The 245,628-nt window shown below is 40.0% G+C and overlaps 20 protein-coding genes and 1 pseudogene across 34 annotated transcripts; 9 read left to right on the top strand and 12 right to left on the bottom strand.

Annotated features, from left to right (window-relative positions):
- Positions 1–23,339: 23,339 nt before the first annotated feature.
- Positions 23,340–28,228, top strand: siae (sialic acid acetylesterase). Its single transcript, XM_022761227.1, has 10 exons — positions 23,340–23,518; positions 23,649–23,810; positions 24,147–24,301; positions 24,655–24,793; positions 25,053–25,221; positions 25,376–25,461; positions 25,558–25,691; positions 25,936–26,090; positions 26,432–26,618; positions 26,886–28,228. The coding sequence occupies exons 1-10, from the start codon at positions 23,407–23,409 to the stop codon at positions 27,150–27,152; spliced, it is 1,566 nt and encodes a 521-aa protein (XP_022616948.1). The 5' UTR covers positions 23,340–23,406; the 3' UTR covers positions 27,153–28,228.
- Positions 28,229–28,321: 93 nt separating this feature from the next.
- On the bottom strand, positions 28,322–35,027 carry tbrg1 (transforming growth factor beta regulator 1). Of its 3 annotated transcripts, XM_022761223.1 has the most exons (16): positions 34,706–35,027; positions 34,330–34,467; positions 33,912–33,969; positions 33,717–33,799; positions 33,593–33,629; positions 33,182–33,244; positions 32,392–32,628; positions 32,113–32,183; positions 31,632–31,873; positions 31,367–31,503; positions 31,082–31,228; positions 30,739–30,836; positions 30,445–30,555; positions 29,800–29,846; positions 29,565–29,710; positions 28,322–29,099 (listed from the first exon to the last, which is right to left on the bottom strand). In XM_022761223.1, the coding sequence occupies exons 2-16, from the start codon at positions 34,446–34,448 to the stop codon at positions 29,055–29,057; spliced, it is 1,641 nt and encodes a 546-aa protein (XP_022616944.1). In that variant the 5' UTR covers positions 34,449–34,467; positions 34,706–35,027; the 3' UTR covers positions 28,322–29,054. The 3 variants fall into 3 exon arrangements, with proteins under 3 accessions (XP_022616944.1, XP_022616946.1, XP_022616947.1); XM_022761225.1 differs by lacking the exon at positions 29,800–29,846; XM_022761226.1 differs by lacking the exon at positions 33,182–33,244.
- A 1,816-nt stretch (positions 35,028–36,843) lies between these two features.
- On the bottom strand, positions 36,844–40,621 carry LOC111233417 (collagenase 3-like). Its single transcript, XM_022761218.1, has 11 exons — positions 40,514–40,621; positions 40,249–40,365; positions 39,815–39,942; positions 39,501–39,649; positions 39,117–39,242; positions 38,859–39,020; positions 38,346–38,532; positions 38,128–38,258; positions 37,861–38,026; positions 37,581–37,684; positions 36,844–37,275 (listed from the first exon to the last, which is right to left on the bottom strand). Exons 1-11 carry the CDS (start codon positions 40,619–40,621, stop codon positions 37,172–37,174), a joined length of 1,482 nt encoding a protein of 493 aa, XP_022616939.1. The 3' UTR covers positions 36,844–37,171.
- Positions 40,622–42,411: 1,790 nt separating this feature from the next.
- On the bottom strand, positions 42,412–46,901 carry LOC111233414 (annotated as a pseudogene).
- Positions 46,902–47,489: 588 nt separating this feature from the next.
- Positions 47,490–53,228, bottom strand: LOC111233413 (matrix metalloproteinase-20-like). Its single transcript, XM_022761215.1, has 10 exons — positions 53,202–53,228; positions 51,641–51,879; positions 50,904–51,052; positions 50,445–50,570; positions 50,192–50,350; positions 49,888–50,059; positions 49,476–49,609; positions 49,105–49,261; positions 48,458–48,561; positions 47,490–47,590 (listed from the first exon to the last, which is right to left on the bottom strand). Exons 1-10 carry the CDS (start codon positions 53,226–53,228, stop codon positions 47,490–47,492), a joined length of 1,368 nt encoding a protein of 455 aa, XP_022616936.1.
- Positions 53,229–59,647: 6,419 nt separating this feature from the next.
- On the top strand, positions 59,648–63,346 carry mmp13 (matrix metallopeptidase 13). The gene is made up of 11 exons (XM_022761204.1): positions 59,648–59,742; positions 59,860–59,970; positions 60,355–60,482; positions 60,574–60,722; positions 60,862–60,987; positions 61,084–61,239; positions 61,415–61,535; positions 61,733–61,866; positions 61,963–62,122; positions 62,286–62,389; positions 62,484–63,346. Exons 1-11 carry the CDS (start codon positions 59,653–59,655, stop codon positions 62,582–62,584), a joined length of 1,380 nt encoding a protein of 459 aa, XP_022616925.1. The 5' UTR covers positions 59,648–59,652; the 3' UTR covers positions 62,585–63,346.
- Positions 63,347–69,384: 6,038 nt separating this feature from the next.
- Positions 69,385–79,018, bottom strand: tsku (tsukushi, small leucine rich proteoglycan). Of its 4 annotated transcripts, none has more exons than XM_022761253.1 (3): positions 78,753–79,018; positions 72,915–73,225; positions 69,385–71,924 (listed from the first exon to the last, which is right to left on the bottom strand). In XM_022761253.1, exons 2-3 carry the CDS (start codon positions 73,218–73,220, stop codon positions 71,184–71,186), a joined length of 1,047 nt encoding a protein of 348 aa, XP_022616974.1. In that variant the 5' UTR covers positions 73,221–73,225; positions 78,753–79,018; the 3' UTR covers positions 69,385–71,183. The 4 variants fall into 4 exon arrangements, with proteins under 4 accessions (XP_022616974.1, XP_022616978.1, XP_022616977.1 ...); XM_022761257.1 differs by lacking the exon at positions 78,753–79,018 and adding an exon at positions 78,006–78,186; XM_022761256.1 differs by lacking the exon at positions 78,753–79,018 and adding an exon at positions 78,041–78,186.
- Positions 79,019–82,899: 3,881 nt separating this feature from the next.
- Positions 82,900–94,200, top strand: LOC111233425 (retinal guanylyl cyclase 2-like). The gene is made up of 19 exons (XM_022761229.1): positions 82,900–83,417; positions 83,505–84,320; positions 85,002–85,303; positions 85,916–86,270; positions 86,417–86,501; positions 87,040–87,136; positions 87,296–87,421; positions 88,116–88,196; positions 88,365–88,541; positions 88,641–88,797; positions 88,980–89,129; positions 89,395–89,543; positions 89,668–89,831; positions 89,946–90,138; positions 90,438–90,612; positions 91,251–91,349; positions 91,457–91,551; positions 91,633–91,718; positions 92,369–94,200. Exons 2-19 carry the CDS (start codon positions 83,579–83,581, stop codon positions 92,448–92,450), a joined length of 3,315 nt encoding a protein of 1,104 aa, XP_022616950.1. The 5' UTR covers positions 82,900–83,417; positions 83,505–83,578; the 3' UTR covers positions 92,451–94,200.
- Positions 94,201–94,893: 693 nt separating this feature from the next.
- LOC111233403 (serpin H1-like) lies at positions 94,894–99,060 on the bottom strand. Of its 2 annotated transcripts, XM_022761206.1 has the most exons (8): positions 98,948–99,060; positions 98,248–98,279; positions 97,291–97,440; positions 96,957–97,149; positions 96,542–96,812; positions 96,327–96,425; positions 95,978–96,210; positions 94,894–95,854 (listed from the first exon to the last, which is right to left on the bottom strand). In XM_022761206.1, exons 3-8 carry the CDS (start codon positions 97,407–97,409, stop codon positions 95,552–95,554), a joined length of 1,218 nt encoding a protein of 405 aa, XP_022616927.1. In that variant the 5' UTR covers positions 97,410–97,440; positions 98,248–98,279; positions 98,948–99,060; the 3' UTR covers positions 94,894–95,551. The 2 variants fall into 2 exon arrangements, with proteins under 2 accessions (XP_022616927.1, XP_022616926.1); XM_022761205.1 differs by lacking the exon at positions 98,248–98,279 and having other exon boundaries at positions 98,948–98,980.
- A 7,099-nt stretch (positions 99,061–106,159) lies between these two features.
- Positions 106,160–150,158, top strand: LOC111233432 (glycerophosphodiester phosphodiesterase domain-containing protein 5-like). Of its 3 annotated transcripts, XR_002665604.1 has the most exons (18): positions 106,160–106,536; positions 122,901–123,080; positions 133,959–134,062; positions 135,859–135,952; positions 136,164–136,223; positions 136,687–136,785; positions 137,635–137,728; positions 138,867–139,012; positions 140,241–140,323; positions 142,023–142,173; positions 143,513–143,734; positions 143,995–144,152; positions 144,261–144,408; positions 145,349–145,431; positions 146,179–146,193; positions 147,848–147,960; positions 148,285–148,592; positions 148,769–148,824. XR_002665604.1 is itself a non-coding variant. In XM_022761242.1 (17 exons), the coding sequence occupies exons 2-17, from the start codon at positions 122,964–122,966 to the stop codon at positions 148,852–148,854; spliced, it is 1,773 nt and encodes a 590-aa protein (XP_022616963.1). In that variant the 5' UTR covers positions 106,160–106,536; positions 122,901–122,963; the 3' UTR covers positions 148,855–150,158. The 3 variants fall into 3 exon arrangements, 2 of the variants coding, with proteins under 2 accessions (XP_022616963.1, XP_022616964.1); XM_022761242.1 differs by lacking the exon at positions 148,285–148,592 and having other exon boundaries at positions 148,769–150,158; XM_022761243.1 differs by lacking the exons at positions 146,179–146,193; positions 148,285–148,592 and having other exon boundaries at positions 148,769–150,158.
- Positions 150,159–154,117: 3,959 nt separating this feature from the next.
- Positions 154,118–156,619, bottom strand: hspa13 (heat shock protein family A (Hsp70) member 13). Its single transcript, XM_022761244.1, has 5 exons — positions 156,457–156,619; positions 156,003–156,343; positions 155,527–155,740; positions 155,231–155,398; positions 154,118–154,932 (listed from the first exon to the last, which is right to left on the bottom strand). The coding sequence occupies exons 1-5, from the start codon at positions 156,479–156,481 to the stop codon at positions 154,352–154,354; spliced, it is 1,329 nt and encodes a 442-aa protein (XP_022616965.1). The 5' UTR covers positions 156,482–156,619; the 3' UTR covers positions 154,118–154,351.
- A 475-nt stretch (positions 156,620–157,094) lies between these two features.
- On the bottom strand, positions 157,095–163,191 carry LOC111233431 (SAM domain-containing protein SAMSN-1-like). Its single transcript, XM_022761240.1, has 8 exons — positions 163,135–163,191; positions 161,800–161,880; positions 160,997–161,125; positions 160,216–160,333; positions 159,967–160,118; positions 159,599–159,811; positions 159,078–159,225; positions 157,095–157,905 (listed from the first exon to the last, which is right to left on the bottom strand). The coding sequence occupies exons 1-8, from the start codon at positions 163,189–163,191 to the stop codon at positions 157,751–157,753; spliced, it is 1,053 nt and encodes a 350-aa protein (XP_022616961.1). The 3' UTR covers positions 157,095–157,750.
- Positions 163,192–175,461: 12,270 nt separating this feature from the next.
- ly6d (lymphocyte antigen 6 family member D) lies at positions 175,462–176,775 on the bottom strand. Its single transcript, XM_022761236.1, has 3 exons — positions 176,679–176,775; positions 176,250–176,354; positions 175,462–176,119 (listed from the first exon to the last, which is right to left on the bottom strand). The coding sequence occupies exons 1-3, from the start codon at positions 176,728–176,730 to the stop codon at positions 176,040–176,042; spliced, it is 237 nt and encodes a 78-aa protein (XP_022616957.1). The 5' UTR covers positions 176,731–176,775; the 3' UTR covers positions 175,462–176,039.
- A 1,801-nt stretch (positions 176,776–178,576) lies between these two features.
- LOC111233434 (P2X purinoceptor 5-like) lies at positions 178,577–186,348 on the bottom strand. 5 transcript variants are annotated; one of them, XM_022761245.1, is made up of 13 exons: positions 186,173–186,348; positions 185,147–185,297; positions 184,757–184,829; positions 183,349–183,389; positions 182,745–182,820; positions 182,398–182,494; positions 182,130–182,210; positions 181,850–181,991; positions 181,472–181,608; positions 181,236–181,329; positions 181,033–181,098; positions 180,858–180,940; positions 178,577–180,450 (listed from the first exon to the last, which is right to left on the bottom strand). In XM_022761245.1, the coding sequence occupies exons 1-13, from the start codon at positions 186,307–186,309 to the stop codon at positions 180,372–180,374; spliced, it is 1,257 nt and encodes a 418-aa protein (XP_022616966.1). In that variant the 5' UTR covers positions 186,310–186,348; the 3' UTR covers positions 178,577–180,371. The 5 variants fall into 5 exon arrangements, with proteins under 5 accessions (XP_022616966.1, XP_022616968.1, XP_022616967.1 ...); XM_022761247.1 differs by lacking the exon at positions 183,349–183,389 and adding an exon at positions 183,870–183,875 and having other exon boundaries at positions 184,758–184,829; XM_022761246.1 differs by having other exon boundaries at positions 183,349–183,384; positions 184,758–184,829.
- Positions 186,349–188,962: 2,614 nt separating this feature from the next.
- On the top strand, positions 188,963–192,460 carry LOC111233430. 2 transcript variants are annotated; one of them, XM_022761239.1, is made up of 11 exons: positions 188,963–189,038; positions 190,131–190,475; positions 190,662–190,745; positions 190,874–190,933; positions 191,171–191,227; positions 191,343–191,369; positions 191,472–191,660; positions 191,762–191,809; positions 191,887–191,946; positions 192,025–192,051; positions 192,151–192,460. In XM_022761239.1, the coding sequence occupies exons 1-11, from the start codon at positions 188,978–188,980 to the stop codon at positions 192,207–192,209; spliced, it is 1,017 nt and encodes a 338-aa protein (XP_022616960.1). In that variant the 5' UTR covers positions 188,963–188,977; the 3' UTR covers positions 192,210–192,460. The 2 variants fall into 2 exon arrangements, with proteins under 2 accessions (XP_022616960.1, XP_022616959.1); XM_022761238.1 differs by having other exon boundaries at positions 192,022–192,051.
- A 3,561-nt stretch (positions 192,461–196,021) lies between these two features.
- Positions 196,022–200,845, top strand: dhx40 (DEAH-box helicase 40). Its single transcript, XM_022761237.1, has 17 exons — positions 196,022–196,373; positions 196,540–196,685; positions 196,778–196,897; positions 197,057–197,293; positions 197,425–197,491; positions 197,578–197,709; positions 197,803–197,902; positions 198,023–198,109; positions 198,253–198,435; positions 198,535–198,615; positions 198,730–198,887; positions 199,223–199,337; positions 199,485–199,593; positions 199,835–199,929; positions 200,036–200,105; positions 200,231–200,459; positions 200,648–200,845. Exons 1-17 carry the CDS (start codon positions 196,202–196,204, stop codon positions 200,767–200,769), a joined length of 2,223 nt encoding a protein of 740 aa, XP_022616958.1. The 5' UTR covers positions 196,022–196,201; the 3' UTR covers positions 200,770–200,845.
- Positions 200,846–201,402: 557 nt separating this feature from the next.
- On the top strand, positions 201,403–209,514 carry LOC111233400 (RAC-beta serine/threonine-protein kinase). Its single transcript, XM_022761201.1, has 14 exons — positions 201,403–201,669; positions 203,428–203,602; positions 203,832–203,963; positions 204,091–204,202; positions 205,015–205,168; positions 205,974–206,105; positions 206,230–206,295; positions 206,403–206,471; positions 206,992–207,114; positions 207,379–207,507; positions 207,893–208,107; positions 208,862–208,949; positions 209,040–209,142; positions 209,271–209,514. Exons 2-14 carry the CDS (start codon positions 203,557–203,559, stop codon positions 209,348–209,350), a joined length of 1,449 nt encoding a protein of 482 aa, XP_022616922.1. The 5' UTR covers positions 201,403–201,669; positions 203,428–203,556; the 3' UTR covers positions 209,351–209,514.
- Positions 209,515–213,916: 4,402 nt separating this feature from the next.
- On the top strand, positions 213,917–217,454 carry LOC111233412 (G2/mitotic-specific cyclin-B2-like). Its single transcript, XM_022761214.1, has 9 exons — positions 213,917–213,970; positions 214,412–214,537; positions 214,820–214,905; positions 215,228–215,402; positions 215,599–215,697; positions 216,365–216,520; positions 216,700–216,858; positions 216,947–217,125; positions 217,286–217,454. The coding sequence occupies exons 1-9, from the start codon at positions 213,917–213,919 to the stop codon at positions 217,452–217,454; spliced, it is 1,203 nt and encodes a 400-aa protein (XP_022616935.1).
- Positions 217,455–218,491: 1,037 nt separating this feature from the next.
- Positions 218,492–225,281, top strand: LOC111233398 (CLOCK-interacting pacemaker-like). 2 transcript variants are annotated; one of them, XM_022761199.1, is made up of 6 exons: positions 218,492–218,521; positions 218,675–218,764; positions 219,028–219,144; positions 220,956–221,138; positions 222,425–222,624; positions 222,965–225,281. In XM_022761199.1, exons 4-6 carry the CDS (start codon positions 220,964–220,966, stop codon positions 223,991–223,993), a joined length of 1,404 nt encoding a protein of 467 aa, XP_022616920.1. In that variant the 5' UTR covers positions 218,492–218,521; positions 218,675–218,764; positions 219,028–219,144; positions 220,956–220,963; the 3' UTR covers positions 223,994–225,281. The 2 variants fall into 2 exon arrangements, with proteins under 2 accessions (XP_022616920.1, XP_022616921.1); XM_022761200.1 differs by having other exon boundaries at positions 218,508–218,764.
- A 759-nt stretch (positions 225,282–226,040) lies between these two features.
- LOC111233411 (sodium- and chloride-dependent GABA transporter 2-like) lies at positions 226,041–232,892 on the bottom strand. Its single transcript, XM_022761212.1, has 14 exons — positions 232,754–232,892; positions 232,539–232,673; positions 231,203–231,343; positions 230,485–230,572; positions 230,234–230,366; positions 230,019–230,153; positions 229,845–229,948; positions 229,600–229,724; positions 228,168–228,280; positions 227,943–228,080; positions 227,591–227,693; positions 227,018–227,118; positions 226,692–226,862; positions 226,041–226,148 (listed from the first exon to the last, which is right to left on the bottom strand). Exons 1-14 carry the CDS (start codon positions 232,869–232,871, stop codon positions 226,041–226,043), a joined length of 1,713 nt encoding a protein of 570 aa, XP_022616933.1. The 5' UTR covers positions 232,872–232,892.
- A 1,606-nt stretch (positions 232,893–234,498) lies between these two features.
- LOC111233410 (von Willebrand factor A domain-containing protein 7-like) lies at positions 234,499–241,653 on the bottom strand. The gene is made up of 16 exons (XM_022761211.1): positions 241,408–241,653; positions 241,030–241,263; positions 240,744–240,840; positions 239,710–239,844; positions 239,399–239,594; positions 239,056–239,225; positions 238,508–238,620; positions 238,263–238,379; positions 237,624–237,842; positions 237,079–237,211; positions 236,745–236,897; positions 236,537–236,629; positions 236,123–236,421; positions 235,672–235,808; positions 235,289–235,448; positions 234,499–235,172 (listed from the first exon to the last, which is right to left on the bottom strand). Exons 1-16 carry the CDS (start codon positions 241,651–241,653, stop codon positions 234,615–234,617), a joined length of 3,060 nt encoding a protein of 1,019 aa, XP_022616932.1. The 3' UTR covers positions 234,499–234,614.
- Positions 241,654–245,628: the final 3,975 nt, after the last annotated feature.

Genomic DNA, 245,628 nt, shown 5'->3' with positions numbered 1-245,628 from the left:
TCGGGGCATCGGGGCATCGGGGCATCGGGGCCCCCGTGGACCGCTGGTGGTGCGGGGTACATGGATCACAGCAGGGCCGGGCATCTCACTGTGTTCAATGAGGACTACACTGACTGATTTCAGTTACCGTTGATTATAAATTGCACACATTTAATTCATCCATTTATTACATTCTTTTGTACACATCTCCAGTGGTGTTAATTGTTGAAATTAATGTAGTTTTAATGTGAAATAAAGTTTTTTAATTTGGTTATTATGGAGCGTATCTGGTATGAATTTTAACAGTAGCAGCAGCAGTTCCTGAATTTCTATGTTGGCTTTAATCAACAACGATAGAAATGTTTAAATGTGGCCGTCCTTCAGTGACAATACAGGATCTAGAGATACTAGAATATGGTAAATATGAAAAAAACATACTCAGTACAATTTAGTCACAGAAGGTTTATTTATTAAACACCTTTTCAATGACAACAAGTTATGAATAAAACTAATGTACATGAGCTGTACAACACTGACAACCGCTTCACAATCTGAACTGTCAATGTTCAGTTCACACTAAAGAGTGTGTAAGGTGAACACATCCGTCTCTGAGGTCACAGCATCACATCTATGAAGAGTCTGTTTTTTCTCCAGGTTGCAGTTCTGGTGGGTCAGTTCCATCTGTTTCTTACTGAACATGGTCTTGATGTTAAACTGCTCAATACTTTCACCTGTGAAGGTGGTGACTGTGCTAGAGATGAACTGATTCTGCTCTTCAAATGTTATTACTATCATCTATCAACAACAGTAGAAAATAAGTAAAAGGCGAGAAACTGAATCTGTGAACACTGAGGACAGAGAATAATAAACACAACTAGAAAACTCCTGGAGAACTTTTGAATGTTCCTGCTGCGTGTGCATCACTCCTCTCGTTTCCATCTGCGCAAAGGACGTTACATTCAGTTTCATTCATGTCGTAGAGACTCATCCTGACACTGACCTCAGTCACTGCAGGTGTCCCTCAAAAAGCCTTCTGAAGCTGATATAAAATAAAAGAAAGCACAAATTACAAATGAATCCTTACATACAGTAACAGCATTGTGCCCAATGGAAACTATTTACAACATTTTTACCAGGGAAAGTCAGTGTCCAGTCTTTGCACGGCTCCATCATGAATGCAATTTAAGAATATTAAAAAGAAAACAAAAAAGAACTGTGCAGTAAATTAACAATGATTCACTTACCATCTTTGTCATCTTTGAAGAGATATATATATATATATATACACACACACACACACAGTCTTTCGGCCGTAGTCACTGTCCACGACCTCCTCAGCAGCAAACAGCAGACAGACATGGTCCGAGAGCAGCTGCTGAACATAGTGGAAGATTAAGAAGCTAAAGAGACAGATTTCCCTCAGGAGCTGGTGGAGACCAAACACAGAGCTAAAAGAGAGGGAACACTGGACTGACATCATCATGAGACATCAGGTGACACAAACACCACTCCAACTGCAACAAATCAAATATAATATTTATAAATGAAGATAGAAAACGTTGTCCTGTCTTCTCTTCATCTCTTCCCTCCACAGTCTTTCCACCAACAGTCTCACAGTGTGACACACCTGCAATGTGAGTGAGGTCAGTGTCAATCCTTCTGGGTTGGTCACACTTGCAGCAGATGTATGACGTTGGCAGCCGGAGGGGTTTTCCTACAGGCAGCGGCCCCCACTCTGCCACAGCAGCTTCAGGTAACCTTCCTCTTCCTGTAGGCTCTAGTCCTGGGTACAGGTAGTCCAGGCAGAGGAGGTGGATGAACAGAAGAGAGGAGTGGTGCTGGAGCGAGGGGGGGTCCAACAGCACTGGATGAGGGGCCATGCTGTTCATCGTTTGAAGGAAGAGGAGGAGTAGGCAGACCCCTGCTGGAGGGCCCAGGCTGTTCCTCCAGGATGTTGAAGTTAAAGGGTCTGTCCTTGTCCCACCTGGACCAAGGACTGACCCTTTGCTGAAGGGAGAGTCTGGCCAGCACCTGGACACACAGACAAACACAGACTGTTTTTGGATTTTCAGTTTTCATTAAAAAGATAAATCACAGAACAGATTACAACACACCAACACAGCTTTATGACTCAATCCAATTCAAAGAGTTGGATGTTAATCTGAGGCATCAACCTTGGGCCGGCCAGCACTGCCTCTCTGATGGCCACATAATCCTTGAGAATGAATGACCACCGAGTCCTCACGGTCCCTCTGGACCACGTGGCCACTGGGTGAAGACGGCAGAGCTGGCTCCACCAGGTGGCTAACACTGGCCCAGTTTGCAGGGCCCGAGTTCAGTCCAAGAAGACAGTTGAAAGACAATCAGAGAGCAGTGTGTGTTAATATAGATCTGATAATCAGCTGCACACCTGGTAGGTCCTGAATGCAGCTGAGGTGGTGCCTCTGTGTCTCTATATGTCCTGGATGCAGAGAGAATCCAGCAAAGAGACGTCCAGGGTGACGTGGAGATCCTGGATGAGGAGGGCCATCTCCTCTGCCACGTGTCCTCCTCCAACAGTGCAGCCTCCATTCCTCCCAGGAGATCCTCTGGATCACCTTGGCAACAGTCAGGCCGAGCATTCTGTGCTTCCCCTCCAGCACGGACCACTACACCTCAATGAGACGGCAGGCACCTCTGAGGATCCACCTCGAAGATGAAGCGTCATCAATCTGGCCACCATCCTGGAAAGCCAACACACCAACATTGGCAACCCAGGCAACTGTTTCAGAAGCAGCACCAGCGAGCTTCTTTGTCACCTGGAGGGAGAGAGAGAGACAGAAAGGTTTCAAATGTTAATATTTGTGTGTGAATTTAGTACACACACAGCAGTGGTGTAAAAGCAGCTGTAAGAACATGTACTGAATTACACCGCATCCTAGAGAAACTCCCTGGTGGGAAGCACCTGTTGGGAAAGAATACTAGAGATGGCTGTTGGACAGATCAATCAGCTAGACATACAGTGGATTTAGAAAGTACTCACTTTTTTTACATTGTATTATTTTGAATAATCTTATAAATTGTTAAATTCATTCATCAATGAACAATGCCAGCAAGATAGCTGCTAATGCTAGCAAGCTGCCCCCCCCCACTTGTTATTTTGCAATCTTGTAAAGAAATCATCAAATTCATTCATCAATGACCAATGCCATTATCATTATTATAATTTATTGCAGCTATTATATATCATTGTTAGCTTTATACTTGTTATCAATGTCGTCATTATTTTTACAATTATTCTGTGTGGTTGTCATTAATAAAGATAAAAAATAGCCCCCCCACTTGTTTAGCAATCTTATGATTGTTATTAAGTTTTAGTAATTGTTAAATACATACATCAATGAAAAATGCCAACAAGCTAGCTGCTAATGCTAGCAAGGTAACCCCCCCCCAACCCCCCGTGTTCTGTTTGTCCCTGTTTAACCAATAGATTTTTTTTTTAAAAATGCTAATGCTAGCTGCTAATGCTAGCAAGCGAGCCCCCATCCCGTGTTGTTTGTCCCTGTTTGACCAATAAAAAATTTAAAAAAAAAATGCTAATGCTAGATGCTAATGCTAGTAAGCTAGCCCCCCCATCCCCCCTATATTGTTTCCCAGTTTGACCAATAAAGATTTAAAAAAAAAATGCTAATGCTAGCTGCTAATGCTAGCAAGTGAGCCCCCCATCCTGTGTTGTTTGTCCCTTTTTGACCAACAAAAATTAAAAAAAAAAAAAATGCTAATGCTAGATGTTAATGCTAGTAAGCTAGCCCCCCCATCCCCCCTATATTGTTTCCCAGTTTGACCAATAAAGATTTAAAAAAAAAAATGCTAATGCTAGCTGCTAATGCTAGCAAGTGAGCCCCCCATCCCCCCTATATTGTTTGTCCCTGTTTGACCAATAAAAATAAAAAAAAAAAAAAAAAAAATGCTAATGCTAGATGCTAATGCTAGTAAGCTGGCCCCCCCATCCCCCCTATATTGTTTGTTCCTGTTTGCCCAATAAAAATAAAAAAATAAAAAATGCTAATGCTAGCTGCTAATGCTAGCAAGTGAGCCCCCCATCCCGTGTTGTTTGTCCGTTTGACCAATAAAAGTTAAAAAAAAAAAAAAAAAAAAAAAAAAAAAAATGCTAATGCTAGATGCTAATGCTAGTAAGGTGGCCCCCCCATCCCCCCTATATTGTTTGTTCCTGTTTGCCCAATAAAAATAAAAAAATAAAAAATGCTAATGCTAGCTGCTAAGGCTAGCAAGTGAGCCCCCATCCCATTTGTCCCTGTTTGACCAATAAAGATTTTTAAAAAATGCTAATGCTAGCTGCTAATGCTAGCAAGTGAGCCCCCATCCCATTTGTCCCTGTTTGACCAATAAAAATGAAAAAAAAAAAAAAAGCTAATGCTAGATGCTAATCCTAGTAAGCTAGCCCCCCCCTCCCCCCTATAGTTTGTCCCTTTTTGACCCATAAAAATTAAAAAAAAAAAAAAAGCTAATGCTAGATGCTAATCCTAGTAAGCTAGCCCCCACCCCCCCTGTGTTGTTTGTCCTGTTTCACCAATAAAGACGGACAAGAAAAATAAAGATGGACAACTTAGCCCCCAACTTACAATAGTAATAATCACAATAAGTTCCTTAACAACAAATCAGACACAGCAAGTTTCCAAACAAGTATTTTAATTGTAATATTCAAGCCAAATATATTAATCACATCCACGTTGTTTTCTGATGCAGTCGTGATGATGACCACTTAAATGTAATAACAAAACATTTTAACATTTTGTAATTTAAATATCATTGTGCGCATGACTTACCATTTCTTGCTGGTTTCAGCGACAGCAAGGTGTGGTTCCAGCCCGAGGTGGATTCTGCTGTCCTCTCACTCTCTCTCTCTCTCTCACACACACACACACACACACACACACACACACGGAAAAATAAGGACATGTTTAGCAGCTCCTCTTGACTGAAATGTTTTTGAAGCATTATAAGAACTTCAGAACATAAAAGATCTATCAATCATCCATTTAAACCTTATTTAGCATATACTGTAATAAAACAAGACTTCATGAATATATCTGAACAAATGATACTTGTAACCTCAGTGTCAAACACTTGCAGATTTATGAAGGCAAGGGGATACTGCATGACACATGGGTGGGCCTTGGCAGGCTATAGCATGAGAAAGGGATGATATCACAAAGGCAGACTCAGGAAGTAAGGTTTATTGCCAGGTAGGTTTTCACTTACAAGATATTAGGCTTGGTGTAGTATGCGATTAACAGTCCATGGGGGCGGGGGGTTGGGGAGGGCGGGATATCCGCCCGACAAAAAAAAAATTCTTTCAAACCCAAAAGTAAAATACTGCAACATTCAAGTATTAAAAAAAAACAAAAAAAACAATACTAGACAACTATGTACAAAAAGTGTTTAGAATGACAAAACTCCTGCTGGGCAAGATGCTGCAAAAAAAAACGTATTGATTAGGATGTGCTGCAAAAGATCACAGTATACAACAATATCTGTTCATGTGCAGGGATTAAATACCTCACAGGTGTTGATGTAATGTGCGTGAATGATGATAGGCCAGATGCAGAAGAAAAGGCCGGTGCTGGTCCATCATCTGGTTCCGTGATTAGACTGGACTTCTGGTCCTGATACAGACAAACATGTGATAGGACAATTAGTTTAGATCATACAAGTTCTTTATATTCAAACATGTTAGTTCTGTTGTGTGTGTATATAAAAATTGTGAGGATAGATATGAACATGCAAAAATAAACACAGTATGAAGATTATGAAATGATTAGGAAATGAAGGGTAAACAACTAGGTGCGATAAGAATTCAATGTACACACACACACACACACAATAACCAACAAATTGAGTAATACAAATATGGATATACTGTAAAATACATAACCAATATAGGCAGTGGTATATTCATTATTAAGAATCAGCGGTATGAACATGTATACACTGTGGGTCTGATTTAATCAGTGGTATAGACAAGTCTTACTTTTCAAAGTGAATGATGGCATGTTACTCACCTAGACCCTCCACACTGTCTGGATTCTCTGCCGTTGGTGAGACGGGTGGAGGCGGTATTGCATCTGTACTGGCTCAGGTCCTGATAAAGACAGAGGGATGCTGAAATCTCCTGAGAAATGTAAAGACATAGTGAGCTTTCAATCATGGCTGATCTCCTAACAGTAATGTAAAGTGGTTACAACATGGTGAACCGACCGACGTGTATTCACTCGGTCTACTGGGTCCATACAATCTCAAGTTACAGTCATCGGTTACAAAATGAGCGTAAAGTTACTAACGTCACTAGCTTTACAACAGCCGAGAGCAACAGACACAATCCTAGCAACCGCTAAAACGTCTGTCGACAACGTCAATATCACCACCTGAAATGTGTGTGGGTCATTGCACTGATTGACGCTACTCACCAGGCTAACAGGAAAGTTGCGAGCTCGGCATCAAACCGCATCTCTTTACGCTCAGGCGCTGTCTCCGGCGGCGGAAAGCCACATCGAGATTTACTCGTTTACTCGCGCTGCCGGAAGTTGTTCTTCTTCGTGGGACTGAGAGCAGACTTGACGCGCCACTGACTCACACAGCGTCTAGCGTCACAAAGTGGTATTACAACACAGGACAGGTCGGGGCTGGCTGGTGCGCATGCTCATTTCAGTAGATAACTCTGAAATACAACAGATGGAGGTTTTAATCATGACATCACTGTGGCTGCTTCACACTGTTGATAGTGTTAATTCATGTTCTTTGCCCACATTGCAAATTAACTTGCAGTTTTGACACTTAGATTAAAACAAAGACATTGAGCTTAACTTGACTGATATTGACACATTTGATGCATACAAAACATTTTTATTTGCTTTGACAGTATATAAATCTATGCTTGGATTATAAAAGACAATCATGCTTTCCCTTATACTTTACATTCAGTTTGTGAAGTACAAATGTTTGCATTTGCCCATTTTGCATTCAGGCCAGTAGATGTTGCACTGTTGACATGAAGCGTCAAGATATAAACCCTTTGTGGAACCACTTTGCTGAGAAAGTAAAACCTCCGACGCTGTGGGACTCACATCCAGTACCACGCAGTTGATTTCTGCAAGCAAAGAACATACAACAGCCTGGGAAATTTTGATCACTGAGTATTTCACTTACTGACTGTGGACGGCTCACAGAGCCAGGTGTCAGTTCACTTCAGCCATGTTGGTTTCTTCGTATATCGAAGTCATGCTGCTGTCTTACCAGTCGCCGTATTTCGGCAGTCTTTGTTCTGACCCAGCTAGGGGAAAAGGGAAGCAACATAAAACCAGGTGTTATTGCTCAATCAAATTTACTGATTTAATTTATTGCGTAACCAGGAGGGTAAATAAGTAAACCAAAATACAAACAAGGCAAGAGGACAACTGAAGTAGGGGAACAGGAGCCAACAAAGAACCTAACAATGCGATTCCAACAAACCCAAAAACACAAGAAGCAGCACCCCTGTCCCTAATGTGTTCAACAGTCTTTTTCTAAGGGTGTGATGCACAAGCAGAATTTTAAACGTAGCCCAGTCCCCAACAATCACTACCAGCATCTCAAACCGAATCACAAATTGCACACAAATGTTCAAAAAGGCGGTACAGAGGCGAGCTGCCTATCATGTCAGCCGCCACTAATGATGTGCGGGCCGGGCTCTTAAACTCTCTTCCTCTGATGTTCAAACGGCAGCAGCTGTGGTAAGGGCTGAAAGGGTCATTGCTGCACCAATAGCAGAAGCCGTGGAGTCGGAGGCTCCTCCTCTCTGCTCCGACAGGGATAAGTAATCCATCAGTTAGTGTTAAAATGCACGAGCTTTGTGCAGCAACAGGTTGTAATAACAAGAACAACTGTAGAGAGAGTCTTTGCTATGCACGACCGCCTACACGGCCTGACCGCAGCAGGCTCCTGGATACGCGGCACGAAATCGCTGCTAACACAGTTAGCATTCATAATTCGAGGTAAACTTTATATTTTAGTGTTAAAATAATCTTAGTAGCTAATTGCATACATGTCCACATTTGGTTATAACGTGTTTTAAAATGAGTTCTGCAAAGCGAAGGTGACGTCACCGAACTCAGTGTTAACAGTGACAGCGGGTTGTCGATGTCGGTAAGTCACGGTCACTAAACGATCCCGTTATTACAGTGAACTGTCGTGTCTGGACGTGCTGTTAAAGAGCAGAGCAGCGGACGTGTGTGTTTGTTCATACTAAGTTTGGATCAGTGTTAGTCGGATAGTTTTCAGCTCTAGTTCATTTCATTATTGATGACAGGAGTCAAAACATCTGTTGGAATGATTCTGTCTCTGTGTCAGAATAAAGAACATCAGAGAGCTGAGAACCATCATGACGTGCACCTGCACAATGACACCAAACTGAGTATTAGTTTCTATTCTATTGTTATTTAATGTAAAACGGTTCAGCAGACTGTTTATTACAACTAAGCTGAGGGAATAATGTATTTTCAGATATCTGTGATCATCTAATCAGAGTGCTGTTCCTTTGGTCTTTTTCTCTGTACTCTACAATATGATATTGATATGATTTCTCTCTATTATAATGTTTTTTTTTCCATCCAGCCAAGGTCTGGATCTTTGGGGACACCTACAACCTCTTGCAGCAATGATGGAGGCCCTGCACCACCTCCACCTGCAGAGTCCACACATGAAGATCTTCTCTTCCCAAACATACACACAGTGTCTTATATGATAATATAGTATTTTTTAATGTAACTCTTGTGGTCATAACATTGTTCAGTCTGATCAGCTATGCTCTTCCTTGTTCCTTATACCCTCACTGTCGTATTACACTCACTGCCCCGTGTCGGACATACAATCACATGACTTTTAGACTCCACTGTCGCTGTAACAAATTGTCAGTACTTTAAAACATTAGAGTTCATATTTCATAGTCCTCAGCCATTATAGTTAATATCAGTGTGCTGTTCCAACAGCATCACTTATTTAGAGGGAGATTGTTACTGGAGCAAATAAATATTAACTGTCTCACATATTAGGACTCATGATGAATAATGATTATACTTGTTACTCTGTTGCACTGTTGATTCAACTACATCTTTTTATTAAACAAACTTACATATGACAGCGAAATTCAGCTTTAACTTCATCCACAACTATTTTTTCGATTTTAAATAGTTGATTGTAAATTAGTTCAATAGTTCAAATTAATGTAGTTTATAATGTCCAATGAAGTTATTAATGAAGCTCTTGCTTTAACTTTGTTGATGGTTTTTATAAAACACATCTGGTATGAATTTTCACAATAGTAACACGTACAGCATTGTGTGACTTTTTCTATGTTAGCTTTAATCAACAACATAAATACTAGAAATATTTAAATGTTGTCTGACAACAATGAACGATCAAAAAACATGCTGATGTTAATTGGTAAATACTTTCACCTGTGGAGGTGGTGACAGTGCTAGAGTTGATCCATTACTTAATCAAAGTTTAATATTTATAAATTCTGATCTTAAAAGTGTTGCTACCATCACATGTCAACAATAGCAGCAGAATGAAGTTGCAGGTAAGAAACTGAACCTGTGAATCCTGAAGACAGAATAATAAACAAACTCATCAGCAGTTAGTCTGTCATTTCATCAGAGGAAGCTGAACTGGGAGTGGTTTTCTACCATCATCATCACAGCACATTTGAGAACTAAGGATGTCCATGCAGTCTCCCTTCTCCACAACCAGATGAATGGAAACAAATGGGCTGCTCTGTACAAAAAGAAAAGAATAAAATTATACATTTATGAGGCATTTTTAAAGATTTATGTGTTCAATAGAAAGAAATACCACAAACAGACGTGGGAAGTGATTGCTGATTTCCATTGGATTTGTAGACAATAACAAAATATAGGATATGTCCAGTCTCATTCATTAAATGAAGGTGTACTAAAAAATGAAAGTGGATGAATGTTCACCATCAGAAAGTTTTATCATACATAGAAGAAAGAATATAGAAGCTCTACACATAGTAGCAAGGTTGATTTTATAATGTGATAACCTTTGAGATATTGTTTCCCACCCATTCAGTCTTTGGTCGAGTTTCGTAACGAGCATGACAAGCAATAATCTAGTGTTCACTTTTTTCTGAAAGGAGATTTAGAAACGTTTTCTTCATAATGTTTTGTTAAGTATAGAGAATCAGGAACACTATTTAGCCATAGGCACATTTGTAGGATGTATTATCTGATGTATGTGAATCGTTAAAGCCGTTAATTTCTTGTGTGGTGTCTGGTGAACTATGGCATCACCATGCTTTTATAAATGCAAAGGATGCAGAGTAAGCTATAACAAATACAGAGCTGGTCCAATTTTTATTTGTTTAGAGATTGTACAATAAATTCCTCAGGTATCACAGTCTGGCTCCTGTGTCAGATAGGACTCATTAGAGCTCAAGCAGCTTATTCCCCTTCATTTGATTTACGATGGCCTATCTCTGTTTGTGGAATTTGCCTACATGATAGTGCTGTCAGATATAACTAAGACAAAGTGTTGGTGCTGTGTCGAGCATATCTACAGGGATTCTCTTAGTGTGATTATGGCTAAATCATGTTTCCTTATATACCCAGCCGCTGCTTTTACCCTCCTGCATCTCCTCTCTCGGGGTATGTAACAGAATCTGGATTGGATGAGGAACTAATGAGAGATATGAGAAAAGCTAAAACACATGAATCATTTATTCAGGTCTAGTGTGACCTTAAATCCTCTGTGATCTCTAACTTTTTTGTTATTGTTTGCTATTATGAGGCATTCCTCAGTGTGATATAATCTCCCTATAACCATATCCCAAGCACAGAATTTATCTTCAGTCAGGAAGCAATATCAACATAAACTAACCACAATAAGGTCAATAATGTGAACAGAGCTCAACAGGTCTTTAAAATGAAGTTTTTACTGACTAGTTACTTTCTTTTCTTGTCTTTGTTTTTTCATCTTATGTCTGCAATTCAGATTCAACTCAATTGTATCAAATGGAAAAAGGAGCCAATCCTGAAGACGACTCAAGCACTGACAGGAGTGATGGAGACTGTGTGTTTTTCAGCACCAAGCTTTATTAACGGCAAGAGTGACACTTTCATTAGAGTAACAGGAGGTTGTCTTAAATGGAGTGTCACATCGGTATTTTGGATCCTGATATATCTGTTTGTGTGTGCGTTTGTGTGTGTGATGTGTGGATAAACTGGTATTAGTTGATGCTGCTGAAAACAACCAAACTTTCTACTTTCACACAAGTTTGACAATTGTCTGTTTCTGTAGATGAATACATGTTTCTGTGATTTGTTTTCTGCATGGGTTCTGTGTTCTACGTTGAATACATTTGAGTAACCTGACCATATGACTTCAAATATATGAGATGATATGTTGCAGTAATTTGAACTTTCTTCTATGGAAGTTTGGGAGATCACCTTTAGAATCACAAGCCCACAATATAGTTTTGATTCATTCATTACATTCAAAAGCTTAGATTTTCTTTCAGTTCCCTTTATCATTTTGAGGCTGCATCCTTTTCAGATTGCAGGTGCATCAATTTAAGTATGGTGCTGTTCACTTCCTCATTAGCTGCCTTTTTGTTTCTGTGGAGTTCAGAGGATAAAATCATATGACTGAAAGCCCAGGTTTCATTCCCATTTTTGGACTATGGAAGGAGACAGGTGTAACAGCAAACAGAAGACAGGTGTATATGCATGCCAAAAAATACAGTAATATACAGTTCTAAGATGTTAAACCTCTGCCATTTTGCTCTCTAAAGTCACATGAGGCATTTAAATGTTAAACACCAGTAATCCCGATCTCTCACTGGGTGCACAGCAGGGTTTCAGAATGCCATAGTCAATTAAGCCCAAGCCAGAGACCATTTCTTTCCTCTGTATGGCCTTATAGTAAGGTTATAGTGCATTTCAACATTTTTTCCTCCATCTAGCTAAATGGAGGACAAAAATGTTGACGTGAGGTTAAATTATAGTGAGTGAGGCATCACAAGGCTTACCTGCCATTTCTAATGCTGGCCTTACATCAAACGACTTTTTAAGTGATTGCACTGTCACTGACAAACTTCCAATGTCAGAATAAAATCATGAAAGTTTTGCTAGAGTCATGGCGTGCGCCCTTCATCTCGATTGTTTTGTGTCAGGTGATCGTCCGAGCTGTCTTAGGTCAGCCTTTCTTCCTATAAATGTCCACCAGGTCATTGATGGGAAATAATCTCATAGGAATCTAGTCATAGTCATGCCCTAGCCTTTACAAAATCTTATGGTGTGAGACTAAAAACTCTGTGACTTATGACACATTGTCTTTCGATGTGAGAGGATGTCAGTCTTTTCAACTCATGTATAATAGGCACTAGTCAAAATGAGCAATAATGCTGTGAAGGCCTATAATGATCTGAATTGTACTTAAATAACCCTTTCTCCTCTCCTCTGCTCACACAATCAGCATGGGATTGAAAAATGTTTTTCTATGTGGTTTAGACTTGTGGTATTTAAGCTGCTCTATAAGAGGTTTAAATACACACAATCAACTAATTGATACAAGCTGAACATTCCAACAGCCAAATAGGTAATTAGCCCACATGTAAAAAGCCATAGTGGCCATCCATCCATAGATCTGGAGTTTCATTTACAAATGTGAGTCTCCTCTCCTCACTGACAATTTCAGCTAAAATAAAAATGAAATACTGAAGCTTGTCGGGAACTGATTAAAATCAAAAAAACCACTACAGTGTGTGAACGGTAAGATGCCTTTTCACAGGAGATGCGCAGTTCAAAGTCAGTCTCTTAGATAAAGCTATTAGCATCCCTGCTTCCTCTCTCTTGCTCTGCATCGTACTCTCATCTCATCTCACCAGAAATAGGTATGCAGTAAGAAATTTGTGCATGCAGGGAGTGAATCTTTCACTTTGAAAATTAAAGGAGACAGGCTTTTACTACACTGCCTTAAAAATGTGCATCTCTCCATGGTGCATAGTATTAAATTTGAATCACTTTAGAAAGCGTTTATTCCTAGATTTATTTTTGCACTTTGTCATACTGATAACATGCAAGGTTAACGGAGTTTGACCAGATTTTAAGGAGTGCATTTTGTTCATAAAAGAACTACATGTTCACAGACTTTATTAATCTTGTGAGGTGTGAGATGGGTAAGACAAGTCAGAGTGTGTTTTTTTCTGTTTGCCAAACTGTTAACACCTCATGCACTTGATTGAATACGAAGAAATTTGCCCCTGTAGCCTCTTGAGCATTCAACCGAGAGTAAACTGCAAAAGGGGGCAGGAGTATAATATGACCCTGACTCTCAACAGAGGGAGTTTAGGTCCAAGGTAAAATTGGAAATACTCAGCTAATTTCATCCAGTGCATGACCTCTGCCACTTTGGGACTTCAATGCCTTTAATTCATCAAGAGTTTGAGTTGAAGGCAATTATTCCTGCTGAGCTCACTTCTTTGCGGGCGTACGGCAGCGTGTTGGGAATTGTAGCATAATTTTGTTTTATTTTATTTTTTAACTGACTGTCCTGCTCATCTGACAGGTCAGTAAGCACAGATAGATACATGGTTACTGCTGATAAGCTGCTACAGTTTATCTATACGTCACCTCTGTGGAGAATGAATGAGATGAAAATTTGTGTAACAGATATTGTAATTGTCATTCAGTTATGAGCTGGCTGTGATTGTGTGATGCATGCAGGTGTGCTGATACTGATTCTGTCATCCTTAATATTCATGGAACACAGAGACAGTAACTGTGCGAGCTGCAGCTATGATTTTGTAATACATATTGAGTCAGTTATAAGGCAAACTCATAAACTAGGGTATGTAAAACTTTTTAGGTAATGACTCCAATATTTGATATCGTGTCGAGTTGTCATGAAGAATGAACAGTGAGTGTGTTTTCATGCAAACGTGAATAAGAATACAGGTTTAGATTCTGGTAATGTTTATATATCCATTAAAAAACAGGGTTGTTATGTAACAATGCAACTTTTATGTAGATACTCTGTGTATATGACTGTGTCATCCATATAGACATTCTCCTCCTCCTTTTATATCACATTAAATTTGGAAAAAGGAACATTTTGATCCCAGTGACTTTCATTAGTCATAATGCTGCCTTATTAAATGCTATTTATGTATTCATGGTCAGCAGAAAGAAAAGTTGAAAGGAAACCATTATTACACAGTTAGGCATGGGAGCCTACCTGGGCCATTAAAAGTAGAATATAGTATTTACATGCACTAACTTAAACAAAGTACTTGAGTGTCAAACAATATTTGCATGTCATTTGCATATAAAATGAAAAAATATTCTCTCTGTGTTGGTGTCTGTGGTTGTTATAATCCAGATGCCTGACTATGTCCTCTTTGAGCAGCTTAAGATAAAAACTAAAAGGCAAACACATCAGCTCCCTCAGTGTGGAACACTTCCTCCACCTAAATTCATCATCACATCCTGTCAACACACACACACGGCCATGCCTATTTTCCTGTCATAAGAGTGCCACCTGCTGATCTGAATCATGTCCAGCATCCCTTTGACATCTCTACAATAACGGACTCCGTGTGTCAGAATGAAAACACAGCCAGTCTTTCATGGGTAAACAGCAGCTTCAGCTGGTTTTACAACTATTTCTCATGCTAATGCTTCAGGTCTGCTTGCTGTTTATTTTAAAGCTCATTAATTATCAAGGAAAGGGAATCTGTGATATTAAAAGCGAGAGGTAGTGAATGCACCAAGTGTTTAATTGCCAGTGTCTTTATTGCAGCCTGTTAATGATGAAGAAGCTGATGAGATGTTCCATTTTTATAGGGAAAATAGATACGGGAGACATGAAGATAGGGCTAATAGGAATAAATTCAGCAAAACACACTTGAAAGAGAAAGATACCAGGAGAAAATTATTTTCTCACACACATACACACTTCTAAACATTTGGTTTTCAGTGAGAAATAAATACATTTTTTTGCCATAGGTAGAAACACCGTTATTATGTGCCTGCAATGCAAAAGTGTTATTCATCTTCCATACTGAAATTTCGGTACATAACTAGATCTGCAGATTTGAGAACACTCAGACAATATATATATATATATCAATGCATGCAGCTCGATGCGGAATGATGTTCTACGACTTTTCTAAGCAATTGGCAATAAATGGGGAAAAAATAGAGAATGAATGGGGAGACGTTTTCAAAACAACCAACTTTGGGGTTCTACTGCTGCTTCATACTTCAACGTAGAAAAATGGCTGAAGCGTTTAATGTTACCCTTGACCTCTCCCATCGCCTACAATACAAATTCAGGAGCTGATTTCCAGAAAAAAGTAGAAATTACTCTTTTTCTATAACTTCCTCCAGTGTCCACATTTGTGGCTGTATAAACACCAAAGCCAGATGTGCAGTGCAGAACACAATTTTTCATATGCACAAACTTGAATTTCTCGTGCAGATTTATTTTACAGGTTTACAAATGTTGATTTACAATTACAAACATTGGAATTATTTGTGAACATCACTTTACAAGCGCAAAATCATTTTGCGTCCCCGTTTATTGTAAGTATATTGTGTATTATCATTTCATGCAAACATAAAATTCATGTTTGATCCAAAACCTTTTTCCTCAAGCCAGTGCCAAGTACTTCCAAGTGACTGAGGTCAGTGTTAGGATGAGTCTCTACAACATGAATGAAACTGAAAGTTACATCCTTTGTACAGATTGAAACGTGCACTCTCAAAATTTCTCCAGGAACTTTCTAGTTATTATTGTACCACATCACAGACAAGCAAAAGTAATACTTTGGGGATACTAATTAATAATTACACATAAAATGATACATTTTCTTAATGTTTGTACCCACATACACTTTTATGTGCATTTTTATGATGTGTCTCTTTAAATTTACCACTCAATGGACGTCCTTATATTTTCCACCAGTGTGGAACAGCAGGTATTAAAGATAAAATAATGATTTACAGGAAATGCCAATGTGCAGCTAATTGCATGCGGTATGGTTGAATAATTGCAGTTGTGTGTGCTGTCAGTCCCTGTGCATGCTATTGTCTGGTTCTGCTGGAATTATAAAAGAGCTATAGTCTTTGTTTTCATAGGGAGAGGAGGTGCTGGTTGCTTGGCAACACAGCATGCCAGGAAAGTTAACAAACAAAGTGAAATATTAATAATAAAATAATAAATATAAGAAACTTTTTCATCATTCCTTCAATCAACTTTCACTGGTATTTGAAAAATAAGTATGCTATATTGACTTGTGCTATTGGTCTCAAAGCAAAGATCACAACAGCTGATGAGCCAGATCCCATTTATTAAAGTGACACTCAGCCAGGATTGTTCCTCGCAGGCTTGTATCAATATGGGCTTTGTGTTATGATCTAATGGCTTGCCACTGAAATAGAGAAGGTCATTAATAATGTTATAGCATTTGCATTTTTTCCTTGCTGTCATTTTCATATTGTCCCTCTGGGTTATTCTCTCTGTTTATGATACAACAAGGCATCCACCTCTGTCTATATGTATTCCTGTTTAATTGATTAGAAATCATAATAGGGTGAAGAGCTCTCTAACCACTGCTGTCTATTATATACTGTGTATGCCTTCACTGAGGGATTTACAGTAGCTGATCTATGAGTGTTTGTCACCATCTATGTCCAGCTGGTTCTCATGAAGCTGTATTGAATGCAAGACAGCAGCTAAGGTAACTGACTCATTTTATGTTAAATACCACGCACCAGCCATACTTGTGCATTTACACTCTGATCAGTAATAAGTCTTATTCTCACCAACAACAACAACAACATTATTATGCTATACGTTTTAGCCCATCATGAAGCCAGGAACCAATTTAGATCTTTGTAGGAGGCTGAGAGTTGGAGTGGTGAGGCTGGATTTGACTGTGGTAGTTTGTATTGTCACTAATTACCTTCTGTGACATTTGTAAGAGCCTATGTGGTTATCTAAGGACCAATATAGTGCAGGGTTGGAACACAGGAGATCCTAAAAATGAACCACACTGAGGAGTTCTGTTAACTTCAATTGTTTAAATGTTTAAATGAATAGTTTGACATTTCAGGAAATACACATAGCCTATTCATTTGAAGTTTTAAGGCCTGGTCACACCGGAAAGTGGCACAGCAAACTTAATCTTTGCATTGTAGCAAAGTAGTTGGTCCTGGAAACTGATGTGACACATAGTGTCTCATTGGTGAACTGCTGTGGTTGGCCAGCTAATGGCAAACATTCTAGCTAGCCAGGTAAGCATCAGTATGTTACAAAGCTCTGATCCTATCTCTGTTGTTTCTCTATTGTGCTGTTTCACACAGTGCATTCAAGAGAAATTTGTACCATCATTCTCTTCTGGGGAGCAGTTTCACAGGAGGTCAAATAAAAGTGGATGATGCTACATCTAATAAGCTGCAATGGCTTCCTCTGTTTCAGACTATCCGAGTTTCTATCACCCTCACTGGTAAATAGCATACTATCGAGACGTCAAGATGGCTTGCTCTTGGTCACCAGTGCAAGTGGAAGAATTGAATGAGGTGATTCTGATGTGAAATTTCACAGTTTTAAATGTTGGTGTAAGCAACCTTTGATGACTGGCATATAACCCCTTGTAAAATATAACATGATGTTTTTCAAACTTTCTCTTCTATAGATAAAACTAGCTAGCCATTTCTTCCCGTCCAGTCTCGGTGCTATGCTAAGCTAACCAGCTGATGGCTCTATCTTAATATTTAGTGGTCTTGAAAGCGAATAAGGGTATTTCTCAAAATGCCCAAACAAAATGCAATAATTATATTGTCTTCATTTCAACTGTATTGTGAGTGAATTTAAAGAAGCCTGAACATCCATCCATCTCAATTTTAATATCTGTTTTTCAGCAGGTTGTTTTGGCATAAAAGGGGCAAGGGAGTCTCATGTGTAAAGTGATTTAGGTGGCACTGAGTGTGAAAAGTGTAAAAGCACGGTGCAGTGCTACAGGAGATGATGCTCAGGCTCCTCTCATGCACCTAATAGCTGCTGAGTGACTTAAAGGCAGGCGCTAATTCGGGGGATTTATCACATGATGGATGGGAGCTGATGTGGTAAGAGACCTATGAAGGCCCTAGACAGCAGTGATAAATCTTGGTTCATGCATGAAACCACAAACATATTTGCATCTCTCATTTCACCACATGAAATTAGCAGTAAAATGTGATGGAACAGACCAGAGCCCATTCCACGGATCACTAGAGGACGGATAGCCATTTTCATCCCAATTTCTGCAATCTAATTGGAGCACTGGCTTGGACTCTGAAGTGTAGTGGTAATATTGAAGCATTACTCATACGGAAAGGCACTGATCAGATCGCTTTGATACTGTCTAGGTCTGCGTGTACAGAAACATGAGAAGTAAATAGCAGATCTGGAGGTGCTGATGATGACAAATAATTCCAATATTTTTATTCATTACAGAGAGGAACTCAGAGTCTTATGTATCTCTATTGATCTATAGTGTGTGTGTGTGTGTGTGTGTGTGTGTGTGTGTGTGTGTGTGCCATTAGTTCATTGGTTGCTTGGGAAAAGTATGCAGGCTGCTGTAATGGACAAAGCGCTTGGCAATATATTGTTCTGCCTTTCAGGTAGAAGCCATACGTATATGGAGAAAATGCTGTTTTTTGTGTTTCTAATGCCATTTGTCTTCTTGATGTGTGATATTACTTAGCAACTATATTGAGGGGCAGGTGTTTTTCCATCTCAATAATATATCATCTTCAAGCCTGTATTTATCATAACTGAAATTGATTTTCCTTTTTCCTTTCTGTGTAAGAGGCAACAAAGCTCTTCAATGTCTGTAGTCCTATGTTTTCCTTGTCCTTAAACCTGTCTAACTTACAGACTTCATGGCTGTGATGCACTTGATTAATAAATACATTGGTCGGTAGAGCTTAAACTGATGTAGCCAAATTGTCTTTTCTAAAATGATTTTCAATCAATGTCTATGTGTTATACAGTAATTGTATATGCTCAGTTCTGTAAGTTATGTTTGTAATGTTCACATTTTACAGTATAAAATATACAAGAGATTTCCTCCCTTTTCCAGCATTAACTGTCACTCAAAGCAACAGAAAAGCCTTTGTTCCACTGTCCGCCATAACATGTAATTACATGCTTGTATAGCACCTGGACAGGTTGAATAAATATCTAAAGGTACAGTAATTTCTAAGAGAGTTATGTTTGGGAAGAAGAATCCTGAGAAAAATAAAACAAGACACAGAATGGGTCATTTGTTGTAGTAACTTCTGAGATCAAAACAGTCGACATGGTTTTATTGTACTTTTCAATTATATGCTCTTTTAGAAACATGGCTTGTCTTTTATTAATTATTTGAAATTAACACACATAATTGGAAAGAAAAGCGACTTTGGCACTCTCAAATATTTAGAACACAAAGAAATGCTGAAAGATTTTAGTTGTGATACTTTTGTGCATTTATTGCTTCAGAATGAATAAAATATAGGTATTTTTTTTCTATTGTAAATGAACAGTTCCCACCTTGTTAACAGAAAATATCCTCATTACCTCAGAGCTCAAGCTCCCATCAATCTGATCTGTTCAGCACTTTGAACACTTACAAACTACAGTTTTTTTGGTTGAAAAAACACATTTTCTACCTCCAGTTTAGAGTCTGAAACCAAATGAAATTAGACAAGGGTCTATTTCCAATGCATATTTATCATTACAGCAGCCAAGGTGTGAGTGGATACTAATGTAATTGTAATGTATTAAAATGATTTCATTTCATACAGTATTTTACATCATAGAGCTACAGTCTAGGGGTATCTTTCTGACATATCTCTCCCAGACACTCAGTTCAGTGAGATAATTACTATTCTGTTTCCCTTTCATCATGTATCAACTGCCTCTGTGTCAGAGGTTGTTTCACAGACGCTATAACAAGGCTGCTAGGTTTTGAAGGCTCTGTCAATTAGCACCTGAGATGATGGGGGATGGGTAAGACCAGGAAAGTGAAATTAAAACAGAAACGTGTGAAAAGTGAACAAATAAGAACTCTGCATTCACTATACACTATAAGTCTAAGGTATAGCCATTGTGACATTGTACGTAGGATTAAGGGGCAGCACGCAGTGGCTGCTGGATGTAAACCTTAAGCCATGGGTTCAAATTAAGATAAATGTGCAATTTCATATTTCAAATATTATTGTTAGCCTTTGAAAATGTGTGTAAATGACACAGTGGGTGCACATGAAAGGTTGCAGGGTCAAATTGTCACTTTTTCACGATATTGCTAAGCGAAATTTTTCTCGTGTAACCTTCTGAGCGTACTCATGTATGTATGTTCACATTTCTAATACTCACTTTACAGTTTGCTCATTACTGTATGCTCCAGCCAACAGCGTCTCCAGTTTCCCGCCTATACCCATCAGTTATCTCTATGTAAGTGTAAGTCTTGTGTTAAATAACATGCCAACAGAACGCAGCGTGTTCATTTGTCTTTACTACCGCCACAAGTGTAAAATGCTTACGTAAATAAACACCTGGCTGGTAAACTGTTGTATAATTAATGTTACACCTGCTTTCATTTTTCACGCTGTTGCTTTAGACTTTAGATGTTAATGACTTTGGCCTTCATACGGATGAGAATCTGAGGCAGATCTGAAAAACGATGCAATTATTGTAACTAGTTTTAAAGTTGTAGAGACTTGCTGTAGTTGTTTATTAACTGAAGCTTTAAGGATAGAGGTTGTTATTGTGTGGTTTACAGACTGTCAAGCTGTTCAAGGAAAATCTTTGATTAAAATTGACTTGACTATTTTGTTTATTTCAATGTTGGCTCCACAAGTTCGATTTATTAGGAAAGTTAATCCAATATGAGTTTTATTGATTAAAAATCATTTCATGTTAATATCTGTAGTTGTCCATGTTTGGAGACGATGACTCACTCAGACAAAATTAAAATATAGACAAAGGAAAAGTGAAAAGCTCACACTGGTTTTTACACTAGAGGTTGTTACAATATGAGTAGCTCTTGCCACAGGAACCAGCCTGGTGCAGGACAGACCTGAAACAACAAACTGCATTATAAGCATTGTTAGCATCATTATACTTTTGATTTGTGGGTGATTAAGAGACATTGTAAGGGTTTTCATTTCACTCATGGATTTGAAAGTTTTTTTGGATTTAAGTCCTCACCCTGATTACGTCTTATGTAGCTGCTTCCTGGACCACTAGAGGGGAGCGCAGGCACACCTATAATTTTTGTGCGATTTTTATTATGTTTAATTACCCGACTGCTACGATTATTTGTATCGGCGCAATATGAATCATTTAAAGATTTGTTTTATAACATTTATTCCCTTTGTGTAGTTTTTATGAATATTTATTAGTTTCCAGTGAATCAAAATCCACCAACAATTCTGTGTTTTGTTTTTGTTTTTTTTATCATGAATGAATGAGACATGAATTCACAAGAAAAGAAAACAAATTAACAACAGTGACTGCTTTGCCAAACCCTGCAGGCACAGTGTCTGTAGACTCTTTTCAATATACTGTGTTCCAGTACCTGAAGTGGTAATCACTGAACAGCAGTGCACCAAGACCAGCAGTATCTGCAGTGTGCAGTACCATCACTGAGCTGAGTAGGAAATGATAAGAACAAATAATAAGAACCATCAAATAGTAGAATAAAACACCTGCAGGACACATAACATAGACGAAGTGTAACACTACAAAACATTTTTATCCAGCAAAATGAAAAATCCTCTCTTAAATTGCTATAAAACATTAGGCCTATTTCCATTGCTTGCAGCTGCATTATCATTTTTTTTGTTTGTTTTATTAATAAATGACTCAGGTGTCGCCCAGGTTAATAAACCCACTGAGCATTACAATACAACTCTGCAGCTAGAAGGAAGATTCAGTCTCTTTTATTTTGTTACTGAAAAGTTCGGTATCAGCTGACTCATCAAATGTGTGGTTCCAGAAGCAAAATTCTGCCACTATTTAGCAAAAAAATATAAACATCTGCCAAACCTAGCATGTAAACAACTATTGTTATAAGGGCAACAAGCTGAAGAATGAAATGATTTTAGTAGCTGGTTAGCTGGCAGGGTTCTGACATTCCATACTGATGAAGATGCATTGTAAATAGACAATATTACATACCCATCCAACCTATAAAGAGATAACTAGTGTCATTTCTTTACCATTGAATTTATTGTAATCATTCAGTCCATTTGCTGTTTACAGCATAATTGGTATTTTATACATGTAGGCTATACTCAGTTGGCAGTTATCATTTGTCCTGTACAGTCACTGGAACAGCCAACTCATCTCTTAAAGGTGGTAATAGTAAGGAATATGTCATAATGCACAATAAATACTAAATAAGTAAAAGAAAGGTTACAAGATTCATTTATTTATCATTTGAAACAGGGTTGTATAATAAGATGAGACTCCACCATTAATTTTTTTTTATTTTTATTACATCTTATTTATTCACAGTATATAATTTTGTTTTGCTAAGTGGAATATATGAAACGGCAACTAGCACTTCTCCATATACAATGTTATAAATATCCAGTCAGAGATTACTTAAAATTAACATAGATAATAACATGTTCATGTTGAGACATTTGACTCAGTGTTATATATTTAGTTTTTAGTTTATTCAGAAAGAATAAATAAAACTCATCATGCAAACATAAACTATACAAAAGAGGTCCCTGTAAATGTGCATTTAATGACATTTTTGACATTTTACAATTTTTGTTTGTCCCTGTTTTTTCACCAATAAAGAAAAAAGAAAAATGCTAACGCTTTTTAACAAATCTCTTTGACACAATCACATTTTTTTCACATGTAGAAACTTGAATTTCTCACACAGATTTTTTTACAGGTTTACAAGGGTTGGTTTACAACTACAACTATTGGAATTATTTGTGAACATCACTTTACAAGTTCAAAATCATTATGACCCTAATTTGAGCCCATATACTTATGGGGTGTAGTCTTATGCATGACTTTTCATTTCTTGCTGGTTGTGGTTCGGCCTGAGGTGGATTCTGGCTTCCCCATGAAAACATATAATGGCAAATGTGTATTCCATTAAAATATTGATTAAATGTCAGAAGTGACAAATGAAAATGTTTCTTAAATATTCATTTCATTTTGCATGCTTTTATTTTGAAGGTTGGCGGTCAGCTGCGCCCAGATGACGTACCAGGAACAAATGACGTTCCTCCCTCAGAAATCACGGTGATGTTAGTCACTTTCTGAGTTTTCTGACCGTTACACGCCTGTTAGTGAGCATGTCAGCGAACGGCCATGAATTGGTCTGACAGAACCTTTCAGCTTTTTGCTAACGTCGGTTGTCTTCTTGTCATGGCAATAACACTGTGTGTTGTTTTCATACTTTTACCATCTGTTGACACCTCTGGTGAGTAACACTGTGCCAAAATGTGTGTACGGTTGTGGAACTGAAGTTAATAATTATTTTTTGTTTATTTCTAATGACATTTGTAAAAGCATTCCAGTAAAGGGAATAATACAATTGTCCTTGTGTGTAGGTGTGAACCTGGGCTTTGCCTCCTATTATGGAGACCACATGGTGCTGCAGAAGTCTCCAGAGAGAGCTGTGCTGTGGGGTTACGGCCCTGAGGGCGCACAGGTCACTGTCTCCTTGTCAGGACCGATAAAACAGAAAACCTCACCAGTCAATGTGACAAAAGGTAAGTTCAGCCAGTTGCTGTCAGACGGGAAGTTTATCCTGACATCTGCAGCGTGCTGATGGAAACAGAGGCCACACTAAGTGATCCTGACAGGAGCAGATATGGCAGAGACCCCACTTTTGTTTTAGAACTTATTTGGTTTTGCCTTTTCTATTAAGGAAACGCATCTGCTGTTAATTCTAACACTGCATATAACACATCAGGACTGATGTGCAGCCACCTTTTTTTCTAGAGCATATCTCACGTGTCCCAATAAATGAAATGCGTTTTAAATCTGTCTCCACGTATTTTCTTTTATTATAAGTTTTTTTTAAATAGTATTTATTTCATATAAAGGTGTCTGGCGAGTCACCCTTGACCCTGTCAACGCTGGTGGTCCCTACAGTGTGAAAGCAGCCACTCCGAGCAGCATGGCCACTCTGACGGATGTGTGGTTTGGAGATGTTTGGTTGTGTGGAGGACAGAGCAACATGTACTTCAAAACATCCCAGGTAGGCTGAGCTAGATGAACACCTGACTGTCTTTCTGATGAGCTAAATCAAGCTAACACAGTAAATGTGCTATAGAAGTCTGTCTTTAGGGTTGACTCTTGAATCAAAACCCTTTTGATTATATTATCCACAAAACATAGAAGGTTAGTCTGAATTAAATTTACTTTATTCCTGGTTTAGTGCAACACAATTGGTTTCGAAGGACATTATCAGCGCCAGAAAGATGACTAACCAGATCTCTGACATGGAGAAAAACCTAAGAAGTTCTAAATAACGTTCTATTTGATATGTATGTATGTATGTATTTATTCATATTTTATTGTTTAATGAACTCTCAGTGATTTCCCCAATAGATTTTCAATGCATCAGAGGAGCTGGCCCTCGCAGCGAAGTATCCTCATGTGAGGACTTTCATGGCAGCTTTGAACCTGAGTGAAACTGAGCAGACTGATCTGATTCAAGTGGAACTTCCCTGGACTGTGCCCACAGCAAGTGAGTCAATGATTTATTTATTTATTTATTTATCCCCCTAATTATTCAAAGACTTGATTGCAGCTAAAGGTTTTGGTCAGGGGTATTAAACTGCAACTGAGGTGTGTAATAACAACTGCACGGTGTTCCTAAACCGGAGCTACTGTTTAGTTACGGTCACAACATGTATCAACCACGATGCTACTTGTTTATGTGTGTGCTACCACCAACTTGCAGTTTATTGATTGGTTGATTAATAGGCAGGTGTACGTATTTCCAGGGAGTCTGGCTGACTTTTCTGCAGTGTGCTGGCTCTTTGGACGTTACATGTACGAGTTTCTGAAGTACCCCATTGGACTGGTGGAGTCTTGTTGGGGAGGCACACCTGTTGAAGCCTGGTCATCGACAAGAGCGCTGCAGCAGTGTGGACTACAGCGAACTAGAGAGAGGTAAAGATATGAAGACAACACTATTCAGCTAACCTGCAGCCTGGTAATTCTGCTCACAGGCAAGTGTATGAACTTTTCTGGTGTGTAATAAGCAAGAAGCGCTAACTTGCATTAACCGCACTGCTGCTACTGTCTGCATCTTACAATCCCCCAGTCCTAAAGACAAGAATTCTGTCTTGTGGAATGCGATGATCCACCCAATGCTCAACATGACCATCAAAGGAGCCATCTGGTACCAAGGTACGTTAGGATTACCCGCACAGGTATCACAGGTACAGGTATGCTCTCTAAAGCCAAATGCACCACATGTATCTATAAGGTTTTTCACACTTTCAGGTGAGGAGAATGCAGACTATCATCAGGACAAGTACAATTGTTCCTTCCCTGCTATGATTGATGACTGGAGGATGGCATTTCACCAGGGCTCAGAGGGGCAGACGGCTATTGATTTCCCCTTTGGGTTTGTCCAGGTAAGTTATTCTATGTATTTCACTAATAATACAGATAATAAGACAAAAAAAGAAACATTATTTATAGTGCAAGTCTTAATGTGCACTTTTTTTTAAAGGCACTGTATAAAATTAAAAAATTTCTCACTTTGGTGCCCCCCAAAAAAGACAAGATGCTGTGGATAAAGTAAAGCAGCCTTTGTAAATATCATTTGGATCATTGTAGATCTGATCCATGTTTTTTTTTTCTTGCCTTTACGTGCAGCTGTCCACCTACAAAAAAGACTCCACAGATGACGGCTTTCCGAACATCCGCTGGCACCAGACGGCAGACGTTGGCTTTGTCCCGAACCCACGGATGCAGCGAACTTTCATGGCTGTGGCTCTGGATTTACCAGATATAACATCACCCTATGGCACGTAAGGATCTGGCACGAGGAAAGAGCTCAGATGACACCTGTTCAAACCTTTCCGCTCTGTCTTCCAGTTAGTCTTTGGATAGATTTTAAGATCCTTATAAACATCTATTAAGTGTTTCATGGACTTGCCCCTGATATGCTGCCAAGACACGGAAAGTCCCTGGCATATCTAACATCAACAGACTTTCTTGATGTACCATAAACCAACAGGGAAACTGCTTCTCTGCTGTTTTTCTTTATTAAAAGTATACAAATGTGACGATGTCACCTGCTTTTGTATTTAACTTTCAAGCTGCCCATCTGTTTTTACAGACTGGTTTCTTTTCTGTTTTTGTGTATCAGGATCCATCCCAGAGACAAGCAGGATGTAGCTTACAGACTGACACTGGGAGCAAGGGCAGTGGCTTATAATGAAAAGGACGTGTCCTTCCTCGGACCTTTCCCCAGTCAAATCCTGTCCTCGCGAATGTATGTCAACATTACCTACAACCAGTCTGTCTCTGTCACATACTCTAAAGACATCTTTGAGGTAAGGCTGGAAATGGTGGAGTCAGTGTGAATTAAGATTTCTGTCCCATAGGCACCCACAGTAAAACAAAGTTAACACGTTTGCCTAAATAGTATGTGTAATCACACATCATTTAGGTCATACTGCTTTAGCTGCTCATTAACCGATCACTATTAAACAGCATGTGTTGTACCTGATGTTTGTCTGACCATTTCCAAGACAAACTAATTTCTTGCTCTGTAAATAATTGGACCCTCTTGTGTCCACCTTTTGTTTTTTTTAATAAAGATCTGCTGCTCCGGGATTCAAGCTCCATGTGGGCCTAAGTCCTTCTGGGTTCCAGCTCCCATCGCACAATGGGGTCCAACCACTGTCCAGTTATCTGCCAGCTTGTGTCCACCCAGCGATGAAGTAGCTGCTGTTCGATATGCATGGAGGGATTGGCCCTGTGACTTTAAAGCCTGTCCAATCTACAGCGCCAGTGGGATTTTACCTGCCCCTCCTTTTATTTTCAACCGCTACCCAGATAAAGGAAACATTTGGAAAAGCTACTGAAGCAGAAACTGCAAGAGGACAATGTGATTTTAAAAAAAAAAACTAACACACATTTGGTCGTTCAGGTCAAATGAGCTGATTGGACAGATACCGTGCGGTAGGAGACTCACCATCGTGTTAGATTTATTCAAAAGATTGGTCTGGACACTGGACTATACAGGAATGTATAATTTGGTTTCAGTTTATCCTTTACAGTGCATTCGGAAAGGTTTCAGACACTTTTTAAAATGGATTCAATTCAATTTTAAAAAATAAAAGACTGAAATATCCCATTTACATAAATATTCAGACCCTTTGTCATGACACTTGCAATTGAGCTCTGCTGCATCCTACTTTTATCAATGGTCCTTGAGATGCTTCTACAACTTGACTGGAGTCCACCTGTGCCTAATTGGACATAATTAGGAAAGGCACACACCTGTCTATAGAAGGTCTCACGGTTGATGGTGTATGTCAGAGTGAAAACCAAGCCATGAGGTCGAGAGAATTGTCCGTAGACCTGTGAGACAGGATTGTGTCAAGACACAGATCTGGGAAGGATACAAGAAAATTTCTGCAGCATTGCACTGCAGCCTCCATCATTCTCAAATGGAAGAGATTTGGAACCACCAACAATATTCCTAAATCTAACTATTTGAGCATCACCTCATTACTACCAACCCTACAGTAAAACACGGCAGTGGCAGCATCATGCTGTGGGGATGTTTTTCTTCGACAAGGACTGGGAGAGTAGTCAGGATAGAGGGAAAGATGGATGCAGAAAAGTATAGAGCAATCCTGAGTGAAAACCTTTTCCAGAGTGCTCTGGCTCGCAGGCTGGACCTGAACCCAATAGAGCATCTCTGGAGAGACCTGAAAATGGCTGTGCACCGACGCTCCTCATCCAACCTGGTTGAGCTTGAAGGATTCTGCCAAGAAGAATGGGAGAAACTTTGAAAAGAAAGGTGTGCCAAGCTTGTAGGACCCTTCCCAAGAAGACTTGAGGCTGACATTGCTGCCAAAGGTGCTTTAAGAATTAAGTGAGGGGTCTGAATATTTATGTAAATGGGATATTTTAATCTTTTATTTTTTTTTTTATTAATTCTGAAAACTTTCCGTATGCACTGTATAAAATCTATGCTGTTAGAACCACTGCCAATAAATTGCTGGATTGTATGAATGTAGAAAAGTGTGACGGATGTATTTTTATTTTAACAAAACTCTGATTCAAATAAGTCCTTTTGACATTTGGCACAAATAAATGACAAATCAGCAAATAAGTTTTTGTGGATGTGTTTACATTCAAAGCCAGAGCTTTTGCATTGGTAAAACAGAAAAACTGAATGAAATGCAATGAAATTATTGATTCATCCAAACATGATATAGAATTTTTTTCAATAGTGAAACTTTAAATAGGGTACCAACAGTGAAATACCAATGCAATAGTGTGCCATCCAACAAAATGTGTACATGGAGCGCATACTAACCTTATTATGTTTTTCCTGTGTAATCCCCAACTAGTGGAAAAACAAGCTTATACAATTTACATCTTAAATATACTGTCAACTAGGACTCGCTTATACATACAGTAAAGAATGTAATTTTCAATACAGTGGTGTTGGGTTAGCATGTTAAGCACAGATCTAATTCATCTACCACATTCAGCATATCATCAACCATGCTAGCACTCATCCGCAGTAATGCTGTCTGGGGCTAGTTAGGAAGAAGACATATAATAAATAGCATAAATTTGAGTTGTTATGCCACCATTTCATGAATAATTTAACCAGGAAAAATTTGATGCCTTGTAAATAAGAAAGAAAGAAAGAAAGAAGGATTAGGATTAGGTGAGGCTTTGATTTCACCAGTGCTGTCAGAATCAGGGGCTGAAGTATGACGTAGAGGGCTTCATGTTGGGGGAGGTCAGGTGATGCTGATGAGAGGAGCTAGGAGACTGCGGTGTCTGTCCTGAGGAAAGCCAGGTGGGAAAACAGAAGAACAGACACTGTCAATGTGATGAAGTGTGATGACTGCCAGCATTAGAAAATGCAAGAAATGACAAAAAATAGAAAATACTGTGATATAATTGCACAGACTTTTACTTTGAAAGGCTCATACTAACATCCTGTGACTCCTATGGGGGAGTACACTTATTTTTATATTATTTCCCACACAGGCCTGGTGAAGCAGTTGTTGGGGTTAGTTGTGTTATTGCCACAGGGGAGAGCAACGTTGAGCTGAGTGGCTCCACTACTTTACTCAGACATTTTGACAGCAGTTATTGAAGAACAAGACACAGTTTCTCATTTGCTTGCCTTTAACCTTCTCACTGTACAGTAATCCCAGCTGTTTAACCTAGATGCTACCCTGTCCCTGTATGTTTGAATGACACACCAGCTTTAATATACACTTGTAAACTTGTATTGAAGCAACCTGTGATGTGCTCCGTCTTGATGTTCTCATCAAAGCCCTGGTGTCTCTGGTAGGCCTCAAAGTTGACAGAGGCATCGTCCTCCGATAGGCTGTGAGGAACCTGGCCGTCACCGGGGCGACACACCTCAAAACGAATCCATCTGTAGCTAAATGAACAAGGTGAAATTATTAATACAAGATGATATGGTTCTAATAAAACATAGATTCACTCTGCACAATTTCTCTGCATAGTTACTTTGTCCTGGCTTGGCAGTGTTTTCCAGTTTCTTGTTTTCCTTGCTCCTGTTTTAAATGATCCAATAGTTTGGTTTCAGAAACATCTTTATCTTAATCATGAAACAGGGAACAACAGGTTCGAAAATATGTTTCAGTCTGTAAATAATTACTATGACTGATCTATGAAATTCATTTATGGGCCCTTACGGTCTGGGAGACACTTCCCTACATTTCATGGGTTTCCCAAAGTTGCACGACCAATGCAGATGTTGAAAATGCAGAAGTCTGTCTGTGTATATTACCATTACAAATACATAACAAATTATGGCTGAGACAGCAAGTGATGCAGTCTTGGGTCCCAGTGAGCTGAGGAAGTTGGTCTTGCATGTTTTAGAAAACTTAACCTGTATTGACAGGAACAGTTGTTTGTTGTTTTAGTAACGAACACGTACACTGGACACAGAAGCAGAATGGTCCAGACTTTACTACACACACGTCTTCTGCTTTTCCCCTTAAACAAAAAAAACGAAAGTCTAAAATGTTGTAAAAACATGAAAAACAAATATCATTCTTATTCTAAAATGATAATCTGCAAGTTAGAAAAGAGTGTGGATGTTGTGTAATGTAATTGATAATCAACATTCAGTAATAAGAGTGAACTTACTTGGTACATTTACGTGCTCCTGGACAACTCTGGATGAGATTCTGGATGGTGGGGTGAGAGAAGCCAAAGAAGTCTGCTCCTGAAGGCACGATGGGCGCCACTGACTTGGAACTAGGAGACAGACATGTTGAATGAGCACACAATTAAATTAAAAGTGACATATCATTTTCTGGTGGACATTTGCTAGACTAACACCACAACCCGAGAACACAAAACCTGTACATGTCTGCTGTGTAATTTATGCAGATGAACAAATTCAATTTAATCCAAGCCTTTGTGGTGAAGGTCTTGTACCTGACAGATGCGATGGCCTTCAGTAGGTTGGAGTGGCACGTCAGGGCAGAGGAGGCCACGATGGCGTTTTGAGGATCTTCTTCAGGCACAATCTCAAACTGGGGGGACAATGTTGAAAATGTTGGGAAAAAAAACCTGCAGCAACCATGTTGTGTGATTGTTAGTAAAATATGTCCATTTCAAACTGGACAAAAATGCAACTTGATCACCAATGTAGTGGGTGTTTGATCTGAGCCATTTACTATTTTCATAAATACTTGTATCAACATGCATTTGCAAGGTTCAGAAGAATGATGATGGATATTTGGCAAAACTGACGACAATCACAACTGTGTGTGTTTACCTGTGGACCTGTTCCTCCATCCTTGATTTGGCAGGTGTAGAGGCACTGCTGGTCAGGGTTTTTCATGCTGGCAAAGACTCGTGTGCTGCAGAAGCCCACTGGGTAGATGGCACACTCGTCATGGAACAACATTCTGTCTGTGATTATCTGGAGAGCAGTAGATTTTTTTTTTTTTTTTAACCATCAGTCTACACTCTGGATGGCCTGTTTAAGTTGTCATAGCAAGAGGACTTCAGTTCAGAGGTTTACAATAACTGCACCATGGCAATAAAAAAAAGCACTGACCTCTCCCAGACTGTAGATCGTTAAACCTCCCAGTACGATGGGAAAGACGGGACGACCAGATGAGTCCAGAGGGATGGGCTGCACCAGCTTCCGAGACCCGTCTGCTAGCTTTCTCTTCTTAGACATCTTCTTTGGCACTGAACACACGAGGCAATAAAATGATTGGCCAACTGTCTCGAAAGGTGAATGCAAACCATTCAAATTCCCTCTATTATCATATATCTATCTATATATCATATTATCAATACGTGACCATAGCACTCACTCTCCTCCTTTCCATTCTCCCTTCCTCGCTCTTTCCTTTCCTTCTTTGGTTTCTTAAGAGGTCCTTCTTCCCCTGTCGACACCACTGACGCCATGTTATGCCCCCCAGACAGGCCTGAAGCCCCTGCAGGGCCTGAGGTTAATGCCACAGGCGGCACAGGTGGATGAGAGCTGGAGGTGGGTGTAGGTAGTATCTCCCCCTCTGACAAAGACTGGTACTGCAACAACGACTTCAGTAAAAACCTGGAATTAAAATAAATGTGCAAAAAAAATAAAACAAAAAAAACAATCATCTTCACTGTCATAAAACTTCACCACCTGGCACATCCATCATACAGTATAGAAGAATAACAAAAGAGGACAAAGCGGGATGACTGGGGTGGGTCCTTGCTGAACAAACCAGATGGCCAATAGCACTTCTTTTTTTTTTTTTTAAAGAACATTATGGGAATCATAAACATAGCTGGGGCATGTCCACTCACCTTCGCTCCTCCTTTGCTCTCAGAAACTTCTCTTCTAAGTGAGCGACCTCATCACAGAGAGCTGCATTCTCCTGTGGGTACAGCAGTATTCCAACACTGATCAGTAACGAGCTGCGTATCTGAACTGTTCCTAAGAGTAACTGAAATTGTATGAAGCTTCAACTGTTTTCTCAGTAATGACTTAAAAATTTGTCACAAATATCATTCCATATATGCAAGATGTGAAAGAAAACCTACAGTAACTAGTTACAGCTTTATATTAATCAATCATTCACTCACAAATATCATTGCACGGGCTGCTTTGCGCAGCCTGAGGTACTTGAGTCGGTACTTCTCATTCTGATTTTTTCGTGAACCTCTCTTCATCTTGGCCTTATGCTCTGAGGAACCGGTGGGGGATGGGAAGGCGGCTGCCGAGGCCCCTGAGCCAGAACCGCTGATGGTGTTCTGCTGCGGAGAGCTGAGGAAAGACTGGGCAGTGAAGGCCTGCAGGGCCTGCTGCCGCTCCTCATCAGTCTGGAGGCAGAGGAGGGGAGAGAAAGACAGAGATCTATTCATGTGTGCCGGTAGGTACCTGAGGCCTGAGCTTGTGTTGCCTTCAGGAGGGTGGATGGGAATACTGACTAAAATATAGATGAAAAATTAATACTGATGTAGCTTCCACATAAATTGCTGTATGACAAACAATGAACGTTACTGAAAACAAAATGTGCATGAGCTGGTTAAAACTAAAGAAATTAAAATAATGAAATTATTTCTATTCTGTTTAGGAAATAAACAGAAACTATCACGTGACATTACATCTTCACTGCAAAAACACTGTGTTCCCAATTTTAATGATACTGAAATGAAAATTTCAATATCAATAAATTCTTTCTATGTGGTACAATTATACCAGGCAGTGATGTGTATCCAACTATGGTTCTGGGCCTAGGTCTTGTGTGAACAGTAATGCCTCAGTATTTATCCATTACAAATAACCTGGCATAAAAGGTCAAATTCTTTTTCAGTATACCATAACATATTCAGGGTTTGTGTGAAATTGCCATTAGTATCCCAGTTAACTCACCAGCAGTGCAAAGACTCCGTTTCTGTTCTCAATCCTCTTGAATCTCCTGCTGCCTTTTTGTGTCTGAAACATATGTGAGACTGAGGCCAAATGCACGGGGCTGGAAAAGCCAAATCTGACTCCCAATTTAGATTAATTCCATCATTATTAGATAACACCTGGTTCAACGCTTGTGCATGTGAGCACAGGGAATCCTTTGTTGTGATTACAGCAGTGCTCCTCTTTAAAATAGTGAAATAAGGTCAAAGAAGCAGGATGGAAAAACATGGAGAAAGAAAAAAATAGTAAAAGAAATACAGACGATGCTTGGACTGTATTAACTGAACAAACACAGATGCTGAATGGAGGTGCAAGTTATTATACTCAACAGCAGAGGTTGCTGTCAGGCTGAGTCTTAAACACCCTCCTTACCTCACGGTACATGACAGCCTCCAGACTCGATTTTGCACTGCCAAGGGGAGAGCAACATGATAAGCATTTGACACATGAGCACATGGGTAAAAAGATGTATAGCAATTTGAGAGGATTGCTGTACTTGGATTGAACAAGTCCCCTGTCGATGATTCTCTGTTTAATCTCCTTTATGTGCATGGGACGTCCTGCCTCCTCCAAGACAATCTATACAAGAGAAAGTTTAAGACAAAACACACTTACTAACTTACAGCAGTTGATCATAGTAAATATTAATATAATAACACCACAATGAAATATAAGCATAAATGACAGACACCTGTGCAGCATCGAGCCATGTGAGGTTTGGCTTCTCCGCAATTTCACTGGGTGGTTCACTGCAAATAGAAGAAGTTCAGTATCATCAAGTGAAACATTATTTGATTTACTGGCACTTTTAAAATCATTAGCAATAAAATATCAACATTTTAGATCACATACTCATCTATATCTTAGTAAAAAGAATAGAGCTGTACCAGGAAACTAAGGAAGGTATTGTTTGTATGTTTTGAATTCAACAACTTGTGCAATTGCTTGATATCAAATGATGTGAGCACAGACACATCCAGGCAAAGCCCTTCTCTGCTGCTAGTTAGGAGACAGGTGGTATTTAAAACTGATTTATTTTTTTTTTTTAGATTTGATTCCCACCACCTAAAGATTTTCAAATGTTTTAAAATGAAATTATTTTGAACAACCTCTCCAGTGTTTCTGCAGTCCCAGACAGACTTGCAATGCTGTCCAGAGCAGGAAACAGAGAGTAGTTCCCTTGTCCATCAGCCTCCATCTCAGATTCAAACGTGTTGAGTGACTCCATAGGAGACAAGGACAAGCCTCTGCCCAGAGGAGAGAAGAAACGTCAATGAGAAATTTACAACCCAGCTCATCTTTCTGTCTGCAGACACATCATACACTCAGTTAGAACAATATTGGCAACAAGAAGACTGTAACTCAAACCAGAAACCTGCATATTCTTATACAGTGAAGCTAAGACTTGCTAAGTGCACACAGCTGCTGATAACATAAAACACAAGAGCAAATGTTATGTAGAAGCAAACACACACACACACACACCTCAATTAAACTGCAGCAAACCAACAAGCCCACTTCTTTCAGTTCGTGCTCCGGACTGTTTGTTTCCGTGTGTCAACCGGAACTTTCAGTCGCCTTCATCGCATTGTTTACATACAGAGAAGCTAAAAGCTAACGTTAACCAGCTAGCAGCAGAATCCGTCGGAACTATCGTGATACTGTGGAGCTGTGCACAAAACAAATAATGTCAGTAATATGGTTCAAAACGAAACCATCTACGGTAAAAAAAAATAAAAAAATAAAAAAATAATAAAGAAAAATGTCGATTACGACGAGATCGACAAAAAAACTAAAGGCAGTGGTTTCCATCGGACATTTTTTACCGAGGGTACTTTTACCGGATATCCGGTTAAATTTGTTTTTGAAGCGAGATCACAATTAGAAAAGTTTTGGGGTTTTTTTTTCTTTTCTTTTTTTGTCTTTCCTCAGACGATATAATTTGTGCCCAGATTTAATTTAGACATTCAAATTTTTCTCAACTGCAACTCTTTTCTGCATCATTTCTAAACACCCTTTCACTGTGGTGTATTTTGTCTTCTAATACCTCACATCTGAGCACTTTAACTGCTTCTGTTAATTCCCTCTCTAAAGGATGATTTGTGTTTCTCTGTCAAGTTGTTGGTGTGAATGATACATACCTGTGGAGTTTTGATAACCACTGTATGTAGCCATAGATCTCTATGCACAATGCACCTGTGCTTATGTTCGACCAGCTGCAGGTGTACTGATAGCATGATGATCTGAAAAGCTTTCTTTTAGGTCAAAATAACAAATCATGTTTCCTTTACTTTGATTTTCTGTTTTTGCTTTTTCTGGCACCACCAGTGTTTCTAAATCACAACTTTCTTCATATTCTTTGTCATTGACCTACAAAATGACCTACACTATGTGGGGCAGACCTAAATGTTTGTGTGGTTGTTTTATTGTGCAGAGAACAACACACAGATTAAAGGGACATCTTGCAGAGCATAAATATGCCACACCTACATTGAGGATGGACTGTCCTGCAGTAAAATACAAAGTCCTTTAGATGCACGAGTGAGGACAAACTCGGCCCATTTTCTGTGTACTGAGAAATTAACATCTCTAAACTAAATTACACTAGAATTATTGTCTATTTCTGTCATGGTGGTAGGCAGTAAAAGGGTTAGATTTCCCATAAATGTGATTTAAATGGTTATTTCCCAACAGTCTTTTTGTAAGACCATCAAAGGTCATTACTAATTAAATTGTTGGTTCACCCAAATAACAAAAGAAGTATTTTCTCACGTATCCCTTGTTGTATGCAGCCATGCAGATAGTGTTAGTTTTATCTGCTGGAGTTTTGAGATAATGTTTTTTTTCCCTTCCTCCTATCAAATACAGTGGAGGTGATTGGAATTTACTTTGTAGTGTTTTAACAGCAACATTGTGGACAGTTTTCAGCTTTCCACTGTCCAAATAATACATCTTGACGGCATGTTCTGATGATATCTGGAATATGGGAGCACATTGTTTTTGGAAAGAGATTTTGCTCTTGTGTAATGCTGTAAAGACATCACAAATAAAATTCAATTCACTGCATTGGAGTGGCTGCAGAAATCTCAGCGATAGATATGTCACAACCTGGGAAATTGAATCTAAAACTATCTGCACAACTGAGTACCACTACAGATAAGGGAGAAAATATCTTGTTTTGGTGAACCAACCCTTTAAAGCTCCCCCATTCTCATTGATTGTATCTTCTGCACTCTGTTAGCTCCTTGGCCTTAGTTTGTTGTGTGCTTCAACCTGGATTCTACTGTGTGTGTGCACAGCAAACTATAAAATCCTTATTTTATCCATGTTCATGAAACAGTAGTGACTCAGCTCTCTTTCTATATTGGATCTCCTCTCATGTGGCTAAACAAACCCTGTGGTCCTAATTCTAAAATTGCTGCATACAGGGAAAAGACAGGATTATTTCACAACATAACAGTTGAGACATGATCAAGAGCAACTAATGGCTTAAATTGTTTGTCTACTTTTTTCTACTTCATAACCAAAGTACAGTGTATTCAAATAAGAAAATCATGCACGTTGAGCCCTATCATGGCTAGAAGGGACAATGAAATTGCAGAGGAGTTTTTGCATAACTCCATCTTGACCTTTATTTGTAATCCCGGGATGTCTTAACCCTTATTTTACACCCAAAATTGTGCAAACATGTCTTAGCAAATACAATGACCATCAGTATGTTCCTTTGCAAGTTCCATACATAATCAGAAGCATTTTCAAACAGGTCAAAGATTATTTACAGAATTGATTAAATGATAAACATTTACTGACCTTTGCCTCTGCTGTACGTCAGCAGCCAAGCAGTAGTTAGACTAGAAAACAACATCTGTCTCTATGAACTGTTCCCCACATCATAAGAAAGTGATATGCATGCAAACTGCAGTTACATTTAGGGAGTTCGACAGTTGTGTCTCAGTAACAGTTGAGCCAGCCGTAGTTGAGCAGTACACGCATCACCCTCTTGTATGGCATGTAGTACTCACTCTGTCTGGGTCCATCTGAGAAATAAATATATCCTGTGGGAGGGAAGAGTCATTTTATATGCAAGTATGCAGCTGAACTTTCAGACAAATAAACAGATTTTTTGGACATTTTGTGCAATAAAATACATAATATTCACATTATAGTACAAACAACTTATGTCCATCCAGCAGATATGGAGTAATATTAGCATTCATTTGTTTGAAAGTTACTCCTTCAATAAAAAAATAATGACTAGTATAGCTTACAATATAATGCCAGATTTTTGTTTCTGTCATTCTAACCAAAGGTGATTCTTGACCAGTAAGAAGTGAGTTAAATGTGAATAAATATTTCTCACCATAATTCTCAAAGGCTGCATCTACTTTGGAGCCAATGCCAGGGAAATCCCAAGTGATATATCTTGGGTATCCATAGTCCATTTGGTTTCTGCTCTCATCATAGCTTCAAGAGAGAAAAGTGAGACACTCTTACTCTTACTCTTTTTGTGTTCAGCCATACTCAATAAATGTTTCAGTGATCAGTTAACATCTCTGTTATTTTCATTTTTATCCACTAAAAACCAATATGCACATGTCATGTGAATAACAAAATGAAATCTGATCATGACCAACGCTTACCTCCAATACTGGTTATTTACAAAAATGAGTGTTTTTCCCGTCGTTGGCACATAAACAGCTGCATCAACCTTACTGACTGAGGAGGGGAGGCCGAGGTGGGTGATAGACTTTGGATACCCTGACATTATTGTCTTTGCATGAGCCTTTATGCCCCAGTATTGACTACCTGTAGAGAAACAGTTGCAGGTTATTCTTGTACAGCTTCACAGCACTCATCGCATTCACTACAGTCCACAATCAAACCGAACAAAACCGTTTGAAAATTACCTTCAAAGAGATACACCACATCCCTGTGTGGGACTTCAAAGGCAGCATCGACATAATTGATCCTAGACCATTTTGTGTTCACTCTAGTCAAAGAGATTCCTTGGGAGGTTGAACTCTTTCTCCAGTAGTATCTGGTAAGGCATTTAAATTGAAATGTAAAAAGATCTAGGACTCATGTTCTAGATGAATACACTGATTATCATACTTTCAGAATATACCCGTTTTTAAAGAAGAACAGATCTCCCCGGATTGAGGTAGCAGCGTCAAACACCAGCCCACGGTTGCACTGCTCATTTCGGGGGTTTGGTTTTTCCGTTGGGTCCTCTGGCTCTGGTTCAGGCTCTGGTTCAGGCTCTGGACGTGGTTTTGGTTTTGGTACTGGTGTGGGCACTGATGAACGGCTTCCTGGGAGATGGAGTGGCAAAATTAAGAGTGACTAAACTATAATCTTCAGTCATCATAAAGCAAACGACCAACGACATAAATAAACTAAAAGATGCACTTTTAGGACCTTAAGCTCATGTTTAAAATCAGTCTGACTATAAAGTATACAAACCACATTAAATATAAAATGTCTCCAATTCCTCTGCTGTTCATTGTATGGAAATGTAAATTGCAAATTGCAAACTGCAACACATGGAATTTGTTTAGTGGTTGAATAGAGGTTTCTGTCATGTGGTGCAAATAAAGACATATTTGAAGTTCAACAATTCAGCTTGTTTTTTTCCTACCATAAAGGGCTTGAACCCCTCGCCTGTCATCGTCTGGTAGCCTGTACCCGTTTGTGTTGACGTACTGATATGTGGGGTACATCAACGCACGTCTGTCCCTGGAGTGATCCAGGCCCAGAGCGTGGCCGAACTCATGGGCCGCCACCAACAGCAGATTCACACCTGAACACAATAACAACGTGAACGGATTTTATACTTCTTCCTCAGTGGACAGGGGAGCTTCAGCTTCACTAAAATAACATGGTGGAGTATATTTACCTCTTTGGGTAAGAGTCCAGGTTTCATCATCGTCAAAGTGTGTGTCCCCTCCCTGACCTTGTCCAGGAGAGTTAGCATGAGCCAAGACTCCACCCGCTCCGTCAAAAGGGTAAAAGTCTCCATGATCTGCAATAACACAAAGGAGATAATGTAATCTACAATTTTAGAGTTCAAGTCTGTACTTGCATCCAGAGACAAGGATTCCCATAAACCAAGACATCAGCTGGCATCAGTGATGAAACCATAATCAGGATAAATAACGTGTCTAAGGTCAGATTTCTGTAAAACAAGGTGATAAATTTGGACTTTTTTATTGTTTTATTTATTTATTCCTGACAGAGGTTGCAACCGTGTTTAAAAACTTCTTATTTCATCCAGACTTACATCCGCCCTTGAAGAGGATCATGATGTCCGCAGAGCCGGTGTAGACCTGTTTGAAGACCAGTGGGATGACATCACTGTAGAGCTGGAAAGCCTTAGCAATGGTTGCATCAACCTGACTCTGGGTCAGATCTGGAGTGTACTGAGTGATCCTGTTCAAATCATATATGGTTATCATCATCATCATCATCATCATCATCATTGTTGTTGTTGTTGTTGTCATCATTATCATGGCAGAGTCATGTTTAAATTCTCAACCACCTGAAATACAATTATGTAACTCCTGACAATATTATAACCTCCTCTGGTTCACTTACCTGTATGTAATTAGCCTTTTCCCCCATTTGGGTTTTCCAGGGAAGTGTCCATATCGGCTGATGTCTGACACACCACACCTCGGGGCTTTCATCACCTCCACAGTCTCTTTATTCAAGATGCCAGTCACCTAGTGGTCAGACGATGACATGAGGTAATAACAACATAGAGATGCTTAAAGTGAAGTTTGAAACATGTTGTCATTTTTGCTGTCTGCTTAATGATTCCTGGTATGAATCCCTTGTCAGTACTGAAGTTATTAGGAGTCATATTATATTTGGTTATAAGAAAGCAACATTTTAGAGATCTGTCTCATGTGTTTTATCTTTTTAAACCATGAAATTGAGGTGAGCTTTTCTTTCTTCATACATGTTCACTCAGGTGATATGAGCACTGTTGAAAATAGAATATTTGATTCATTGACTGATGTAAATACCTCCAGGCCAAAGAAAGCCTGCATGGCCTGCAGGTCCTGGTTGAAGGAGTCATTGGTGATGCTTCGCATTGAGGAGTTTGTCATCCCAACATCACCATAGAACTGAGAAAGATATCCCTGACACACAGAGGGGAAACAGGGTTTAAGCAAGAGACGATAAGGATTGTGCTTATTACGTGAATACACAATCTGAGCCTTAAGTCTATTAGACTCACCCATGTCTTCTGATAGCTCCTCACTGCTAATATATATATGCAGAACATACCTGAGCCAGGTCTTTGTCCTCTGGTGAAACCGTTGGAGCAACAGTAGGTGCAGCTTGACAAAGTGCCAAACAACCCAGCAACACTATCCAAAAATCAATGAGAGACATCTTGTTGAAATGTTTTCTTCTCAACCATCCACTCTCCTCTTATAAAGGCAGCCGTGACAGCTTGGTGTGTGTGTCGTGCTGATAAAAGCTGAATAAGAGCTTTCCAGTAAATGTTAAAACAAGCCAATGCCAGAAGGGGCAGGAGAGTAAAGAGGGGCCCCTATGATAACATAGTGGGAGGAGAAGATACGATCAGTTTAACTTCACCTTTGAAACATCTGTGAAGCAGTTAGATTGTGTTTTGGTCTGTTGTCCTCTTGCTTTTTCTTGCAGTGAGATGTTTTTGGTTTCATGCAAACATTTACAATTTTCTTTGTTGTGTGATATTTTTTTATCATTTGTCACATTTGAGTAGTATATTATATTTGAGTGAATATACTGTAGATGCATGTGCTTTATCAGCCTAAACCATACAAAACTAAGCTGCAATAGTAAGGAGCACACAATGTAATGAGACTGATTTGCTTAATTTGACCCATTTTAAATTATGGTCTTTGGTAGAAAACATGAACATACACCTACAATCTGCCCCTCATCCCAATTGTCAAATTTAAAGATGAACAAAATTATCTGTCAAAAAAACATTGACTTACCTTACTTATTTGTTTTTAATTTCTTCTTTGTTTACAGTGTTCTCTTTTTGATAACCTTCTGATGTAGGCTGACCACAGTCCAGTTTGGTGGGTAAACATGAGTGTGCTGTTTGCAGATACCCAACGTTACATGACTTTATCTCTAAGCACTGATTGAGGCTAAACTGAGCCTTAAAATGAGTAATCAGGACTTCTGTAACTTTGTGATGTCACAACAAAACAATCGCCACCCTAGCCATGTCCCAGCCCAACTAAACCCACTATCCAACCTTGCAGGATTTGGTTTCTCTGAGTGTTTACCTTAAAACTGCTGTATTTTTATTCCATCACTCAGAAAACAGTCAGCCAATCACCGACCTGTTGTTGGTAGAGCTCCAGAGAGAAGCCTGTGAAAGGAGATGTAAAACTACACTGAGCGTCATGGTTTGCCATGGTAGACACTTTTTGTTAGTTTGTTTGGATTTTGTCACTTCCTGTTTTATTTTGTAGTTGTTTTCCTTGTGTGTCTTAATGTTTTTATTTCCTGTCTTGGTCCTGTTTTTCTGGGTGGTGATTGTCTGCCCCAACCTAATGTGTTTCAACTGTGTTCAATTACCCTCGCCCCCCTTGCGTCTATACAGTCTTTGTGCTCCCCTTTGTCTGTGTCGGTTTGTCTGTTCATGTCTGGTTATTCCCCCAGCTGTTCATGTCTGGTTTGTCCTCGGTCTGTTCATGTTGCCTGTTCTAGCGGCTGTGGTATCCCCTGTGTCTCCAGTTATTGTTCCTTGTGTGCTCTTGTGCTTCGATTTCCTGTTCTGTTGGTTCACTCGTTTTGTAAGTTCTTCAGTTGATAAACATTTTTGCAATTGATTCCTATGTGTTGGCTGCATTTAATTCCAGCCTTACCCGCACCATGACACTGAGATGGTTTTTGGTTCTTAAAACCACAATTATATCTTCTTATGGATATCGACACTCAAAATAAAATACAGGAAAAGTATAAAATATGGGATCTTTAATGCACTTGATGATACACTTGATTTTCACATTAAAAGTCTTCTGTACCATACATACAGGTACACACATGCCTCAAAAGTCTTAACTCAAATACATAATGTTAATAATTTTTATATTATTATTATATATGACCTTTTATTTCTCTCTCGACTATACACAAGATGTATTCCCATTAACAATTCAACTCACTCCACCACTGTATCAGCTGTATCTACATCCCAGCCAAGAATTTGCTGGAATTATATTCAACACTCGCTTTTGTCTGAAGTCAAACTGGTAGGATTTTAACCCACTGAGGAGGAAGATGCTACCTGTCAACAGAAAATCACACAAAAATCACAAGAGTTAAAAAAGACTCTCTTTCTTGTCATATGTTAATTGTGTGTGCATGTCAAGTGTGTTATCCCCTCGTGTTGAATTGAGATGTGAACAGCAAAGTTCAGCTGTAAATAGAACATTTCTACTTCAGTAACACATTGTTCTAAAACTGGTGAAAAGTGGTGTTTTCAGTATAAAAGTGTGTCCAGTGCGGTAAGCCCCACCCGTCCACCACCTAAACCCGGTAAAAACAAGAAATTACAACTTCTATTTCAGCTGTATTCTATTTGTATCCTGTTGCTCAGGTCCGCATTATACAGAGTTCATGACCATAACTGTGTTTCACTGTTTTCTTTACCATGCAACTTAAAGGCGGCGTTGACCCTCTTCGGGATTCCAGGCCAGTCTGTCTGGATGAGTCTGGGGAAGCCCGGGTCCATCCGTCTCATGCGTTCATCATACCTGAGGTTGGATCATTCATATTCGCTTGTTTTGTTCATCCAGTTCATACTAGAATTTTTTTCCCCGTTTGGGTATGGACATTGTTACCTGCTAGAGTGCAAACTTCTTTTGATGTCTGTTATTTCATGCATGCTCATTTACCCAATGTGATGAGATGTTGATAATGTATCCAGTAATTTTGAGTTAATATTAGTTGATTAATTAATTATTTTGACACTATGTTCATATTCGATTGCTTTTTTTTGTAGCTCACATTATAATAAACTGATAATCTTTTGGTTCTGGACTGTTAGTCAAAACAAGACGTTTGAAGACGTCACTGGGGCTTTAAGAAATTGTGAGGGACATTTTCACTATTTTCTGACATTTCATAGACCAAAACTTTCATAGAATAATCAAGAGAATGATTGATCGATTCATAGATTATGAAAATAATCATTAGCAGCAGCCCTAGATTAATTTGCTTAGTCTGGCATTGAAACTGAATGAGCATGAAAAAACCTCATTAGATGGCTGTTTGATATTGGAATATTTTCTCTCACTTCATCTGTAACTTCTCCTGTTTTTTTATTTGTTTGTATGTGATTTTTTTTTTTATGTGAAGCAAGTTGGCCTTTGAAAAAGTTACCTGTAATAAAACTCTCCTGTGAAGAAGACTGTTTTCCCATATTCACTGACATGCACGGCAGCGTCGACCTGCCTGATTCTGGAGGAGAAGCCGTACTCGTAGATGGAGCCGGCACAACTTCTCATCTCATAAGCTGTTGAACCACCCAGTACTTATGACCTGGAAAAACACAGCCGTGTCACTGCATTTTGGGACACTATGAAAAACAGCAACATACCACAGGCACTGCCAAACTCAATGAGCCTCTTGCATGAAGTGCAACACTTAAGTTGCACAAGGCTGTAATTTGGGCTCAACGTTGTGCTCTCCTACTGGAAATCGAGCCTTGTCATGCTGACAAGGCCTAAGTGATGCTTTGCAGACTGCCCATTACTCTACCAGTGAATATGTACGCCACGCCTTTGGCAGGGATGTCATAAGCGGCATCAACATGAGAACTGATGCTCGGTAAATATGTGCTGCTGCGGCCCTCTCTCAGGCGACTCCAACAGGATGTCCCTGTCATTCTCATCCACATGTACCTGGATTGAAACAAGTAGATTCAATCTTCAATCTGCATCTCAACTGTACTCAAGTGAGTTTGCGATCATAATTGAACCATAACTTACCTGTTTTTAAAGAAAACAATCTCCTTTCCAATCATAGCTGCTGCATCAAAAGAAGAGTTTGAGTCACACCTTTTAAGAGCAGGTTGGGTTTCCAGTTTTGTTGTGGGCTTCCCTGAGAACACATTACATATTATTGAGTAACATTATTTCTAACTCGGTTTTTGAGCAAATAATAACTTTACATTTTAAATTTGCTCCTCACCGTACAGTGTTTGGATCCCAAGCACATCATCTCTGGATAGAGACTACTGTGTACTGCTGTGATGCCTGTAATTGGGGTACATGATAGCAGAGGGGTCCTTGGAGTGAGTCAAACCCAGTGAGTGGCCGAGCTCATGAGCTGCAACAGCAAACAAGCTGTAACCTGAAATACAGCAACAGTGTCCAATTAGTCACTTTAGGAGGTAAATTAGCACAGGATTACACTGAAAACTGTTGCCACACTGCTGTCTTTGGGTTTGAGAGCTTCACTTCTAGCCACACCCTCATCCGTGATGTCACACCAGGTGCTTTCTAGCAGCTGTCCCATCTGTTACACCTGGTGTGACATTACGGGTTGGGGTTGTGGCCAGAGGTGTCAACCCAGAGTCATGAAACAGCTTTTTGACCACTGTGGTGCAGCATTGATTTACATATTCAACAAACATACTGCACTAAGATTGCACAGTTTTGACAATCTGCAACAAATTTTTATATTTCATCAATTTCATCTGGTAGATGCTTTTATCCAAAGCGACTTGCAGTAAGTGCATTCAAAGCAGGTGAGAGCAAGAGCTAGATATCTTGAAATTAAGAGTGTATCCTTTATGTATATTTTAAACCAATAAATAAACCAATAACTCAAGATTTTTATTCAGACAAATGAGACAAGTAAGTGAGTGTTAGGTAAGGTGGATTTTTAGCCTGTTAGATTTGTGGCTTGTTTCAGCTCTTGTATTTTATTTTCTGTGTAAATTATGTCATGTCTCACAAAATTACAAACATGCTTTGACTGACAAACCTTGCCCCCCTGCCGTCCATGTTTCATCTTCATCAAAGTACACGTCTCCTCCCATCCCCTCTCCAGGCTGAAAGGCGTGAGCCAGCACACCCCGGGGTCCATCAAACGGAGAGAAATCTCCATGAGCTACAACAGAAGGAGTGAATGAACCAGGGTTTCCTGGAAAATCTGATTTACACTGTTGCAAAAATATCCCATCTTCTCCATCTTTTTTGGCATGATTAACCATAATTAGTGTTGAGTGTATTTTAAGCAGCATTGTAACTCCTCAGAAGTGATTTGCAGATTTACTTCTGCGGGCGAAGGAGAAGACTATATCAGCTTTGCCATGGCTGACTTTGATGAACCTCAGTGGTGCTGCAGCACTCCACATCTTCAGGGCTGAACAAAAGGACCTTGCCACGTGCCCTCTCTTCATGTCTGGAGTGTATTTAGCAATCCTGTGTGCCGGTAAAAGATGGACCAACAACATGCGAGAAAATGACCATTTTACAATATTACAGTAATCAGCAAAAACCAGAATGATTAAGGTATGTATTAGAAAACTATGCATGTTTCTGAGTCGACACAAAACATCTCACATGTATGTGATGGTGTGGTTCTTCCATTTAGTTTTCCACATCTGGAACACCACACCTCGGCTCCCTCATCACATCCAGGGAATGAGGGTCCAGGTCTCTGTCAGACCAAAGAAGTTTTGCATTTCTCTGATCTTCTCCTCCATGGCTGACGTGGACCGAATCCGTCTCACTGACACTCTGTCTCTGCTTCTGGGGTTCAGGTTATAGAACCTCCTGAGGTAGCCCTGTTGTGAGAGGAGGGTTAAGTCTATGTTCATATGAGATGCCAAAAAGTATTTATACTATAAATGGTGTTTTATATGTTTTCTGCGCCACACTACGCAGTGTATGACTGATGAGAGGTTACAGCAGATGCATTTTCTGATAGACATCGGACTGTTCACTATTTCTACAAATCATTTTCTGATAAATAAAAAAAAAATGTTTCTCATAAATGCATATGAGGTAGATCACCTATTGACCTCAATTGTTAAATGCATGTTGCAAAGAAATGAGTTTAAAGAGCAGACGTGGTCAGTTTTTGATCGGTTCAAATTGTTCACTGGACAAAGATTGAAGCTGCGCAAATTCTGAATTAGGTGAATTCAGAATTATTACATTGGGTCAACACAGACAGCAGGCATCATGATATATGCATATTTTGTTTTTGGTAGGAAGTGAAAACATGCAAGTTGAATTCACTGATACGTATAAATGTAGACAGTTTATCTCTCAAAATGAGGTGATAATCACTACACTTTAGTATTTGTAGTTTAAATGAATTTCTGATATTAATAGATAAGACTTCATACTGGAACCAAATCAAATCCACATAAATCGTCCATCTGCATAAATCATCATAAATATAGACATAGTAACAAACTAATATCTTCACTAGGTTCCTCAAAACAAAAGTCAGAGTCATGAGATATCTAAATCTAAATTATATGGTTCTTATATAAACTACAAGACAGTCATCTACCCACAAAACAAACCTCAGCCAGCTCCACATCCTCAGGCCTCAGCTGCTGACTCTGGTCGATGGGTAGAGTCCATGAGATTCCCGCAAACATCAGAGAGCCCAAAACTGTTATCAACAACCAGAGCAACTCCATGTTTTAAATGCACATTTTCAGCAGGCTTCACATTTTTTATATGGGAGTATTCTCAGGGTTGTTGGGCAATCACACAGCCCAAAAGTGCGTAATCCTGGTTGTTACAGCTGGGTCTACCTGCCTCAATTTTCTGGAGGTTTTTGTGGTTAAAACCTCTCAATGAAATGTCTACATACTACGTCTGGGATTTCTGTCTGTAATGATGACATGTGTACCGTGTGTTTTGTAGTTTACAAACCAGATATAGATACAGTAGCTTGTACCCAACTTGTAGCCATTCGTGAGGCAAACCTTATTTACAGCCTGCCATCATATGTGTAAATCAATCTCCACCACAGTGATATGCAGATTTGATAAAAAAGACATAAGCTGATGTGTAAATGCTGGGTGCATTTTACTGTGGTATACAAACCAAAAAACACACACATCAGGTTCAAATTGTATTTCTTTATTTCGACAACATGTGACCGCTGATAAATAAAACTTCACTCAAAACTGAAAAACACAGTGTTTCTTTCGTCTTCCTGTTTAATTTAATCAAGGTTTTCAGGTAATTTCCTTGTTGCATGTTCACGGATTTAAAGTATTTCAACATCCAAGCCAGGAATTTGCTTTCTCAACTCCGACAACAAGTTTCTGGGAGTAGTCGTATTTGTAGACTTGTGGTCCGACAAAGAAATAGATGAAACCTAAGATGAAGAAAAATCAGACCTTCAGGAAGCAAACAGAGTGATTCACATACTGTATTTCACATTTTTCATGTTGTGCTGCCCAGAATGTTTTTGCAGTCCGTTTTTGTTGACGGTCATAATGATGATGCTGATGACGATGATGGGCATCTTTCTGAACTCAAATATCCACTCTTGCTTGCAGTTGAAATTACAGTATGTCATATGAAGGACTTTAATTGGTAAATTATACAGTTGAAATGATAGAGGGGGAACTGGCTGCTCTGTAAACCTTAACTACACTGAGCTCACATTGCATGTACATTAGCATTCCTGTGCTACCAATAACAATGCAACTTGCAAAAGCCCTTCAAGCTACAGACAGAGATATGCTACCTGCTAAACATAAATAAGACTACTGCACAACATCACCCAGTATGTTTACAACTGTGGCCCTGAGAGCTCAATGCACTGCACTGCAACGTAAGAGAACACAAGCAAATACAGAAAACATTATCAACACGTGCACTGCAAATACACACAACATAACCAAATACACATGTTTTTTTTAACACTTGTCACGTTTTAGTATCCTCTGGAAACAAACATATTGTCGCCTGAGCTACTTGCAGCTTGTTTGTGTGTGTGGTTGTGTTGTGAGTATTTTCAGCACATGTTTTGTCAAAGTTTTCTTCAGCTGCAGCGCGTTGAGCTCTCAGGGCCACCATACTTTACTCTTGTTATGTATATGAGGAAATTTGTTGTGGAGCATGTTTAAGCTTTTGCATTTTCTTCCATCTCACAAGTTATGCTGTAAATACATAGTGTGTAGCCTCCATCATCTGCAAATATACAACACAATGGGTAACAGTGATAACATTTGCTCACCCTCTTTATGAACAGCTGCATTTATTGTCGTGTTGACTCCTGGAAAGTCCTCGCTGATGTACTTTGGGAAACCAAAATCCATAACTCTTCGGTTTTCATTGTAACTGAAAATAAACAAGTCATGACTCATGATCATCTGTTTGTGCTACAAAGCTAAGACAAAACATTTGTGTACGGTTGCAACTTTATGATCCCGTCATCAAACCGAGCCCTTTGCTCTCTGTGTGAGGTCCAGCTGACAGAGGAAATGTTATTGTCAGATCTGGGTCAGCTGGGTCCATATCTACCAGCGCTTTGAGATTTGGCTCTTTTATAGAATTACACTTTCATTTAATATAACACAATTAAAAAAAAAAAAACTCTTCCTTTCCGGCTAAAATTAGGAGAGTGTAATTTGACTTAATTCAATCTGTAGTGCTCACACACTCACACATACATTTATCATGTCCTTTGCTAATTCATGATGTTGAAACTCCAATTCAATGTGCTCATGAATGGAAAAAAATCCAGTGAAAAATGTTATATCCTCATACTTTGAAATGATCAAAGGTAAAATGCCGTGATGTGTAAACATGCATACAAAGAAAAGCCGGGAATATTTTTGAAGTGATTGCTACTGGATTCGTGCTGTTGACTTGTTGCCTTACCTCCAGTAAATATCATGCATAAAGAAGAGTGTGCGTCCTGTTTTCACTATGTGCACAGCTGCATCAACGTCCTGCACCCAGACTGGAAATCCAAAGTGGCTGAGTGCTCTGGGCTTTCCCTTCACAAGAGAACCTTTCACTGTCCAGAACATGGCTTCTGTCAAAGGATAAAGATAGTTTTATGTCACAGGGTCTTTTCTAATTCGGTGACTATCAATATGAATCTACTATGAATTGTGGGTGTAGAATACTGGGACAATTAACAGTTTGACTGTGTATAAAAAAATGGGATTAGATGTGGCTATGGGCATGGAGTGAGATCAATGAAACCAGTGTTGCAGTTAAGTATTTAAAGTATTAAATATAGTTACCATGGATAAGGTAAGCAGTGGATCTTCGAGGTACCCAGAAGGCGGCATCGATGCGTGTTTCAATCTTGGGCATGAAGTTGGAGATTGGACCTTCTTTGATGTCATATTGCTCATTATGTTTAATCCAGAGATATCTTGTGGGAAATAATTGTCAGTTAGATCAAAAATATATTTTGATTATTGTATGTTGCAAATGGCATTAAAATTAAGATTTCTAAATGGACTCTGGTGTCAGACACAGCTAAAAAAAATAGGGGCCCAAAGTGAGAAATATACTTTTTATAACCTTATAAAGTTGTTAATAACTCCACATTCTACTCTATTAAAATGAGGATAACACATGCCTGGAGCTGTAGATGATAACACTTTTAAACGTCCTTCGAGCTCTTCAAATTAAAACTCATCAACATACCTTTCCCTGAAGAAGAAGGTGGCATCCCCGAGAGTGGACACTGCGTCAAAAGTCAGGTCTGGAGCACATCTGTTCTGCATGAGTCGAGGGAACAGTGATCCTGACATCCAGGGGTTGTTCTGAGAGCTCCAGTTGTACCTCGGCAAGTGATTCGGACGACCTCTGGCTGGGCCTAACATACATCAGCACACACTTATGTATCAGGTTCCACTTAGGAGGAAGCACAAAGGAGTAAAGATATGACTCTAATAGCTGTATCGGTTAGTATAGTATATCCATAGAGAGATGAATCAAAACTCTTTACTGTAAAGTGCGTTGATATTTGCTACATCTTCTCTTGATAATAGGTTGGCTGGACGGGAGGATCTGTAGGTCGGATACATCAGTGAGTCTGGGTTTCTGGAGTGCTTCAGGCCCAAAGCATGGCCAAATTCATGCGCAGCTACTACAAACAGATTGAAACCTACAATAACACAAAGAAAAAAATGTACTCAAATAAATATCTATACAGCTCCTTCAGTATGAATGCGGAGTGCCAGTGTGACTCAGTCCGGCACCTGTCTCTCCTGCTGTCCAGTGCTCATCGTCGTCAAAGTGAGTGTCACCTCCAGCGCCCAACCCTGGCCCGAAAGCATGAGCCAAGGTGCCTCCTGGTCCGTCGAATGGATACAAGTCACCGTGTTCTTCATTGCATAATCCAGGCCAAACATGAAATAGAAACCACAGAGAAAACCGTTTTCTCTCATGCCACTAGAAAATTACAGGGCTCCGTTCACCTCAACTCAAGGAGCCTGTCGTGTTCAGCAGCCAGTGCATGATGATGCTGCCATGGTTAGTTGCTGAAGTTCTCCACGTGCATATCCACTGCACTGTTATATTTACATAACACAGAGATCTCTGGATATCTTTCTTAACGTGAGCATGAGTCAAACTGCTCATTGCACTTTCGAGCATCTTCTGCCACGGTCCTTCATTAGACTAAAGACTGACCTTCATAAAACAAAAGACAAACCCACCATAGGTCACAAACTCCACCATGATGTCAGCGTTGCGGGTGTGTGACCTTACAAACGTCAGACTGCTGGCTCTGGCCCAGACGCTGAAAGCTGACTCAACCAGAGAGTCCACAGTGCTGCGAGGCAAATCCCTGGTGTACCTGCCAATGCTGCAAAGTATGTGTCATTTTGATGTTGATTAATATCAAGGTCAGAACACAGTATCCTCTTTGTAAATATAAATATAATGAAATGAGTGTATGGTTATACAGTCGTTTGTAAATCAACTCTTATATGACAATGGCTACGTTTCTTATTTTCTCTTTAATTATATATTTGTTCTGCATGTACATCCAGCAGACATGGCTAAATCAGAAATAGATACGGATGTTTGAGAGATTGTTACATAAATTCACGCACGTATGTAGAAACTGGCACTTTAAAAATCCCATAATAACTTTAGAGGCAGGAGTTCCAAACCCAAAATCTGTTAACCATAATGATTTGTGACAGTTGCTATTCCCCTTTTCTGCAAACAGTTTTATTGCCGGCTGGCTCAAATTGTTTCCCATGTATTTGGCAGGGTTAAGGGACAGCCAGTCTGTTTTTTTTTTTTTTTTACAAGTTCAGTCTGGGTCAGATATGTCTGTATCTTTCATACAAGCATATATCTTTCGGTGCTAATTCTATTGAATGTTAGTAGTAAAAAGAGTAATAACATCTTGATCATTAAACATCGTTAAAGGCCACATACACACCTGTAGGTGATGACATTCTTGTTCCACCGTGTCCCCTGGATGTGGCTGTACTCCTCCACATCTGGAACGCCACATCGAGGGCTCCCCATCACCTCCAGGGTGTCTGAGTCCAGCACACCTGTTGCATTAAGCCCAAAGAAAATCTGCATGTCTTTCACTTTGGAGGTGAAGGCGGGCCCACTCCGCTTCATGCGCCCAAAAGGCTCTTTTTCCAGGTTGTAGTACTGCTGAAGGTATTCCTGTCAGTAGATTCAAGGTCCATGTCAGATCTCATTTTGCACTAAAGAGCCAGGTAAATGAATTGGCCCTGCACAGCTCAGTTAATGGGAAGGTAGAAAGTTGTATTGTCCCTATGGATGAACTCCTTATTTTCAGCATGCATTATAGAAGATTATACGCATAACATCCATCAAACTGCTCATTATGTTCATTCATAACTTCTACATAAACCTACTAATCTACTGTCCTAGAGTGATCAGATTCACAGCATCAGCTGTAAATTGCACCCTCTACCATTACACCAAAAAATCCAATCACAACAATAATATGAATGAAGAAGTAGCAAGCAATTCCCATGCCGATTGTTTTCTCCAACAGTTCCTTCCAAAGAAAAACAAGAACAGATTTATGATAGAGATTTAAGATGAGGAAAGAGAAAATAAGGATGCTGAAAGAATCTGCAAAAGCATGCAATATAACAACTTTGAGGACTCAGAGGGCAGTGCACTCACTTACCTCCGCCCCCCACCCACACAAAAACAAAAGAAATAAAAACAATATCTCGACATCCCACCACACGAGAATGACCCCTTGCAATGCAGTTAAAGTGTTTCTACCACATTAGAAACATTTTAAAACAGGCAAGTCTTTGGCATTGTACAAGAGATTAAATCACGTGCAGTGAAATCTCAAACATTTGTAATGCAGCTCATGCAATTATGCACTTACTGTGGCCAGCTTCAAGTCAACCTGTGGTTCTGTGGAAGGAGAGCTCGTTCCCTCCGGAATAAATGTGGGCGCCGTAAAACATGGACGGGGCAATAGCAAGACCAAGACACAGACAGATAGCAGCATGACATGCATTTCACAGACTTAACACTACATGAATTGTAGTGGCCTAGTTTAAACACATGGAGATGGGAGTTCTGGTTAATGAGAAAGCCTTTTAAATGGTTATTGTGACTCATGCCACTTGCAAATCCAAGGAAAGCCTCAGACAGTACTATGGAATTAGGGAGGGGTTTGCAGACAGCCAAGGACAGCAAAAAAAAAAGAAAGAAAGAAAGAAAGCAGACAGAAGTGACATTTGAACAGTTCTTGTCACATGACATGCTTGCTCCAATGATGATTTAAATGACTGAGCTATATGGTTTCAATTTCTTATTTAAATTCAGTGCAAATCTCGAACTGAAATCAGTTGTTGGTTAATGTGATGTGAATAAGACATGTACTCTCTGAGTGCAAAGTGATGGCTCACAGATGATCCCAAACAAGTGTTGAAACTACTACTTGAAGCAAAATACGATGTATAAAAAGATTAATTCTGCAAAGATGTGCTCACTGCTGTCTCTATGAGTGTGATCGGCATGAATGTGGTGATATTTCCATGATTAAAAACCAAGCAGCTCTGATATTGAGGAAGTGATTTCTTCAGTCTCTGGAGGAACCTCAACTTCACTCCCTCCTGACTGATGCAACACAATGAGCTGGGTGGCACTTCTCAGTCCCACGCATTCTGAAGGCTCTCCCGAAATAACACCATCAAAGCCCATTCTTGTCCAGTTTTAGCAAACACATGCAGGACCTTTCAATGAGAGAGTTCACTGAAGGGGAGCCCGAAATTGCAGGGGTGGATTTAAGGCCTTCGAAAAAGAAGATGGCCGCCAGCCAGGATGCCTAGACTGGCAAGGGTGGTGCTGCGGTAAATTTGAGCTACAATTACGGTTGATTGGTCATTGTGGCACTTTATGGGAGCAACAGAATTCCTCTGCGGGGCAACATGAGCTGACTTTCCCAGTGCACGTTGCACTCTTGAAGAATTTGTGTCGCTCTGGTTTTATGGTGTGACTACAGACGTGGTAATGAAGTCATTTTAGGCAGTGGTGATGACTGAGAGTGAAGTTTGGCGCTCCGAGGTTACAAGCTTGAGGAGACCACTATATGGCAGGACATCCACACACACACACTTTCACACTGAAAAGGCACCGGAGATGTTACATATCAGAACAAGTAGATGAGATATCCGTATATATATCTGCAATATCTGTCCCGAAAAGCATCTTTTTCATAATGATGAGTATTGAAAAGCTTTGTCTGTGTTTTTCTAATTAATGCTGTACTTTAAGATACTGTACATCTTCAAAGTACAAAAAGGACTGAGTCAAAACGCAACACAACTTGCAATGCTTCACATATGAGTTTATCAATGATGCAAAACCAACGAGTACTGATTGTTTAACAATTGTAACCAGTAATAAATCTACTTCACTTCATAGTTCATTGTTGTTCACCTAGGGTGTAGGTTTGCATGTGGGTGGCAGGGACATTTGCCTACCAATGTTTTGGTGAGGACAGTGTGCAGAGTACAACTGTGTGTAGTTTTTATTTAAATGTAAATACCGGTCTTGGGTTAATAAACCATTCGGTCAGGTTCCTCGCAGAATCACACCAAGATCAGATAATGCTGCTATTATTTTGAAATGTACTTCATGTATGTTTTGCTTTAAAATTGCATATCCACAATTTAAAACAGACACTTAAACAATAAATCAAACAAAACTGAAACACATGATGGTGAATTTAGAGCCACTATGTGTAGAATTTGAAAATATCGGACTTTGGCTTCCCCTAGTGGCAGAATCATAAAGTCACTGTGGCAGACTGCAATGCAAAGTTTCACCTCCCTACTCTCCCCCTACGCACCAGACCTGAGATAAATGGAACAAAGCAACATTTTGATTTTTCAAGGAGTGTCTCCTTTTTCTACAAGCAAAAGCTAATTAAATAATTTAAGTGATGTTAAAACTGTGGTAAATTCTAGACTAGCTTTTGAAAAGCCAATTTATAATTCTACAGTTTATATTTTGGATGTAGGAATACTTTTCACAGCAGTAACCTAACTACATATTCAGTTATGACAATATGATAATGTTTGGTTCCTCAGAGCTTTCACAATAAGCCAGCAATGGCAAGTAAGACTTGACTCATTCTGTGGCAAAGCCATCTCACATGATGTTGAAGCAAAAAGCTAAATGGGGGTACCATCAACACAAAATGGTCTAATAGCAACAGATAAGACGATAGCAAAAAATTCTGTTGTGATCATTTCTTCTCTCTTTGTCTCTTTTCTTTTGAGGAAAACTAATAAAATGTCATTTTTGCAGCCTCTTCTGATGATGGACCAGAACCATCTGTGAGCTCCCACTCCAAAGAGTCTCTGCTGCCCTCCTGTGGCATTTCTCCGGTACGTCATTTCTAAATTCTGCTCAGTGGGTCTGATCTTACCTCGCAGCACTCACTGTGGTTTGAATCTTAGCAGTTGCTCAGCATTTTAATTGAAACCCTTTTTTGATATTTCATTTTTAATTAAAATACAGATTCAATTGTGTACTGTACCTTTTCTGATCTTGCTGGCACCCACGTAATCCAACCCCTCCCTTTACTGTGGGCATTAGCTGATTCATATTATGGCTCACTGGCCATGTTCATTGTCATTGCATCACATTACAATCACTTGGCAGATTTTGTCCAGAGAGACTGATGAGCAGCAGAGAAGCTGGTGGCAGGTGAAGCAAGGCTGGTAGATGTTGCACAGCATGCAGGTATAGCAGGATGAGGTTTATTCCCAAAGCACAGGAGATACAAGGTATAAAGTCAAAAAAGGCAATATAAGAAAAAGCAAAAATCTTGAATTAAACACACAATGAGGCCTTAATGTTTCTGCCACACTGATAGACTGAACGATCTGGTATGGATTGACTGGAGCAGCAGGGTTTAGTCACTGCATGCTAATGAAATGACGAGGAGCAGGTGAGCTGGCTGATACAGACAGGAGGAGGATTAGAGTGGATCACCATGCCCAGAGACACAAAAACATTAGAGAAACATTCAAGGAAAACACAAATATAACTTAACTCAACTCAAAAATATCAGACCACAAAAAAGCTGAATGTGAACAAGTTGGTTACAATACCTGCCCAAGTGTAAATCTGTTCAATGTGAGTTAGAATATTCTTAAATCTTACTTTCTGAATCATCTGCGTGTAAAAGAAATGTAAAGTAATTGGATTGGACTGGCTCTAAAAATCACCAAATTGTAAAAAAAAAAAAAAAAACTTGTAAAACTTGTACTGCCCCTGCCCCACCCACTGTGTTTGTTTAACTGTGGTCTGCGGGGAGATCCAGACACATGTTGCTGAGTTTTGCTGATGTGCGACAAAACCAAAGGCACTGTGTTGTATTTACCAATTGTTTTAACTGTTTAATGAATGGATCTTCTTTAGCGAAAGATGTGTTTAAGCATAAAGTAGCTGTTGGCTTTTCATATGGGTGTGACATCTGGTCTCCTGCTGCTCATACAGCACAATTAGCTTTCCACAAAACAATGAAACAGCCTGACCATGTCTGATTTTTCTCCCGACATTCCTCCCTGTCATCATCTAAACTGAAACACCTACAAAAAGTACCCCAAATTTTTTTTCTAATCCAGTGCTCATTCTAAAGTTGGGACGTATGAAGAATGAACTTGGCCTGAGAACCTAGACAACAAAGAAACATCCAGCTACTTCATATGGAAAATAATTAGATGGATGTTTTTGCACAGAGGAAGAAGAGGAAGGGTCACCTGGTTTAAGGCTCAGTCTGACTGTGTGTTCATATTTATAGTTGGTTTGTTGTATGTATAACTTTTTGCAGGGCTCCATGATCAATAAATACCAGGTCCTGTGTAAGATTAGGCTGATCTCAGTGTTGGCGACTGTCAATCATAATTTGACGTAGTTTGAGACATGGCACAGCTGCACCTTCACCAGCAGTTCATAAATAATCAAATACATTCAGCTATGAATTGCAAAAAGAACAACAGTGTAAACCAACTGAAAGAAACTAGTTCGTCCTGCATCAGCTTTTCACTGACACAGCGGGGAAGTGGTCACAGGTCATGTCTGTACAAACCCATAACACATCCCATGCCAAAGGTTTATGACCAACAGTGACAATTTAAAGAGTATATGAGTACTATCCCTGCCAAGTCACAAAAGCAGTGGGCTGGTCCATCACACCAGTTCCAAGCAGTGGAATTAACAATAACAAAATCTAACGGGCTTTGGGTTGGACATCACCAAAGTGCTGAGCTTTGTTGCCTTGCTTCTCGAGAAGCAAGGCAACAAACCACCAAGAAGCGTAGTCATGCCACTAAAGGCATCAGCCACTTCCCAGTTGTGTCAGAGAAAGGTCGATGTAGGATGATAAGGGACCAGAGAGAGGTTTATATTAACTCTATATTGAGATTTATTTTTTCCCCTTATCTCTCATAATTCTCTGTTGTCAACTTTCCATGACAGAGCTGCTCCTTAATGGCAAACCAAGGTTTTAGTATGTAATGTGTTCACACTGAAAGAGTGACTAAATAAGCTCTACTCCAGCCAGCTGTAGGCCTACAGCTGAGGCTGATGGATGCTGAGCTAGGCCTGGTGATGTAAAGCTGAGCATCACAAGTTGAATCTGATATCTCCTAAACACTTGCCACAGAGATGACTCTCTCGTTTTACAGGTTCGAGTCTTCACTACAATATAGATACAACGTGATTTTTAAGAACTGTAACTCTTTGCCCACAAGAAGTGGGTCACAGCACATATCAGTAGTGTCTATGTTTGCCAATATTTGTGTGTGTGTGTGTGTGTGTGTGTGTGTGTGTGTGTGTGTGTGTGCGTGTTTGTGTGTGTGTGTGTTTGTTGGTGAGCATTTTAAAATAACAGCAAAAATCCCCATAACTGTCAACTTCCCCGAGGCATGAGTCAGGATCACCCTGTTAACCACCGTCTACACAATGATGTTACTCCAAAAATATTTGTCTCCACAGGATACTGCAGTGTTTAGACACAAGTGTCTGTTACACAATACACATGATATCACTAATGGGCTGCAGATGAACACGACATCTGTGATGTTTGATTAGTACCCGTGTAATTCTGAACATCATTTACTATCTACAATAATTAACATCAAAAGGAAAGTGAGGGATCAATTTGACTTTTTAAATTGATCAGAGGGTAGTAAATGTTCCACACACACATATATATATATATATATATATATATATATATATGTATATATCCGCCACTACAACTATTGCTCCTTTATTATGAAATGTCACCGATGATTAGTGATCATGCCATGTATGAGATTTGGTCTTCTCTGGCAGCGCGGCAGCATAGTACCTACTGTAAATGCAAAACGTGACATACAGTGTCATACTTAGAAAAAAAAACATCAGCATTGCAGACACTTTCCAAAAGTATCTTGATAATGACTGGAATTGTGACACTGTTAAATCATTCTGTCAAATGTTTGCCATCACCTAATTGTCATCAGTGCAGCAATTTAAGTAGAACTGGATTCTTTGAATCTATAAAAGAGTGTTTCTGTATCTAAATATGTGAGCGATGCCTTTATCTGGATAACTTCTAGAGGTCATTGACCAGCCTCTTTTCACTATGTGGAATTCCACTGATGTTACAGGAGCTAATAATTATATACCATTGTTGTCTCACACAGACACTGATGGAGTAGAAGCAGTAATAGACGACATGTCTTTACCTGCCTTGTCTGCAGGGACCAACAGATACCTACACAGCTATGTGTAAAAACATCTTAACTGCTCGTGGCACCAGATGAGAAGTCAGAGAATTAGCACAAACATCATTAGGATTCATCCTCTGAGCAACATGAAAATCTGCACCTCATTTCAGGTCCAATAAATGAGATATTCCAGCCCGGATCAAAGTGGTGGACCGACCAACGGACAGACTTCACCTATAGGAGAAAAATCAACAATTTAAATGTTACTTTTATGATCAAACAGCTCTCTTACTATGTATCTTGTGATCTATGCGCTTCTATATATATAAACTCTGTGCTGTAATTAATCGTAATTCAGTTTGTCAGACAACAGTTCCCTATAACACCGGTACATCTGAATCACATATCACTGGAAATGGAAACATAGGAAAACACTTACAGTAAGTCAGGAGGAGCTGGTTTTAATTATTACCAAACAAAATGCATGCAGGGCATTTGTTTGCATGGAAACAATTCACTGTCTGTCTTTATGAGAGTGCTCACATTATGTTGAATACAGTCATATAATACAGTCATATGTAAATCTCATTACAAAAAAACATTTAACCTACATGTTTTCATCACCCCTTTCTTTATTTTGACGTGTGTTTGTTAGTCACGTATCCTAAAACGTCTTCACCTAAAATAAAAAGATACAGAATGACAATCATGAGACCAGCAGCAGTATAAAAGTATTCCAAAAATTCCCTACTTTTTAATAGTGGGGCATTTATTTATTTTTTTTTTTAAAGTGAAGAAGATGGACAGATAATAACTAATTATGTGACTTTGGGATGTATTCATCCCAAAGTATTTTCTGCCAAAAAAGGGAAGTCTCTGCCCACAGGAATGGCTTCACAGACTTTTTGCCTAATAAACATTTTCAGTAAATCTATTGGCAAACTCCTTGAGTCAAGGCAAATTGTGAAATGCTTTATCAAAGCATTTTTAAGTGGGTTCAAAGGGGTACACTCAAACCACAGTCACTGTAGTTTTACACATACCAGCACATTCTCCACAGGCAAAGGAGGAAGTGGCTAGGTGCTTTTACATGAATCACTGGGACCCTTTGAAAAAAAAAAAAAAAAAAAAAAAGGGGACCCAAAACACTATAAATACCCTTCAGAAGTTCTTGAAGCCAATGACTGGTTTGGACAACACAAAGACAACAACAATGATAGCCTTGCTGCTGCTGGCGCTGGTCGCTCACTCCTCTGCTGTCCCTCTGCCGTCTGGGGACAAAGACAACCAGAATTTAGCAGAGGTAAGATCTTCAGAATGGCCACTGTCTTAAAATGTGATGTTAAAAAATGCGATGTGGTCTTAATTTTTCATGCCCCTATGTGATTTAGTTGACAACATTTTATTCTCTTTCAAATAGAAATACCTCCGTCGCTTCTATGGTCTTCCAGCTGGTCTCCAAGGTAGACAGGGGGCATCAAGCCCCTTTGAGACCAAGATCAAGGAGATGCAGAGATTCTTCAAACTCAAGGTGAGATACAGAAAATATGTAATTATTACTTAGTTCTAGGTTTCAGGGCTGATCTTTTGTCAGTAGCTCACCACAGTCATGGTTTTGTTGGTTTTGTGGTTCACCCTTTGTGCAAGTGGGGAAATCTGCTTACCCTAAAACTGTATGTTTCTTTTGTGATTTTTGGAAAGCCTTTCCGTGGGAAAAATATACCTTAAAGTGCAAAAGGTTTACTACAATATATTAAAATTAACAAAACAATCAACCCATGATTTTCAAAGAAAACCACAGGCTAAGAATATGATGAGGACTAAATCCGCTAATAAAAACTCTTGACAATGTTGGCACTGTTTGTTACTAACCGTGGTAACACATATTTTCTTTCCACTTCCTCCGCCTCTGAAGGTGACTGGGAATCTGGATGACAACACTTTGGACCTGATGAAGCAGGCCAGATGTGGTGTCCCTGATATTGGGGAGTACAACCACTTCCCTCGACACCTGAAATGGCAAAATAACAATGTCACATTCAGGTACGCGTTAAAATGATAACTGTGGATATAGAAGGAGCTGAACTTTTCATATTCCCTTGCTTACCTTGACCTCTTTTCCCTCATGTTTCAGGATTTTGAATTATACACCAGATCTGAAGAAGTCTGATGTAGACAGAGCCATTCGCAATGCGCTGAACGTTTGGGCTGATGTCACCCCTCTGACCTTCAAGAAGCTGCATGTGGGCAACGCTGACATTATGATCAGCTTTGGATCAAAAGGTACGATAAACCTACAATTCTAAACCTTTATTCTGTTTGACATAAAAACATAATTGCTTGCTCTGAGGAGAAAGCATAATGGTGCAAATTCTTTCAAATTCTTTCAATATAGCAATTTTTTTGTCCTTGTATTCTGCAGAGCATGGCGACTACAACCCTTTTGACGGACCTGATGGTCTGCTGGCTCATGCCTACCCACCAGGGCAAGGCATCGGAGGAGACACCCACTTTGATGAGGACGAGCACTGGACCAAAGATTCATCCTGTGAGAATTATGCACAAATGCTTAATATAAGTCACTATATTGCAGTGTGATGATTACCACTGAACAATATTTTGATTGAAATTATTCTCTCTACAGCTTACAACCTGTTTGTAGTAGCAGCCCATGAGTTGGGCCACGCCCTCGGTATGTCCCACTCCTCAAACGCAGGTGCCCTGATGTACCCCGTCTACACATACACCACAGGCTACCCACTGTCTGAAGATGACATTGAAGGCATCCAAGCTCTCTATGGTGGGAAGACACATGATTTTGCGTTTTGATTAAGGATTAACTAGAAACTCAAGAACCGAAAGTCACGAGTCAAATCACAGCTATTAATACAATGCTTTTTAAAACATTTTCCTTATGTTTTTTTCATGAAAATATTATTGTGAACAGTGTATTAATGCTAGATGTTCTATCACAGGTCCGAACCCCAACCCAAGGAAAGTGAAGCCAAAGCCTGACGCACCAAACAAATGTGACCCAAGCTTGAGTTTTGATGCTGTCACAGAGCTCAGAGGGGAGACCATCATCTTCAAAGACAGGTAAGACCCGTGACGGTTCATACAAAAATGATACATAAACTAGGCCGGAAACCTATAATCACTTTCCACCATGGATTCTGGGACTTATCTCCTTTCTTCTGAGTCTCACCCTAAAAAAAAAGCTCTGTAAATGCACTATGAGATTGTAGATCTGTTTATTGTGCCATATTTTGTTAACACGCTGCACCTTGTTGCAGATTCTACTGGCGTATCCATCCTCAGATGGTGGAGCCTGAGCAGACACTGATCAAGTCCACATGGCCCTCCATCCCCAACAAGGTGGACGCCGCTTACGAGAACCCAGAGAAGGATATCGTCATCATATTCAGTGGTGGGTTATTAATGTTGCTGTCGTCCCATTGGATGTTCTATATGTGTTGTTATTTTATTCTATTTTGACTTTGGTCTCTGATCTGTGTTTCCTCAGGGATCCGAATGTGGGCTTTGAATGGGTATAACATTGTGGACGGTTACCCTAAGTACATACACAAACTTGGCCTTCCCAAGACTGTAAGGAAAGTAGATGCAGCTGTTTACATCAGAGACACAGGCAAAACTCTACTCTTCACCGAAGAGGATTATTGGAGGTACGCGGAAATGCATGCTACACATCTCAGTTATTTTAAAGTTTTAAAGTCTTTAATTCTGCACTACAGAGTATTCTTGGTGAACAAAGATCACCTGAGTGATTCTTGCCAGATGTAATGTTGTGTTTCATCAATATGTCTTGCTGTTATTTGTCGCCCACAGCTACGATGAAGCGACAGGAACCATGGACAGTGGTTACCCACGAACCATTGAGGAAGACTTTCCTGGAATGGATGATGAGGTTGACGCTGCTGCTTATCACTATGGTAACACGAAGCCTTTGATACCATATTTTCATGAATATTCAAAAGGAGGATTTTTTTTTTTCACAGCACTTACCCCCACTCTGCTCTCTTTCAGGATACTTGTATTTCTTCCATGAGCAATTGCAGTATGAATACAGTTACACCTCGAGGAAGGTCATGCGCATCCTGAGGACCAACTCAATCCTCAACTGCTGATGAGGTGGTCGCCGACTGGCAGCAAATGGCTTAGAAATATGTGTAATTATAGCTGGCTATATGACGAATGACAACAAAGTAAATATACACAAACATACAGAGGTGTAAAAATGAGACAATGGAAAATGCAGCCCGATGAATGAGCGGGGAAGTGGACACATGGATCAACATCAGAAAAATGTTTATTTTCACTAGTGCTGGACACATGTAGGTCATGAAATATGTTTGACACAGAATGCTGGAAAATTCTTCGTTTCTATAACTCCTTAGATTATTGCTATTTATTTTACAACTCTATATTTGCACAAGTTTCACTATGGACAGAAAGATCCTCAGCAAGTTAAGTTTCTTGTCAGTGACAGATGGCTTGGCTGGTCTGTGAGCTCATTATTTGACTTGTTATCACACTAATATATTAGTATTTCAACAAAGAGCTTAGCAGTTTAATATAAACTGAATTTGTCATTAGATTTTGTTTTGTAGATTAATGAAAGTAGAGTTGAGCCTAAAGCTCTACTAATGATGTCAGTGTTAAAGAGCTGTGTTGTTGTCACTAACTTTTGGTTGTTCCAAAGATAGCATTTAATTTATTTTCCTCAACACTGCAGAGCATATGCAATATTTTTATATATTGATTATGCCAAACATTACGCTGAACACTTTACAAGTGTGCACAAAACATCCACTTACTTAAACCTGATTTTTGTTTAAACATACTCCTTTTCATCTGATGTCATTTTAACACTGAAACATTTCTGTGAATTTCTGTGTCAGTATTTTCAAAAGTGTTGACAAATGATTTATTCAATAAAAATATGTGAAACTAAAGCAATGTGTGTGATTGATTTGGACAATGAAGCTGCCTGTGTACCTTACATATTTTGAACCAATATTGTATATTTTAAGTCAAACCTCTTGTTTGTTTGTCTGGGACGTCTGTAGTAGAATGTGTAGAATAGTAATATAATGTACTATATATTATGTAGTAAATATAGTGTAGTAAAGTACACACACAGGAAACTTTAAAACTCTGCGACTTGTAGTTACCTACCTTTTTCACTAGAGTGCACTCCTATCAACTGTTTGAGCACATAAAGGTCCTGACTGCTGAATTCATAGAAATCCTCACAGTAATTATGGAACAGGTTAAGTGACGTAATAGTACATACAGAACACATCATGAAAATATTCCACTGATCAGGTTTCAGTCTCTAAACCATTGAGTGTGCGGCTCCGTTCCTGAATTTGGGAAGAAAAAAAAATCAGTGTATGCTTCATTAGCACAACAAATGTTGGGGAAAATCTTTGGCTCTGGCCACATTAAATCTCAACATACCAGACATCAAACAGACTAAGCACTAATCATATTAATAAAGGGCCATTACACAGAATATCTTCGTCCACCAGCATCCTGTAACAGCTTAAGGCCAATTTATCTGAAAAGAAAGTATAAGGATATGTGGGATGTTTCATGAAAATTAAGAATTTGTGTACTGTGAGCAGCCTGGTTTTGAAAGGTCAGTAAAGTATCTCTAGCTGAAGTTTAGGAAACAGTGAAGCTTGAGCCAAGCAGCATAATCCACAGGCCCAATCATGTGGATGTAATTACAGTGCAGTGAAGCAGTCACCTCATTAGCTTATTTCCGAGGTACTGCGTGGTATGGGCTGTGTCACAAATTCTGTGTGTTCATCACTGATGTTGACTTTGAAAGTCTAAGCTCCAGTTTAGAGAAACACAGATGATTTATCTGGGAGTAAGATGCCTTCTACATTAGTCCTTTTTTCAATTAAAGTAAGATTATCAGGTCATTTGCATGTCTCAGAAATAATACAACACATTTTCTCTGCTTTCTATCCTTTGAATGTGTGAGTGTGAATTGTAATTTTGCAGAGAGCAACTGAAAAAGAGAAGGGAGACCTGATGAAGAAGTTTAAACAACAGGCTAACAGGCTCAGTTGAAACTCCAGTAACTTTACGGAGATGTTTGTGATGTTTAGAGATGCATGTTTGTTGCATGAGAGAAAGTTGAAGCTTTTTCTAATGAATGTTTAGTGCCAGGATAACTTCGTTTTTACTATGGACAGAAAGATCCTGAGCAAGGTAAGCTTCTGGTCAGTGACCGTTGGCTTGTTCGGTCTGTGAGCTCATTAGTTTAGCAATTTAACATAAACTGTATTTGTCTGTAGACCTTTGTAAATTAAGTGAATTGTTATCAATAAAAGAAGCGTGGAGAGTAAAGCTGTATTAATGATGTCAGTGTTAAAGAGCTGTAGCTCTTAGACTGCAGTCATATTTCAAGCTTTTCTAATAAATGTTTATTTTAGTGTCAGGATAACTTTGTCTTCTGTACGGGAAAGGTGAACAAGACAGTCTCTGGTCTGTAAACAGTTACTACTGGCATGCTCTTTCTCCTCAGTGGTTTTTGCAGAAATAGAGCAACTTTCAGTATTGACTTGACTTTTGACTTTTGTAGAGCACTGCAACTGAGAAACATAAAAAATTAAATTACTTTTAGCCTATGTGGATTTAGAGGTCATATTTTTTGGGGGGATTTTTGTTTTTTTAATCTTATTCCACTCATAGTCATGCACCTTTCCCTGTTCCTGTGACGGGCAGGAGTGCTTACCATAACCAACTCTTTCAACTCATTCAAAATGTAGCAAGGAGGATTTGAGCTCTTGCCAAATGCAAAGATCGTGAACCCTGAATTTTAATGTCTTTCCACCAGTTACAAGGTCGTGAGCTGATGCTGAGTTTGCTGACGTTTGAATTACAGTCAAGTCAGTGTTTCAGCTACATTACAGAGCATTCCCTGCTCTGTGAGCAGAAGAGTTTGATCCTTCAGCCAAGACTCAAGATACGGTGGGTGTGCATTGACTAATGAGTGCTCCTAGACTGGAGTGAGCTCCCCGAAGCTATAAAAAAATAACCATAATGTTTTTATCCAGCTCTTATTTTTCCTAATTTTTCTATTATGATTTTGTGTTTAATCACTTTATTTGCCCCCGTTTAAGCACAATGGCAGGTTGACGTTTATAAAAATGTGGAGCGAGTATAGACAGTTGAAACAGGTCAGTGAAAAATGGCACTGGAAAAAAGGTGGTATCCTTAGAGGAAAACCTTCACATGGTCCAGCCCAGCAGCTCCTGATGGAAACCAGATGGAGGAGAACGACAGAGAGGGCAGCAGAATCAGGATATATCCCCTTTTCCTCTGGGAAACTCCCTCCTCGGATCACCAATATGAGACGTGGTGAAGCAACACTGTTTCTACACTGATTATACTGAGTGTGAGCAGGCAGCAAGGTTTACGAAACACCAATTGAAAGCTGTCTTCCCTTCACCTATTTTGAGGAAAAGTTTAAATTGCTAATTTAAGTGGTGGATGGTGTTAGACTGCAGGTCAGATAGGAGTCTTGTTCACCTTGTTTTAAAGGTGCTGATGAATGTGCTTTTTGCTGTGTGCTCATGATAGTGGCAAATACCATCCTCCTGTATCTGTTCAGCTTATCTTCCACCTTAATCGCACTGATGCCTTCAGTGTGCTGGCTGCCTTGTCTCATCTGCCAGTTGCCATTCTTCCTCTCTTCCTCTTCCCAGAGCAGAATAGAAAAAACAAACTGAAGTTGTGGTGTTTATGCTTCACTGAAAAGGCACAGTCTCTGCTGGAATGTGGAGAAAATCAGGATCTGTTCAGTGTTGGCCTGTAAGTTTAGGTAAATCAGACCAGATATGACCCAGAGCACAGTCATAAAAGTGACTCAGTAGCTGATTTTATCTCTGTGGAGTGACAGCGACCCTTGCAGCAGCATTTTGAGATTAGATCATGTTTACGACATGTCACAACTTCAGCTATTTGATCCCAGAATTGCGGCTTTACCATTTAAAAACCACCTCATCTCATGAACTCAGTTGCACAAGCTTTAAACAAATATTGGCACTTTGTAAAGACAGGTAAGCAAGGCTTTCATTGAGAGCCTGATGGTTTGTTTATACTTTAAAAATATAATATCTATAATATAGATATTATATTTTTCCCCAAACTGTTATATGATAATGTCCCTATATGGATTTATTTTTATTGTGTTTTCACCTGACAACAGTGCTATTGACGTATTAATGCCCTGAATGCCCTCTGGCTTGTCGTGCCACCGTGACAATAGACACCAAGGCACTGTGTCAGCGTGCTGCCGCTCAGCACAGAGGTTTTTGTTTTTCAGACAAACAAAAGATCAGCTCAACTTGTCACAGTCCACAAAGATTTGCTTGTTTTTCCTGAGGGCCACTAAAAATCTGTTGAAGTTTGTACCACTGTATGGCATTGTTGTGCTTTCTGTAAACATATTAACAGAAACTTGCTTCTAAAAGCACAAATTATGGGTTTCACCGGGGACAAAAAGTAAAACCTTGCAGTGTTTGGAGCAATATGGGCTCATTGTTGAAGCAAAGTGTATTAGCTGCTTGGATAGCCTGATCCTCCAGAGGATCTATGCGGGAAGGTCAAATTACATTAGTTTGATAGTTGTTCAAGCAAGAACAGAGCACTTAATAAAGACACCCTGGTTCTGCTTGCCTGAATTAATTATACACAGTTCAAAGCTTCCGTCTGCTTTGAAGTAATTACGTCTCAGAGCCAGACCACTGCAGAGAAGCAAGTGATTACCTTTTGATTACTTCACCCACATGTCCCACACCACCGTAATGCAAACAGCACGCCTAAATTAAGTTGTTCTCAAAACTAAAGATTATGGGTGATGTTTAAAATCATCTCTCCGCTGCCGGTCTGTTTTGAAAAGCAACATAAGAACAAGAAAAACAGGAAGATAAAGTCAGTTTTTCTTCGGTAAACGCTGAGTCAAGTAATAAATCTTGTTGAATCTTGTTCAAACTTGGATTAATGTGAACTGCTGTTAGTTTAGAAGCAATAACACCACAAATATTTGCACATAACTCACACCTACAAATACTTATTTGTTTCTGATTTTTTGTTGTTTTTTTTTTCAGACATCAGCAACGTGACTGAAAACACGGCTCACTCACTCAAAGTTTCTGTTGACCCAGTTTCAACTTCATCTACAGAGAGCAACCTGAAAAAAGGTCTCTTGTTCTCATGATTACTGCCTCCGCTTCCAGTGACTGACGGATATTTAAAGGCACTATATTTGTGTGATGACTTTACTTCAAACCACAAAAACAAGCTTTTACATTGTCTGTTTTTTCTTCACTTTGAGGGGAAATGAACTTTCTTTTTTTTTTGTAGTGTCAAAAGTTAACCATACTCTAATTAAATGTCACTGCGCTGCATCGTGGGTTCATCAGGGTTTGTTTTTCTGCATCAAACTGAGATGTCAGCATTTCTTTCAACTGCTCTATCGATTTCCAGTGCTTTGAGAAACTTTTTCACCTTCGCTTGCTGTTAAAAATCAAAACAAGTGCCCTTGAACTTGTGGGTTTTCTCTGGTTAGAGTCTACAGAACCTCATTTTTCTCTAAGCCAGCTAGTCTATGATGTTTCATACAGATTGCATTGCAACACATTTGTGCTGTTTTTCAACACATCTGTGCTCGTCCCAGACTAGACAGAGGGACATTGTTAGGAGCAAACTGAAATGTAAATAGACATGTGACCTGATCTTCTTTCAGTGTAGCTTTCTGATGAAGTCCTTGTTCTGATTAACGCTGAAATTTCTGTCACATCTCATGTCCGTTAACATTTTATTTCACTTCAAACAATCTGAACTCAAGCTGGACTTTATGCTCATACATGAAGAGCTACAACAGTGGGACCAAAGTGAAAAAAAAAATGTTCTCACTTTTGATGTTTAACCTGATTTGTTGTGCTGTTGCATTCCCTGAATGTCTTTGCGATTTCACAGTGTTGTAGTGAGCGTTTATCCCAGTGCTACTGAACGCAGGCGGGACAGTTTCTGATGGATGTTTGGTTCCTTAGGTCTCAACATGCCAACTCTTCAGGAGATGGACCAAAAAGCACCAACATCTGGAAGTGTTTTCTGCAACGGGGTCAAATCCAATGGGGCTCTCAAGCAGCCTCCCACCAGCTCGAAGAGAATAGAGTCACATTCACACATGCACAGGCTTAAATAGACCCAAACACAGGATAACTGGGGGAATTTGAGCTTGTTGAAAGAACTACCAGTGATCCTCTATATTGTCAAGCTCAGTTTTCAGGGTGTGACATGTACAGTCCAACTCTGATGCAATCTGTGAAAACCCCTCGCTTTAGTCAGCCTTTTCTTTGGTTTTGGCTGTTTCTGGGTGTCTTGGAGTTTAAGAGAAAGGAGGGTATAATGTGAATGTTTTCTCTGTCTCACGGGACAAACGCTCATTGCCAGACACACACAGGAGATCAGTAAGCTACCGTGACTGAAACCCAGCTCATTCCCCCTCTTTCTCCTTTCTCTTCTCGTCTCACTCCCAGTCACCTCCTTGGCAGGTTACCAACCCAGTGTAGCATGGTAACCTGCCAAACCCTGACGTGTCTGCCCACTTTAGTGTTTATTAAGAGCCATTCAAGACCACAAGTGTGTGTATGAGTCTGTGTATCCAGGCACTTTCAAGTAAAGAAAGAAAAAAAAGCTTTATATACAGCATGTTACGAAGTTGTAAAAAGTAAAGAAACTGTTGTGAGGAAACCGCAGACATCTAAGCTTTCCTCTTGTCCTGTAGAGTCACACCCTGCTATGAGTCAGTCCTGTTCATAGAAATCACGACTGCTTTGAAAAATAGTATTTTCAGCAAAAAGTTAAACACAGTGTCGACTCTGACACAATCTTTCCTTGTGTTTGGTTTTGTTTTTAATGTGTGTTTATGCTCCTTCACTGACACACCAAACCATTGTTGCCATTCTTACATCACACAGAACATGAGTAACAGCAGTCATTCAAAGCACATGCGAGAATAGTCAGTTTATTACATATATGATTCATATATATATATATGTATATATATATATATATATATACATATATATATACACACACACGTTATATAAGTTATATACAATATAGTTAATATATATAAACTTCTACACCAAGACTGGGCTCATCTGGCTTTTGAAAAAAGGTTCATTTCTTTTCAAATCTCAAAACTAAGACACCAAAGCCTTTACAAATAGCTGACATTCACAACCTTAATGTGCAGTCTTGAGGCTGATCGTCTTCTTAGAAATACCACAGAAATGCTAAAGTAAGGTTACAGGTGACAGCACAGTGCAGCTGGGAGTTTAAACATCAACAGATAGCGGCATCACTTCATTACTAAATATGTGAAAGTTGTCTCAGATTTGTTCTGAACCAACTGTTTTGTTGAACTGGAGACAGAAGGTCAAAATAAACTCTGCATCAACATGGACACAGCTTGTTTGATCAAGTTGTGTGCTGTCACTGAAACAGTGAGCACCATATCCAAGGACGCATGCACCTAATTTACAAAGGCTGTACACCAAACTTAGTGTCATAATGAAGAGAAATTGTCCAAATACATTGGACATGTTTTCAGATTCAGGCTAATATTTGTAGAAGCAAATTCAAGTAATACAATGTTTATTTTGTGGTTGTTACACAAAAAGATATTTACCCAACTAGCTTTATCACAGTGTGTTTAAGTCTTTACTTTTTCCAGACCACACTTGATAAATAATTAGCTTTTTCGCCGAGAGTTAGATAAGAAGTTTGATACCATCCTCATGCCTGTATGGTAAATATGAAGCTATAAACAACCAGTTAGCTTAGCTTAGCATAAATACTGGAAAAAGGGAGAAACAGCTAGCCTACTTCTGTCTTAAGGTAACAAATCCATCTTATTAATAGACATTTCTTTTATCTGTACATGAACTATAAAAACATGTTGTGGTTCATTAGTGAGCTTTAGAGGTTCTTCAGACAAAGTCTGGCTAGGTGTTTCCCTCTGCCCCCAGTCTTTGTTCAAAGCTAAGCTAATCAGTTGCTAGTTGTAGTTTCACACTGAATAAACAGATATAAGAGTGGTATCAATCTGCTCAACTCACTTTCAACTAGAAAGCGAATATGTGCATTTCCCAAACTGTGGAACTATTCTTTTAATCATTTCCATAAAGCATCACATTCAAAGTCAAATGAAAATTCTTAGTGGTCAGCAGAAGGTTTTGTACTACAGTGGATGACACTTCGGCCACATGTAAGTGCATTATTTAAAAAAAAAAATGCAACTGGAATAAGTGCAAATAACTGTTAATATGGTCCCACTTTAAATTATGTACACTAAGTACAAACATTACTTTTTTTACTAAGTTTTGAATTTATGAAAGACTCTCTACCAGATTAGACTATACTGTATGTTAGGATGTAAAAGCAATTGTTCTGTGCTATGTTAAATGCCGTACATTTTGCCATTGAGTCTCTAAACAGTACAGCATTTGTGATATTTGTGTCAAAAGTTCATGAAGGCTGCGTTAAACCTTCAAGACATATTCCAATGTTTCACCTTGAAACAGAGGTAACTGAGTGAGAGTTACACAAAAAAGTGTTTTGCATATCAAAGCAGATAAGGCACACCTCTGGCATCTGGATTGTAAGGAGTGGTCCATGTCCACAGGCACAGTCTCACAATGCGATGCCCTCCATGTTACAGTTCAGAACCTCGTTGTGTTGGACATGACCCAGCTGCCGGTGGAACTGTCCCTGTTTCTGGGTCCTCCAGCAGTGGATGCTTCGTCCCAGTGTAATACTCTTAATACTGGGCAGGTGGGTCAGTATGTTATTTGGCAAGGATGCCACACCCGAGCCTGACAAATTCAGCTCTTGCAGGGAGTCTAGTCCACTAAAAACAGCAGGGCTCAGAGTCTTCAGCTTTTGGTTGCTGGAGAGATCCAGAACCTGGAGGCTCTGGAGGCCCTTGAAGCTGTAAGGCTCGATGTCCTGAAGCTCATGGAGACTGCTGATGGATAAATGAACCAGATCTTTCAGCTGAGCAAAGGCTCCCACCTTGATCTGCGTGATGGGGTTACCATCCAGATTGAGGTACCTCAGCGGAAGTCCTGCCAGCCCGGGTACACTCAGCAGGCGGTTTGCTGACAGATTTAAGCTTTGAATGTGTAATGCTCTTCCATGCAAAGTCGTGGAAACTGACATGAGCTTGTTATGAGACAGATCCACGCTGACAGGTTCACCGTTGACTTTAGTAGTGAACACATCCATGTCGAACTCCTGGAAGCTGTTGTGGCTGAGGTCAACTTCAGCCAGAGGGAGGCCAGAGAAACAGCTCGGGGAGAGGCTCACCAGGTTGTTGTGGCTCAGATCCAGTGTCTCCAGGTAACGCAGCTTGGACAAAGCATTAGAGCTTATCTGAAAATGAGGAGGCGGGGAAGTGATTGACAAAGAGAAAAATAAAGAAAACACGTAATGCAGTTGAAAGAAATTCTCACTTTTCTGTTCTTTTAAAACTTCAAAATATTTTGAATGACTCACCCTGCCCTCTGAGGTGTTCACACAAATTTATCCATCAAACATGATTTGGAGTGACCAGCTAACCCTTCATATCATTAAAAAAACACACTTGGCCATTAGTGTGTAGTAGCTAGCATAATAATATCATAGGCCTGAGGTTTGAGTGTGCTAATGGATTATTTTGTCATGATAAAACCACTGAAATGTTTCTCTGTAAAATGCTAAATGTAACAACACAACTTGCAATAACTGATTGATCGAAAAGAAGCTAAGAACACAAAACTGGCACATTATCAACTTGTTAGCCTCCTATTCGCGTATCCAGCATATACAGAGAAACATTAGCTCTTATGTTGTAGCCATGTTTGTGTCTAGTTGATAAATGTAAGTCCAATATTCACTCTCATTTTAACCCTGTCCTTGTCTCCACCACTTGCTGAGGTAAATATCTGGCTATTTAGCTTGTTTAGCTGCTAAATGCTGCACTGGCTAGCTGCTAGTTTTGTCTGTATGCCATTTGGTGCGCAGCAGGTTTAAATAAGTGTATTTTTATAGTTTTTTGTGCTGAAAACCGCTGCCTGCTGCAAGTAAAAACGTTGAAAATGACAGTGGTGAGAGTAAACCAAAACACTCAACTGTCAGTAACACTTATTAACATTGGTTACACAATTTCATAACTTAAAAAGTTAGTTAACATTCGCTAACATTAGCCACAAATTGTGTCCAAGCATGTAACAATGAAGCAGCAATACCCCAAAGTTTATTAAATTGAGAGTGGGTGCTTTATTTTCATTATATACTCAACTTTTAATTTGCACGAGACAGAATATTCTATTAGTTGTATTACTTCGTTTTAAGGTTTATACATGACTTCCATGAACCACCGACCTTCGTAATATGGTTGCTGCTGAGGTCCAAGCTAACGAGGGTGGTATAGCCTGGACCAGCTAACATGGTGTCACTGAGCGGTCCCATGGCAATGGAGGACAAGTCCAGGTGGGCAGTGTCCAGTGGGATGGGAATGGGCATGTTGGTGCTGGGTCCCAACCCGCGACAGTCCACCCTGGTCAAGCTAAAGCTGTCAAACAGGCCAAAGCTTTCCACCTCACAGCGGCAACCAGGGTGGCAGTTCTTAACAGTGCTGGCCTGGACACCCGCCAGCAGCAACAGGCCAAAACACAGGAGGAGTAACATTATGCCTGGGGAGAGAACAAATGTTTTATTAGCATTGAAATCTTTTTAACCACGGCACACCCGTTAATGGTTTGGATAGTTTTCTCTAATGGAATCCAATAGGATGTTCTAATCAGCTTTCAGTAAACAATCAACATCAAAGAAACAGCCTCAATCATCAGGCCCTGGGGCTGGTTTCACAAAGATACACTTTGACTGTGGCTTAAATATATCAGATAGTCAGACTTCAGATAGACATCTAAAGTCTTCCGTTGCACAAAGCAGTTTAATTCTTGACTATAGTAAATCCGACTGTGGTAAATGAATTCTGGATAAATTCCGATTTTTTGCTAAATAAAAAAAAATGGCCGACCAAATCACCGCATTCAACCGCTGACCTCCGTTTACCCCAGCAGAAAATGTTTGTCTACTGGAAGAATTCAACAGTTAAAAGGACGTTTTACTTGGGAAATTCAGCGAACAGTGTAACAATAGGAAGAAAATCTGATTTGGAAAAAAATTGCAGCGACAATGAACATTGTGAAGATATACGGTGGCCAGTTGCTTCTGTTTTGGGGGGACAAACGGTGGACGAGAGAGGGGAGTATGTGGTGTCAACAGCGGTGCGACTGGGGCTTCCACACCGGCCAGCGTTGGCGCTGACAGCAGCCTCCCGAGAGGGACAGACAGAGGCCAATGACAGCCAAGATAACACAGGTAATATTAGTCCAACAATGTCTCTAGTGATTGTTTTAATGACAGCAGCCAAAAGAAAAAGGTTTTACTTTGTGACGGTTGTTTTGGTATGCTAGCCGGTAGCTAGCTGCTAACGATGTAACGATACAGGCTATATGCAAGCTACCGGCAAATTACATGTCAACAAACGCTACAATTTGGCCTCCAGAGTGCTACTGGCCAGCACAGGTGTCACTGATTGGTACCATGGTAACATTACTCTTGGACCTGAATTAGCCTGGGGGTAAAGTGTCTAATTTCTTTGGCTTAAAATTAGTCAGTCTTTATTTTTTGTGAAATAGTCTTACTTGCATTAGACTGATCTATGAGCCAAATTAAGACTGGTCTAACACTACAGACCAGTCTGAAATATCTTTGTGAAACTGGCCCCAGACAACATCAGAACACCTTGTTTGTGATTTTAGAAGTTAGAGGAGCGAGGAGCAGAGAGGTCATTGTTCAAATGTCGTATTCAAGGTATTTGTTAATCTTCTGGAAAAGACTTTAAAGACTTTTCATGCAACTGGAGTAGCCTCAAATTCCTTCTTTCTTGGTTTCCCAGTGGGTGTGACCCGATTTCTTTGATGAAAGAGTTCATTTGCAATTTCTTAGTTTACTCACTACAGTGACTATGCATTGATGTAAAAATGAAAATCAAGGCCCTTAAAATATCTCTACTTTAAAAAAGGAAAAATGAAACGTGTCCACTCTCTGAGCATCTCCTGTGAGCCTCAGAAATAACTTCTCATTCTGAAAATTATACTTCCACATGGTCTGATACTATGATACCACTGCATCTGAAATGGCAGTAGAAATTATAGCTCCAAAATGAAACAATATAAATGCGACATAAGTACACAGTCTGCATATTCAAAAAAATTATGAATGATTTAATAAAATACATACACACTAATGTTTAATTTTTAAGTGAATAAAAATAAATTCTTTATCTAAAACCAGAGAAGAACCTCTCATACCTTTTTTTCAACTGTTGTTAGGTCCCTCTATGTGTCTCTGTCATGTGTAAATGAAAGCTGAATAGAGCTCACCCTGTTCAACACTGTTCAACTTCAGCAATGTGTACACACACACAAACACTCAAATAAGTATGAATACTGGCCAGAGGTTAAGAGTTGTGCAATAGGTAAAAATGAACAGTCATGGTAAAGTCACCCTGTCATGACACAGAAAAGCACGCAATCAAGATAAAACCTTTCACAGCATTACAGCTGCATGAGAAATTAAATTACAACCTCACAATGCATTTAAAATTTACATCAGTGTCTAATCTGTCACTGAGGCCACCTTTTGTCCAGAATTTATGGAAAATGCTCAATCAAAAAAACAAGTATTTTTCATGAGCAAGTTCGGCTTTTCCTATATGCATATTAGTTAATTCTTGCAAAAAGCAGTACGATAACAATGCTCTCTGATCTTTTGATTGGTGTTAAATTCTGACTCTGTCTTTTATGGTCTGCAGTTAAGTCACACACAGTGATTCGGGTTAAGGCTGTTAACAGGTATATCTAACATGGGTTAAGGTTGTTTATCCTAGCTTATGTAAGATGATGAGGTTGCATAGCTGCATAATACTTTTGGATCAACATATGCAGGCTGATTACCATGGCTCAAAGTCTACTTAGACAGAGCTGCTCACCTCTGTGCAGTGTTTCTTTAGTTTTAACCCTTGAACTTCTTACTGTAATACTGATGGTGTGGAGTAAATGTAATCAACTGAATGATTTCAGTTGTGTTTCACTCACCCTGTCTAGTGAATTAGTGTTATCAAGGTTTCTGGTGTCCTGTGTCCATTATTGTTTTGTTCTGCTATATAAAGGGTATGACTTTAATATTAAAAAATAGTACTAAATTTTTTTCAACTAAACCCTAGGCCACTTTACATAAAGAAAACAAGCAAAAGATGAGTTAGTATTTTACACCAGTGTTTTCATGAAGGCCAGAATCCCTCCAGCTGCAGGTTTTGACCAAACAGGAATGGGCGAGTTTTATGAGCGTCAAATTAAGCTGAGTTCACAAATCTTTCACTCACTGAACAAAATTTAACAAGATTTTTTTCTGGTTGAGCTCTTCAAAAGCTCAATAGTCCACCCATGGAATGAGCAACATAAAGGGCAGAGGGGAAACTTGATGAATGTACTGATGTCATGCATAGTGTTGTGTGGATTAACTCAGCACCTTCAGGTTTTAAAGCAACCGCTAAACTCTTATATTGTGTATATATATTACATCATTGGCTGTCACAAAAAATGATAGTAAGCCCTCTCTGCAATTGCAAGTTGTGTTTCACCTCATGAAAACTGCCTCCTACAAACTACGTGGTCTTCAGCAGCTCATCACCTCTGTGTGGTTTTGCAGCCACGTTCATCTGTCCCTTCTTCCCCTCCTGCATCCTTGGCTCCATCTGTTGCTTCAGCGAGGACTGTGAACTTTCTGCACCAGGTGTTCCTCTGAACCTCTCGCCAATAAATCTCAGCTAACGGCAAACTGCTGCTGCTGCCTTCAAATCAGCCACATTCTAACTACTGCAATTATCCAATGGCAACGGCAGTTAAGAGCTGTGAACCCCCCAGAGTGGACAATTGGCAAAAGCCTGTGAAATCACACCCCGACACCTTCTCACTTTCGGAGGTCTTTTCACACCTATTTATCCTGGGAGAGCAGAACAACAACCTCCCCTGCCCTCTGAGGATCATCAGTCGTTAGTTGTTTATTTATGTATTTATTTACCAACCTACACCTAAGGCATACAGCAGCGATTATTTTTATGGCACGATTTTCACAAAATTATGACTTATCACCTCTGAACTACACTCAGACTTCTGCAAAACTTAAACAATGTGATAATCCAATTACCATCGAGTGTTATCAGTGTAAACGCAATCACTTAGCATGTCAAAACCCAATATAAAAGCACCACTTTTATTGCCTACAAGCAATACACTTATCTCAAGAGATTTTGTCGAGCTGGATTTGTTGACAGTGAAAAGTAAGAAACACATAAAGTAAAAGACAAAAGTGAATATCCCTAACATAATATCCTCTTAGCTCTCTCATTTAACACATCTATATGTATCTATAACCCCATCTAGCCCTCAATTCGTTTAGTATCCTCTAGCGCACTGATGTGTTCCTAATGTCATTGAGGCCGCTCTTTCCCAATTTAATCTTCAAGTTGAAGGCTGAAAACTGTGTAATTAGAAGATGGATGCCACGCTAATCCTTTTAAGCTAAATTAATGCATGACACTGAGGAGGAGGCAGTGAGTTTATATTAAATAGATGGTACTTAAGTGTTTTAAAACAATTAGGCAGCAATGGGACGCCTACAGTTATGGTGAATAAAAACATTCACAAGAACAGAGATTGATCAAATCCATCAAAGCACATTTTAGCAAGGCTGGAAGAGACAGTGTTTCAGAAAGAAGTGATGAAAGATTTATAAGAGGTGAAGCCACACAGTATGGCTTGAATATAATTACCATTTCTGTCAATGTGAAAGTCTAGTGTAATAGGTTAACTTCACTGTAGGCTGTATGGATAATATCAAATAATGTCAATATACTGGTGAATATGTTCTTTATTTGACAGAAAAATGCTGAAGCTGATATTAAAATTAGTATAACTTACCAGAGGTGATACATATGTTTGTATTGAAAACCAGTGATGATGAACTAAGTACATTTACTCTAGTACTACTCCACTACATTTGAGAGGGAATTATACTTTTTACTCCACAACATGTATGTGACAGCTTCAGTTAACATTTTACTTTTAAAACATCTATGATCAGTTTCTAAAGTATGATGCATTGTTATAGATGAAACCAGTATACTTATCAGTAGCTTTACCTTCAACATGCTACAACATGAAAATGCTGCTTACACAGTAATCTACCTGTAACAATACTCAAATAATATAAAATATAATTATATAACACAAAAAAGGGTTATTCTGCTGCACATACTTTTACCATTGAAAATTTAAGTAGGCTATCTATAGCTGACAATACCTCTGTACTACTTAAATAATATTTTGAGTGCAGGACTTTTACTTAACAGTAACAGTAGTTTTACATTGGTGCATTACCAGTTATACTGAAGAAAAAGATCTACTTCTTCCAGCGGATATCCCAAACAAAGCTCTTCTTTCTGGCTTTAAATGTCAATTTCCCGGCCTCTTTTCCCCTCTGTGTCATAAAAAATGACTGAAAACTGTGACAAATTTGTCGCTGCCCCCTCTGCATTACAACAGAGTGAACAACCATGCCATGCCCTGGGAAGTAAACATAAGGGGCGGGTGTACAGACTCCGCATGGGCACCTCTGCAGATCAAATTTCCTGCAGCCGTACGTGGCAAACCACTGAGAGCAGAGACCTCCAGTGTGGCCTTTTCGGATAAAACACTCAAAACGGTTATCACATGTGTAAGTCAAAGTACCGTTAATAACCCCATCAATTTCAACCCCGCCCCTTTCAGCTGTCAATCATTGCTCCACATGTCACCTCTGCGCGCATCATTCACAGAAGTTTTCTCACAGTTTTTTTCTCTGTGTCTGAATAATTTGCGGTAACGACACAAAAGAGCCTGGTCAGTTCAGTCGGGACACCAGGGGCGGTTTCTTAAACACAGAGGCAAACGTGAAATCTGATCTGACCACAGAGTTCCTCTGTCCGAAACTACACCGCTGACAGACGAGGTTTTCACAGACAGCTTCTGACAGACAGAAATGAGAAATAAAAGAATAAAAACTCTCCTACTTTGATGACTTTCTCGTCAGCCGGTGTTCCGAGTAACTTACTTTGGTGCCTTTCATCCAGACTGTGCGCTTTTCGGACGTTTTTCACTTCACCGCTCCCATTTTTCCAGACCCCCGCAGCGCCGCTGTGTCCCGGTGGTTATCCTGCCGGCTGGTCTACATGAGCTCCGCAGATCCCTCTGTGTGTCTGTTCCAACGCAATAAACTGCCAGGAGCTGGAAACACTAGGGCATACTCGTCTGTTCCCATCCTATAAAGTCCTGCCTGGTAGACTCGGCTCGTTTTACCACTGTCAAACTCGCCGGTGTACAAAATGAGAGAACTTCCCATCGATGATTTCCAAAACAAAACGCTTCAAATGCGACGTCAGGGTCTGTTACGAGTTTCACTCCAAGTCTAAGCAGATATTTGCGCTAAATATATCCCGTTGTTATATATTTTGTAGTTCTGTTCATGTTACCAGTTTTTTCATTGTGTTGCCTAGGCTACTGTTGTGTAGCCATGGTGTTTTTAATGTCATACAGGACAGAGTGAAATGAATCACTTCAGCCTATTGACTTAGCTAAACCACAACGATGAGTTAAACGTTCATAAAAAATAAAATAAAAAATCCCCGTTTTTTTCTTTCATTCTTTCTTTGCTCATTCTTTTTTTTGTTTATTGTTTGTTTGTGTAATTTTACATTTAACACACACATCATAGACTTTATGGCACACACATAACTGAAAATAATAGAACTTAAACCGTCACCGTCTGATAAGCAATATTTTTCTAACTAGAGAATCTCAACTTTCTTCCTTGACCAACATTGTGCTTTTATTTTTAAAGGCTCACACGTGTGACTTCCGGGCTCTGTCTGCTCTCTCAGGTGGATTTGACTCTACTCATCGGCGCGCAGTGGAGTCGCAGCAAACTCAAACCCACTCGAAAACAAAAGCTGAAACACAGTGTTGCGCAACAAGGCGTCGGTTTGTTTCATTTGGCCATAAGTTTGCATTTTGATGTAACTGATAAAATAAATTATGTGAACGGAAACAGACGTTTCCTGTTACTGCCTACTCAGCAGAGCTGCACTGAGTCTTTAAAATCTTGCAGACAGAGCCTGTATAGGTTTATATGAAGTAATTTAAAAATATTTTACTTAGTAATATGCCATTACAGTGTGTATGCAGGAAATATTAGTTTAAAAATCGTTTCCTTACACTAATCTAGACAAGAGACCCTGACAACAACTTTAACAGGATAACTCCTGCACATACTGCTGCACAGCAGACCAAAATAGATCTGTGTAGACATTAGGTTGCATCATGTTAGATCAGACATTGTAACAATTTCTCTAAAAGGAGGGTCAGACACACACGTGATGAATTATGGTGAACATCTGTCGCTGCTCACACAATGCTGAGGGGCCTCCACTCTTCATCTGCGACCTTGGCCATTGTTTTCCTCATGAGAGCATGACAGCATGACAGCATCACAGCACACACCCATACAGTACAACACACATATGCACTCTCAAGAGTCCACACAAATTAAGGCCACAGTTTTGTTTTGTTTTTAAAAAAGAGCAAAGATTATTGTGTTCATGTAGCTACTTGTAGGCTACACACAGTCAGACACACACACATACACACAACCCACTTGCATGTTGCAGTGTCTGGGAATCTTCAAGGCTGTAAAGATAAGATAGGGGCTCAGACAGGCAGAATGCAGAGTATAATATCGGTATGTAAAAGGAACAACAACAAAAAAACTGTGAATGAAAACCCAACATATGTTAATGAAAATATCTTAACTAAAGCAAACACAACCATGGTGGTACTTTAATTATCTACACATCAATTACATTCAATTCCTGTTATAACATTCTTCCTTGTTAAGGGACAAGGAAGAATGTTACAAAAATATCCCTATTTAATCTAGGTTGAAAGTAGATTTGTGCAACTTTTTATCATCCAAAAAGATAATGAGTCCATGACAAATCAAGTCTACTCTCTTTATCAAGGTGCAAAATAGAGAAGGCTAAGCGTCACTGCACACTCTGTGTCCACTAGATGGCACCAGAACTAAAGCCATTCTCTAATAAATTTACTGTGTGCGGCTGCATTGTGAAGGATCATGAAGGAGCTCAAATAAACCAGCTCACTTGACATGACAGCTTCCACTGAAAGTAGAGGAAAATAAAAGAAAAAATGTTGGAAGACACAAGTGGACAGTGTGGCTGCTATATTACAGTGGAATCAGCACAGTCTGGCTTAGTTTTGACCACGAGGCCTGAGATTTGTATTGATCCTGCACAAATCTTGTTGAGTATGTACTGTATGTAGTCCAAAAGTGACAGTGAGAGGCCATACGATCTGAGCCATAAGTATTTTAACTTACACTCTTGCTCATGATATGTGATATAGGCTAGGTCTACTCTCACTTAAAACCATACCCCTAATTGAATATAGTCAATTGTATCTTATTTTTTAAGTTTTTGAGATCCATACTTCATAAGGTTAAACCACCTCAGTCATTATTTTAGCATCAACAACATTTGGGCATTGCTTTGTGCTATTAAGCGGGCTTTCTCAATGCACACTTCACCATAACATCAGTATAAAAATTGAAAGGAACTTAATCCTTAACTTACTTAAGGAAAATATTCTGTGCTTGGTGTCTCCATTTACCTTTCACTGGTGCATTTTTTTCCATCCATCTCCTCACTGATCCTATTTTATCTGCCCAAAGACATATTTAATCATTTATCTCCTTTTCTGCCGATACAGAATTTCTAATTTACCTCCTAGCTCCTATGCAGTATAATGTGAGAGATGTGTCTTTGAAGTATTTTTATATCTTTCTTTTTTTCTTTTTTTTTTTGGCTTGTAAAGAATATCTATGTTTCCTTCCACAGTATCCCATACAGAGTGCAGAGCTCGTCTCAGGAGCTGCATCCAATGTGTTGTGTTCACTACTCACTGGGTGGACATTACGCTGAGTCGCCATTTCTGTCCTCTATTCCTGGATGCAGGACAGCGGTGTCAAGGTGTTACGTTTAAGAGGCTCATCAGCTTATGTGGGATATGGGTCAACAAAGGTGGAATCACTTTCCAACTCCTTGTGCATTTAATGCAATCTAATATTCCTGTAACTATGGATTCTATTGTATTGTGTAAAGTTTTTATAATGTTCCTTTATTGCCTCATTGTCTTTAGTAGTCAGTGGTCTGGATTGAGTTTGGAGGAAAAAGGTTTTTGGCATGATATTTAATATCCTCCAAACACACAGACGCACGTACGCACACATGCACACACACACACACACACACACACACACACACACACACACACACACACACACACACACACAGCTGCAGCCTGATGTTGGTTGAACTAGTCACTCCATAGCTTCTGAACAGATGAACTCTTGAGCATAAGCTCACACCTAACCCTTATGTGGCCATTACAATTTATGATAAGTTATGATCCTTTGATGATCTGCAAGATTATACGAGAGTCTCCATTAACTAAATTAAAACAAGTTTGTGTGGCTAACAATCGCCTTCTTTTTATTCTAACCTTCCACTGCATGGTCTCACATGGTTTTTTCAAGTCATCCATCCTGCTATATTTTGTCTTCCACACTGTCATCCAAGGGCTTGATGTTGTGGCAACCAGCTGTTCTTGGAGTCATTTGCCAGCCAGGCTGTTTCACCAGTGGAGTCTTCTGAGAAAGAGCTGAAAAGACTGACGCAGGTGAAACGCAGCAGAACTCAGGGGACCCACAGGGAGAGCCCTTCGTTATCTTTAATGACTGCCACTCCACTAGGGTTCAAATTCATTTGATCTGTGGGACCTGGTGTACTGCAGGTGTATTAGACCAATTAAAGCACGGTTCAGGTGTCTCTGTGCAATATGGCTGAAGTGTCTCCATGGCTAGAAAAACGTGTGCATACAAAATATTTATCTCTAGTGATATAGAGGTCTAGGCTATAATGTTGTAATTTTTAGAGAAGTAAGTTAATTGACTGGGAAAGGCCTTATTGCTTCTCCAGCATGAATGATAACAAGGCTTTTAGAACAGACTAAGGCCTGTTGTCAATCCTCTTATATTGTACCTCACTGGAAATGGATTAGAGAGTAACACCTACGTTTTGCCCCAGGTCACTTTGGAGGGACTTCATTGAATGGGCCTGTAGCTGACACTGGCCTCCTATATTTATAATACATCAAATACTTTCCCATTTTTATTGATCAGAAACATATTTTGAGGGAGGACGGCTCATTTTTCGACCGAGTTTTTTGCCACTTCGATTTGGATTTTTTTTTTTTTTAAATACATATGACAGACAGAAAACCTGAGGGCCGGGGGTGTTTTTTCCCTCGTTCAGATATGCTCCCTGTGAACAGAGGTGTTTGTGGAAACGCGCAGGAGCCTTCAGAGGCGCTGACTGCGGGGCGTAAGTAGCTCTCCAGGGTGCTGAAGTTGTCTCCAAACGCGACAGACGCGAGCCCTGCCTGTCACTCTCAGCCCCGTAATCCAAACACAATGACTTTGCTGTGTCTTCGCATGAGCGACGCCGTGAATCCTCGGGGTGAATAGGTAAGGTTTTTGGGATGGTTAGGTGAGGGTTTATGTGGAGACGGAGAAGCAGACCCGAGAGGACACCTGTGAGATTGTCTCACCGGACATTGAAGCTGTCCTGATGGCATCAAAGACATGGTAAGTTACTTCAATTTGGCCATATGGCTCATAATTTTATTCTGAAACTATTTATTCCCAGAACATTTATTTCCATCTGTCTTGCAGGTGTCACTGGTCTAATTGATAATAAATAAAGTGAACGCAAAGATTCACTTCACCTTGGACATCCTGGAAGGAAAATGCAACATATTCCTCCAAATTTCAGAGGGACGCTATGGGAGTCCAATCATCCATATATCCCCATCATTAAAAGTCGACCAACTCTAACCACACTGCCCTTCTATAACTTTCTATTATGGGTCCTCCTCGGAGTGTTGACGTTCCCTTGTTGTGTCCGATGTTTGATTTTCAAAGTGGGGGTCTTGGGGCCTTGGAACTGCGACCCTGTGTACTACAGAGCGCTGCCTGCTGCGGCCGCCAGGCTCGCTGTCAGCAGGATAAACGGAGACCTGAACCTGGATCTGGGCCTGAAAATGGACTTTATCATCCTCCAGGAGCCCTGTGAAACATCCAAAGCTCTCACCGCCTTTATTTATTATGAGAAGATGGCGGATGCGTTTTTGGGCCCCACCAACCCCGGATACTGTATTGCAGCTTCTTTGCTGGCCAAGAACTGGGATAAGGCCGTCTTCTCCTACGGCTGTGTTAACTATGAGCTCGTCCGCACCACAGGATACCCAACTTTCGCCAGAACAGTACCGTTCCCCACTGAGGTGTTGTTCACCGTATTGAAACACTTTAGGTGGGCCAGTCTTGTGGTGGTCTCATCCAATGAGGATATTTGGGTGGATACTGCTGGGAGATTGGCCACTGCTCTAAGGAATAAGGGGCTTCCCGTTCGCCTGGTTACACCTATTGGTATTAATGAGACAGAGGTGGAGAACACACTGAGGAAGATCCAAGCTGCAGGAGAGATCAGAGGTGAGGACCTGGGTTCATGTATGTGTTAAAGTGAGCGATAATCATGAAGTAGAATAAAGTCGCATTGAATCTAGTTCTGAAATAGGGGATTTATAGAAATAAATGACCTGTAATATAAGAACATGGGGAGCAGATATTACATCACAGGTGAACGAGTGCAAAATGTCAAACAATCAGCTCTCCTGATTTGCTCCACAAGAATATTCTCTTATCCCAGCGGTACACACCCTCTTCAGTAAGCTCAGCCATCTGACGAGGAAGCCATCTTGACTCTGTAAATTTAACCTTGTGGTTAAGGTGAGCTGGGACAGCAACTTAATTTATCAGTGTCTTAATCCTACAGGCCGCCCTCTCATTTTGTAAATCATTTGAACAAGTGGTTTAGTTGGAGCCATCAGCCAGTTTGCATCCAATTGAACTGAGTTTATAAATAAGATAAATAAGTCTTTCTGATCATATGATAAACATTTTGAGTAGGTATTGCAGTCACTCCACTAGAGGGGGGCACTGGAGTACTTTTTACTAGAGTGTATTTGTTCATACTAGTCACTTGCTCACACATTCAATCATTATAATACTGAAGTCAGAGGTCATATATCATATCATCATATATCACTTTACATGAGCCACTTTGTAAAAATCAAATACTTTATTGTGTGTTTTTTTCCTTGTCTGTTTCAGCCATAATCATGTGCATGCACTCAATCCTGATTGGAGGTGAGCAGCAGGCTACTTTCCTTCTCAAAGCACGGGAAATGGGTCTGACCTCGGGGAAGTATGTGTTTGTTCCCTACGACACTCTCTACTACAGCATGCCCTACACCAACGTCTCCTACGTTCCCTTGCAAAACAACAGCAGGCTAAGGGAGGCCTATGATGCTGTGCTCACTATCACTGTGGCCTCTGAGCCTTTGTCTTTCAACGAGGCGTTCACTGCCGCCAAGAGGAGTGAGGAACTGACGCTGGCCGTGCAGGCAGAGCAGGTAGGAACTTTTAGGATGATACACTAGGGAGTTAAAGGATAGGGTCCCACTTTTTAAAGTCTGTCTTAACACTATTCACATGCCCATTTTTACACTGAAAAACTTAATAGTCGCTGAAGTGATCCATTCCTAGTATCAATGGAAGGGATAGGGAGCAAAAATCCACATCCTCAATACATGCAAAATGTGTTCAAGAGTCATTGTGAATTAGAGAAATCAAATAGGTCACTTCCAAAGTCAGTCTTTATTAGTATGAAAGTCCATCTTTTTGTTATTCCTCTGCTGTAGTTCTATAAGAAAGCACAGTCCAGGGATTTATTATTTTGTGCATTTTATAATGAATATCAGTGTTACATGCCCTTTAATTAGCAAAAAGTGAGTGGGTTTCCTGTTGCCTTTCTTCCCCCCATATACCCCATGGAGTCTTTCCAAGGATATCTCTCATTTGAACTCATGTTTATCATACGATAAACATCCCATACGTAGTATTTTTGCCTGCATTTTCAATTGCTAACTCTCTTTGTCAGAAACATTCATTTTTAGTGATATAATATAGTAACACATCATGTCTTCTCTTGTGCCCCAACCAACAACCCTTGATCATCCTTGCAGGTTAACCCCCTGTTTGGGACCATCTATAACAGTATCTACCTCCTGGCTAAGTCCATCCACAATGCCAGGAGAGCAGGCATGCAGCTGTCAGGTTCGAACCTGGCCTACTTCACAAAGAACACAACCTTTAGCGGTTTCAACCAAAAGGTCAAGGTGGACACTGCTAGGGAAATCAAGACAAACTATGTCATCCTGGACACTGACAACAGTGGGAGCCAGCTGTACCAGACTTATATCGTGGATCTGACGTCCGGAGAGCTTAGTTTTGCAGGGAGGTCCATTAATTTTCCAGGAGGAACCCCTCCACCGTCTGATTCCAAATGCTGGTTTGAAAAGAATGCCATCTGCTCAGGAGGTACGATATTTCAGTTTGGCATGTGTATACAGTCTGTTGTGTTTACTCAAGTCTTCACAGTTTTATGGCATGTATTTCATACATTTTGTCATTTATTCCTCAACCATAATTACCCACACAATCGAGTTACCTGTTGTCGTCCTCAGGTGTGGAGGTCGTCTATATCGTAGTGGTCTTGGCTGTCATCTTGACTCTGGCTGTAGGAGGGCTCGGTATAAGTCTTTATATCAGGTACAGCCTGTAAATACAAACTGGTTCATGTTATGTAGAATTATACAGATGAGGCCTTGTGTTTCTCTTCCATTCTTTCTGCCTCCATCTTTCCTACCATTTCTCTCATACTCATTGCTGTGATTTGCACAATGATAGATTTTCTGTGTAAAGGCTCGAGAATAATAAAGGACGATTGAAGGGACAGCCCCCTAAAGCCTTAGCAACTTAAATACAGTCAGCCACATTTTTGAGTTTTGGGAGTTTGACTCTGGCTAACATTTCAGACAAACCAAGTGAGGATTTCAATTAGTTATTTAAAAACCACACTATTGATCATCTTGACCTATGGCAATAAGTCAAAGAAACCTAAAATGTCCTTGAAATTACTGCATGCTGTGACTTTACAGATATCAAAAATCCTGATTCTTCTTATGTATCTTCCAACCTCACGAATACACACTAACACTGGACTAAAAGTAATTCTCCTACAAGGATTTCTTTGCTCCAAAGACGATCTCCAAGACAGTTTTTTATCTTTTCTAAATCTCATTGACAGGCGGCGACTTCAACAGATCCAGCTGATCAAAGGTCCCAATCGGATCTTGCTTACCTTGGAGGATCTCACTTTTATCAACCCCCAGCTTAGCAAAAAGGTAATCAGCCTCACTGTATCCTAGTCTCCAATATGAAATTAAACTTTAACTACTCTATTGACCACAATTTTATCTGCATTCCTTGGACATGACACACTGAATGTTTCAGGATACAACTGATTTCTATTAAATCTTCCCCTGGTGTTTGATGTCCCACAGAAAATCACTTTGGAGGATCTGAGCGAGTCTAAGAGCGCTCTGGAGGAGAAATCTGCAGACCGCTCACACTCTGTAAACAGCATGCAGACAGCTACTCATGAGACCACAAATGTAGCCGTGTATGAGGTAGGTTACACTGCAATATTGAGTCATTGCACTTGTTACTTCAACCTGTACTGCAAAACAATATTAAAAAATGTAATTAAAAATAAATTGATAAGTATCTGTTGAGGGACTGAAGGGTGTCCTTGTGAAGCACAATGTCATGTAAGGTTAAACCTTTTGGTTAAAGGGGGAGTAGAGTCAGTTGTTCTGGTTAAAGTTCAGATAAGGTGTTGTTCACGTTTTTGTTCTTTCTAATTAAATCACTTTCACTTGTTTTGTATAAACATGTATCCTGTAAGATTTGTAATCTGGAATTACTGCAATACCTCCACACAATACCTACAAACATCTCCAAGATTCTCAGTCATCCAGGTCATGCTTATCCAAGAAAAGTAAAATTGAGGGCAACTGGACTTGGTTGTAGATAGTTAAAGACTTCTCACCTCTTATCCAAGAGGCTTCTTCAGTTCTGATTTACTGGTGAAGTTTCTTCAGAACTGTAGAAGCCTCTTGGATGAGAGGTGAAATGTCTTCACGTATCTACAACCAAGTCCAGTTGCTCTCGATTCAACTTTACTTGCATTGTTCATTATCACAACAATGGTATATTGCCACATTTTGAAGGAAAAAAGAAAACACACAGTCTTTAAGGAAGTAAACCCTTCCATTTTTTATCTGCAACATTTCTTCTGTAACAACATGGCTCCTCTTCCAGGGCGACTGGGTTTGGCTGAAGAAATTTGAGGAGGGCCACTTCAAGGAGGTGAAGCAGAGCACCACAAAGATTTTCACAAAGGTAGAGAAACATGTCTTGACTTGTGGGGGGATAACAACGGACACAAAGTAGAATCTTCACTCAAATTAAGTGGTTTGGAAAAGCTACACATTTCTATTGTGTGTATCTTAACATACCTTATTTTCTTCTGTCCTTGCATTACCTGTTTATCCACCTATGTGCTCTCAGATGAAGGACCTGAGAAACGAAAATGTCAATCCATTCCTGGGCTTCTTTTCGGATTTCTCCATGTTTGCGGTGGTGACGGAGCACTGCTCGCGGGGCAGTCTGCAGGACCTGCTGAGGAACGAGGACGTTAAATTAGACTGGATGTTCAAGTCCTCACTTTTGCTTGATCTCATCAAGGTAAACATAAATATGACAACCCTGTTTGTCATTTTGCCATGATTTTCAAAAGTGAATTTTATTGATATATTATGTGAGTTGGATGTGTTTTGCTTCCAGGGTATGAAATACCTTCACCACAGAGAATTTCCTCACGGCAGACTAAAATCTCGTAACTGTGTGGTAGACGGACGTTTTGTCCTCAAGATTACTGACTATGGCTTCAATGAGCTGCTGGAGTCTCAGAAAGCTCCCATAGAAGAACCTCCACCTGAAGGTAAAAGCCTAACCCAAACCTGGTGGAAATCACAACACAGTTCCATTTCTTTGGAAGACAATATAAATATAAATTGTCTGGGATTTATTTTTTTCACTGGTAGTGTCCAGTGATGTATACACACAACGTCGCCAAATCTGTCTTCATTGGCTGATATCGAATTCTTTCTTTTGTCCTCTCAGATCTATTTTGGACAGCTCCAGAGTTCCTGAGAGACCTTGCAAGCTCACGTAAAGGGACCTATAAAGGAGATGTGTATAGCTTTTCTATTATCCTCCAAGAGGTGGTGGTCAGAGGGCCGCCATACTGCATGCTGGGTCTACCACCTGAAGGTACTGTATGCATCCATTACAAAGGAGGAGATGCTGATTAAGAGAAGCAGACAAATTAGAGAGGAGTTTTTCAGATGTTTTGAGACAAGTGAGATGTAGATTTCAGGAACATCTCACCAACACAACAGCCACGACCAATTTGTTTGTTTGTTTTTATATTGCTACCAGGCAGCAGAGCTCACAGCCAGCAGTGTGACAAAATACTGCTACATATTCTTGTTTGACACTGGATTAATGTGTCCCATCTCCACCATCTCCTCACCAGAGATCATCCGTAAAGTAAAGAAGCCTCCTCCAATGTGTCGCCCCACCGTGGCCCCGGACCAGGCTCCACTGGAGTGTATCCAGCTGATGAAGCAGTGCTGGAGTGAACTGCCTGACCGCAGACCAACCTTTGACGAAATCTTTGACAGGGTAACTTTTTGGAGACACCGTTGTGTGATATTATTCCAAACTATACGGTTGTTATTTCACTCATGTAAACCAGTTTTAAAAATATTACACTGTTTAACATGAATCTGTATTTTGTTACAACTAGTTCAAGCTCATCAACAAGGGTAAAAAGACCAACATCATTGACTCCATGCTGAGGATGCTGGAGCAGTACAGCTCCAACCTGGAGGACCTCATCAGAGAGAGAACAGAAGAGCTGGAGGTGGAAAAGCAGAGAACAGAAAAACTGCTGTCTGAGATGCTCCCACCGTGAGTTAACCACACACCATGATCCAATCCACACTGTGAAGTTAGGAAATAGATATACTGTTTGTTGCATGATTATCTGAATCTCATCTCACTTTTCTGCCTCTCTGTCTTCAGTTCTGTGGCTGAGGCTCTGAAGACTGGTGCCACAGTGGAGCCAGAGTACTTTGACGAGGTGACAATCTACTTCAGTGACATTGTAGGTTTCACCACCATCTCTTCACTGAGTGATCCCATCGAGGTGGTCGACCTTCTCAATGACCTCTACACTCTGTTTGACGCTGTGCTCAATAGCCACGATGTCTACAAGGTCAGAAAGCATGCGTGATATTCATAATACACTCATTTCCAATCAATGTGTTTGAAAATGAGTGATTTGTTTATGGAGTTTGCGGAAGGCTTATGAATGCATCCCTCCAGCATCTTAGCAATATTCACAGAAATGTTGTTTCAACCTGACACTGTGGAGTGATCAACAGGAGGTGTACTTAGTAAACAGGTATAGCACAAGACCTTAAAGAGACCTGAAAGCTACTGTTTGAGCCATGTAACCAGTAACCAGTGACACACTCTTGTCCATAACTAAATAAATATGTTGGCATTGCCCAGGTGGAGACCATTGGTGATGCTTACATGGTAGCATCAGGTCTGCCAAAGAGAAACGGCAACAAGCATGCTGCTGAGATCGCCAACATGTCTCTGAACATCCTCAGCTCAGTGGGAACTTTCCATATGCGGCACATGCCAGATGTTCCCGTCAGGATACGAATAGGAATCCACTCAGGTGAGTCCTGTTCAAAGCCAGAGTCCTCATCACATCATTTTACACTTATTAACATTCTGCTCCAGTTGAGCAGGTGGTCCAGTACCTCTGTACAGCCATTTGTAGAATACATAAAATTGAACACCATAGTGACCGGTCATTGTAGGACTGATTTTGACATGTAAAATGAACGATTTGTCTTCAGTCTACGTCAGAGGTGACAAATATCCATATATTCCCCTACTGTAAAAATAAGGCTTCAGTGTTGAGTGTTGTTAAGTAATGAATGAGTTGAGTAACTAATACAGGCCAAATACACCAACACAATAGCTTTAATGGTCTTGAATCTTACTCTGTTATGTCCCAGTCTCAGTTTCGACTCAGTTTCACTAATTAGAGTCTCACTATTAAATCCAGCTCTAGACTGGACAAGCTCCAGGTCTTATTTCATCTACCTCTCTTATGTGCAGCTGGAACACACATGCAGAAAAATACATGTAATACATATAGTGAAGGCTATACATGTGATACTTCAGTGCGTAAGATGCAGCAACCATATATCAAATGAGAAACAACAAAAACAATCAGAGTGTGATACAGCTACTCTTTTTCTTAATCATATTATTCTGCATATCTGGCTGTTTTTTTTGTGTTTGCAGGGCCCTGTGTTGCTGGGGTGGTAGGTCTGACTATGCCTCGGTACTGCCTTTTTGGAGACACTGTCAACACTGCCTCTCGTATGGAATCCACTGGGCTGCGTGAGTATCACACTGAACACATCACCCACTGTGTTTTGTTGTGTTGCTTCATGTTTTGTTTTTTGTTTCTTGGTCCAATCTCTTTCTCTCTTCTCTTCTGCCATCAGCTTATAGAATCCATGTGAATATGAGCACTGTGAAGATCCTCCATTCTCTTAATGAAGGTTATAAAATAGAAGTCAGAGGCAAGACAGAGTTGAAGGTAACATTTAACCTCAGTGTTGGCAAATATTTTGACACTCTCAGATTTTCTTATCCATGCCTTTTTTGTTTTTTCTGCTAGGGTAAAGGTATTGAAGAGACATACTGGCTTGTGGGGAAAACAAACTTTACAAAGCCTTTGCCAAAACCACCAGAGATCAAACCAGGGTAAGAGATTCAACTCACTGTTATTATTCTCATTATCAACTCCCATCTGATCGAAAATTGCATAACTGCCATTAACCTGCGATTGATACACGACTCATGCAAACTGCAACTATCCGCATGTTACTTCAGGGAAAACAATCACGGGCTGAACCCGGAGGATATAGCCGCGTACAGGAGAAAGAAAGCCGAGAAAAAGGCTTGACCTTCTTAGTTCAAACACAGGAGGTAGAGACCTGCATGCCAGCTGGTGTTGTGTTGTGTTGTGTTGTGGAAATGTCATTGTGGCTGATTCGATGTGACCAAAGGCAACCCTTTGAGCCTGCGCAGACACAATTCCCTCTCATTGAGTTCTGAACCTTAGTGGTGGCTTTGTGATTTACGATTCTCATTAATCTCTTGATCTTATCATCTTCTACATGTTCTTAATCGGATTGGTGAAAGCGCTCTTTGTTGACTTCATTTATTTTTATTGTGGCTGGCACATTTTCATAATTAACTTCTAGCATTCGTTTTACTGTTTGTGCTTTTTGTGTGCTTTGTGGTACTCTTTCATAGTATTTCTGTTTCTTTACATCCTAGAGCCCTGCTTAAGAATGAATGGCTCTGTAAAATACAATATTGGTCTTAACTCCCTCCTCTGTCTTTACTAGGGATAACTGGCAGGAGATGGTGACAGAGGAGATCAAGACACTATTTCGTAAGGCCAACAGGCAGGTGGACAACAAGATCTAAATGAGAGGAAGAGGAGCAAAGATGTGAAAGAAGCAAAACCAGACACATCCGGAGAAAGAAAGAGACAAAGAGCTGGGAGGGGCAGGCAGAGCAGAGAAGGCACCACGCAGCCTCTCACTGTGGCTTAATGCAGACTTGTTTAATAGGATTGTCCATCGACTGGCTAATCTGCCTGCAGCCAACGCAGCAGAACGCGACGGTGCTAATGTAATGAGAGTTGTCGTATTACCTGCCTACGTATCTGCTGCCGAAAAGCACAAGGAAAGTGCACCCGCTCCTTAATGAAGGATGCACTCATTCACTCCTCTCTACGCACACTGGCCACTGAGTGGTCACCTATTTCAGGGCAACCAGAGGTTCACCCGTCAGAAGATTGAACGCCCCAAAACGCCTATTTCAAAATGAAATGTTTGTTTTTTTTCTGCTTATAATGTCTGTTTTTAGTTTGTCATGAAAGCTCATAATAGAGTTGTGGAGCCAAGGCTGTTACTTAGCTATGGCTAAATATTATATTATGTTATTAGCCCTCCAAAGCTGGAGGCAAAGGCTGCTATTGTATATAACTATCAAAAGAGAAGAAGAGAAATTTGCCACTTTTATTTCTACTCTACTAGAGCAGAATGAGAAGGAACAGTCAGTCCAGTCCATACATGCCCATTGTTTAATTATTTATTTTTTAAAGATGTCACCCTCTTATTGTTTGACACTAATGAAAAGGAAAGATTATTTTTCTTTTCTGCTATAGTTAATGGAATTTTACTATTTCCAAAGTGCTCAGTGGTTGCTTTAGTCCACTGACACGTTGTTGTAACACTTGATATCATCATCTATAATTCTGGTTGAAGTAAATTGAGTTAACTGATACAGCTACATGCTACTGCTACATCTCTGAATGATATGACACTCCTGCTAGCAATAATAGTCCTGTAATACGAAGCTATAATGTGAAAAGAAATTATTCATTATCGATCAAAATTTCAGCTTTTTTTTCTTTTCTTTTTTTTGCGTATTATTCTGTTATCACAGTTAACTTTACATCCTCTCTTTAATGTGTCAATATAAGAACACAATCTGTGTGTGTGCCTGTTCATGCAACAATTTTATTTACAACATCAACCAACCTTTCTTGACTACAGAGTAACTTTTGTACATAAATCCATAGATGTTTATGTCTACGGAGTGTACAACATTAATCATATCTGGGAGTGTGACTGCTCATTTTGCACCCTTCTACTAGGGTACATTAAAACACTTCCAGAGTGTCAGGTATAGTTTCCCTCACAGAAGCATGGTGATGTGTGCGAGCTGTGCACTGGCTGAACATCGCCATCTAGTGTTCAAATTAAGACATTTGCTAAGAAGCATTGAACAGATTTTTATTATTGAGTGCTTTGAAGTAAAAGAATAAAAGCGACAAAATGTAGATGCTGACTGCAGTTTATTGAAATGGCATGTAGGTGTAAGGGAATACCTGGGAGCACAAATTTAAAAGAAAAACATGAATCCAAATAAATGATAATGATATTAATATGTTACTATGTATTTGTCAAAGTTTTGACCTAAACCCCAAAATATAAAGTCTCGTCTCAACCAAACCAAATTATTGTTTTTTTTTAAACAACATTTAGAAATAATCCCCTTATATTCTATGATTTTAATGTTGACTATAGGAGAAGCGTAATTCATGCTTGGTGTACAGCAAAGTCAGTCATTGTGTAATTTATATGTTGTTATTTTGTCTTGTGTATTATTCCTGCACTGCAAAGTACAATGTGCATGTAAATACGACATGATAAAATAATTAAACCATTGATTTGTAACATCATAATTATCTTCCTTATAGTCGTTTTACTCTTTACAACCAGAAGGTGGTGCTACAGCTCTTACACAGAAATAAATCTAAGCCATTTACTGTATTTCTTACAAAGGGGTTGTATTATTTATGTGATAACAAAAGTCTTGAGCTAATGTTTTGACTGTGTGAAAGGTGTTAAAAACTACTGATTTTGATTCTTTTGTTGACCCAATGTTGAGTTGCAGCTACACCTTTTCATTTGCTGTGCTGGAACGGCAGGAGATTAAGTTCCCCACTCACCATGATAACCCTGCACTCCAGTTCTTCCACTGCAGAGTCAGCTTTTCCTCTGGTTGGGACGTCCTAACAAAGATCCCACTTATTATTAAGGCTAGTGGTGGTTAAAGAAATGAACCACCAAATTCTCTGGCTGGTTATCTACAGCAGATTAGCAGTATGAGGAAAAGGCGGCCATTGTCATGTCCCTGCATTCCAGAGATGGCAGGATTGTTTGACCTCTAGTCAACTGGAAAGATTGTTATCCCTTTTCCTTTGAGATGTTAACTCTTGCGTGCTCACATTCCTCTGTTCAGCACTCCAGAGTTGTATTCAGGCATGCTTTTATAAAAACAGGACACACACACAAAGAACATTTCCTTTATTTTTATTGGAAAATGAACACATGATTTCATAATCACAGAATTCCAACAGCTTCTTTGTGGAAAATACCTGCAGCAACAACAGTATGGTTGGCAAGTGGACATAAATTAAGCTCCAGACGTTTGCCACCTTTCCACTGCAAACTCAGCTTGTGTAGACGAACAATTCAGTGCAGTGCAGACTGGAGGCAAAATAAGGGAGGGAGTGAGACAGATCTGTAAAACAAGCTTGTGCAAAGATCTTTTTTTCTTTAAACATTAAAGATACTGCAAGAAGAGCACATTAATCATGGCCGAACCACAATGGCAAAAATAGAATGTAAAGAAAAAGAGATCATACTTAATATAAGCATGTTGTCTGCTGTGCCAACTGCTTTTTGTTTATGGAAATCTCAAATGAGGTAAATATTTGTGTTTTTCTGTGTGATTAAGGACATAATTCAATCCAAGGGGGCTTAACGCTGAGGCTTAAACATACAAAATTGTTCCCTGGGAAGGTGTAGTGTGTCTAAAAACAGTAAGCTCAGATTTTCAGTCCACAGATTGTCTATTGGAATGTGCTCATGAGGAACAGTAATACCAAAATGAACACACAGGATCCTGACATAATTTCACAAAGCTACCCAAAGTGATTCACAACATTAACATTATAGCTCATCACGCATCTTATCTCCTTTGGGTCTAACCACTCTGCCAATGTAAAGGATGGAGTTGGTCTTGTTGTCCTTCACCAGGAAAAAGAAGGGGTGATCTACGTAGAAAAGTTTGGGGTTCCTCAGCTTTTCGGTGCCGAAGATGTTGGTGTCGAACGGATTTCCCTCCACGTCCAACTCCAGGGCCGACGCGTGGAAGACGTTGGAGAGGTAGAGGTCCTTCTTTCCAGAGATGTTGGACAGGTCAGCCTTGGCTTTGTCCACAGCCTCGGTCAGGCCGAGCTCAGCCAGGTGTTTCTGGAGAAGACAGAGAGACAGATTTGCTCAACACACAGGGTTAAGGTTATTTTTGTTTGATGTCTGATTTTTGGATATCTATGTTGTGATAACCATCAAATCACCAAATTGCCACCAATTTACCTGCAGATTGTGGCTGACTTCCACAGAGATTTTAGGAAGAGAGATGGCCACAGGTTTGCTCTCCATCTTGCTGAGCCAAGTGTCCACCTGCTTCCTGGTCAGGAGTTTCTCCAGGCGCTCCAGGGGCTCCAGATGGTAGGGCATGATGAGGATCATGGAGGCCTGCTTCTTGCCCAGAGGCATGTTCAGCACAAAGATGCGGTTCGCTGTGTCCTCATAGAAGTCATACAGACCTGTGAAGCGCAGTCAGACTAATCAGATACCTTATCTTGCTTGGATTTTTGTTGAGGCAGCTATGAAGCTGTGAAGACATAATAAGATCAGAAGCAGAGATGACGGAGAGACTCACCTGTGCGATGCATCATGGGAACTCCAACGGTGAATGAGCGAGTAACCAGGAAGCCTCGGTTGTCCACCATTTTATCATGGAACTTCTCATCCCAGTGAGCTGTGGGACGAAATATTAAAAGACTCTGTTATACCTCTGTACAGTCGCGTTTCAGAGTTATGATCAAAAATGTGAAACATATCAGGCTTGGAATCAAAAATACTGTTTATACTCACGTTTGAAGAACATGGCATTGACAATCATGGCTCCATCTGGGTTCTGCACGTCCTTGGTGATCTCAGGCAGTTTGCCATCTGTTGACTTCGCCGCCCATTCATTGATGGAGTTCACGGCGCTCCTCTTGTCCCTGAAGTTTATTTTCGAATGGTCGTAGTTGTAGTGCTTCTTGCTGCTTTTCACAAAATCGTCAGCGAAGGAGACGGAGCTGGGGCCGTAGAGGCGGTTGTTGATCTTCCAGGTAGTATTGCGTGTCTTGGCGTTGCTCACCTGGGATGAAGCAACATATAATCAGACAAATGTGCAAAAGTTTGAAACTATTGAGGGTCTATATTGAGGCCTCTTGTGGTACCAAAATTTAAAATTGTTGATAATGAGGTCTAATGTATTGTGTTTTATATTTGTTTTTCATACCTCAGAAAGCAGCTCAGACAACCCTGAGTGCAGATGCTCATCCTTCAGTTTGTCAGCACTCAGGACGGTCTTGACCTGGGAGGCAGTGGAGGCCTTTCCACCAAGAGCCACCATCCCCAGAGAGGAGGCCACCACCACAGGAGAGATGAGGATGTTCTCTGTGTCTTTCTCCTTTGCCATGTTGTGGTAGAGGCTAAATCAAAATCACAAAAACAATTATTTACTTATGTTTTTCTTAGAAAAAAGTGCTTAAGAAAATCTATAGAAATAATTGAGACTATAATCAGGCCACTTTATGTTACAAATGTATCATCATCATAATACGGATACAGACCTAAAAGCCAGGTTGGCGCTGTTGTCAGCCAGCGTGGTGGCATGGCTGCTCAGCTTCTTGTCCTCTGCAGAGGCCACAAGGGCCAGCAGACAAAGAGCAACAACGTTGGTCATCCACATCCTGTCTGTCTCCAAAAGCAGCTGTAGCAGCCTGCGAAACAGGAACAAAAGAAAAAGATATGGGTTAACATGACTTAATCTGGGTTGTTTGAGTGAAATCAAATAAAGCATATGCAAGTATTGAGTTTGAGATGGAAGGCACATGTCAGAATAACTCCTCAGAGAGACTTTGTGGAATTGATACTTATCCGAACTATATTTAGTTTTTAAAACTATATATTCAGCAGAAAGAAAATGTGAAACTGCCCGGACACAGAATGGGATGTGATGACGTAGACGCAGGGAGGGGTTGGCTCGGCCCACACAGAAGCTTGGGACGGCCTCCAGTTTGAGGCAGACATGTTGCCCGCCACGTCAGCAGCAACTGGAGGCTCAGCTGTACAGCTGGAGCTGCTGTCCACTCGGAGTGTAGCTGTGTGCTGACTCAAGGGTGTAATATGATACCTCTCTATTCTCTACATTTCCTGTAATTGATGCAAACTGTTGCACATCTGCACTTTAATGACCTCAAGCGCTTGTTTTTCTTGAGCCAGTAGAAATAAGGATCAGAAATCACTATGTTTGATGCATTTGCATGTTCTCTGTGAAATCACTCTGAATCATCTTTTTGTCCTAGAGAAGGGTGTGTGCCTGATGCAGGCTGTATCTAACTCATCCCATCACTTGTTCAAACAAAGGACCAAATGTATATAACCTGAGGTTGTAATTAACCAGCTGCCCTGACGTCTCTGAACACGTTTCTGTCTCCTCTCCACCAGTGCAGACATATGTTGCCAGTATCTCAGTATTTGCATATTTGTGATACAGCAGAAATGACTTTTGCATCATGTTAGGATACCTTGAGTTGTTTTGATGTCTGCGATTTTCATTCTGAAAGACAAGAGGTGTACGTAGTAATCTCCACAGAGCAGGCAAGGAAACATTATTCAGGCTCTGATGGAAACAGTCTGTGTTGTCTAATTTCTCCTTCTTATTCCCCAGTTTTCATCTGTTAAACTTAAAATGTCTAAGTTATTGTAGTAGTTAGTCATCACTTGTTCACAATCAGACACGTACGCTGTTTTCATTGGCTGTGTGTGACCCAGAAAAAAACTTTCATCCAATCAGCTGTGCCACGGTAGAGAAGCACTGATTTCTAGAGGACAGATTTGAACCTCTCCTCAACAAAAAGTGACAGGTCAAAGTTAATAAAAAAGCCAGATTAGGTGCATATACAGAACTTTTTGTCAGTGAATTTGCACTTAAATGCATTTAAATAGACGACAAAGCACTGGCATGCAAGAGGCAAAAAGCTTTGCTGAGATAAATTGCATGAAAACTTTAAGCTCTGCCAACAAATCTGTCTTTGTTTTCCTTGCAAATACATTAAAGATATTCTGTGAAATATGCAGGTCAAACAGCCAGAGAAATAGCAGAAGACTTCAAACTGGTTAAAATGGAACAATGCTGCGCTGTAACATTAAACCTTAACAACAAAGCAGCCCATTCACCCTCTGCATTCCTTCCTGAAACAAAGACAATTATCTTCCAATCCTCACCTGGCACAGAGTCGCAGGGTTTCTCTTCTGAGTTGTGTCCTGAGGATTGTGTAACTGTAGCACACTCTCCTGCTCTATATAGCCCGAGAGAGAATTTTCTAGAAGTGGGAATGGGATATTCAAATGAGGCTGTCTGTATTTTCCCCAGGAAGTTGGGAGCTGGGACGTCCCACAGGCTGGAGAGAAGGGGGTCGGCTGGAGTCAACTCCTCAGACCTGATCTGGGTTCAGCTTCGAAACTTTCCAGATGAGCGGCTGCAAAGAGAAACTCAGAGGAAATCTGATTGTGGGTCAGTTGTGGCCGCTGTTGTACAAAGATACTCCTCAGCCTCTAGGTCCTAATGCTGCTTGCTGACTCAATCTGCAACACTGGTTTCATCACATCTAAAAGATAAAGATAAAACTGTGTTTTAATATGAACTTAATGATTCGTATGCATAAGAAAATACAGGATGTGGCATGCCAAAGCTTGTTTTTGCAGTTGTTGCAACTTGGAGTGTGTGAGCCTCCCTGGGACACCACCCCACTGCATTCTCAGCAGGCAAGACACCAGTGAATGGAAACAACTGTTCTCAGAGGACACGCAGTAATTTATTGTAGTTAACCTCATTAGACTGATGTGTAGTTTCAAATGGAAACGTCCAGAGCTTTAAAAAGCTTCATTCAAGTTGTAGCCATGCTTCACAGAAGTTGCCAGGTCTCCAGCCCTGCCCCCACCCGTACCCCCACCCCCACAGCGCCACGTCTGTCCAACTCAGCTGCCGATTGTAGGGTGTTGGAAGGATGGGGGTGTAATGGAGGACCACTGTCATAAAAACTGTCATTTCCTGACCAGGGCCTCCTTTGTTCTGTGCAGGAACATTTTAAAAAAATAAGGGGTACGTATAATGTATGGAAATCTGTTCAGTCTTTACTGATCGATATTAAAGACCGCATGACGACATCAAAGATGAACATTGTTAGCTATAATGTCAACTCTGTCAACACATTATGTGCAGTATAAAATACTGATCATGATGTTTAACACACACTACTTTGCAACCAGAGGAATTCCATCAATCTCTTAATCCCCAAATTCCTCCTCTTTTGCAGCTCTCAGCAGACTGTCCTGACATGCCAACTGATGACTGACTGGCCTTTTTTTCAATGACTGGCTGCGGGAGACATCCAGAAAGTTCTACGAAGGTTTGAGGAAAACAAATCTCCAAATCCTAACTCCTTATTGAAATGCTGCTCACTAGGATCTCACATGATCGGGGGCAGGCTTGCAGCCGCTTCCCTCCGGTGAGGGGGTTGTTTGTCATTCGGAAAAAAAACCCAGGAGCTACAGTTTACACTCAAATTCCTCAGCATGTGAGTGAGGGCAATTTCTGGATCGAACAAGCCTGGTCAGATCTCCTCTTACACTTAATCTCCATTTAAAAAGCATTCCTTTCATTGTCTACCTAATGTGGTACAAAGGCACAGACAGAGGATGTGAAGGCAGCTCATGGACAGGAAACATGAAAGACTGCGTATAGTTAGGCATTCATTTTGTAACACTACATAATCTCATGGCAAATTCAGCATTGTGATACTGCATTGTAATGCTAGCTTTACAGAAAAACTGCCCTATTACACACAAGAATCATGCAGAAAGGTATCTTTACTGACAACAGAACAAGATGTTAATTCTTTGTTTTTTTAAGGAAGGATAAAAGAGACACAGGGGTCCTCCAAGACCACACACCCTGTGTGTGACCTCTTTATGCTGTCTAAATATATACCATGTGTCTACGTGTCTGTGTGAGCATAAAGACTCTTCCAGCACTTTTCTGAATCACCACCACACACAAACAGTTTAAATACTGTGAAACTTTCATCTTCTCTAACATGGCAGGGAAGGATGTGAGAGCTATAGGCGCAGCAATAAATGATGCAATATTTCAACCGGTGAAAGTGAAAAGATTGTCAGTATACGTCACATTTTCTCAACTACAGAATCTGATGTAAGAGTAGGAATAGCAGACCTTGGAGGGTGGAGCAATTCTTGCAAACTACAGCAACAAAATGCTATTTCAGGGATAGAGGCCCATTCAACATCTGCACGTGATTACACTGACCTCCGCACTAGTCTCGGTCAACTGTATCTTCGGCTGAGTCTGTCCCTCCTTCTCTCTTTTGCTTTCTGGTTTCATTTCTAGTCTATACATTCGGATTGAAATGATAGATTATGTTGGATTGAAATGATGGAAAATGTAAGGTGATCACTATTATTTTTATGCGTTGTAAGACTGTAATATTTGTACTGTACTGTTATATTGTACATTTTGTAAGGAATGGATGGCAAACAGTTGTTTATGCAGTTGCATTATAGTTGCTACTGCTGAAGAAAACAGAGCTATAGGGGGGTTGTGAGCAAACCATCTGTGTTAGTTCTGCAACCAAAAAGACTAACAGGGTTTTGGCAGCCTGTTGCAACTGTTTGGGGGTTTTCTAAACACCTCTCGTCCTGCTTATCTCTTCCAGATGTATCAGTGTAGGGTTTCCTCTCTAATATACCTTCCTTATGCGCATATTGTTTACTGATTCCAATGCTACAGACGTGCATCCGAAACAGTTTAAAGAACTCAGGAAGGACTAAAAGACAAATATTTTTATTGAGAAAAAATATCCAACGACGGGTTTCTAAAGGAATCTTAACACTGTGATAGTTGATAAACTGTGTATCTAAATGGCTACAGCCACCAGTCCACAGGGAGGAAATGCTGGACACAAAGACTTCACTGGAGGAAGTAGAGCAGGGCTGCCAATGATGCAAGACCTGAGAAATATTTCAGCTCTGCTGTGTGATGTAACTTTCTGAGGTTTTGTGTCTATGAGTGCACAGAGCTACTACATCATATACAGTTACAGTAATCTGTGTAATTCTCAGTCTAAACCAGACTCACATTATAATGTAGTAGCATTAAACTGAACACCCATTAGGATGCAAAGTTTTATAAGTAGATAATCAAATGACTTTCATATCAACCCGCAGGTTAAGTCCAGCTGAAATGTTATTGAGGTGAAGATAAATAAAAGTGGGCAGTGGACTTGTACGGCATGAAATGTGTATCAAGGCATTAAACAACAGCTGATATAAATGGGCTGTGTCTATTTTGATTTTTTGATATACAATACATACAGTACTCGCCCCTACAAAAGTACTACATTTGGGACCCATCTGCCTGATGTAAATTAATCAAAAATGTATAATCAATTATCTTTCTGGGCGACTCCAATGAATCCAAATGATCTTATACAATACATTAGTCTATATCCTTTGATGTTGAAACCTTATTAAACAAAACTACTACTTGTACTTGCTTATTTCAGATAAAGAAAACATTTACAGATTATTTTGTCACTTTTGAGGAATGTCAAAAAGTCTATTTTAGACCTACAGTATAACTTGTGAAATGGGAATTAGGAAGGTGAATCTTTTCAATGGTCTTAATGTAGAATAAACATGCCCCCTGGTGGGAGAATTTTGAAAGCTTCCTCCAAGGTATGCTTCACAGTAATTGAAGTATTAAGTAATATTGTCTTCAAGTTTGTATTCTTTCTTTTACCCTTACGATGTTTTCGAATTTTACTTATTTCATCAGGCTTCATCTTAAAATACAGACAGGCTACTGCAAGTTTATATTTTCCACTAAAAATATGAATGACAAAAATTAAACAGGAAGAGTTCTGAAAATAAACCAAAGACATCCAGCTACTGTTTACTTTTTTAGGGAAGCCTAATATCTTGGATATAAACTCTGAATGTCTACAATATTAGAAGAAGCAATAGCAATCATTTTAATTGTTGGCCAGACACCACAGATACACTGCCAGCTGTTGTAGTGTGGAATAACAACCACTAGATGGAGTTAAAAGCAACCGGATAAATTACCACCACTACCCCAGAGTTTTTCAGGACAGCATCCTTAAAGATAAACTCGAACATTCATCATTGATTTGTCAGTACACACATGATAAAGTTACTTGCATGGTCAGCAAATCTAATTCATTATTAGAAAACTAGAAACAGCAATTTCTGAAGAATAAAGCCATCCTACTGCAAGGGGGCAAGCTGAAGCCAAACTGCATTGCTGCCTTGAATTAGTATGAAGAGGGAAGCTCCAGTGACTCACCTGGTAGAGCGCATACCATTTAGGCTCAGTCCATACCACAGCAGTTTGGGTTTGAATCAAACTCAGGCCCTTTACGGCATGTCATTCCCTCTCTCTCTTCCCTAACTTACCTGTCTCTCTCTCACTGTCCCAATCATAATAAAGCCCAAAAAAAACTAAATAAAAAAAAAGAATTTGTATGAAGAAGCAGTTGAAGTTGCTTGAAGAGATGGAAAAAAAGGGGAAAGGGATGAAGAATGCAAACTGAAGTGGATGTAGTGAAAAAACTTTAGATGTGAGTCATATTGTGGAAGTGAGTTGAAGTACACGGAGAGAAACTGAGCTGCATTGCCTCATGCATAGCCTACACTGTAAATCCCATTTCACTCACTCAATTTAAAAGTTTATTGGAAATGGTCTGCACACAAAACTTGTTTACATGCATACCAGCTATGGAGGCGGTGGGAACCGTAAGGCAACGCCTGCTACACGACAACACCCTTCACAATAGAACCAACCTCAACCCAGAACAGATATGTGAACTACTGGACCTCAGCGAAACACCACCTACTTCCAATATAACTGGGGGTTCTACAGACAAAAGCATGGCAGTGCTATGGGCTCACCTCCCATGGTGGCAAACCTCTACATGGAAGAAGTAGAAAGCAGGGCCCTGAACTCTTTCAGAGGAACAGCATTTATGGATAACAAATATATTTTTCTGGTTTCATAATTTCAGCATGGCAAAATTAAAGGAAACTGAAATCCAACATTCATTAGCACATTGCAAAATCAAGAAACACAACATTCACTCTCTGGCTTCTACGAGTGGGATAGATGCTGCATATATTAGATAAACTGTCCAAGATCAATGTTTTCATACCACCCCCCTAAAGAAATCTATAAGTATTATACAAAGTCAGTGTTGTTTCTGTTCCTCTCTGGAGCTGATGTGAGGCCTCTTAAAAGATTGTACCCAGCTGTGAAATTCCAGCAGACCTTCAAAGTCAGAACAAGCTGTTGTATTGGCATTTAGATGATAGAGTGTGACTCTTTGTTCCCCTTCTCCCTGCTTTAGTCCAATTCTGTCTCCTTTAAGACAGTATCAGTCACAATCTATTCGCCTGACCCTGCTGCATTACGCAACACCACCTGCAGATGAGACCCCTACCAGCAGTCCTCCCCTTCCTGCCAGTGGATGCTGGTTGGCATTTTAAAATGGGCGGAGTTCAAACAAAGCTCAGCAGCTGGAGCTACTGACTAATGCCAACCTGTGGAGAGAGGAGTAGCAAAACCCGGGTCAGCCACATCAAACAGGGATGTGCCACAGGAAATCATCCTGAGAGGAACATTTCCCTTGCCTCCCGAACCTGTAGATGCTCACGAAGAGACAACGTCAGAGTGTGTGTGTCTGTGTCACTGTGTCTGCATGAGTGGTTGCATGGATGCAAGGGTGCTGATATAATCTCAACATCTATTTGACTTGTATTAATGCCTGATATCTAAAGTGCTGTTTGATCTAAAAACAGTTGATGCAATTGAAACATTGCAAGACAACACACACACACTTTTAATTTCCATGATTCCAATGATGCTAATGTTTCTGCCAACATCACACTGACTGTTTCCTTGGTGATAAGTCTGAACCGTTTCTTCTTTTAACTACAGCTCCTCCTCCACTTGACATGTTCATAGTTCGGGATAAGCAATTGAATGCAGCCGATCTGAAAATGGTTGAACACTTCAAACACTGTATCTGTATCCCTTGTTGAGTCATTTCTCACACCAGAGACCTGCTACCACCTGTCATTATCAAAGATGATCATCACAGTCTGAATACATTTCACTGTGCTTTCTGGTACAATAAATATTGGAATTTGTCAGTGTAGCTTTCTTGCTGAGAAACATTACAGCGACAAAACAAACAGTAAACTAAACATACGTGTCACTCAATACTGTCATGCTCTTTAATGTGTGCAGCTGTGTGAAAAAGAACTCTACTTTGTTTCTCACCCTTTAAATAATCAATCCATGGAATCAAACCAATCTTTGTAACTGAACATCTTTTAACAGGACAAATTAGGATGAACACTAACCGTGTCACGGTGTGTGTCAACTGACCAATTGTGAGGCACTGCTGACATTAAACGCTGTCTCTGACTATGGCTGCAGATGGTGTTCTTTTGACAAATGTTAATAAATCAGTTTGGTTTAATGAGTCATCTGATACTTGTCAATAGCCTATGATAGAGGATGACAAAGTCTGAACCTGGAAAACACTGAGTGCACAAAAGGCCAGTGACCCCTCTGGTGGTTTGAGTGTTTACTTTGTTTAAATGCCTGGTGGATTATTGAAACTTATTTATCTTCTTTTTTCAGATCACAATGGTTTCCAATGATACTGGAGAGTAGATCTGTGCTAAAAATGTGATAAAAAAAAGATAGACCTAAACCTGCTCTGATGGTGTGTATAAAATAACCACACTAAGCAGACCAACATGGATATTTGTGACATTTATTCTGTAGCCTGTTAACAATAAATCCAAAAATTGATCCCTTCCTAATGTGCTTAAATGAGGGATTCAAAAGTTTATCTGAAGCTAACAGGAGACGACCTTGACAAATCAAGTTGGTTGACTCTTGCTTAGACAGATTTGAAAAATACTGAACTTATTTTTAAATTATTGTGTTTGCGTGCTGTTGCGTTCACGTCACATCGGATTTTCTGCTTTCAAACGAATTGACGATTAGGGGAAAACCGTTGTTGGCAGTTTAGTTTACTGGCTTCTTTATCTCTCACTGCTCGGTGCCAATAGTGGCACAGAATAACGGCAAGCAACACTAAAACCTCACAAATACCCTTCAATTTATCTTAGTTTTGTAAATTGCAGTTGATTAAAATGGCGTGAAGAGTTTTACGGTGTAGCAAAGGTACAGCAGTCCGGTAAACGATGCAACTTGAAGGGGACCGGGAGTAAATTCAGCCTGGTGACGCTCTCTCACTGTACAGGAGGGCTGGAGATAAAAAGACCGACACTCACTCCACCCACCGTTCAGTCGGCTACGTTCAGTTACTCTGCCGGTGTATGTGTATATATCGCGGCCAACAGGGACGAAGCGGTACGCTCTACTCACAGAGAGGAAAAAAAACCCCGCAGGACCAAGTGTCTGAGAACATGAGACGGGACCTCTTTTAGCTAACCCGAAGCAACTGACGCCGTCCGTTCTCACCCCGGCTCTTTTCTCCTTTTGTTTTCGGTGTAAAACTTCAGCTCTGTCAGCATTTACCGGTGTGCCACTCACCTCTAACACGTTACCTCTGACACGGGTTGTCACCGTTTGACTCTCGGGGCTTTTTGTCTAGGGGAAAGAAAAAGAAAAGCCCCAGCTTTACCGTGGACCTCTGAGCTACCTCTGAAATCAGAGAAAAGTGGTAGCAGCCAGCAGACAGGTGAGTGTGCAACGTTATGGGTTGTGTGACATGTTCATCACGTTGTAATGGGAGCATTTATGGATAGCTTTATTTTTTTCTTTCAGAACATGTTTGTAGTTAAATGTCACATTTACCTTTTTTTTTTTTTCTTCAATTTGTGACACTCTGTAATAAGAGGTTTAACTATGGTAGCATTTGCTAACATGTCTGTAATGTGCCCAAAGTCAAACTAGTTTCCCTGAGTTTTCAGGATTGACACAAGTTTCTTTCCTGCATATGCTTTCTTTTTTTTTTTTTTAACCCATCAGTCTTTAGGTTAAGTACTTAGATTACTGCTCACTGGTGGTCTTATGTGCACCCACAGACATGGGACACGCCCATGATGTTTTATCCCATGAACGTTTTCCCCTTTTGGTGAAAGTATAGACTGACTCACGACTTTCCCATCCTCAGTTTATATCTGTCACAAGATAATGATTGCAGTGTAAAACTGCTTAATGCAAGTAAGACTACAGAGACTAATTGTTGATTCATCTCATCCAGTCATATTTACTGTGCGCATATGTTTTTACTCATTTTGCCACTTACTTGCATAATTAATGACACCATTATTTATTTCTGTCCTCTGAGGATGAGGATTGCCATTTGGGTGATGCTGGTGCATTAGCAAGGAAGTGTGTACATTTACTTATTACCTTCATGTCATGTATCCCTTCATCCCTTCAGAGGGAGTTTTAATCTGGTAAACAAACAGGACTTCAATCATCATAAAACTTTTGCTGTTGTTGCCATTTGGTCCAATGTCTTTAACCATTACATCCTTTTTGGCCGTTTTAACACTTCCCCATCTGTCACTACACCTCCAGTAAAAACAGCTAACACTTATTTGTTTTTGTTCTGAGCTTTAGTTGACAGATGACATTTATTTACATCCCACAGGCATGTAAATAATTACTTTAAAAGATATTGGAGCCTGTTTAGTCAGAGTTTCAATGGATGGATGACTCAGGATTAGTCAAGAATTTGAACAGCGAGGCTGTTCTTTTTTTTATTTCTTTTTTACAACGTCTATAAAAGGATTGAAGGGCTTTGGAGAGCAATGTGCTGGATATTGTGTTTTTAAAGTTCTTGTTGGCTTGTACAATACTCTTGCTCCTGTTTGGTAAGAGAGGCTCACATCCTGAGGACAGCCAGGACTATGAAAATGTTTTCAGGTCATGACACTGAAAGTCATTTTGTACAGCATGTTAGAAAATAAATATTACCCTTGATACTCAAACTGCTCCTATTTCAGCTGAGGAACTTGAGAAAATGATACAATAGTTGACATTTTGAAGTTAACTGGAAAAATGGGGACATAACATATACTTTGTACTTCTATCATTCTTCAAATTTGTGTGGATTAGAAAGGTGTTGCATTCAAAACATGGGCAACCATGCTGAAAAGGCTTGGTTTGTTTGAAAAATGCTTTAAAGATCACCCTTGATTTATAAATGTTATTTTAAGAGGAGAAATGGAGAATAAAGGGAGATGTAATCGGTTGGAACAGTGCGGAATGTGGTGTGCTAAATTCACAGCAGTAATCCACTTAATGGTTACCTATTCTTTTACATACACACACACAGTCTTTTAGATGCATTTCTCCACTGAATTCATGTTCTGTCATACATCTTTTAAACCATTAATTTTTTCTAGCTTTGAGATCTCATGCATATTACTGCTGATTTGAATTCCACTCAGTCAGCACTTTATGAGAAACACCATACTAATACTGGGTAGGGCCTACATTTGCTGTCAAAACAGCCTCAGTTCTTCATGGGCATAGATTCCACAGGATGTTGGAAACTGCTCCATGTTGACATGACTGCATCGCATCATTTCTGGAGATTTTTCAGCTACACATTCATGCTGTCAGTCTCCCCTTTTTACACATCCCAAACCTGTTCTATTGGATTTTAGCCTGGTGATTCAGCCTGGACTGTTGACTCAAGGCAGGTTGGGTCCATGGATTGTTGCTGCTGTTGTAACCCATCACCTCAAGGTTTGACATGTTGTGCAGTCTGAGATGCTTTTCTGCTCACCACAGTTGTAAAAAGTGGTTATCTGAGTTACCGTTGCCTTTCTGTCAGCTCAATTTCCTTTGACCTCTCTCGTCAGTAAGACCTTAGAGACTATTGTACATGAAAATCCCAGGAGATCAGCAGTCTGCCCGTCTGGTGCCAACAATCATACCATGTTCAAAGTCACTGAGATCATTTATTCCCCATTCTGATGTTTATTGTGAACATAAACTTAAGCTCCTGACCTGTATCTGCATGATTTTATGCACTGCACTGCTGCCACTCGATTGGCCGATTTGATAATTGCACAAATAAGCAGGTGCACAGGTGTTCCTAATAAAGTGTCAGATAAGATTAGCTGTGCTGTTGATTTAGACATGTTGAGGTGCACTGTGTACAGAGGCCGACCCTATTTCCCATTTGAGATGAGAATTGATTCTGTGTCCCAGCCATTCTGCTTTGTCCTGCTTACATAAGTCTGTATGTATTTATATGTTTATGCCCTGTATCTTTAAATAGCTGTTTCTAAGAACAGAAACATACCCAGTGCTCATCCTGCAATATATATTCTGTAGGATACTTGCGAGCTTCATATACCAGAAGAACACATCTGGATGATCTGTCAAACCTGTGCAGAATTATGACCTGTTATCGCTGGCTGCCCTGAAGCAGTGAAGTCAAGTCCGGCCTTATCTGTCTGTCTCTTTTGTGTCTATCCCCAGTAAGGATAATGAAGCTCCACAAAGAGCTGGCACACTTCTGAAAGCATTGCTATTAATTTGCAGCACCCACATGAGAAAATCTGATTTCTTTGTGGTGCCACTCTCTGAAGCAATAGCAAATATTTAATAGGAAGGGATAACGAAACTGGATTTAAAGATTTGAGAGAATGAGAAAGAAAGTCATGGGTGCAAGGCTGTGTACACAACAGCCTTGACTCAGTAGAAGGCTATAATTTCCACAGTACTTTTACATCATGCTGCTTCTTTACAGCAACCAATGTTTTCTTTCTGCCAATACATTTCTCACCACCTTAGGAGAGTGTCAATAGAGTTGTAAAGCCGCACATGCTAGCATAAGGTCGATTTGGTGACGAGGAGTGGCAGCATGTGAGACTTTACAGTGTGAGCTGGTCTGGTGCTGTGATTGGTTGAGAGTTGGTGAGGTGTATGGAGGTTGAAAGTGTCATGGTAACGTAGATGAATAAAAAAAATAAAACATGTAAGTAGACAGTCAGTGACGTGCATTCACATAAAGAGGGGCCTTGCTTCACAATGTCTAAGAGAACAAGCTTGTGTATTACTGAATATACAAACCAAATATAATCTAAATTTGGTGAAATTCATTTGTTTATCCACAAAACCAAGTGAGAAGTCAGCTCTTTGTTTGCATGTGGTAACACTGACTTAGTCAGCATCTTTCAGCTCTCAATCTATCCAAGAACAGAGTGGGCTGGGAGAGCTGAGCTTAGATCCTTTGTCATCCAAGAAGGTTTGAGCCCTGCTGTTCCCAAATGAGTCCCCTCTGTGTCAAACATGCTCGATATTTGCAATGCATAGCAGATCCTGCAGATCCCTTTAACAGGTTTTCTGTGAGGCCACTACCTGATGTACTATGGTTTGTGACAAATCGTTGTCAAATGGGAGCCAGAAAATATAAGAAAATTCCCTTCTCTGCTCCAAAAATTTACAGGGCTAATTGCCATTTATTTAACTCCCATAGGAGCATTACAGGCTTTGGTTCACTGTCTTTGCTATTTTGCAACTTGAGCTCTCTTCAAAGCCCAGCACTCAGACAAACTGGGAGGTGCACAGTTATTTTGTCAAAGCTGAGGTTCCCCTTTGAAAGAAGGCAACAATACCTCCTTGACTGCATCACAATTCTGCTTGTTTTTCTTTCGTTCTTGGTAATATTCCCACCATCTGAGACCCACTACCACAGAGTTCAAACACTGACTTCTGTGGCTAGGAAAATGTAAATTTTGTAACATGAGAATGAGCCTCTCTATAATTTTAGTGTCTTCAGTGCCTTAGGTGTCTCTGCATCACCTTTTTAAGTGAGAACTGTTTAAGGTTATTATGTAATCCTCTTAACTGAAGACAGAAAGTAGTTTTTCAGGTTATTTGATGGTCTAAGTTAATTTCAGATGTACTGTACTTATATTTACCACCATTTTGCTGTTGGGAAAACAGTTGTGTAACCATCCCCTTAATACAATCAAAGAAGCCAAATGTTCGTATGAGGAGAAAGTAGAGTTACTCTCTCAGAAAGCCAAGTTCACCATGGTAGCACCTGTTCGTCTGGCCCTGCCTCGCGGCTCAGACAGCAGTCACAGTAGAGGACAGAGCTTGGTGTAATGTCAACACACAGATGGTGGTGAAGAGCCCTCATGCAGACATACAGATGGCACCTTAATAAAATATACCAGTCCACCCACTTTTTTCTTTTCCTCTAGGCCATGAAAAACATTCAGACTGAGGAGGCCTGGGTGAACTACGCCAATGGAGTTGTCCATTTGCACACAGTACAACAATGGTTCCCACCGTGTCTCTGCATGCCACGGATGTCTTTGTCAGCTGTTTGCTTTCCAGGCCACAGTATCAGCACTATAGTATCACCTATGATTGGGAACCAGCCCCAGAATACGTTCTCTCAACTCTAACAGGCAGTCAGGCAAGGAGGAGTCCTGACATAACTCCCTCTGCCATGGCTTTATGTTTCTTGAAGCAGGATGATAGTAAATGGGAGTGCTGTACACCAGGTTGAGTTACGGGAAAATACATTTCCAAAGATTTCTGCCAGGCAGCACTACAATCGTGCCAAGAAAATGTAAGGCAGTCACAGATTTCACTGCTACAACTTGGCTGCCCAAAGAACTAATAATTTAATTGACCTGAAAAGCTGAATGCTCTCTGCTTCTATGAGACATGATTACACATATCTGCTGTAGAAGGTAAACAGTTCACAGCAATTGATTTTTGACAGGTCAGGGACCCTACACCTCCCTCTCTGTTGACTAATCATGGCAAAAGCAGCTGTGAAAGCAGTGACATTTATTGGATTAAATACTGTGGGTTCAACTATATGGGGAACTGTATAAAAAATTTAATTGGAACCTGGGTTGAAAAGTACTTTAAGTAGTCTGGAGAGCTCTGACAAGTTGTTTTAAAGGACTGTATATATGTTGCCTTTATACTCTTTCAGACAGAAAGCATTTTGTAGATGTATAAAAATTACCATTCATTTTATCAGTTGACAAACATCCAAAAATATCTGCCCATTTTTCTGTTTGATTTCCAAATTCATGGACCATTTTATGAACAGTTAGGTGAAGTAACAATTATATGCTTGGATAGCTGGAACGGGCTATTTAATGGAAGCTGCTGATATGCCAGGCGAGCTGGACACAGAAGCTTAAACCTTAGTTCACTTTTCATTATCAGAGCTTTAATAATCAGCAAGAAGGAACATCAAATCCAGATGAAACGGAGACTATAAAGCCGTTTAAAAAAGAAACCTCTTCATATAAAGCTTGAATATACGATCCAGATGTTGCTGGTTATAACACCAACACACTCAAGTAAGTCTGATAAAAGAGGCAAAGTGTCCGTCTTCATACCCCATTATTCTCCCCAAAACCATCTTTATCCCCCTGCTATTTGATCCTGGCTTTCTTTCTCTCTCGAACATACCTACAGGTGCCTTTTGTAGGAACAGAAAATATGTCAGAAAACATTGGTTTTCACCTTTGCACTCATCACTTTTGGCCTTAATGCATGGTCGCAAATCATAGGCTGCTTACCTATATTGCATTTTTGTCCATTCTAGCAGCATGGCTTTATAGATGGCAATATCACTCTGTGTGGTAGTCGGTGAGTCAGTCCAACCAATATGGTACAGACATTCATGGTCCCCAGGGGATGATATCTTGATGTTTCCTCCATCGCCACCAGCAGGCCAAAATCTTTTTACTTTTCCACTAAAATATCCAAATATCTACTTGATGGATTGAAACAAACTTTGGTTCAGACATTCACAGTCCCAGAGGGATGAATGCTACTAACTTTGCTGATCCCTTAATTTTTTCTTTCAGCATGAAGTTGACATTTGTTTTTATAAGTGAAATGTCTAAATAACTATTGGATGGATTGTGTAATGAAAATTGGTATGGATTCATGTGCCTCAGTATGAAATGTAATCCCCAGACTTTTAATCTAGTGTCATCATCAGGTCAAATTTTCACTTTGTCTAATAGTATGACTAAATACTTGCAAAATTTATGACCTTCTCATCAACTTCAGCTGTACTTAGTTTTTAGTGCTAATTAGCAAATGTTAGCATTGTGCAATATTCATAAACTAAGTTTGTGAACATGGTAAACTCTGCATCTGCTTAACATCAGCATGTTAGCATTTACATATTTCATAACTGTAGTCATATAATAAACAAAAGAAAAGAAAATAGAAAATACATAGATGAAATATAGAATACAATTAGTATGTATTCCAATTAGGGATGCTACTGTTGCTAAGGATTTTATAATCCAACTGAAGCCAAAGCATTTAACTGTAATCTATGGATTCTTGTTAACTCGAAAGTTTGTGTAGGCATTACGGACATTCAGCTCTGGCCTTTCCATGCATGTCCTTCCTATTGCCTCTTCATAGCCTGGCCTTCCTCTCTGTGGGATCCACCTCCTCTCCTGAACGCTTCCTTTCACTTTCCCTCCAGACAACCGAAATCACAGGCTGTACTTAAGTTGATGAGAAAGCGTGGTGCAAATATACATTGAGCAGACAAGAGTCAATGTCATCAAGTCTTTAAAAGTGCTAATTATTCAAACCCACACACCATCAGCTGCCTAAACAGTGGCATGGTGGATCAGAGGTTAGCGCTGTCATCTCACAGCAGGAAGGTTCTGTGTTTAAACCCCACAAAGGGCAACTATGGTGTTTCTTTGTGAAGTTCTCCTTTCTGCCTCTGCACCAAAACAAGTGTCTGGGTGGTCCATTCCTCATACTGCAAAACACATGCGTTAGGCATTAGGAATACTCCCACCTTTGCACTTGACACCTAGTAGATGAAACCTAATAGAAGCTGCTCAAATATTCTATTTTCATGGTGTGACAGGTGATGCCTCAGCAGAGAAGCATTGCATTTACAGTGCTTCAGACACATAAGTCAGTAATGACCATTCCCCCTTCATCCACAAGACTCCATAAAGCTCCTAGTACAGCTTTATTGTTTTCTGTAGACACATTACTTTGCCAAGTTCTGTCCCTGCAGCCACATTCCAGCTTATAAGTCTGCAGCAAACCAAATACACTTCTCTCTGACACCACCTTTCCTCAGAAACCAAACCTCAGCCCATGAAAGTGGCTGCACACTGTAAAATGTAAGCCCACTCGTTTACAATTATTTTTACCTCCAGATGAAAAATGAGAGTGATATCTCCAAATGTCACATGACCCACTTAAACCTCTGTTGTTTCATCCACATTGAAATGACTCGGTGGATTTCCTTTTCAGTCATTTCATTTTGTTTTGCTCTAATAATGGAAATGAATAACAGCCGTGGCAGTTCCTCTTCCTGCTGTCAATTTTCTAATTTGAAGATACTGATGGACTGTGATTAGATTAATTTTTCTTTGGATTATCTCTGACCTGTATTTTTTCAGATTGATGGGCTGTCAGTCTGATGAGCAGTGAGATGAGAACTGTCAGATTGTCTGAATGTTCTTGTACCGTCCCACCCCCCCACCCCACCACCCCACCCCCCCTAGCTCTACTAATTCTGTTTATTTGCCGCTGTCGGTCAGTTTGCATAGTATCTCTCCTCACAGTAATTTTTCTTTCCCAGCTGGCTTTGCGCTACAGCAGCACTGCTCACTACCTTGCGTGGCACAGCCCTGTAGCATGGCTTTTTAAATCTAAGGTTTAATGGTTGTCTTTGTAGGTTTAATATATGCCTTTGTAAGACGCTGTGATGACTTCTTGGCTAAGTTGGCCACAAGAAGACCCTAATCATTCTCACAGTGCTCCATCAAACTGTCCACTCCCTTATGTTATCTGTTAAATAGTTATTTTAATTTGGTGCCTTTCTTAAACCTTGTTTCACAGAGAATAGATGCTCAAGATTGTTGGTATTTAATTGGTCTTGTCAATTTCAGAAGTAATGATAATAATTAAATGTGAAATCATGACATGATCAATATCATGATCAGGAAGGACATTGACACCTGAGAGTCCTTATGTGAGCATGTTGCAGTACCCCTCTATTCTCATTTGTCGAGACAGAGTGTTCTGGCACCAGCGGCTCTCAACAAGTATGTGTTGAGTACTTCTTTTTTCACTTTTGCATCTTGCTGTCATAAGCTCTGAGAGCTGGAGAAACTTGAACACTGATTCGTGTTACTGAATATTCATTGTCCCCCAGGGCTTGTATGCTTATAGATGAAACTGCATTCTGTCTTATGACCATGTCAAGGAATATTCTGAGGGGCACAAAGCTGACTTCAAAGAACTGGTTGTAGCAAAGACCAATAGATGTGTCGCCTCTCATTCCCCTTTTTTGCCTCTTTCTCATTTGCCTTGGTAGCGTAATGGTTAAAGCACATACCACGTAACCACAACGTCCACAGTTTGACTTCGAACCAGGGGACCTTTGTTGCATTGCCCCTCTCTCTCTCTCTCTCTCTCCCTCTCTCCACATTTCCTGTCTGTATCTCTACTGCTGAAAAACATGCCGAAAAAAAATTTGCATTAGCATTAACAGCAGTTTACTTGTCAGTCTAAAAGAAATGTTGTGAGTTCATGATCAAATTTCATTCCTTAACTCACAAAGAGCTGTCTCAAGCGGTGAAAGCAACACCAATGTTAACTCTTGTCTTTTCTTCTACTGAAGTTAGCTCGCTAACCAGCTAGCCCTGGCCTGTCTTGTCACTTTCCGATAGCGACTCACCGTAGCCTTCCTGAAGACGATGTGCTGCTAGGAGGTGTATTATAACCTCTTCTCTTGTGAACGCAACAATGGCCAAAGCTCTTGTCGAGCGAAAATTGCCACCACCCGATCCCAGCAAGAAACCACATTCAGCAGCAGAGAAAACTTACAAATAGCCCTTTTTTAAAGACACCACAACTAAAGCCACATGCTCGGCCAGCTTACTTGCTGCACCTGCATGAAAGGAAGTAACAAGGGATATTCTGTGTTCAATATTTCTGTGTATACAAGTAAATGCTTTAAAATGTGAACAGGACATCTTCACATGTACAGGGCAGTTTATTCTTAATGTTTTAAATCCAGGTAACCATTTGTAGTTGGATATGGAAATGCGTAGAGGAAAGAAGCTTTTTTTCCCTTTACATCTTCAAAATGCTGAGTGAAGACCTTGAGAATGATTTTCCTGACATCAACCTTTCCTAACATCATAGAAAACTGCTTGTTAGCCAGGATGCACTTAATTCTGCTTTGTCAGTGCTTACTAACTTGCCTTTTGCTTGCATGTCATTAACTAATCATTATTCCTCCCTTTCAATATTCTGTGAAAGCAAGCTATCCTATTTGTAGGTGCATGGTCACCCTTGGTGGCCCTAACAAAGTGAAATCATTGGCTGGGATTGATTCTACCATAGATCAGTCATTTGTCTGGTGAAGCTATTATAACGCTCAGTTAATTTGTACACAAGGTTCCTGGAAAAAGATGCATAAATCAAACACATGCTTTACTTCGCTGGAAAACTTTAGACAGGGTGTGAGTTTTATTTTGTTGCTCAGTTGCACTCTCACCACGTGGACCTATGTCTGAATAGGGAAGGTGTTGTTTTCTGCAGTATCACAAATCTCCTTCCTTCTATGTGTGCGATAGCTGTCACTGACTGGCACAGCAGCTGACAGGGCAATTTTCAAATGGTTTGTGGTGGGACTTATTGTCAGATTCAGGATGAACGGGAGCTGTGGGCATCAGTTCTCTGCCACACACCACAGTGACTCATGGGAGTGATATATATTGGGGTTTGGTCAGGATCATGATGATGATTTACATTGACCTGATAATATTTATGGCTGCATTTAAGATGACTCTATATGGAAACCTGCCAAACATTGCTTTTGTCGGGGAATGCAGAGGCTTCCTGCATAAACTAGCATAAATAAATTGTGTTAATTGAAAAAAAAAAAATCAGTTTTTATTGTTAAAACATTACTTGCAAAACTTTAAGACCACCAAAATTATGTTTTGGCAAGGAGTAAACTAATAACTCTTTATTGTTTGTTTGGAGAAAACATCTTACAGGTTACAGCCTTATGGCTTATGGCCTCATATTGAGCAGCTCAATTGATGTATTTTTTTATGGCTTGAATCCTCTGCTCATCATCTCCATGATTATGGATGGTGGTGTTATTCAAGTCTGTCAGCACAGAGTGAGAGAGAGAGCTTATTTGGCTGATATTTTTTTTTTCATCATACAGGTAGAAACCAAATAAAACGGTTGCTTTGAGGGTCTCAGAAGTAATTGAAGTGAATAAGCTTATTGACACGGTGGACACAAGTTTATTACCTCAGTTTTTTATATTGCTTGCTACATGATTGTCTTTGCAATGCGTGGTAACATAGTTGTGATTTCACAGTCTGTTCTTTATAATAAAGTTGGCTGTATGCATTATTGTGTAGACTTTACAATTTACCACTGAGGCGCTGGGCCGGCACTCTTACCGAGATTATGTTATTAAAAGGCTGACATTGTAAGTAGTCTGTATTATGGAGGAGCAAAAAGTAATATTAAGGCAGTATTCATTTATGATGAACTGTAAGAGAAAGAAATGGAACTGCAAAGGAAAACTGTTTGTGGGAACAACATGCTGAGATTTTCCAGATTTATTGCATGTACAGTCTAACATAAAGAGAGCTCAGGCCACCTTTGTTCTTTGAGCCACAGCTCTGCTTTATGTATGAACTTGATCTAACCAAATCAGTTAGTGACAGTAGTTTTCCCCTTGCTTCACCTGAAGTTGAAGTAGTTATATTTTGTACAGTGCACATACGCACACGTTATGCAGTCTATGCCTGGCCAGGAAGAGCACGTCTCTAGATTTTTGGTTTCCCAGGAAACTCACCCGGCTTTGTCTCATGGCAAGAGGAATTAAAGAAAGCAGCGTGAAGATTAGCTCAGATTTGCTGAACTGGTAACTACAGTGTAACACAGGCCACAATGTGGCCTCGGGACATAATTTACACTTTTGAATTACTCTTTAAACTAAAAGTCTTCAATTTTCTTTACATGGATACACAATTGACTGCATTGTTCCAACTGATAAAACACAGTAATAATTGAATCAATGGCCAGTTTATAAAAGCCTGCACATCTACTGATCTAAACATAGGAGTCTGGTTCTGCTGGTCTGTCCTACAGAGCACAGGAAGTGACAGGAGTTATTTTACAGAAAGCAGCAACAATGGTTTGTTAAGATTAAACAGTGGAAGAGGAGTGTAGTGTGCGTTTTTACTACCAAGAGTACTGCTTGGGGGATGATATATCCGTCATCACAAAATTTTAAATTTTGCCCAGTCTCTCTATAGTGAGAGCTCTCGACTGTGAGTGCTGAACCAGCTCTAACAGCTCTCATGTAATGACTCTCTCATTGCTTGTTATAATGGGTTTTATCACCTTTGTATCACTAATCAATTCCCTCACAGGCATCTTGTGTTGCCACATGGTTCAGCCAAGTCTCGGTAGTTGGTATCCATTGCACATCTCAATAAGCAGTTCAGATCATTCAGACATGATGGGGGTCATGAACAGATGAAATGAAGGCCCATTTTCAGAAGACTGAATAGATTCCTTAATGTGCTGCAGGTTTGTTTATGACAAGATTACTCCATGTTGTTTATACTTTCAGTGTAACCAAGGTGTTTGCGTCTAATTTTGGCCATTGCACATAATTTACACATAAATCTACGTTGTGACCTGCGTCACTGAGTCTGCAAAAGTCATGCACGTCTACCACTTTGTTGGGACACTTTATCATGCACTGTAGGACAAGATAATGAGTTAAAAATTTGTGAGTTTTGGTCCCATATTGCAATAATACACCTCCAAAACACTCATTGGACCTCCAAAGAAATACTTCATCAGACACTTCTGTCATTTTGGAGAAGGCTGATGTGTAACTACAGAAGGTTAGGATCAGTGAAATATCACTTGACAGTGGGCCTACTGTAAAGATTACCTTTGTAAAGAATCTGTTCAGTCAAAAGTCAATAATTATATATAAACATGAACAGATTGCTCCCTGAGAAAGTTAGTGATCCAACATTATGAGCTGCACAACATTAGCAATAATAAATGAAGGCCTGTTGTACAGGATTACATAATACTGAAAGGCTAAGGGTCCACTCTGTACATTACAGTGGTGTTTTGAATGACAGTGTGGTGGTTAAGTGAGGATATTTCATCCCCCCTTTTTTGTGAACTATTCCTTTAAGGATCTTTTCTTTCTCAGCAGTGGGTTGGCCTTCGGTCCCACAGTTCTCTGCTGCTTGGCCTCTCCCTCAGTTCCCTGGTCAGAAGAAGATACTGCTTTCTGCTGGGGAAACTGCTGAAGCATTTCCTCCCCTGCAGACTGTTTTCCCTCGCCGTGCCTTTGATTGGAGGAAATGAGGCAGCAGAAAACGAGATGACAACAGCCATTTCGGGAGTTTTTCATATACCCCTTATAACTTCTCTTCTTATTGACCCAAGTTCAGACAATTTGTGACAGACACAGAAATGTTAGGAAAGCTGCTTCTCCTGTGGAGAGAAGCTTTGATCACTTGTTGATTTCACTTAGTTAATCTTTTTCAGTGATGAAGGGACAGTGCAGGTGACAGGATCGGACAGGTAAAGCTGTCACAGTGGATCTATTTATTATAGAACCTGATGTCTGACTAAGCATGGGGAAGGTCTTTTTTTGTATTTTATGCTCAGTTTGTTTTTGTTTCGTGTGTGTGTGTGTGTGTGTGTGTGTGTGTGTGTGTGTGTGTGTGTGTGTGTGTGTGTGTGTGTGTGTGTGTGTGTGTGTGTGTGTGTGTGTGTGTGAGACAGTACAGCTCTTACTCTTTTATAGTGGTCACATTTCTACACCTACAGTGGTCAGAGGTGTTACATCCATGTTGGCAAAACCTGGTAGAGCTGCAGAGCCTTCGATGAATAAAATCACCACTCATGCTGTATTTAACTTCACTCTGCCAATTCATTCTCGTTTATTGAAGATGTAATTGTCCACTGGGTCATATTAACTGATTAGTTTCTGGTAAGACATCATGCTGATAGAGGGATTAATTGCAGCAGTTCTCCATCTGTCTTTATACACCCTTGAGGAGAGTAGGAGCTTATTAACCACGAAGTAAAAAAAAAAAAAAAAAATGGATGAGCCTCTCATTTCAAGGTAACAAATCTGGAGCCTGAGTGCTGCTCTGCCTAATTATGATAACATCCTACATCAAATAGTTGTAATTAAAGGGTTTTTGATGTGCAGCTCAACTGAAGTAGCAGTGGTGAATGGGATATTTTTGACTTTAAGGATACAAGTGGCTGCGACCCTGCATGAATGCAAGGTTTTGGGGGTAAACATGTTGCGACATAAAGCGCATGAACCACTTTGCTATAACAACATGGAGACATCGCTGTGGATACAGGTTTTTAACTTTATAATTTTTCAACAAGTGACAACATGACAAGGCTGAAAGTGGTTGTTACTTTGCCTTGATGAACGCAGCAACACAGCTTCACTGTGTCAACTGCAGGATTGTTTTTCTGTCTTAAGGGCTTGGTAGACATGCCCAGACGCACATTCATATTTGCCTTCTGTTCTTAATATTTGGAGTTGTTGATTATACTCAACCGTCACTGAAGTTCAGGTCAACCAATATTAATATGAAACATTTAATCCAGTCATTTAGATTTGTGTAATAAATAATTAAATAAGAAATTTAATTTAAACTTTTAGATTTATTTGTCAATGGGATTTTTTAATATATATTTTAATTTCCAGTGGTCTGACAAGTTTAGTTACTACTTTATTTATTTACTCCAGTCTATGCTGAATGAATGAAAAATGGAAACACTTTTGATAAGTCTTACCACTATTTGAACAAAAAAAATGAATTGTCCCTGATCAGAGGCCTGAGCCTAGAGTTTATAAGTATCAATACCATCTGTAGAGCCCTGTTGCTTTTTTCCAAATTTGCCAGTTTTATTCCTTAAACAGACCACTGCTCGCAAAGCTGTGATCTCCATCCACCGTCAGACATTGTTTATTCAGAGGAAATGTCTGACAAGCATAATAGCCATGCCAGTAGTCGAGCAGTGCCTGATCTGATCAAGGTCTAAATCCGTCAGACTGCAGTGTTGTTACTTGGTAAAGCTGGCTGCATGATAGCTAGAGGTTGGGCAATACATTGGTGCAGACTCTAGATAAGATAAGGTGATTGTTGAGAACACACTGGTGCATAGCGTATTTGGACAGTAGTGGGACATGAAACTGTGAGTCTCTGCATTCATCCGGTCTGTGTCTGGTTTAGTTTGACAGAGTTTGTCAGTCAGTGGGTGAAGCGCTGGAGCAACCATGTTAGCACCAGGGCTTTGATTCTCATTGCCCCCTCACAGTACAGTATAGTAAGTACGCTTTGTAACTTAAAATGGAGCTTTGAATTCGGCAATTTTTGAGTATATTTGAAAGTTTTGAGGAAGTTTTTTTGTGGTCATTTAAGAGTTTAGATTTTTGAGCTAGTGTTCTTCTTAACTCTTTTCATTTTGAGGCACAGAGCAGCACTGCACATTGCCTGTCAAAGACCCCTGTAGTCCTGCTGGGGTGGGCCAGGTTCATTATACCCTCGGGTCAGGCCCGCCCTCCTCAGAGCAGTTCTACTAATAACAGGAAACATGGCCATTGCTGCAGATGCTAATGAGCAGCTGCCCAGCGCTTGAGACAGACTGATTACAGCAGGAGAGTATCGTTAGCATGCAGAACAGCTCTGAAACATCAGATGAGACTTGAGCCATATGCTAGCTGTGCTTATGCTAGCTGTGCTTCACAAACTGCAAGTAAAGAGGAATATCTCCAGTTGAAAGGCTCCAGGGAGACGTGTTTGTGTGTATACACTCTTAATTGTGTTTGTTTGACTCTCATCAGAAGAGAGATGCCATTAATCATGCATAGTTTATGCTTTGATAACACCAAGATGCACTTTCAACCCCAGATTGAACTGAGGTGTTTGTTTTGCAACTGCAGCAACAGCTCAACAGGCTCCATCATGTCCCCGGAGAGTGAGGTAAACTTGTGATAACAGTCAGCACTGTTGTAATATCATTATTGTTATTATAGCTGATTGCAGAGTCTCAGTGCTGAGTCAGCAGCAGCTCAATGGGAAGACTGAGATTTAACTCTGAATATTCACAGCTAACACAGCCTGGTACTTCTCACTGCGGTCACTACAACAGCGTTAGTCATGAAGGAAATGAGTTGTGGGCTTTTTCAAAAGTATCACAGTGTTCTGCTGCTCCTCCACACTGAGAGGGAGTAGTGAAGCTGGATCAGGCACCAGAGTAGGTTCTCTCCCTGATACGGACCCTCACCAGCCTTAAGTTCAGATGAAGCATTAAATGATGAAAAGACCCTCTAGTTTTAGAGGGATCTAGAAAAGGCAGGCGAGAAGGCCCTGTGCACATTTGGCTTCACTGCCTCACAGCGGGATTGTTGTTTTGCTTGCAGTTTCAGTTGCCACTTTGCCCTTCAAACCTGTACAAAACAGCATGCACCGATTTTCATTTATTTTATTTTTTGTAATACTGTAAGTTAAAGGGTTTTGATAAAATGTCACTGTTGCATAACATCCTTGTTACACCTGTTGGCCTTTTCTTTTTCTGGCCTGGCATGAAAGGGAGGGATGACGCCTATTCGCTGCCTTTTGGTCCAGATATGTAGTGACTGTGTGATATATTCATGATCACTGAAATTTTCTGTTCTGTTCTGTTCTGTTTTTGTTTTTGTTTTTTTGTTTTTTTGTTTGTTTTTTTTTATTTAACCTTGATCATATTGATGAAAGCTCCTAGCAGCCTCAGTTGTCATTGGAAACGAGAGCTGGGAAACAAGGTCTTAATTTGAGGCCTGGCTTTGCTTCAAAAGAATGGTGCTTCTCCAGCCAGTGTGTGTTTTCTATCAAAGTGCCGGACATGTTACTCCAGTAACTATTGTTCCATGGATTGCCCAATGTGTTCTTTGTAGTCCCAAACACTTGAGACTATGTTGTTTGCTTCAACATTAACCTTTTTTTAATCTTCTTACAGGATCCTTTCTAGTCAGTGGGATGTTAGAGCTCTGGAGGCAGGACCAGGACTGACTGAAGGAGCATGGTGAAACACCAACCCCTCCAGGTCTATGAGCGCCAGCTGTGTTTGTCATGTATCACTGGGATCTATGGTTGCCGCTGGAAACGCTATCAACGTTCCCATGATGACACCACCAAGGTGAGAGGCTTAGAAAACCTTTTCTTGTGGATGAAGTAAACCAATCAGAATTGCACTACATCTGGCTGTCAGTGTTTTTAAAAAAAAAAACAAACCCATATGGCTGTTGGCAGAATATGCTGTGTAGTCTGATATAGTATCACATATTGCACAGAGTGAAAAATAGAGTATATGTGTTGGATGGTCACTAGAGAATACATGTCAGTCATGTGTGCCTTCAGCAGCTGATCTGTTGATGCACCAAAGAATGACATTTGACTGACCTTGCAGCATCATATGTCTAAATCCTCCACATCTTACAGATTAATTCAACTTTGTCATTTGGGAGATTGTAGATAACCTTTTCTCTGTGGTGAAAACCCTTTTCAGGGTTTGAGATGTGTGATATGTAGAAAGAGTAGGAAGCAGTTGAGACTCCCCTTGCTGTCATTGATTATCTCATGAGATAATTATAAGATGTACACACTCATATGTGCACATGTGCTCATATCAGGTTGGCACGATAACTGCACAGCTGTTCTGAGAGAGCTATTGCTATTCATTTTTAACAGAGATTTTAGTTTTCCTTGTCTGGTTTGTATGTTCCAATGACCCCACATCCCAAAGAAAATCATCACATTACACTTCTTGATTTTCAGCTGCTCAATTTAGAAGATATTACTGTAGCTGTTACATTATTGTGAGTCTTTTCACAGCTCTGAATAACAACATGGCTGTGTGGGAAGTGATACACAGTACTCTTCCTGAATCTATTACTAAGGGGGAAAAAAACATAAAACCCATTGAAAGCTGTAGTCTACGGTCTGTGTTTGGCATCCACAGCAGTGTGCTCTTACACATCATGGTCTCTAAATACCCTACACTGATGTTTGTCTTTCAACATTGATTTACAAAGTACAATTATCTTTGACCAAATATGACCTTGCTGGCCTATCCGCCATTCAGTAACCTTGAGCTTTTCCACCTAGAGGCTCATTCCAAAATAACATCACAAATACTCCACTGTTTCTAGTCTGGAATAATTTTAAATTAGTTTAAAATAGTCAGTATTTATTTATTTGTGTGTGTTTGTGTATGTGTGTGTCTGTGTATTAGTATATTTAGTATAGAGCCTGGAAGTTGTTTGTTGTGTTCTGTATAGGGGTCACATTTATTGTTGTCTGAGAAGACTTCAAGATAATGAAAGGTTATGAGAGTTGCATATTTGGCATCTAAAATATTTTATGTATTTAAATTATGCAGCTTTTTATTGAATGTTTTATCATTTTAACACTTTTTGTAGCTACAAAAATTCAGCTGAAGTGTGTAACCAGAACCGTCAAATGCAACCCCCAACCAAAGAATATTGCAGTGCATGTTTTCTAGTATTAGGCACATGCCAGGTTAAGTATCACAGCCTACACAGGATGAGCCATGTGTCCTGACCTTTCCCTTAATCTCTTCTGTTCTGTAGTTAGGAGGGACACACAAGTTATGTTGCTGCAACAAAGTCAGACACACAGCGTATAACGATGTGTGTCAGACTTGCGCACAGACACAAGGTTGGATGATTTATTTATGCCCACATACCATTCTGTAGACAAGCAGAAACCTTGGACACACACACAATAGACTCATGTCACTCAGAACACGCATGGATGTACCAAAGAAAATATATAGGGTACATGAACCTTACATGAGACGTTTAAACAGAACACAGGCAGGTAAGGGGAATTATCATTGGTAGCACTTGGATCATATATAAAAGCAAAGCAGAACTAAATAAAGAGATATTGATCCCCCCCTCCCCCTTGTTTGCAGGAAACTGGACACCTTGTAGCTCTGTTTCCTGTTGCAAGTGGTTGTCTTTCAGGCCAACTGACAGGATAGTGCAGAGTCAGCATCATTTGTTAACGGTGCTCATCCTTTGTTTTGACCGTGTGCTGCTGGACAGCACTTGTCTTGATCCAAGTGTAAGAGGCTCACATTCTGGCACATACCCTCTGCAGGCTGCAGTTGATTCAATATATTTCCCCCCTCAACATTCTTTTAACTTGTTCACATCATGAGGGGAGAGAACTGAAAACAGATTGAGTCACCACTAAGAGTGCGGCTTTGTCCTGGCGCCGTCAGTAGAGATGTGTAATCCGATTTTATTTGTCTGTTTTTATTTGCTAGAAGCAGATAGCTGTCATTTCCATTGGGAATGCTACCCAGCACAGGTCAAGGTGATGTTATATAAGACTGCATCTTTAACAAACCCAGTAAACAAACTGTGACCAATCAAGGGCAGGTATCGGCTACATGTAACTGGACCTGAGCGAATCACAGAAGCGTGAGAACTGAGAATCTCATGTTGAAACAATTGTAGACTCATTCATAATCCACAAGCAGATCGTGCCGTTTCTCTCCTTTTTCATCTTTGTTCACTGTAATGAGCTGTTCAGGCTGACTGGCTGTCTCAGTGAAGCTGCTTCTGTCTGTTCAAGGTGCTTTGTAGGAAGACAGCCCACGTCATGCAGTGCAAGCCGATCTGGCCTCTCAGTAATAATTGAAAGTATTTCCATTTAGCCACTCATTACCATTCGGTCACACAAAGGCCTCAAAAATAGAAACAAAGCTGCTCTGGCATCATTTGTCAGTGATCTTTGGGTCTTCATTTGCTCTGGACTGTGAAGTATTGGACAAGACAGACAACGTCGTTACTTAGAACCAGCAGTTACACTTACTTGGTAGCAGGGGTGGTGGTGACTCCACAAAGTGCTGTATTGTCGTTTCATTGACGTTGTGTAGCAGCAGTTTAAACGGCAGGAGAATATGAAATCAAATGAGCAGTATTCAAAATTTGAAGATATGTTCTTGTTAAATGACTCCCTCCTCTATCCCCTGAAATTTGATATTTTATTTAAAAAAAAAAAAAAAAATCTTTTTATGATTTTAAGTTTTTTTTTGACCAACGACTTGTATTAATTTCTAATGGACATAAAGATTTTCCAGCATTTTGTGTGTCTGATCACATACTTGTCCTCTCATTTTCCCACTAGCTGTCAGACTGAAAGGTCATGAGCTTCAATATATCAGATGTGAGGTGATTCAGTGATGAGGGTGTGATGGTTAGTGATGTGTTTAATGTAGAAAATGGTCACAGTAATCATAGGGATTTTGGCGTAGCAAGTAACAGGGTGGGACGACTCCCTGTTGTATCAGTTTGTGTCAAAGTGTCAAAAAAGAAAAGAGATTGGATTATATTCTTTCAATAAAAGTCCTCTCTTTTTAACTGAAGCTCGGTATTTAGATTTATGCGCTTAATAAAACCATAAATCATATATCCACAACATATTTACAATAGGAGTTTGCATGTTCTCCTTGTGCCTGCGTGGGTTCTCTCCGGCTACACCGGCTTCCTTCCACACTCCAGAAACATGCATAATAGGTAAACTGGCAACTTTAAAGAGTGTTCATAGGTGTGAATGAGAGTGTGAATGCTTGTTTGTCTCTATATGTTAGCCCCTAGATAATGGATGGATGGGTAGATATTTACAATAGGGTTTGTTCCTGAAATACATGGGAAAAACCTTGTTCTCTCTGTGTTCAACGCAGTTTCCCACTCTCTCCACCCTGACAATGACAGTTCATCATCACAGTAAATATTCACTGTCAGAAGCCATGAGTCAAGATGTGTTTGTGAATCAGTCATAGATTTTTAATGAGTGAGTCGTTCTGATGTAGTAAAACTGTCACAGTATGCTGGGGAAAAAAGACTGTCAGGCATGGTCAAGCTAAAATAATTTGGTGAATGAAGACGTATTCTCCCTGTTTTCATTCATTTCCTTGAACACGATGTAGTCTGTGATTTTAAGTTAAAAGTTAAGTAACAGTGTTTTGCTTAGTTGTGATGTTAACAGCTAGAATAAACTTGATGGCTATGTTCACTGTCAGCTCTCTGGTTGGAGCAGAGTAACTGCATCCCTCATGTAGGTGGATCATTGCTCTCTGTGTGATTATTGTTTGATTTGTGTTTCTAATTGAAAACATCTAGATTAGTTTGTGTACCCAGTAATGATTTGTACTAATCCCCAGTCCCTTTACACAAAAGAACAAAAAAAATAAATAAAAATCATTAAGGCTGGAAATTAAAACCATTCATCTGTTTCTGCAAACCTACAGTATATTTTTACTGTTCTGTGATATTTGTTGATGTGGTTTAATTAGCCAGACTTAATATGTACAGTAAAACCACACTTTTATTTGTTACTTTGATAGTTTATCCAGTTTATTTAATTACTTTAATTTTAACGATGTGGTGTAAATTAAAAAACGCTTCAAAAAATCAGGCGTCCATAACACCCTTGATTTTTCATCACACTCCTGTATGTTGTGTACCTCACTAGAGCTGAAAGAATTAGTTGATTAATTGATTAGTCAATCAACAGCAAAGTAAGCAGCAACTTTTCGTTAATCAGTTAATCAGTTTATTGTCTTTGTCTTATGCGATGGTGAACTGAAGTGTTGGTTAGAGGCTCAGACAAAACAGGATTTAAAGACGTCAACATGGGCTTTAGAAAATTATGATCAGGTTTTTTTCTTTTACTATATTCTGACGTTTTGTAGACAAAACTGTTAATAGATTAATCAAGAAAATAATCAGCAGATTAATAGATAAAGAAAATAATCATTAGTTTTAGCCTTGTGCTTCTCTGACAATAATATGAAACGGTTACTAATGATTAGTGATTGATCTTGTCTTTTTGACAGTAGAGATTGTGGTCTGCTGATGTCAAGCAGTAAACACTCGCATGTTCCAGAGAGAGAAACAGAGGCCTTGAAAGATGAAGGATTTATTTGTACCTTCCCTATATTCTCAGTACACAGCAGGTTGTCAACTTCACAAACTATGTTGAATCTAAAATCAGCCAGTTGTTAACACCTAAGCGCTGACTAAGATGGTCACTGATTGACGTATTTATTTTATCTGCTGTGATTACAAAAGCCCCAAGGTACTTCATATGTGGCTGTTGAGCTTTGTGATGCATGTAGCATGATTTCCTGATGATGTTTTGAAGTTAAATGTTAGAAAATGAACAAGGTGTCAATACATTGACAGTATTATATGTATCTATTCATTTTAGCATAGTGGGGGAATATGTCTAAAAATATGGAGTAAAAAGGAGGTTCAGTTCAGTATTGTTTGTTATATTTTTCATTTTTCAGGACCTCCTGTGTATTTTTGCAGACACTTTTACATCTGGTGCATTTCTCTGGTGGTATAGCCGCAATATAAAGCAGTGCACACCCAGTGTGAAATGCCAGGGACTTATCGGGATATGCTCAGGAATGTGACAAGGGACCGAGGTGTTAAGTCTAGTGAAGATAGAGGCAGAGAGAGAGAGAGAGAGAGAGAGAGAGAGAGAGGCATGAATTAGTAGCTATAGCAGCTTTGCCTTGTTTTCTGCTTCCTCTCCCACATTTACATTAGCTTACAAGTTCATTCACACAAAGCAACATGTTTGTGTTGGTTTGTATCTGACTATATTCATCTTTGACAACAAGTTCATTCAGGACCCTCCCACACCATATTTTCTGTGCACAGCGTTGGCATGTTAGATGACAGCATACTGAGCCAAGCTGCCATGCCTAATTGAATACATAATTTAATTGTGTGTTAACTATATAGTTGTTGATCTGACCAGAAATCATCTAATAAATGCAATTTAGGATGTGTATATGCTGAATGTTGAGTGTGTGTATTTTGGTAGAGGAAACCTTAATATTAGCTGTCAAAACATACTAGTATAGCTGGAAAATGTGAATAGATAACACACTAGTAAATAATAATAAATGGGTTGTATTTACATGTTCTCCAAGCTTATTTATTATGCTTCTACAGACATTTTCAGCATCTCTTAGTGTTTGTCAGTACAGTAGAGGTGTTGTAGTAGTAGTCTGTATTTGTCTTCTGATGACTTATTTGTCAGTACTGTAACCCACAAAAACTACAATTCCCAGAGTTTTATCACAGCCAGAGACACATAATCATCTGAGCACACAACGTGTTGTGAAATTGTCCTTGTTATATTGTTGTAGACAAGTGCTGCCAACTTTCACTGCACACGGTGGCATACTGTACATGATACAAGGACAGCTTGACATTACATTGGAGTTTATGCTGTAGTTCTACAAAAGAATGCTGTGTTAGAAATGTGTGCAGTTATTATTATACTAGTAATCCATATGCCTGCCTGTATGATTTATAGGCTGTCAGGCTGTTTTCTTTCCCTGTGCGTTGCTGTTAAGGGGGTCAGAATTGAGCACAGAAGGCTTGTGTGTTGTAGCTGTATTTGTAGGTTTGATAGCTTGAAGAAAATGTATTTATAATTTATTCATAATTTATTTAATGTATACACAGTGATACACAACTTAACTTGTGAATCTGCAGAATGACTGTCTTTGGTGTGTGAATGTATGTATGTATGTGTGTATTTATTTATTTATTTTTAATAGCTTTTCAAGAACATTACATCCTGGTTCCATAATGGCTCCAGTTTGACTTGCAAATCGGATGCAAATCAGAATAGATAGTATTACATGACATTACAAAGCCATATGCTTTGTTTAAATAGTATTACATTTCTTATGTGAATCTAAGTAAGCGAGCATGCCCATGCATGCATGTACTGTGCAGAAGAGCAGCAGCTGAGCATGAGTAATAACCCTTTTGTGGATACGACACTTTAATTGTTGCCTAGATCCTGTTTGACATATTGAGGCATTCATGGAGGGAAAAGAGAGAGCACACGGATCGTTCAGTCATGCTGGCATTATCAATAGGAGTTGTGCACATAGGAAAAACAGGGCAAATGAATGGCAGAAAACCTCTTTACCCTTTTATAAAATCAACATTATGGAGTGATGCTTAAAGCTACTGTGACCTTTAATTTGACCATGTTCTGTGCATGGCTCATTTTCCTGGTTTGATGGTGGCTGTTCCAAAGAACCACACAGAAACAAACGCCAGCAAATCTGCATAAAAGTGTCACTTTAGCATACAGTATATCTCTGTTCACTAACCTTCTACAGTAAATTGGTATAGTAAACTTCACCCCATAACACCCCAAATGACCTTCACCAGACACAAGACAAGGATATTTACTATGCTTATGATAAATGACCATCAGGGCTGCAGATAGCTTGATGGTGTCAGCTCAACAAGAAGATCAGCGATGTATCAAAAAGGTCTCCGAGAATTAAGTCAGACATTTTAAACTAAACTTTACAAGATTATTATTTTAGACGGATAAAAACAATCCAATGACCATATCTAATAAATATGTTATTGGCTGTTTCTGTTGTAATCCACTGTACCAGACCTGCTGTGAGCCATTGAAAGTCGAGACAAATAAATAGAAAGAAAAATCAAGCGGAAAGCCACTAAGGGAAACAGAAAGGTAAGGTGTTGACTGTTATTGCAGTGTTGCTCTTCTGTCCTGTGCTATGGTGGTCCACAGCTCCTGTAAAGTTAGTTTACTATTAAAGTGGCTCAATACCCATTTCTGAAAAAGGGCCAACTTTTTCTGCTTCTTTCCCCTTCTTGTTTTCCAAGAATGTTCAATCACTGACGCACTTTCCTCTGACGCAGTGGTGAGTCAGCAACGATATATACTTTATAGTAACTGGAAAGTGCTGTAAATCATTCGTACATAAATTCCTGATGCAAACAGGCAAAGTGTAAATGAAGGATTTTATGGATTTTCCTTTTTTTGTGTTTTAATGAGTGTTTACATGACATTTGCCTTGATCCATTTACTACTTTATTTTCAGCAGAGAAGTGTGTTCTATAAGACTAAGTCTGTGATTTCCATCCTTTTCCAAATTTACAGGTTAGGAAGCAAATTAGTATGCTATTTTTTAAATACCTTTAATATTGACTATTGTAGCTGTTTAAACTGCGTTTCTCAGAACAGCTACAAAAAGGGTCATTGATGATTTTGAAAAGTCATTCTAATATTTTTAATTACACTTCATCTACATAATTTGATTTGAATTAAAGCTAATTCAATAGCTCTGAATTTTCCCAAGGAGAGCTTTGTCCTCTTTGTCTTCTATGATTTCTCCAAGGGGTGAACAGCGTAACACAAGTCAGAGTAATTATCAGAACAAAGCATGGATGACCGTTAGCACACACTGCACTTCAGCAACAGTCTAATTGTCAGAGGTTGTGATTTTCTGATAGATTCCTGTTGCCGCACTATCAGTCTGTGCCATGGGGTGTTGCGCCCAAATAAAATGCCAGCCATGCAGAATGTTAATGTGGTATCACCAGGGCAGGCCAAGTCATGTCAGGCTAGACAAGCTCTGCTGCTGAGTTGGCTGGGAAACAGGAAGAGAGAACATCAGGCCCAACGGGGTGTTTAAATCATCAGTAACTGAGAAATGTCAGGTTTTCTTTTGAGCTTTTTTTTTTAATCTCGGATTTTGATACATTAAAACTAAAAGCCGGAACCTTTAGTAAGTTAAATAAACCATCCAAAATATCCACACCACAAGACCAGAGAGCTGTACTAATACACTGTACTGTACGTACTATATTGTGGTTGAAACACAAGGTTTTCTCTCCTACAAACAGATTTAGATTCATCCATCGATAACAGTTGCCTTATTGTCATATTCAGGCCACTATAGTTGTGTAAGTTAATGATGAATAATAAAATTCCATCTGTAGAATTAGATCTCTGAAATGACATATGAGACAGTTTATTAGATGATCAAATTAACCACAACAACAATTTCACCGCACCATCACAGTTCTCTCAGGGGACTATCAGGTCGCATCCATCATAATCCAGGGGGGAGGAGGGGGTGGAGGAGTGAGGGAATGGGGGGGGGTTGAACAATGTCACCTCTCAGGAGCAAGGTCGGATTTCCCAGGTGTTTCCAGGTAGTCATTACGGACCATGGGAACCAGGGTCGGTTCTCTGTCATCAATGAGCAGAGCTGCCTGTCACAGAGACCCTGGCAACCTTTCTGCTACTGGGATTGATTTGTTGTCCTCCTTCATTTGTCCTCAGTCATTTCCTTGTTCCTTGTTGTAAAGACACACCATTAGCAGCCTGTTATTATTTGGATGGTGCCCATATTACTCTTCTTACATAATGAAGTTTTTTTCGTACACTTCTGAAATGTACTTTAAATGCCATATCCAAATATGAGAGAGTATTGAATCAACAACTGATCAGTCATGCCATAAAACCATGCCCATAAATTAGATGATGCATCTTTATAACATCATGATTTCCCACAATTAGTCTGATCCACGTCTGAATTGTGAGGCGTGGGAAAGCTCTTAAAACGAGCTTCGGATAGTGGACTTTATTTATGATTTGAAAACATTAAGTCCATATTAAACATTTGAAAAACTTTTGTATTTAGTCAACAAAACAAAGTGAGAATGAGGCCAGATATAAACAGGTCAGGCAGGCTGTCTCACTTGTGTGTCGCATCAGCAGGTCCAGGTGATAATAATCTGATCCTTGGCACACACACACAACAATGGTGCATTCAAGGTGACTGTTTAACTGAGTCTTTACCGCGACACTACGGTGTAGATAATGCACACACATATAGGTGATTTGACATAATTAGGCAGCAGTTAACAAATATGGATTAATCTATTGTTTTTTCTCGTTTAAAAAAAAAAAAAGTGACCACCAGTCCAAAGATATTCAATTTGCACATTTAGAACATACAAAGCAAATCCTCACATTTGAGGAGCTGGGACCAGTAATTGTTAGATATTTCTACTTTGATTCATCAATTATCAAAATGCTGATCAATTAATAGGATAACTGACAAAAGATTTTTGAGCTAAACACTATATTGATATAATGAAAATACGCCATTTCTGTTTATGCAAATGTATGCACATATTTTGCCAAATGTTTTTGGCCTTCATAGATACATGCTAAACATTTGACCTCTGTAATGACGACACTATTACAGTTGACCTACTGTATAACATTGTCTAAAGATGAGGTTTTCTGAGCAAGCCTGAATACTCCTTTTATCTAACATTGTTATCAAGATATGTGTGTTATCTTTTCATACCTGTTCACTTCATGTGTTCACAGCTGGTAAAATCCTGCTCTTTAACCAAGAGATGTTATTCTGTTAACATTGTATGTGTACATGGTAACTAAAGGGTTGTCACCAGCACGGCTGCTGCTCAGGTTCTCTTGAGTGCACTGAGTCGTCTTTAAATAATGAGCACTTTTCTGTGCTTCACCAAAAAGCTCGAAAGGTTCTTGTCTGGGTCAAATGTGTAGATGGATTTAAAGTGCACTGAAGAAGATAGAAATGTCTGTCATTACGCACATACCTTCTCGAGCACGGCCTCGGTGTGTGTTTCTGTCTGTCCATTTCTGAAGATGTAGCCAGTTTAATATTTGCCAGGGTACAAGAGTGCATGACAGACGAGGACAGTAATTAGTCAGCTTACGTGTGAAGTTATTAAAAGTAATTCCTTGATAATGAGCAAAGTGTATGAGGGAATACTCTCTGCAAAGGTCAGCAGCCAGGTTGGCACCATGTGACCAAAGTAGATAAGTTTGTAGAAAGTTTACTTGTAATGAACTCTGCTGGTCTCTGAAAAGATGAAGTTGTGCTTGTCAGTGCAATAAGTTTACACTGTACGTGTGTGGGAGGGTTTTGAATAAAAAATAATAGTATGTACAGTACCGGTCAAAGGTTTGGACACACTTTCCCATTCAGGAAACTTTTAACTCAAAGGATATACTTTGAGTATTATCATTATCTAATGAGCTTAAGTCTTGTTTCTCTCTCAATTAAATATAGTGGAGACACATAAATAATCGATTGTGTTTGTATATATCTGTGTGTTTGCAGTGGGAGCTGCTGTGGTCCCTCATCCTCCTTTTTACCTTCTGTCTGCTGCTGGTCTGGTTCTACTTCTGGTGGGAGGCTCATAATGACTACAACGAATTCAACTGGTGAGTACACATCCAAACTGACTGTGCGTGTTGTCATGTCAAAACTTTGGGCTAGATGCCTGTCACCATATTGTTTTGGCTGTAAATAGATTCTATCCGTGCTTGTCGGCTTGTTGATTTCCTAAATCATCTGCTTAATCTGTGTCTGAGTAGAGACTGCCCAGCCCTCCACAGATTACACCATTATATAACAGAGCGATAGCTTGCCAAACATTTCCTGTACTGTACATCACTCAGCCCCTGTGCCACATTGGTGTAAAAACTAATTTGTGTGACTGAAAACATTATACTGTAAGGTACCACAAGTAAGATTAATCTGTTTTCAAAATGCCACATACGATTTTCCATAAAGCAATATGTGTTTTTGTAAGTGCTATAGTACAAAATGGTTACTGCTGTGTCCCATAATGTCACATACAACACACTGGTCTTTCTTGTGAACTGTCTCTCCCCTCCCCCTCTCCTCCTGCTCTCAAGGACCTCTACAATGTCACCTTTTCCTTTTATTATCATCCATTGCCTTCCATTACCTCCTGTCACATCCCTTTCCCACTGTAGTTTTTTCTGTTATATCCCACTTCTCATTTCCCCTACATTTCACCTTTTTTAAATTGCCTTTTGCCTCACATCTTTTGCTGTGTGTATATTCTCCATTCCTTTTTTTTTTTTCTTTTCCCCAAACAGCCACCCCAGTCCAGTTTTATCAGCAATCTCACTATTGTGTTTTCTTTTTTATCTCTGGATGTCAGTTTTGGTGGGCAGACATTTGCCATTCCTTTTTAATAGGAAGTGGACAAATTTCCTGTTTTTTATGTGGGTCCCACAGATAATCAGAGAGATGATCCTGCCCTTGTGTGTTCTAGTGATTTAGCAGCAGGGAGTGTCCCAGTCCATCTGCAGTATAAATGTATTCACAAAGGGCTAGGAGCATCAGCGCTAAGTGACCCTGCTGTGGCTCTGTGCCACTGGAATCACTGATAAGGCTTTGAATGTAATTAGTGCTATAGGCCCTTGCTGCCATGTCAAACACCCCACACACACACACACACACACACACACACACACACACACACACACACACACACACAGACACGCACACTTATACACTTTGCTCTGCAGTTGTCAACCTTTTCATAACAAAACAAGTAACAAGTGCTGAATACTCTTATTGTTACTTTTACCGTCTGTCTCCCACAATGCAGCTCCTCCACAAGACAGAAACCAGCTGTCAATAATTTGCCACCCATCCATTTATAATAACAATCACATAATCTCTTTGGTCTGAGTTCTCCCTATAACCCAACAATAGTGTCTGCTGTCACCTGGGCTGCTGTGTTTGTTGTGTCCGTTTTAGTTTTATTGCAAGAATAAAGCATTAAGCTCAAGGATACTTGATGAGTGTCTGCCTGTAAGTCAAAGGCCTTTGTAGCACCAGTTGGCTTTTATTTTGTACAATATATGTCCTAGTTTTTTAACTGTACCCGTCTTGCAGATCCATTGCAAACTGATAATGCTGTAAAGTTGTGAAAGGAAGTTTGCAAATAAGACTTTTGCAGGCTGTTACTGTTACTGTAATGAAATGTCATCCATTATAAAAAATTAAGTAAAACTTGTAAGGCATTTACAGTTTTGTTTGAAAGGAATTCAAAATGACAGATTATTATTTTAAAAGGTAATACAAAAACCTACACACATAAATTCAGTTCTGCCGAGCCGTCATATCAGTGATGATAAAATGCAGGTGAGCTCTCAAATGTTGAAAAACACCAACACCACTCCCTCTCTTGTTCCGGCAGGTTCCTCTACAACCGCTCTGGGGTGTGGAGCGATGGCACTGTTCCCATCCTGGCCACCACCGCTGCTGGCTTCACCTATATTGCATTTTTAATGGTCAGTCCCACGTCAAATATTCACTAAGGACGTGCTAAACATGTTGTGCTCTTGTTCAGGCAGCTTTTTATTTGTGTATATGTCAAGAAAAAAGTAGTCACATGTTGAAGCTGAGCAAGTTAAGATCTGTGAGGCAGCAGACTTGTTTTTGAAAGTTGGACTCTTATTTGCATGTCTCTTGTTTGTTTGTTTTTTTCCTCTTTTTTTTCAGGTTTTGGCGCTTTGCCACATTGCGCTTGGGCAACAATTAAATTTACACTGGCTCCATAAGGTAAGGTGCCAAATGTGAGACCAAGTGAGTGACTGTGTTTGTGTGAGTGTGTGTGGGTGGTGAAAACTTGGAAGGTAGAAAGAGGTGGGTGAGGTTTTTTATATCTATCTTTTTTTTTTTCTCCTGGTGTGTGTATGTGTGTTGGCAGTTGTGTATTTACACTTACCTGTTTGCTTAGTGCTTGCGTCTGTGTCCATTCATAGCCAATCAGCTGAACTTGTCCTGAACTCACAGTTGGGATCATGTTGTCCCAGGAGGCTTGTGAAAGCCCAGTAAATGACCTGCTTGAGAATACGATCAGCAAACCAAACACACGGACCAAACACTGCTTGAGGTGTGAAAGGGCTGGGAGCTATTCAGGGTTACTCTGTGGTGTGTGTGTTTATGTGTGCGTGCGTGTATGTATGTATCCAAAGTGACAGCCTCTCTGATTTTCTGCATCTTTCTCTCTCTGTCCACACAGATAGGAGTGACTGCTGCTCTGCTCACCACCATCATTGGGGTGATATCTGTCAATCAAACATGGGGACAAGAGTGGGATGTCATCCCTATCTCCCTGCAGGTCAGCAGACTTGAACACAGGAAAGCTTCAAAGCTGTTTTTGATGGCTTGACATCATTTATTTTTTAAGATTAATATTTAAAATTTAAAATAATTTGATAGTCAAGAGACAGACAGAAAACAAAGGGAAGGAGAGACAGGGGTCTGACATGCAGCAAAAGCCCCAGGCAGGAAGCAAACCATGGATGTTGTGGTTATGTGGCATGTTCTGTTCAGCTACCAAGGGGGCTCTGACATCACTCTTAATGACAAGTTTTAGTACAAAACTGAGTCTTGTGACACATGGAATGGAAGCAGACTGTTATTTCTACATAACAACATACACTTGGTTTGTGAGCACTGGATAAAATAAATGAGCTGCGACCACTTTTGCATCCAGGACCGACTGTTTAAAAACTCTGAGTACCTCTTTTCATTTCCATATAGAACAAAGTGTAATACACCTCATACACTGTAGTGACACCACACTCAGTCTGCATTTATCCTGGTAAAAATTAGCAGCTAAACAATATGCAAGGAGTTGTGAGAAGTGCATAATTAGTGTGTCCCTGTGAGATTATTGCACCACCAGGAATGTGTGATTTGAAGTCTGCTAAAGTGCAATTAAAATTGAATGCCTCTGCAAATGATAGCTATTATCCCTGAATAGTGCTACCAGTGTCTTAACCCTAGATAATGTCTGTAATTCCATGCCTGTCTGTCGTCTTTATCTTTGTTTCTCTTTGTCATCTCTCTTTAACCCTGATTCTCCCTCCCTTCTCTCTCTCTCTTTCCCCTTTGTCTTCTATATCTTCTTTCTTTTTTTCATCTCTTGCCTTCATCCTCTCCACCGTGTCACATCACTGCCCAGGCTACAGGTCCGTTCCTTCATATCGGGGCTCTTGCTGCGGTCACAGCACTGTCGTGGATTGTGGCTGGACAGGTCGCCCGTGCAGAAAAAACAAGTACGTTTAAGTTTGTAACACAGAATACGAGTTACTGTTACCTGATGTAACAGTCTGTCTCACACACACACACAGAGTTACAGGAAGAGTGGTGAATGATTAACACTATGTAGACAGAGGCCAGGACCTCCACCCAGGGTGTCGGAGATAACGAACATTCCTACGGGCTCATGTGATGTTTTCCAGCCAGGACACCTTGGATTGTTTTCTCCTCAAGTATGGGTCTCTTTCTTGAGATTAGCAGCACTGTGTGTGTGTTTTAACTCTCACCACTAATGGTGTCTGTAGAAAAGAACAGGTGTGAATAGTTGGTGTCATTTATATGCCATTTACTGTCCACTGGAGAAATTATAGCCATATATCAGTAGTATTTATTGTAAATGTCATGTCAGTCCTGTACATTGTTAACCCTCCAATGAGTTATATAACTGTCTTTTGGACATGACAGTTTCTACCTTCTACTGGGAGAGACAGTAGGGGGGGGGGGGGCTGTGAATCTCATGTGCATAACAAGAGTTGTCTACTCAGGTGACCTTGAAACAAATACATTCCCCCATGAGTGTGTGTGTTTGTGTCCACATTTACAGCCTTCATCGCTCACTTAAACTGAGGTGTATGCAGGGGAAACATCACCCACATTCACAGCAGCTACTTCCGTCACACTTCTCTTTGAAAACTGAACGAGAGTCCTAGATGTCACATAAATGTTCTCTTGGTTACAAATCAAAATGTTTTCCCATGACGGTCAGTGCTGTGGCTTTAATTAGCTTATTTATGTCCATGCTGAAGATGTTTACTAAGGGAGCTTGGCATAGAAATAAACTTGACCAAGGCAATTATTTGCCAAAAGCACATCCCATCCCAAATTGTATGCAATTTCAAATTTGGATGTGTATTATTTGTAACATTTAAAGGAATGGTTTGACAATTTGGGAAATGCGCTTATTTGCTTTCTTGTTGAGAGTAACAAAATCTGGTACATAACTCCCTGAAAACAAACGAGTTATGACATGTTAATTAGTGAGCATCAAAGGTGCCACTAGGCAGATTTTGGACAGCGAGTCCCCCCCCCCCCCCCAAATCTATAATCATATCTTCATATCAGACACAACAAAAGAAATCATCTGTTTTGTCCCAGTGTTCCAGGTGGTGGTCGTGCTGCTGTATCTCAGTGTGTTACTGGGACTCTATGTGATGCCCCTCTACATCACCTCCCCCTGCATCATGGAGCCCACTAGCCTCAAACCACGTCCTGATGTTATTGGTCACCAGGGAGCCCCCATGGTAAGTCAGCTGACCTCTATCATTGAATCAGAATGTGGGGAAATAAAACGGGCGACTTTTGCTTTTACATTGCCGTACATTTTGAGCTACCTGATATTTGCTTCACAGACAATTTAACCATAAACCAGAGTGTCAAAGACCACTCGATTCTTTTTTGGAGAAGGGAGAGGAAAATTTGTCCACCTTGTTTTTCATTCATTTCTCTTCTCCTGCTCTTCCCAGGGCTATTCTAGTCTATTAATGACCTTGTGGTCCCGCAACTGAAAATAGTCCACAAACATTGCGCAGTCAGAGCCTGGAGCTCTCGCTGCCTCATGTATGGCAGGGATATATTCTCTGCCTGGCAAACACAAAGACATGCACAGACAACTGTTACATTTGCAGCTTGATGTGAAAGAGAATTGTTTCTGGTCCCTTCACCTTTTCAGCTACAGCATCTCGCTCACAGATCAGATTTTAGACTCCACTACAGTGTGTACAAGAGCCTCTGGGTTAAGTATGCGTCAGAAGGTCACATTAATATGGCTCATGCATATCAAAGCACATTTTCATTTTTTTATGTTTGATTTATGTGCTTGGATTAATTTTATCGCTTCCAAACGTTACCTGCAGAAGGATTTACGGACTTGGCACAATAAACTGCTGAGTGTTGTGCAATCCTTCGAAGGAAAAGGAATTTCTTGTTTTTCATTACAGTTACTCACATGCTCAAAAACACACCCTGCATTTTTGTGGTATTTGCGTAAAGCGATCGATCCTCACAGAGGAATCTAAAATTAGGAGTGGCTCGGTGGGGCTGTAAGAAACTCCCACTGGAAAAAAAAAAAAAAAAAAAAAAAAAAAAAAAAAAAATCACATGACTTGGCTCAGTTTCCCAGTCAGACGCTGTATTGATTATAGCATCATTCCTATCCTGTGGTTCCCAGCTTTACTCGCAGCGTCTCACAGGAAGATTGAATAAGTGATGCATAACCTATTGGTGTGGTATTGATCATAACCTTGACTTAAAGAGTTAAATAATGGAAGAGAGCACTGCCCATTTTACAACATTCCTTTGTGTTCAGAGAAATGAGTCACGTCTGTGATAAATCGCATTAATGAGGATATTTTTTTACTTGATGTAAAATAACCTCGTCTGTCATGTTTTTTCTCAGTAGTAGGACCTACGGTAAAGTCACCTATTAAGCCATTGTTACAGGATTACATTCAAGGGTGTGTGTGTTTCCAGCTTGCTCCAGAGAACACGCTGTGGTCCTTCCAGCGAGCTCTACAGATGAACGTCACAGGGTTGGAAGCTGATGTTGCTATCAGGTACACACACACACACACACACACACACACACACGCACGCACGCGCGCAATCAATACAAAGGAATGACATAGCCAAACAAATGAAGAGTTATTTAATCTTTTCAACACTTGTTTCCCCAAAACATCTGAATACCAGTACCAGGGCGAGCTCACACTGGATGACAAATAACCAACCAAGGGAAAAAGATAAACTAGCAATTATATATTATTTATATGTTATATATTATTTATATTTTATATTTTATTACTACTAAATGGGTAACTCAACACACAATCGGGATATTAACAGCAACAGCCACAGGACACTAGCACTGAACAGGCTCGAGTGATGCAACAGCAGATCAGTGTATCAGCAGTCAGTAGATGGAGGCATGACATCACCAACACAATGGGAGATGACAGGCTGAGCCCAGCAAGACTCACTTGGAGGAGGAAAGAGGAGTTGGGGAGGATGGATGCTGTAGCGGCCATGGTGATGATTAATAGTGGGTGTACATGTTTACTCATGCATGTGTCCAGTGATAGAGGATGAGTTATTGTGTTAAGTGGGGAGTGTTTCTGAGTTGGTGCAGGTTGTGTGTTTGTGTTTGTGTGTTTCCGGTTATCATCACTACAGTCTTGTATCTTAACCAACTGCAGATTCTTATTGTATTAGCAACCACCTTGGCGCCGTGTATGTGTCTGTGTGTTTGTGTATGTGTGTGCTGACAGTGTTCCCTGTACTGTCCTAAGAGAGGTGAATGCGTGTGTGATTAGTGCAGGCCGCTGACAGGTAAGCTCCTGACTGTGCTGAGTAATTAGACTTGATGACAGCCAGAGCGACAGTGAGACTCCAGTCCGGCAACAAACCAGACACACACACACACACACACACACACACACACACACACACACACACACACACACACATACACACAATATACCAACATATTTTCCTGCTCCTGTTTCCTTTGCATCCATTTAGTATTTCTTTTTCTCCTAATTAATATATTTTAGGAATTAACAGTTCACAAACACTGATGTTCACACAGGGAAAGATTTTTGTCTTGGCTAAAGATTTGAATAGCAAATATTGAGAAATGGGGTAGTTTTTAGTGTTGTCATGGTTACATCAGGATAACAACCTGATGTGAACTAAAAAAAAAATTGAGCTCATTTGCTATTCAAATACTGAGCAGCAGCATTTTCGCATAAAAACCTCACAACTGGGCCAAACTCTTGTCTCCTCTGCTCTCTCCTCTGCTCCCGTTTTCAAGCAGAACCTACAGATAAAGTGACCTTTTGTGATACTTTCGAGTCCTTTTTCATTGTAAACAGACACTAATTTTGAATTTTTATAAAATGAGAGTGACAATAGTGGGTGATTCTGTGTTAGTGGGGTTTCAGGAGTTCATACAGATGAAGGCTGCTGCCCAACTATGAACATTAATCCTCATTAATTTGAAGTAGAAATTATTAATGTACCTATAATTAAAGTATTCTTGTCTGTCAGGGATAATCCATGAAGCGGTGAGTGGTGAAGTCGCTACATCAGAGACATAAAATAAAAACCCTCTGGCCAATCAGAATGAAGGATTCTATGTGACCAACGATGGAAATAAGAACGCCATTCTATTATTCATCTTTTCTCTCTATACCATCTCTCTTCTTTCTTTCCAACTTGCATCTTTAAAACTCTGATCCCCTCTCTGATCACCAGCGTGGATGGAGTGCCTTTCCTGATGCACGACAGCACTCTGCGGAGGACCACAGACGTAGAGAAGGTTTTCCCAGACAGACAGATGGATGAAGCCTCATTCTTCAACTGGACAGATCTGCAACAGCTCAACGCAGGACAGTGGTTCCTTAAGGTAGCTCTTGGTTGCTAATGAGGACTAAATATAGGGATTATTTTGAAGCCATTTCATCTCTTCTCACAGCGTGACGTGCAGTGATGTGTGATAAAGGTCATTAGCCCACTGAGTCATGAGTGCTCTCACTCATTGATCCTTCATGACGTCCTCTGGTTTCATCTTAATACTGAGATCCATTAATGTTTGAGAGAGTGGATCAGGGTCAACCAGTGCTTCAGAATATTTTTTTCTGTTTCAACCTGTTTGGTGTGCCAGACCAGTGGGCCAAACAGGCTCAAAATACATCAGCAAACAAGGCATGAAAATTGTGTATAAATACTGCCTGTCCTGGTACCCAATTATTTTTCTCTGCATGGGTCCATATAACAGTGCAACGTCTACAAGAAATGGAAAACTGACCTACACTATTGTTGTATTCCTACTTAGTCATCACCTGCAACTGCCTCTATCTTTTGATTCTGTTGCTAAGGAAGAGATTTTAGATACATTCTCTGCAAGATGCAGCACTGAGCTTCTTTGCTGTGCTCCACTTTAATCCTTCAACAGTTTACTTGAGTCATGTATTTGTACTCTATCATCTGTCTACTTGCTTAAAAACTACTCTGGCAAATATCTCTCTGTAAAATGAAATTCTATCCACGTCTTCGATTCTCATTTTGCATTTCAAAATGTGTTTGTTAAATATTTTCTTCAGAAGCTCAGACTTTCTGAGATCAGATTTCTGTACAAAGACACTTGGCTGTTCTGCTTCTGCTGTGTCAGTGTTTGAAGGAGCATTACTTTCTCCACTCTCTCCTTCAGTCTATTTACACTGCATGTGTGCACGTTGCGCCTGGGTATTGTATTGTAAGAAAAGCCTTATTATTTCTGTGTATAGTTAGGACAATTCACTGTCTATGCCCAAACATGTCACCTTATATGTTCTGATTGTATGATAAAACTGTCATTAAAATGATAATTTTTTTAGTCAGAAAAGTGAAGTGAAGCACATCATGGAAGAGCTAAATAAGCATCATCTGATCATCCTCTCCTCTGTGTTTTGACAAGCAGTGAGGGAGCACTGAAGCGGGAAAGCAAAGGAAATTAGGAAAAACATTCCACTATTTTTATTTCATGTAGGCGTTGTCCAAGCCTTCTACATAACACCGGGATGGATGCTTTTATTCAAGGCACCTATTAGGATTATGAATGTATAGACATTTTTTTACAGCTTTCCAAAAACACAGTTGAATTTCTAGCAGTGGGAGTGTCATTGCATTGTGGTAATTGTATTTTAAACAGTAAATCCAGTGATATTACTGGTGTTAAACACATTTCTGATGTCCCCCTGTTTCAGGATGACCCCTTTTGGACGGTGCACACCCTGTCCCAGCATGAGAAGACTCTGATTGCCAACCAGAGTGTGTGCAGCCTGGAGCAGCTTTTGAAGCTGGCCTCCTATCATAACAGCACAGTGGTTTTCAGGCTTAGGAGACCTCCCCCAGACCATCCCTGCTACTACAGCTGGATCAATGATACACTGCAAGCTGTGCAGCAATCTGGGGTTCCTCCGAGCCTGGTAGGTGTATAAGAACTGAACACTGCATGATGTCGGGCTGTTTATTCTAAACATATTTCATGCAAATAGGATGGGTTTAAATGCCAATTAATATAAACAATGTCTAGATAAATTGATTTTGCTATTACAGTCCAAGGGCAATGATTGTTCCCCATTCCTATTCATGTGCATTCAGACCCTGTCACTTCATTAATATTGATGACACAAAGTTTCATAGAGACAAGTGTAACAGCATGTTCTGTGTTTTGTGCTGTGTGTAGGTGATGTGGACCCCAGATGAGCAAAGGGCCCAGGTGAGACAGCTGGCACCTGGTCTGATCCAGACCTCAGTGGAGAAACTGAGTCCTCAAAGTCTCCATCAGTCGGGCATCAGCAGGCTGCTGCTCAGATACAACCAGGCCAGTACACAGGACATCAGGTAGGAACATACACACATATGCAAATGTGCATGTTATCAGGTTGACACCTTAACACTTGGATTATATTTTAAAAGAAAATGTGTTTGAATGTGTGTAATTGGTTTCAGTGATTTCTCTGAGAGCCACATCAACCTCACCCTCTACACTGTCAACGAGCCCTGGCTGTACTCGGTGCTCTGGTGCAGCGGGGTGTCATCAGTCTCCTCAGAGGCCCCGCATATCCTCAGAAAGGTGCCTTACCCCATCTGGCTCATGGTACGGATCCGTCAAATACTGTATAGTTTTTTCTCTTTTCTTCTCTTTGCCTGGAACGTCTCACTTCTCACTTTTTCTTTCTTCGATATGCCCCTTCAGCCCGTCTCCTCTCCTATAGCTGCACCTCCTCTGCATGACTAAATTGGATTTTACCAGGTGATATCAATAAGGGCCCTTCGCTTTCAACTGAGCTCATCTAGTGTGTTTATTTCCTGTATTGAAAGTGTTATCCTATTACTTTCCAACACTCATCTGAAGCCCCAGCACAGTAGAAGAACGAGCACCATCACTGCAGCATATCCTATAGAGAATAACTTGTGGTTTTCTTGTTTAGTCGTCTCCCAAAACCTCTCAACATGGGTAGCACCCACACTGTTCCTCTCCGGTATCGTTTCACCTCCCTTGTCTGTGCAGCGGCCCAGCCTGGTCCCCCCCGTCTGTGCCACCATATGGGAACTCTGCATGATAACATATAGATGTGACCCTGTCCCCCCCTGCTGTGGTTCAGGCACACTCTAGGCTGTTGGGCATCTGCAGCTCTGTATGCACTGTGTCTGTTAATTTGAAATCGAAGTCAAATGAATCTTCCATTGGACATTAATAAGGCCAGTGAAAGGGAGTATTTATCATGGGGCCATCAGTTATTTAGGTCAGGTTTTTCTTCTAGTTAGTACTTTGCCTGGAGAAGAGTGCATGTTTAAAATCATTTAAATGCTGTTAAATACATTTTATCTATAGTGGATTTATTCATAAAGATCTCAAATTGTGACTTTATTTTCAGGAGTATTATATATAAAACCCTAAGACGGTTAAGATGTTGCTGCACATATAAGAGTCTGTATTGTTGACATACACTGCCATCTAGTGGTAGATACTGCCAAGAACCTCTTATGGGCAAAATTCAGACTCACCATAATTGTGTGTCTGTGTGTGTTTCCAGAGACCACATGGATACTGCCTGATGTGGGTGTCTGCAGACCTCATCTCCTTTGCTGTAGTCATAGGAATATTCATTTTCCAGAAGTAAGTACAGTCACACGGTGATGTAACTGTAGTCAAATCACTAAAGTGAGCGCTTATGCAAGAGTTGGTTTTTCTCCATTTTTCTGCTGGTGAATGAGGAGGAAAAATGTTTTTTTTTTGTGTGTGTGTGTTTGTCTCCTGTCGTGCTCACTGTGCCTGCAGTGTTTGGGTGTGTTTTCATCTCTTTTTTTTTTTTTTTTTTTTAATGACTCAGCTGTAATGACCTTGAAATGAAAGGCTTACAAGTACACACAATTAGTTATTTAAGAACATTATTATTATGTGGTTGTATAAGCTGTTATGATGTATTTCTGATGTCCTCTACCGTCTACCTCTGTGGTGTCACAAACCAGTGGCGACACAGAAGATGAGCATGTCCTCTCCTAGCTAAAGAGTATAAATCATTCACATCCTCCAGTCTTTCTGTTCCTCTGCTGGAGAGTGTGGTATTGTTTTTCAGACAGAGGGTCTGTCCTCGTGTTGTTTCTGGGATGGGGGACAGTGATATATATATATATATATATTTTTTGTTTTTTGTTTATTTGTTTGTTTGTTTCCACGATCCAGTGCAGGTTTGCTCTGCTCACTCGAGCTCTACAGTAGCTTCTGCTGGCTTCTGAACTGACCTCTCTTGTCTCCTGCCTTCTTTTGTCCTTTTTTGTCCTTCCGCCTCTCCTTCCTCGTCCTCTCTCCTCTGCCTGACGTGCATGCTCTTCTCCTCTGCTGCATTCTGGCATCTTCTCTCAGCTATCACATGATCAGGTAACTGGGTCACCTATCTGACCCAAAGTCTTCTCTCTTTTCACGCTCTTTCTGTCTTTATCCATTGTTGTTTTGTTTGAGGCATTCTTTGCCTTGTCTGTCTTTTTCTCCATTCTTTCCCTATATTTTTTTTTGCTCTCTTTTTCGATCTTCATCCAATTTTTCGCTCCACCTTATTTCTACTGTCTTTCTATATATTTTTTTTACCCTCTCTCACTTCTCTGTGTCTCACCTGAATCGTTGTAAAGCACTGCTGCCTCTTTCCTCTGGAGAGAAGAGCTCACGTCTTTATCCCTGTGGGCTCAACTAAAATGAACGCTTTCCACCCACACAGCACAAAATATCCACAGCATTAAGTCCTCAGTGAGATTTTAAATTTATTATCTGTCTCATTAAGCCAAATGACTAAGCGTCCAAAATGAACTACGGATATGCCTTCATCAGGGGAAAGTGCCTCAGGATTGGCTTTTATTGATGCTGATGAACTCGAGCCTCGCTTCTGCATTTCTGTTCCTGAATGCCTGAATGTGCATTAGTCATTGCTTTATTGTGACTAATGCTCTTCTCTTAAGTTAATCGAAATCAAGGCTGTTCATTACAACAAGGACATCATTTTCACATACAGGAAATTAATTCCTCTGCCTTGACTGATATGCTAATCTGAGGGAGCTAACTGAACATTGTCATAACATTTCGCTGAATATAGCGAAATGTCCTCATCATTATTCAGATGGTATTTTCAATATACAGCACAAGCCAGAACAAGACTTAATATTTAAAAAAACTTAGTTCTATTAGAACAGTATTTTTGTACACTAATAATATATGTGACATGTTTTGGTACCACTTTCTAGTAAGGCCTCATTTATAAATGCTATACAAGTTGTAATTGCTTTATTAATGGTTAATGAATCGTTTAATGCTTAATTCTAATGCTGAATAGATCAATTAAAAGCCATTGATCAGAGCAACTGAAGGGTTGCGAAAAATAACTTTCACTGATTGGACTGGAAAAGGCTGCCAAAGGGGATTTGCACCAAAATCCATTTAACAAATTATTAAGCGTTAATTGATGGATTACCAACATTGAGCAAACTCAATTTGACTTGTGTGTTTTTGGTAATAAAGTAGTTATTACTTTATTACAAAAAACACACAAGTCAAATTGAGTTTGCGCAACCTGGCAACTCAAAATTTGTTGTTTAATAATGGCTTATGAATAATTTATGAAGCTTTAGTAAACGCTTCATTAGCCAGTAATAAAGCCATTCGGTACAGCTTATAAACCCTTGATAAATGCAGCCATACCAGAAAGTGGCATCCATATTTCAGTGTTCATATCAAAATTCTGTACAATATATACTATATTCATAAAATACGAATCTGCTGTGTTCTTTTGTGTGCGCGTAAACTGAATTGTCAGATCAAATATTCTGTAACTTAAATTTAGGAATCAGTTTTCTCAGAGAAGTACTTTAATAAACACACAGCCAGTTATGTGCATTAACCCCCTAGTTCCTTTTAAAAATTAAAACGTTATTCTTGTATGTACCAGAACCTGACCCTAAACTGCATGATGTGAGCAGAGGCAGCAGTATTTAGTGATATCCTTGTTGTCCCGAGGTGATTTTTGACCTAACACATGACCCCGCAGGTATCGGATGAGCGGTATGCACAGCTACAACCCTGAGCAGATCATGCTGAGCGCTGCAGTCAGGAGGTCTAGTCGAGACATCAGCGTCATGAAGGAGAAACTTATCTTTTCTGGTAAGACCGTCACACAGAGATGAAAGGGATATGTATATGTTTGCCAGCCTTTGGTGTTTTGCAGTTTTGTTGTTGTTGTTGTTGTTGTTTATTTGGGCTCCTGAACTCAAAAAGAAATTCCTCTCTTTGTACTGTATCTTTTTTGATTTACTGGTTTTACAAAATCAATCTCAAACTTTTTAACTTGAAGATGAGGAATGAGCCTTCTTGAGTTTCAGGTGCCCTACTAGCATGTCCATCCCAGCATGCATCTGTCTGAGTATTTGTGAATGTTCTTGCTCCTCCTCCTCCTCCTCCTCCTCCTCCTCCTCTCTTGAATTGAAGGTCAGTCCCAGTAGCCGCCTGCCTCCTCCATCCTTCGTGTGTGATGCGCACCACCTCCTGTCCATCCTACCTCCTCTCCATCTCCTCCACCAGCAGTGACTTCTTCCTTTTCATTCCATGCATCCATTGCATCCCTCGTTACCTGCCACCTCTCTGCACTCCTTTGCCCTTCTCCCCTTCATCCATTTATCCATCGCTTCATGCACCAAATCTCCCCCACATTCCTCCCAATGGAGACAACGTTGTGTGTAGGGGAGCTTATAGACGCCCCAGTCTGTCTAGACAGCCACTAGTGCTGGGGGTGAAAGGTAAGCCACGTCAGTGCCAGCTGATTGTTGTTCTTCATCATTTTTTCATTTTTAAATTAAATTTTGCACTTTATTACTCTTTTTCTTTTGTTAACTCTTGACCATGCATCTAATGAGGTTTATGAGCTGTATTATAATTTAATGACTTTTTTTGCTTTTCTTTTGGCGCCCTCCAGAGGTGGGGAATGGAGTTGGCAGTGCCGAGGAGCTGTATGCAGATAATGGCTACGACTACTACACCAATCAGGGCATCAGCCAGTGACTGGAACTAAGCCTGTGTGAATCTGCTGCAGTGAGACGGAGACTACAACACTCTGTTCAAATCATTCCTGTTTTAGTCGGTGTAAAGTCTGTTCTCCTCCTCTGTCCTACTGATAAACTGACAGACTGCTGTATCTGATGGAGAAAACAACCACCCAGCTGCTGTGTGTACATTGTGTAAATAAGGTTTTTGCTTGTCAGACATACTGTATATCACACGGGGCTACACGCACTTTTTATTGATGGAATTCGCCAAATCTGTGGCTTCCTCTCTCACATTTAAATGTCCAAGAGCCCCCCCCCCCCGAGTTACCAAGTTACAGAGTTTCCAGATTCTTTAAGCTAATTTTCCAAAGCAGTTTATTATTTTAAGCAGTGTAAGTGTAAATGATACTCTTCTCTTAGCGAATGAATTTCTTTTTAACAAGGCTTTTTACAATCCTTTATTGCAGCATGAGCCTTCTGTCAGCACTCCATTGTGCTGTTGTTCATAATAGTACTAACATTATATTTGTATTTAAAGAGGAAAAAACAAAAAACACAAACAAGCTGTTTACAGAGGTCCTGCCTTCTCCTCCAGGTGAAATGTTCACATGGTGTATGTAAGATAATTATTTTGATAGAGGCTGAATGAACCCCCTGCCCGACTTTTGATCAGTGCATGTTACAGGAATGATCATATCAAATGACTTGTGTGAGCTGTGCTCCCAGTGTGTAACCAGAAGACGAACTGGTGAAAATGGTTTGGGGTGGAGATTAGTGCTGTCTTTTTATGGTTAATGTGAATGTGTTATGGTTTGTTTCTTTTTTTTTTTTTTAAGATGTGTAAGGTGTATTGTGTGTATCCTGACTGGAAGTGTATTTTTTTACCCTGTGTGCAGTGCTATGTTGAATGTGTTATTGTAAATAAGAGATGAACCAGTGTGAGAGATGCTCCAGCCAACTAAGAATTACATTTGAACAATGTGACAGTTAATTAATTACAATAGCAATAGTCTGGCCATGATGGAAGTCATTTCACTTCCTTCACAGCCTCTGGACTGCAGTTAGGTCTGTGGTATTGTATTGCTGACAAACAAAATGCATCTCAATGTAAGTTTCTGGTGTAAAGCTGAATGTTATAAGATAAATGAAGTGGGTGCTAAATGTGAAAATAAAGCTCCAAGCTAATTGAAGGGACGCTACTAGAGGTATCACAGGAGGCAGCACAGGGTCAAGAAACTGATTGCGTTTTGTGTTGACTTTCTTTCTTTGGGTATTACTGTGCCTCAGAAGTAAAACATTAAAAACTCTTCTAATACAGGAGTTTCCTACTGGCTGTTTATTTTTTGTCATTTTTTCCCCCTCACATTTGTTTAAGAATTTGTCTCTCTTTTTTACTATGTGCCTCAGCAGTTTTTTTCTGACTCCAGCAGAGCTGCAGAAGTCATGTGAGTGATCATATTTGCCTACATTGAACTTAAAGTAGGTCACAGTGTGCCACTAAAACTCTTAAAAGGGTCAGCTCTTTTTAAAGATTATATTACTGTCATTTGGCAAATAACTCTGTCCCCTACATACACACACACACTTACTCATCAGGAGTAATCTGGGGTCCAGTCAGTGTTTTGCTCAAAGACACTACGCCATACGGATGTAACCAGGCTAGTTTAGCCCCAGATTACTATTATGGTGCTGTCCCTTTAAATGGGGTTGGTAGGTTGTAGCGCTCTGCTTAGTGCGCAAAAGTCCTCAGACTGGCACTCTTACTCTAAAAAACACCTACTTTCGTTCTTCCCTCGATGCGATGCAGTTCTGCTAGAGATAAGGAGCTACATGCTGGATCAAGCCCTAGTTAGAGCTTGATGACCATGGGCCCTATCTTACACCCGTATTTACTTACACCGTGTATTTGCTAGTTTCAGACCGACGCAGCTGTCATTTTTCCATCCAGCGCCCACGTTGTTAAAATAGCGAATACACTTGCACCTATCAGTGCGCCCATGGGCGTGTTGGTCTTAAAATGTGGTGTGGTCAGGCGCATTGCTGGCGCATCGCTATCTTGAGACAGTGGAAAGTGATTCCGCGATTGACCAGCAGAAATCTGATCTTAATTCAGTGGCGCAGTATTTCACTGTTATTTTAAGGGCGCACTGTCAAGAGAGTGATATATACCAACATACAGAGCGCACAAAGCGCATACACTCTTCCAGTTACGCACTTTGTTTTGGATCGCTAAAATAGTCCCCAATAAATTGTAAATCTGTGCTTGATGCTGAGCACAACAAGTGTTGATGAAGGAGCTGAGACTTTGCCTATTGATGCTTAGATCTGCGAACGTCTGATGTCCCGGTGAGTTAGCTTTAGTAACTCATTGTCAGCCACGTTAGCACGCAAACTGCATTAGGAAATTATCGCAGACATAAAAACTCTGTACTTCTATCAAAACATGTCGGGATAATTATGAGAGGGATAAAACTTTGTCATGGATGTGTGATAAATGTTTTGTGTGTTTTATGACTCCTGTTCAGACATCAGGCAGGTAAATGTGTTTTATGCTTAATTACCACCTGGAGTGCAGGCATTGTGCCACACGTGGGGTGGAGATAGCGTTAAAGCTATAGCTTTAAGCAGCATGAAAGGTTATACTATAGTAACCTTTCATGCTGCTAAACTTTATGTAAGCTACGTATGACGTCTGCTAAAATGTTTGCATACAGTAAATAGGTCTATTAGAGAAACACTGTTTAATTTCCTTCATGTTTATGCTGAGTTCGTGTACTTTGAGGTATACTGCGGAATGTATTGTGTTACATTTGTTTGAGTTAATGAAAAAAAGCCAAAACAAACATTTTACACCAGTGACTTTATTTAAGCAGATCTCAATGGAATTTATGATCATTTATTAGGACTTGTGAATAATTTTCCTGCATTTTGTGTAGGCTGGTTTTGAAGAGATCTTCTGTTGGAAGTAGAATCACCATCTCGTCTGTTGTAACCATCCACATATCCACCTCAACTGTCCTCTCGCCGCCCTCCCAGTAAGTCTCCATCTCCACTCAACCATCAGTCATCAGGTCGCACAGTCTTGTGGAACATTCATTTAAGACGAGGGTGGGAGGACATTTTGAGTGCACTCATTCATTTTCTATTTATTTTCCTTATTTGTTGAACTTTCAAGGGTTTCTGAGATCTGTTTTTTTGGGTTACAACTTACCTGTTTTTATCTGGTTTGGGTCAACAAGGTTAAAAGAGGCATGTAATGTGTACAAAGGTTTTGATATATACACTTAGTGTGATTGCAGATCCTTGTTGGTGGGTTATCTGGTTGCTGGTAGTACATTTAATTTCCTTTAGATATATATTTATTGAACTAAGAAAGTGTATTTTTGTGACTTTAAAGTGAACAATGGAATATAATACACTTACCTGAACCAGAGCCAGTCAGATGTCGTGTGTATTCATTGGGGTGGATGTTTCATCTTTACTTTATAGTTTAGACAAGTAACTTAGAGCCTCATCGAATCTAGATTATAGTTTGAAGCCCTGTTCTACTTGGATGTGTGTGTGTGTGTGAGTGAGAGAAGTACTCTGTATGCTGCTCAGGAATATATACCTGTGTGTGTGTATATATATATATATATATATATATATATGCAACAAAATTGACCTAGTTAGACTTTCTCAAAATAAAAAGACGGTGGAGAAGTTGAGAAATGCAATTTTAATAGGTCATAGCAATTTAACTTCTTATTTCATATGTGGCTCAACTCTGACAATGAGTAAAACTTGGAATATAAAAATAGATCCTAGTCCCATTTCTTTTGTTTTATTTTTTTGGTCTCCCTATTTCCATAGGGACTGAAACTATTTGTACAGTATCAAATACAAACAGCAGAGCCTCAAATTTGCTTCATCTTAACTGAAATCTCTTACATCAAGATCTCAGTTACAAAATGAGAGAGACATCATCTGAAAAAAGGAAATAAATAAATACACCTACTCATGAATGGTGTTTGGCAAGAAAACAGTTGTGACAGTTTTAAAGGAATGTAAGTACCTTAAGTTCTTGGTGATCTCACTGATCTTGACAGATACAGAATACTGTGTTATTTTCACAGAAATTTTGGAATAAAAATGGATGTCAACGTACATGGTGGATGAACAATAAGCAGCCTACTGTCAATAAGGATAAGTGCAGGTGAAACTGATTTTTTTCACACTAGGTTATTCATCACATTTTAGGCACTCCGATCTGTGACGGTAACACACTTCTCAATATCAAATACACAAGGCACCAGTAAGCAATGCTTTGGTCCTTCTGTGGGACGATCAGAGTCGACTTTCTCTACTTACAGCAGTAAAAGCAAACTCTCACGTGCAGCGAAATTATTTGAAGCGTACAAGTGTCTGCCATTTCAATAAAACATGGGATGTTGCACAAAAAAAGTGGAAGTTGGGCCACACGTGGAAGTTGCCAAAGTGCAGCAATGAGCATGTGTCCTCCATATCTCTGACAGTCAAATAATCTGACCTGCATCCTCTTCAAACAGAGGGTCAGTTATGTTTAATGAGTTAACATTTACAGTACTGTGTGAACATTAAGGCTTTCTCCGACACACACCTTCATCTGTTAGCTGGGGGGCCGGGAGTCTGCACCTCACCTAAATGCCTTATGTATGAGGTGACTAGTCTATATTGCAGTGAATTTGTTTTAAATTAATTGTCTGTCTCTGAGGTGTCTCTGTGTCCCAGTTGCCTTCCAGTGGATGTAAAATCATCTCAGGGACCTGGACAAAGGTCTCTGTCTGAACCACCAACTTGCAGCAGTTCACTTCATTTCAAACAATATAGCAGCTTTCTAAAAAGGCACACGCACACAATATGTCAGCCTTTGATGGGAAGAAAACACTTTAAAGGCCTGCAAAACACCTGCACTCGTACGTATTTACACACACACAGCCATACTGTTAAATGACAATAAATAAATAAATAGATGAAGACATACTGGCTAGTCTTTAAGTCCTTTAAATGAGTGGTTGTTCCCTGAATTGAACACCATTACAGTATCTACCCTAACTAAGCATCATCAGTGAAGCGGCTGGATTAGTAGATACACGACAGAGAAGCTTCTCATTCCCATTTCATCAGAATCTCACCATGTGGTTTCTGCTGAAACTTTGCACAACAAAAGCAGCTGGGACTTTGACAATGAAAAGAGAACTGTTGACTTCCGCTGATGTTACCAGTCATTGCACGTCAAAGTGGAATGCAATAGATGTTTGCACTTTTCTTTTTTTTTTTTTTGTTACTACCACCTATCGTAAAGAAGCACAAGAAGAGCTGAAAACCTGAATATCTTGTACGCCTCCATTTTTGGTGACAGTAATTTTTGTTGTGCATTTTTCTCACACCAGCAGATTTTAAATTGAGCACTTTAGAGAAGCATGACACAGTTCGGAATCTGTGGAACGTTTCTGTGGCATCCCTTTTATCTTAATAAATAAACTTAATCAAGATTAGCTAAAGTTCGTCTTGCGCAGGTGTCTGTTGGGGATTTCTATAGCGCTCACTTGCAAAGGCCAGGAGCCACCCATGATGCCAGCCTGAATGGCCACGCCTGTCACCACAGCCAGGTCAGGATCTACTGATGTGTTGGGCTCCTTCCCAAAGTACTCGCTGATCAGCCTCCTGATCCGCGGTATCCTGGTGGACCCTCCAACCAGGACGATCTCATCCACTTCCTCTTTCTCCAGGTGGCCCTCAGCTAACACGGTCTCGACAGGAGCCAGAATCTTCTGGAAAAGGTCCTCGTTGAGCTCCTCAAACAGCTCGCGAGTGATCACAGCCTGGAAGAGAACCGGGGCAGCAGCAAAGCCTTCAGGTGACTCGGAGCTGCCGTGTGCGTGAAGGTGCAGGGGCACCTTGATGGTGACGCTGGGTTGGAGGGTGAGGTTGATCTTGGCGGCTTCCACAGCCTGTCGGAGATGATGGATGTCCTCTTTGAGGGTGGGTGGGATGCCAAACTCCTGTTGGACACGCTCTGTGGTGTACTGGAGCAACCTCTGGCTGAAGTCTTGACCTCCCAGTTTGTTATTTCCTGCAAAAACATCCACTTAATAATAGTGTTCTGTTCTCTCTCAAGCTTTGGAATAAGCTGCTTTGTGACGTTTCAGATTACAAACACTAAAATTAAATCAGGTTTTTGTCTGAACAGATATTCGACACCTGCTATTTCTCTCAGTTGAATCCACTTCAATCAGGAAGAAGAGAACACAGAATAAAAGAACAATTCTTTTTGAGTTTTTGCTGCAGAACAAAAGTTAAAGCTGCTTTTTCAGACACCAATGGTTCACATCACCTCCTGTCTCTTTTTACTGAGGCAGTGAAGCACCTACCTGCCATGGCTCTGGTAAGGAACATTCCCCCCTGTTTGTTGAGCAGAGACACGTCCAGGGTTCCTCCCCCGAGATCGACCACCAGCACGTTAAAGACGTCCACCTTGTGGAGGCCGTAGGCCATGGCTGCCGCTGTGGGTTCATTGATCACACGCAGGATCTCCAAGCCTGCAAGACAGTAACGTGAGTTAGTGTGCACATTATGTCGTTTTTAAACTTGGGTGCTTGATGTTCAGTTTTCTCAAAAGACTCACTAACGTCATCCAACATCATCATAAGATAATTAGAGAACTGACCAGCCAGGTTGGCAGCCCTGACAGTGTAGTTCCTCTGTCTCTCATCAAACTCCGCCGGCACCGAGATGACGGCTTTCTGGATGGGCACACCCAGCTGTCTCTCGGCCATCTTCCTCATCTTCAGCAGCAGCCTGGAGCCGATGAACTCTGGGCTAACCGTGAAGGTGTGGTTGGTGGAGATCAGAAACTCTGCACTTCCATTGTTGTTAATCACCTGAAGGAGGGGGCGAAGAGAGACAGCGAATCACGATGAAGAGATTTCAGTAGAAGGAAATAATGTGCAATTTATCATTTGTTTTTGTTTTTTTTAATTAGTATGAAAAGAAAAACAAGCACTAAAGAAACTACAGATCCAGGACTGATCAACTTGAAAGATTCTTTATTCCCATCAAAAATGGTTTAACCAAAGAAAAGCAGCTCCTGAAGCGAGTTACAAACGTGTGTGACCAGCCCCAGCATGACCCACCATGACCCACCTTAAACGGGTACCGGGCACTCTCCTGCTCCATGACTTCCGGCTCAAATATCTTCCCGATGAACCTCTTTGCATCGTAGATGGTGTTTTGAGGGTTGGCGTCGGCGAGATCTACGGCTTCGTGTCCGGCCAGCACCGCAGTAGTGGTAAAGGAGACTGCGCTGGGGATGCTCTTCCTCCCCTCTTCATCTGCTATCACCTCCACATCCCCGCTGCCCGGGTGGAAGACGCCAACAGAGCAAAAAGTGGTGCCCAGGTCCAGGCCGATCACTTTGGGTTTGGGGGGAGGTAAGTACTGCTGACCCAGATAGCCGGCCAGGAACAAGGCCAGGATCACCGAACCTGTGGACCGGTAACATCACGCGTATTAACAGGTGGGACAGACCAGTTAGCTCATGTGTTAGCATCCAGTCACCGGTTAATTACTGGAGAGATATAACTCACTTTTGACTTACCAATCATAGAAATTTCTCCGGACATCGTCACACACTGTTGCGAATCCCCACGCCGCTTAAAATTCACAATATGTCGGTAAAAAAAAAATGTGCAAGTTGCGGTAAAATGATGTCCAGCTTTGACAGCTGGATGATGCGAAACAGAAAGATTTCGGACTACCAGTAAAATACACGTCAACACTGCATGGCTTCTTGTGGTAACTGGGTATTGTAGTTTACGTCACACACCATCGACGCCACCAATAGCGCAGCAGATTTTAGCTTTTTACTACAATTCCCATCAATGCTAGCGGCATGCGACGAAAACAGAAGTTTCGTGACGTATCTGTGTTCTCAGCCAACCAGGTAGAGCCAAAACAGCCAAGGATAAAAAATGAAATAAAAAAAGTTCACATTAAAATCAAATGTTAAAAATAAAATATTATTAAATAAAATTAAATAAAGAAAACAGTAAATGTAATAATTAATTATATACAAAAATAGAAACTATATTTCTCATTTTATTATATTTCATGGCTATTTATGCACTAACCACTCACTCTACATCAAACACTGTAGCATTTAGTGAAATGATTCCAAATGACAACAAATCATATTTAATTGTATTTATTTAATTTTATTTACAAAAAGTTGTGAAAACAGATGAATACTGACTTTCATGCACAGGCTCTCTCTCTCTCTCTCTCTCTCTCTCTCACACACACACACACACACACACACACACACACACACACACACACACACACACATTCAGAAAATAACACGTTTTCCTGTACAGTATACATTATAGGCAAGATTTGAATATGCATTGTCCAAACCCAAACACTACTTTTCAAAAACATCCCTTCAAAAATCTCACTTCAGTTATAGGACCAAAAACAAAGATGACACTGGATGTTAAATTGAGATTGGATGTGATGAGAAAGGTTAAAATGATACAGCTTTGATAAATAAAGGCATTATATGCAATAACACTGAATGATTTAGAATGCAATAAATACAAGTGACATTAAATCAATGAAATGTCACTTCTTCAACAACATAAAAAAAACTCCAGAACTGAAAACTTACAAGTTGATCTTGATAAATTGACAAATGGATATATTGACATTTAGAACACAGGTTGTTTGTTCTTCCTATATGTATCACGCTTTTAAAAAGCTTGTGGTTGGCTTGTTGGAGTAACAGATATTAACATGACATTTTGAGAAAATTAAGTTACCCGAAACTATCAGTCACAAGAAAATACCCAACTTTGAATCCCAAATGTCAAAGTATCCATCTAATGAGGACATTACGAAGCCACGGCGTCTGTGAGCTGCTCTGCGTCTTCTTTGCTGTCTGAACATTCAGATGGGATGAAGCAGCCCGAGTCTCTGGGACAGTCGCTGTCTTCTTCCTGTAGACTGTGGGAGGATTTGTGCTCCTCCGCATCCCTGACATCATCACCTGCAATCACAGACCAAATGGAATTGAATGAAATGTCATAATATTACAAGTTTCTGTTTCCAACCACATGAGAGAAGGAAATCTGTGCAAAGTGGTTGAGTCAGTGGAAATGAACCCATATTTAGATGTGAAATGCTAATGCTCTTTGACATTTGATTTGATCTGCGGCTATTTTATTAATAGTAATGTACATTATTTTTAATAATAAGGTTGTTATTGCTAAACTTAATGTGAAAACAGCTGTGTTTTTGGCTGACTGTGAATGGCAAAATGACCCAAATAAAAACTTCTGCAGGTGTGACCTAGCAAAAAACAGCACAAAACACCTCCAATGTCCTCTTTGACTTTTATTTTCCACTCCTACAGAGTGAACATATTGAGCTGACATGCACCATTCTTTAATATTTCTACCTCACTGACGGAAGCTACTAATCCACATGTCCAGGTTGCCAAAGCACTACGCTAATGGAGTTCAGCTTGATTAAATTACTGGCCTCTCGTGTGAGTCAACTAGCTCGGCAGGGTAACGCTGCGGCCGTTGCCATCTGTTTAGTCAAACTGTCACCCAAACAAAATAACGACAATGACCTTTAATTCGCCTTTTGTGCATCTATTTAAAGTTACATTCAGTAAAACATGAATAGATTGAACAAAACCAGCCAGTTAATGTTGTTCCTTCTTCATGCTGGAAAGTTTTTTATTGATGCAGGGCTCTGCGATAATCAGCTTTCTGTTTCAAGAACTCAGATTACAGGAACAACTTCTGCCCTCTTAAGCACTTTCTTTCTGAGTAACAGGAAATCACTGATAAGCCTCTCATGGTGCAGGATGTATTTCTATTCAGTGTCACACAAATATCTCAGCTTCCACCTGATGATTATTACAATTGTTCCAAGAAAATATATTGTATGACACCAATCAAGAATCACTGTTAGTACTGTGCTGTTGTAATAAAACAAACTGTTATTAAGTAAAGGACAATATGTAGGACAGTATGCAGTGGCATGTCATGCTGCAAAATAAGATAATAGGAAGCCTGTATACACGGATCTCAGAGTTTGACAGTAGTTTACAGTGATCTTCTCATTGAACATGAACTCTTACAGACACCTTAATAGGCATTTTAGTTGTCTCTTATGATTGGTTCAAGTTGTAGTCACAGCGTTGCTAACCTTCTGTGTAGCGGCACTCAGCAGCAGCGAGAAGCCTGCGCCTGTGCTCGGGGTCTTTGACGTTCAGCTCTATCAGGTGTTTCTCCTGCAGGTGCATCAGGTCCTCCACTGTCTGGTAGCCATTTAGCAGCAAGGCAGAGGCGTACTCCTGCAAAAACAATAGCAGTGTTTTCACTACTACGAATAGACTGTTTACCTCAGTAAAAACCAAACATCAGGTTTCAGATCATATGAGTTGTAAAAGTATGGCAACATTTCAGTAGTAAGTCTGTCGAAATCGAAAAGGATTTTTTTTTTTTTTGTACATCTTTGTGGTATTTTCTGGACACTGAAAACAGTTTCACATTAGCTCACTCTCCTAGACAAGGTTAACAACATCAGTAGAGTTCTCTCTCATTAAGGAAGATGGAAAAGAGAAGTGTTTACTCTTTTAACTTCTCTCCTGTTATGATATGAACGGTCTGACTTGTGACCACACTAAAACAAGTGAGCGCTCCCCGGTGAACAGCTACCGCCCTCACCTCGAGATTCAGGCGCTCCAGTAACTCAAGCAGCGTTTTAGGTCGAGGTCTTTTGCAGAGCTTCTGCTGTCTGATCTTGGGAGCTTCCTCTTCTTCCTCTTTCTCCTCCAAAACATCTACATAGATGAATTTGAAGTTTCCCACTTTGCTGTTTAGCATGCCGGTCCAGATGCCCATCGGAGGCTTACTGATGATGCTGATGATGTCACCCACCTAGGAAAAAATGAACAGCAGGATGTGGTTGATTTGAGTTTTTGTAAAGTTCCACTCGAATATAATTATCTCCATGAAAAAGGATCATTTCTGTTGTGGTTCTTACGTGAGACTGCAGAGTCGTAGCACTGCACACAAACAGTATAGTGTGTTACCTTGAGTTTGAGAGAGTCTGTGTCATATGGGCTGGGAACAAAGTCTGTGTGGACACGAGCTCTGCCGCAGAACTGTCCCTGGTAGGAGCCGTCCTCCTCCAGCCTCACACTGTCTTTCTGACCAGAACCGTTGGACTCACTGGTCACACCACCTGAACCCACAGACACAACACAATATGATTACACAGTTATGGTGATCTAATACATAAGATAAAGTAATAAGTAAATAAAATAATAAATAATACTTACTTGAGGAGCTCTGGCCACTGTAAAGACTTTCTAAGGAGTTGCTTGTCTTTGCAGGGTTTTTCTCAGCTGGAGGGCTGCTGTCTGTCTCTGCCTCAGGGTCTTTGTCTGTCTCATCACCCTGGAGGGAAAAAAAAAGAAAAGATGTACAGTTTTAATTGCGAGGCATGTTATATAATACAGACAAACCATACAATCATCAATCAATCAGTCAGTCGTGGATGGGATGTAAACATGTGCAAACTGCTGTAGCCAGACTGAGTGAGTCTATATGAAATTAAAAGACAACAAGGAAAATAAAACAGAGCAGGTTCAGGTGGAGGTGTGGGTTGTGAAATTTACAAGCTACTCAAACATTTTATCTTATCTCTGCGTGTCACAGTAACATAAAAGAAACCTGCAAGAGGACACTTTCTGGTGTAGGTCAGAGCGAAGTGTGTCATTTAAATACTGCCAGCAACAGCGTCACAGTCGAGGATGTGGGTTTTGATGAAAGGGATAAGCCTCTTTAGAAAAACAGCACAGGTTTGCTGTAACTGAGGCTGACTGTCAGTGTGGACTTTTACCGTGTGTGACAGGTATCAAGGGGATTTTTGATCATTTGCGCACACAAATGATGGCTGTGTTTACATGAAATAGTAATCTTTACCTCTTGAATTTACCAATTTATGCATATCATTGATCAGAAGCTTTATCACTGGTGCCTGATAGCAGCCTGTTTAAATAATAAGTGGAGGCTGTTTGTGTGCGAATGTGTGAATGTGTCTATTTTCCAGTGACTCACTGTCTCTTCAGAGAAAGACTTGATGTGTTTTTTGCCCATTTTTCTGCGCATGGTCAGTGAGATTGCCTTCATCTTCTTCCCAAGTCCAGCTGATTTGTTTGTGTCTGAACTTTCACATTCTTCGGTGAGCTGTGTGCAGAAAGTTGGTTTAGTTAGTTGTGAAATACCATAGTAAAATCTGTATATGTAAATATATCAAAAATATCTATGATGAAATTTTACACAGTATAACATGTTGCAAGCATATTTATATAGTGTATATATTCATACTTTGGGATGGATATATACTGTCTACAATATTACCGTACATGCAGAGACATATTTGTATGGGCTGGACACACATGTCAATATATTGTTCCAGTTTCTAATAGGTTTTATATATACATTGTTACATATATGTTCTTGGTTTATATGCACATATATTTCATATATGGAAATTTAATATATGTATATGTATTACATTTGCATATGGGAATAAATTTAGACCATAGCTCCTCATATTTCTCCCATCTCCTCTGTTTTTGTACTTCTGCTCCAAAAACATATGGTAAAATGCACCATTTCCTGTGCCATGAAGGGTTTTTCCCAGGATGAACCATGTCTTATTTTTATAAAACACTTTGCACTAGGATACAGCTGCAAATATTTGTATATCTGCTTATATTCAGCTATTTCAACGCTAATGTCTCTAAACAAAGACTTTGCAGTATCATTTGTGATGTTGTTGACCTCCTGGTACTATTTTACTGATGTATCATTACTTCTTGTCATTATGACAATATAAAATAAACATATCTACAAACCATATTTGTTCCATTTTCCTCTGGTTTGGCCAGTGACGAGTGATGTCTGAGACCCTCAAACCTGCCGAAGCTGGTGGAGCGCTGTGGGGGACATTAAAAAACAAAGACAAAGGATGTCATAAAGACAACTGGCATGGTTTGTGTAGCAAAATTTACCAGAATTACATCATGTCAAGTCGTTGTACTTGTCATTGTACTTGAGTCCTTGTCTCAGCTGTCAAGACTCACAATTGTAGTGCATTTAGCTGTCCATATACTTTATATAGTCTGTCTATTAATGAAAGCCATGGCTAGCCTTGTTTCTAAACGTACACTGAAAGCACCCACAGTGTACGTGTATGTATATGTGTGCGTGTGTACATGTATGTACGTATGTATGTATGTATGTATGTGTATATATATATATATATATATATATATATATATACACATATATATATATACACATATATAGCAAATAGTCTCTTCAGAGTGTTCCAGAATGAGAGCAAGTAAAGGTCAGGTTTTGATTCACAAAGCAGTTTAGTGAGAGGGCAGTGAATAAGTCTCTACATACAAGTGAACTGACAAACTTGTCAGTATGAAAAATATATAAATAAATACATAGATAAAACAACAGTGTCCTCACAAAACTGGTGACATGTACTCATAGTTGCTTCACTCTGGCTTGGTTTTAATTGTTTCTCTTTTTTTTCCCTTCTATTTTTCATAAAACTAAAAGTCATTATAATCTCTCCCAAACCCCCATCATCTCCACAGCAGAGCACAAAAAATAATTATATAAATGAATAATCCCTGGAAATCCTGGTTAAACATGAACTCCTAGACAGACCTCTGTGGACTGATTTAATGCAGCGTCGACTGCTTTGACTGACAGGCCCACATTTTACTCCAGTCTCCACAGATGCAGCAGCAGCAGCAGAATTGGAGAGTTTTGTTTTAAAGCCATTCTTTGTCCTAATTTTATTTATTGAACTGTTTAAATTTTATCGTCCTTCTGTTTTTTAGGATAGGACAATGAATTTGGAAAATACATTTTAGTGCATATATTTTTGGAAAAAAACATTACCTTTAAGTATTCTTTGAGTGGCCTATCAGGATTTATATAGTATGATTTATCCTTGCACCCTAAATGTATATTGTATATTTTATACAGTAACTTCAGCTACACCTAGTACAAATCTGCATTTTTAGTCAGAACAATGATCCGTCTCTCTCATTTTTTTTTTAAGACATTCATCATTATTGAAGAAATTATGTAAAAGGTTACATTTGAACATCTCTGCTTCCAACAAAATGTCATATAATCAGATTCCTGTGTAGATTTTCTCCTACCTTTGGTTTGTTGCTCTTCGCTTTGTCTGACACGTTGGATGCTGCCCTCTGTAACATTTTTCTGCTGTTTTAATCGGTTTTTGTCAAATCTCAGTTCTTGTTCTTCTCTTTTCTTTACCCGTCTCTCCTGCTGGCAGTGAAATGTTAACTAACTGCAAGAGGCTTGCCTGTCTGATGGGCTGACTAGCCCACTTCCTCACAACACACAGGATGTGAGGCAATCGACATTGTGTGTCTCGCTCCAGTATCGCTTTTGAAAGGAAAAAATACAAATGCTTAAGTGTGCATTTTGTGGCCTGCTCAAAGAAAACATCACGAACCACTTCCAGGAAAGGTTGTGTTTAGGTTTTATATGTGTGGTATTTGTTTTCATAATATATTATATGACTTATGACATACATTATCTTGGGGAGGATGAGCTTGTGTCTTATTTATCTTACATTTTGTGGTTGGTTAAGCTCAGAGTTGGGTTAATGTCACAGAGTATAACTCAATCATATAAGCACTGGAGTGTAATGTATCAGGGTAAGGGCTTCATCCACATCCATTAAGTGACAATAATATTGATAAAACAGGAAGTCAGTATTTAAAAATAATAATATAAATATTAGATTCTATTTAAATCAATTCAAAGCTCAGTATACCTCAAGAGTTTCCTTTAATAGCAATAAGGAACTTGGTAAATGTAAATGATGCTGGAGTAATTATTCCTATGCATTAATTACTTCATGTGGGGAGAGAGCTTTTGAGGAAGTGCTGATGTATGAGAGGAACAGTCAAAAAAGGCAACTTTATTGTGTTGAAACACTTTCCGGTTTATCTCTTTTCTCGACATGGGAGTGAATATAGTTCATTTGATGTCTTAGAAACACTACAATGTAAAACACGATAGATTTTTCTTGTTAATGAAAGTTGAAAGTCATAAAACTGTCACCTTCTTAAAAAACATGGCCTCCACAGTGAGTCTGAAAGTGTGATTCAGTTTGACTCTCCACAGGATCCTACACTGCTGCCAGACGTGGCTCTGATGATGTTGCCATGGGGGGATTTGCCACTGTGTTTACATTGTGGGGCATTTGAATCAGTCACTTGTAAAAAAAAGGGAATTCTACAGACAAAACCATTGCCTAATCCCACTGCTTGCAATCAGCGTAAACTCCTGTCAATCCAGATTAAGGCTTCTAATCTATTACTTCAGAGGCTCCTGACTCCCCGGAGAGGCAGTTGTTCATCTGAAGAGCTGAAAATGAGATATCTGCCATTTGAAAAAGTCTCCTGATCTCTGTTGAAATACATTTTATACAGTTACTGGTCAAGGTTTTGTAAGGAAATATTCACAGTTATAAGGAAAAAAATCATGAAAGTGAGCTGTTTTCTAAGATATAACACAATAAGTAATGTATATTTGTATTATAGCGTAACTGTTTGTAACTGTATGAGAAAGATCTGATACATTTGACAATATAGTGCCAACTAGACTGTCTTAGCTTAGACCAGCTTTGTTGAATGTTTTCTTTCCTTTCATGTCCTTGTGGGAAAGTTTCCACATCATTATGATGTTTGAAGAGAAAGGTTCTTAACCTCCACACCATCTCTGGCTACACTGTTAAGAGGCTTCATGTCAAATGAAATTACATTTTGCCTCTAAGAACCAATGACACTATAGATCCATAGGCATCTTGTAATCTCCATGCCGGATCATCCTTTTCATCTCAGACAATTTTCTCCCAAGTCATGTTAAGCTTTAACAACTGCGTTGTGTCACACTGGGTGCAAGCTACATGTGCTCACTGGGCATCAGTCAGTCTTATGCTTTGACAGATATCAAGTGCATGCAAAGGCACTGACCTCCAAGGTCAATCTGCATTAATGTGTGGTATTAGTACTGAGTGACCATTGAACCTGCTGCACTGAAACACAATTGACAGAAATGATTGCAGTGGGAGAAACACAGCTTAATTTGAAAATTCATTTAAACTGGATTTTTCACATTATTTGATGGACCTGCCAAAGGGTTTGTGAGGTTAAATAATGGTATCACAACTATTCAACACATACGATTACATGCCCATACATACGTTGAAAGACTTTTTGTTTGCTGTAATTGTTCCCCCTGTCCGTACAAGGACAAAATCCTCAGTCCCCAAGCATCCATCTCAAAGTTGAACCAAAGCTAGTTGTAGACATTTCAGACTTAGGTTGCTAACATTAGCTTCAGTTCAACTTTGAATGCATTTTTGTAGGGAGGACCGTGGGTTTTATCCCCCAACAACAACACTGAAATCATGTTAAGAATAGAATGCATGCAAAAAGTGTTTCAATGTACATATGAGCTGGTGAGCACTTTTTAAGAGAGACTTGAGAAATGTGAATCTATCCTTTAATATTGTGACATCTTTAAGAGACTGATTCTTGCATACTATCGCAGCATGTGGGTGTTGCGGTTACTTTAAGCACGGCACTTAGAGCTGCATAGTGGCCAGTAGTGTGACACTGCATGTACATTTACACCTCAGAAGTGCATGTGACTTAGCATCTCTGAGGCGTATATTTGCACAATGCAAATAAGAGAGACGTTTAAAAGCAAAGTTTGACCTACATACTATATAATAATATAAACTCACATTTGGTTCTGACAGATCCACATCAGTGATGGACCGTGGCACCTTCGGAGGAATCTGGGGTTTACAGTCCCGCTTCAAGCCGTCATCCTGGGCCTGCTGCTGTCTTCCCTCCCACTCCTTCCCATTAGGTGCGGGGAAGTCGTGGGAGTACACGCGATACTCTGTGAGCGGCCTGCGACAGGTGTGCTGGATAGTTCCCCAGGCAGGACTGCTCTCACCCGGGTTGCTCCAGCGCTGGTGGTGGGTGTGGGTGGGAGTCGCACCACCAGGTAGACTGGCCATTTCCATGTAGCGGCCAGGGGTTGTGTTCTCCTGAGCAGGCAGGGTGGACGACTTGCCAAGGTAGGGCCTCCTGTCTGATCTGTATGGCACGTCTAGGTACTGGGGTCCCATGGGTGGGCCCATAGCACTGGGTGGGGAGGGCACTGACAGAGATGACAGGATGGAAGAAATTCAATGAAAAGTAGGACTGGAGAAGTGTCAGGGATGTTAACCCTGGTTTCTTCATTTAAACTGGAAGCAGGCCTGTGCATTATGTTGACTTGTTACTGCAGTGTAAGGAGTGATTCATGCTTTTGCAAAGGCTCTCCCCACCGAGTGGCATAACACCACCACAGAACTACTTGGCAGGTTCATGCATTCATGCAAAGTAAAACAGATTAGTCTCTTTGAACATTTACTTCACAAAAAATCAGTAGCAAAGAGGAGCACTGAGAGGTTTTTCAGTTTTTGAAGCAGCAATGGAAAGTGAGAAGCAGGAAATATGAAGATGACCAAGCAGACCAATCAGAGTTTTGCAGTGTGTCCTTTGCAACTGCTATGTGTAGTTTGAGCGGATGCTTGTTTGATGTAAAGCAGCCCCATGTGTACATTTATTGCAGGGACACCACAGGCGCCTACACTGAAGCTGTTGCAACACTTAAATGCAGAAGTGTAATACAGAATCTATCGAAGCATAAAAAGAGTGACAAACTAGAATTGCCACATTTGACAAATGCTGCATGGGCCTGTTCTGCTACTGTAAGCACAAGTTTAGTTTAGTCATAGCTTAGTCATAGTCATATAAATGCTAGAAAGGTCAGAAAGGACAATTTAATCTACGGAGTGGGGAGACAGGGTCTTACCTAATGAGCTGTGACTTTTCCTTGACCCCTCTCTCCCGCTCTTTCCGCCTGGTTTCTTTCCCGTCTTTTGGCTCCTTTTGACGGCAGGTTTAGACTCTGTTGCCACTCCGCTGACATGGACACTCTGGCAAGATGCAACACACATCCCATAAAAATACTTTAATTCCTAAATCAGTAAAATGATGGGAATTAAAACAATGACAGACCTTTTATGACATGTTAATGAAAGACAAAGAGTCTTATCTAATCACTCTCACATAACACAACCCAGTTTTTAGCCATGCTGGCTGTCAGTCAGTCGTTACACCACTGTGGTCAAGACTGAAATATCTCAGCAACTACTGGATGGATTTAAGTCTAATTTGTTACAGACTTTCCTGTTCCGCTCAGGATGAATTGTATATTTGGGGATCTCCTCACTTTCCATCTTGCACCATCATCAGGTCAAAACCTTTTTCTAGTCCAGCACTTTGGTTGGAGAACTTTTTTGCTGGGTATTTATTTAAAAGAAATGGTAGACACAGTATCTTCTACCAACGCCCTTTAGGATCACTGGTCTTTGTAGCTCCACTGCCATGTTGTGAGGCGCTGAAACTTGCTGCTGATCCAGCATTGGCAAACTCTGCTTTGTTTGCTTCTCACTATGATGGGCATTAGTCAGAATGGGCACTGGGTGACCTGGCATGAGGCCTCTAAACCCTCACCACCCCAAACACACACACAAACACCACAGGCACACATGCATATACACAGTCGTTCCTCCTCTTGTTTTCACATCTCTCTCTGCCATGTGGCCCAGAGATTACTCACAGGGCAGCACCCACTCTTTGGGCCATCTGCACTGTATTAAAACCCAATCAGCATTTACGTTAACCAATTGTGCCATTCAGGCCACCAGAGGCTCTCTGGATGTCACAAGCAGGTGGAAGCTTGAAACCCCTAAAATGTTCTGGTGTGCCATGTGTCCACGAGTCTCACACTTGCGTTGCAGCAACAGGTCCTTGTCAATGCAGACGCATCAGTCTAAAATAGACAATTCTTTTATTTTATTTAGTGCTACATTGATAACGATGGTGCAGGGTGCTCTGTCACATTCATTGTGAAAGGGAGAGATGACCCAGGTTCATGCTCTACCACTCTGTTTTTACGGTTGCTGATTGGTTGGTCTGGATTTGGCTTCCATCCCTCACAGCTACTGACCTATAAACCAAACGTAACAAGCTGTTCCACTGGGCTCCTGAATATATTTTTATGTTACCCACAAATAGAAGTGTAAAAATAATTTAAACGCATTTTACATTGCAATGCTTTAGTTTTGCATCATTACACCATGTTTGCATAAAAACATGTGTTGAGTGAGGTGTCTGATAAGTGAAACAGGCCAAGAAGACCGAGGTGGAGGTTTTTACTCTAACCTGGCTTGAGGGTGGTTTCTCCTTTTTCTTTGTGCCAGAGTGATGGGCCCCTTTCCCTCCTTTGGTTTCTGTTCTGTGTTTAGTCTTCCTCATTTCTAGAAGGAGAAAACATATTATAATTACAGTATATGTCATCAGGGTAATGAAACACTGGGAAAACCAAAAGAAAAACCAGAACCCCTTCCCAAAAAAGGTTACTATAATCAGGAAGTCGATATATTTATGAGTTTCTCTACTCCTCTAACTCTTGAGTGCTGTAGCTCACTGGAGATGTGCGATTTGTTTTACTATGTCACTGTCTTGACAATCAAATCAAACAACAACCCTAGTGCAAATCCCTGCAGTTAGAAAAAGGTATTTGACATCATGTTTGATCATTACTGGCCTGTGTAACATTATTAGACACAACAGTTTGGGCTGTAATTTTGGTGATGAATTGGTTGGAAACCCCTGGCCCATGTCTGCAGACGTCACGCTGAGAATCCAAATGAACGTTGGCATATAGATGAGCTTAACCTATTTATTTCCTATTTACCTTCATTGTGATTGTTGGTGATGTGGACTAAATCTTCTCGGCTCTTGGCGGCCTGCCAGACTGCGGTATTACAGCTGGGGTTATCTGCAGTGGAGGGAGACAAATCATAAACACTCAGGATTTCAAGTGAAACATTGGGGTGAATGGAGGCCAGAGAGACACACCGGACAGAATGAAATGGTTGTCAGAGTCACGGACAGGCAGCCTGGTAGGTTATTGGAGGTTTTAATCTAAATAATAGATAACAATATTTCTCTAGTAGCTTTTAAAATGTAATTTGTTTCTCTGTAGTTATGAGGATATGTTGTTGATTATATCTTTAAATGAATCACATTATCATTAATCAGAAGGAAATTTCTTGTACTTACCCAGTGTTTCATTATCTGATGCAGATTTGGATATATGTGTTCTGAAATTAAAAACAGAGATATCAAATGCTTGCATGTAACTAGCAGTAGAGTGGGGCCTTTTATCCCTTCTGTGAAACGACAGCACAAAAACCACACTGATGTTTTTCTGTAATTCATAATCACTGGACGCAACAACAACACATGACAAATATTCTTGGCGAAAACAACAACCACAGAGCACATCAACCACAGAAGATAAGGGTAAAAGCCAATATCTCACCATGAGAAAGTAAACTCTGTTAAAACAACATCTAGTCTAGACTACGCTGTGACTATAAATTGTGTTTTGTATCAAAGGAAAGCTGGGGGAGTAAAGGTGTTGAGGCAACTGGGGACTCTAAGTAGGTGGGCCTTGAATCCGCTTAGTCCAACTAGCCCAGAGCTATAATCTGCCTTCTGCTGGTCAAAGAGTGCACAGAGCCCTGCTTCTCAAAAAGCATTCACTACCAGTGAAACTGAACAATATATATATAATTTATATACAGCTTTTCCAATTGTTCTAATGGGCCGTCAATCCCACTTCTTGGAGCAGAGCACGGCATTAAACAGACAGAATACCAAAGATAAGGTTGAGTTTGGAGCACTGCTGAATAGTCTGTCTGCTCTGCTGCAGGAAGGATTTACAGTAATAACCCCTAGTGAAAATAAACAAGGAGCCTTTTGAGCCATATTATTACTCTATGGGAAAGCCCTTTCACTTGCAAGGCAGCTGTCTGCTTTGGTTTGCACGTACATCCAAGGCAAAAAGAAGCACAAAGTATACAGCAGACACATGCAAGCCTGCATGGCTGCCAGGATTACAATGGTTTTAAAGTAATTTCATTTTCTAATTACAGCACAGTGGCATTAATAATATAGGAACAAGTTACAAATATAGAGCTAAAAACAATGCATTTCTGTCCAATTAATACAATGTAAGCATTCTTAGCTCACCTTCTTATCTTTTTATTAGAGTTGGTCCCATGCAACTGAGGCATCTCCTGAAGGAAAAGCAAATCATTTTTAAAAAAAATATATTGTTTTCAGATTCATTGATATGGCATCAGGGATGTTTAATTTACATAACAAGCTTCAGCTAAAGTTTTTTTGAAATGTCTGACTTTAGCAGCAGCTGTCAAATGGCTCTGTTCATCATTTCATAATCAGCTTTCTGTTATAGGTACAGTCTGGTGTGTGGGAGTCCGTAAGTCCCAATTCTGAGAAGGGAACCAAAGCAATTTGGTTATGATTGTTCACATGGCTCCACCAGTCACAATCTATGCATGTTTAAGTGTGAACGTGCACAATGTTCTGTACACAGAATGTGTTCCTCTCACCATGGATATAGATCTTCCAGAGCCTCGCCACTTTGTGTTGTTATCCAGCAGGACCGCTGGGCTGCAGGAGCGACTGCAGGAGCGGCTGGATGAGCGGCTGGGGATGGGCTGTGGTGGGACATCACTGGAGCTCTGCACCGCTTCATACAGGCTGTCCATAGACCCCTCCTGAGGCCATGTGGACAGACAGACAGACAGACAGACAGACAGACAGACAGACAGACAGACAGACAGACAGACACACACACACCCCCACACACACACACACACACACCCACACACACACACACACACACACACACACACACACACACACACATGAATGGATGAATGAATGGATTTCATCTATGCTGTTGGATTAAGTCTGATGAGTACTTGTGATGAAGTACATAGTGTGCACAAATCAGACAGGTTTTATAGGAAACACTCAATTTTAGGCTGTAGTGACTGGTTAGCCAAACCTCACACTGTGCTTCAGGAATTGAGAAGCAAATCCACTACTGTAAACACACATATCAGTTTAACGTTTAACCAATGGTTGATTCAAGAGCCTGAAACTCATGAAATGCACAACAAAGCCTATGTAAACCTTCATTTCATAGTCAACAGGAAAAACATCGAAATCAGTTATGAGGATTTGATATGACAGCAGGGATATGCTGCTAACGCTGCCCTAAAGCTCTTTTAAATTTATTTGTCAACCATGGATGTAAAGGAGGATTGAAATTCCTCAGAACAGATCTTGGTGTGGATTAAAATTTGTTCAGCTTGTTTAGATTCCTTCAAGGAATGCACAACCATTTTCTCTCTTCACCCATCTCATGCTGTCTGTACGCTTATCTGTGCGCAAGACGGACATATTTTAGTGGCAATGAGAGAAAGTGTTTTGGTTCAAAATGATCATCAGTCTGTACAATCAGCCTTTTTAGGTTTGAATTCTCGTAATTTGTCGTCAGTTTTTGACTGAAAAACGATCGAATACACAGAAACACAAATTTTTCTACCCACTTATTCAGACTTTTCATAAAACTGTATCATCAACCCTTGTGCCAAATGATTACAAAAACCTACCTACATGTATTTAAATATTTAAAATGTTATTTTTTTATATCTCATGATTGAGTTTGTGTCTATGCAAGAATTTACTGTACACGTGATGTGGAATAACAACAATCAGACGACAATTAGTGCAACCGCAGTTCAAGCCTCTGGTTACTGTAGCAAGATGTTAGTTAATCATCCTGATTATTGGTCAACATCCCCAGCATCTGTCCAGGGATGAGTCTCTGTATACATGCCCCCGTGCCCACGTGTAGCATGACAGCTGCAGCAGCATCTGAAGGACCATATGTGCGTGTGTGCGTCTGCCATCGTTGTCGTAACTCCTTTCCCCCTCACTTATCAACACTTTCTTTTTTGCTTTCTCCTACAGCATTAGTCAGCTAACTGCATAAACAAAATTAAAGGTCACAATAAAAGTAACACTCATAGTGTGTAATATTCTTATCTTGTAGTGCACAGAATTATTTATTTAGTATTTCAAACTTTTACTCAAGTGAGATATGGATTACGCAAAAAGAGCAACTGAATATCAGGAGGATATTTCTAATGATTAGGCTAACAGTCAGTAGATTAATGATCTAACTTCAAACAGGAAATAAAAGTAGGTGTCTTTCTAGAGTTACAGTCATCTGTCTCATCTGTCTTTGAGATAATGTTTATCTTATTTAGAGGCACTCTATGATAAAAAAACCTTGTTCATACTAAGTAGTTTCCTACACCTAATAGCTTACACAACATGTTTGGATTTACAGATACTCGGTGTATACCTTTGTGGACTAGCTCACATTTGCATCACAAGACTCTCTGTGCCTCAGCTACACACACACACAGCTTCCTAAGTAGGTACAGAAAGTAAAGTGTGTCTCCTACCAGTGAAAAGCAGAAAAGGTTCATGTTGGCCGAGACGTCTCCTGTTCGCGCTGGTGCGTGTGATGGAGGTGAAACAGCGAGCTGAGTGACAGCCAGAGACTGACAGAGACACAACAGCTCAGTGTGAGCCCAGCCTGGGTCGCCTGCTGTCTTGTCAGATTAATACCACAGTGAAATCCCTCCACTAATCCAATAGATGGACCACCATTACTCTACAAGCTAAAGCAGAACTCACTCTTGACAACAAGCCCACCATTGGACACTGGTGGAGCAACAGATTGAGTCTTTGTTTTGAATCTTTTTTCTTTTCTTTTTTCAGGGAAGCTTTGTCCAGCAACCATGCTCTTTTTTAACCAAGAATCAAAGTTAAGTGAAAGAAGTATTAAATCATATATCATTTAAACTCAAACCCTGTGACTGATATATTATTATACATGACATACATAAAGTTATTACATTGCTAATATGTGTGCATTTATGTGTAAGCAGTATTTTACTGTTGTAACTAGTAGATTAACAATATCCTGTTTACTGTTTTACTTCTAACACAGTCAGGCTGTCTAATCCTGTGGTTCCCAATCTAGGGGCTGGGCCTCTCCAAAGGTTCACAAGATAAATCTGAGGGTAATGAGATGATTAATGGGATAGAAAGGAAGAAAAAAAGTAAAGTCCTGCCACGAGGACTGCTGTTTGCACTAGGGTTGACAGGTGAAAGAGCAGTGCATATGAAGATGGTTAGCGTTTGAGGTAACATTCGAAAGACTCAGCCACATGTTTCAGACCCAGACTCAGATGAGAAGCCTATTGCCTGTTGTGAACTTTTCAGAACGGTAAGCGTAGTTAGCATCGAGTATTTGTTTATGTTGTTTGTTAGCTTGTAACTGGCAGTGGCTGACACAGTATTAGAGGTTGTGCTAATGCAAACTATGGCTCTCCGAACTGACAAGGTTTCGGGTTTATTTTGCCTGCCCTGTCCCTACAAGTTGACGGGATTGGTTCCTTAGCAATATGACGTATGAAAGCCTGAGACATGATATAGACAAGAGTTAACATTTGCATTGCTTTCCAACGCTGGAGAGAGCTCTTGGCGAGTAAAGAAAGGAAGTTTGATGCTGAACTCGCAACGTTTTATCTAGATAAGTAAACAGTCGTTAATGCTAACGTTGGCTATGTAGTAATAGCAAAACTCCTGTGGCTCCTTGAAATGATAATTTATAAGATTATCACGTGTTTTTTTTTTTTTATCTTAAAATTAAAAAGTAACCAGTGATTATATCTGTCAAATAAATGTAGTGGAGTAGGAGTTTAAAGTATAAAATAAAATGAGAAAGCATCCAGGGTATTTCACCCAGGATGCAGACCAAACAAGTTCTTTTAAAACCTTCCTTCCAAAGGATTGGCTTAAATAACAAGTAATATGTAAAAAATGCATTTAGCCTCATGCAGCCACCATTTAAACAGTAAAACAAATAAACATATCGGGCACAGGGCATGCTAATTCTCACGTTCTCAACCACAGTTCTTTCCTGTGTGGGCAGCTGCTGTGAGTAGTACTTTTCTTCCCACTGTAAATGTCGCTTTGTGCAGCTACTGGCTTCTTCAGAACTGACAATAATTCCTAGAAATGATGGAATGATTTTGGTTTGGGCCAAGTCACCAAGAAGTGATGCAAAAGATGAAAATCTTTTGCATTCAGTGGTTTTATTTTTGATCTGAAGACATTTTGCTAATAGTCATTTAGTCAATTTGTGAATCATTTGGACAAATTCCATGTACAATATGTGTGTGTATTAACTGTTAACACATTAAGTGTGAAGGCTGTGGTCTGTTAATCCACCAATCATCCACCTCTGATGTGTGAGCTGCACTAATGTAGAGAAGAAACAGCTGGAGAGATTAACACTTATGACCTATATTTTCATGCTGATGTGACAGACAGTATGATTGGCTATATGTGTGACATGGAAAAGTATTTTGAATCCATCTGACTCATTCAACATAGTCACTTCATTTTAGTTCTGATTTTAAATGGGACATGAGTCGTAGAAATATACTGTAGGCTTATAAATGAAGGATTGAATCAAATAGGCTGATCACTTTCCCACTGACTTCAGCCCATTATGCATTGTTTAAGAGCCTCATCATTCAGCAATTACTCAAAATATTTCTAGTTACTCAATATTTAATTGCAACATGCTTCATGGTATTTTGATGCTGGGAGGATATCCATATAGCCAGGTCTTGTACCTGCCTGACAGTAACAGGGTGTGACATGGCCATTATCTTTCCGTAACCAGGGCAGAGTGACTGAATGTCCCCAGCAAGATGCCCTACCAGCCACAGGCATAAACTAGACTCTTTGGGTGGATGTTGTTTGTGTGTTTTATTGTCTACATTAAAAAAGAATAGTTTTGCTCCATCCCCAACATGGTCCCCACTTATAATTGTCCTAACTGCATGTCGGATGGTTGGGGTAGTGTTGGAAATCCCATCATCCCAAAACCATTGACATTGCTTCATTTCTATGAGGATCACTAACAACTGTCAATCAGTGGAATAGCATGGCACTATAAGTTTTCTTGCGTCACCTCAATGGATCTACATCTACATCTGGGTTCTGGTAAAAAAAAAACGAGGACTGACTTTCTCCTTTGCTACTATCATAATTACTGGGTGGCTAAAAGTCACCAAACAGTGAAACATAATGAGTCATAATAAGCTGCTTGGACAGACAACTTATGTACTTCTTTTTAACCAGAAGACAGATATTTTCTACACTGCCAGTAATGGCCGAGAATCCACCCAAATAAAACCCATGACGAGCTCATACAGTCAATACATGTTAGCGACAAGTTATCAAACCCATGTGGCTCATATGGCTCAATAACTATAAAACCCTTTTAAATCGACAGACATCATCAGAGTTTTTTTTCCTGCCTTACCTGTAAGAAAAGACAGCTGAAACAAACAATTTTGATCAATTAAATATTTATTATTCAGCATTTTATTGAGTTTGACACAGATGACACTCTAAAGGGAGTCCAGCGTTACAGTGCAGCACTAAGAGACAACGACCCACATAGAGGTAAGCTGTTGAAGTGACCCACTGAGTGACAACAGGAAGGGATTAAGTGTGTGTTTTTGTGTGTGTGTGTGTGTGTGTGTGTGTGTGTGTGTGTGTGTGTGTGTGTGTGTGTGTGTGTGTGTGCACGCACGTGTGTGTGTGTGTATGTACATGTGTAGTTGCTTTGCCACTGGCACTAGTTTTTTAAAGGAATCATGGCTGTGTCTACTGTGGGTTGCAGTTTAAGATGGCTATGGGATGATCAGTGAGGCTAAACAATCAAGTCAAAAGTTTACCCAAAATGATTTCAAGCAGACTATTTAAATAAGCAAGAAAAATCAATGACAGGATCATCACGATAAAGTTTGATAAAGTAACAAATCATTCATATTTCATTTGATCATATTCACACTTCTCAAGTTTAATTTTTCATACTACTGTGACTAATCAGAAAGTGAAAGTGATTGCCGAGTGATGCCCCAGGTCTAGCACAGGTCCTCGTCACAGCAGCTTGTGAAAAAGTCTTCATCGCAAAATTCCTCACAGGTTCGATACAAATTGTCACCTATTGTAAAACAGATACAAAAATTACAAAAAAATACAAAATACCTGCAACAAACAAACATATGGGTTTTTCCTAAAAATATAAACACATATTAAAACAAAGAAAACACAGCAGAATGAGTCCTATGTACCGTCCTGGGTGGTTTTGCAGTACTGAGCCGACAAAGGGCACTGTGTCACCATCTTGCAGATGTCGTCATTCTCATTTTCACAGGTGTAGCATCTGAGTGTCAGCACTGACGAGAAGACAAAATCCATCAAAAATAGACTCAGGGTTTTTGTCTATCACTCACAATATTGTGAAGTCATGAAGGTAACATCAATATTTATAATTTTGATATTGGGCTGATTGAGTATCCAGCGAACACTGGATAGTTTCTCAATGACGGAAGACATTTTCTGTTTTGTTTTCAAAGAAACAATGTCTGTCCACAGGAGTAACACATTAGTGATCAAATCAAGTGGTTCCATTATAGTTAGTGATTTTTAGTATTTTTACCCAATGTTGAGCTGTACTTCAGGAAAAATCATGCTAAAAATATAAAGCAAAATTCCCTCACCGTGAGTGCTACACAGCAGCAGGAGCAGCAGCATAAGAAGCAGGACCTTCATGTTGTCAGATGGTATGTGGACAAACCTCTCGCTCTGGCACTTTTATACTGGCATAAACACAACATACCAAACTAGAACTGATTCGTGCACTTCCTTGTGCAAGCTATGCCAATGAATGTAGTTTCAGCCCTTTTGTCCCTAAGAAAAGACAAAACCTAAGCAGACAAAGAGTAATTTAATCTGCTGTACTTTTGCAAATGAACAAGGTGTGTGTTGCAGTTTGGAAGAGGATAGGTTAAGGTTGTTCTTAACCTTCTCCTGTGGGTTAGAGCTAATGATGTTGTTTTATGTAACCTGTAAATTTCAGAGATTAGCTTTATGTCTGAGCACTGAGCAAGATTCTGTCTATTTAATAAGACCAGTTCATAGACTTCAGCAGTCTGTATATTTGCTTGGTTTGGGTCTGCAGAAATGCTTGAACTAACATTTTGTCTCAGTATGCCAACTGGGGTACTGGGTGTCTGGGTGGGTAATGTGGTGCCACTGGTTTTGACAAGACAGAACAATGTGGAATAGGTGTAACAGTATGTAACTGAAACTGATGAGAGCCTCTTTCATAACTTGCACCTGGCTCAGTTAATAATGGTAATTGACATTAATTTTAATTAAAGATGTGTCACAGTATTGTATTGTGGAAAGCTTCTTAAAATGTCATTGGTGTAATTGCAATTGTTTTCATAGGGATGCTAGAATCCACCTCATGCCAGTACCCATGAAAAACAAGACCAGCAACAAATGTTATGTCATAGGCATCACCACACCCCATACTTTTACCATTTTTCAAGTGCTGGCTGCACTCAGGAAGTACTTGGTACTTATCAAAATAAACTAAAATTCAATCCTAGGCACCCTTTTAGATAATGGGTGAATAAGTGGTGATTCAGTGTCAGTCATGGTTGAAAATCTGATTCAACATATCGAGTACTTTCAATTTGGTTTCGATGTTGGGCGTCATCGAAGATTCAATACTTCTGCCTGACATCATTTAAATGTTGTTTCACTCTGATTTTGCTAGCTGGGCTATTACCTGCCAGAAACATAACACACATGGATCTCCAACCAAACTGGCAGTCGAGTTGCATAATGGGTAATGTGGTGCCACTGGTTTTGACGAGGCAGAAGAATGTGGAGTAGGCGGCATAAAAGAGAAGATAGCTACAGTATCTCTTGTTCTTCTTCCTGAATTTTGATCAGATCTGCATATGAAACTTATCCTTTTATTGTCTCTATTATAATGAAATTAATTTAAAGTTTTCAATATTTCCTTATCAATACAAAACCTGTCACTTAAAAGGTAATATCTAGTCAAATCTGGTGTAAAGGTTTATATATGATGTATAACAGATGAGTCTACTCACTCAAATACACTTTTATAACTCGATGCCTCAGCTCCATTAAGAACAATGATGATGAAACCTGACTTAACTCACTGAAATAAGTTTTAGACTATGTATATTGCCTTAAACACTACAATCTACCGTTGTTATTTTGTTTGTTTTGTTGAATTTGTACATTAGGATTATGGTATGTAGAGCATTAAAACACTTAAATTGCAGTAAAATGTGGAAATGCTCTCTTCAGTTCACTCACCGATCATGGATAAAATCCTCAACCAACTGCCACTATTGGGACTTAATTAAATTGATTGACATACTGAGTAGAATCATTAAGAGTTTTAGCAACTTTCCTTTCATTTGACTCTCCTGACTGTAAATGACTGCAATGTCAAACATGACTAGAGCAAGAAGTTGTCCTTTAGTGACATCTGTAGGCAAGAATGGAGACAGGCAAAAGACTGTGTATGAATATTTATTTTTTCTAAATTCAACCTCTTTTCAGTGATGCAACCCTGAAGGGACACAAGTCCTTGAAGAAATAGGATCATTCATGTGGCAACTGTAAGATTTATTTTAATAGTGAATATCTGCATTTACGAGTTAAAAACCTCAAATATGTTACAAAGTATGCTGCAGAGTTTTCTTTTTAGGGTTTTAGCGCCCTCTAAGATGCTTTCTGTGCCATCTGTGCTTTTGTTTTTGTCCAAGTTGCTGTGCACTCACTGAGCAGCTGCAACTGTGAGTCATTTGTTAAGAGCATACTAGAAAAGATACTTTACAAGGTAGCAAAACATTTCTCCAGAAACAGTGTCCCTCTTACTCTGCATAATCCACAGAAGACACTGTCTGCAGAGTCGTTCTAATAAAAACTGCATACAGTGAGGTGCTGACTCTTTGTCTGTGTGGAAATACACCAATGTGTAAAACCGCAAGTTACAAAGTCATGTAAAAGAAGACTGTGAAAGTGTGAAAATAAGATAACAGAGTTGAGGTGATAGATTGTTTACTTGGTTACATTCCCCTCAAAATAAATATTTAACAAAGGACCTGATTTACTTGTTCTTGAATTTAATTTCCAGGGGTGAGAGCTGTCTGTGATGGTCACTGAGTACTTTCTTCTTACTGAGATAAAATAAAATGAAAAATTCTTAATCAGGTTCTTGGGTAATTCACGATGTGGCCTGCTCTTTATGAGATATAATCCTACCTCTCGAAGGGAGTGCTGTCACTTTGCTGTGAGCCCACCAATGTCCCTAATATATGAAAAGGTGCTCTGTGCTGCACTTGGTGATGCCACAGTGTCAAGAGTTCAGCTCACCACCACTTTGTCATAATCACTATCATTTATACAGTTTATAAAAAATAGGTGTTAAAGTCAGGCAGAACAAAAGCCAATAAACAAGCTGTCATAAAGCAATTCAGTGATCACATGTGTACACCCTGAGGCGTCATTGTGTTTACACATATTTTACATGTAGGGCCAGTCTGAAGAGAGCTTTGTTACATATCAGCTTCACGTGCTACAGCTACTGACTAGCAAGCTAAAAGTAAAAAACAACACATGGGAGCTGTGGAAAACATTGTCTTCTACTGCAATTAATATAATAAAAAAGGAACTCAAGATACAGACATGTTTCTTATTGAAATCTTTATTTTTCTGTATCAATTAATAAATAAAAGATTAGTTGCTAAACTGACTGAACAAAATCACATAAATGATGCACCACTCTGAAGAAACAAACTTAATGTGTTATTCACATATGAGGTATATTCCATTCATACGAATCATTAGCCACTGCAAAACAAGCAGTAAACAATGTCATTACTAGAGACAGCAAAAAGTGATTAAAGTCTTACACCCTCTATTAAAATGCTAAAAGGAGTAAAAGTAGTGGTCAAATTCATATGATGACTAAAAACTTTGCATTATATATTTAAAAATATAACGCAGCATTTTTTTTTAAAAAATCCACAAATGAATAGTTGTTTGGGTTGAAAAAAACAGCAGCACTTTAACTTAATCTTCAGTGGTCTGCATGCATTTCAGACAATGTTGCTAAAACACACTTGTTTTATGGTGGTATAAAGTTAATGGAATATCTGCTTATGATCATTTTCAATCATCATTTTGAAGCTCTACAATGCTACCAACTTAAAACTGACCAATTTTTAAGATGATGCCTCACCTTACAAGAGCTCCACACCAGTAAAGCAGAAGTTACACTGCACTGCTGTGTCATTATTATAATGTTACGCTACAACCAACAAGGGCATGTTACAAACTCATCTAACGCAGTGAAAAGACTAAAACGTCAGATTCTCCTGCTCCATGGCAGCCTTTTTGTCCTCCACACTGTTGTCTTCAGATGTTGATTTCTTACTTCTGTGGACAGATTGTGGTGGCAAATATGTAAGAACAATTATACGCCTTTTGAAGATAAGCAATGTATCATACCAGAATAACACTAACATATAACAATAACACTTTGTGTTGTGGCCTCTGCATTGTGTTGACCCATCCAGGCCACCATAGCTTAAGATCAATTAAAGCTAACTAATAAACTACATAGTATCCAGCTTGCTATAATACATTATAACAGAAATGAATGCTGCTGATTGGTCAGCAGCCAAATGCTAATGACAGAACAGAAAGATAAGGCATTGAAGGATCGCAATCGTTTTAGTTAAAATGGCAAATACAATATTATTTATCATAAATGGATGAAGCCTAAATATTTAGAAAAAGAGAAAGAAAACTCTGCATCTGTACTTCTGTGTTGCTTATCATACCTGCAGTCCTCAAACTTCCGCTCTCTGTAAGAGTTGCCCTTCTTCATTAGGTAGAGAAGGACCATGTCACAGAAGAAAGCTCCCTGTTAAATGAAGTTTTATGCAGTGATGAGACTTTCATAACTGGGAAATTACAAAATTCAAACATGAAGGCAAACTTATTAATGTTACTTACAGCACCCATCAAAGCCAGTCCTGAAGCAACATTGATGGCTGTTGGGATGATGCTGAACATCCCGGCCTATGAACAAAAAGAGTGTAAGAATGTAAGAATAAAATTACAAAACGGTGTTGTTTGCATTATTACTTAAATTATGTCACATCATAATGCAGAGTAGACAGTTCATGCATTCTCCCTGAAAAATGCATCTAAATTACCTTTCCATGCACCATGATATTAAATCGGACACCGTAGACTTTGAACAGAGATCGATAACTCTCACCAGTAGCATTTTTAAAATACCGCGCGTGTCTGAAAAGAATACAAAAAACAATAATGACCTTTATGTTTTTATAATAAAGACTTTCGAATTTTCCCCTTTTCAAATCATATGTTTTTAATGGTAAATAAAAATATCTAAATTGTTGAAAAGAACAGGAAATATTTTTCTGACCTGAAGTTAAATCCTGTTGCGATGGTCGTGTTGGAGACACTGATGTCCAGGCGAGTGAAATAGTACTGTGGATGGCAGTGAGAGTAGCCTTTGTCAAGGTCACAGTTCCAACTTATCATTATGCCAATAGAGCCACCCTAAAAAACAGAAGATAGATCATATGTGCCATTAAAAACATGTTAATAACCATTCAAACAAAACTGTCATTTTTATATTTCAGTCATTTTTAACATGGAACAGGTGCTTCACTATAGCGATGTTTATGTCAGTTCTCATGCGGTGACTTTAAATTAATTAGTTGAAGGTACAATTTAGGGTTTAAGTTATGTAACATGCACTAACTCTTAAATATATGCAGTTGAAAAGTATAATACTAACAAACGTAGACATGTCCTGGAAGTTGTATCTGGCTCGCTGGGTGATGTCTCCCAGACGAAAGATGGGGCAATATGGGTGGAGTTCCTCGTCATATCGACATTTCTTCAGATAGGAGTCATCACTTGTTTCAAGAACATTGGACCTAAAAGTTGAGAAACACAGAGCAGCACAGAGTGTATATGAATGTGTACTGCCCCCTTACTCAACTCTTGTTTCCTGTTAAGCAAGCAGCACACAGTGGTGTTATGCTGAGTGTGGAGCACAGAAGAAGAGGACTTACTTTGAAAATTTGAATTTGGGAAATTGGATGAAATTCTTGATGTAGATGGTGAAGTTTTCAGCATTTGTCAGCAGAGGCCCTCTGCTCAAAAAACAAAACATGGTCATTTGGTAAGGCAGGTTAAGGGACATAGTTGATGACAAGTTTCTCATAGCAAAGTGGCAGCTATGTACAGTATTTGTAAGAGCTGGAGTGTGATCAATAACTAATCAATAACTTCATTTTTTCATTTCCAAGAGAGCTTTTATGTGGCTGAGCTGCTCCTTACTGTGGTTTGAATTTTCTTTCAATGGGACACCAGCCATAGATTTCACAGGTACCATTGGAGTTTTCATCTTTTCTTAAGCATCGGCCACTCATGATTCCTGAAGAAAAGACAACAGAACATTTGAGTTTCTGCTTGGATTATAGTAGTATATATATATACTATATAATTCGTTCAAATGAGAATTATGACAGTATTTTAGTTACATTTAGCACATACACTTGAACAAACATAAACTAATACTGACACAGAAAAAAAATTTGCTGAATATAGACCCAAGATATCTTTGAGAAAGGGACAAAGTCAAGCAATTTATCCGCAATTAAAAATCAGTAGTTGTTCTTTCTTACCATTACCAGCCACTACCATCTTTCCCTTATCACAGTCCCTGTCGACTCGGCAGTGGCCATCCAGCACTTTGGGACTCTGGGAACAAATGTCAAAGGAAAAGAGCAGAGGTTCAAGACTTTTACACTTTTACACTTTTAACAGCAACTCCACTTTTTCAAAAGTTGGATAAAAAATCTTTTAGCAGCGAGCTTGATTCGGTAATCAGGTGTATTGCAATTCACTGTAAGATACAAACACCTGGACTTTATCCATGGTATGGTAAAGCTAAAGTTTTTGTATTTTGTAATTTAAAAAAAAAAAATTTGTATCATAATTTTCACTCTTGAGCATCATTCTTACTTTGTACTTTTTATCTGATAGATACGGATTTCCATATGTATCACTGTTACTTTAGAAATTAAAATTTTATGAAAAGGGGTGTAACATTCATAGATTTCATGGACAGAAACATTGTCTAACAAAATAATTACATAAGGTCAACTACTGTATTTGAAACTCTGGGGTCCTGTTAATAGTGAAGAACACTTTCAGATAAAGATGAGAGATTCTAGCAACACTGTAAATATGGAAGTAAACATGTCGTTAGTGGCTGTTTATAAGCACCTGGGAATGAGCGCTGGGAACTGCAATTGGTGAAGTCTGAAACGTATACAAGAGCAGTGTTTTATGGCTGTGCAATGCTTGTACGGGCTCTCTATTCTTCTTGGCTGCTGACCAAGAGAGGCTGAGTTTACATACCAGGAACCCTCTGGAAATTTGTAGCTAAAGATAAAGCTGAGGGGAAATGATGAACAGGATAACTGACACACACACATACACAAACTCATAGAAAGTAGAGGGGGGTGTCAGCCTTTGTTAAAAGTTAAAAGTCTTTTGTTATGACTAACACTGAAGAAAATGTGGACCAGTGCTCTCCTGGAAGTGATGGCATTGCCACCATATACCAGCCATGTGTTGTCAAAAATCAGGGACAACAGATCAGCCATAGTTCTTCTTACTACCTGTTTCTCTGTTTACTGCTTTTGTTGAATTTATATAAATTATGAATCTTGATCATCCTGCGATATTGTGCTGATTTGAGGTGCTTCTGCTAGTAGATGTCTCTGAATTGTCTCTCCAGTTACCTGAACCTAGAAAATATCATATGAGCAAAGAGAGGCTTCAGTTAATGTATGATTTTCAATCAGCTCTACTATCACAGGACAGGTCATTTCCAGCTCCTCTCTAACCTCAGTCATACATGGCCTACTGTATCTCTGAGACATGGCTGACTGGAATAGTTTCCACATGATCAGACGTCAAACAGTGGAGAGTAAATAAAATAACTTTAAAATAAACACAGTTAGTCAGATGCCTTGAAACTGAGTTTGAGTGGAGTTTGCGTAGAGAACACAGTGTCTAAACGGCACATCCTGCCCTGCAGCTAGCTGGTACTCTTAACAAAAACCTCACTAGTATTCCGACATCAAATATGATTGTCTCAAAAATCCGTGTGGTGCATCCTGGTGACTAACTGCTAGAAAGAGGCAATGGGAAGAAGACATGAACGCATGTCCAAATAACAACAGCATCAACACTGAAAACAGAATCTCTTACTTGCCCTCAGGAGCAAGCAAAGTTAATTCCCTAAAACAATCATACTGCTAATAAAACAGGTATTTTTGGGATTGATTATCTGTCTATGTTAATCGTTTTGGGTTATGTATTGTAAAATGTCTTTTTGCATATTATAAAAGAAGAGAATACTGGACCATAAGTTCAGGTTTCTCTTTGTTAAACTCAGTTCGACTGAATTTACCTCACTTTGGATTTGACTACTACACTGTTACACTGCAAAATGTATTTGTCAAATTATGTACCACATTGCATAAAAACTTGATCATCAAATAATAGTGATTTACAGTAGATATCATTCATTATGACAGCTTCTATTACAGTCACAGAGAGTACCACAGGGGTCTAACATACAGTCAGTGATTTACATTTAAATCAACTCTACAAAATATTCTTACCTCAGCACAGTATCCCAGCTTCTGGTTTGGCGTCTCTAAGAAATTGGTTACAACAAACAGAACAGCTTCACCCTACACGTAGAGGAAACACACACTGTAAATTGGACTTTATATGGACATCATGTCATGATGACCCCTGCTGCCTGCCTTTCTCCCTCCTCAGCCCTTAGTCCTTAGTCGACTGTATTGTTTTATGTAATACCCACATGAGAGGGCTGCATTTTTTCATGCAGGGCAACTGTTGAGACGTTTAGTTTGCTACCACCTGTGTGTGGATGCCCTTTCTCCTAGTCTTTGTTCTTATTCTAAATAATGTAGCTGGCTAAAGATGAAATTTCAGTTTCTAGTAATGGCCTGATTGTCTGCACATACTGCGTAAATGTTTTCACCTGTGGTGGGATGACGTAATCCTCCGGTCCCCACACCAACAGACCAGACTCAGAGGTGTTAGTCACTGAGACTCCCTTTAGTTTAGTTATGACAGAGCTCTGTATGGCCTCATCTGTCTCCTGGTAGCCTTTCTTGCTTACGAAAACCCACCTGTGGATGAGAGCAACTCTCAGAATAAACAGGTGGTTGACTCTTAACACCCACAAAGGTTGCATGATGTGAAAATTTAACAGCTTAAAGATGTGTTATTTTAGTTCTCAGATTGTTTGTGTGAAACATGCAGTGTTTTTCGGTATCTCAGCAAAGATAGTTTTTTTGTGATATCACTATAGTCATAATATTCTTACATGGAGTTAATAGCATTGCTGTGATACTGTTGCATCATATCAAGCATGGAATAGGAAGAAAATGTAAATTTATATTTTTATTCTTATATTTTCTGTATTTTATACATTAAGTACTTGACTGACTTCTGTTCTATAAATGTAATACATGACTACAATTTATTTCCTGTGTTAGGTCTGCTGTAGGTTTTTTATTTATGGCTTTTGCTACAGGGCACTGAACAAGGCACTGAGTAGGCTACTTTGTACCTACTGTATCTGTGATCTAAATTGGCCAATAAAATAAGGCTCTATTAAGGATATTAGTGGCAAGCTGGTCCCGTCACTTGGTCCTCTATAGCACCAACAATATATATAATGTATAATAATTACAGCCCATTAACTTTATCAAGCCTTGAAAACATCTCCATGGTCTGTAACTGAACGATGTAGGTGTAGTAGGCTATCTGTTAGTCTTTAATCAGTGACCAATATGTTTATGTAAATGTTACATTTATTAAGTAATTTATTTATAATAGGATATACAATTATCAGTAGGACTAGGGTCAATATAAACTCACACTAGGGACTTAACTCAAAGACATAAACTTCTTTTCTAAATGTTTTTATTGTGATGTCATTTATAGGCTCTAGTTTGTCACATGGAAGGAGGTAAAGGGTAAAAAAAAGAAATTCACTTACCCAATAATGTAACCGATGATAGATAACTGAATAACTCTGTACAAAACCCCAACTTTCTTATTTTTGGCGACAATATATTTTTCCGTTTTGTAGTCAAATAAGGAAAGAAAACGTCCTTTCAAACAACTCCCGGCCATCCTGCAGCAGTGTGCGGCCAGTGCAGCACAGTCTGCGGGAGGAGGACACCCCACTCCCCCACTCCCCCACCTCCCATGAACAATCACCGTCAACATGCACAATATCCGGTTAAGACTTTCGAAATAATACTGGTCTTCTCTCACTGAGGACATATGCAGTGACATCCGGTTTCTCACGGACACACTTCTGTTTTGATGAATACGCTCATTTGACCTGAAACGATAAAAAATGCATCGTTCGAGTCTTTTCATTAAAAAACAACAATTGTCAATCTCATGGTTGCGCCAAACGAAAAGGCCAAGGGGTCGTCAAAGTCAATAGAACAGCTGCATCATCTGAGCTCTGCAGTTATGTATCAGGGGCAAAGCCTGACATTGAATTCAGAGCTGAGCCCCAACTTAAGTCGATATTCAGGGGCATTCTCCGCGGGGAACTTCTTTCCCCATTCAAACATCAGACATTGCATTATTTACTGTATCAAGCCATTTGTACATCATTTGGGGGAAAAACATGATAGTTTCCCAGGGGAAAAAAATCTAATCTAATCTAATCTTGAATCTAATTGTTCTCTGTCTCCATCATTCTGAAACCACAACACAACAGATTTTGACAATGAATAATTTTCACTACTGCCATTTAAAAAGAGGCAAAAATTATCTGATGTTACAATTTGATGTCATGTAAAAGACATAGGCGGGGAATGAATTTGGCATAAGCGGCATCACTAATCTTGACACCTTTTTTAGTAACACTATGCTGGAGTAGAGCTCACAGACTTAATGTATAGATTTTTCATTCATTGAACACCCACATGAGTGTGTGAAATGAAAATGCAAATTGGATAACAGTATTTTCTTTTTAATTGTCTTTACTTTGCTGGACTGAAGAGCAGCAGGAGAACAGGTGTGCTAGCAGCTCACAGAGGTGTCTTGAGTGTTCATTGTTCTGTGTCCTGAGCTCATTCTCTTTTTGCCCTTCCCCTGAGCTGGTTCCCTCTGTAATTTCACCTTTGTTCCTGAGTGCGTTGAGTGAGATTATTTAACTATATTTCCTCAAGTAGTGTTTATTTTGTCATTAGGTAGTACATCTAATCTCCTTGGTTTGTTCTCACATGACTATATATTTAGAGTGCGAATGTATTGATGTGCTGATTTTGATTTAGAATTGTTTGTCTCTTTATTCAAGACAATATGATAGAATTTGACCTGTGTGTACGCTTTCTTTCATTTGTAAAAATATAGCACTTGGCTGTAACCACACCTGACTGACTGCAAGCAAAAGATTCAATCCTTTCAAATGGAACCCGCTGACTGCTTCACCTGCTTTGCTCATATTCATAAAGTCAAGTCCAGTGTAATCCTAGAGCACATACATGTGTGAAAAATTACATTGCTTTACAACTACAAACTTTGGAATTATTTGTGAACATTACTTTACAAGCTCAAAATTATTTTGACCGTAATTGTGAATCTAACATCTAAACATGAACAATGTTATTACCTATGTTAATATTTTCCTTTACTTATTTATGTCATCTCTGACTGGATATTTACTGTAATGCATATGGATCATTGCTAGTTGTCGTTCCCTTTATGCTAATCACCAAAACAATAATTATACACAGCTCGGGATGAGGAGTACTATACAGCCTAATGAGATGGCATTATGGGAGGTGCAGGATCAAGTCTTTTTTGTGTTTGATGCATAGAGAGTAAAAGTTAGCATATCTCTGCCTCTGCTTATTTTTTATTTATTTTTTAATCTTTTAAGTCCCCCAACTTTATGGAAGTGTAATATCAAACTGAATTCTCCTTTAATTACATAATACACCTTGTACATATTTCTTGAGAGTATTAATTTCAATCTTAACTTTTCCACACTTTTCGCAAAGTAGTCCAATACCATGGTGAATGTAAAAGATAAAAAATTTATATCAAACGCAATGAGATATCAAAAGAAACTCCCAGCAGTATGTTACCGCAACACTGCAGATGTGTAGCTTTGAGTAATGAAAGAAGTTACATAGACATAAAAATGGCAATACCTTCATGACATTTTCTTCCACTATAGCACTGGAAATTGGCTATTAGAAGCATGAGTATTTCTATTTAATCAGAATTTCATTCGAAATGTACTTTTGGGTTAAAATATCAGTATTTAGTTTGAATTACAGGGTGAGATGTGGATTTAAGGCAGGACTCACCGTAAAGTCATAAAATTGAGGTTAAATTGTGCTGCTTTGGCTTTGATATTAGCCTAGGTAATAGTAAACCTTCTTATTTAACTGCTTTCATCACACAGCCTCCTTTTCTGGAAGCCCCTGCATGTTTCAACAGGAAGTGGTCTGAAGGCAATGTCATGTCACAGCTTTTTTAGCCTTCATTTACCAACCAACTTATTAATTGATGTGAATTTGAAGTTCATATTTGACATGATCACCATACAGTTTGAAAAGAAAATAGCTACATAAAACATTTGGCTTCTCCATTGTTAAATGGGATCTTCACTGGTAAATGTGATCTAGCTGCTCATGTGAAACTGAAACAGTAAAGCATTTCCGTAAATAACAAAATGAACTGTGATGGTCTTGTGGTTTTGTCCCATGATGCTTAGAGGGGTTAACATGCAGCATTATCATAGTACTGTTCACAGTGTGAGGAGCTGACAATGAATGCTGACAAGTGGATTTTCCCTTTAGCCGTGTGCTTTATGTGTGTGTCATCAATTGGTAAGTCCTTTTCAGAAATTAGAGAATTAAATATTATTTGTATTAAGACATTCAATACATAAAACGCCTCTTTCGCTAATTTAATTGTTTGATCATACTTTTTTATTTCACTTTAACTCTGATGAGGTCAAATTTACAAGGATAATTTCTTTTCAACCTGAAACTGTGTGCCCTTGGCTCATTATCTGTGTACGACATGTTAGATAAAAAAATAATTTAAAAAAATTGAGTACACAGATGCTATAATACCCCCCACACAACTCCTGCTACATTGTTACAATCCGAGCACTGAGAAGCATCTGCTCTCCTACTTTCCCGCTCGCTTTTCCCATCTGTTGTGTGGGAACCTTCACTGTGTTTTTCCAAAACTTTTAACATTTCCCCGGACTGTACCTCTCACACATACACATCGCGGGAGGGGCAAAACAGCTAAATAACTACATCACAGTATATAGGAAATTTCAACCTCAATCCTCTATAAGCTAAAAAGTCTGCTCAGACGGCCTTGAAGCTAATATTGGAAGCGAGTGAGACACATAGATGGGTTAGGGGTAGCGATCGATTATTTTAGGTGTTGTGCGTTTCATCAACAGCGACTAAATCAGTGTACATTTAGTTTTTGTATTGTGTCTCTATTTGTTGTAAATCATCTGCATTTGCAAATTATTTTTGAGACATTTTTGAAAGATGTATTTCATAGTCAGTGACTAAAACAAACTAGGTTTGGGTCTTGTGTTTCTATTGTTTGTGTAAAAATAATAAAATCAATGGAAACATTGTTTCATTTCAGGTTTCATTAGGATTTTTTATGTAATTTCTTATTTCTGTATTGCTTTTAAAATCCCAATAATGTCAATTTGACCTGAACAGTATCAAAGGGTCCAAAAAGTGAACATAATATCACAGTTAATACACATTGCTCATTAACTAAGATGATAGCTTAAGAGCGTTTGTAATTCATGTTTATCATTTTCATATTTTTTTTATTTTTCTGCTTATAATTGTAATCCAGTTACATTTACTTACTTCTTTAGCATGAGCTCAGTGACCTTAAACCTGAAAACTGCTCCTTTTTTCTCTCATCCCGTTAAGATGACCTACACAATATGGAATCTTGTGAGCCTCTGGAAGTTTATGAGACGTACACAGTCAGCGCTCCACTTGGCTCATCTGTGCTTCTTCCATGCAACTTTGCAAACAGCAGCCTCAATTGGGTGTCATGGGCCCACACTCCTGCGATGGAACTGGTGCATCTCAATTCTAAAGGGAGTATCAAGTTCCTACTCCCCAAAAGGGGCCGGGTGAAAGCTTTTCCAAATCAGGGCTCAGAAGGAAACTACTCCATCTGCATTGATGAACTTCAGTACTCTGACCTGGGTTGTTATTACTGTAAGCAGGGAACTGACTGTCTTCAGGTGGAGTTGGTTGCTGCAACAGGTAAGTGGATTTCTGTTTGGAGGTTATAAGGTAATATTTTCTGAAGTCTGAGCAGCAGGCTGTGAGAGAGACATGGGGCCTCTTCCTTTCTATGGTCACAAACTTCATAGGCCAAACACATGGGGGCGAACAAACGATGAGTTTCCTGTGAAAGGTGTTGTTGTAAAACCACATCTTATCTTGCAGATACACTGAGAGGAGAAATGTTGCTACTGATTTACATCTGTGTTGGCGTGGCTGCTTTCATCCTGCTGAGCATCTGCAGTTACCGTGAGTACCTGCCCTGTCTCACACACTCACCCCACAGCTGTCGATAGAAGAAAGGTGTGTGGTGCATTTGATTGCTCGATAAATGGATTGGTGATTGGTTATTTTAAAACTGTTTGTTTTTATTTCAGTATTCTATAAGAACAGATCACAGGACAATACCAACAATCCTGTAGGTGCTGATATTGTAGGTAAGAAATTTCATAATTTACCATTTTCATTAGATCCATCTTCTGTGTATAGATCTGTGCTCTCTGAGTGCCCTTCTAGTTTTGTTAAAGGATTGCTCACTATTTAAGTCAATCCTTCTCCTTCTGCTTGAGGGACATACTGTATGTCTAGATGTTTAATCAGTCATATGCAAAATACTTTTGCTATTATGTGTGAAAGTATTCATTCAAATTGCTGCATGTAATGTCCCACTACAGGTGCCAGTGCTCCACCAGCAGTAATGGGAACAGTGCCAGTCCATGAACAGCAGAGAGGTAATCTACAGTTAAAAACATACACTCTCTCTCTCTCTCTCTCTCTCTCGCACTCAACTGTATACTATGTAGTACATGTGATGCACTATCCACAATGTGTTTCTTTTTCCTACAGGAGCAGGCAACAGTAATCTTGTTTATGGTGCGTTCACACAGCTCTTCTTCCATCCATTGATTCACCTTGCTAACCTAAAATGTTAATGTACATGTCAATATTTTTAATTGATTTTCTTTTAAATATTAGAGAACGATGATCAAGACCCAGCCAACCAGCCGGGTGACCCCACCAGACACCCTCATAGTCTACCAGGATATCTGCATGATGTGGACAGGAATCTACCCACTCAAAGCACGAGTGGGATCCATCCAAACTTGAACCAGTGTAACTTTGAAAGGGCGCAAAGTCAAAGAACAAAACACAGATTTCATAGAGGTGCTTAATAATAAACATAATTACCGAAGGTTGTACATGTACACATAACATAACATGAGATATATTTCAAACTGGAATAACTTCTTCCCTCACCTCTCCAGAACTCATCAACAGATTACGACAACCAAGTTTCAGTCGACATTATTATGGTAATACAAGCATTTCTCTTTAATAATATTACATAATTTCAATGCTGCCTGGTTCACTTATACATTTAATTACACAGTTAACCAAGGTGAAATCAGGCAACAAGACATGTCTACTCAGGCGAAGAATCCTCACCGAGGTATTTCAATTTTGATTTGTCTTTTATCAATATCTAGTATCTTTTCATTACTCACTGTTGCGTTCTGTTTTGCAGCAGGTTTTGGGAAGAAGAAAGCCAAAGAAAGTGAGTGTTGACTTCATCTTTGGGCATGTTCGTGATGAAATAATACTGTGCACTGAATTGCTGTCCCACTTCTTTGTTGTTTTGCTGTTTCCCTCTCAGATCATGAATACAATAACCCGATTTACAACAGAAGCACAGACCAGCTCAACCGTCTGTAGAGAACAAGGACTTTACACAGCTGACAGACATTTTACTGATTATTCATTTTCCTGTTTACTGTTTGGAAAAAATCATCAAATAAAGATCTTTACACAAAACAAAGCTTAAAAAATCAGTTGCATGTTTCACAATCCAAAAATTAATTCTATCTCAACAGTTCAGCAATGAAGTTCAGAGATGCCATAATGTATGCAGAAGGAGAGTATGCAAGTATGTCTGTGCAAACGTGTATGTTACGTGTGTTTTAGGTACTTTTGAAGATTATAAATGGTTTTTACATTATTAAAAGTTTGACTTTCAGATCCATTATGAGACTTTTGTGAGTTCCTCGGCTGATCGTAAATAAAAACAAAACTACATTCACACCTACAGATAGTTTCTGGTTAACCTGAATGTCTTTTAACTGGAGGGAAGGTCCCAGAAACCAGTTGATTTGAACACAGGGCCCTCACATGGTACTACAGTACAACTACACCACACTGCCGGCTCACTGGTTTGTATGAGTTTTTGAGTTGCTTTTGGTCTCATGGGAGTCAGCCAATTAAGCCAAATGAGAAGCAGCTGCTCCACCTGCGACCAACGATGGAGACCTGCAGTACACACTTTGTTTGGTTGACACTTATTTCTATATCACTGTTTCTTTTCAAATGTGAAGCCCATGCTGGCTCAAAACAATTTCAAGCAAGAGATTATAACACTATGAATAATAATACATTGCTCTGCCGTGATGGGTTCATGTCCGTCAACATATCAAAGGTGCAATTTGCTGATCTTCCTTTCACCATTTATGTTCAAGGTAAGCCAGACTTAAATATATCGTATCCACATATCGTTGAAGTGGTTGTGTTTGCTATGATCCTGTTTGTGCTCACATTTACACACAGATGAACACGGTGGATATTATCAAGCCATTGCAATAGCAAAACAGTGCCACTACTTCTTTGGAGGAAGTGACACCTTTATTATCTTAACAGTTGCTTCCCATGGCTGTTTTGTGAAAAGACAAGTAAGCTGAAATGTATCTTGAGCCTGAGCCTGTTTGTGCATTTATTTTTAAAGCAGATATGTGCTTTTTTTTTTTCATCTTCCAATCTGTCTTTACAATTTCGTTCATTAGAAATATATCACAAGTCTGACTGTTGTCATCATGGCACTTGCAGACAGAGGAAGAGTTGAAATTGTCAAGTCAATACCTCTCATCTGTGAAAGGAAAATTAAAGGTAGTAATTCAAAGTGTGCAGTTATATTATGCTTCAGAAATCTGTTTGTAATTAACTCCCAGTGTGCTTTCTGCAGAGGCAAACAAAAAGCATTATCCACCAGTGCCAAGACAATTTTTCTGCAACAGGGATGGGTTCAACATTACCATCCTCCAGAATGCCACAGTCCCACCTCTGAACCTGGATGGAGTCTGGATCCCCTCAGGTCAAAGCCACAATTGTAAACCCAAAAGCAGATCCAATAATGCTGTCACTTTCAGCTTTCCATTCACTGATTGTGGTGCTCAGTCCACGGTAAATGTAAATCAATTACATCACATCCCCAGTCTTCAGGCAGAGTCATGTGGTATTTTTTGTGACTAATATAGACCAGGTTTGGTTGTTGTCTTGCAGGTAGCAGATGGGATTATAATCTATTGGGTCAACATTGAGGTGAAACAACATCTGCAGAACAGCTCCATATTTCGTGACACTCCTTTCCGGTAAGAACAGGAAAATGTTACATTTTTCTTGCTTTTTGAAGCTACTAGAAACTAATTCTAATTTCCTTTTGATTTTCAGTCTTACCGTTCGTTGTAGCTTTGCATTGGCTCAAATAACTCAGCTGGGCATTGAGGTTCAGAAAGAAAAATCTGAGAATTCATCAGCACTGAAGAGCAAAGGAGTACTAAGGACTGGAATGAGGTTTGCCAAAGGTCAAGTTTATATACTGTGTATATATATTTTGTTTTTTACTTTCCATCTTTCCCAAATTTTTGCGTTTATTGTATGGATTTTATTCTTTTTTTACATTGATGTCTGTATGCATGTTTCTATTCAAAAAGATCTTCAAAACCATAGAAGGTGCCATCAAAATTGAAGGTCCAGTTTTATAATTGGAGCATAGTGAAACCTTCTTGTTGCCAAATTTGTAGAATTTTTTTTTTTTTTCCTACGCTTTTATCCACAGATTCCTCTTACAGGTCTTTCTATTCCTCTCGAGACCCTCCAACAGTGACTGAGCTCGGCCAGCCTGTGTACGTGGAGGTGTTTGTTCTCAAACATGAGGACAAGGACTTGGTTCTGCTGCTGGAGGACTGCTGGGCCACACCGAGTGAAGACCCACATAACCCACAAAGATGGAACCTGCTTGTTAAAGGGTTTAACACATAGATGTGACCTTTTTCTGAAATTTAAAAAAGAAGAGTATGATTTGATGCTAATCTGTGCGTCCAATCCAGGTGTCCTTTCACTGGTGATAGCCACAGAACTGCAGGGTTGCCAGTTGTCTCCAGCAAGGACCTGATGTATCCCTCTCTTCACAAATGGTTTGTGGTCAAACTGTTCTCTTTTGCAAAGCCCCCAACATTTGAAACCCAGGTATGTAAGAGATCTAGATAGTAGTATGTTTGGTATTTATTTTTAGCCTTGGTGCATTTTTTATTATGGGGATGTTTTCCTACAGGTATATTTCCACTGTGATATAGAGCTCTGTAAAGGACTAGACTGCTTACAGTCCTGCAGCAATGGTAAGTGGAGCAGCAGCTTATTTATCCCTTTTATGAGGACGCTCATCTAATGATTCTGTCTTCTGTGGTTGTGGTTGATTTACACACTCACTTGCATGCAACAGTGTAAACGATGGTCTCCGTTTTTTCCTGTCTTCCAGGCGGGCGTAAATTAAGGAGAATCACACCAGGGCCAGGACAGAGGATTCTTTACAGTGTTGTCTCTAGTGGTCCTCTTCTTTATCTAATGTAAATAACCAGAAAAAGGACAACTACTTCAAGTCATTTTGGAACCACCAAGATTGAGAACAGTTCTGCGAAGAACTGACCATGATTTGTAGTGAAAATAAATCTATAAATTAGTATAATGGCCTTGATTAAGCGTTCTTCACATCATTTTCATTATCATATCATATCAACTCAACTCGTGTTGATTTTATCAAATTAACCTTGAATAATGCAGGTTGTCAGGAGGGTCCACTTTTAAATTCAAGGTTCCTGTCTTAAACCCCGCCTGGGTTAGCAGTGTTACCACTTGATATTAAAACTGGGTGTGTACTACCCTGTTATAAGAAGTAACTTTTGGAATTACATATCTTAACTACATAAAACCTAAAGCAGGGGTTTGGGTGTTACTCAGACAAGCGATCCAGATAACTTGATTCTAACATGTCAGGTCTTAACAGATCAGGACAAAGGCAGCTTCCTGGAGAAAAGTTGTTTGGTTGTTGCTGTGTAAAATGCACATCTAGATTCTGTACACCTTTTTACGGTGCTGACAATAAAAAAAAAAAAAAAAACCATTCCTGCAGCAAAATTATTTTGGTCTTTTTTTTTTTATTCGATGATGATATATAGTGGGAAATGGCTTGCAGTATTTAACTTAAATAATGTCTTTTGGTGGTTTTTGCTGATCCCTGTGACTGAATTTCAAAAACAATAAATATTATTTGATTTGATTTAATTGAAATTAAAAAACCGACTCGATTAACCTACTGTAAACTTTTCCCAGCCAGACTTTTATTGTGGTGGAGGACCTTGGGTCACATGCTCACAAGTTGACCAATAGAAACGCGGAATGGGTTAGTTTGCGGAAGTGTTTTAGCCAATGTGTCATATGTGAAACGACAGAGGTGCGTTAAATGGTGTTTTGTACAGTTTAACGCTGTTTATGTCGCACAAAGAGCAACTAAACTGTTCAGCGTGATTAGCGTCAGTATTTCTTTCGCCTGTTTAGCTGCTCACACTGATATCTGCCGGTACAGCTGCTCAGAGTTGTCAGGTATGTCCAAATCAACGAGATGGGATTCAAAAGACAACGAGTCCAAACACCTGCCGATCTACCAGCACAAAACCAAGTTAGTTCAGGCTGTCAGAGACAACACTTTTCTGGTTGTCACCGGTGAGACCGGCAGCGGGAAAACCACACAACTTCCACAGTACCTGTATCAAGCTGGTAAGTTGTAATTCTGCTGTCCTATCCCTTGTAATATGAAGTTAAAAACACCGTTAAACACAGCAGTATGTAGCTTTTACCTTGTGTGAAGTTTGTGAGGTTAGGATACAAATGTGACTGTGAATTCAGAAGATGAATCATTAGTTTTTCTTTTTTTAAAAAATAGGTTTTTGTAAAGATGGCAAAATTGGCATCACCCAGCCCCGCCGGGTGGCTGCCATCACAGTGGCCCAGAGGGTAGCCCAGGAGATGCAATGCACCCTGGGTAGAGATGTTGGCTACCAAGTCCGTTTTGATGACTGCACATCACAGGTGAGAGACAGATATGAGACATCCCTGCAGAATATCCAGTGTATTAATGTGAATATCTGATAAAAATTGAGCTGTTACTGTGTTTGAGCCAGGACACAGCGGTGAAGTACATGACGGATGGCTGTTTGCTCAGAGAGATCCTGGCAGACCCCGGACTTTCTCAGTACAGTGTTGTAATTTTGGATGAAGTCCATGAACGCAGCCTCAACACAGTGAGTCAATATATTCACTGTATGTCATTAACACTTATAGTTCCTGCACTGTGCTGTTAATATACATACATCTTGTCAACATCCAATAAACCAAAAACTGTTTGTTCTTTTCCTCATCCTCCATCACACACATTGAGCAATTGTTTGTATTTGTTGCAGGATATTCTCCTGGGTTTATTGAAGAAAATCTTCACCAACCCTGCTAAAGCCACAAAGGGTCGATCTTTTCCTTTGAAGGTGGTGGTGATGTCCGCCACCTTGGAAACTGACAAACTTTCAGCCTTTCTCGGCGACTGTCTCGTCTTTGCTATACCTGGAAGGACTTTTCCTGTAACCTGCACGTTTGGTTCTGCTGTAGGACCGAAAGACATTGAAAGCACTGGTTATGTAAAGGAGGTACTGGGTTTTTTGTTTGTTTGTTTGTTTGTTGATTTTTTAATCTTAAGAATGTTACAGGAAAAGCCTTTTACTTTAGAGCTTGATGCATTTTGTTGCTATTCATTAATTTGACAGCCTTTGCTCCACAGGTAGTGAAAATGGCCCTTGATGTGCACACCAGTGAAATGGCTGGGGATATTCTTGTGTTTTTGACAGGTTTGTTACGATTATCAAGCTCTAAAATCAGATTATGCCGCAACACTGACAAAATCTGCCACATTAATTCTCCTAATGTTCGACAGGTCAGTCAGAGATTGAGCGTGCCTGTGACTTGCTGTATGAAAAGGCAGAGTCTATAGACTATCGCTATGATGTACAAGACCAAACAGTGGAGGGCCTTCTCATTTTACCCCTTTATGGATCCATGCCTACGGGTAAACACATACAACAGCTGTTACATCTTATTGCAAGGTAGATTTTCCAAATTGAAATTAGTTTCTGATTTTTTTTTTTTGGTCTTGTAATAGATCAACAGAGGCAGATCTTTCAGCCACCGCCCCCAAGAATAAGGAAGTGTGTAGTGGCCACTAACATTGCAGCAACATCTCTCACCATCAATGGTATAAAGTGAGTGAGGCCTGTTTTCCCTGGTTTATCATATACATTCATGAAATTGTGACATTAAATCAACTTCACTGAAATGTTTCACTACAAAACACATCATCATGCCATTCTTTCCCTGTATAGGTACATCATAGACAGCGGGTTTGTGAAGCAACTCAACCACAACTCCAGGGTGGGCATGGATATCTTGGAGGTGGTGCCAATATCAAAGTGAGTCCCAAAAAATGTAAAATGTCATCTCAAACTTGCAAATAGCTTTGTTTTAGTCATTTTCCTACTAACACTCATGCTACTAAGAAAGCTTACCAACAGAGATTTGGATGGGATTTTTTGGGGGGATTTTCTGTGATTAGGAGTGAGGCTCAGCAGAGGGCAGGCCGAGCTGGAAGAACCTCAGCCGGGAAATGCTTTCGAATCTATACCAAGGAATTCTGGGAAAAGAGCATGCCCGAATATACAGTTCCAGAAATTCAGAGGACAAGTCTGACTGCAGTGATACTCACACTCAAGTGCCTGGGCGTCCATGATGTCATTAGGTAAACTGGTACCCATTCTGGTCTGTTTGCTTTCTTAGAGTTCATAATTTCTGCACGCACCTTTTAAGCATCTTCAATAAAGAGTTAATTTCTTTTAAGGTTTCCTTACCTGGACTGTCCAGAGGAGAGGTTTATTCTAGAAGCACTAAAACAGCTCTATCAGTTTGATGCTATTGACAGGTGAGTGGTTATACCTGTCGACCAAGTGTTTGGTTCTCGAAGCACAGCAGAGGTGGGTTAAGTAGTTCTTGCTGACTATTCATGGGCTCTATGTGTCTGGTGCGTGGGCTGTAGGAGAGGTAGAGTGACCCGGCTGGGGGAGTTGATGGTGGAGTTCCCGCTGCACCCAGGCCTCACCAGGGCTGTGCTCAAAGCCGCCTCGCTCGGCTGCCAGGACTTGCTGCTCCCTGTGGCTGCCATGCTGTCCGTGGAGAATATCTTCATCAGGCCAGGTCAGAAATGTAGCTTTTTGACATATTGGGAATCTTTAAATAGAACTAAAAGTGTGCTTGTAATTAAAGACTACAAAGGTAAAAAATATTCCTGTTATCTGTAATACTCAGTGTTTATTAAGACAATTGTCTAATAGCAGAGATATTAAACTTGTCTCTAAAGTGCAACTGACTATATATATATTTTTTTTTCTATTTTATTTATTTTTATTTACTGATGTGTTGGTTTATTGATAAATTTAGTCCCTGTGCCAGGAAATGGCATATGCAGAGGAGTAGCTAAAGACGTCAGCTCTGAGCTCACTTGGCTTTGACTAATGCCATGCTTCCTGCAGGCCACCCTGAGAAGCAGAAAGAGGCAGATAAGAAGCACAGAGGGCTGGCCAACAAAAGCGGCAGTATGAATGACTTTGCCACACTTCTGAGTGTGTTTCAGTCATGCAAATCCAGGTACAGTACTTAACTGATTACTGCTGCAAGATGAACCTGTATTATTATTATTTTTTTTTTTTTTTTTTTTGTACAAATAAATTTCAAAGTTAGTCCATCAGTTGCCATGTATGCAAGACCTGATGTGATGATATTATCACTCTGTAGTGACAGACCATCAGTGTGGTGTAAAGACAACTGGATCCACTGGAGGGCGCTGAAGTCGGCCTTTAGTGTGGAGACTCAGCTGCAAGAGATCCTCCTCCGCCTCCAACAGGTACAGTAGTGTACAGAGCTCATTTTCACACCACTGACTGTAGCATGTTGTGTATCCATGCTCTGTTAAATGTTTCAAATCAGTGTAAACTTTACAGCTGCACTGTACAATGTTGTCTAATCATTATTAGCGGTCACAGATCATTGTTGCTCCTCACATTAATTTGTTTGCCAACACACTGTTGTGCTAATTAATATGACTGTCATTATTTTTTTTGCCGATCCACCCTCTTGCCTTCCAGAAGAGAGATTTCCCTGTAGAAACATTTGATGGCAACAAGAGTGAACTCTTCAGGCGATGCCTGTGCACGGGCTACTTCACCAACGTTGCCAGAAGGTATCATCAAGGTTCATTTGAAATTATCCATACTTAACTCCTTAGTTTTTGTGAGATTTTGTGCTGGCTGTGAATGATGTTCAGTTATTTTTTCCATCCCACATAGGTCTGTGGGAAAGGTATTTTGCACAATGGATGGACATGGATCCATGGTTCACATTCATCCATCATCATCGGTAAATGTATTTTTGAATTCATTAAAAAAATCTCAATCAAATCAATGAGCCATTAGGTTTGGAACATAAACTGTCATGCTTCCTCTCTAACTTCCCCTGTGATCATGATTCGTTGTTGCTCTAAGCTGTTTGACCAGGAGGCAGAGCTGAACTGGGTCATCTTCCACGATGTGCTGGTGACTTCCCGGGTGTACATCAGGACCGTGTGTCCTATTCGATATGAGTGGGTGAAGGACTTGTTGCCTAAACTCCATGAGGTGGATGTCTATGAACTGAGCAGCGTAGCAAGAGAAGAAGTTACTGACGAAGAGATGATAAAATGGGAGAGCAGGGAAGCAGCCAAAAGACAACCAGGTTTCTGAATAATTAAATGAATATTTATTTGGAAATTGTTATGTTATAGAGCTTAGTGTTTGGTCCACCCAAAGCACACTGTCGATTAACAGGCCATTTTTGCCTGAAATGTTATACTGGGTGAATGAATGGATAAGCTATACTCTGTTTTATAACTTACTAATAAATTACTACTGTTCTTTTTTCAGAGGTTTCTACTGAGGATGTCACAAAAAAGCTGGAGAAGCGAAACAACGAAGCCACTGTCAGTGATGCTCGTGCTCGCTACCTGCAAAGAAAGCAACAAAGGCAACAAAGTAAAGCCCTCTGACAGAAAGCGCTTGCTTTTGAGGACATGTTTCATAATATGTATCACAAAGGAATATTTTGCAAATGACACCTGAATAATAAACTTTTGTTACATTTATAACATTGCCTCTCTCTTGTTTAACCCCATCACTTTACACACAATTGCTGTAGCAGTGGTTGGTTTCATGGGTCTTTGACAAGGTTCACATCTATGGAAAATTGTTGCTTTATTCTTAAACAGTGGGTAGAATAAAAGAAAGCTATTGGTTTAAAGAGGAGGTGGGAACTCTGGTTTAAAAGGAAGACGTTTTCGGGCATTTCTCATTAATTTTTAGACATTTTTGCACTGCCTATCTCTCGGACAATGTGTAATTCAGTAGTGCACAGCTGGGGTGAGGTTAAGGTTACAGTATAGTACTTGATGTACTTTCACACCGACTGTTCAGGTGCAGTGGACCCTCTCTGGCCTCGTACGTCACTTCCTTTTGTGTGCGTCTGTGGGGCTGCTGTACAGTCTGGCTGGGACGGAGGGCTTCCACGCTAAGCAGGCGACTACCCATATTAGACCCACAAAGAGGCGGGTTGTTTTTTTTTTTTTTTTTTATCTACCCAGGATTTGGAAAGTATTTGTAATCGTATTCAACGTAACTATCCATCAAGTTGGAGCTCAGTGGACTTCATTCTGTGGCTGGTTTGCGTAGGCTTCAGTGAGCCACTGCAGCAGCAACTGACCAAGCACGCCGCCGCCACTGCTGTTGTGAGAGAAGAAAACAAGCTCAGCGAGCAGTCCGCTAAAGCTGTGTGATCATTGACAGAGTTCAATACACACAAGCTCCGAGTGATAACTGGTGGGAGCTTTGTGCGGCTCTGAGCCTCCTCAAGTACCAACGGCTGGGTGTATTTTTTTGTCACTGAAGTCGAGGTAAGTAAAAGCCGGGGTAATGAGAAGTAGCGCAAGTGGCTAACTGATATGCTAACTAGCTGTTAGCTTGAAAGCTATTTTGGCTAGCTGCCTTGTTTGGTCGTAATGCGGTCATGGTCAGTGTCCTCACTGCTGTCTGGCGCGCCACTTGGCCAGACTGCCCATCAGCTATTGCTGAAGTGTTGTAGCAATCTATTTATTGTTAAGCTACGATAGAGAAGCTAACGACCTGTCTTGAACTTGGAAGGTAACGTTTGTTGACTTTGCCTCAGTTAGCTAGCCGCTACAACTGAAAAGATGAGGATGGTTTAACGTTACTGTAATGTTTACGTTGGGCAGCTTGTGGTCGTGTTTGGTGCAATGTGTAATTTTATAGACATTAATAGCATAGAATTATCGAGTTGTTTTAGTTTTAAGGTTTGTCGTTTCTTCACATGGTGGTACATGTAAGCCACAAACATTAACGCGTTACTACATATTACTGATGTCGTGTTTCTAAAGACAAATCGATATCCTGTGTACAGTGAAAAGTTGTGCATCTTATTTATTATCTCAAACAGCAGCTACCTATTACTTTGACCATTGAGATAAATAGGTGTACAGCTATAAACAACCCTTGGATGCACCTCGAATGGCCATAAAAAAAGTCTGAAGTCGAGAGAAGCCTTATCTGTTTTTATCTTTGTAAACAAAGCAGTTCAAACAGTCTTTGTTCTGGTGACTGTATGCACTGTAATATTCAACCCCATCACTTTCACTGAAATACTGTGAAATTCTGGTAAACCTATTATCTAACATAAGCTGTTGATTCAGGGCTGACCCTGGATCAGCAAGGCCTCTCCTCAAACATTCAGCAAAAGCTGTGGGAGGTTATTACATTTGACAATAAAGAGCTTTACAGCCAATTTTCTAATTGTTTGATCAATGGTATTGATCCCTCAAATCTTCGATCATTACCTGGCATCACCATAACACCAGGATCAATTATATTTAGACATAACATGAAACTGAGTTGCACAAGATGCAGTGCAGTTTTGATATCTAGCTTGTGGTCATGACAGTCATTACACTAGTCTCAGTTTGAATGTCACTGTCAGAATTATCAGATGGTCACATATAAGGGTTGAGCAGATGTGCAGATTTCAGCAGTTTTCTTTGTTGTGGAGTTGTGTTTCAAGGCAGCAGAGTGCCTCAGAAGGAGAGGAATTATTCAAGTGCAGTGCTGTAGTGACAACACTCAGATAGGCATCAAGAGCAATATACAGAAAGTTTCCTTTGTTATGAGAAATCAGTTTCACTTTGTGTGTTCACCTCCACCTCTCTGGCTGTTGTTTTACTTCCTTTACGCCCTATGTCTTTTCACATTCATTTTTCAGTGTTCCTCTATGCCCAAAAAGACAATTGAGTTAAAAAAAATATTTCCCAAGGCTATGCTCTTTTGTTCGAAGTGAGGAGTTGAATTATAAATAGTCTGAAGTCACCCAGCTGTTTTGCTCACACCTTTACAAGTTAGCAGAGGTTTTTAATTTTTAACAAAGGGTAAAAGTGCACTCATATATTAAGTATTCACTTGACACGCTATAACTTTTGTGATGTTTTTCTGATGTGTGCTGTTTATGGCCCTTCTCACATGACTGTAATTTATATGTTAAAGCTACACCAGGATACAATGGGCATTGTTTTTGTATTTGATGGACAATCTGAGACCCGTGTTTGTATCCTGAATTAACAGTGTCTCTTTCTGTTCCCTTCCTCTAGGTATTATATTATATAGTTGTTTTTTGTATCTGAGCCACTGTCAGGCAGTTGACCAATAGGAGCAGTTTGCACAATTTCCACCAGCTTGTCTGCAGCCCCCTCCCAACCCAGACAGTCTTCTGCCCCAGCATGAATGAAGTCAGTGTTGTGAGAGAGGGATGGCTTCACAAGAGAGGTAAGGGGGCCCCTCGTGTTCACTGTCCATCATCTGAGTCTACATTGTAGTGATAGTCCATCTCAAAATCTACCATTTGAGTATTAAATACTCCCCCCTGTAGGCTTGTGAGCTATCTGTCAAGTTTGTAGTTTTTTTCATCGATTGAGAACAGCAGTGCTTAGTTTAAGAGTAGTCAAACATTAAAACTCTGTTGGCTCAAAAATCTCCACTTGTCTGTGTTTTCCAGGTGAATACATCAAAACATGGCGGCCTCGTTACTTCATCTTAAAGAGTGATGGCTCCTTCATTGGCTACAAAGAGAAGCCTGAGGTGTCCAGTGACCACAGCCTCCCGCCGCTCAACAACTTCTCTGTCGCAGGTCAGCTTTCTGTTCTGGCTGGCAAATTTCAATTCAAGCCTCCAGATTAAATCTGCAAAGTGTTTTTATGTTTTGTTGTTGGTGCCTTCAGTTCTTCTGTGTAAGTTGGTGTGTCTGTGTTTTGTAGAATGCCAGCTGATGAAGACAGAGCGACCCAGGCCCAACACGTTTGTCATTCGTTGTCTGCAGTGGACCTCGGTTATTGAACGCACCTTTCACGTGGACAGCAACGAGGAGAGGTACAAGACATTCATTTCAAGGGTTTTATATTTTACTGGCCCTGTGGTAGAAGTAGCCTTGATTAAAATTTGAGAGTGCCGTCTGTAGGGGGCTTAGACCAGTGCACCTAAAAATTCTGTTTACATGCAAAAACAATTTCTGCTCACACTATAGGACTATGACTATGCCTCCTGCTCCTCATTATCTCTTAAAACAAGGTGTTTCAGCGCAACTTTGTCAAGGCAAACTGTTCATTTTGCACTGCTGCATTAAGATGTCACTTGTTTTATGGTTGGGCACAGCATAAACATACACCACCCCTCTAAAATTATTTGATGACTGAAATTAATTTTAGTGTGTTAGGAGTTAAGAGAAGTTTGAATGATAAAGTCTTGCTTTAATAGAAGTAAGGACAGAAAGACACAACATTTTCACAAAATCAAACAAAGGGCCTAAACAGGCCATTATTCACTACAGGTCATGAAATTCATTTTAGTTTGTGTGAGAAGGAAAGACCATCATGCTCAAAATAGAATTCAGTGCCAGATTAGAACTGATTATTCACCCCTAACCCAAGCAATCGTCATTGAGTTTTGTTTACATCGGCTCTGCCAAGTACCAAATCCCAGCATCCCCTAGCTGAATAGTACAGATTATCCTCTACCTTCTAAACTGAGCTTGCTGTTTCTCCTTTAAGATATGTATTTGGCACATCTAAAACATCTGTCTGAATACAATGAATTCACATTTTGAATACAATTTGTGTAAGAGTAATGTAGACATGGCGCTGGCTATATTTGATAAGTGTAATATGTGTTTTCTTCTGGTTCAGGGAGGAATGGATGAGATCGATCCAGGCAGTGGCAAATAGCCTGAAGAGTCAGCAGCAGGATGAGGAGCCCATGGAGATCAAATTTGGCTCTCCGAGTGACAGCAGCGGCACAGAGGAGATGGAGATTGCTGTGTCCAAATCCCACACAAAAGTGGTCAGTATTTGCACAAGCAGTGCCTGGCAGCTGAGTGTTTGCTGTGTTTGTCCAGCTAAGCTCATCTTTATTGAGCAAGTTGTTCAAACTTTAAGCCTCTTTCTCAAAGCTTTTTTGGTGAAGCAACCTTTAAATGAGTGGAGGGTAGTATTTGTGTGTATATTTTGTGCACTGTGCTGATTCACTCCAAGTGATTTTGAATTGCTCTGGTTTTATAGACATTGTTGGTCTACTGACTGTTCACCGTATGTAGAGATGCAGTATGGAAATAGTATGGAGTTTCATTTTGAATTCTTATTTTGTGAAAAACATTCTTTTACAGCCCTGTCCTTATTTGATTTCCTGCTTCACAATGTATGTGATATTATTCAAATAGTGATCAATGTCTACCGTGGCTACACACCTGTCACCAAGAATTGCCAACGTCTGGTTTTTTTTTCTCATGCAAGAAAATTGTCTTTCCTGCTGCTTTTTCTCAAGTGTTAATTGAAAGTATCAGTTCACTAGTTATAGCTATTTCAGCATGTCACATCATGTCATGCCTCACATGTTGGCATACATCAGATGTAGCACATAAACATCAGCAGTGGCGACAGTACAGTGGGAAGCCACTGACTCATCACAATGCTATTCCTGTATGTTTCAGAGACAGATATTTTTATATTCCATAAGAACACATTAAGTTCCATCAAACTCACAGATGTAACATTCATGGTGTCTTTGAGAAAAACAGGGTATGAGCTCACTCTGGTGTGAAGTTGTATGAATCTTTCTAATAGCTTATCTTTGACCATTGTTCCTACAGACCATGAGTGACTTTGACTACCTGAAGCTGCTTGGCAAAGGGACATTTGGTAAAGTTATCCTGGTGAAGGAAAAGGCCACGGGGATGTACTACGCCATGAAAATCCTTCGCAAAGAAGTCATCATTGCTAAAGTAAGTGCTAATCACATCACAGTATAACCTTCACTTTAAGCTGTTTTAGGACAGCTATATATTGGTATGTGATCTTGCTCTCATTGTATGCTCTGATTATGTCTTTGTGTGTGTATTCGTCCAGGATGAGGTGGCACACACAGTTACAGAAAGCAGAGTTCTCCAAAATACACGGCACCCATTCCTAACGGTAAGTTACCAGTACCTGTATTGCACTAGTAAATGTATTGTGATTAAGGAACCGTTTATTCATTGTAATGCTGTCACAAATTTTCGTTCCTTTTTCTTCCTCGACAGACACTAAAATATGCATTTCAAACACATGACCGGCTATGCTTTGTGATGGAGTATGCAAATGGTGGAGAAGTAAGTTTTTCTCTTTTACCTCTGGGCTACAGTCGTGTCTGCTGTGTAACTATACCTGTGTATGACCATTTAGATTGGGTAATTGCAGCAGGGGTGAAAAACACATTGTTCTGCACCAATTTAAGGTTTTAAGTCCAACTGTTAAACTTTTTGGAAACATCCAAATCAGGTCAAGTTGTGGGCTGAATGTGGGATTTGATGATGCATCAAACTGTTTTTGAAATAAATGATATCAAAAGAGTTTTGAACTTAGTTGTTACACCAATACATTGTAGGGATTGCTTTGGTTACTGCATGTACTCGGCTGGTTGTTAATCCAACAATTCAGATTAAAAAGCTATTTTCTAAATGAAATGACAGAAATGTTTAAAAGTAATTGGAAATTGAAAAGTCACTATAAAAAGTAACTAAGAAAAGGGAAACATAATCAAATTGAGGATTTTTATGAAATTAAAGCTCTCGAGAAACATGGGGATTTGTTCTGTCCCGTAGTCATCTTTACTTTTTTATTCTTTTGCAGCTCTTCTTTCACTTATCACGGGATAGAGTATTCACAGAAGACAGAGCACGATTCTATGGTGCAGAAATAGTGTCAGCACTGGAGTACCTACACTCACGCAATGTAGTTTACAGGGATTTGAAGGTAAGGTGTCTGCTCGCTCTGACTGTTTAGTATTGATATATTGCGAAATAGACTGGATACATATTGTTCAATATGCTCAAACCTTAGATTGTTATACAATCAACATTTTCACTAACTGATGCAGATACAATGCTCAGTCCTACTCTTCAAGTTTCAATAATGTACTGTAACCATGAGCACTTTCCAATGTATTCCATTTTTAAGTCCTTTTCCTGTCACAGCTGTCAACTAATTTGACTCTAATTTGAATCTTTCCCGGCACAGCTGGAGAACCTCATGTTAGACAAGGACGGCCACATAAAGATAACAGACTTTGGGTTATGTAAAGAGGGGATCACAGATGGCGCCACCATGAAAACCTTCTGTGGAACCCCGGAATACCTGGCACCAGAGGTAACACCACAATGGCTGTGGACTCTGACATCAGTAGGATTTGTGACCACGATTATGTAAAGAAGCTCTGATGTCACAGGGCTGGATGAGCACATGATGGGAAGTAGTTGTAGTTGTTGATTAGGATGTCTGATTTTAAAAAAATGATGATGGCCTCATTGTTGTTTTGTAATATTGTCTACAGAGCTCATTGTCTTCACTTTACCAGGGGATAGTATTTTTTACAATTTAATGACATCTGCTAAATATTTGCTGACTGTTATTTTGAGATTGGGAAACAAGTGCAATGATGTAAAAATGTTAACTGATAGTCCTGCCTCTAAATTGACTGAATGTCAGTTGTTTTATTTCTCTCTCTAAACTCTTTTCATTCCTGCCCCATCAGGTGCTGGAGGACAATGACTACGGGCGAGCGGTAGACTGGTGGGGACTGGGTGTGGTCATGTATGAGATGATGTGTGGTCGGTTGCCCTTCTACAACCAGGACCATGAGCGTCTATTTGAGCTCATCCTCATGGAGGAAATACGCTTCCCCAAGAATCTGGCTCCTGAAGCCAAGGCCCTGCTGGCTGGTCTGCTCAAAAAGGATCCTAAACAAAGGTATGTGTGTGTACTGTGATAGCCAAAGACTAAGATGAGAATAAGAATTGGAGATATCGTAATCCGGAAAAAATAAGCACTTAATAATATAACAATGTGTCCCATACATCTATGGATGTTAATACAGATATATACCCAAAATGATAAATCTCTGCAGTTTTTTGTTACTTATGAGCCAACATTTATGCCAATATGTATGTATCTGTGATGGGCTAATAATGGGCTCTAATTAAGAATTAAATGCTGTTTACTATTTACATACTGTTTCAGTGTGCAAACATGACTGTTCAACTGAATGTTTGCCTCTTGGAAATGCAGCAGTACAGCTTGAGGAAAACAATTTTTTTTTCCTGGGATTTTGGTGTTGCACTTGATTAGTTTTCTGAATCTTCCACTATGCTCCAGGGCACCACGTATTCAGCTATAAAATAAGTAACCACATTATTTAAGCTTGTGTTCCTTCTTGATTAGTTTTGGTACAGGGTAATGGCCACACAAGCACATAATTGATTGTTGTTTTGGTCGAACAACTGCTATTATTAGCACATTGAGTTCTACCTGCAGGCTTACTAACACATGCACCTGTAAGTAGTAAGGAAATGAAGAATAAATTTGTTGAGAAATTGGTAAATGCAAGTCAGGGGGAGAACAACACAAAGTAAGTGCTTGTTGTGCATTTCTAATAACAGTATTTCCACATTTGTGTGTGGCTGATGAGTGGGTGATAATGATAGTGTTTTTGTTTTGTTCACAGGCTTGGAGGCGGACCAGACGATGCCAAAGAAGTGATGAGCCACAAGTTCTTCACCTCCATCAACTGGCAGGATGTCACTGAAAAGAAGGTGAGAAACTTGGGACAAAAACAAATTGTGTGACATTTAAAACAAGATGTTCTGAGTGTAAAAAATGACTGATTTTTTTCTTCCCCTCAGCTTATCCCACCCTTCAAGCCCCAGGTAACATCAGAGACGGACACGCGTTATTTCGATGATGAGTTCACAGCACAAACCATTACGATAACTCCTCCAGATAAGTGTAAGTAGATCTTCTCCTGTGCCTCTTTTATTCGCGATTTAAGATTAGATTCACGTTTCTAAGGAAGTTTACATCTGTTTTGAACTTTTGAATGTTCTTTTTTCTCTCTCCCATTGTGCCTACTGCAGATGACAGTTTAGATGCAGAGGATTCAGATCAGCGTACACACTTCCCTCAGTTCTCCTACTCTGCCAGCATACGGGAATGATCACTCAGACTTTTGAACAAGCGGGCAGGCTAACACACAATCACAATCCCACATACACACTCGCACTGCTGGGGAATCCGAACGACACAAACTTGGCTGGCACAAGACACATTTTCATTTGGTCTTTAACGCACACACACACACACACACACACACACACACACACACACACACACACACACACACACACACACACACACACACATAAGACACATACACAAAGACACCCACATACACATACTGGCAAATCAGAAAAGACACAGATTATAGATTATGAAAAGAACACACAGGCTGTGAACGACTGACCTCAGCAGGTTTGTGTGCATAGACAGGCAGCTTTGTCTCTGTACGTCCTCTCAGGGTTGGCTTTAGGCCTCCCTGCAGGACCTCTGCTGCACTACACTGGGCACCACATCAAAGCCTTGATACTTTGAAAACCAGGTTATGCCAGCAAGTACCACCTCTTTACCAGCTGTACCCATGCTACACACACATCAACACCAACCAATCCATGCATAGACTGCATATATATATACACAAACGTACTTGATAGAAATATAATCAAAATTAGGAAAGTGGAAAAGATTTGGGGAAAAAGACAAATTTTTATTTCATCAATCGTTACGGTTTTAAATGTAAAGCCATATTTCTGCATTTTTTTTTTTGTTTGTTTTTATTTCATTTTTTTTAACAAGTGCTCTTTCTGGAACTTGCTGTTACAAATCAAGTGTGGGACTGTTCCTACAGTAGGTGGAAATGGGGAAGAGGGGGAGGGTGAGGAGGGTTGGCATTTCTGTGTTTGCACTGCATGTGTGTAATTGAGTAGATGCGTGAATGTAATGCGTGTGTGCATATGAGTGCAGGAGAATGTATGAACAACCATTTTGATTCTCAACCATCCATTTGTGTCTGTTTTAATGCATGTTTTTAAAAACTCAGAACTATTGCTGGAATACCGACAAGAGGACACTACATGGCACACTCAATGGCCTTTTTTTTTTTTCTTCTTTTTTTTTTTTTTTTAAAGGGAACAAGCATGTCATTTATGATTGCTTTGACCAGCCTGGCGCTAAATAATTGACTCAGTCAGGATTAGAAACTGGGATCTCATGCATGGCTAATCTTTGCTTTAAATGCTGCATTGATTTAACTCAAAGTGATGCAGCAGTAAGGCTCTTTGGAGTCCATGTTGCTGTGTCCAGACTGACTGACCAACCAGCTAGCTGCTGGTTGGAGGTGTGAGTTCATTAAGGCCAGTCACTCTGTGTTAAAGACAGGAATAATAGAAGGAAAGAGAAAAATAGAGACTGTACACTTGACCACAGTTTTTTCCCCAACCCGTCTAGAGAGACCAATGTAGACGAACACAGCCATTCGCTGTCCTCTGTCCAGTAATTCTCACTCCCTAGCTGAGGAGTTAAGCACCAATCTTTTGTTCATTTTCTGTTGTTAATATCAGTGTAAGTGTTTAAAATATTTTTGAAATAAGCGTTTGAATGTTCCTGTATTTAAAGAATGAAAAAAGTTCAATCGTTAAGTCTTTATAATAAGGCCAAAAACTGACTGACTTGGTGGATTTTTAACACTTCAAATGATTCCACATTTGATGTTTAGAGTCTTTGGTTTTTGTTTTCTTTAATGCTGTGTCGAAGCACTTGAATCTATGTAGTTGTATGTCTGGAGCAACAGCTCGCAGGTTTACAATCCCAACTAAACACTGCATGAGCTGGTCGACCAACCTTCAACCTGCAGACAGGGGGAACTAATCAAAACATCAGCTGATGTATTGTGTAGTTGAAATAAAAACCTGCATAATTTAAATCATGACGGCACACGATTGAGAGAAGTTCTGGACAGCACATTGAAATGTGCTCATGTTGACATAAGCATTTTATAATTCCATATTGCTGGAAGAGATGTTGTTGCTCTTTGAGCTTCACTATAGGAACATCGAGACCTTTCTGTTTGCCATTGTTCTGTTTTTGTTTGTTGTTTTTTTCCTCCTTTTTTGTCCATCTATTTCTCAAATTTTGGAAGACACATTGTCTTGTTTAAGTATACATTATATAAAATATCTATATTAAAAGTTTTTAAACTGCTTTCTTTTTGATTTAAGTTCTTCATTTCAAGGGCTTTACATTAGAGGATTGGTAATTTAGCCGAGATGCTAACAATCATGAATTTTGTTTTAAATGGGCAGTTAATAACTGCATTATAACTCCATTTACTGTCTATAATTAGCATAATTAAGCATATTAGGTTAGCGTCATAAAGGTAAACATTCTCAGTATGATCATTGAAATCTGCCCCTAAAACTAAGCAGTTAAAGAACAAACTTTCCTACATTTTTCAGAACACATTGTAAAGCTGCTCTGTTTTAAAAACTGTTTAAATAAGTGGATAAGACCCATCCTTTGCTATGTTCTACAGTGTTGAGTAAAGAAGCTGACCATTTTTCCTACCATTATCAGCAGAGCACTACCTCTGCCATTTCAAAAGTTTTGCTAGAACATCTATCTGCATTCACTGGGATATCCCACATGTCACGTCATAATTTTTTTTTTAAGTTTGTGTGAGTAACTGAGGGTGACTGAGATGTTTGAATGATCGTGGTGACAAAGACACAGGAAAGCAGCAGGTTTCGACTCGTCGTTGAGCAACAGGTGGCCCCAGTTCCTGCAGATGATAATGTGATCAAATGGCTTTGATTTACAGTTCACAACTCCAGCACCTCTTCTCACTGGCTCAGGCACAGCCATCATACTCTAGCCTAGCGTCCTGCTTTGGAAACAGCAGGACCAGATATCAAGAACCACTGCACTGATGGACACCACTGTGGATTTGCCTTCATTGCTATCATGGCCGTAAGGGGGTGCTGCTGAACTTTTTTAATATTGGTTGTGAAGCCATACACTGAACCTCGCTGCTGGCCACGCTTTAAGCAATGCTTCACAGCTAAAAATGCAAGTTAATACCCCTGACCTCTCCTGTAGGCATACACAGGCACAACAAGTGCCTCTTCACTATTGTGTAAATACCAAAAAAAAAAAAAAGCTTGATGGTGAATGCAACATTAGTAGAAGGGGAGGCCTGCAGCTTTGTAGTGTTTGATTTGCAGCTTTACTATGGTTACCTTGCTTCTCTGTATATTTGAATGTGATCAACAGTCACGAATGTCACACCTGATGCTGGTGTAACGATTTTCTTTTGCTTGTTGCTGTTAGTTGAGGCTCAGAGGACAATGAAAAAAGCAATCTTTAAGGGGAGGACATTGTCCTGGTGGACACTTTCACCCCCCCACCCCACCCCCACTCCCCTTTGCAAGACTACAATGTAACGGGTGATACCTGCTACAATATGGTAGCTTATAACATTTGCAACTATAATGTGCCAGTAAACATTTTTACTGAATAAAGCTCTGTGTGTCTTTTTTTATGCCATTTTATTGTGTACACTGTACACCTGCTCAGTCTTAAATCAATCAACTGCAACAGGAATCTTTGGTAAAGCTTGATGTATTATAGCCTGCATAGTGGACACGAAGATCATGTCCCTCATATTGTTATAAAGAATTGGGGGTCCTAATGTGGCAATTTATTTTTTATTTTTCAAGCTTGGCCAAAAAGGTAAGGTAAAGGTAAATCCTTTTAAATTTAACAGTTCTATGCCAGAAACAAACTAAAGTAATGAGATTTGTTATTTCTCCAACAGAATAATATTTCAGGTATTATGCAAAAGGCCTAGAAAAAGCATTTGGGCAATATTGTGGACAGATGCCCAGATAGGGTAGGAAGATAACATTTTCCTTAATTCTATTTTAGAAGTTGAATAGATACATAAAATTAAAAAATGAAGGGAGAAAATTCACAGATTTTTGGAGGATAGTCAAACATTTCTAAGGATGGGTGGGGTTGCACTCTGGGACTTTGGACTCTTGACCATTGTATTTCTAAAACCTTTGGCAGGGGGCAGTATATAACGCATTGCCCTAGAGCTGTTGATTTAACTGAGGCTTTAGTAAATAGTTTTATTGGATTTGAAAGTATTTGCATTCTGTCTCCCCCAGATATGCAAATGAGGGTGAACAAAACAATCCACCACAAATATTTATTGCAATGATAAGCGATTAAATAGAGACACAACAGTACAAGAGTAGGTGTGTTAAGTTTTTGTTTGAGATGCGTTAAAATGTTTCCAGTAAATCTTGAATGTCGAGTAAACAAAGTATTGCTTTATTATGATTCATAACAAACTATTTCACAGTGACCCACAACATTAAAGACCAAATACACCTTTGGTCACTCAAACGTACAAAATTATAACTATATACATATATAAAATGACAGTCACATTGAGCAAAACGCGGTTTATTTTCCAAGCGTCGACCGGAAGTCCTCGGTTCTCACCTGTTTACCACTGTCCCCACCCCAATCAGTGCGGCCCACCTGTCTATAATAGGGGCTGTCCGGGCAGCATGGCTACTCTATCTGCTCCAGGCCTCCGCCGACACCCTTGGATAAGTAGCTGCAGAGGTCCGGCACGGAAACTCTGTCTCCGGCTGTGACTATGGCCAGGACCGGTTTCTCCGACTCTAAGCCTCTGCTGGACTTACACAAGAAGGTGAGCATCTGAACAGTGCGCTCAACGATATGGAGCAATATGTTGCTTAATTAAACTTTCCATGGGTAACTCGTGCTTTTCCAGATAAGTTATGTTAAAAATGTATTTTTTAAATGCTTTGCCTACTCTACATACATGCCTGCTCCTTGCCTGTGCTGTCAGGAAAGTAATTGCATTCACCTGCCATAATCCCAGGTGTCAAGAGTCTGTGATTAGATGGCTGGAGCAGGGCCTTGAGTCGTGATGACCTGAAGTGAATCACCATTTTAATTTAATTTCTTGTCATTCCAGTCCACTGATAACTGACTGTCATGAATACATTGAACTGCAGCCACCCTACAGTCACTATCAAAGACATTAGATTTTTAGAAGTTGTGCTCATAAAAATGTGTTTAAGTGTCACAGGATCATATCAGTAAAGATTTTCTATTGTCCCTCCAGGTGGATGAGAGGCGAGCCCCATTAAGAACTTGGGCTAATGCCTGTGGGCCAATAGATCGCTGGCAGCCTGTAGATGTAGACGAGTCCAGGATGGCCCCGGTCAAACTGGAGCCAGAACGCAGATGGGTACGACTTCTGTCCTGCATGTCACCCTTCGCCCAAAACATACCAGTGTATCTCTCGTCCTGTTCTTTTCCTAGCATATTGGTGTTCCATGATGACTTGGTGGTTAGAGGAATGTCAGGATGTGAAGGGAACAGAAGCTACTCTTTGTTGCATTCACTGTAAACTTCTGCATAAGAGCATCAGCTTGGAGTATTTTTTTTATTTATTTTTCCTCTAATAATTGTAACAATTCCACTTGAAGGGAAATTTTGCACTGATGTGTGAGGTGTTGTCTGTTTGCAGGAGAGGAGGTTATCGTTGCAAACCAAAGAAGGCATCATCATGGGTTTCCATGAAGACAGTCGGGCACATTCAGCTGGTAGTGTAATCAATACAAAAAAACAGTTACAATAAGAAAAAAAAAAAAGGGGGTTTCAAACTTCTTTTCATACCAAAGTGAAATACACTTTAACATGGGGATGACCACAACGTTTACACTTCTCATAGAATTATCAGGATGACTGTATATTTGTTTGTTTTTTTTTTTTATTAATTTTTTTTCTTGAGTACTAAATGTAACATGAACTCTCCATGGCGGAACAAATTGTCAGCGCTCAGTCAAAGATGTTGTTGTTGTTATTTATTTATTATTATTATTATTATTATTATTATTATTATTATTATTATTATCTTGTCCTCCTTTCCACCCTGTGCAGATGGGTGTGTGGAGGAGCCTGTGCTTCTTTACCCTCATGGATTGCAGGGTCTTCACAGCCTGCAGGCGCTGGTGCCCAGCTTGTTGCGCCATGAAGTAGAGATGGCACTGGAGAAACTGGGCCTCATATGGGACCGGACATATGCTTGGGACGTGTTCTTGGACATGATGGTGAGACATGATGTACAGGGGTGCTTCATGTCAGAGTATGTTTCTCTTTAAGGGAGGAACATTATCCCTAAAATGCGCTGTATGCAGACCTCATCACTAACTGTACAAGAGGGACAACCAAGAAGACAGTATTATCACAACATAGATGTTTAATTATTTAGTGTGTGCCTCCTGTTGTTCTGTTTTCACCCTGCAGAGAACTCAAACATGGAACGCTCTACCCACCGCTGACCTGCCCCGGCACTTCACAGATGCCACTCGAGCTGTCCTGGTAGACTGGCTCATTCAAGTTCATGTGAGTCCCACAGTTTATAGAAGATTTCTTCTCCCACAAAACAAATCTTGTCTAATTGTAATTTAAGGTCATATGTTTGTTGTTGGGCTCTGAAGAAAATTCAAATGCTATGTTAGATGACCTGCCATCTAAATTGTGTCACCTGAGAATCAGGCTTCATTAAAGGAGTAGTCTGACCTAAAATGCTCTACTCGTCTCAGTCTGTTTCCACCCTACAAACATAACTGGTTGGGGTAGAGATTGCATTTGAGCTCAGGTTGCGGTAAATCGATGGGCAAACAGACTTCGATGCAGCAACACTTATTAATGCTTTCTCACTGAGAGTTAGATGAACACTGTCTGTATGGTAAATTTGAAACTAAAGCCAGCAGCCAGTTAGCTTATATTACCACAAACATAGGAAACCAGAGGGAACAGATAGCCTGGCTCTAGCAAACGCAAACAAAATGAGCACCTCTACAGCTCACTTGACACATTATACCTCATTTGTTTAATCCTTTCAACACCAAAGTGTAAAATTACAGTTTTTAAGGGGGTTATGTACCACACTTGTTCTTGGCCAGGCACAGTGACTTACTTACACAACCAGAAAATGGGCTATAATAAGCTCTTGGTCTTTTTTTCTCAGCGGTCTTCAATCTTGAATGCCTTGTTTATTTCCTACCAGGAGACAATGCATTTCCAGGAAGAGACCCTCTATCTGGCCATACACCTCCTCAACTGCTCCTTGCGTCAGATCAAAGTGACCACTGCCAATCTGCAGCTCCTCGGCATGGTTTGCCTCTTCCTTGCTGCAAAGAAAGAGGAGTGTCTCCTCCCTGAGGTATGCTGCCTTAGTTGGCAGTTTTAATTACCCAGAGAAAGTCAACTGGTAATATGGGAGATGAATAATGTCTTTTTATTTTTTTTTTCTTCTTTAGACCTTGAATGAGTGAAATGCATAAAAACCAAGTGCTTTCTCTAAGAAGACACATTTTTCCTGATTTGAGCTGCTTCTTCCAGGTGTCTGGACTCTGCTACTTGATGGACCACACCTACACTAAGCATCAGCTGCTGCGACTGGAACGCAAAGTCCTCTGTGGGCTGAAGTTTGATTTGTCCTACTGTCCTCCTCTGCATTTCCTTCTCCTTCTTGCCTCCATTGCTCGCTGCAGTGCTAAGGTAGATCTACATTGTTTTTGTAATTTTTTTTTTTTTTTATATAAAGTGCAAGTGATATTGCAACGCACCCTGTCATCTGTGCCACAAGGTGGTGTGGATGGCTCGTTATCTGCTGGAGCTGTCTCTCTTGGAGGGCCAGTGTGTGGTGTTTCTGCCTGTGCACCTGGCAGGAGCAGCCCTCTGCTTGTCCCGCCAAGTCCTGCAGGAGCCCCCGACACCAGAGGGGGAGTCTGCCTGGTGTCTGGCCTCCAGTGTCCATGTCGGCAGGTGTGTATTTTGACTCATAAGATGCACCCCCCCCTTATTCAACCATCTTGTATTACATGCCATTGAGTGATGACCTCTTATCCACAATGCCCTTTTTTTAAAAGCTCTGGCATCTGTCCTCACTGTCAGTTTAACATCTGTATGCTTGGTTGTTTTTCAGTGAGACTGCCCTGCTGAGGATCATTCACATTCTGACCAATGCTGCAGCCAAGGCCCACACCCGAGAGACCTGTGCTACTTTTATTAAATTCTCCTCCCCAGAGACTATGCATGTCAGCAGACACCCAGGTCTAAAGAAAATCTCTGCTTTGCTGGGTATATGCACTTGATGTCCACGTGTCTCACAGGAACTCCCAAAGCCTCATGGTGGGAGATCCTAGACTAGTATGTTTTGACGACTTGACTCCTCTGGATCCTGAGGATGTAATGTGGAAATGGGTGAGGAAGAAGTGTAAAAGATTTAATGCCAAATGTTGTTTGACAAAGAATTGCATGCATTTAGCATGCTTGAGATTTAGCCAGCCTAGTGGCACACCTGTTTTATTGTCTTATCTTGCAGCCGGTTTTTGAAAATATTTGAATTGTTATTTGTCCTTGTCTTGTCATTTGTGGAGAGGATGTGGGCTGTCTATCAAATTATTTGAGAAGTTTTAATGTAAAAATAAAGTGTCTGCTGTATGTAAGTATGGCGTTTCAGCTGTTTATTTTTGCACGACTGAAATTTCTACCAGTCCACCAGGCTGTGACTACAGTTCTACATGAAAGCACTGTACTGCACTTCTGACTGCATGACTGCATTGTTTGCCACTCCTGCTCATATGCACAAGCAAGCTGACACAGCTGATTGGCTCAAAGGAGTCACAAAAAAATGTGGGACAGCTGCTACATCACAACTTCATGTCAACAGTATTTATTTTCAATAAATGTCAAACAAATGCACATCAGGTGTACTCTAAAACTTAATTTTCTGTAGAGTGTCACTTTTGTCCTGTGCAGTAATGTTGTCCTATGTGTATGCAGGCTTTCTTGTCAAAGGCTAGTTGTGTGCAAATCCGTGCTCACGGGCTGTTTGGAATTAACCCAACAACATAACTAATGTTTGAACTGATCAAGTTCTTGTGCATACCTCAGCCAGCCTTGTTGTTTGTTTTTTAATTTTTTAAACTGAATCATCTCTCTTGGCGCATAGATTTCATCTCGATCCTAAACGTGACTTATCCTCCAACAAGCCTGTTTTCTGCACACTTTGGTTTCCTCCACTACCGCTGTCTGGCTGCAGTAATATCTGATTGGCTGTCGTAGTTTTCTCACGGACCAATGGCCGTTCAGTGCACAGACGGATCATTTTTATTGTGTCTGGTAGGTGGTCCATCTGGCGGCCCTGGGTCCAACTAAGGTAGCAGACCGACACTTACCAGCTCCATGTTTAATTGTGTTATCAGTGGGCTGCTTTATGTCAGTCTTGTACCTTCACACAGACTCTAATGACGTAATGTGTCGATATTGATTATGTATTTTCTTCCCCCTACTCTTTGACATTTCGTCGTAGCGTCAAACGGCGGCGTCAAGCTAGCCAGAATTAGCCACCGGGATTTCAAAACAAAAGCCTGATTGTTGCTACTGTTGGATAAACGTTTATGTAAGTACTGTCTGAATATAAAATCAAGATGATTACTTCTGATAGAGTTGGAATTTAACGGACTAGTTGGTGTTATTTGCAAAATCCTGTGCTTTGTTTATAGTTGTGTGTTATATATTGAAACCAAACGGATATGTTGTTTCTTCCTCTGACCAGCTTGATAGACGTTGCCTTAGCTCAACCCGTTTTCACTGTTGTCTTATCACACGGCATTTTTGACAAAGAGAAAAATGTTAAATTTTTCTGTACTGTAATTCTGACAGATAACAGTTCCAGCATGGTCCTGCTTGTTGACGTTAGCTTTATCCGGCTTCCTCAAACTGAGCATAAGGGGAAAAACGACCTTTAATTGGAAATAATTGGCTGTTGCACATTTGGAGGTAAGTTTTCCACTGTCGGTAGGAGCGATAATAAATCTATTGGCTTTGAGGAAACGTGATATTGCCAAATCTCTGCACTTCCTATTCAAGCTTTCACTCTTTTATAACTTTTACGTTTTTTTTCACGTGGCCATTAATGTAATAACGACACATAATGTCGTTTAAAATTTTAACGACTTCGACTATTGTGTATTTTGTGTACGTGTTTACGACTGGTGTGAGAAGTGTATGTTAGAGAGGGCAGGACTCAAAGTTAAGGGTTACATAACATGAGGAAGGGGGGGGGGTGCTGCTGCTGCTGCTGCTGCTGCTTCAGCTGAGAGCGGCATGTGCTGCCTTCACGGAACCACTCCCTTCACGAAATATCAGAAAAGTTTTACATACTTCCTGCATAGATGAAATAAACCGTGAAAAAGGAGACGTTGTATTTATCAATAGTGGAGAGCACTAGTGGACCTCTGCAAGGACAAAGGCTGTACAGCCCGTTCAGGAAAAGCTCTAACTTATGGCAATTTAAATAAAATTGCCTTGACAGGAGTTGACACTGAAGTTATACTGCTGATCTAAAAAGTCAACTATCAATTAGAAACCTAACACATGTTTCTTCCCCGGCAGAGCATTACATGTTGCTGCAGTGTAGATTGAAATGTGAATATAAACTGCAAAGTTTGTCAATTCGTAAAGACATCTTCTCCTCTTCGAGACAAGAGACAGCACAGCAGAGCGATGATGTTGTGCAGGGTCATCTATGAGAGGTGGTGTGGCAGATAATTTCCCAAAATGGTTCAGCCACCCATGCACTACATATTCCTCTGTTTTTTTTTTTTTTTAACTTCGTACCATCAGATACAGTAATCGCCTCCAACCTCTGTTTGACAAATTGTGTGTATCTACACTATAGGGGTGCTGTACCTATGCATCACAGGGTAATTGCCTGTCACTTTCTTATAGACAAATGAGTTGTAGTACAATAGGTTCCTGGTGAATAACTCAAACTATGTATGGACAAATTAGTATTTAATCCAGTTCTATCAGCCTTGTACTAATTTTAATCCACATTGTTCGATCAGTTAAAGCCTAATTATATATTTATTTGTTTGTTTTAAAAGCCCCTCCTCAGACATTTCTTTCACTGCTCAGGTATTTGTCAGATGCCATTGACAGGCAAAATGTGAGGACATATGTGGAGTGCCATTTTGGCTGCTGTGGCTTCAAGATTGATAGTTGTCATGCAGGTGCATGAAAGACATGTCTCTGTCTGTTAATTTGAATTACAGCATTTTGTTTGGGTTAACAACCAAGTAACAGGCTCAGTATTCTCTGTGAGGTATTAATAGAAGTAATGCACAGGCTGTTATTGTGTGAAAGTTGCCATGGTTACACCCCCTAAAGTCAAACACCCAACCGCCAGTATGTGCCATTGTGGATTCACCTGCAGAAAAGCATTGACAACACCACTAAAATGGTGTAAAGTTGTCATGCAATAGATTGCACAAACAGTTTAGGAAAGAATTCAGGGAAATGTTGTTACAGACTGCCCAATATTACAGAGAAGAGGAGCAACATGATATTTATTTAGGAGGTATGTGTAGCATTAACACAACAGGTTTTTTAAATAAAACTGGTGCCACCGAAAAAGTCTGTGATTATTGTTGTCATCTAAAGCATTTCAATTTCATTTTCTATACCGATAGACATAATTGGTCATGTGATCATGTTATCAGTCTTATCACAGCTCTGAAAATGTGTTATTATGTCTGTGTTTCCCAACATTTACAGACAGGTCTAAATATCATGTGTTTTCTCATTAGGGTCCAGTATGCCTAAGGAACAGCCTTGCTTGAGCGAGCACAATCCTTGTGCCACGTCCAGCAAGGATGCTAAAGATAAGAGCAACAGTACGACTCTGCTGGCAACACGTGTTTCGAAAGATGCCGACGACTCCAGTGGAAGGGGCTCCCACTGCAGCTCAGAAAAAGACTCTGGCTACTCTGGTGAGTTGAAGTAAATGTGGCAGAAATATGACCAGAGAATTGACAAATTGCCAAGTTTGATTCTCTATAGCTATTTCCCATACACTCCCACGTGTATCTGTACAAGTCAGCACAGGCAGTAATAATTAGAAAAGCTGGATGGGACAAGCAGTGCAGTATATAATGGGCAGGGCACTTTCTTTGGTTTTGAAATCAAACAATGACAAAAAAGGTCACTGTGTTGATTTTCAGGTTTAATTTGTGTAGGTTTACATCCATGTCAGTTGAAGCGTGTAGGAATTGTAAACGTGTTCTTGCTAAACCCCACAAATTCAGGGGACAGAGGTTAATTGAAGAAAGTTACCAATACTTAAATGAAGACGTCATATCGTCAAAGTCGTCAGTTTGACCAGACCTTGGTTGCCATGGCTGTGTGTTAAAGATCATTATCCTGCCATTATTTCATTTCAAATCCAAAGAGCCAAAACATGATAAATGTGTTGCTTTCCTAATACTAACTACTGAAGCAACAATGTTGTATAACGTGAATCTTATAAACCTGAATCTAATCCAAACCACAGTAATTGGAAATGCTGTTAAATGGGTGAGTCAGCGGTAATATATGGTTCGATTGTATAGGGTGTGATACGTTTATGATGGGTGCCTTCTTTGCAGCAAGGCAAAGCTTATGATAAATTTGTATGAATCAGTGTGGTCTGACATAAAAAAAAACAGAAACAACAAAAAACAATGTCACATATTGTGTAGTTGGATACAGTAATTCACATTTTCTTATGCCTGTACTAGTTATACAAGCAGTACTGTGCTGAAACAGGTAACTTTTGTTGCTAGGACAGCATTCATGTGGACAAATCCAATCCAACAGCGCTTTCTGGTGGCTATACAGGTTAACAGCAGAGTCAACATGAGGCTTTTATAGCATTTCCCACAAACATGACTACAAAGCGGGTTACTAATGCGCAACAGCCAAAGTACATCATACGTTATGTAATTTGAGCATGACAGCATTAATTACTGATCATCAAACAACAGACAGTAAAGGTAATTTATGGTAGTCAGTAAATACATGACAAACCTGTTTTCACAGGTATGTATGCCACGGTGAATACTGTAAATGTCAGCATGTCGGTTTCTCTTCAAGTCCCTTTTGTGAACATAAAGTAAAAGTTTAAAAATGCAACAGTATCACTACCAACTTACTATGTCAAAACAGTTCAACTGTCCCTTCGAGCATGGCTTTACTCTGTCAGCATTTCTCAGGTCTCTCTGTTGTGTCTTCTGTGCAGACGGCTCAGACTGGCAGCAGACAGATGTGGAGGACCAGCACAGCAACAAAAGCCAGTCCAGAGGCAGTGAGTGTGCAGAAACCACACAGCCAGGTAAAAACCAAGAACGTGGGCAAGGAAATCCTGGGAATCATACCCTGATGGCAGCAGGCCGTGAGCTACCACCCATCTACATAATCAAGAACATGGTGCTGAAGCAGGTAAGGCAGGTGTAGATGCAGGCACTGACGTAGGAAATTCGATACATACTATTTATTTAGAAACAAATATAAGAATTAGTATGTTAAGAATAAGGACCGGAACTGTAAGAATGGTATGTATTTGAAAACTCTGGGCTACATTTCAACTCTTTGAAGCATCTCAGTTATTTTGGTGTTCTCATTTTTCCATTCATGTGTGTTAGTGTATACGTTTGTTGTCTTCGTATTTCTTTATAATGTACATTTACTTCTACCCTTCCTTCAAATACAGCGTTTCCTTTTTGGTCCTTGATTTCTCTGTGTTTCGTACTTGTGTTCCTCTTCCTTCCTTTCCCACCAGCCGGACACCATCCAGAAAACAGGTCAGGTGCTCTGGGAGACCGGCAGTTCTGGTGTTCCCCATATGATTCTTTGCCAGCAGCCTAGCTTATTGCCAACCACCTCGCAGCTCCAGAAGACCTTGTCCTGGAAGTCCAACGTCACAGGGAAGAAAATAAAAGGCACATACCTGCCTATTTTCAACTCCTACCCCCGCATTGCACCACACCCCAGTAAGAAGCCGCCTGATAAATCCTTATCAAATGGGGATTCCCAGAATCTGAGCAAGAGGGTGTGCACAGAACATAAGAGTGATAACACACCTGTGACCAGGAGTCTACCTGACCAGTACCTTTATAAGCAACCCAAATTAGCAGTCTCAGCCTCTGGGCAGCCTTGTTCCTCTTCAACCAGAGATAGTCCATCCTCCTCCAGCTCCGTTACTGCCTCCTCGAGCCAGAGCTCGCCATCTGTGTCCAGTGTCCACACCACCACCTCCTCCTCCCTTCCAACTAGAGGGCTTAACAGAAACAGCACCACCAGTGCTCGCCATCGCCGTTTTCTCAACACGGTAGAAATCCTCAGACAGTCAGGTTTGTTGGAAATTACACTGCGCACGAAAGACCTGCTGCAACAGAGCAACGCCACAGAGCGAGACATTGCCCAGCTGCGCCAGCACGCAGAGCTACTGTCTCAGGCTGCCAGCAACCCCAGCTGCAACATTAATGGTATCGCAGCCTGGGAATGTCTACACAGAGCCATGGCCGAGTCCAGCAGCTACCCCAACCTCAAACTCCTGCAGAATTTACAAATCCTGTCTCATCCAGACTCTGCTGGTCAACCGGAGAGTGTTGCCACAGGTGAAACCAACAGGCCTCTAGCTGCTGAGAACTCACAAGTGCCAGCATCTTGCCTTCTCGCCACCCTGTTGGACCCAAACCAGAACTGTCCGGTGTCACAGCAGTTTCAGTCAGAACAAAGCCGGATGCTTGAGGACGAAAAAACCTCAGACAAAGTCACCTTTATGCCTCCTGACAGTTCTACCGGTTAGCACAATCTGCAGTGCCTTCGGAGGGACAGCAGGTTCTCAGGGTAGCCAGTGGAGAACCAGTAGCTATGTTGGATATTGTGTGTTTTTCATGGTTTATCCCTTGTTATTTAAACCTAGTTTTAAAGGGGTTGCACAAAATATCTCTGCAGGACAATGGAAATCCAAAGGTGACTCAGTTTTATTGCTTACTGTACATATTGCAGTTTTGTTTCCAGTTCCCTTCACCAGAGTTAAGTGTTTGACATCTGAAAGCTGATCCTGTAATTAATGCACTAAAGTTCTATGTATTCCCAAGGCACCATTTTGCATCACCACCGCAGACTTTGTAGATCCACACATAGGTGGAGAGCATCTCTGCATGTGAGCCACTTAAAAGATTATGTGACGATAAAATGTGTTCCCCAGGAGGAAGAGGATATTGGCTTACACACACAAGTGGTACTTTATGCGATTATGATAACTTGAGTGTGTACTATTGTTAATTGTTAATTTGATTGTTTTGCTGTCACAACAGACTAACTTTATTCAGGGAAAATATGAATAAATCAATCTCCTGGTAGATAAATGTTGAAAAAATGCTTTCTCATCATTTATTTTACCCAAGAGAGAGAGAGAGGGTAAGCAGTCAGCAAGGTTGGTGCCTTCAAAACAACATAGCTGAACATAAAGGCTCTCAGGGAGCTTAATGCTACAGAGAAAATCCCTCTGTAACATAACAGACTGCACTACACTGGACTGTTGTAAGGACTTGTTTTCAAATGCTTCTGAACAAAGCCTTTAAAACTCTTTATCACTTGATATTTTTATGCTTTATCAGGGCTCATCATCACCACAGGTTATTATACACATTTACTTCAGTGAAGTCTTTATCCATTTTATATAAACAACACGTTTTGTGATAATGGAAGCAATTCAACCCCAGTCTATGAATTCAACACAGCATCTTCAAGATAATGAGGTCAACCATTTCCTCTCATGCAGCAGCTCTGTTGTCCGTTTTCACTTTGATGATGTTTTTGTTTGCACCAAGCCACCGGTTGTTGGTGTTATGTGGTCATCTGTTTTGTTCATAGACGGAGCACAGTTTGCAATGCGTGCGCGAGAGAGTTTGACAGGGTTTATGTTTAAAAGTGTGTTGACTAAGTGATTTTATACGTGTGGCATGTGAATGATTTTTCTTCCATTTTGTTGTGCCTGTGCATATGACAGCACTGCCAGCAGCGCACACATTTATGAGATTTAAAGTGGTTTATACTGTGTATTTTTCATCATTTTAAGGTATTTAAATAAAGCGATACATGAAAATGTGACTTTTTCAGTTTGTCATATGACTCTTTTCAATTTGCATCTCATATTATGAAAACAGGCCCCGAGGGAAGAAGGGAAAAAAAAAAAAGAAAAGATTTTTGTAATTGTTTGCTTTTGTAATACTGATTTCGGCCGCAAGAGGCTGAAGTGCACCACTACCCAGTAACCCAAATTGGACTAAAAGCATTCATGTTTCTGTCTAGGCATTAAATTTCTCCATGCACTCTAAAACCACAGTACATATAATGTGTGTTAGCAAGTTAGGTAACATTGCTGTTTACCAAGAAATGTATTTTAATCAGAAACACTTAAGGAAGTCGGGTGAGAAAGTATAAGGAGTAACAAAGTCCACATGTAAGTGGTGATGGAGAAATGGATCACATTAGACTTTCGCTTCAGAGGCTGCAAATTTTGTTATGTTTATTGATTAAGTTAACTATTCTTTTCAGTTTTTTCTTTATCTTTATTTCAAACCTTTCATCTAGGATTTCTGGAAAAATATCAATTCATGAAATGGGGGCTTTTATGTGAAACATATAGTTGGTTCTTTTTCATCCAGTGTTGGACACTGAAAGGAGGAAGTCTTGCTCATCTTTGACCTCTGGATTCTAGACTTGCCTGAGGAAAAGCAGAGATAGTAATATCACAGTCAGTAACCAGCCCGCTTTGTGCTAGATCGTACTTGTTGGGTCCATAGGTATAGTTGCCAAATTGGTTAAGGATCAGATAACCTTTCATATCAATCAGTGAACTGTTGAAGGGCTTCCCCTCCGACGCGCTGCAGCTCAGCCTCTTTCTTTTGGGTCAGTGAGTAGTCCAGGTCAGGTCGACACAGACGATGGAAACGCTAAGAAATTTAAATAAATATTCACCAGTAATTTTCAATACCAAACATTCCACTGACCTGGATCAAATATGTAAAACTAAAGCCATTGTTATGAGTTGGTTGCATAATATGGGTTTATTGCATTGTTGCAGTGGTGAAACAGCATTAAGACAATAATACTTAATAATACTTAATCAATAATACTGCATGTTGGCTGTTGGATCTTTCAAAGTTTGTACTCTGGATATGAACATTATAATTAAGGCTAGATGGAGACTTTAATTAACTTAAACATTTTAAACTTTTAAAGGACATTTCTGCTACATAATAATAATTTTAAAATTTACAGCTTATTTTGCAGATGGGGATCTGAGAAGTAATTGTCTGTAAAAAGGTGATGAGATCTGTTAGACTACAGGTATTCAGATTTTTATTGGAACATACTCAAATTTTATTTATTAGTTAATATTTTGCACAAGGATTTTAAGAGGAAAGGAGTCATGAAGCACATGACCGAGTCAGTGCCACTTGATTTCATTATAATATATAACTAAGTTCTCCCACCTGACTGAGGGTTCCAGTTCCAGTTAGAAGCTTATATAATGCCCAACCTGGCACAAGCAGGATGGAGGACAGGGCCATTACCCAGCCCAACACATATGCCCAGGCTGGGTACACATACCAGCGATTGAAGGTTAGAGGCTGGTACTCCACTAAAGAACATATAAAAGAGCCCTGAGAAAACAATGAAGAGACATTCAGTAGTTTGTTATTTTGTCAGTGTTATATATATAATTTATCTGGATATTTCAGTAAAGTGCAAAATGCATATTCAGGTGAACATGAGGATATTCATAATGCACATATGCAACACTGAAAGCCTGACTCACCAGGGAGACCAGTGGTGTGAGGTAGAGCCAGCAGATTTTGAAGAATGGGTTGGCACGCACACCTGTCATGTCCTTTATGATGTCATACAACCGCTCGGTCCCTTGATGGGAGATGAGGTTGGATAAATAGTACAGAATAACCAGATGAGGCCAGATGTTTGTGAATGATTGGTGTGATTTAAAGGGGAACAGTTTTCTTCAGTCTGTCAGTTACATAATGCTCACTTTAGCTCTGGAGGTTCTGTGTCAAATGTGGGGAAACATCCCTGTTGAGGTCAAGACATGGTTGAAAGATAATTGAAATACATGGATGTGTACTGAAACATATGCTATAGGTTGCATAATGAGAATGTAGGATCCAGAGTCTCTACTGAAGTCCAGTACTACATTGCTGGACTACCCTCCATACAAAACTAGGTGTAAAAACAACAATTCACAATCATACAGGGGGTTTACAGACATATAGGGTTAGCCGAGACCAGTTGCCAGGTAACCATCAGAGACTCCAGAGGGTTACTACAGACATGACAGAGGAATAAAAGAGGAACTATTCATTTTAAACAGCAAACCTACCAAATACCCATCCTAGTGCCAGGGTTTCAAACACACAGAGAAAGAGGATGCAGGCTCCATTACAAGCATAGTTGTCAAACATCTGGAACACATACATCCCTGCCTGGAGACAACAGCAGAGACATTTATTATGACATTTTAATGTAGAAGTCAATTTGGAAATATGGAAAACTATTGGAGCCAATATTTTCACATTATCATATTACATCAACTTTTATGTTGTTATGAGAAAAATGTTATAATAACCTGAAAGCATCAAAATAAGGACATAAAAATTGCTGTATTTTGACAGCAATGCACAGCCACATTGGGGTAATAAATAAAAAATGTAGGTATCAGACTAAGTACTGACCTCAGTGATCATGACAAGCTGAGAACAGAAGCATGTGAGGCAGAAGAGGAGGAGGAAGCGCTCCCGTTGGCCTGTTCTGCGCATTACAGTAGGAAACATATCTATGATCGACGTCACCACCACCTCTATAGCGACAAACTGAACAGAGAACAGACAAGACAGAATAAGTAGATTTCCAAATGGAAATGGGTTCTTCTATAAAAAAAGAGTCAGTGTGCATCTTACTTGTGTGTCCAGACCCAGGAGAATGAGCATGACAAAGAAACAGATGGACCACAGTTGAGGCACAGGCATCATGGCTACAGCCTGAGGGTATGCAATGAATGCCAGGCCTGGACCTGGGAAACAACATCAGATTGGATGCTGGACTGGTCTCCTACTATCTGTATTTGATCTCTTCTTGAGTGTGTCTCAATGGCAGATCAAGAAAATTATCTTTACAGAAAACTGAATGCAAATTGTAAAGGAAAAAAATCCTAATTACCTACAGTATGTAGCTGTAAACAACAAGGCCCAAGGCACTGCATTATTTTTGTGATCATTTGTAGTTTTTATTCATGGTTTTTCATGAGGAAGTGTGGGACAAAAAGTGGGAATAAGTGGAATTAAAAAAGAGCATAGTGACATGTGATTTATATGAGATCTGAGTACTGTATGTCAATTAAAGAATAGACTGAGTGTTTACTGATGATTGAGGGAAGCACTGTAGCTGGGAAGTCTGCCTGATTGTGTTTGTGATGTAAATATTTGGGTAGGGAGAAGAAGAGACATGAGAGTGAAGCAACATGAGCAGAGCTAGGGCCTGACATGAGGACTGAGTGAAAAAGTGCAAAGGTTCATCTAAAGTTTATCAATTTCCATGCACATGGTTGCGTTTGCCCAGACATCAAGCGGGGGCTAAGACTACATACACCAACCCCCACAGTGGCCCCGCACTACATCAGATGATAGTAAACCACATCTCTCCCCTTGCCAACAGAATTCAAACACCCAAAACATGCCAGCTAGAGTCAGCTGCTATGCCTGGGTCTGTAGGGTGCACACTGCTCAGAGCAAGTGTCCCACTGCATACCAGAGCAGGAATGCATGCAGTGTAAAAGAGGTGACTGTCAGTTGTGTCTGCTTACACTGGCTTTACGCTGAGTAAGTGTTATTGTGCTTGTTGTGTCTGAGGTTGACCTCAAGGTGGCAGAAAAGATTCTACCCATCATGGATCAGTGGTGGAGGAAGTGATTCATAAGATAAAAGTACCCATACAACAATGCAAAAATTCTCCATTACAAGTAACAGTACATATGTTTTAACAGAAAAAAATTCTTAAAGTTTTTCTGTTGTCGTTTGTTGTTGTTCACAAGCCAAATGGTTGAGAACCACTGGATTAATCTTAACAATGTGAGATATTTTAAAGCTTATCAGCTAAATGTTTTTATATAGCATTCAAAGATACTTGTAAATATATCTGTCAAGTAAACAAAAATGTAGTTAAGCAAAAGTTTTTAAGTAACATAAAATGTATTTACTCTATCAAAGTTACTGGTAGACTACACCTCAGGGTGGAGGCCTCCTCTGCACGGCCAGAATTTAGTGATGCTCTGTAATGTTGGGTCTAGGAAGACAAGGGTGCATCTTTCTGAATATCTCTGGTAGCTTCCATTACCTGACTCGGCCACTTCTGCAATGGGAACGCCCTGCTCATGAGCCATGAACCCCAGCACCGAGAAGACTGCAAATCCAGCTACCACACTGGTGCCACTGTTCAGCAAACACAGCCACAGACAGTCTCTGCAAAACATAAAAACACAGTGCATCCTCTACGAATTCCTAGCACATGGTTGATCATTTTCCATATGCTGCTGCTTAGCTCTTGATCAGGTCAGTAGCCACACACTGACAAATACTTACTTATAGCAGTTATTGTTATATGTGTTGTAGCTGCCTAGCACAGTTAAGGAGCCCACACCCACACTGTATGAGAAGAAGATCTGAGCCCCAGCCTCCATCCACACCTGTCCCAATAAAGCAGCAGTGAGTACATTTGTCCACTTACACTGCCACGGCATATCTTTAGGATCCCACCTGTGGGTCTGTGAGTCGTGAAGGTTCAGGCAGGAGATAAAACAGCACTCCTTGCAGAGCACCAGGAAGAGAGAGTCCGCGGATCAAAAGAATTAACAACATCACATAGGGAAAGGTAGCAGTGAAATAAACCACCTGGGGAAAAAATACAGATATGATATTAAGATAGTAATATTGTATAGACATTTACCACAGTTTAGGACTTTTATTAATACCTTTCCTGTAGATTTGACCCCTTTCCAGATACAAAAGTAGCAGATGATCCACATGACAATAAGACACAACAGCACCTCCCACCTGATGCTGCCTATCTCCTCAATCCCCGCTGAAATAGCGAGCACTCGTCGTCTATGGAAAAAGATCAACAAGAACAAAATGTTGTTTTATCTTGCATGAAATTCAACTAAATTGTTTCTTGGAATGCGAAGAACAGTCTGGGGGCTTAGTTTGTTAATGATAGACTTACTCCCAGAATTCAGTGGCAGCAGAGGTTGAATTAGTCTGGTTGGTCCATTGGACGGTGTTATTTCTTGTTGAAAAGTCTACACAGTCATCTAAAAGGAGAGTAAGATTCAGGTCAATAATTGATATCATTTAAAAACAGTTTGTCAGAGTTTTGCCTTGTTGGTAACATTGAATTGCATCATGCAAAACTGTCAACTTATGCATAGCTTATCAATCATGCTGTGGTGTGCTGTGGTGTCCCATCGTTTCATGTATAGGAAATTTTTCTTAATGCATCTGTAGATGATTCTTAAAAATGCTTTTAACTTTCATTATTTTCATACCAAATGTCTGAGAAAGGTGCTCTAAATCTTATTAAAACATGTGGTTTGTCTTATCTTTTTCAGATAAGACATTTTGACATGACACAGTAGGAAAAGCACATACTAAAATCAGTGATGGCTGAATTCCATTTAGCTGCTGGCTAATATGGTGGAAAAATGATTCAACATAAGACATCATGGAAATGCAATCAATCATTTTTCTGTACAAAATTACAGGTGTAGTTTCAGTTTATATATATTGTTACCCACTTGATTGATACAAAACATGAAACCACTACTGACCTCATTAAAATTCACTGATATGTGATACCATATCACACAAATCATGACAAATAGTATTATCATGTCCTGTGTCACACATGTCAACCTTAAGCCATGTGACAGTGCCCATTTTACCTGTGTTCCAGTAGTTGTTGCAGCTGGACCAGGGCAGCTGGGAGCTGAAGGAGAACACCAGGTAGAGCAAAGCCCAGGACAGGATAATAATGTAAGTCATACAGCTGTAGAAGAGGATCAGCTGCCCACCATAGCCGATACCTACGGGGCCAGATGTGCATTAGAAGAACCTGACATCCTCCATTCACTAAACCAGTCATTGTTCAGGATTACTAGAACCTAACACCTGACAAATGACCTGACTCACTCAAGGGATTATTTTACCCCCAAAGATAAATAAAAGAAAATAAAAATTATTACAATTTTATAGTTTTACAAATATAAGGCCAAACGAAAATTTAAAAAATGGCACTTTCATTCTTTTTATTTCTTTTTCTTTTTTTTTTTTTACCTGAGCTTACCTGAGGGAATGTACATGTAGCAGATAACTCATGACGGTTATGTTTGAAATATTCAGTCCTTGTTGTAAGAAACATTCCTCCTTTGGTTTACCATTCACTTCTATATAGTTAGACAGTTTAAAAAACAAAAACAAAGAACAAATATTTTTCATTTGATGTGTTCTTGTTCCTTGTCAAAACCTGGCACCTACATTACCCACAATGCAACTCTACTGCCGCTACTTCGGTAAGAGATTCAGGGGTGTCACAATGAATGTATTATGGGTGTCATGCTAATAGCGGCTAATGTAGCATTTGAGCTTCTAGCTAATGGCAGAGATGGAGAGCCGGTTACAGACGTCTGGTGAGTTCACTTCGACTCTGTCACTGTTTATGTGACTTCCTGCAGCCCGCTTTGAAGCCACAAGGGTTAATACAACTTCATTCACTTATGCAGTAGCGGGTCGCCAACACCTGTAAAGTTTGACTTGAGTTTGATGAGTGTTCCTTAAAATAAACATTCAATAACACAACTACAAACATTTCCAACTTCCCTTGTTTAAATATTAATATATATTTTTTGCTTGAAAAAGGGGTCACGGAGAACATGTAGATGTTAGTTTGTCAATGTTTGCCTTGTGCTGACAACCATTATATATGGTCTTTCATCATTTGTGTTCAAGTTTGTTTTGACTACAGTAGAGTGGGTAATGTGTTACTGCCTCACACATCCCTTCTTAGTGTGATTACCTCAGTGAAACACTGAACTGCCTGAACTGAAAAAAGAAACTTTCCCACAGTGGGGAAATACCATAGGTCTATAATGACAGCTACTCCTGTCAGCAATCATTTCAAAAATAGTTTCCAGTGAGTCTTGGTTTTTCCAGCTTTTTGTGGTTTGTACAATAGGTTAAGTTTTTGCCTTGCTCTGCTACAATCGGTCCTGAACAGTTTACCCTCTGCCAGCGGGCACAGTTTCCTCCAGCAGGTGATACCGCCCTCCTGGGTGTACTGGCCTATGGTGGTCTCCAGCAGGAATAGAGGTATGCCACAGGTCACCACAAATACCAGATACGGCACCAGGAATGCACCTGAATTTACAAAATACACAACAGTGCATACCTGTACTATGCATTTTGGATAACAAGCAGTGAGTATTGTTTATGCTTACCCCCTCCATTTTTGTAGCAGAGGTAAGGAAACCTCCACACGTTGCCCAGTCCGACAACATTTCCCGCCACAGCCAGGAGAAACTCCACCTTACTGCCCCAGTGTCCTCTCTCCTCCATCTCTTCTTGCTTGCTTTGTGTCTCCTGTTTTCTATTCAACATCCCCAAAAGCTCAGTCTGGACCCAATCTTCCTCTTAACCTCTGTGCTTCGTGTTCAGGTTGTCTCTGCCTCTACATTGATTCCTTAAAGGTGTAATGAGTAACCGCCTGACAGTTATTCAGTTCTAATTTGTAATGTAACTTACCTCCTGGCCGAGCTGGAATTTCAATCTCTAAAAGAACAGCTGATCGTTAATTAAACAATTTTTGCTTTCCTTGAGAAACTGACTTCTGCAAGGAAAGGCTTAAGTTATTCACGCTTTTAACTAAGAATCAAACACATTTTTTAATATAAATTTCAACATTATGTAGTTTAGTAGATATCTGAAGCCTTCAGATATCTGAAAGCTGACGACACAGACATTGATGTATGCTGCAGCACTATGTCATAACAGGCCTAAAATAATCTTCGCCAAACTTCGCCTGTCAGACAGTGTCTGCATAATCAAAGTCTGGTTTGAAAGAAGCCACATGGGCTCACTCCAAAACAATTAAACAGATGTTTGCAGGGAAGATTCTGCAGTTGAAGTAAAGCATGACCACTTGGTTTCTCAATATCTTCCGGCGGTATTTGTGATGTGTCAATTGAAATTCAACAAGTTGCATACCTCTTACACATCATGCTTAATTTCCCCTGTGTTTTCAGCTTCCTTGCCTTCATCGGGACTGTACATGAGGTCTGTGTACTTTCATACAAATCCTTTCCTACAAACAAACCAGCTGTAAACCAAATCAGACCAAACATTGTAAGGCCATAAATGGCGGATAACTCATATAATCATCATATTATTTGACCATTTTTTTTGGTCTTTCTGCCCATGAAAATATGTCATAATCATAATTAACCATCAGGAGCATAAAAGTGTATTTTTTGATATAGCCAAATCAAATCTTAAAGGTCTCAGGGATAACATTTTCTAACATATTATTGTGATGTTGCACATATCATCTAATTATTCTATACATATCCTCATCTGTCTTAACTTCATATTTATTGAGTTGTATCTGTTCTTACCAGCCGCTTCTTTTTATCACATGCCCAGGCACACAAATGGAAGCAAATATATGTCAGCTATTTTCAAATTGTCATTATGAGTAAATGATGCAATATATTTTGTCCTATGTAATTAGCCTTAGGAGCCTGCATCAGTCAGACTTTGCTCAAATGATAGTTGAGCATCTCTATTTACACCAGTTTAAACAAACTCCTATAGAGCAGTATTGTGTTTACACACATCCAGTGCAGAACAAACAGCAGGCAGAACTGAAAGACACAAAAGATGTCTTTCAAAAGTCTTTGGGCTTTGCTGTGTTCTTGTTACTTTTCAGTGTCTGCTTTTTATATTAATGTTTTTAATGGCATTTTTAAGTGTATGCATGATCGTATGTAAGTGCATGTTTGTATTTGTAAATGTGTACGTATGAGTATGAATGTATGTGTAAGTGTGTAGATGGATATATGTGTAGTAGCAAAGTTATTGACAGCAATATTCAAATTATTCATTCTTTTATTCAGTGCACTTTTTAAGAATTACAGTAGCAAACACTTAATCAGTATCAGCAATAAGTAAAGACACATTTCTTTGCATTATAAAAGGACAAGCTTTATATCTTCTTTGATGAGCTCCTTGTCTGGAATACTGGGATCCAGTGATCAACACATAGATTCATTTGACCTGCAAAACATTAGTAATCACAACAAGCTAAAGCAGAGGATACCACAACAGGCTTAAGAGCAAGAAAAAGATGCCTGTGAGTTTAATCCGCCCAGCTCCACTGGTTTCTCTAGTCCTGTCTCTTAGCTGCCTCTGCTTACCAGGTGTTAGATTGCAGCGCTTCATGTTTCCAGCCGTATCCCACACCAGCAGCTCTGCCTGAGCAGAGCAGCAGCTGGACGTGTACCTCACCCACAGTGGCTGAGATGATTCGAGGACCCATTCAGACACATTTAAAGGGGAGTCTCCCTTTTCTAATCTGGCCTTGTGGTGGTGGTGGTAGTGGCTTCCACTGGTTGTCATGTCCCTGTGTTCCTCTTGTTGGTCAGTGCCAGGCTGGGTGTTTCCCATGAACTCCTCTGTGGGTGGTGGGCTGAGGAATAAAGTCAGAATGCCTTCACCCCTCTGTAGCTGGAGGGCAGCGAGGCCGGAGCGCCCTCTGTCTGACACGACCAGAGACGCACTCCAGCTAGACTGTGTGCAAATGGAGGGACAGGTGGACTGCTCTCCTACAGCAGAGCAGAATGGTGGGGACGTGTCAGGATCCTACAGGAGGAAGAGGAAGTGATGTCAGAGCGATGATCAGTGTGTGAGATTAATTGGTGATTACTGAGGAGACTTCTGCATGAATTGTATCCTGTTTGTTTTCAGTTAATGCTCACCGGGGGCACCACGGTCAAGTAGGTCACTGCGTAATTTGATTCTGTAGAGTTATGAACACGAACAGTGAGTGTAAGAGTGACAGTCGCTCCTGCCTGAGCCGTGGCAGGAGTGTGGATGTTCACCTGCTCATGGAAAGACCCGTTTTCTGCAACAGGGAAGCTGAGGGACAGAAAGTCAAACTTTAAAAACTTTGTTTTATTTAGAAGCTTTATTCATTTCTGACAGCACACATATAATTATGGTGACCATTCTGATTTAAAAATGTACATCTCTTCAAAATTATTTTACTTTACTACCTTATTAAGAGACAACAGCTTAAGTTCTCTGCTGGTCATTCTGTGACTGAGCAAGATGTTTTGTTTTGTTTTGTTTTTTACCCTACCTGTGAGGTCCACTCTTATGAAGATAGCCACAGTCATCATCCATGCTCAGACTGAAGAGTCGGGCCGGGCCATGGTTCAGGATGTCGAAGTCCACTATTGTGCTGTGGCCGGGTACCAGGCGAGGGACAGACAACACCTGAGGTACAAAAATATGAAATTGTATGAATCAGAATATTCACCAACACAGAATTTTGATGGAAAGTTGGTCAAGGAAAAGTTGCTGGCCATAAAGTCAAAACAGTTAGCTAGAAGATACTAAAATGTTCCATAGAGCTAAAAGGAACTGCAGAATCGGGTAGAAATTGTGGGTAATAAAAAGGTAAAACCCTGAATTTGTTTGACAGAAGAGAGAAATTAACACCCATAAAGCATGTTTAACAACTGAGTCACAGCATTGACCTCCTTGTTCCCAGAGCAACCCATGTCTTATGTAACACTGCTACAGCTTACCTGTATCTGAACACGAGTGGGCTGCACCATCTCTGTTGAAACCCTCTCCAGCTTGTTTCCTCTGCTGTCTCGGCCTGTAAGTTGAACACAGAAGGGAACGCTGGGAACAGAGTCCAGCCATCCCACCAGCTCGTCCGCTGAGTAGGATGACGATGAAGAAGAAGAGGAGGAGGAGGGGGAGCTCAGCGTCACCTGCTGGAGCGTCTCCCCTTGACCTCCCAGCAGCATCACATGAGTGAAAGATGCCTCGTCCTCTGGAGCCAGGCCTGTAACAGCCAGCACCAGAAAGGCAGGGACACCTGGGGAGTTAAATAAGGTAGAAAGTGTTTTTGTTAGATGGCAGGCACATTCCTGGGTGTGAGATTTACTGTTGACTGTCACTGATGCATCACCAATTATATATCAATACCTTACCTGCTACTGGACTGCCCTCCACTCTGGCCAGACCTGGGTGTGTCTCATTGGTTACAGTGGCAAAGTAATACAGGAAATCTACACTGCTGTCACCTGGTGGTGCAGATCAAAAGACACCTTTTATCTAAAGTGCAGTCTAATAATATCTAATGTGCAAATAATTATCTGTAGGGGGATTTTCTCAGTGTCTTGCACGGTTTTTGTTTACCTATCACATTGAACGTGAGGTGTCCGTCACTCTTGGCGTGGACTTTCCACTGGCCTGGCTGTATAGGGGGAAGCAGGCTGATGCGGTACAGACCCTCAAAGTGCTCCAACTCTGCTAGGGGGCCTTGCTTGCTCAACAGAGACTGGCTTTGGTCTGAACAGGAGAGAAAGAGGAATAATTGTGGAAAATAATTTATTGTCAAATGTATAGAAGAGCAGTGGTAATGGAACATTACAAAAGTGCAGCTCAGACAGTAGTTCCCAGAATATTAATGCTGCCTAGATTTATCTTCCAGCTTATACTTGTATAGCCTATAACTCTGCCCTAGATGTACCTGAAGGATTGGTAAGGAAACACTCTGTCAGAATGCCAGTGACATGTAGGGTGACATTTTTTACTGAGCTGTCAACTCTGAAGCAATGGGAGGACATCAACTCCTGGGCACTCTCCACATGGAGTAGGGTCACCTGGGGAGTAAGGAGGAAAAAATGTGCTGGACATATCTCAATGATAAATGTATGTTTCTACTTTGAAGAGATAGTCAACATTTCTATAATGAAAATGGATCACACAACAACTTTTATGTGAAAGGAGTTGTTCCCGTAATGACACACAGATATTACCAAACCCTGCGGTTCCTGTCAGCTCTATGGAGCGTATTAATGCTTGCCTCCAACTGGCACAAAAATTAGTGAGCAGATTGTTAATAGGAATATGAACCAGAGACTCATTAGTAATGATGTAGCTCAGTTGTCGGGACACCCATAATGGGCCACGAGATAAATCTGAAGGCTTGTGAGATAATTATCAAGGTAGGAAAGCAGGAGAAAAAAACATGTAAAATGTTTATCCCCATTAAAAAGGATCTTAATGTTGTACCTTGTCAGCAGCTGTGTTATCCTCCACTATGGTAGAAACCTTGTGGATGTCAGAGTTGGTGGTGAATATAGTCAATCCTCCTGACAGGGAGGACAGGGAAGAGTAGAGAGAGAAACGATCAGGGGACAAAACTTCCCTACTCCTCCTCTTTCTCCTCCTTCTCCTCCTCCTCCCTCTGGTCTCTGTATATTTGGGGTCTTCAGTTAGGAGAAATGTCACCTGTGGGAAAATCAGATTGGAACTTGAGTGATGGTTGAGCTGAAAGAAATGTGCCCAAAATACAACTTGTCCTCTTGCTTGTCACAGTTTCTGTCCACAGTAAATGCACCGGATGTAAGATAAGACACATTTCATTTCCCAATTCATCTCAGAAAAAAAAATGCACATGCACAATGTACGTAATACTCTTCCTCCTATTTGAAGCAATATAATCAACATCTGCAAATGTAGATAATGACTTCCTGACTTGAAAATTTGAACTGTTAATATCATCAGGTGAAACCTTTAAGTCTGAGATGTTATATTCAAACGTATCCCAGTAAAACCATGGCTCAGTGTCTTCAGACTAACCGCATGTGTACAATACTGAAGATGACGAATCTTTTATTGAGAGGAATAATCTTTAAAATGAAAACCTACCTTGCTCTGTTTCTCAAGTGCGAGTGCCTTCACCGCGTCAAACATGTGGGCATCTTTAGGAGAGGCATCAGTGAATACAAATATCTCTGACAGTGGTGGACTGTGAGTGAGCGCCAACTGTAAACACACAGCGAAATGTGAAATCAGCTGCCACATGTGCTTACAATTCACACATGCAGCTTGGACCCCACTGTACCTGATCACTTCACCTCGAGTCCTACAAAACCAACAGCGTATAAAGTTACCTGAATGGCAGAGAGACACATCTCTGGTTCGTCTCCTCCTCCCAGCGCCGTCAGGTTCTCCATGTGTTGCATAAACTGGTTTGGGTCATTGGTCTCATACACTGGTCCTACAGCTGCAGAGCACAGTAGACCAGAAATGTTAGATGGTAAGTAACAGCCACTGACTTTTTCTGAAATAACAATGCAGCAGAGCCAGAGATATCGAGAGTTTGGTCGGAGATGTGGGTGTATAACACCACTAGTGGCTAATGTAGCCTCGGTAAGCTTGCTTCTTTCTGACACCACTAATGCAACTTTGTAGTGTTCATTCAACACTGACTCAAGTGACATCACTTCAGGCAGTATCAAATTTTGCATGGTTGCCTCTGGAGCCACAAAAGGTGTTTGTTTTTTTTCTCTCCTGTGCAGTAGTAGTGTATTGTGGTATATGCTTTTGGCCATAATAGAGAGAAGTCAAACATATGACTTTTTAGCCCAGCTCTTCAGGCAGATTTTTCCAGCTCTGTACAATACTATTTTCTTTCCAAACTGTGACAGATATCTCTTACCTGGGTCATGGAAGGGCACAAGTAGAAAGGTGCCAGGCTGCCCAGGGCTGTTGGCTCGGCTCTGGATGAGGGCGTGAGCCCGGAGGCGAGCAGCAGTGATCTCCTCAAACATGCTACCTGTGGTGTCCATGACAAATACCAGTGCAGGGACCTGCTTCACACTGAAGAGCCTGTCAAAAGAAGTTTAGAAGGATCATAAAAACATACTACATACCATCATCAGCTGAAATTTGCAACATATACTTGGGAAGCTGAATGGGAAAATGGTCTCAGACTTTTGGACCCTGCTGCATATTATTCAGTGTCTTCTATTCAGACAATTGTAACAGTAGTTTAAAGTTACCGGAGGAAGGTTTTGTGACCAACAGTGTCCCTGAGGTCTCTCAGTACACTCAGGGTGGCCTCAGTAGCCAAAGTGGCAGCTTCCACATGGAGGTAATGGTGAGGGGAGAAGAGAGGTGAGGTGCTGTCCTTGTTGATGCCCCCTTTAGCCCCCATATAGCGGCTACTGTCATGAATACCTCCATGACTACATTTACCTGAAAAGTAAAAAAAAAAGCCATGAAAACATTCTGTGTTGAAAATGCTTTTGATTTTAATTCACATGTTTTTTTTGGCAGGACTGCAGCTGTTGGTGGCTGAAACTGTACATACCCTGAGGTTTTAGATGGTCAGTGCTGAAGTAGCCAGTGGTGAGCAGCTGGGGGTCTTGCTGTGTGTTTGTCAGTCTTGGCAGGAGGTTGTTTCGACAGGTGATACTGAAGCACTCCATACAGGTAGGGGTGTCCTCTGTGGACAGAAAGAGTGAGGGTTTAGTTTATCATCGTTAAAGCTCCAAATCCTTATTGTATGCCCTTTGTCTTTTTTTGTTTTTTATACAAACTTTCCAATCATTTTTGTTTGAGTTTTCACTCTTTGGATTGAAGGTCTTTTCTTCACCATCAAGTACACTGTGTGAGGATTTGGTACAGTATGCAACAGCTTTATTTTGTTACAAGTTATCTGGCAAATGATTGGTCACAGGGAATGTCTACCATTCTGAGTTAAAACGTGTTAAAAGGCTTCACATTACTTTTCAGGTTTAAGGTCAAGTACATTGGAACTGGCTGTGTTTTCCTCCTTCTGCCCATCACCTGATCAGCCATGTGTCTGTAGACTTGTTTTTCTTTAGCCATTATCCTCAGTATGTATACATTACATAGTCAGAGTTTCCACTGTTGTAGTTGCCAAAATGTCTGTGTTGCTAGGTGTGGTTGTTGAACCAGCCACAGATTACCTGCCTTTCCACTGACAAACTATTGACCTGTCATCTAGTTTGTTTAGCTTTATGCTTTCAGTCAGCAACAATAGTTGGCACATCATGAATTAATGTACAGCAAATGTTGGAAAATGCCCCAAATTTTTGTTTTTGTTTTGTTTTTGTTCAACCATATCTGGCCTTATGTTTTGATCTGGAATACAATAAATGTTTTTCCTTTTAATGAACCCAAATGAAAACTGTGTCCTGGGAGATCTTTATCGTGATATTAATCATGATACACAATCGACACCATGCGGCAAACATCTGCAGTCAGTAACTTGAGTAACTGATTTTGTGAAGAGATGCTTTGTAAGATCGTCATGATAGGATCAGGTTTTGATGTGATGAAGTGGGCAGTAGTGTAATCACAGATATGAATATGAATTACCTTTAGCCACAGGGATGGCAGGCTCCTCTGGCTGCAGCAGGTGCAGGTATATGGAGTGCTGGCCCATCTCCACCCAGTTACTGTGGCTGTAGAAATCCTGGCAAAACACATGTATGAAAGACAAAGCCTTACCTGTTTTATTGTGTTTATGTATGAGTATTTAAAAATATTGTTCTTAAATTGTAAAACAGTATTGTTCAGAAGTAAGCTAATATATAAATTGTAACTAATTACCACTGTTACAGTATATCACATCTTCACATCTTCATCTATCATGTCTGTTTACCTGCAGGGAGTGGAGTAGCTGGCCCAAGCTGTGGCGAGCACTTTGGTACTCTTTGGCCCGTACTGAGAGCAGAGTCTGAGCCCACACCTGCCGTAACATCACCATGGCGCTGTCCACACGCTCTGAATCAAAGTGGTACACCGGGTCGGACCTGGTGGAGATCAGGAAGTCCATGGCAGCGTTGGACTTCACCACCTCTTTCACATCTCTCCAGAAGCCACGGCCTAGTCTGGTCTGGGAGGGACACAGGCTGATTTTTACCATCATTGGAACGAGAAGTAGTTCAGTGCTCGATATCACATGGATAATATGATTGACCTCAATGACTCTTTTATACTGGACGCTCAGTAAATACACTGTCTGCACACATCAGCTCACCTGTTCCTGTGCATGGTTTCCCTGGTGTTTTTTGGTGCCCTTCAGAGTCTCCAAGGTGACGTTGAGAATGGCCTGCTCTGTCATGTACTGGTGCGTGTGCGAGTCAAAGGACAGCGTTAACACTCGAGACCAAAAATTGGGGAGGAAGCCCAAGCATGGTAGAGGCAGAAGGAGGAGGTAAGTGAGAATAAACCAGTACAATGGTTTCCCACTCCCCTCCCAGATTCTTCCTCTGCCTGTTGACATTATGTCCTGGAGATAGGCTGAGTATGTCACATCCTACCTGCATAAAATAAAATAAAACCATGGGTTTTGCAGTTAATTGCAATACAAAATACACTCTTGCATCCAACTTTAAGGTATTTAATAGGCATAGCACATGGTATAGACCTAAATAGATGCTAAAATGCTCTGTACACAGATGGGAACTGCAGTCAGGTCAGGTTTGTCAAGCAACACCTGTCACATTACACTTCCGTGTGTAGCCTCAATAAATTTGAGCTTTTTTTGTGAATGCTTTATTTGTTATTTTCAAAGCTATTTTAGTTGCTTTGCCTTTTATGGATGCATGTTGAAAATAATGTTCCAACATCAAACAACATTTAGCTGAACTGAACCAAGAGAGTTCTTTAATGGTTCATGATTTTGTCACATAAAATCAATTCCTGCTTGCTAAATAGATGGTTATGAATTGACCCGACCCCTCTTGTTCAGTAAAGTTTTGTGCTGATTTGATCAGTCTGTGCCAGTCATCCATGTGTCCTTTTCTGTCATCACCCACTCCTTATAACACCCCCCCTCCCTCCCCTAAAACCTTCTTTCACATTTTTCTCAGCCTTGTCTGTACAGAGGCTCCTATTGTTCTTTGTCCACTTTATTCAGATACAATACTTTGGTTTTGTTCTCATAGTCTTATGCTTTCACAAGGGAGACACTGAAACAAAGCATGAGGCCCATAAACAACTGCTCCCTCCACTCTGCCAGCGTCCATTCAGCAAATCACTTTTAATTGATTGGCGTGGGGCCTTAAATTGAGAACACAAAGATTCCTCCTATCAATCACTTTACAGGAATGATGCACTATCTGATACATTTTTTTGTGTTTAACCTGTATAGCTTGCGTACTTCTTATCATTGCTTAGTTTGCCCATTACTGATGCATGTAAGCACAGTGTATTAACTAGAGCTTAGCTTTGCACCAAACTTCCTCCTTCATCGCGGTGAAAGAATGTCAACAAGAATGTGAGTCATTTTTTAATTGCACAAATTAGTACATGCTGTATTCATTATTTTTTTAACCTCTGTTTGTATATTACCAGACAACTACAAACACTTCGTTATAGTTGTACCTTTAATCTAAGTTTTTCGACACAAAATAAAAATGTTCTTACCTCAGTTCATCCTGTCAGACTCTTCCTCTTTAGACTTTGTTGAGACGCGCATTTAGCCGAGACACCGCAGTCACAGCGCGCAGGAACGCCACAAATGTATGTTCATATAACAACTTAGAACCACAACTTGTTAACAGAGGAAACGGCCCCTGATATCACAGCATTCTTGTCTGTGTGACAAAATTATTGAGTCTTCACATTTGTCTGTCCTTGGGCTCTTGTCTCTGGCTGGCTCCTCAGTAAGAAAAATAACAACCAAGATATGAATGGAAGAAGCTTGGATGAGAGTCTAGTTGACACGGCACGGTCTTGGGTGTGTTTCTTAGTGAGGGGGGCACACCGTGAGGCAGAGGACATCCCGTCATAGCTTCCCTACAGCCTTGTGCCCCTCCTTACCCCCCATTATTGCATGGTGCATTGATTCACCACAATAGGGCTGCATATATTACCAGTTAGGGTGTTCAACTTAAGGCCTACCCCAACCCCCCCCTGCCCTCTCTCCCTCCATCACTCCCGCTTTTCCTAAAGACACCAAAAAACACTCCTTTTCACAACTGCAAACACTACAACCCCTTCCTCTCTCCATAGTTACCCGCATTTCTAATGGCTGTTCAAAGAAGGGCATCAGTTGCTAGCCAACGCTTGTGACAATGCTGAACTTCAGTTTGTGCGACTGAATGTGGTAAAAGGACATAGACTAAATGATTGGGGTATTTTTCAGCTTTGGTCTTCTGTTGTTTCAGGGATTTGGCAGCTTCTCAACCACCTTTTAAGACCTAAACTAGTTTTCCAGAGCAAAAATATTTGATCCTGTTTTAGTTATGGGGTGAAAGAGAAACAAAGAGAGAAGAAGAAAGTTTTGTGTCTGTAGTTGTGTCTATGTCTCACTCCATCTCGTGAGCAAACCACAAAAAAAACCACTGTTTCTCTCAGAAAGTGAAAGTAGATTGTTGGGAAGCTTGATCACACACACCTACAGAAGCAGGGTGATGGGTAAAAACATTAAGAACAACCAGAGGTTATACTTCTCTGAACTTCCCAATTTACTGGAAGATAGCTGCAGGTGGTTAGTGCATGTTTCCTGTTTACCTGCGGTAAGGTAACCCACTTTTATTCTGGGCTGATAGTTTTTCACACTGGTTTTGCTTCAGCAGGAAGATTCACATGACCCAGTTTAACAACTGTCGCGTCAACCACATTACTTTACATATTATAATAGGTCTACTCTTGCTACACTAACATATTCTCTGTGTGTTTATAAGAACTGCTCCCGGTATTTTTCTGTGTATAGAAGCATTCATTTAGTCATAACAGACTGCAGAACTCACTCTCTGCAACAATGATAATGAAGGTCCTGATTTGGATAGTCACTTCCCTTTTTCCAACGGCTGTCTTTTTACTGCTCTCATCTTATGATAGCTATCAGCACCACTTGCCCCCCACTTTTTACAGTTGTGGGGAAGTTTTTATGCCAATACATTGCTGATGCCAGTTACTCCTAAAACCCTCAAACCTCATCAGACATTGGAAAATACATGTCAGGTTTAAATATATGAAGGCACAACTAGACAGAAAAAACCGCCAGGAATTAAAGGCATCCTTTGACCAAAACGAAATTCAATATTTACTTTTGCTATCCTTCCATCCTATTTGTTGAACAGACATAAGAAAAAACAAAAAAACATTAGGCTTCTAACTTGTTGTGAACACGTTTTCATCTACTAACTGGTTCTTAAAAACCACAGAGCACATGACAGCAAGGCTCACTCTGATTTTGAAATATATTTTTATTACTTCCACCAAGCGGGTTTTCAGCTGTGTCTGTTTGTCTGTTTGTCTGTCCTGTTTGTTTGTTTGTTTGTCAGCAGGATTACACAAAAAGTACTGAACTGAATTGTACCGAACTAGGTGGGTAGCCGGGGCAGGGCCAAAGGAAGAACCACATTAAATTCTGGGGCAGATCTGGATCATATTCTTTGAATTTAATTTTTTTTTTCTCAGAAGATTGGTTTTGTGCTGTTTGACGGAGGTCTGTGCTCTCTGACTGCACTTCTGTTCTATTTTATTGTTGTGGACCACTGGAAGAAAGCATGCAGGGATCCAGAGTATGCCACCTTAACGCTGAGCATTTTTTGAAGCGTCTCCAAGCTGATGACATGCCACTGAGATTTCTTCCAAATAAGTCAGTCCTTCGTTTTATTTTTTTTATTATTTAGTGTCCGAATTCTGAGGATCTAATGTATCATCTTTATTAATTCATCACTGTACGCAATTTAGATTTACTGCTCATTATATTTGAGTGTGCGTTGTCTTTTAGGCGGTAGGAACTGAATGGCTGAACTATTGTGAAATAACTTGACTTAATTCATGTATCGTGATTATTAAGGACACGTGCAAGGATTAGCAATAAGTTGAGAGTTAGCGAGTAGGTTTGGGAAAAGGTCAGTGGTAGATAGATAGAAGAATGCAAGTAACAGGGCGACTGGACCTGTCTCCTGGGCGCTCCAGCCGAGCTTAGGTAGTAGGCGTGTCCTGAGTTTGACTGTAAATAGGTCAGGCAGAAGCCTCCGTGGCTGACACTTCCTGCGCTTGGTACACTTCTACGTAAAGGTATGCCTCGGATACATTGTTTTAATTATTGGAATATGCTTAAAAGTCACCTTTATTGACTTATAGTGTATAGGTGAAGATGTCTATGTACTGTATGTTGAACCTGCTACATGCTGTACAGGTGTATTATTTAACATCAGGTGAACAGTGCTCTGCTTTTGCACAGATGCACAGATTTTCCTTCAGTTGAGTCACATCTGTCATTTTTACGAAAGACAGT

The sequence above is a fragment of the Seriola dumerili genome, unplaced genomic scaffold, assembly GCF_002260705.1.
Source record: "Seriola dumerili isolate Sdu_G_001 unplaced genomic scaffold, Sdu_1.0 BDQW01000391.1, whole genome shotgun sequence".
Classification (NCBI taxonomy): domain Eukaryota; kingdom Metazoa; phylum Chordata; class Actinopteri; order Carangiformes; family Carangidae; genus Seriola; species Seriola dumerili.
Note: the sequence above shows the minus strand (reverse complement) of the source record. Positions and strands in the feature narration are given on the sequence as shown.

What these genes read in the sequence shown, in the direction of transcription:
- siae (XM_022761227.1), top strand. Translation starts at nt 23,407, where the DNA reads ATGAATTGGTCTGACAGAACCTTTCAGCTTTTTGCTAACGTCGGTTGT. An exon ending in TGTACTTCAAAACATCCCAG is followed by an intron (nt 24,302 to 24,654) that starts GTAGGCTGAGCT and finishes TTTCCCCAATAG; the next exon opens with ATTTTCAATGCATCAGAGGA. An exon ending in CTGGACTGTGCCCACAGCAA is followed by an intron (nt 24,794 to 25,052) that starts GTGAGTCAATGA and finishes ACGTATTTCCAG; the next exon opens with GGAGTCTGGCTGACTTTTCT.
- tbrg1 (XM_022761223.1), bottom strand. Translation starts at nt 34,448, where the DNA reads ATGGAGTCACTCAACACGTTTGAATCTGAGATGGAGGCTGATGGACAA. An exon ending in AAGGCCATCGCATCTGTCAG is followed by an intron (nt 30,556 to 30,738) that starts GTACAAGACCTT and finishes TCTGTCTCCTAG; the next exon opens with TTCCAAGTCAGTGGCGCCCA. An exon ending in CAAGACGGAGCACATCACAG is followed by an intron (nt 29,100 to 29,564) that starts GTTGCTTCAATA and finishes GGCTTTCCTCAG; the next exon opens with GACAGACACCGCAGTCTCCT.
- LOC111233417 (XM_022761218.1), bottom strand. Translation starts at nt 40,621, where the DNA reads ATGTCTCTCATTGATTTTTGGATAGTGTTGCTGGGTTGTTTGGCACTT. An exon ending in AGGACAAAGACCTGGCTCAG is followed by an intron (nt 40,366 to 40,513) that starts GTATGTTCTGCA and finishes TCTGTGTGTCAG; the next exon opens with GGATATCTTTCTCAGTTCTA. An exon ending in AGGCTTTCTTTGGCCTGGAG is followed by an intron (nt 39,943 to 40,248) that starts GTATTTACATCA and finishes TCTGACCACTAG; the next exon opens with GTGACTGGCATCTTGAATAA.
- LOC111233413 (XM_022761215.1), bottom strand. Translation starts at nt 53,228, where the DNA reads ATGCCGATCACACTCATAGAGACAGCA. An exon ending in TCACACTCATAGAGACAGCA is followed by an intron (nt 51,880 to 53,201) that starts GTGAGCACATCT and finishes ATCTACTGACAG; the next exon opens with GAATACCTTCAGCAGTACTA. An exon ending in AAGAATGTCATCACCTACAG is followed by an intron (nt 51,053 to 51,640) that starts GTGTGTATGTGG and finishes CATACTTTGCAG; the next exon opens with CATTGGCAGGTACACCAGGG.
- mmp13 (XM_022761204.1), top strand. Translation starts at nt 59,653, where the DNA reads ATGATAGCCTTGCTGCTGCTGGCGCTGGTCGCTCACTCCTCTGCTGTC. An exon ending in GATCAGCTTTGGATCAAAAG is followed by an intron (nt 60,723 to 60,861) that starts GTACGATAAACC and finishes TGTATTCTGCAG; the next exon opens with AGCATGGCGACTACAACCCT. An exon ending in CTGGACCAAAGATTCATCCT is followed by an intron (nt 60,988 to 61,083) that starts GTGAGAATTATG and finishes TTCTCTCTACAG; the next exon opens with CTTACAACCTGTTTGTAGTA.
- tsku (XM_022761253.1), bottom strand. Translation starts at nt 73,220, where the DNA reads ATGTTACTCCTCCTGTGTTTTGGCCTGTTGCTGCTGGCGGGTGTCCAG. An exon ending in GCAGCAACCATATTACGAAG is followed by an intron (nt 71,925 to 72,914) that starts GTCGGTGGTTCA and finishes CCTCATTTTCAG; the next exon opens with ATAAGCTCTAATGCTTTGTC.
- LOC111233425 (XM_022761229.1), top strand. Translation starts at nt 83,579, where the DNA reads ATGCAACATATTCCTCCAAATTTCAGAGGGACGCTATGGGAGTCCAAT. An exon ending in AGCTGCAGGAGAGATCAGAG is followed by an intron (nt 84,321 to 85,001) that starts GTGAGGACCTGG and finishes TGTCTGTTTCAG; the next exon opens with CCATAATCATGTGCATGCAC. An exon ending in CCACAAAGATTTTCACAAAG is followed by an intron (nt 88,197 to 88,364) that starts GTAGAGAAACAT and finishes ATGTGCTCTCAG; the next exon opens with ATGAAGGACCTGAGAAACGA.
- LOC111233403 (XM_022761206.1), bottom strand. Translation starts at nt 97,409, where the DNA reads ATGTGGATGACCAACGTTGTTGCTCTTTGTCTGCTGGCCCTTGTGGCC. An exon ending in TGTCTGAGCTGCTTTCTGAG is followed by an intron (nt 96,813 to 96,956) that starts GTATGAAAAACA and finishes GCTTCATCCCAG; the next exon opens with GTGAGCAACGCCAAGACACG. An exon ending in AAGTCAGCCACAATCTGCAG is followed by an intron (nt 95,855 to 95,977) that starts GTAAATTGGTGG and finishes TGTCTTCTCCAG; the next exon opens with AAACACCTGGCTGAGCTCGG.
- LOC111233432 (XM_022761242.1), top strand. Translation starts at nt 122,964, where the DNA reads ATGGTGAAACACCAACCCCTCCAGGTCTATGAGCGCCAGCTGTGTTTG. An exon ending in CTGGGGTTCCTCCGAGCCTG is followed by an intron (nt 143,735 to 143,994) that starts GTAGGTGTATAA and finishes TGCTGTGTGTAG; the next exon opens with GTGATGTGGACCCCAGATGA. An exon ending in GGAGAAACTTATCTTTTCTG is followed by an intron (nt 147,961 to 148,768) that starts GTAAGACCGTCA and finishes GGCGCCCTCCAG; the next exon opens with AGGTGGGGAATGGAGTTGGC.
- hspa13 (XM_022761244.1), bottom strand. Translation starts at nt 156,481, where the DNA reads ATGTCCGGAGAAATTTCTATGATTG. An exon ending in CAGGGCTGCCAACCTGGCTG is followed by an intron (nt 155,399 to 155,526) that starts GTCAGTTCTCTA and finishes ACTGTCTTGCAG; the next exon opens with GCTTGGAGATCCTGCGTGTG. An exon ending in CCTTACCAGAGCCATGGCAG is followed by an intron (nt 154,933 to 155,230) that starts GTAGGTGCTTCA and finishes ATGTTTTTGCAG; the next exon opens with GAAATAACAAACTGGGAGGT.
- LOC111233431 (XM_022761240.1), bottom strand. Translation starts at nt 163,191, where the DNA reads ATGTTACAGAGGGCAGCATCCAACGTGTCAGACAAAGCGAAGAGCAAC. An exon ending in AGTCTTTCTCTGAAGAGACA is followed by an intron (nt 160,334 to 160,996) that starts GTGAGTCACTGG and finishes TTTTCCCTCCAG; the next exon opens with GGTGATGAGACAGACAAAGA. An exon ending in CAGTGGCCAGAGCTCCTCAA is followed by an intron (nt 160,119 to 160,215) that starts GTAAGTATTATT and finishes CTGTGGGTTCAG; the next exon opens with GTGGTGTGACCAGTGAGTCC.
- ly6d (XM_022761236.1), bottom strand. Translation starts at nt 176,730, where the DNA reads ATGAAGGTCCTGCTTCTTATGCTGCTGCTCCTGCTGCTGTGTAGCACT. An exon ending in GCTGCTGTGTAGCACTCACG is followed by an intron (nt 176,355 to 176,678) that starts GTGAGGGAATTT and finishes TCTTCTCGTCAG; the next exon opens with TGCTGACACTCAGATGCTAC. An exon ending in CTGCAAAACCACCCAGGACG is followed by an intron (nt 176,120 to 176,249) that starts GTACATAGGACT and finishes GTTTTACAATAG; the next exon opens with GTGACAATTTGTATCGAACC.
- LOC111233434 (XM_022761245.1), bottom strand. Translation starts at nt 186,309, where the DNA reads ATGGCCGGGAGTTGTTTGAAAGGACGTTTTCTTTCCTTATTTGACTAC. An exon ending in TTCCCAGCGCTCATTCCCAG is followed by an intron (nt 182,821 to 183,348) that starts GTGCTTATAAAC and finishes ATTTGTTCCCAG; the next exon opens with AGTCCCAAAGTGCTGGATGG. An exon ending in GAAAGAAAATTCAAACCACA is followed by an intron (nt 182,211 to 182,397) that starts GTAAGGAGCAGC and finishes TTTTTTGAGCAG; the next exon opens with AGGGCCTCTGCTGACAAATG.
- LOC111233430 (XM_022761238.1), top strand. Translation starts at nt 188,978, where the DNA reads ATGAATGCTGACAAGTGGATTTTCCCTTTAGCCGTGTGCTTTATGTGT. An exon ending in TATGTGTGTGTCATCAATTG is followed by an intron (nt 189,039 to 190,130) that starts GTAAGTCCTTTT and finishes CATCCCGTTAAG; the next exon opens with ATGACCTACACAATATGGAA. An exon ending in AAAACACAGATTTCATAGAG is followed by an intron (nt 191,661 to 191,761) that starts GTGCTTAATAAT and finishes TCACCTCTCCAG; the next exon opens with AACTCATCAACAGATTACGA.
- dhx40 (XM_022761237.1), top strand. Translation starts at nt 196,202, where the DNA reads ATGTCCAAATCAACGAGATGGGATTCAAAAGACAACGAGTCCAAACAC. An exon ending in ATGAACGCAGCCTCAACACA is followed by an intron (nt 196,898 to 197,056) that starts GTGAGTCAATAT and finishes TATTTGTTGCAG; the next exon opens with GATATTCTCCTGGGTTTATT. An exon ending in GGCGTCCATGATGTCATTAG is followed by an intron (nt 198,436 to 198,534) that starts GTAAACTGGTAC and finishes ATTTCTTTTAAG; the next exon opens with GTTTCCTTACCTGGACTGTC.
- LOC111233400 (XM_022761201.1), top strand. Translation starts at nt 203,557, where the DNA reads ATGAATGAAGTCAGTGTTGTGAGAGAGGGATGGCTTCACAAGAGAG. An exon ending in CAACAACTTCTCTGTCGCAG is followed by an intron (nt 203,964 to 204,090) that starts GTCAGCTTTCTG and finishes TGTGTTTTGTAG; the next exon opens with AATGCCAGCTGATGAAGACA. An exon ending in AGTATGCAAATGGTGGAGAA is followed by an intron (nt 206,472 to 206,991) that starts GTAAGTTTTTCT and finishes ATTCTTTTGCAG; the next exon opens with CTCTTCTTTCACTTATCACG.
- LOC111233412 (XM_022761214.1), top strand. Translation starts at nt 213,917, where the DNA reads ATGGCCAGGACCGGTTTCTCCGACTCTAAGCCTCTGCTGGACTTACAC. An exon ending in TGGAGCCAGAACGCAGATGG is followed by an intron (nt 214,538 to 214,819) that starts GTACGACTTCTG and finishes GTCTGTTTGCAG; the next exon opens with GAGAGGAGGTTATCGTTGCA. An exon ending in TTGCTCGCTGCAGTGCTAAG is followed by an intron (nt 216,859 to 216,946) that starts GTAGATCTACAT and finishes CTGTGCCACAAG; the next exon opens with GTGGTGTGGATGGCTCGTTA.
- LOC111233398 (XM_022761199.1), top strand. Translation starts at nt 220,964, where the DNA reads ATGCCTAAGGAACAGCCTTGCTTGAGCGAGCACAATCCTTGTGCCACG. An exon ending in AAAAGACTCTGGCTACTCTG is followed by an intron (nt 221,139 to 222,424) that starts GTGAGTTGAAGT and finishes TCTTCTGTGCAG; the next exon opens with ACGGCTCAGACTGGCAGCAG. An exon ending in AGAACATGGTGCTGAAGCAG is followed by an intron (nt 222,625 to 222,964) that starts GTAAGGCAGGTG and finishes CTTTCCCACCAG; the next exon opens with CCGGACACCATCCAGAAAAC.
- LOC111233411 (XM_022761212.1), bottom strand. Translation starts at nt 232,871, where the DNA reads ATGGAGGAGAGAGGACACTGGGGCAGTAAGGTGGAGTTTCTCCTGGCT. An exon ending in TGCAGAAGTGGCCGAGTCAG is followed by an intron (nt 228,281 to 229,599) that starts GTAATGGAAGCT and finishes GTTGTTTCCCAG; the next exon opens with GTCCAGGCCTGGCATTCATT. An exon ending in TCCTGGGTCTGGACACACAA is followed by an intron (nt 228,081 to 228,167) that starts GTAAGATGCACA and finishes TTCTCTGTTCAG; the next exon opens with TTTGTCGCTATAGAGGTGGT.
- LOC111233410 (XM_022761211.1), bottom strand. Translation starts at nt 241,653, where the DNA reads ATGTCAACAGGCAGAGGAAGAATCTGGGAGGGGAGTGGGAAACCATTG. An exon ending in TGCCATCCCTGTGGCTAAAG is followed by an intron (nt 239,845 to 240,743) that starts GTAATTCATATT and finishes TTCTGTCCACAG; the next exon opens with AGGACACCCCTACCTGTATG. An exon ending in TGACCATCTAAAACCTCAGG is followed by an intron (nt 239,595 to 239,709) that starts GTATGTACAGTT and finishes TTTACTTTTCAG; the next exon opens with GTAAATGTAGTCATGGAGGT.